The sequence below is a fragment of the Triturus cristatus genome, chromosome 7 (assembly GCF_964204655.1).
Source record: "Triturus cristatus chromosome 7, aTriCri1.1, whole genome shotgun sequence".
In the NCBI taxonomy this organism is placed as follows: domain Eukaryota; kingdom Metazoa; phylum Chordata; class Amphibia; order Caudata; family Salamandridae; genus Triturus; species Triturus cristatus.
The window spans coordinates 815,802,357-816,090,714 of NC_140590.1; the positions used below are offsets into that span (position 1 = coordinate 815,802,357).

Consider the following 288,358-nt stretch of genomic DNA (forward strand, 5'->3'; position numbering starts at 1 on the left):
TGGTATTGGTAGTGGTGGTGGCATTGATGGTGGTGGTATTGGTGGTGGTAGTGGTGGTGGTATTGGTGGTGGTGGTATTGGTGGTATTGTTGGTGGTGGCGGTGGTATTGGTGGTGGTGGTGGTATTGGTGGTGGTATTAGTGGTGTTATTGGTGGTGGTGGTATTGGTGGTGCTCTTGTTAGTGGTGCTATTGGTATTGGTGGTGGTATTGGTGGTGGTGGTATGAGTGGTAGTGGTATTGGTGGTGGTGGTATTTGTGGTGGTGGTATTGGTGGTGGTGGTGGCATCGGTGGTGGTGATAGTGGTAATGGTGGTGTTGGTATTGGTGTTGGTATTGGTGGTGGTTTTGTTGGTGGTGCTATTGGTATTGGTGGTATGAGTTGTGGTGGTATTGGTGGTGGTATTGGTGGTGGTGGTGGCATTGGTGGTGGTGATATTGGTGATGGCATTGGTGGTGTTGGTATTGGTGTTGGTATTGGTGGTCCCGTGTAACAACCAAAGTAACCATAGTAAGGGGCCTGTCGCTATGGGAGGCTACAAATGAAGAAAAGGCCGTACTAAGGAGGGACTAACAAGCCTATTAACGAATCCGAAGTCAGCATTTACGAAAGACAATGACACAAGCCAATGAGAAATATGGGAGTGGAGTGGGCAGGGCTTCTCTCCCATACTCTACTACAGCAGTCTCGCAGAGCGAGCAGCGTATGCACGCTGCCGCTAGGCTCAACCTAAAAATAACATGGCAGTAAAGTTTATTTATTACCATTTTATTTTGAAGCAACCTGTCCTGAACCAAGTGTCATGACAGGGTGGGGCCAGTGCTACTGAGTGGCAGCAGGGAGCTGTGCACTGATGTTTAAAATTTGCATGTCTCTTTGGCCAGCCTGCTTGAAACGGTCAGCCAGACATGCGCATTTTAAAACTTCTCTAACCTCGCTGTCTTAGACAGCTAGGCTAGAGAAAGTGCAGATCTCCAGTGCTCTTAGGAGTGATGCAAAAAGCTGCTCTATGCTATCAAAGTCCTTAGGAGAGCAGTGGCCTAGCCAGCCTGTCATTGGAAAAATAACTTTCAGAAGTATTACTGCAAGAGAGGCTTTGGCTTCGCCCGCATGTCGATCCCCTTGACTACAGCATTTGATTGGGTAGATGTTATGTGCTTCCACTGAGAGAGCTTGTATTGCACTATTTGCCTTGTAGAAAAACTCATGCTCAATACTGCAGGACTGAGTTACTTTGGGAAGCCAATAATCAAGATATAGCCCTTGTCTGTTTATTATGACACGTTACGATAAAGGTAGTAAACTGACATATATTTAAAAAAAACCTTGGTTAAAGTGGATAGTCATTTAAGTGTGGTTTCTTTTTACTCTGTATTAAAGCCTGCATAGAAGTATTTTGGAGCATGGCTTCTCACCGATTACCTTAGTAGGCAGTGCTTTTGGTGTTACATAGGTCCTCTGACAAACCTTTGGGATAGAAGATTTGTACTAAATTGATCTCTCTTTGGAGGATTAGTATTTAACTTAGATAACTATACTTCTGTATACATTTGTAATTTTATGACTGTATACCCTATTGTTCTCTTACACTCAGTACAATAGTTCTGAGTAGTTAATGATAAAGGCTATAAGCCTGTTTGGTGCACTAGGAGAAGATATGCCCCAGGGCTTTAAGTGGGCCGGGTCCTGCCGGTGCTGAGCACCAGCAGCTTTTAAAAGGGGGCATCGAAACAGGTCCCTATCGAGCTCTGTTTTCGTGCCCTTGCACAGACGGACCGGATTTTGTACGAACGGTAGCTTTGGAGTGAGCATGCGCACTAGTGTGAAAAAGATGTGTGCATGCTCACTTTTCACTAATGGAACAGTTGCGGGTGACATCAGACCAGGTGAGTGCCGAGGTGGGACGGGCATCCTTTTAAAGAGAGACATTTTCTCTCTGGATTTCCAGTCCTTTTCTGTAACACCAGAGCAGCAACAACATCCTTGTGTCAGCCACTGAGGAAATCAGATCATCGGAACCACCGGTGACCCAACGGAACCATCACGACCCTGCTCTGCCTACTGGAATCAGAGCTCATAGTAGGGGACCAGCAGCATTCAACCACCAGTGCGACCCTTTCAGAGCGAGTGACCGACCTCCGCACACTGCAGTGGAATCCAGCTACAAAGGAAGCGTTTCTCCTTCCCCTTCCAACAGGTTTTGCAGAGGAACTAACCTGTGTGATTCTGCCCCAGCCCTAATAGAACCAGGTCGTTTCAACACTGAGCAAAGATTTGTATGCTGTGCGATTTTTGTTTTAATTCTTGCTAACTTCATGGTGTGTCACAGTGTTTGTATATTCCTGTTAGAGACTTAGGTGTGACAAATACTCACCATGTTTGTACAACTTTGGATACATCCCACAATGCTCCTGCTGAGGTGAGGGAGATGTGTAAGTTGTCCTGCAAAACACTGTTGCGACCCTACGGTGCCGAATCCAGAGATGCATTTGAGTTGCACATGACACTCACCAATTGCCTGGTGTCGATCAATGAATGATGTAAGCATAATTTACAGCCTTTACTTACACTATGTCGAGGGTTGAAGACATTAATGAACAATGCCTCAGACATTCTCCTGCACCCGAGCACTATTCAAAGCCAGGACCGCCCATCTGGCAGAAAGGGACACTTTGGGGTATATTCACAAGAACGTGTGCTAAACATCACCAAAAAATGCTAACGCAACTTCACACATCGCAGCCCATCGCGGGAAAATAAGCCCGTGTTAACGTAGAATTCACATCACGGTGGTACCATGCGATAGTCCGCTGCAAACACTGCCAATGTCCGCGATACAACCACCCCGACGGAGATAAAAAACAAATCACAACACCAAAAAACATGCGATGAGCCCATTCGCGATGAGGAAAGCAGGGATAAGCACCGCCAGGACGGCGAAACACATGGCAGGCGGTAATAAGCACAACAAAAGCCTGAAAAAGATAGACAGACCAAACAGAAAACAACAGCCAACCACAATGGAGGCAACCCGAGCCATCAGGCACCCCACCAAACCCATTGGCAACAAAACATTGTACATGGCAGGCCAACTTGGACAAGATGAATGCAGCCTGAGAGCGGAGGAGGACAATGGCACAAAACCAGTTCTCCAGCAATGATGCGAAAGGCACAAACAAGCAGAAACACGGCAACAACAAGAAAGCAGCAATGCACACCGGAGGTGGGAGTCCCGCGCCACACCAGAAGCTAGATGACATGGAGGAAATGGTGTCCACCGGATCAGTCTGGAGATGGTGGCAGGACTCGGGGACCAGAAACTGCACCAAACAGACACAACAGCAACAGGGAGAGGAACCAGCAGGGACTGGGGGACGGGGGGAGATGGGCACAATGGCACACATGCACAACTAAGCACAGCACAACTGCAGACAAACCATGCTCAAGAGCAACAGCACCAACCAGGTGCACAAGTCACACAACCCGGCAATGTCACACCACTGAACAGGCACAGAAGTGAACACAACACCGCCTGAAAGGGAGAAGGGTGAGCCAAATCAGAGCTGAAGGGACATCTCACACACAATGCAGCACACACACATTGGAAGCAGAGCACCCCATCATCCAACACAATGTGGTACAAACACCAACTTGTGCACAACCAAACACAGGACACAAGTGCAGCCGCCTGTGGCCGGTAAACGGCCATACTCATCTGGCAAAGCACGAAACAGGGACATGATAATGCACAAGTACAAACACACAGTCCTGATGGGGTAGCAATGCACGGATGGCAGGGAGCCAGAGAGTCTGTGACACACATTGGCACACAAATCAAGACACAACACAGTTGGAGACAAGTGAAAGTGCGGAAACTTTATCAACAAGTGCGAGTCAGTACGGCCAAGATAAGTGCCACGATATGCGGACCAATGCAGCAGCATGTCTGAATGAGGAACGTAGGAAAGCGCCCATGTCCATCTCAGGGGAGTCCCTCACCAACACAAGTCAGTGCCAACCTGCATTGGATCTCCGTGGCTGGAACATAAGTCCTGGCCAATGTAGCCATGTCCACTGTCGTCTCGAGACTTGTGACCATATCCACAACATGCAACCATGTGTCGTGACAAGTGTAATGACTCACATCCAGTTGTGGCTGCAGGTACCTTGTCACTCGTCCATGAACGCGAGTGCAGCTGCGTAGGCCAACATCTCCAATGAGCGATCGTCGTCCACCACATCTGACATGTTGTCGACGTAATACATCAGCTGACCAGGACAGATGTGCTGACTCCAACCAGTGGACCCAATGTGCACCAAAGCCCAATTGGGTAGTGGCTCAATGTGCTCACTGCACAGGACGATTTGTGCAATCTCGCAGGTCCAGTTTGCAGCCTGCATGCCGAACATCCATGCATACCATAAGCGGTCATCCTGGTGACACTCCTGGTCATGGTCCAACAGGGAGCTCACACACACGTCGAAATCCAGGTCAGCTACCGTTATGTTGGAAAGGCAGACATCCATGGACCACTCGAATATGCACAAGCAACAATGCAACACAGGCTGCACGCATGTGACGTGTGCAAGGGGAAGCCCACCCGGTAACTGATCCGCAGCACTGCCAACGGCAGTGCCCCCAGTACATACAGCAGACGTGCACGGTACAGCTCCACGTGACTGGAGTAGACCATGTGTCTGGGATGGTCTGCCATTGCGTCAGTAGCTCTGCTTGAAGCGGCACTGGCTTGCCCTGAGACAATCCGGTGGATGAAATGGCACAGCTCGGTTCAATGAGCAGTGTCTGTGTGCAACGGGTGCAGGCTTTGGGTGGGGTGGGAGTACGTGTGATGGCCATATCACGCACGCCAACTACAACCAAGGACCACTGCGTGTAGGATGTTTACACGTTGGTCTCACGCCGGGCAGTGAGCAGTATGGGACTCGCAAGCAAATGCTATCGTACCTGTCAGGGGGTGCTGGGCACATGCAAGTTCCCACTCAGAGCTGCAGATGTGCTACCGCCTGATAGTACAGACAAAGGACCTTTCATCCCTACAGTGACTTCACCAGCTGCATGCATACAGGAGGCGTACAGAGGCCGGTCGTGTGTGTGGTGGGACGTCTGCGACCCTGGGAATCATGGATGATATGCCCAGCACGATGCACATGAGCGGCCTCACTGTGTGTCATGTTGCCACACAGCTGCTCCGCCCTGCCACGGGCACCCACACTTGTGGGCGCTGCACGGTTGCATCACGTGCCCTCCTACGGGACACCATTCTAATGCCTGTCCGCGCATGTCCAGCGCCATGCCAACAACACCGTGATGCTGGCCTTTGAAGGTGTGCGCCCACTTGGGTATAGGCCAATGGTCCAGACAAGGCGGACACAGGTGTCCAGCCCATGGCTGGCTGGGATAGCGCTGTGAATGAGGCCAGGCAACATACTCATGCATCTGCAAGACTGATACACATCACAGCTGGCATGCATGTGCCAAGACGCCGAGCGTCCTAGCGCTCCTACATGTCCCCGGACCTGCGGGTCCGCCCACTTGGTACATGCCACATTGCAACATCGTGTACTGTGGCCCTGATGGTGACAATACCCCAATACAGAATCACACTTACCGCACTTCCTGCACCGGGCCAGATCCGGACCACACCCTGCCCCCCCTGCCAAACCAGCACATGCAGCCTGTGCATGCAGGGGGGGCAGGTGCTGGGCTACATGTCCAGGGTCACTTCCAACGCTGAGGTGACATGGCAACGTCCGCCGAAGACAGCACACTGTGATGTTGCAGGGCCTGTGAACATCAAGCTGACACAATGAACACACGGACACACTTGCTCAGATGGTGTGAATAGCTACGGGTATGTGTGCACGGCCACATTTATTATCAGGCACACTTACCAAGTGACACCTGTGTTGGATGTGTGTGGGGTGTGTGCACACCAGCCGGCAAGGGCTGCTGCTGCAGTTAGAAATCGACAACAGTGTACATCGTAAAGGACACAACCATACAACCATAAAGGCCCCATGATTTGTGCTGCAGAGTTAGTGGCCCGGATGTACAACGTCCTGCACGGGCCTGACGCCACGGGCCGCTGAATTGTGGTGCACTGGGACAGGGTCACGAGTGCAGAGCAGGTTCACGGGATGACAAGGGGCCTTGTCGCGGAGTGTCTCTATGAACAGTGGAAGGTGTACCCCAGGGCAGGATGCAGAGGGCAGGCCCACGCTGATACAGTAACTATGGTGGAGATGAATGGAACAGACACATGTCGGACACTAAGTCCGGTCCAGCCAGAAGAAGATGCAGAAAACCACCAGGCCATGGGCTCTGACGCCACCAGGGTCCCAAACAGATGGTGCCCATGACTCATTGCACACAGAGTTACTGGCACCAGTGCAGTTAGGGGATGCCGCCTGCGATGAGGCGTGTCCAATGGTGTGGATTCCTCCACATCTTACCCAAGACACAGTTCCACATGTGTGAACTAATGGACCGCAGTGTAGGCCTGAGGCAGCGGTCAGCACGGGCCATTCACCGAGTGTCGCTGGCATAGGTTGGATGGCCCCACCAGCCTACGTAGTTCAGGTTCAGTGGCACCACGGGACGCGGTCTTGCGATGAACAGGGTTGATGGCACCAGGTCAGTTGTTGATAGTGTTCGGTCACATACGTGACTGTGACCCGGCTTTTGTCCGGACTCAGCCGTATCCTCCTCTTACTCCTCTCCGTGCGACCACTGGTGTGGACCATTCGTGATTCGCGACTAGGTGCTGGATGTGGGACCTACTGGTCCGCAGGGTAGTCCTGGTCCCTCATCCACGTGTCGCCAGCTGGCATTGAACAGGGTTAGTCGCACCACATGTCACCGCCTGGCTTTGAACAGGGTTAGTGGCACCACGTGTCGCCAGCTGGCGTTGAACAGGGTTAGTGGCACCACGTTTAACAAGATGCCCATTTGCCTCACTGATCGGGGGGGCTGGTGCTGTGGCCGCTGCCCAGGCTTTGGGGTCACTGCCATTCAGGACTCAGGACACAGTTTCACATATGGGACCTACTGAGCCGAAGAGGACGCCGGTGTAATATGTGAATGTGGAAGGAGTAATGTGGGCCAGTGTCAGGGGGGACAGTGATGGTCTTCGGAGGCTGCAGAGGTCACAGAACTGGTGCTTGGAGCTTGCACCGGCACGTGATGGACCCTCCTTGACACACTCCGGTGTTGGCAGGTGATCAGTGTGCTCAATCAAAATGCAGGAAGGAAGACACCTTTGTGCCGGTGGGCGCACTGTTAACTATACCACTGGGTATTAATCCTCAGGTAGAAAGAGTAATCTTGCCACAATCTTTCTTATGAAGAAGAACGTTGTTTTATTCTTGAAATGCATTTAACCATCATGCACATCACAACGTGTTCATTTTATAATCTCAGAGTCCATCATTTAGCAATAAACCCAATGCATTTCGGGTCATGGGAAGACCCTTCTTCAGGGGTTATCTCCTGCGTATCTAAAAGAAATGGGACAGGAGGCCATTCAGTGGCGTATATTATTGTAAACGTATAAAGTGAATCATGCCAAACGGCGTTGGGTGAGAAAAAAATGAAATGGTGCTCAGTGATCGTATCGAAAATAAAATTGAGCAGTGACCAATCATGTTGTGGTATACACAAGAAAAAATAATAATAAATAACTGCAAACTAGTGTAGTGTATGATAACGGTGACCGATAAAAAATACTCCAATGCTTTTGTCTAGATATAATTGACTGTGAATTCGTCAGTGCATGACAGCACCCTATATTAACACCGGCACTCTTTTTTTGAACACGTAATCATTGAATCCATTAATGTGGCTACTGTCACTACAATGAATAGTAGTTTGCAGTTACTTTATTCTCCCGTTTTTTGAACTGCCATAGTTTTCTCATCACGTAAACCGCAATAGTCCATGTTATTATTTTCGAGGTGAACATGGAGTATTTTTATCAGTCACCGTTATCATACACTACACTAGTTTGCAGTTTGCCCCCAGGGGCGGGCCTGGCAGGTTCGGGGTCCAGCAGGCCGGGGTACGGCAGGTGCACAGGATTGCAGGCAACTACGCTCACGAGGACAGCGTCGGCCTCGTGCCGTGGTGAGAGACGCTGCCCTGGCAGAGACGTTGGGCTTTCCGGAAGTGGACCACGCCCAGGGCTATGTGCTTTTTATTCACACCCCTATGCTGGCCTGGCGTACGCCGGGCCATCCCACTCCACTCACGCTTACGGGGGGGACATAACAGGCAACATTTGCGCAAACTCCTCCACTGGCCGGGGTGACATGGTTGCATCCACTGTCCACTACACTCCATACACCATAGGTGTATGTCGCCATGGATATGGGTGTGTTCTGCATAAGGCGGTCTGGTCTGTCCAGCACATCTCTGCCACCCTTGGTATTGTGTGCTTTCCCAGTCATGGTTCTCCTGCCTCCTTGGTTGCCACCTCTCCCCACGTTGGGCTAGTGTGTGGCTGAGGTGCCATCCTGTTGATGGTTCATGTGCAGGGCTTGCCCAGGTTACCATTGTGAGTTGTTCTGTTGTGTTTGGTGGGTGGGCATGTTGTTTTGCATGTTGGTTTTGATTTTTTGACGTGTGCATTGCCAGAGCTGTGAGTTGCATGGTTGTGGAGTTGAGGTGAGTGGAAGGTTCATTTGGAACTTGCCAAGGGGCTCTGCATTTCCCTTGGTGCCATCCTGGGGACGCTGGTTGCTGATAGACTGTCGGAGGATGGAGGAATTGTGCATAGTGGCTGGGTATTCGGAGGCGAGATTGGTGGAGATTCCACGGTGTTCGGTTGTGGCCTGCACATTGATGTGAGATGTGTGCTTTCTGTTGCGGTGATTGTGTGCTGTGTCGGCAGGGGGCACAGGTATGACATGTGTGCTGTGGATTGCCCCCGACACGGGCGTGCATCGAGCTATGGCGTATGCTCCTTGCTTGGTTTCCAGCGAATCCTGCGCATTGTGTTGGACGTATAGGGACTGGGGTGACAGGCTGATGGTGTTGTCCAGGTCAGGTGTGAGGTATTTGGATGTGGCTGGCTGTGTGACTCCTCCGACTGTGGCGGGTGTTGGTTGGGGGGTACCAGGGACCAACAGGTGCGGCACAGCCGGCAGCTTTGTGTGGGGTGGGATGTTGGTTATCCGCTGTGTTGGTGCCGTCGGCCTGTTGGGCGTTGTTGGTCAGGATGCATAGGATGGCTATCTTTTTGGGCCTGTAGTGGGCAATGACATTGTCAGGTGTTGGGTCTGTGAGGCTGGTGCGTTTCCTGGGGTCCGCTGTCTTTGTCTGCGCTGCCTCTGTGGTGGTCCGAGAGGTGGGTGTTCCGGGTGCGGTTTGGGGTCCTGGGGTGGCGGCGGTGGGTGTTGTGGCCCTCTTGGGTGTCTGGCCCGCATGCCCGGTGGCTCCATGGCATCTGTTGCTCTTCCGATGTGGCTGTGGGCTGATCTCCCTTTCGTGGTGCAGGCTGTGGTCCGACTTTGCACCAGGTCAGAGCAGGTGTTATTTTCCTGCTGCTAACGCGCCTTATCGCCTGTTTTGTGTTCTTATTGCAGTTCTTTCTGGTCGTTGTGAATGTTGTGAAGTGGTGTTGTCGTGGCTTTTGGCACGGGAACGCCTACTCTGCATCTCATTAGCAATAGTTGCGGGGGTCTTCTGTGGTAATGTTTTTTGCGGCTGGCTATCTCGGGTAAACTGGTGCTGGTGGCTGTTAACACCAGCTTGTGAATGGGGCGATAGCTCCTTGTGAACATCCCCTTTATGCTTTGAGTGTACAGCTCTTCCACCTGTGCGCACCACGTTCTACACTTTATTTAGGTGCAAATGAACGCCTATTTTTTTCCTGGCTGTGCGTAGGGAGCAGTTTGTCTATCATTTTCTCTTCAGCCTGAGCAAACAAAGTTTTTGCATTTCAGTGTTACCATAGTTCACTCAACCAAAACCCATCAACAATAGAATTTGTAACTGAACATGGACAACTACCTTTGTCAAGGGTGTTACCAATTGTTGTGCTTCATGGATGGTTAAAAAAATGAAAAAACTGAAAATGCGACATTAGGTACATTTTCTAGCAGTGGCAACCAGACATTACAAAATGTGATAAGTCTTCCATCAGAACAGCAAGCTTTAGGCCTCGGGTGAACAATGCAGCGATAATCCATTTGTCACAGGTTCAGGCACTATTAATATCACAAGAACATACCTTGAATCTTAGTTTTAGAGGCATGCAGTGCATGCCCCTTGGGGAGAAACCACCAGTCTGCTGAGAACATTAAATTTGTGGTTCCATCATGGAACTTGACGATAGTCACCACTCATCAATTTCCGTAGGCAGACTCAACGCAGAGAGAGTAAGGCAAACACTGGGCTTATGGTCCTGGCTGTGTTCCATCACCTAAAATCCCACTGGCAGCCTCATTTAGTCAACTTATCTGCTGCGCCGCATCAGCAAATCAAAGCATTAAAATATTACTGTGCAATAAAAACTACATTTTTTTAAGGAAGTCCCAAAAGTATACCAGGATTAAAAGATCAATTCAAAACCCCTACAAGAAACAGGTAATTGAAAGTCAAAAATGCCAGCCCACCTTGCATAAACGCTGCTGGACCATCGCCTTTTTTGGTCACCACTGTCAAGGTATCTTTATTCAGGGTCCTGCTCGCTGCACTTCAATAACCTGCGTACTCACGCACGTTATAAGAAAACATGTACCCCAGGCTTTGGGCTTTCTAATATTATCCTTTGCTGAGCGATACCTCATGGTTTTCTTAAGAACACAATGCTAGTTCCCATGATTTAGTCCACACCCTTACTTGGATTGGCCACACCCTTTTAGCAAGGTATCCACGCCCTTATAAGAGAACCCCACGCACAGTTTTTTCATCCCACTTAAAGCCCTTATATGCCCTATTAAATAGTGCTGAAGCCGGTAGGTAAGTATTTTGTGACATGGAATCTCAAAGATTACTGTAGCTGGCAGTGGTTTTGATGATGTTGACTCACTCACACCATAGGGATAGAAGATAGGCGCTAAGTTAATGCTTAGCTCGACCTCTTTGGAGGAAATTTATGTTGTTTTACCAACTATAATTTTGAAGATATTTGTAATTTTTTTTGTACATTGTTGTTGAAACTAAACAAACAAGCATAAGTACAAGGCATCATTTCCCACAGCAGCAATCAATCTCTGCATATATTGAGCATCTGCACCCACCACAAAATTAAGAAAAATAAGGTCCTGCTAAGAAGTCTCAAGCTCCTTTGAGTATAGAGTCTGAAAGTCACATGTCTCAGATCTTGAGGTGCTTGTAGATTTATTTTTCTGCTTTACAGCAGTAGTCCTTTCCTCACGGTTAGACGGATATCCAGGGGCTGGGGTATGAGGGACCACCAGAATCTAGCTATGTCTCTTTTACCTATTAGATATCCAGTTCCAGCAAGCAGTGTTTGGTATCTATTGCTAACGTAACCCTCCATTATCCCCAGTAGGGCCACCTTCAGGGCCAGTCCCTCCGTAGTCTGTATGAAGTGTGTGATTCGATTGTGAAGTTTGTTCCAGTAAGTGGTTAAGGCCGAGCAGACCTATATAATATGAAAGATGGTCCCATCCAGAACCCAGCAGCGCTAGCAGCCAAGCGATTCTGCCCTACCCATTTTCCATAACTGGTCCAGGCTGTAGTATGTACGGTGATAATAATTGAACTGTATGAGTCTGAGACTTGCCAGGATAGTCATTTGCCACGAGGACATTATGGCCTCTCACCAATCATAATCATCCATTTCCCCAACACCCTCTACCCACCTCTGCAAACTGTACATAGGAGGTCTGTGGCATTAAGGAGCAGGGATCTGTACGGATGATAAATGCCTTTCTGTCTCAGCGGGCCCATTGTCCGCTTGGCCTCTAAGAGGTTGCGTTTTGAGACTTCTCCCAAGGCGTCTCTATGGGCGTCCAGGGAATGTTGAACCTGTAATACTTAAAGAACTGATAGTTATGGAGCCCAAATTCCACCTTAAGGGGGTCAAAGGACATTACATGGTGGTGATCCCACAAGTCCCCCCTCAGAGTTGAGATTCCAATCAGGACCCAACCGAGAAAGCCCGTCAACTGAGACGTGTGTTTTAGCCAGCACCCGGTCCACAGTGGAGTCTGGGCAGTCAGTTTACCAAGCCATTTAATATAGGAGAGGGAGTTCCTCCAGCACATAAGTGGGTTCTTTGAAACCTGTGAGAGGGAGGTAGGAGGGTGGCTTCCATAGTGCAGGCCATGTACTCCCCAGTAAACAAGTAATCAAGGGGAGAGGATGTGGTCACACAGCTAGACTGACGAACTTGGAGCTGGAAAACCAAGGTTCGAGCCTCGGGATCAACTCCACATCCTGTTATTCTGGGCAAATCAATTAATCTCCCCGTGCCTACCAAAAAAATGAATTTGTCCTTGTGTAACGTAACTGGTGCTCATGTAAAGCACTCCAATACCTTCAGGTCGAGTTCGGCTATATAAATCTGCAACAAAATAAAATGGTACCTCGAGGCACTAGGCAGTATCATGGCGTTCAATGAAAAGCTAGTCCACCATTGGAATCATCTGAGCCACCCAATAGTGCACGTGGAGGACCGGTGAGCCAAGCCACTCTCATATACTGGTGTTGTGCACTTAGTGCATGCTACTCTGGGGGTTTTCCCTGCTCGGTAGAACCTCGTTACCATGGACTTAATCTCCAAGAAGAAGGTTGGGGAAGTGTATGGGGGTGAATTTGTAACACATATAAGAAGCAGGGGAGTATATCATCTTGTAAAGTGTCACCCAGCCTAGGAGGCTGAGCGGAAAATGGGTCCAGAGGTCCAAGACATTGTGTACCCTTTTCATAATGGGGGCTATATTCAGGTCCCAGGCGGTTTGTGGATCTTGGGCGAGGGTAATGCCCAGGTGTTGGAATGGACCCTGAGTGACCCTCAGTTTGGCATCCGGCAAAGGTGAGGGGACAGATTCAGGCTACTGAGTATAATGAGTTTTCCCCCAGCTAACTTGTAGTCCAGCTGCGTCCCTGTAATATTCAGTATTTGGAGCAGAAGGGGCAGCGTAGTCTGTGAAGATAGTAAGTATAATAACATATTGTCTGCGTACAGTGCTACCTTGTCTTCATGGTCATTTGCCCAGCAGATGCCCTGCAGCTGTGAACCTACCATGATTCATGCCACCAATGGCTCCATTATTAGGGCAAAAAGAAGGTGTAAAATGGGCAGCCCTGTCTTGTGCCTCTCTGAATATGGAATGAGGATGACAGCATCCCATTGACGCCCATGCACATGGGGAGTTATAAAGTGCCTTGATCGAAGTTAGGAATCTCTGCACAAAGTTCATTTGGTGCAAGATAAGGAAAACAAATTGCCAATGGACCGTATCAAACACTTTTTCGTAGTTGATTAGAAGCAGGGCTACCGGACCCTGCTGTATTTCAAGCAGTGAAAGAGTACCTAGAACCTGGCGCGTGCCTCTACCTAGAATAAACCCATTTTGATTTTCATGGACTTGTCTGGTAACTATCATTTTTGCCAGGAGCTTGCATTCCACATTTAACAGGGAGCTGCGTCTGAAAGACGAACTAAGGGGCATATTATCAAGAAACGGCGTTAAAATTATCGCCGCTTTAGCAGCAGAAAACTGCCGCTAAAGCGGCGATAATGGGCTTGATAATATGCTACAGAGAATTCCAATAGAAGCCCATGTTGACACCAGAACATGGGCTTCTATTGGAATTCTCAAGGGCATATTATCAAGCCCATTATCGCCGCTTAGCGGTAGTTTTCTGCCGCTAAAGCGGAGATAATTTTAACGCCGTTTCTTGATAATATGCCCCAAAGTTTGGCGGTTTGTCGGGCATGAGTATGGTAGTATTGGTAGCAATCTTGAGGTATGAGGGTAATATGCCTGTACCACCTATAGCCATAAAGAGATTTAGAAGATGTGGGGAAATGAGGGAAGAAAACCTCTTATAAAATTTGACGAGAAAGCCATTAGGTCCTGGTATTTTCCATGAGGAAGAGGCCACAGTACCTGCCTGGAGTTCATCATCAGGAGGCGTCTAGGACTGCCTGTTGGGCGGGAGTGATTGATCAAATGGTTAGGTCCTCTGCTATTGGATGGGACCTCTGTCATTGTGTTGGGGATTTGCGGCTGTAGAGGGAACAATATTAACTATCTCAGCAGAGGTACAGATCAACTGTCCCTCCAGTATTTGGATTGCCGGGATGACACGTGATCCTTCCTATCTTTGGGGCAGCCAATACCTCAGTTTTCCTTCTTTATTGCCTTGTTCATATAGTCGGTGGAGCTTTGAGTGTATGTTCTCTTGCCTGGGTGCCATTTGTGCCGTACATCTTCCAGACCTAGGGAGGGCACCCACCTGCTGAGAGTGAGGCTTCTTGGGTAAAAAGCGGTTGATATCTTGTCTAAAAAAAGATCTGTTCATGATCACATTAAAATCCCTTCCCAGCAGCGGAGTCCTGGGTTGGTCAACTTAGTGAACTTATCCATCTTACTTTGCCTGGGAGTTGTCTTATCTTTCACCATCTCAGCTTGCCCGTTCGGACTAGGCCCACCTGGCCCTCCTTGAGGAGGCAGCACTAGCAGCCCAGAATATCTTTGGCATATGACTCACAGCTGCAGTCTAATATTGTCCCATGTGTGGGTGCTGCAGCTCACCGCTCCTCCCCGGGCCCGAACTGTGGCGTCACCTATCGTCCTTGCCTCATAGGCACTGGAACACATAGGCTCCAATGGAGGCAGGCTTCCGGCTGTCCCAATTTCATCTGGAGTAAGACTTCGGACAGTGCCTGCAGTGTGTTGTTGATCAGGACTGGAGGGATGTATATGCTGCCAAAGACCAAAGTAATACCCTCAAAGGTGCCCTCTGGGGTTGCAAAGCACCCAGATGGGTCTAGCTGAGATTTTATAATGGTTATCAATCATATTCTATATATGAGAATCGCTACTCCTCTTCCCCTCTGGCGAGGCCCACGTTGAAGACCCTGGTAGACATGTATCTGCCTATGAAGGGCCAGTTTGAACCTTGTAGTTGTGATTCCTGAAGGAAAAGGATAGTGGTGCCAGTCTTTTCACATATCTGAGTACTGACTCTCCCTTAATCCATTCCAGGTCAGTTTTTTAAATTGTGCATGCATTTTAGTGTTTGATTAGAGACCTGTTTGCTCAGGTTGCCACCGGGGAGGTTACAACTGTGTCATGTGGCTTGTGAACATGAAACCGTGATAAAACTGGAAAACTGGAACTGAAACTTAATCCCCCCCCCACCACAACAGCCCCCCACACTACACTTTGCACCCAGAATTATTTGTCAACCCAACACATAAAGCATTCACTAAAGCAAGTCATGAAACTACAGGGCAGCGCCGATATAGTCTACGGTTATTGCTCGTGTCAGGCACATGGAGAGGCCCAGTGTCTTTGTCCAGGCTCTGCCAGGTGGGAAGGATTCACTTCTCCTGTCATTGTCTGTCGAATTTCATGCCCTAGAGGCATCTTCGACACCCAACCGTTGGCAAGATCCCTGTCTCTCAGGGTCCCCTTTCAGGAGCGCCAGTGCTGCCTCAAATCAGTCCCGGTGAAGCGCCATCTCTCCCATAGGGCCCGACACAAGCCGTGGAGTGGAGTTTCCAGCTCTCTGGGGCACTTTTTGACCCACTTCCAAGCCCTAGGTGGCTGGTCAAAGAATATATGGACTTACTCTCAAAGAACACCTTGAGTTTAGCTAGAAACAGAAGCATGTACTTTAGGTTCAAGGATCGGAGTTTTAGCTCAACCTGCTCAAAAGATTTCCGTCAAGCCTGGACTGATCTGGTGTAGCCCGGAGAGAGAAGGACCTTCGAGGAAGCATAGGAAGTTTCGTCCATGGCTCTCACAGTACACAGGATCAAGTCCCTGTCCCGGTAGTTAAGAAACCGGGCAATGATAGCTAGGGGATGGCCGCAGGCTGCTGGACGTGCGCCCGGTGGGCTCGTTCAGTGAGGTAGCAGGAAGATAGTTGGTCTTATGGGAGGAAACTGTGGAGCCAGGTCTCAAGGAATTTCTCTGGATTGGTTCCTTCCATACCCCCTGGAAAACTGACAAATCGTAGATTGTTGCAGAAGAATCAGCCCTCCACATCCTCTATCCGCACCGCCATCTAGTTCCCAGGCATCTGAAACCTGTGAACCATCTGTTGTAGCTTGGTTACAGAGTTCTCAAGAGCCGAGATGCTACTTTCTGCCTCTGCAACCCAACCCATTGTGTTCCACAAGTCCTTCCAGAGGCGATTTTAGCTTTGAGTGCAAGTCTGGATTCCTGAATGGTTAACAGGAGGGCTTTATTGGAGATGGTGGCTCCTGGCACTGACATCCCCGCTGAGGTGGCACCATTCATTTTGGGCTCAGCTGGGCCCCCGCTCTGCAAAAGCTGTTTGGTATACTTATCCAACTTACTGTGCCTGTGGGCTGTCTGATCTTTCACCATCTTAGCTTGCCCAATTGGACTAGGCCCATCTGGACCTCATTGAGGAGGCAGCACAGGCAGCCTAAAATGTCTTTAGCATATGACCTGCAGCTGCAGTCCAATCTTGCGCCTATTGCGGGTGTTGCAGCTCATCGCTCCACCCCAGGGCCCGGAGTATTGCATCATCTGTAGTCTTCGCCTCTTTGGAAGTCATGCCCTGACCCCATAGGCCATAGAATACGTATGCTGTAATGGAAGCAGGCCTCTGATTGTCCAGATTTTGTCTGGAAACTCAGGCCAGTGTCCAGCAAGTCCAGGTACACCTTCACAAGTGCTGAGGCGGCGGTTCAGAGCAGGATGTTGGGCAGGTTATCGGCACTAGCTAGCAGCATTTTCAAGATGCGATCGCCATCTTGCCACTCCTGCCACGCCCCCCAAATAGTTGTAATTTTATTACAGTATACCTGATGGATTCCTTTTGGGAAGGCTTATGCTCAGTGCAATAGGTCTGAATTGGTCATGGTGACAAGCCAACAACAAAGGCTATATAGCTGATTGGGTAATTGGGAAATGTTTCAGAATGCATCGGTCTGATCTTTTTAGCATGAGAGCTACGACAAAAGCTGTAAGTCTGATTTATTTATTATAAATTGCATATGTTAAAGCAACAGGCCTTTAGTGCGGGTTGTTATTGCACATACTATTGCACTATGTTAAAACCACCCAGAATATCTTTGTAGGCAAGGGTTGTAGTGCTGATTATCACCTTTTTCAAACTCGGGGGATACAAGATTTACCCTGTAATCATTTTGGCTAGAATCTCTTTGGAAGGCCTGGCAGGCCAGAATCTTGTATTCAAAAGAAATCATTAAAATTACATATACACATATTTATAAATAAATACATATACATAGAGCGGCTTTCGGTGAGTTCTATTCTGCCCTTGGTCTGTATGAACGTCATTTACACTCTGTTTCCATCCATGAGAGTATACAACATGAGGCAATGGGTCAGCCAAAGGCAGCCATTGATTCTTTTGACCTATGAGGGATGGCATTTGTCTCATCACATGTGCACATCCTCCTGAAAATGAGTCCACTTCAGTGCCAGGGCTGGTGGGCTAGTCATTTATCTTTCCATTTTCTTGTTTTGCAATACAATACAAAACAAATCAATTTATAGCATGTACAGTTAACTCCAAAGAGGCATCCCAGTGCTAGAGGCGTGGGTCATAGGAAAAATAATTAGACTGCAGAGTTAAAAATAAGATTTTTCAGATTTTTTTCGTAAAAATTGCTTCCGAGGAAGTATGCCAAAGGCTGATTGGGGGGGGGGGGTGTTCCAGAGCCCAGCAGTAAGGAAAGCGAACGATCTTCCTCCTCTTCTTCCTTTGAGCACCAGAGGAGTTTGAAGTAACCTTCGACTCATGGATCTCAACGATTGGGATTGGGAGGAAGCCTTAATTCTCTTTCTTAAATATGCAGGACCTCTAAGGTCCAAAGCTCTAAAGTCCAAGGTGAGCTCCTTAAATTGGACTCGCTTAATAATAGGCAGCAAATGAAGATGTCAAAGATGGGATGTTACTGATTGGGAAGTGGGAATTTTCCAAATCAATCTGGCAGTCACATCTTGTACAATCTGTATACGATGCGGTAAGTAAGCAGTTAAGCCCAGATAAAGACTATTGCGTAGTCCCTAAGGAGTGAACAATGGTTTTACCGTGTCAATGTGTACAAGATGTAGCATTCTCCTTAGAAATTAAGTGTAGCAAAGCAGCTGGCTGATACAGTTTTCACCAGTGGAGCAAAGGAACGATTGGAGTCGAAAATGATTCCAAGATTCCTGGCAGTTGATGTAGTGGAGGAAGGAGCCTCAAGTTCTGAAGGCCACCAATTGCATGAGCCAGGATGGCACCTATTGCCAAAAAAACAGGACTTTGTTTTTGCAGAGATAAATTTGAGGAAACTATTAGTCATCCAATCTCCAACAGACTTTAGGTCCATTTTAAAAGTTGAGGGCCCAAGAATCCTTTTCCTGAAAGGATGAAAGCAATTGGGTGTCGTCAGCATAGGAAATCGCCCTGAGACCCTATGTTTCAGTTAGGCTCACTAAAGGCTCCACGTAAATATCAAAAAGAGTTGGACTTAGAGCGGAGCCCTGTGGCACTCCACACTCCAGCAGGATTGCAGAGAAGGAAAAGGGAGATAACAGGACAGATTGCGTTCTGTCCTCAAAAAAAAGACTTAAACCACAAGAGGGCATGACATTGTATCCCCAGGTTCCTAAACCTGCCCAGAATAATCTAATGGGAGACCGTGGTAAAAACTAAAGATAAATCTACCAGCATCACCATGGCCACAGAGTTTTGGTCAAGATTTTCTTTTATAAATTCCGAGACTTCCAGCAGGACGGACTTTGTGCTGTATTCAGCCCCAAAGCCAAGTTGGGAGTTGTGTAAAAGACTAGTTAGACTCCAGAAAATGTCACAGTTGTCTGTTCACAAGTTTCTCCAGCATTTTGGCCCCCGGTCGGCAAATGAGATATTGGTCTCTAGCTATTTATGATCTTGGGCCCGGCATTTGTTTTTTTGAGTAGAGGAAGCAAAAGAGACTGTTTCCAACACTTAGGAACTTGGGTCAAGTCGATGGAGGAATTAATCAGTATATTCAGCCGTGGAGGATGCCATTTTAAGAATATCAGGTGGACATTGGTTCAAAGGAGAACCAGACTTGCATTTAGCCAGTTCTAATAGAGAGTCTTCCGGGGATATAGGCCTAACAGTTGCACAAACTGGCCCAGAGGAAATGTTGGCCTCCACACCTGGCATCCCCTTTCATTTCTTTCCTTTTCTACTTTATATTTTCATTTTTAGAGCATACTACAGTTCCCCAGACAGTGATCAGAGGCTGCTTGCTTGCTGCTCATTTCATGCAGTGCGCCCATCCCATACTGCCACCGCCTGTAAACCAGACGACCATCATGTGATGGTATTGTCCACAGTGTAATGCTGTTTTACCATTGCAAGATGGCCAACATATTGGTTCTAAACATGGCATCCAGGCTGGAACTTTAAAACAATAATACACTATGTACAATATCATAGCAAGACAGCCACCTTCCACTATGTTTGAATTTATTTGTAATTTCAAGCATATGCCCACATTGCTTGTGTAGGTTGTTGAGTTTGTATGTGTACAATTCATAGGCTTGTATAAGTGGGTGAATGTAAGAATGAATCAGTGGGTGTATAAATGGATGCAAGAGTGCAAAGAAAAATTAGAAAATGCATGTTTGAATGTCTTATTGAGTGCCTAAAACGTCAGTGACTGAAGATGAATTTTCATTTATAACCCAGACCTATTAGTATTGCCAATGATTGTTCTTCAGATGTTTACATGGAGATCAAAAATGCTTCAGTCCTTAGCACTCACCGGTAGCTCTGGCAGCCCCTACAGCCTAAAACAGAAAATCTGGATTCATTAATGGTGAAAAACTGCTTGATTCTAGAGGAACGCTGTCCTCACATGTGGAGGTAGAAGTTCTAACACATAGACAGCAAAACCGGACTGCCCATCTTACTAGAGGTGGGCGAGCCACTGAAGGTTTGAGCCTGGAGCTTACCTCTGGGTCAGTTTGAGGTCCTGTTAAAACCTCGAGCCCATAACTAGCCGAGCTTTAATGTGGCTTTTGTCTGCCTCCCTCCATGTAACCTGGACTTTTAATTGTGGGCAGAGTCACCAACTTTCTGGTTTCAGTCTTGCGTCGGCTCAACATCTTGTGATTTTGGGCAAATCACTCAATCTCCCCATCCCTATAAACAATGAATGGTCACCTTGTATAATTTAACTGGTGCTCAAGTAAAGCCCACCAATACCATCCAGGTCATGTTTGCATCAGGCGACCAACCCCCCATTAGGATGAAAGTGCTTCAGCCCCCTCCATCATGTTCCTTTGCCCGGTCCAGACATGCAGTTATGTGGGCGTATGTCCCACTGTCCCAAGGAAAGCTTAGGTGTGGTACAGTTAGAAAAGAGAGCATCGGAACAAACAGTGGGGCATATCAGCAAGCAGCAGCGATAATTATCGTCCAAAATCCTAACGCCGGATTCTATCGCCCGGTCAGCGCAATATTTACAACGCGCATCGCCGAGGCGATAGAAATCCCAGCAATAGTGGCGATAGGCATAAAATATCGCTGAAATACCAGCAATATGACGAACAGTCAGAGTAAACATTGTAAATAGGGAGAGGTGGATCTAGCATTATGAGCCACATCTCATGCAACATATTGCTAAGTCATGAATTCATCAGGCGTAAGGAACCGGCGATAGACCCGGTTAGCGCTAGTGTAAATGACGCTAGAAGTGTTAGCGGTTATCTAGTTAATAGTGAGTAGCCGTTTTAGCGATTCTTCCCGCTGAGTTTCAGTCAGGAATGCCTACCTCGCATCTCATTAGCGATGCGAGGTGCTAAAAAAATGGGCACAGAGGCATGGATTCATGCGTTAGCTTGTCCATCGCCGCTTTTCGTCCCAAAACGGAAGCTAATGCAGTGATAATTCTAACGCCGTGCCTTGTATATATGCCTCATTATCTTTTTTCTGACAGACACCTTCAGCTTATCTTGCTTCTGCAGTATCCTCAAAGAAGGCGATAGGGGTCACATATTAATCACAACATCCAGGACAAAAACCTCATAGTGGGGGTTCTAATTGTGCAAGGCAGTGTGCTTTACTGATCACCATTGTTTTAAAGAGGGACAATGCTTGTAATAATGCTGGTATGAGAGATCGTAATCTAATTTTAAAGGCATTCTCTGCCATCTTCCTGTGCTTTCAAGCATACAAAGCAGAAATTTCAAATTGTCTTGATTTGAAAATGCATTTATATAGTGCTTACAAACGATGGGATGGATAATATGTGCTATATAGATGCTAAAAATGGAAGAAAAAGCTTTTTTTTTTTTTAATGCAATGACAAGACTGTTCTGTCAATGGCATCTTTCTTATGGTACGGGGTGGGGGAAGCAAAGGCATCACGCCACTTTTCAGAAGCATCAGATTGCATTACACAAAATCAGACTTTGTTTTTTAAGGCAGAAGGATATTAAATGATGTTGAGCCAACGCTGGTATTAACCTTCTTCCCCGGGTTCAAAATTGGCAGCTCAGGCTGTTATGCCACATCTCATCAGTTAGTATTGGTGTCAGTTGCTGCTGGTGATCTTTGAAAGTGGTTGGGCGTAATACTGCCCAGGAGTTCACCCCCTTTTTTTAATTTTCTCTCATTCTCACTCCCTCTCACATTCAGGCCCAGATTAACAAACGTTTTGTGCTGGGTTTGTTTCACAAAAGTGATTCAAACATGTGCAAAATGTATTTTTTAATATACTTTCCAGAGCAAAACCAGTTTTGCCCTGGAAAGTTGCCTAAAAGTAAGGCAAAGAAGTTCATCAAAGCAATGCTTTGGGGAGAGGAGTTGGCCTGACGGCTAGGGCGTCCGTCCTTGAATCTGGGGAACTGGGTTTGAGTCTTGGCAATGACGCAAAACATCCTGTGATTCTGGGCAAATCACTTAATCTCCCTGTGCCTAACAAAAATGTCCTCATGTAATGCAACTGGTGCTATGTAAAGCGCTCTGATACCCGATTCGGGTCATGTTTGCGCTATATAAAACTCTGTAATAAAAATTTTAAAAAATGCTTTTAGTTACTCTGTGTCAAGGGAGTGTTCCATGGGTGGTACATGGGTTCCCATGCAACCACCTATGGTTTTTAATGTAATGCAAACCCCTATGTGCTAACAATAGAAGACAGAGTTTTGCACCAAAAATAAATCCAACGTGGTAAAGGAGAAATACTTTAATTTCTCCTAACTTTTCCCACTTTGCTTGTGTACTACACTGTACAGCACACATCCGCAGTAGTAAACGTTTTATAGTTAGACAAACCATGGTACTGTATGCTGGAAGGACACCTTTCCAGTAGAAAACCTATGCTAGACTCACGCAGATATTCTCGCACTATGGTGCAAAGGTGTCTGTGTGGAGCTTGGCAGCCTAATTGTGTGCCAGCGCTACGGAGAGAGCAGGATAGTACCATATCTTCATAGATATGGTGCTTACCGGCTCTCTCCCTCTCATGCAATGCAGCAACTTTGGATGCTGCACTGTGTTGTGTGAAAGTTTTTATAAATCTGAGCCTTAGTCTCTTCCCCCTCACTCACTCTAACTCACATTCTCTCACTTGCTCATTCTCAGTCATACTTATTCCCACTCATTGTTACTCATAAACAATTATCCTCATACTCACTGGTTCTCATTCTCCATTACTAATACACTAACGCACACTCACTAACTCTGGCCCCTGGTGCAACTACACCTGCTGCACCATTGATACAACCTCCAATTAATCACTTGCTCACCCGTTCCAACACACTCATTCTCATTCTCTCACTCCCTCGTACTCACTTTCACTTATTCATATCCACTCTCAAGCTCAGATTCTCACTTTCACTCTCATTGAATGAGTTCCTACACAGAGAGAAGTTGGTTCGTGTGCATACAGAGACAGGGGAGCTCTGCCCAAACAGACCTCCTCATCTTGTAGAGCTGAATCCACTCTTCTGCAGATAGAACTCAGTTCCAGCCCAGATGCAGCCATGCCCTGAATACACAGTGCTGAACCCATGAACAGCTAGAACAGAGACCGTGAACCCATAACTCATTGGGGGCCATATTATCAAGGAACGGCAATATCATTATCGCCGCTTTAGCGGCAGGAAACTGCTGCTAAAGCGGCGATAATGGGCTTGATAATATGTCCTTGTGAATTCCCATAGAACCCAGGTTCACACCAGAACCTGGGCTTCTATGGGAATTCACAAGGGCATTTTATCAAGCCTTTTATCGCCACTTTAGCGGCAGTTTCCTGCCGCTAAAGCGGCGATAATGTTATCGCCGTTCCTTGATAATATGGCCCTTATTTCTTTGAGCTGGAGCTGAGTTCCTGCATGCATAGCACTATGGCCATGGGCAGATAGAGCTGAACTCTTCCAAGTATGCAGCCGAGCTCCATTGCAGACAGAATGAGCCCCTGTGCAGACATAGATCGAGGTGAGACAGTTCACAGGCAGAGTTGAGATCAATCAGCATTCATTCCTATAATGTAAAACCTGAGGTTCTGTGGGGACTGAGAAACCGGGACCAGCTAATATTCTCTGGGAGAATCACACACTTCTCACCCAGGTTAACCTAATACATGCCCTGTTTCTGGTTGTGACTGAGGAGGAGAAGGTGGCTAGAAACAACAATTTTGGTGAAATATTTAGGAGACGATGAGGCAAATTCAGTAAATCCATAATTATGCTGTAAACTCTGCAGCCGCAGGTTCACATAAATCCACTGATCTCACCATAGCCTATTGTTCAATCAAGAATCTATTTGTGACAGGGAGTCAAAGCTTCAACATTTTAATTCCAGTCGATGCTCACTGTTAGCTGCACTTTGAATAAAACAGCTTGTAATATACAAAATACATAATGTATACTTTGTCATTGCCATTTCAGGCTTCTGATGACATTACAAACCACAGGAGCAAAGATATCACCAGAACCCCTCAATGATAATACTGGACCAGATTACAAAGTTACCAGTTATGTATCCTCTGTATGTACTTAGCTTTAAACAACTGTATAAATGCACATAGATAAAACTCAACCTTAAACAATTGACAACTCGTTTAGGTGTTACCCGTGTATAACAAATAAAAACCAAAATTATTTGCAATCAGTGGATGGCTGTGTTAAAACATCACCAGAATATGAGCGTTCAAAGGGAGTGGTGAAATCGAATGTATGAAGCTGTTTTTGAAACATCAACTAAGGAAGGAGGTGTGGTCTAGTTGCTAAGCTGTTGATCTCAGGACCTAGGTTTGTATCCAGGTTGGCATTGAGTGAAACATTTTCATTTGTGGGAGATCTCTTAATTAAAATGTGCCTGTTGGACTTGACCCTTTTTGCAGGGTCATCCCAGAACTTTTTGTCTTCTTCCGGTATTTTTTCTGACCTGTTGTTGGTGTTTTTATGACTCTGGGCACTTTATCACTGCTGTTTAGTGCTAAAGTTCATGTGCTCTCTATGGTAACCTTGGTAAGACTGGTCTAAACCTGTGTGGCATATTTAATTTACCTATCAGACCCTTGTACAGTGGTATCTCATATACCCAGGGCCAGTATATTAAATGCTACTGGTGGGCTTGCAGCGCTGCTTGAGCCACCCACCAAAGTAGCCTTTCAAACCTGTCTCAGGCCTCTGCCACTGCAGGGCCTGCGTGCGCAGTTTACTGCCGCTGTGATCTGGCACATAAAGTGGTTGACACTTCCGTGGCTCCCCTTTTACTACATATCAGTCACCCCTAAAGTAGGCCCTAGCTAGCCCTATGGGCAGGATGCGGTGTAGGTAAAAGGTAGGACATGCGCTTTAACTGTGTGGCATGTCCTGGGAGTGACAAACAGCCTATTTGGTTTCTCACTGCTGTGAGACTGCCCTCTCATAGTTATGCATTGGGGGTTCCCTGATATGTGCTTCAGTTGTAATTCCTGACATGAGAGGGGTGATGTGATCATGCTTGGTATGTTTGGAATAGTGGTGATAAATGCAGAGTATTGGTGTTCGCTGATTTATTATCCCTATTATAGAAATGCCACTTTTAGAAGCAGGCATTTCTGTGTGCTATGTGTCTTTGTGCCTGTCTGTTGTGTATTGACTGTCTGGCCTTGGAGTGACAGGGGCTGGAGAGGTGCAGTGACTCCAGAGAGTCTGGATGAGTCAGCGCTAGGCTGAATAGGCCTGGTTTGCATTTGGAGTGGGAAGAGGAGTAGCACCTGCACCTGAATAAGGCTGTGCCTGCCTTCCACAATGATGGCTCCGCTCCCCTGTGGTGTGTCTGGGACCAGGGCTTACAATTACAATGGGGAGTGTTGTGAACTGAAAAGATATTTTTAAGTGCCCCCAGAACTGGTTTGGACTGAGCTCAGAGCCCTAGGCCAGGGAAGGACAAAGAAACCTACTGGTATAAGTACTGGGGCTGTGACCCCATGTCTTTGGACCTTGTTGGGAACTGGAAGAAGAGGACTGCTGGGTCCCAGAAGGAACTGCTGTGGGACTAGGATCCCTCTGAAGTATGGATGTATTTCCCTGCTTTGAGGGACCAACGTGCTGGCCTGCCTACCTGCACCTGGTTGGTGTAACCCAGGACTCTACACACAGTGCGTGGTGAAGCGCTCCGGGCTCTGGTGGGATGCTCCATTTTGGAGGAGCCCTGGGACTTTTTGTTTATTGCTCCCAGTGATTTCCTGACAGGACGTGTGCAGTGCAGTACTTTTCCCCACAGGGGTTGAGCAACGGGAGGGGAGAACCACAGCAACGGAGGCGCGCTCCCTCGGGTGTACCAGGCTCCCCAGTTAGTTTGTGGCAGCTGGGGCACTACTACGTGGCTCCGGGCTTCCAAACCCTGCAGAGTGCAGTGTCCGCACACCAGAAGCGCGTGGAGGGCGTTTCTAATTTTATCTTCCTGAGCCCGAGGAGTGGGCTCAATCCTCCCCTATGGCGGGCGCTGACGGTGTGGAGGAGCAAAGATTGAAGGACCGACGGAGAAGCCGCCGGAAGTCAGGCAAAGTCTATGCCTGGTTGTGGGCAGGGCCCACTGCGGCAGCGGAGTCAGGCCGACGGATACTTCGCTCCATGGAGAAAGGCCAGCCCCGTTTCCTCAGTGAGGGAGGTTCAGCCTCACGGAGTGAGCTGCCAGAGGCATGGGGTGAGCAAAGGGCCTCACGGACCCCGTGAAACTGTCCCAAAGGAGACCGCAGAGGCCCGAGGAGACCAGAGAGGCCCAGGTGAGTAGGGCCTGCGAGGGACACAGTTTTCCTAGTATTGTCCCAGCTGTGCCACAGGGTCGCAGGCAGCTGCGTTCCTTCTACAACATCAGGGGCATTCTCCATTGAAAGAGACAGGGTGAGCTGCACCCCCGCCCCCTTGCTTGCGGTGCTGGGCTCCAGGGCAGAGTGAGGCCTCGACGGAAGCCCCTAAATTAAACGTGCCACTTTCCCTGTGGTATGCAGGCAGGAGCCCAGGAGCCTACGCAGGGAAAATCAGTGACAGTGGGCATAAGATCACTAAGGTGCTCACCGGGCTAGTGGTTATTCTAGTGCACGGTGGACTATGGTTATACCGGGCTGTGTTAGTCCCGGATGTAATTAGGCTGTGGATATGACATCACCGGCGAGGAATACAAAGAGGTGCACGCTGCAAGTGTTTACTGTAGTGCACTGCTAACCATGTGTTGCATAATGTGTTACGCTCAGGGGAATCCTACCAGTAGTTACTGGTCAGCCTGATGATGTTATGACAGTGACCCGATTGGCCAAGTGATTTATGTAATCCCTGTAAAGTCATGACAAGTGCCAGGTGGCACAGAGTATATTGTGTGATTAGGTTCTAATGTGTTTATGGATAATACAAAGGCTATTTTTATATAACCTTGTGTGGAGTTTCTTTTGTGGTGTACCTAGTGTGTCGCTGCTGTGTGAGTGTGTTGTGCAAATTCTTTACACACTGCCTCTGGGATAAGCCTGACTGCTCTGCCAAGCTACCAAGGGGGTGAGCAGGGGTTATCTTCAGTGTGTAACTCCCTTGCCCTGACTGGAGTGGTGGTTTCTGCCTGGCTTAGGCGCATGCCCTAGCCAATCAGAAATATCCTTTTTAACAGTGCCTAAAATTTAAATGTGGGAGATACTACTATAAGAGTGTATAACAAAACGATTTAAACTACTACTTGCTGAATACAATTGTTCATCATTTCCCATCACCTCCCATAATGTGCATCACTCTTTTGCTGTCAGGCTAGGCACATGCTTTAGAAATACCAATACATGCACGCTTTTACATTGTGAACAGGTATCCAGTTTATTATTCTCTGTGGATGCCCCTTCCTTTCAAGCTGTTAGAGAGCGACCCTCGTCTTGCGACAGCCAAATAGAAGCTCCCCACAGGTTTCTTTATCCCGGTTTATTCTTTGCACCTTAAGTCTACTTATCAATGTCTGTGCGAACACTTTCTGGGGAACATTGTGAGATTCCTCTACCACACATCTTGTTCCTTGGAAGCATTTTATAATTATGCAGTTTAAGCTCCTTTTAATCTGATAAAACACTTTTCCAGTAAGCCTTTAATGATTTCATTCTGGGTCTCAGACCAGGGGCGTAGCTGCCATTGGTGGAGCAGGTGCAGTGGCATCCAAGCCCAAAGCCCTGTGGGGCCCATTGATTCCTGATAATTGTTGTACTTACTACCAAACCAACGTTCATAGTTGCCGTTTTCCCTCCTTGCACCAGGGCCTATGGCTTTGCCAGACATGCACGGGATGGTACTAACCATCTTGCAGATATTCGATGCTCGCAGGTCTGGTGTACACTTCGTTTGAGTTCCAGCAGTGTTCGGTGTGTCAAGGCGATACAATTGCGAAGATAAAAGATCTGACTTTACTATGCCAAAGCAGGAAAGAACAGGCATTCACATATACCTTTTGCGTGCATTAGCACATTGAACCCAGACCTATTGGCATTCCGTACCTGTTCGGCCCCCAGTGTGTGAAATTGTAGCCCCACTTACCACTGTCTGGTACTAGCTACCTCCTCCCCTGCCCCCACCGAAATTCATATCTAGTTGCACCCCTGGTTTGTGCTATATATAAAAAAAATGCAAAAAAAATGCACAAACAGGTAAAAACAAAGCCTTAACATGAGGAAAGATAAATAGATACTCATTTACTGACTGATTCGTGAGAAGTAAAACCATAAAATCTGAATAAATAGCTGCTTAATTGCTTAAACTGTGTGATCTTAGGCAAATATTTTATTTCACCAATACCTTTTCCTTGATTATCGGGTCTGAAGGCACTTTCAAAGGTGAGTTCAGAATACAAGTTGTACAAAAACCTATTGTGTTTGATTTAGCAGACTATGTTTTGCTCTATCATACTCTGGGCCACATACAGGGTTTGCTTGCCTTCTAAATTCACTAATACTTCATGCTTAAAAACTTTCACTTTTAATAAAGTACTTCGCAGTGCTATAATGTGACGTATCAACGTCAACCCTTCGACGTGCTAAAAAAAACACTTTTTTGAATTTTGAAAAGACTTTGCCATATTTTATGTGATGTTTGTTGTATGATTTACAGAGGAAGCATTTTCAGGGCTCGGCTCTAGCTCGGCTCTCCCTGTTAATTTGTTGGCTCGCCGACCTCCACATCTCACCCCAGGAGCCTGAAAAATACTGGGCCTGCTTTTGAACCCCCTCAATAGGAAACTAGTTACCTGTAACAATAGTTTAGCAGCTGGACTCTTCTAGATTATGTTTTACTAGCTATTAGAACCAAAGCAATGACAGGCTGCTACCTAAAAGTGCCCGTTATGAAAACCTATAATGTAGCTAATTGGGTGAATGAGTCCGCTGCAAAGAACCGTGTACAACATGTCTGTTCCCCGAGGGGGAGGGGAGGGGTGGCAGACGGGTGGGGAGAAAGGGAGACGTGATCGTCCAGGGCCGAAAAAATGAGTACTCTTAAGTATACGATAATAACAGCTTTTATCAGTGCTTTCAAAGCTCGGCAAGTAAGTGGCATATATAAAGGGTTCAATTATGCACTGCATATATTTCCTCGTGGCGCCCCCATGTTAACCTATCGATGTTTACCTTGCTGTGATGCGTCATCTTGTGCAGATGGGCTGGCACCCCCTGGGCCCCCGCCGCCTGCATGCGTGATAGAACCTTAACAATAAAAACAGTAATTAGGAGCCGAAAATCAGACTCGCATACCAGAGGTCTTACACAAAGCGCTGACAGGCAGCGTGAAAAGCTTTATTTGGAGGTCGAACCAGTCGTGTGCGTTGAAATAATAATAAAACGTGGAGACGTGTCCGAGCGTCGGTCCCTGGCGCGACAGGGAGCTGGCGGCCCCCTTGTTGTGTTTCGGTCTGCAGAGCATCAAAAAGCGAACGTATCGAGCAATCAGTGCGGCGAGGGGCCGCCATGTCTGAAGCAGGACAGTTTGCTATAATAATCTAGTGCACGGTATGTAAACAGAAGGAGGCAGTGCTTATAATGTATACTGACGACCCACAGGCGGCGGTGTCTCTATATCGGCTTCCATTCTTCCAGCCTCATTTGCATGAAAGCGCCTAGACGGGTCATCTCAGTTCCAGGTGCTCACCCCGGGCTTTTTGGACCAACGATTCAACAACGAGCAGGAACTGTTCAGAGGAGTCGAATCTGCGACAAACACTTTTAATCAAGATGGCCATTTGTGGCCCCCTCGTGTTCCGGTTCACGAGCGCTTGCACAGGAAACGTTGGCAGAACAGTGGCCACTGATGGAGGCGAGGCCAGGTCGGAGTGACTCTAAGCCCTCCTCGTGTCGATGCTGTTACTACTCTGACCAGCTGGCGGCGCCAATACAAGGGGTAGAGTTATATCCGGTCCTTCTCCAATGAAGGTGCTTGAGGGCCGAACTGAAAGCCCAAGTTGGGCCATTTCATGCAGCTCTAGCTCACACGCGCACCAATAAATCTCAGTGCAAACAGTGCTGGCGTTACACTCGGTAGAAAAATCGTTCCCTCTATGGGCATCCCAGCCACACTTTGTAGCTAATTTATCTCTTCTGAAACACTCACACCACAGTCTGCACGCGCATTCCATCTCTCACTTTTTTCACACGGCCATCAATAATTCTAGTCACAAATATTTCACATGTCAAGTTCACTACTACATTCTTAGCATTTCACGTCTAGTGCCATTTTCTTCGAATTACTTCCCTCATGTAACCCAAATGTATCTCACACATTCACCATCAGGGTCTCACACATTTCACTGGATTCTCACTTACTTCCCATTCGCTGATAAAGTACACTACAGCATTACCTGATCACATACACTACCCTGGAGTCCGTCTCATTTCTCATGTCACTTGCTTCATCTGCTTCAGTGAAGTCTCACTCAGCCCCCTTCATGGACCCCACACACCGCACTGGAATCTCACGCACACCGCACTGGAATCTCACTCACTCTCGTTGCAGTTCTTCCTACATCCCACGAGAAGCACGTTAATTGCAGGTTAACCTCGTTTTTTGGTCTGCATGCTGCATCTCATTTACTTTGGTCCATGGTAGGTTGGCAGCGGTAGAAGTGAGCGGGGATGTTGGCACCGCTGGAACGTGTCCACCATACTGAGGAATCTAAATCTGCATTTGCATAGTAACTCCATATAACTAGACCGTGGATATACACCAATAGTCTCGCAAGAAAAGGTGTTCTATGTAGTTGTCTTTGGAGAATGTACTAAATTAGCATTTTATAGTTTTAATTTCGCATCTTCTCAAAATTCTCCATGTTCCCATCTTTTTGATACAACATCAGCTCATGCTGTATCAGGTTGCCCTCTTCTACCAACATCTCTGTATATTATTAATTCTCAGTTGCTTGCAATGAGCAAAAATCTCATCTAGCCAGGATTTTCTAAGCTCTTATTAAATAAGGAAAATCTGAACTCTCACATTCGAGCAGTGCTCTGAGCTCTCATATAATGAGAGTAAGTTCTCATCTGCTGTGGTGTTCCAAGTGCTCATCTCAGAATGTTGTGAGCTCTCATCCTCGCAGGAAGTTTGCATCTCCCATCGTTTAAGGTTGTTCAGGGCTTTCTTCTTTGGAGCTGTTCATGCACCCTCATATTTTTAGGAAGGTGTAAAATGTTGCACTACCAGAATTCCTCACGTTAAGGCATGCTAGGCTGTCATCTTTCCAGAAGTCTCTAACCCTTCGTCCTCCCCTGAAGATTACTCAAGCTCCAGTTTTCTCAGGATCGACAGATCTTCAATTTGGAATGTTTTTAGATCCCACCTTCTGATGACATTCCTCAGTCCAGACCTCTCAGAATATTTCAAAATCTCACCTTCTGATGATATTCTTATGTCTAAATGTCTCAAGGTATTTTTAAAGCTCAACTTTTGACAGCCTTCTCTGCTCCAATAGTCTGCTGGTGTGCTATACACCCGGGGATGTTTTGACTAGCTGTCTTTTGAGGATTTCCACCCCCTCTAATGTTGTGGTGGTGTTCTTAGTTCTTATCTCCTCAGGATGTTCCAAGCTGTCACTTTGTGACGATGGCTTAAGATGGTGCCCTCTACGGAAATCTTAAGATCCCAGTCTTCGGTTTCTTTAACCTGAAATCAGCTGGGGCTGCTCTAAGCTCTTGTTTTCATCTCCCATTGGGTGAGAATCAGGCTAGCCTCCTCTGCATGCCTGCCACCTATGATCTTGTTTTTTGCAGTTGAAATAACTAGAAAGCGACAGAACACAAAATACCGTTCTAAAACAATATAAAAGCCAGTCTGTCCCCGGTCTGCTGCTGGAGTGGAAGATTTGGGTTCTATCACTCTCTCTGTCTCAGGATCCTCCAGCCTGCATCCCACTAGCGACACACCGTACTACTATCCTGTAGTTTTCTGAGGACAGCGACCGTCGTCAGTAGAATCCAATCACAAGTCGCTGTGCAGCGTCGTGCACTGTGCAGTATTCATGCCCAGGGCTATCAAGCGGAGACCCTGAAGTCCCCCAGTCCAGCACACTCTAGCAATCCTTTCCCAGCCAGTTTGTCTTCCTGACTGGCAAGACAGCAATAGCTGGTGGCGTGCCAGTCTGCTTAGCCAGCCTTCAATAATAGTCTGTCTCATCTGGCGAAGGAGTGGTGGGTGCAAAGGCAGGCCAGCTGGTGCCAGGCTCCAAGGCACATCAGCAGAAAGGGGTGGGCACCACTGCCTCGCCCCATCCATTAACCCGCCACAGCTTGCCGAATTTGCCTCTGGCAAATTCACCTGCCTCTTTGGGATTATCAGTGTGATATGTCTGTTCCACTCTGCGGACGAAGCATGGCAACCACAGCTCACTTTCCCATGGGGAAATTGAGCAATGTAATGAAGGTGGGCTTTGTTGTTCTGACATCTGTGAGGGGCTGGCGAGGGTAAAGAAATATTTATACAATTCATTGAAGCAAGCATGCAACCTTGCACATTCCAGAATCCTCTCCTCTTGTTCCTGCAATTCCTCCCTGGGGCTGTTGACATAGGCCCTAACCCCACTCACTGCCACAGCCCTCGGGAAAACAAGAAGACGCATCCTCCCAAACCTGGTTTACAGACACGATCACTCGTCCTCTGCTTGCTTTCTATCCCAAACTTTCAACAGATGGTAGCACAGCTGCACAGAAAACAGCTAAGCAAACTCTTTGTCCAAACACATATTCAGGAGCCTGGCATTCACAGCCCCCAAGCGTGGCCCTTCCGCACAGACCACAGAAGGACACCCACTGCTACTGGCGCCCTTTGGAACTGAAGTGCCACATGTTTACTTGTTTCATCGCCATCTTGTCTTTTGGTCCACATTCCCTCTACAACAGCTGAATTGATCTAGAAGCATTTGCAACAGCACAGCAAAAGTGCACACTTGTCAGGCGATCAGAGGCTTTTGAAGTTCAAGATTTGGGTGAGTACAAGGCGTCCACATGTGTGTGGAGCCTCCGAGCCACAGTATTGATAGTTCTGGTGCGTAGGCCTTTGCAAGTGTCAGTCATTTTGCACCAGTCCCTCTCCCACCCACCATTTTGTTTTGTAAGGAGAGTATCTAGGAAATGGTATGTAGAGAATATTGGTATGTCTTCCTGCTTGCATTTGTGTTTGACGAAGGTTGTTTGTGGATTTGCATCAATACTGCGGTTATGCCTGAAAGTGGTGTGATTTAGACAACACGTAACATAACTTTGCTAGTGCCTTGTGGCTATGTGACTGAATAAAGTGGAATGTTATGTAAATATGATAAGATTTTGAATGGGGCTTTGTCTTATCAAATGAGATTTTGACTGAATGGGATGTGACTCTGTTGGAATGTGGTGACCTTATATCTAAATGGAATAAGGGATTGTGCCCAAATGTGGCGATTTAGGACTCAATAGACTTGTATCATGCCAGTATTTGCTGATCCACATATTGGCCAATCACAAGCTCTTAGGTTTTCCTCTGGCATGTAACATTGTTTAGGTGGTGCAGGAAGCCTCCACGGGCAGACTCCCTCTTTTTATCCGCAAACTGCCATTCCAGCCTCGGGGGCAAATGTTATAGCTACGCAGACCAGGTGATTTTCTGCCTGAGTCTTCCGAATCCACAGAAATGTCGGAGTCTGTGGGTGACCTCGTGGTGTAGAGTCTCAGGGGTGACCGCGTCATGCCGGAGATGGGTGACTGCAGAGGGCTCCTAATGACTGGAGATTGACTTCCTATGGACCGCGGGCTCCAGGGTGGTGTGGTGCCAGAGGTGTGACTTCGAGGCTGGGCTCGGGATACGAGAGGTGGCGTGGAAGACCGGTACCCATCCATCTCTGGTACCCGGGGCGAGGAGCTCTTCCTGCGGGCAGCATTGATGATGTTTCGGGCAATCAAAGCCTGCATCTGTCGATTGGCTTTCGGCTCTAGATCCTGCCTGACAGGGGAGAGGGATCTTTCACTCCAAGAAGGGGACATCGGAGCAGGAGGCGGCGGGCTTGTTATTCTCATTGACTCCACATTTCTCTCGCAGGAAGAAAGAGCTTGGTTCGGTAATGCACTCTCATCCACGGAGGCACTGTGCTGGAGCACTCTGGGGGTCCAGGTTGTGGAGGCGAGTGGTGATGCTCGTCTTTCCTGTAGAGACATCAGAAGACAGAGGTTAGTATTTGGACCATAGCCATCATGTAATACAGAGGACATAAACAGAACAGATGTAGGGTACAATTGTTGGAGGGAGCTTTATTTAAGGGTCAAGAGCAGAACTACGGTCAATTTAACAAAGAGGCCTACATATTGAACAGAAGGGCCTACACAGGGGTTTTATGCTGGCTGAGTGGTAAGGATGTTCCAGGGTATTTGTTATATAGTAACACAGGACCCTCTGGTCAATTTAACACGGCCTACAAATTAGGCTGGCAGGGCAAGGACAAGGGTCTCATACCTCAGGTGTGGACAGAACGGGCCTGGGGCACCCTATGATATAAAATCGACCCTGTCTCACAATAATACACTCAAGGCTTTTGGAGGGATTACTCAAACCTAGCCATGGTTTGCCTGAATCTCCAGAAAGACACTTGTCTATCCTGATTCCCATCACCAACCCAAGCAGGATCAGGGACAGGCTTGAGATAGAGACGGTGGGCTTATGAAACTATATATTTCTATTTCCTTCTCCAATGTCCCAGATGGAGCGGTTTGGTATTGCTATTCTCATGCAAGCGAGGGTCTGGGTGGCTGTTTTATAGATGTAGCGATATCAACTCTCTACGAGCCAAGCAACGTGACACCACTTTATGCTGGTATTAAACTCTTAAGCACTATGGATACGCTCATCCTTGCTCACAAGTGAGGTAGAAGGTCTGTGCCCTGTGCCCAAAGGTGACTGACTACATACACTGACCTTTTTAACCATTGGAGATACATGGAAAGTCCCGGCCTTCCTAGTTAGGAGGTGTGTTTGGACTTCGGATGAGAATGACACCTACTTTAAGTGGCTGGGGCCTATATGTCCCCTACTTGGGCCAGTGATGGAAAAGTGATGATGCTTATCACTGGTAATTTAAACAATAGACTTGGTGTGCCCATTGTTTGTTAACTGCCAGAAATCTTGCTAGATGTTGATGATCTACTTCATTACTTTTTGATATTCAGATTTTCATTCTTCACTTTTGTATATGATTAATGCTAGTTTGCATTTGAATTCATTTTATTAGATTTGTTAGGAAGTCCCTGGTGTTTTATCTAAGGATCTTTAAATACATTTAATAAATTAACTTAGAAGCTGATGTTAGTAGATCCTGTTAAAGAACAGATAGAGTTTCACCACAGTTTCATTTCACATTCAAAGCTGTCCACTCTTCCTGTTCACAGGTATTGGAGCAGGCGGTTATCGCCCAGTACTCAAGGTCAAGCTCTGTCTAAAAGTGAGTCAACTAGCGCAATGGGCACTCTGGTGGCACATTTTGTATTGAGATCTGGTGGAATTTCACCACTGAAGCAACGTTTGCTCCATCAGTTAGTAGACATAGTCTGCTTATAACCAAGTTTCTACTCAACATTGTCTTTTCCTGATTCCTGCCATTCACATCAACTATAACATCACTTACATCCAATGGTGTAAACTCAAGTTGATATTAATTTCCTACATCTGATAATATCCTTCTTGACATTGACCCCCAGCCCCACGCATCCTATGATCAGTTTTGCCAAGTAGGCTGCACTGCCCTGTCCTGTCACTTTCATTATATTCTCTTGAGGTTGCGATTGGGATTAAGAGTAATGGATTACAGTTAAACTCACATCAAGATTGGGGTGGTTGGGGTAAGATTGAGGTTAAAGGTTACGGTTAAAGTTAAAGTTAAGATGGGCTTGATCTGGGGTCACAGTTATGAACTTGTACCAGGCTAAAGGGTCAAGGGTAACAATTAGGTTTAGGAAAGGGTCTGGGATTTAGGTCTGTCTTTAGGCTATGGGAAATACTTTGGATTAAAGTTTTTGTTTAGGGTCATGAGCAGGGCTACTGTTCTCTATTCAGCTGGGTGGGAGTTGGGTTTTAGGTTCATTTTCAGGGCTGGGTTGAAGTTAGGGATGGAGATCAGGTTTAGGCCAGTGATGAGGCCAGGACTATGGCTAATAGTATGAATTACAATTTAGAGTTAAGTCCAGGCTTAAGTGTTGGAGACAGGAACTATGGTGACTGGTTATCAGTTACAATTAGAAATACGGGTTAGGAATGAGGATTGTGGTATTGTTTAGATCTAGGATTCACTGCTAGAAATACCTATAAGTATTGTAGATAAGGATTAATGTTTGGGTTAAGAGTTGGGGTGAAGCTCCCCTAAAAATTCATCTGACTCTGCCTAAGGGTAGGTAATCTTTCAGAGAAAGCAGCCTCTGGGTAATGCTCTATATTGTCCTCTCAGCCATTTCGTATATGTCGCTAAAAGTTCTAGAACTGGAGTCTACACAGTGATTTGTAAATTAGGAGGCCAGAGCAGTGCGATAAATTGTTCTGCAGCGAAAACAGTTAGACATATTTGTTTCAAACAATGGAGAGTACAGTTAATAGCAAACATGTAGTCATACACTTTGTCCCTCAGTGAAACTCTTTCATGCACGCAGTTATGTACAACAACTTATAAAACAAGGAACTATGCAACGTTCCTTAACCTTCATTTCTTTAATTCCTTTATATCAGGTTGGTTATGATGATGTAGGAACTTGCCTGTTATAGCAAAGTCTATCAACAAAGGGTATGCAGTTCGTTAAGGGTAGGGAATGGAGAATATGTGGTCGGTCAGCAACTAAGGAATCAGACGGGGATCCATTTCCTTAGGAACAGGAAAGTCCAGAATATTCTCTCTCATGCCTCACTTCCAAGGCATACTCTTTTGAGACACCAAGCACCTTGGCCACCTCTTCGCCACTCTATCATGGCGCATAGAGGGAGCCATACCACAGGCTCAGGTTCGTCCATGTGCAATCCACATGTTCCGAATCCCGGACGTCAGACTTCAAGTTGAGCCGGCGTCAGGGGATTTTCCATGGTATTCCTCCTCCATTCCTTACTTTTAGTGTCTTCCAGAGAGATCGGAGGCCCTTTAAAGTGCACTTGGTGACCCCATATTCCCTCCAAATGGCGCGCATACTTTTACCTCCGTGACTCGGTCTAGTCCTTCCATACACTACAATTGGAATCACCTGAGAGTTACCAACCATGGGGAGTTTTTAATTCAACCAGTTTCCTCGCGCCTCCACTCCCGAGGCAGCAGAGATTGGGTAGATTGTCTTGTGGAGTCTTCACTATGACACTAAGTACCACCAACCGGTTTGTTTACAGGTCTTCCCAACAGTACCCAAACTTCTACTATGGGATAATCACTGCTTCTCTTCACTTGTATTTTAGCAGGCTAAGTCAGCGTTAACTTTGCTCCCACTCGAGGAGGCAGAAGAGCTTCCCTAATTGGGTGAGTTATTTACCTTTTGTGATACATTGTGTGAAATCGAAATGCTTGCCATTACCCTTGAGTGTGTTATTTGTTTGTTGTGTATTTTGCTTGTCATTGTGCTATTTTCACTAACACTGATAGCAGCATGTTGAATAATATTACGTATGCTGCACTAAGATGAGAATATGTTTATGGTTACCTGTACTATGTGGGTGGCTTTTTTCATGCTTTTATTTCTAATAGTGGTAGGCGTTCCATATTAGAAACACTATATGAAGGTGTCTACCTTCACCATATTTAGGTTACTTTGTGATTGGATAATCCTTGATATGACCCCAGATTCCAACCACTGTGTAGATTAGAGATAATTGGTCCTGATGAATTGCCAACTGATCATCATTGACTTAACCTAAGGCATGAAACATGTTGACCCTTTGAGGTATCAGAGATCATTACCTCTGCTGTTAGCCACCACGTTTTTAATTAGAAAAGTAGACTCACTGATTAAAATTATTTTGAGGACAACTTAGTCTATTTTAACACACTTCTTTGCACACACACACACCTTACTACACCAGTCTACACCCACACTTCACATACGGCATTGGAACAAAAGATCTTCAATAAAGAGTCCCCACGTGATTGCTCACTGGGCATTGCAGCGCCAGGCCAGTGAAGTGCAAGTCCTATGATGAAGCATGACACCCATCTGGGTGTGAGGGCTCCTGTTCCTAAGGAAATGGACACCGTCCAATTCCTTAGTTGCTGACCAACCACACATTCTCCTTTCTTTACCCTTAAGGAACTGCATTCCCTTTGTTGATATACTTGACACCCTACAGAAGCAAGTATGCTGGAACTACAAGTGCTCCAGATCCCCCCTTCTTTGTGATAGGTGTTATAGCAAAGTGCCATCCAAACTCACCTGTAACATCTTGTTACAGGGCAGGCAAATATAACATTATTACATTGCGTCACTGACTGAAGTGGGAAGGTGGCAGATAAACGGGTACCTGTTTTTTCGGTGTATCACTAGTAGAGGGCTCATGGGTGTTTCCCTTAATGCATTGACATGTTGCTTTCTTGCTCATAGACCTTCCCTCCATTTTCACACTTAAGTTAAGGTGATAGGACTGAAAACACACATCGGTGGGTATAAATAGTGTGGCAGGTAAATTGGCACCAGTTCCCAGGAGTGCAAGTTGGCCACTACACTCCGATTATGACCGTCTTTTATCACGAGGTTGGTAAAACTGCAGTTTTCTTTGCTTGCATTAAATCCCATGCACCCTTGCAACCATAGCTGTTTTAAGGTGTGGGGAAAGTGGGCTCGGGCCCAGGGCCCCAGCTTTTCAGGGGGTCCCCTGGGAGAGTCTTGCCCTGGTGGCCTTGAATAATTCTCAAACAGAATGGTGTCAGTAGCGTTTTTCTTAGAAAAAATCGAATGTGGGTAGTGTGTGAGATTCTATTACAGACATTTTTCAGACAAATGCTGTGTTTATGTTTCATACAACGTCCATAATATAAGTTTCTTTTAGCCCAAAACAGTATCTCATAATTGAGAAATGGGAACGGGGTCACAGACATTATTTACAGTAATAAAAGTGAGCTGCTGCTGTGTTACAGTACTGAAAACACACATCACTATCACTGAATATTAGATGTAAACATATTTAGAATTTGGACCAATATGCCTGTGCACTGGCAGTGACCTGGCTAAAGAGGCCATGAAGGAGTTGAAACTGGATCATTAATTCAAAGCTGTTCCAAACAAGGGCCCCCAAAATACGTTTGGCCCTGGGCCCCCAAAATCTTTAAGACGTCCCTGCTTGCAACATCACTGAGCACCGTTTTCAGGAACCAAGTAAGCAGACGCGGTGGAGGCAGGGGTATGAGCACTATGGCCCTTGTACACGTTTGTGGCTAGATTCCGATCCTTGTACAAACAGAAGTTTTAACAGGGATCAGAATTTAGGAGTTGAGTGATAATGATTATAGCCTCTCTATTTTCCCCTGATAAATTCTGATTACAGATTTGTGGAATAGGTTGGCGAATTTACCACACGCAGGCACTCTATAGGAGTGGTCCATTAATTGTGGCCTCACCAAAAAAATGCTGTTTGCACAGGGGTTGCATTTCTTAGTTTGACAGAGCTTACTGCAACCGGTAGATATCAGATGTGACAAAATGCGACACTCAGAGTAAAATTTCAGCAGGTCACATCTTTAGAAATGTAACTGGTGAAAAAATACCAGGTAAAATCTGGGACATGTGGATTTTGGTCCAAAAATGCATAAAAATCAGCACAGTGTTCCCCATCTTGTTGTGAAAAAACTGTTATAGGAGTCATCTAATCAAATTACTTTCATATTTCACTATACTAATTCAAAACTAATCCTTTATGGGTTGCAGAGTAGAGTGCTACTCGCTGAAAAAGCGCTTTGATGCCTGATCAGGAGCAGTAAGTGCTATCATCAGGGGTAGTAAGCGCTATGTAAATGCAATTACAATACAATGCAATACAATCTATTTTCTCTAATAAATACCTATCCCAGAAGTATTGATAGGTATTGGTGGGGCGATCATTAATATTACCCCCAGTGGGACACTCCCAATGAGAGCCCTAGCAAATACTATTATCTCACGTTAAAGGATTTACCAGGCGTGGCAAATTCCTCCGATTCTGCATTTGCAACCTGGGAATGAGGCATAACATGCAGAATAGGTTTTACCACACTGTACTCAGTATGTTTTGCCTTGTTACTAGGCTTTGTCTCCCAATGAATTTCAACAAGTTTAACTTGCCGAAATTCGTCAGGGGAAAATAGTGGGGGGTATGGCAATTTCTCAGCACTCACTTTTCTGCTGCCTAGTGGTGTTGCCATAAATAATCAGCGTTATCTTTCTTGACAGAAGCACCAGTCCTATTTCCTTAATGGAGGCTTTCTACCTCCTAACTGTAGGGAGGACCAAGCCCTCCTGTTATGGACGGGTCCACACCTTCCCACCTTTCTTGTTCGGTGGCCAGTCCCTTTTCCTTTTGCAGTTATGGAAATATCTCGGCCTTCCTCTCATGTTTGCACAAATGCTGTATTTATGTGATGTGTCTGGACTACACAACTCTTCCTGCTAATTCCTCAAGGGTGCCTCATACCACTGTAAACCTGTTATGTCATGTGATACTATGCTCCAATTTGAGAGGTTATTTTATGCAATGAGGACAATTATTGCATGTGTGTTATGCTCCAATCCTGATTTTGTTATGATTATTGCGTAATCAATGAGTTTATCATCTGAGTTTTGGCTCGGGCTTAGATGTCATTCAAGTAATGGACCTCGAAATGAATGTCTTATTCTGCAGGCGTCGCTTAATTAGGCTGCAGAGTCTCTTGTGATTAAACTTAAGGGGTAAATGGGTCCAATTAAATTTTCAAAAGGCATAAAGGGCTAGGCTGCCGCCATTTCTCTTTTAGCAGTTCCAAGCTGGTAGGAAACATTAGATCATCCGGAGGAAACAGTGAGCGTGTCCTGGTCTGCCTCTGTCAGTCATCCAGCGTGTTTATCTGCGTCAATTCTCCTTCTGAACCCCTCCGGGTCACGCCCTGGGAAGCAACTTTCAACCTGTCAATCGCATCTCTTTGACGGGCGGGGTGAAATCATCCAAGCTCCAGGAAACTGTTTGGTCTCCTTGGTTACTGCAGAGGTGCCCCAGCAGCTGTGTCTGCCTTCTCAGCTGGGATGCAAGGCTGGGGCCTGGTGTTATGGCAGCGAGTCCCAGCAGCAGGCTGCTCCGAAATGCTGCTAGGGCTTCGGCATTGCTATGCACGGATTTTTGATTTCTCTCTTAGCGACTCCATATCTGTGCGCAGCTGAATTAGTGTTCCAACATTCTTTCGAGGTTACATGGTCGAGGCTTCAATCCTCGCTCAGGCAACAGATAGGAAATGGTCGGCTATGCAATATTATGAGCAGAGAGGCAGCAACTCAAGATCAGAACCAGCCCTGAGTAATTAGCCTCATGTGTAATGAGTTTATTAGTAGACCTCCTAACATCAATGTCCTGTTTCCTGTCTCATGATGTCACAACGGGTATAACCAGCACTAATCTCAAACCTCCTTCTGATAACTCATAAGCAAATTATCCAATGGTAAACTAACCTCATATTTGCATATGTAATTTCGGATGTCATGCACTGACCATCGATATCTCTAAGTCCCTTGAGTCGTGGCCCCGCAAACAAATTCCATGACCTTTGCAGTGTTTTCACAGGGATCAATGAATGTTTTTGTAGTTAAGGAAAAGTAGTACCTAAATAATCACTGCTGACTATAAACCTAATATTTTCGAATGAGAACTTAAATTATTATTCTCAACTAAAAACTACAGCAACAGTTCAAATAGTATCTAAAGTAAGTCCTATCACGCCAGGATATACGACTTTCAAAAACATACATTTATTAAAGGTAGAAAAATTGCTTCCATCAACTCAAAATGCTGTGCCAAAAGTTAATTCATAGATCAACTCCTTGAGTTTGTGACTATATTCAACAGCTCCAAGTTACAGGTGATTTTATGGTTGAGGCCCCACAGATATATTTTAAGAAACCATATATTGCCAATTAATTTGTACAAGTCTTTAACACAATGAGAAGTGTCCTCATTTAATTAGTATTTCTTGTATGGTGATTTTGCTTTGAGAGTGTTGACATTTTTCAGCCTTTCATGTAGGACCAAGGACCATCTGCTGTATGGGAACCAACTGCTTGTGTTTGAAAACATGAGTACTGCCGGTAAAGAATCCTGACTAAGTAGTGATGGTAAGTCCTCGAAGCATATCACCATATCATGCACTCACCGGTGTGCCCAGGACATCTGCTGAGAGTAAGGCTCAGCCAGATAAAGAGGGGACTGCTATATGGTTCATTCGGTGCTACTAATTAGGTGCTACTTTTGTTTACCACGAAAGGTATGCATTGATTCCTGTGACAGAACTGTTTGTATTGTTCCTTATGTTCCCTCCATCTCTCAGTGGTTACTTGGCGGTTCCCTAAGCCTTATGTTTTTCACAAACAAGTTCTAGCACGGGTACTCTAGAACAGCAGGGACCCATCAGTGAATTACTTTTTCACCAGGGATCTCAAGAAACAGAGGCACTTAAAAGATTTTTACTGTGACAAGCATGTTATGAGATGCAGTCCAGTGAAGACTTCAAGTCACCAGAGCGTACCAAAAAAAAAAGTTATTTATGACCAGCCAATATTGAGCTCCTGCCCTCTGAAATCATGGAGCACTAACCATTAACCGTGAGTCAAGTCAGGTTTCAGGGCACCGACAGACATTTAAAAAAAATATACCTACATCATCTTGCTCAAAAGGCCAGGCTAATCCACAAATTTTGCTATTCCTAGACTTAGCTTTACGTTCGAAAGTGAATACTAAATCAGAAGCCAAGCCAGCTGAGTTACCCTATGCCCCTCCCATGCTGTTGTGCTAGATTTGAATGGAAACTAGTGAGACTATATCCTTTCATGACCCTTGGATTTGGTAATAAAAAATATTGTGACCCAATATACTTCCAAATGGTCTATGAAGATAGCCCGGCAGACTTACGAGGTGACCTATTTTCTCCTGACTAGTAACAGTGGGAGATATTTGGGGTCATACGTCAGTAATAGACAATGCTAGACACTTCCGATTTTTAACTCTATGTTCTGTTTAACTGCTGTGTTTTTCTATTACTGTATTGAACAAATATTTGGTTATGTGAAATTCTCCAGACTGAGAATGTATATTTACTAAATGTGGCCAGTATTGTTATATTGTGTCTAAATCTGAAACCTTAGCCAACTCTTAGAAAGTGTGTTGCCCGCTAAACTACAGCTGCCACTGGAGAACAAGAGAAACCAAGGCAGCTTTGCCAACCTTTACAAGCAACACTTTCCTAGAGCGGTGAAGAGGGTCAGCAATGAAGCCCTGATGCTGCTCTCTACTTGCCGTCTGTCACAGTGACTAGCAAAAAGGCCAGTGTGGATGCCACTCTCGGTAATCTAGAATTAGTATGGTGCACAAATTCCATAGGTGTGGCATCGTAGCACTCACATTTCCTGCAGCAGCTCGTAATGGGCGCGATTTTTCGGTTCACATAATACATGGTTGCAATATGCCCTGTATGGGATGAGTTTGTTGGGGTGTCTAAGGTCCTAGCACATGGTCCTGTCGTGCTGCAGTAAGCGTGTTGCTGTCAGTATGAGTGGGCATGTCTTTGTGATAGGTGCATTTGAAGAAATATCAAGCCCCGGAGTAACCTGTTCTGGACCATGTGCCTTTGTGCAGGTGTGGGTGCCCTTTCACTTCTATAGTGGTGCAGTCTCACAGCCAGTACTTGAACCTACATTGGTGAAGAGCAATCGTGTCCTACCTCAGTAAGGACACCATGATCATGATCATGGACGTCAAAGAGGACTCAGACTCCTCTTGTCCACCACCCTGTGTTCTGGCTTGTCCTAACTTCATCAGGGAGAATCTTGGGCATCTGCCTGCCTCTTAGTCCAGTCCTGAGTTGCTCCTAGACAGTCCAGTAGCCCTGCCTGCCTGTTCGTACACAGCTCCCTGTCCTCGCCAAGTTCTCTCTGCCGCCCAGAGCTCTTCGATGCGTTGCTCCTGGTTGAGGAGTCGTTTGTCAAACTGAGGGCATCTACAGCAAGGATGCTGTTGGGCCTGCCATGCAATCTGTGGGTAGCTCCACGTGCTTCAAGAGGCCGGCAAGAGAACACCTTCTTTCTGTCTCCCCAATGGCTGTCTGCATCTCTGCTCTCAGCGTTAATCCCTTCGCGAGCAAACAAAAATGATTGTACGAGGAGGCGAGTGCTCAGAGCTCCGCTGCCATATACTTTGTTACCTGCCGTACCCATGGGCTCTCTAGCTCCACTAACAGATGTAGGAGCCATGAGCACTATATAAAACAGCTATTAATACCTTTCCAACTATTTGGCCTTTAAGAACCTAGAAAATATATAATTTTAAGACCCCAAAAAGAACTAACTATTGCTCTCTGTTCGACTGAGCCTGGTTTTCTTGCTTGTACACACTTTGCTGTTGTGTTTATGTCAATAAAGAGGTATTTATGGTTAAGTGAATATCTCTACATTGCTCATATATTAGCTTTAGCAGTTCGCCTGTTCCTCGCTTTAAGCTTACTTCCTCCTGGAGGCACGGATTTGTCATTAAACTCCTGTAGTTGAATCATAGAGTCCCGGGAGTGCGCTTTGGGCCACCAGTATCTGTGTATGGCTTGTTGCCACAGAGCTCGGGTATTCCCATCTCCGATGCTGCTTAGCCTCCCTGGCTACAGCCGACCGTTAAAGAGCTGACAGGACCATCCATTCTGGCGAGTGCATGGGCGCCGCCAGAGCGTGAACTGAATATTGCATCCTCAAAGGTGTGTCTGACAGGAATCTTCTTTGGGGAGTGGGTGCTGATCACGTGACTCTAGTCAAAGCTGTCTTCTATGGACAACATGGCCAATGCTGTTGAGGGCTTGCAGGTCAGTGGTTCAGTGCTGATGCTGAGTTCCAATGAAGGACATAATTGAAGTATCTATTTCAAACAAGTGGGCATAAAAGTTGAATACAATGGAAACTAATGATTTTCCGGCATGAACTGCCACATTTATTTTTAAGCTCGCTGTTCCCACACTCTCAATAAGATCTTTTCACTGGTGCCATATTTCTTTGCCCCAGATGCATTATGGGCAATTTGTGACTTCTCCCAAGATGCACTTCTGGTAGCTATCGGCGGGTTTTCACTCATGTGCCAGCAGGCTCAGGCAGTGAAGTCACTGCCATTCTATAAAGGGCCTAGGCCGTGCCATTCTCATTCTTGCCAACCCTGCCCACATACCCCCAGGATGTGTTTTTTTAAAGAAACAGAGCGGCAGGGAGTTAAACTGGATTTCCAGGCTTTAGTCTTGGATTCCGTGCCGGGGATGGGAACCATATGACTCATGCCGCGGACAATAATCTCCGCTGGAGTGTGATACCACCACACATCGTGTTCCACTCACGGGTGTGAACACGCCATTCAGCTGTCGCCTCGGCTGCCAACATTCCTGATCTCTGCCCCGCCCTCTGTCGCAGTGTATGCCAACGCTTGAAAAGAAGCATGCAGTGCATCGTGCTGAGGGATGTAAAAGGTCTACACCATGGAAGGTATAGAGCACCCTTCTATAGAGGAGGCTTGAGTCGAGAGTTGGTCAAAAGATCTGGGTAGTGTCCTGGGTAATATAAGCCCACTACTCAGTATGCAACTGGTGGTCCATGCTAGAAAGCCATAGCAGTGCGGTGGACGGCTAGTGAAAAGAAAAAGAATTGGCAATGGCAATAGACTGGCTTTTAAGGTCTGTTGGACGGTAATGTGAAGCACTACACGTAAAAAGCATGGGAATTGATATGTATTTGTGTGAAAGCTAAGAATTGTAGGATAATACTGGTGTAGATTAAAAGGTCAGGTGACAGTTGCACTCTCAAGCCAGACCTTAACATTCACATAGGTTAATGACAGCCCCCCATCCATCTGTGCTGCTGCCAGAGAAAAACACCATAGATTATCTAGTTATCTAAAACACTTTAACATTATTTTTCCCTGATTATGCACCTCACAGGCTGAGGCTTCAGACAGCAGAGCTATTTCTTAGATTATGCACCTCGCAGGCTAAACATCAGACAGGAGAACCATTCCCCAGATTATGCACCTCACGGACTGAGCTTCAGAGAACACAGCTCTTCCCCGGACTTCACTCTTCAAAGACCGAGGTGTCAGAAAGCAGAGCTATCCCCTAGATTACACACCTCACAGACCGAGGTGTCAGAGAACAGAGAAAGTCCCTAGATTGCACATCTCACAGACCGTGGTATCAGAGAACAGAGCTCGTCCCTAGATTACACACCTCACAGACCGAGGTGTCAGAGAACAGAGCTCGTCCCTAGATTTTACACCTCACAGACTGAGGTGTCAGAGAGCAGAGCTATCCCTTAGATTACACACCTCACAGACCGAGGTGTCAGAGAGCAGAGCTATCCCTTAGATTACACACCTCACAGACCGAGGTGTCAGAGAACAGAGCTAGTCCCTAGATTACACACCTCACCGAGGTGAGAGAAAGCAGAGCTATCTCCCAGCTCTCTTCTGCCCACATCTCCCAGCATCGATCCCACCGATGCCAAAAAAGCTGAACGCCCAACTACCTCCTGCAGGAAATTACACGTTTCTTAATAAAATACTCTTCCAAACTAACGAAAAATGCAGTGAGAAATCTCAAACATAAAATCCTAAACCTGAATAAAGAAACTCTTATCACTGACCCCTACGTCTGCCACAACAAGGGCACCCTACTGAATGACCTCATATTCAATACCAATCCGCGTGCTAAATGAAGGAAAGTCCTATCTTCCTCACTCAATACCACCATCACCCAAAAAAATTCCATACAGCCATAAACTTACCATTGCGCCCTCCACGCTGTACAATGCTGATGCCACCATCTCCATCTGTAACAACAGCACCGTCGTGCTCATTCAATCTTCAGGTCACAATCTGAAATGCTTTGTTGATCTCTTCTCCTACCTCAAGGACAAACTAGACATGGCCAGTCCCCTGCCTGCCCCCTCGCAACTCCCCTCTGACTCCTCCCCTTATGACAACCTTGCCTCTCCCACCCCTCTTAACCTTCTTCCCACCTCTCTCACCTGGCAGTCACCCACTTTTCCACAGACACCACTTCAGCCTAACATTATCCCTCCCCAGCGCCAATACGAGCACTCCTCACATCTACACCAATCCAACATTGTTACTTCCCAGTCTTCTATAGCCCCCCACACCTACACTCCCATCAACAGGATCAATTCATCCACCACCTCATCACAACCAACCATTACCAAGGTTCTGAGAATGATCCCCACCAACGCTGGCTCCCCCAACTGCCCTGACTCGGCTAGTTCCCCACAACACAATGCTCCCCCCAGCCAAGAACCGCTCAGGAACCGCTTCACTGACTCAACACTTCACACCATTAAAAGTCATCTGCAATTGATTTGGGATGACATACTCAAACTAGTTCATATCACCTCAAACCTTGAACACAAGTGGGTCTCACAAATGACTCACCTCCACATGAACAACACTCTAACAACCAAATGCCACTCTGCCTTTATCCCTGCTTACGCATGGGTCACACATCCTTGCTGGAGATCCACACCTAACCATAACCACACCTCCCGACCCAATAGGCTAGCCAGACAGCTTTCAAATAATGATACACTCTCCTTCCTAGACACCTATAACCACGCTTCAGCCGACCACACAATTCCCGCTTCATAAACTGAGACTATTATTACTCACCCTGTGAGGACATCCCACCCCAGCACTAGGTATATAACTAAAACGAACCTCAAACAAGTTCCCATCTCACATACGCCCATGACAACCTCAAATAAATCTCTGAAATGTTTGCCACTCAACTTTCTTTCAAGGTCAACTAGATGCGGCAACTAAATGACCAAAAAACTATTCGAAATTATTTAAAAAACAGTCAAACCGCAAAAATAATCCCACTTCCTCAGACAACAAAAAACACTACCTAACTGTGAAACCTTTCCCTCTGTTTTTGCTGAGAAAACCATACTAATCACCAACGACACCCAGAACACTATGAATTTCCTACCACGCGTACCTCCCTTACACCCCACCCCACTTGATCAGGAAGAATCCCCGAGTAACCCCACTCACACCTAAAAATAACGCCACCTGGTCTAGCTTTAAAACCTTCAATGAAAATGACATCTTAAATCTATTCACCGCTCTAAAATACTCACACCACTTCCCTCCAAATGACTCAATGACACCATTCACCTCCTACCTCCTTAATGGACTACGATCATCAGTGACTCACTCACCCAATGCTCCTTAGCCAACTGCTTCAAAATTGGCAAGGTTACTCCTATCCTAAAAAAACACAAATTCCGACCAGTCCGACCCCAAAAATTACCACCCTATATGCAACATTCCAACCTTGGCCAAACTCTTAAAAAAATGTGTGCAACTACAGCTTCGGAATCACATTGAGCAATTTCATCTCCTCGACCAATGCCAGTCTGGCTTCCGACCGGATCATAGCACCAAAACTACCTTGGTTCACATTATCAACAATGCCCTATGCTCACTCGATCAGAACAAATCTTGCCTCCTAATCCTACATGACCTGTCAGCAGTGTTTGACAGTGTCTTTCATGATAACCTTCTAGACCTTCTAAAACACAGAATGGGTCTCTCCAGCACCGTGCTAAAATGGTTTTCCTCTTTCCTACACAAAAGATCTCAGTTCATCCTAATCAACCACGCTCCGATTAGTTGCCAGTGTTACTGGACATACCTCAAGGCTCTACTCTCTCCCCGACATTGTTTAACCTACATATGGAGCCCTTAACTGAAATCCTCATACTCACTCACATCTCTTACCACATGTATGCGGACTACACTCAACTCTACATGATATCCCCTCGCCTGATGACATCAATAGCCTCAATAACACCTTTACAAAATTGCAACATTAGCTGGCTCATACCCACCTCAAACTCAATGCCCTCAAAACAAAATTCTTTCTGATCTCACCTCCCACCATCAACCCCAATATCAAACACTGGCTGCCACATTTTACTGCCTTGAATTGTACCCCACACATTATTGACGCTGCTAAATCCCTAGGGATAACCTTGGACAAAGCCCTTTCAATGCAAAAAACACATCAGTACCACCACCAGAGGAGCTACCCATCAGTTGCATATGTTTAGGAAGCTAAAACCTTTCCTCCCCTTGGCAGACCTCAAAACAGTGGTTCAAGCTCCCTTATTGTTGAAATTAGACTATGGTAGTTCTATCTTTGGGGGCCTCAGAAAAACCCCACTTGCACCGATGAAAGCTATGTGGAATGCAGCTGCTAGGGTAAGGACTGCAAAACTTTGGAATGCCATGCCGCTCCCTCTCCGCTTGACTGAACCAGAATCTGCCTTCAGGCGAGCTCTAAAGATCTGGCTCTTCAACCGTTCCTAATCCTGTGTGTGCCCTGTGTGATTCGACTGCCTTAGCGCTGGGACACCTCCGTGGGAGGGAGCTGTGTGCTCTGTAAATTTCTAAATAAATAGGGATATCACTGGATCAAAAAAAAGTGATCATATCACCCCTGACCTTCATTTACTGAAATGGCTACACTCTGAGGCTAGGATCCAGCTCACAATTGCATGTAAGACCCATAAAGCACTGCACCACAGCACCCCACTGTAGCTTACCCAGAAACGGACCCTATTGGGTAGAAACAGAACTTCTAGAAGCACAAGCTCCTTACTACTTAAGCTACACAAATTAAAGAAAAAGAAAACCTACAACTGATACTTCTACGGAATTGCCACCAAAATTTGTAACTCTCTCCCTCCCGAAATTAGATGCAGCCCATCGGCATCTATCTTCAGGAAAGAAGTAACACTTCTACTATCCAACAAATTCCTCTCAGACTGAGGGCATACCTCCCTTTCCTCACAAGCGTCTCTTCCCTCCCTGATTAATCGTTGCTTATCATCACGCCTCCGCCTATCCCCGCTCCCCCGCCGCTGAGACCCACATTGCTCTCCTTCCTGCATTTCTCTGCTACCTACACACTGTTCTGTCACCTGTCAGACTATGCTCAGGCCTGGACTTATGTTTGGACTATGTGTTCTTATCTCTCTTCCTTCCATTTGTGCATGTAAATACTGCTCTTCATGACCTATACCATGTTATGTACATTGTCTCCGTTTGTCTTATATTCTCCTTTGTTTTCTTTTTCCAGTAAAGCTCTCTGTCACCCAAAATGGTCTTGTTCACGCTATATAAAACCCTGAATAAATAAATCAATACAATGCCATCTATGTGTCCCTGAACGTTCAAGCTCAGGCAGATGGATAAATAAAGAAAACGATAACAGCTGTGTGGAGCTCAAGCACTTTTGTTGTGGAAGCACACAGCTTCGCCCAATCAAAACATGTATTCCTGGCTCCCAACATATGGGTGGAGCCAAACCCCTTCTCCACCGGTGCTCAAATAATTGTCTGACAACAGCTACACTATCAAACCAGATCATAATGACAGCTATGCTGTCAAGCTAGATAAAAGAAATGATCACAGTTTCACCAGTTGCAGCCAACTCTAGAGATTTTCTGGTAAGTTTCGAAGACAAGTAGGGTTATCGGCGAGCCTTTTACATGTCAGATCCTGAGCTCTGCCCATCATGTCCTCTCTACAGGATTCCAAACAGAGAAAAACTGCCAGAGAAAAACTCCATAAATTTAGTTCCAAAAGTGGTGTCTTTTGTGGAAGTGGTACATGAAAGGACAGGAACGTACTAGCAAGAAACTATCAGTGCAGCATAGAATGGAGAGTATTATGAATGTTAGAGGGTGGGAACAGCATACGAGAGGAAGGTTGTTCTCAAAGTCTACAGTAAACATCAATTGGGCAGGAGGGCTTATGTCCATGCTTAATTGCAGCATTGGTGTTCCATCATCTGTCTTCAGGTGGCAATACATGAGATTATATTAGATTTTTTCATCACCTAATAACATGTCTTCCACTGCTTAGCGTGTTATTACTGCACAGTCTGTGCAATAACACTACACATTTGGTTGACAGTGTTATTTAAAAGCCACATAATTAAAAAGTCTAAACAGTGGGAATAATGATAGAAAGTACTTGGTTAGATAGGAAGGGTCAAGCAACAAGAATTGAAAACAATTAGTTGCCATTTTTCCACATTGAGATTTTACGCCTTATAAATATTCGATTTTAGATTTCTTCCAGAAGCAGGAGCAGGGGTGACCAGGGGGCGAGTCAACCATAAGCTCACTGAAAGCTAAGACCTGGGGTAGTAGAAGGGCTAGGGAAATTGATGTATAGCTCTGAGAAAGTGCCCTCTTTCTGCATGGTTTCCCCCTACTTTTTGCTGAATTGCTGATATACTTTGACTGGGTGTGCCCTGGGCTCCTGCTAATCAGGTACCCAGGGCCTATGTTCTTTCCCTAAAACTACACTGAATCCTAAACCCAATTGGCATCTCTGGCCACAGGTCAGTCCCTGGTAAATGGTACCACAGGTACACAAGGCTCTTTGACCAGAGAAGGCCTCTAAGGGCTGCAGCACTTATTGTGCCACCCTTAGAATTCCTGTACCACTATACTCACACACTGCCTTTGCAGGCTGAGTGTTTTGGTGCAGAACAAAGTGAAGAGTCGACATGGCACACATCCATGTGTGCCATGCCTACAACCCACTGCCCTCGCATAGGTCAGTCACCCCTCTAGCTGGGTGCACTATACCAGTGGTGAGGGTACAGGTGCATGAGCCCTGTAGTCCTACAGTGTCTAAGTCCATTCTTAGACATTGTAAGTGCAGTGCTGCCATTAAGAGTACATGGTGCTGGGAGTTTGTCATTACGAACTCCACAGCACCATAATGGCTACACTAAAAACTGAGAAGTTTGATATCAAACTTCTCAGCACATTAAACCCACACTGATGCCAGTGTGGGATTTAATGAAAAATGCACACAAAGGGCATCTTAGCAATGCCCCCTAAGTGTCCAGGCTGAGTGGCTACTTTCAGCTGCCACCACCAGACATGTTTCTGGACTCCTGGGTCGAGAGCCTGCTGCTCTCTGGGGCCTGAAACAATGCATATCCACGGACGAGGTGCCAAGCCTCCTCCCTAGGATGGGCAGGGTTCACGAAGGGGAAGCTTCAAAGGCTTTCCGCCTTTGTGAGCTTCCCCAGTCCAATTGCTGCTTTCAGCAACTGTTCCCCACTGGTTCTGACCCCCACTTTGGGCTGGAGAACCGTCGGGAAAAATTAGAGAGAGGTGTGCCCACCTCTGCCAACTCTACCCCTCAGGTGGGGTAGGCAAGGTGAAGCACAACTCTCAGTCCACGCCATCTTGAAGATGGGGGGACAAAGCCAACCAAGGACAGGCACATGCCCCCCTCCCACTGGAGGGTGGCAAAATACGGGGTGTACCCACCCCAGGGAATGGACCCATTGGTTCCTGCCTTTTACTTACCTGTAACACCTCTAAATCTAGTATTTAGGGGCACTCCTGAACCTTGCTTCCTCAGATCCAGACAAGAAACAAGAAGAAGGACCGAAAAGCCGTGCAGCATCTAACAAGAGGAAGACGCCCACTGACTTGGCCCCAGCCCTCCCGGCCTGTCTCCCCCTCGAACACGCTCCTACAAAATCCCGGTGTATCCTGCAGCCAGCAACCTCAAAAACCCCGGAGGACCTGCCTGCCTTCACTTCCAAAGACTGCTTCTCCCGTAAACACCGGATTTGTTCAACTGCAACCTCTGGCAGCAGCCGTAAACTGCGAATCCAACCCACTCTGCACCTGCCGTCTACGGCCCGAGCTCGAGTGGGCAAACACCACGAGGAGTTCACCCCGGCGATCCTGCACCGTAATCCGGCGACCCCTGACCTGCCTCAAGCCTCCAGCCGACGCCTGCAGTCTAAATCCAGAAGGGCCCCCTAACCGCGGACTAGGAGCTGGTAAGAAGATCGACCCCAAAAGGCACCCCTGCACCTGACGCCCCACGGCCTTGTGTGCCCAAACCAATGGTGCCTAACCAACCCCTAACTTCCCAACTTACCTCTCGAAGTGGAGGTCGCACCCAGAAGTCCTTCGTCTCCCTGCCTGCAGTGCTTTTGCAAACCGGAGGTTCTGCATTGGAAACAACAGGGCATCCGACGTCGAAACAGCACCCTGCACCCAGCCGCCCTAGTGCCGCTGAGGGTGCACCTTTGGTGTTAATTTGTTTCCCCATTTGCCCTGAGCTAAAGTCCAGGAGCTTTGCTCCCACAACCTAGTGGCTTGCTTGCCAGCAGCCACCAACCGGAGGCCCCCTATCCCCCTTTGGATAACATTGGGCCTCAGCACTCTGCACCCGGCCGCTCTAGTGCCTCTGAGAGTGTAACAAGAGTGTATCTTTGACCCTGGGGGAACCCTTGTTTTAACCCCAGAAATTCAACTCCAAAGACCGATAACTCAAAACCGATAACACTAATTTCCTCCATAGGATAACATTGACTGTTTTTCTGTGAAAAGTTTCTAAGGGCCTCATGTAGGTAGCCAAATACCGGTCGGTAACGGCCGAAATTCGGTAAATATCCCGTTACCGACCGGTATTTAGCTATTTGAGATGTAGGAGGCATAATTTCAGGATTCGATACCGATTCGGTAAATACTGAATCCTGAAATCATATGTAGGGAGCACTCTAAAGAGTGAAAATTAGTATTAAGAATTCGTTATTTACCACCAAATACAGGTTGGTGATAAATAACGAATACCTTGCAAAAAGTAATATTTTGCAGATTTAAAAGTGCCATGTGGCAGACATACATGCCCTTAGGGCATGTATTTGTGCCACATGTGCACACATGCACGATTCAGGGGTGCAACAGGGTGTCAATGTGACACCCTGCCACCCTTGAATATGCTCCCCCCATTACCGAATTGGTATTTACCGAATCGGTAATGGTGAATGGCTTCCCATTGATTCCTATGGGCCTCCAGGCCCATAGGAATCAATGGGAAGGTATGCCTCATTACCGAATCGGTAAATACCGAATCATAATTACCGAATTTTTCCGATTCGGTAAAATTTACCGAATTATTACCTACATCCTATTTACCGATTTATAAATACCGAATCGGTAAAATTCGGTATTTATGAATCGGTAAATTGGATGTTACCTACATGAGGCCCTGTGGAGTTTAAGAAATTAAAGAAATTCTTTAAAATTGCATAATCTAACAAAAACGATTTTACTTACCCGTTTTCAGGAAATGTCCCAGAGCAGTATCTAGGTATACTACTCTGTGCACGCCTGGTAATCTCAAAAGTTACTTACCTGCTATTTTACTGAAAAGCCTATTCAAGTCTATGTACTGCATTTACTAAGTATTGAATTTCTCTGCATCCATGCTGCAAATCAAATCAAAGTGCATATTCAATTATCATTCAAGCTGTATTTCAATTGCATTACTACTGTAAAGTACGTATTGCTTACCTGTGCCAGGCTTGCTTGGTTCTAGAAAATAAAATAACTAAAAGAATATTTTTATACAAAAACAATTGGTCTGAAGTTCAGTCTTTGAGTTTGTGAATTCATTTGCTGACTGAGTGTGTACAACAAATGCTTAACACTGCCCTCTGATACTGCTTACTGCTCGACCACACTACCACAAATAGAGAGTGAGGTTCTATCTAACTTTACTTCTGCCTACCTTTGGGGGTTCCACTGGACTCTGTGCACACTATACCTCACTTTGGTATACTATATACAGAGCCAGCTTCCTACAATAGCTGACTCTGTTAAACACCTGACTGGATGAAAACTCACGTAAAGAGTTTGAAATTGTTGCTGTGGATTTTCTGATTTTCGTTTTGTCTAATGTTTGTTTGATCAATGTTTTATAAATAAAGTATGGCTGAGTTGTTTAATTCTCTAACCAACAAGCAAAGTGAGGTCTCAGGCTGAGTTATTCGGGGGAGTAGGGGGGCAGATGGGGTCGTAGGGTGGGGCACTCGGGATCATCTGACTTGGCGGGAGCGACTCCACATGTCCAATCACACAATAATCATCAGATCTAGGGGGAAACTGTGAGCAAATGGGACAGCTTGTAAGTTTCCTCCACATGATTTACTACAATTGGTATGCAAATCTTTTTAGCCACATATCAAAAATGGGTGCTAGTGCAGGGTGGCCATTTTCTCTGAGTCATTTTTCGGACTCTCAGAAAAGTGGACCAGTTAAATCTTTATTTACGCTGCAGTCACTGGAACACCACCAGCTATGTCTCTGTTTCATATAATAATTTAAGAGACTACCTGCAGGGAGGTAGAGCCAAAATTTGCAAAGACACATTTATTGAACAGGGACGTCAGTATCAATGTTGTAGCAGGTGCAGCGGCACCGGGATGCAGGGGTGTGAAGAGCACAATGCAGCCCAATTAGTATCTTTTTTTTAAATACCAAAAATGGGGAGGAGGACCCAGTTTCCTTCTTTCTAATTAGAGGCCTGGTCAGATTAGTTTGCAAGGTAGCCAGGGAGGCCCACTTTGGCTTTCCATGTGGCATGAGCAGGCTTCTCCCTGACTTGTCCATGACCCAGCCCCACCTGCTGCAGGCGTGGGACGGGTGGGTGCCAGAGAAAACGCTGACATGTCCAGCACGAGCAGAGACACAAACATAATAATTATTGTTTCATGGCTGGCTACAGCACAGACCGCTGAGCACGGAATCCACCCTGCGAGACACCGACTGAGTCATCACTTTGGCCGACGCGTAAATCCCCCAAGAGAAAGAAACTGTTGACGGGCTCAATGCGCTTCACCAAGGGGAAAATGGCGGCCTTTGGTGGGAACTGGTCGAAACGTGGTAGCTCTAAGAAACGGAGCTGGATACCGGGCAAAGAGGGTGGGAGCCAGGCAGACACATTACTTCTGATGACAAGTCTGTGGGACTCACATTGGTAGATCATGTGTTTATAATTGACAATGACACTGCGCTTCTCAGCAGCGGCTATACATAGAGATTTGATGTGGGTTAGCACACTGTTTCAGGTGGTGCAGAAAGCTAATGTTCTGTCCAGAGCAGCAGAGATGCACCAACTAGAGCAGAATTCAGACAGACACTCTAGCTAGGGTAGGAAGTGGCAACCCAAGCTACAGCAGAACAAGAAGAGTTCCTCAGTGGCATAACAGCGGTGCCAGGGGACCGCAGTGGCAGCAGGGAAAATAGCCCCCCACCACCAGTTTTGTAATAAAATGCAACCATAATAGGGCAGCAGTGTCCCCTCACTGCCCTGGGCCATGGTGCGACTGCACCTGCTACACTAATGGTAACAACACATCTGAGTCTCCAGCAATTGCAGACCAAAAATCTTTAGATGGTGCAGAACGTCAATGCTCCAGTTAGGGTAGGACAGGAAAGCAACCACTGGGTTTAAACATGACCATGCTTACTACAGAACATTGAGGTAGTGCAGCGTGCGGAATCCCCGTCTAGCACTGAAGGGGACCTCCAGCTAGAGTAGAACAAGGACGAGCTTCGTAGTCTAGAGCATCAACGGTCCAGCTAGAACTGGAAGTGGAAACAGCAGCTACTACAGAGTGCAGGAGCTCCAGAGAGTGCAGACTCTGAAAGTTCCAAATACTGCAGAACACTGAAGATGCAGCTAGTTCAGAACATGGGCCTTTTAGCCACTGCATAACACTGGAGTTCCACTGAGTACAGAATGTGAGGATCCAGTTACTGCATTACTCAGAAGCTACTGCAAAGCACTGGAGTCCGAGTCATTGAAAACACTGAAGCTTCAGCTAGAGAAGACAGCGGAACCTGCAGCTGGCGCACAGTGTGGAGACTCCATATAGGTCATAATGTAGATGTTCCATCTAGGCTGAAAGGTGTAATCTCCTGCGGGCGTGGCACATGAAGGTCGCGCACAGTGTGGAGACTCCATCTAGTTCATAATGTAGATGTTCCATCTAGGCTGAAAGGTGTAATCTCCTGCGGGCGTGGCACATGAAGGTCGCGCACAGTGTGGAGACTCCATCTAGTTCATAATGTAGATGTTCCATCTAGGCTGAAAGGTGTAATCTCCTGCGGGCGTGGCACATGAAGGTCGCGCACAGTGTGGAGACTCCATCTAGTTCATAATGTAGATGTTCCATCTAGGCTGAAAGGTGTAATCTCCTGCGGGCGTGGCACATGAAGGTCGCGCACAGTGTGGAGACTCCATCTAGTTCATAATGTAGATGTTCCATCTAGGCTGAAAGGTGTAATCTCCTGCGGGCGTGGCACATGAAGGTCGCGCACAGTGTGGAGACTCCATCTAGTTCATAATGTAGATGTTCCATCTAGGCTGAAAGGTGTAATCTCCTGCGGGCGTGGCACATGAAGGTCGCGCACAGTGTGGAGACTCCATCTAGTTCATAATGTAGATGTTCCATCTAGGCTGAAAGGTGTAATCTCCTGCGGGCGTGGCACATGAAGGTCGCGCACAGTGTGGAGACTCCATCTAGTTCATAATGTAGATGTTCCATCTAGGCTGAAAGGTGTAATCTCCTGCGGGCGTGGCACATGAAGGTCGCGCACAGTGTGGAGACTCCATCTAGTTCATAATGTAGATGTTCCATCTAGGTTGAAAGGTGGAATCTCCTGCGGGCGTGGCACATGAAGGTCGCGCGCAGTGTGGAGACTGACAACTCCAGCTACTGCAGAAAGTGAGGCACAACATGGAAGCACCAGCTCCTGCAGACTGCTCCAGCTCCAGCTCCAGCTAGTGCAGAGTGAGGGTGTTCAAGCTAGAACCTGAACGATGCCAATATTGCAGCACAGGTACGTTGCAGCCAGTGCAGGACACTGAAGGGCATATTTACTAGAGAATGGCAGAGCACAGCGTTATGCTAAAATTCCTAGCGCTGCGCTCCGACATTCTGAAAATGTAGGGATATGCTGTATTCATAAGAATACGCCGCCCCCATACATTTCCCCTAGTGATAAATGTAGCCACCATGCACTATAGTGCAAGGGTGCCTGCATTGCGGGGAGTGGTTGGTCCCTTCCTGCACATATACAATCAGTAATGGCGATTTGAAACTTCTATAAATGCTGCTTTATGCAGCACACATAGAAGTTGCAACTCGTCATTTTCTAATGATTGTTTATGTGCAGGAAGGGACACCTTCCTGCACATGAAAAATCACTAGTTGCCATTTGCTCTTTCTATGTATACTGCAGAATGCGGCACACATAGAAACAGCCAAAACGAGGAGAAAATCATTTTCCTCATTTCGCCAGGTTAAGACCAGGTTTTCCCTGGTCCTAATTTTGGAGCTGCCTCATATTTACAGCACCCTTGTAAATAGGGGGCAGAGTCAAAAAGCAATGGGTGTTTGCGGAGAAACGCCCCCGCAACACCCACTGCCCGCCCCTTTCACGCTAAATACTGCATGAAGGGGGCCTTATTCACAAGGCGGAGTTAAACCTCGTTAAGTGGCGGCGTTAAGCCACGTTAAGTGGTGGCGTTTAGCCACATTAAGTGGCTTAACGCCACATTGTAAATAAGGCAAAGGGTTTATTGCAACAGGAACGTGATAAAAGGTGAGGTTCCTGTGGCAACAAGCCCTTGTAAATATGCCCTTGAGGCTCTAGGTATTGCATAGCACAGAAGTGCTATTGAGTCCAAACCGTGATGATTCGGGCAGTGTTGCAAGTAGAGGTGACATCTAGTGCAAACTACTGATGTCCCATTCCATGCAGAAGACTACAGGTACAGCTAGATTCGAATCTAGAATCTCAAGAGAGCGCAGGAAGTGCAAACAATGCAACACATGGATGCTCTAACTAGAGTAGAAAGTAGTTACATTTTCTTCTACTAGTGCAGTACATGGAAGCTTTCCTCACCGGAGACCTTAAAAACCCAATCTAGGGCAAAAAGTGGAAGCTCCAGTGAATGCAGAACATGGAAGCATTGTCTACTGTAGAACATGGACGCTCCAGCTAGGACAGAGCCTGAAACCTCCAGCGTTTTCAAAGCAAGGAGATTTCAGTGAGTACAATATGTAGATGCTACTGCAAGTGCAGAATGTGACTACTCTGAAACAATAATGACACTTCAACTAGTGGAGAACTTGCAAACGCTAGGTAGTGCATCAACTTGAAGCCTTCAGCTACTGCTGGACATGGGAACTCTAGTTAGTGCAAATCTCACGAAACAGAACCAGGGTAGAAAGTTGAAGCTCTAGATAGTGCAGTACGAGCAGACTCCAATTAGTGCAGAAGTGGAAGCCGTAGGCTAGTGCAGGACATGAGAACTCCAGCTGGTGTTAAACGCAGAAGCTCCCCTGGTGCAAAACGCAGAATTTCCAGCTACTGTAGAAAGTGGGTACTCTTAATACCAAATGTCCAGCTGGAATAGAAAGCGGAAATTACAGCCAGTGCAGAACTTTGAAATTTCATTGAATTCTGAGCATGGATACCTCAGTTAGCACGGATTGCAGACGCTCCAGCTAGTGCAGAATGGGGATGCTCAGAAGCCTGGATGCACTTCACTCTTTGAGGGCATCTCTCCACCCCTACGTGACCTGAGCTGGGTACCAGTCAGGCTCTTCATCCAATATCATGTGGCCACTATCAGTGATGAATCCTTAACTGAAGTCGGGAGATTTTATGACAGCAGAAGGTCCAGCAGAGCTGTGAAATGTTGTTTTGTGTGTTTTTTAAGCACAAAATTCATCCCATCATCAAAAATTGATGCTGGGGGGGGGGGGGGGGGGGGGGGTTGCGGGATATCACACTAAAATATATTGCTAAATGATGGATTAGCATTTTGCATTAATTTCGTGTAATTTCTCATAATTATCCCAAAATGTTGCATTATTATCTGAAAGCAACTTATGAGAATTTCATACAGCCTTAGAAATAACATAATGGAGATTTAAAAAACCCTTTCTCATACACATCTACCGACCTGTGTTGTAGGTCAAGCAAATCACACTGAATGTTTTTAATACTACCTGCCTCTTTCGTCTACTTTCCTAGCATTTCACTTTTTTCTCAACATATGACCACATGAATGTGGTGTGAAAGGGAGGTAGACCCTGGGAAGTGAACATGCATAGGCAGAATCACTTGCCAGTTCTAATGCTTGTTATGTGGCTGTTTGATGATAGGTACTAAATTGACCAGTCTTTAGAATCGTACAAAATATTTACTTTGAAAAAAGAATATCTATTCCCTAGAGTTAGAGTTACTACTCTTGTTTTTTATTTCATTTTTTGCAGTCGCTTTCCCGTTTGGTATCACTGGAATTAGTGCAGGAGTCTTGTTTTTCCCCATTGTAACTTTTGTTTCAGCCTAATTGTATTTTTTTAATGGTTTGTTCATATGCACAAGCCACTTTTGGGCTCATAGTCTGAAATTCTCAGACCAAGCCCTGATTATTGGCTTCGCACAGTCTCAAACAAGCACTGGCAAAGCCAATAAGTCTTACCTCTGAAAGGCGATAGCAGACTTGCTGGGTCTGCTAATGCATGTTGCTGATACTGAACAGCATCCGAAAAAAGAAAAAAATAGAATTGTTGATCTCTGCATGATGATGTATGTGCATGGCTGCATCACCACACATAGGCATATCTGCTTTATGATGCTGAGGTGGCCTTTTTTTGTTAAACTGTTAATTTAAACAAAAGTGCATGAAAGCACATTGTACAGAACGGAGCTGCCCAGTAGCATATTACCACTGCCAGGCCCTCCAAAAATGAGAAAAATAGGACGGGGAGGCAATGGAGGAGTGGTAGGATGGAGGGCAACACAAAGCAGGAAGGGGCAGGAGAGCAACGGAAGAGCGAGGGATGGGGAGGCTGCCTGCAGGCAAGACCAAAAAAGACTTGAAATGCCTCCTGATTGAGAGAGACCGCCCTCACACTCCTCTGTTGGGCTCCACTGCTAATGCTTCACTTCATGCCTTTTGTGACACCATTTATATGTCTTCTGTCCTTACGTATGATGTGCCATCCATCTATACTTTGAAGAAATAAGAAATGATGTAACATGTCCACCGCTCAAATTAAGTCCATATTTCCATAAACTAATTGACCACTAATCCTGTTTGGGTCTGGAGTAGCGTGCTACTCCTCGAAAAGCGCTTTGATTCCTCATCAGGGGTACCAAGCACTACATAAATGTAAACCACTCCCTCTTCTATCTCTCCACTATCCTTTCCAAACCAAATAACAGACTAACATGTCCACCACTCAAATACATTTCATATTTTCCTATACTAACTCACCACTAATTTTTTGGGGGTTCCAGAGTAGCGTGCTACTCGCTGAAAAGTGCTTCCACACTTCGTCTGGGGTAGTAAGCGCTATATAAATGCAATTACAATTAAAATATACCCATCTTTTGACAGAATGTCTTAATTATTGATCTCTGTAAAGTAAGTTAAGTTTTGCTTACACATAAATATGTAGCTTCGGAACGTATATTTCTTGGACTTTTGTTGTGTGTCCATAATTTTAAAATGATGGTTCAAATTATCTTGTCTAATGGCTACTCACATGACTCTTTGGCGTATATTAAATATATCAGGCAGGAAGTCCGAAGGCCAATGTTTTGCACCACATCTAACTGTGGAAACCTCAATGAGCCAAACATTGTTCACTTTACTGTTCCAGAATATTTTCTGACATTCCAGCTTAAAATTCTCACTATTCCGAATTTTCGGATTCTCAATTTGTTTCACATATCGGTGCCAGCGATCTGTATCATTCATCGATTCTCAGGAATATTCAATTTCCTGATTGGTTGGTCATGTCACACAATGGACAAGCCAAAAGACGCGCAGCTCCAACTAGTTCCTAGGTACTTGGCTTCTAAATTTCAAACGTTTGAAATCAAAATATTGACAATATCTTTGTGGCAATTCCAATGCTCCAACACATCATGTTAGATGGCATATCGTAAAGCTAAAATGGGGGTGAGATTATTTTAAAAAGTCCCTCTCGGATTGCTTGGAATTCTCCTTGATCGGTGGTGGACAGGCCCATGGAGACATTTATAAATCGGCAAAACTGGCCTTTTTGAGGACTTCTTTAACTTGCAAAATATCCCTATTTGCCTAGTAGCCAGTCCACCTCCTTTCAAAAGCCTGTTTCGTCCGATTTGGTTGCGGAATGGGTTCCCACCGGTGTTCTCAACTTTGGAATTCTTAACCATCCCTGTTTTCATGGGTCGTGTCTCGTAGCATCAAAAAGACGAGGCTTTAACATATTTCACGTGATAACCAATGGATGCACCACCCCTGTCTTCAGCACCTCTCAGAATGTGTGCATCACTTCAAAGCCCCGGTTTCCGTGTGAGCGCGTGGGTGAGGGTAAGAAAACAGACCTGCGGATGGCAGAGCTACCTGCCTGGTACATTCCAGACATACCTTCCTCGTGCTGGCTGCAGATAAGTGGGGGTGGGGTGCCTTGTTACAAACAGAGTCTACGGACAGGGCTGCCCCACTGTGCAGGGCTTTGTGATTGTGCTGGGGACTGGCCTCTCCCAGCCACAGAGATAATCCGAGACAGACAAGAGACTGTTTGCACACACACAGTAGGAGGAGCAGAGATTGTCCAGCGACTGATGAGAGACAAGCAGACTGCAGAGACTCAGGAAACAGACCGCAGTGCACTGCACAGAGGCTTCACGTAGTCCAGAGGATATGTACAGACTGGGGAAAGAGTAGAGGCAATCCAGAGGCAGGCCAAAGACTGTGCAGAGAAAGCATGGAGATAAACCAAAGAGACTGTGAAGAGAAGGTCCGTTGTTAGTCAAGATGCCTCTGGGAAGACAGCATTGGATAATTTGTAAAAAAAAGAAGTAACGGGGCTCTCGTCAGGAGGCAGTTTGCACCAGCCCAATTCTCCTGCTAGCACTGCCTAAAAAAGAACCATTAAAGTGGGGAGAGGATGTGGCGTAATAGCCAGAGCATCCGACTTCGGCGCTGGGGAATCAGGTTTGAGTCTCAGCGTTGGCTCAACATCCTGTGATTCTGGGCAAATCACTTAATCTTCCATAAATAAATGTGTCCTTAACTGGTGCTCATGAAAAGCACTGGTGTTAATAATTAAGTGCTGGTGCTGAGCACCTGAAACCACCAGCTCAAATTAAGCACTGTCAGACAGACTTTAGAATCATAGGGGCAGTTTACAAGCCCCCTGCGACACATTTACGCCGCCGTTGAGTCACTTCTGTGATGCAGCGGCGGCGTAAATCTTGTGCCATGTTGCGCCGTATTTACAACGTGATGCATCTAGGGAGATGTGTCACATTGTAAACCCCTGCGCAACATGAAAGCTGCGCCAGGTTTCATGTGGGCGTTACGGCGCAGGGTGGGCGTCCCCTCGCAGGTACGCCTCGGTAAAAGTGACGCAGTGAAATCTACAAGATTTCACGGTGTCACTTTTATGGCCATGCTGCGTCAAAACCCTGAGCCTGCTTGAAACAGGCGCAAGGAGTGACGCAGCATGTTAGGCATAGGGCACCCCCGAGCCTTGCTGGAGCCGCGTCGCGCTTGCGACGCGACTCCAGCAATGTGCCGCATTTCCGCCGGGGGATGCGACACGCATCTGCCCATCCGTGCGCCACGGCGCGCCGCATTGTAAATGAGGCGCATCAGTGGTGGCGCACGGGTGGTTTTGCGGGTCGCAAGTGTTCTGACGCATCCCTGCTGAATTGCAGATAGCGCCAGACCTTGTAAATCTACCCCTAAGCCCCTTACACTGGAGGAAAAGGGGTCCTGGGTATGTGAAACAGGCATTAAGATGCTCCAGGAAAATAAAATGCAATACGTTCAGTTTAGTGGTATCTGACCCTCACCCTCCACCCCAGGCCCAGCATTCCCTACATGAGACTCAGCAGAGGATGGGGCAAGCTCATAACTGACTCGGAATATTTGTTCATAGAAAATATAGTTAGAACGAGCACATTTGGGTGGTGGAGACAGAACTGTATTGTATTGCATTCCAACATTTATATAGCGCTTACTACCCCTATGAGATTTGCTGAAGTATACAAACTGAGGATTACCTTAGGTGAGATATGGAAAGGAGCTAGGAAACAAGCATTGACAAAGCCAATAGAACTTGCCTTTTGGTATCCATTGGCTCTGCCAATGGTTTTAGGGATGCTCTGCAACATGGCCAAAACATAATTAAAAATAGCCTATGACAGCCATCTGCGTCATTTTGTAGGTGCATCAACACACATTTGCCTGCTTTCAAAATGACAGTGGTGCTTTTTTTCTTTCTTTTTATTTACCGTTCCCATTTGGATCAGTAAATGGAATAAAATCACACAAAATCATTAAAAAATTATAAGTAAGTAGGGGGAAGCAACAATGGGGCAGTAGCAACACGAGGGTGGAAGCAACACGGGGTGTGGGTGGGGGAAACAGTATGAGGGCGTGGGCGAGTGTCTGTTTTTCAGGCAATTTGGGATTGTGCATTTCGTTAGGGAGGAGTTCACTATACTTGTCCAGAGAGGGGAGAAAAGATGGCATAGGTCCATCATTACTTTAAAAGAAATAGGGGTCACAGAAAAGTGAGGTTGGTTTCATTGACAGTATTATCTTATATATTTCTTCATTTAGAGTTTCAAAATCACTCCTTGTGGTCTTGTTCTTGGTGGCAATGATGCGTGTAGGTTTCTTCTCACTATTAGTCATTTCCCACTGGGATTGGTGGGCGTTTGGACTCGGATCTTGAAACTGTTTGATGTCAATTGCTAATGAGTTTTCAATTCTCCTTAGTTTCTCCCCGAAGGAGGAAGAGGAAGCTTCACAGTTCTCTGGCGTTGTCGGACCTGGTGTATTGTTTGATAATCTCAAACAGTTTGCCTCGGAAGTTGGGGGGCAGATTTACTAACAAGTCAAGCAACGCAGCAAGACAACTTGCTGCATTGTGTTGAATGACAGGGAGAGGGCAGGAATGTGCTATAGCTAAAATCCTGCCCTCTTCCTGTACTGGCACACTTAATGCAGCCTAGTGCCAACGCAGGTGTCATGGTGCAAGGATGCCTGTGTTACAGTCAGGATTGTTTTGAGCAGAGAGGGACACCTTCCTACACAAAAACAATCCTCTGAGGTGTTTTCCACTTTCTACATGTGCTGCACAATGCCGCACAAGTAGAAAGAGGAAAAAACGCTACGCCTCCTTGTTAGACCTCACCTGGAAAGGCAAATCAGGTTTCTGGTGTCTTTGAACCAGTATCACAGTTTGACCCCCTGGTCTCTTAATATCTATATGTGAGCTGTGATGGGAAAGATAATGAAGTGGTGGTCTGACAAGTCACATGGGATTATAAAGTCGATGTTCAGTGTCTCTGCCTTGGATATAATTGGGTTGCGTATTGCTCTTTTGTTGCGTGTCGGTCCTGTAGATGCTTGCATAAGGTTTTGATCATTCAGGATGTTCGTTAGAGTGTTAACATGTATGTCACCCACTTCGTTTCAGTGAAGGTTGAAGTCCCTTAGAAAGATCACATTTGGATGTTGCTGAGAGTGCACTATTATAGTTTCAATTATTTGCTCAGTGAACACCTGGTTGTCTCCTGGATGGTGGGAGACGAGGTGACATTTAGCTAAGAATCTCCATGCTGTGCAGGTTTCCTCACCCATGCATTCACAGGAGGATGGGATATCTGTTTGGAAGGGCTTTACCTGCAAGGTTATACAGGTTTATGCATGCAATCCCTCCGACTAGTTTTCCATTGCGATAAAGCCTCATAATGGTGTAGTTAGGAGGGACTAGAAAATCTATTGAGGGTGAGGAAGAATGGTTTTGCCATGGTTTGGTCAGTATAACATGTTGAGCTCATGAGAAAGGATAGCATCCGCTATGTCTGCCATGTTTAGCCTCCAATCTGCAGTTGTGTAACATGCATTTCCATGCCTTCTCGGGCTCTCTCTTCACAGTCAAGTGGTCTGGGATGAGTGGAATTGCAATTAAGTTCTGGTGATATTTATGTCCGGCTTTCTGGAGTGAGGCTTACATCTGTTGTTAATTATTGCTTCTATTTTGTAGGTTATTAAAGTGGGGGTCTGAGATTCTGCCTCGTAGGATTGCAGTAGGTTTTTGAAATCCAGCATGGGATAGCTGACGCAGTATTCTGTTGGGACGCTGAGTGGTGTTAGGCACAGGGGTAGATAACCATTGCTTGGGGGGTGATCCAGGTTGGGTGTGGGAGCACCTTAGGGGGGCAGGAGAAGCACTCTCGCAAGTACCTTGTACTATCATGTGTGACTTTGTCATCATATATCATAGTTCCTGACTTATCTGGTCTATCTTGAGCTCTAAATTGCTAATTAAGGGGTACCAGTGAGAGGCTGGGTTGCGTTTGAAGTTAGGGATCCTACTATGTGATGGGCCATCGAGTTTGCGTGACAGGTTTTTTGTCTGGTTCACTGTCCTGGGCATGTGTAAATGTGATCTTCTAGTGCTTGAGCTGGATTTGTACTGAGGCGGGGTCAATAGCTTGATACTTGTGTCTGGGGCTATCTCTTTACGTGGTTGGTGTCCAGATATATTCTGCTCTCTTGGTGTGGAAGTATGCCTAGATGAGTCAGCGTCATATGGCTTCAGAGTCGAGAGAAGCCAGTTAGGTTGCCTTCGGCTGTCCTTAAGTGAGAAGCAGAGTCTGTCTGTGAAGGCTTGAAGTTCCACATGGCGTGTAGTATATACTGGCTTTTGGAGTTATTTTGGTTCATTATGATTTGGAGATGGGTGCCTGCGATCAATAGTGGGCTACCTCCCTTGTGTGGTATTTCAGTGAGGGGAGTCCCATTGGGTTTCAGTGGCCTCGTTGTCAATTGTTGAGGTCCCCGTCTGACACATATTCCCAATGAGAGATGGACTGTATGCAGGGCTGGGTAAAAAAGAGGATTTTTTTCGATAGGCGGGGGGAGGGTTGTGGATATTGTACATGTTGTCCGGATTCACCTGGAGCTGTTGTTGATCAGGTGGCATAAGTCGTGAGTTTGCAAGTTCATTGGAAGTTGTGAGTGCTTTTAGGGTGTGGAAGAGCCTGTGAAGGACTTCCAGTTCTGGTCAGACTTGCATGAGAATAATGCTGCTCTCATAAATTGATAGAACTGCTACCGCCCTAAAGAGAGGGGAGGGGGATACAGATCATTTGAGTTCATTTGGAATCTTTTTTGAAGAATTGACATCTAGAAGAGTGATCAGCGACTCTACAGTGGGCTGTTTGATGAGATACAACTCGATTAACACCTGCTGGGCTGTCTGCCGAGACACAATGTGGTTAACAACCACATACCAGTCACGTCCGAGGATATTTTCCTCCCTCAATAGTTCTTCCTCTCGCTCACTCAAAGCAAGCCACATTATCACGTGCAATATATATCTAATCCCATAACAAAAAATGTCATATCCTTTTACAAATCATACCCCATATTATTATTTTGCACTAGATGGAGCCTGGATATTGAGGTGGAGGACACTATGCCTGTTTTGGGATTTTATTCTTGCTATTGTTTATTGCACTATGCGATATGCCTAAACAAAATCATGCTTATGCCAATTAGGGAAACGTAGCTTTTCAAGTCTGCAAAAAAAGAACAGAAGAGCAGAGTGAAAAGAAAAATAGCACGTGAAAGAAGATGTTCTAGAAGAGAATATTGAGCACACAAGTTACCCATTAATAAAATACAAACAGACCTTTGGCAGAAAACTGGAGAAAGCAAAACAGAAGCAGATCCCGGAGGAATGTCAGAGATTAAAGAGGAACACAAAAAAGCATTTTTTTTAACAAAAGCATAAATAATAAAAAGTTAGAGGAAGACAGTTCTTGAGTTTTTTTCGAAGTCTTAGGTGAAAGAAGAAAGGAAAGTGCAGACGAGCTGTTGCTGGAGAATGTTCTTGCGGAGATCAGCTCAGCTTGTTCAAATTCCCACAACCAGGTTTAGCATGTGCTGTGCAGTAGTTTTGAGTCCCACCCCCAGCTCCCCCAAATATAGCATTGTTGGGCACCTAGACCTTTAATGGCTGTGTTACTTTTCAAAGCTTTAGTAGTCTGAAGAATCCCTTCCCTCTCTGATGCACCCTCTTTGATGCTCCTGAAGGCCGTGCCAACAGCGTTTGGCCCCAACAATGTGTGAGGCATGGGTGCAGAAGAGTATGGCTATCAAATTTGGCACCATACTCAACTTTCACTTCTATCAATTACTTTGACCACCATCAGCAAGATGACCTGGACCAGGTGCGATACAATCACCAGTACAAAAAATCCACATCGTATATCTAAGCATCATTACTTGTAGTAATAAGAAGGCTTCCACACCTGGGATTCGATTCCTGCTGCCTTGGCGGAAAACGAAGGTCGGGGACTTTGGACAGTGCTTCGGGCTCGGGGTGAGGACTCTCTGGTCTGCATGAAGGACACAGGAGATATAGGTGGTGCCTCAGTGGTCACAGATGGGCTTCCAAAACTCATCCTTGTGTTATGAGCTGTATTTCTGATGTCACTGCTAGGTGATGTTACAGGCTGAATAGACCTGAATCGGTCTGAAGATTGTATATGGGGAGGAGGTGGCAAAGGAGAGGCTGGGCAGGAAGTCTGCCGGGCGTAACGGTTTGTGTCCCAGAGCATGGGCTTAGGTGGAGGAGCTGCCCTCGGCAAAGAGCTCACTGGATCCTTGACAGGTGTGAGGATAAAGAGTGATGACTGGAGCTGATAGGGTTGACGCTTTGAGATCAGAAGTTCCTTCTGGGACTGTTCACTTTCTTCATTGTAATTGGTGATTTGTGGAACTGGAGAAGGTTTAGCAGAGTTTTGGGGACTTTTTGCTGGGTGGTTGAAAGGCCTTCTGGTGGGAGACATTTGGGTGTTGGTAGCATACTTCCATGAAGGTGGCAGTGACATGGTGGGTGATGGTGATCTTAGCATGTCAGGATGTGCTGGTGACTCAATTACATACTTTTCCATCCTTGACTGCCTTCTGGCAAACAATTCTGCTCCTTTTCCTCCAGCATATGGTAGAGGCGGTTGCTGTGATAAAGGAGGTTTGTGGAGGACATCAGGAGACTTCAGACAGGTGGCCCACTCTGGTGGAATATCTGTAGGGGTTGCATGACTTCCTCCCCTTGATCCACTGTCATTCAGAAAATTTGAAGCTTCAGCTCCTAGGGCAAAATGTTCTTCTTCAGGAAGCACCTCTCCCTGATCCTTCTGTTTGCGTTTTTCATCAGAATTCTGAACTAAAGACAGGAGGTCTGGGTTGGGGGATATCTTGGGTTTCTCAATGAAGGTGAACATGGACTTCTTGTTCCCTCTGCGGGCCATGGCATCTTCCAGGACACCTGATTTCGGCATGGGTGATCGCCGCATTTCCAAACCACTTAGCTCTTGGAGGACAACAGGAGACCTCTGTTCTACTGCAGTGGGATACAGAGCAGAATAGGATGGTGGAGATTTGATGTGAGATGGCAAAGGAGGGCTAGACAGGGTCTCAGCATAGGTGGGTGGTGGAGGGAGGTCAATGACTGGGCTACTTGCCTCTGCAACACTGATCTTGGATGGAGACCGGTTTCCAAATGGTCTTGCCGTCCTGTTGGCCACTGAAGCTGGTTTAGATAAGGTTAGACGAACTTCACAATATTGCTTGCTGGGTGTTTCACTCTGTTCTGTTGGCACAGCCAGGGCAGGCTGGACTTCACATGTGTCTGAGTCAATGGCTCCGTTCTCTGGTGTTGGGGCTAGACTTTCATTTGGATAATCACTGGTAGGAACTTGCTCCACTTCTGTCATGGGAGACTCAGTGGTGATGACTGCTGGCATTTCATGTGGCAGGCTCTGATTACCTTGCCCATCTTCCTCTTTTGTATCCTTCAGATTCCCAATGATTTCATCAGTGACTGGGTTTGTCTCACCTTCTTCCATTGTGGGCTCCAGTTGCAGTGGTTGAAAATGGTTGGAAGGAGATAGGGTCACCAACTCTGCTTTCGTATGTGAGTTGTGGTTCACAAAGACTTGCCTGCCATTTTGAGATGGGCAGTCATCCAAAAGTCCTTCTTGTTGACCCCCCTTGTTGGATCCTGGCACACCCACCCTGTCACTCCCTGAGGTGAACTTATTCACCCTCTGCCGGCGTTTGTTGAAGAGCAGAACTCCCCTTGAGTTGGCACCCGGTGGAGTAGTCAAGTGGGCTGCAATTTCCTGGCTCCGGGTTTTGGCCTCCTTCAGCTCTTTTTCAGAGAGACTTGCACTCCTGGAGAGATCTAAAAACACAACGAGAAAGGCAACATTAGCTTTTTGGGACATATCAATTTGCCAATAATTAACCACCATATGAAGCGATCCTGACAATTTCCCAGACTTCCCACAAATTCAATGAGGGCTGAAACTCTGATTTAAACCACAATGCTATAATCATAGACTAACCACCCAATAGTTTTTTAAGGTTAGCAAACGTTGCAACATAATAAACACCATTTTTTTTTTACATTCAAGAAAGAAAGTAAATTGTGCATGATGAACATGAGTTGAACAAACTATTGATTCAGTAGATGAAGGTAAAACACTATTCACTTTAAATAAAACACATTTCCACCCTGATCCACTAAAGGGTGTACTTCAAATGCTTTGCCTCCCTGCAAATTTTCATCCATTATATTTCCTAGATTCCAGAGGTGATCTGAACTGATTTACCCTTTGGAACAATTTGTCCTAGATAGTTGTTCTTTTCTTTCATGAGATGACCTGGCTCGCCCAAAATTCATCTTCATAAAAATGTTTGGAGTATTTTATGGAGTATGTTATGGAGTATGTATGTTTAGCGCCGGGACACCTCTGTTGGGGGTAGCCGCGCGCTCTACAAATGTCTAAATAAATAAATAATGTACTTAAAGGACACAAGGAGTAACAATAGATCTGCCTATAATAAGCTTGACATAGAACAAGTTTTATTTTCATTTCTGGAGTTCTGCTCTTCTGATAAAGAGGTTTGCATCTGCTCTCTCAGTCGCCCATCATTTTTACTCCACAGGCACTTTCTGAGCCCTTACTTCAATGATGTCAGAACTCCTTTACCCTCCACAGGCTCTTTCTGAGCCCTTCCTTCAATGACGTCAGAACTCCTTTACCCTCAGGCAGGGATGGTCCGGTTCCACACTTTTCCATGGCAGGGGGGAGCCAGCTGGCCTGTGGGCTGTGGTTGCCATTCTATCTCCGGATGACTCTAAATGGACCATGTTGTGTTGGCTGCCTTAGTTCGGGCTGCTTTCCCTCTGCCTGGCATTGGTTTCTCCCCGCTTGGTTTGTTGCTGTCAGTCCTGTATTTGGCTTTCATAGTCGTTAACTTTGCTTATTTATTGTATAATCAATATGAATCTCCTATGTATCCCATTATTTCTCTCTAGCCACTGATTTGCCTTAGCTACCTATTATTTTCCTGTTGCAGGCTATTAGATATCCGGCGCATAGAAACGCTTGCATTGGTGTGCAGTATTATCATTTATAAACATAATAATAATCATTATTATTATGAGTGTGTGTGTATATTAGTGTGTGTGTTTACGACGATATGTTAGATACTTCTTTTCAATGCGTGTATGTAGAAACACACAGTTCCTCATATATTAGTTCGGCCCCTGCTGCTATGCACCAACGTGTAGAAACTGTGCATTCGGTGGACCACTTCAAGACAAGGAAATCTCAGAAGATCCATATTTGGATGCCATTGGGTCTTATTTATTACTCACAAAATTGTGGACCAAATTGAGAACATCATCTACACTCTAGCATTGACATTTGCTCAACATTGCAAACGATGTAGTACACAAAAGACAAAAGATCCGTTAATATGGGCGAAAGACAATTGTATTCACGCTTTGCTCGAGTGCCTTATTTTTGGCCCTGGAGCACCACCTTCTTGGGTGGCTCTCTTGGGCAACTTCCTACTCCCAGATCCCTAAGGCCTGTCTGAAGACTGGAAGAGCCATCTGCACATCACTGACCTAGGCCCTATCCCCCCTAGAGGGAGATAGAAAGAGTGATAGAGAGCTAGAGAGAGAGACAGAAAGAGAGAGAATGTGACATCACACACAGGCCACGCCTAAGGAAAACTGTGCAAGCTATTAATCTACAATAACCATATATCACAGTGTTAAAAAACACAGCAAAAAGAGGCAACCAACTGCTATTGCCCCACTTTCTCACCTGAATAGTCCACCTCCTCATAAAGTCAAAGAAGTACACCACAATTTTACCTACAAAAATGGTCACAGGGTGATTGGAAAACGAATTGTTGCTGAGAGAAGTGCCCATGAGCTCCATATTTCTGTAGCCATGATGGTCAGATGCAAAGAGGGAGGTCGGCACACGGCACAGGCTTTATTTCCCTATACAACTCCCCAACACCAGCGAGTGGTTAAACATTTTATGTCACTCTCAGCAGTGACATGGATGTAATTGGTGTTTCCATGGATGCGAGAAAAGTAAGGGTGGGCGGAGTTGGGCGAGTGCCACTACGCGGAATTCCACGGAGTTGCCTAAAAACTCAGTGGAATTCCGCTCCGTCCTAACACATGCAGGCAGCAGACCTGGAGGGTTCCTGACCCCTGGACTGTCACCTGCTTGGCTTACCTGGTGCATTCTCCGCTGTGCCCAGGCTGTCCTCCGCCTACTCCTCCTGGCTGTCTCCTCTCCTCGTCAGTGCAAAACCCCTACGCTGTACGTCTTGGGAGGACTGTGCATGCACGCACGCGCGCGCATGCGCTGTCCTCCCAAGACGTACAGCATAGGGGTTTTGCACCGACGAGAAGAGGAGACAGCCAGGACTCAGGAGGGGGGCAGCCCGGGCACGGCGAAGAAGCATCAGGTAATCCGCGGTGGAGTCCTAGGAGTGGGTGGCAGGGGCAAACTCTGCCACGCTGCGGAATCTGAGTTTTTGCTGAACTCCACATTCCCAGCGGAGCGCAGAGTTAGCAAAACAACGCAAACTCTGCTGGTGAAGCGGAGTTCGCCACCCACCATTACAGAAAAGACAATAACAGCAGGCCCAGTTTCCTATACTCCTGGGCAGCATGGTAGCCAGATGCCAAGCACAACATACTCGTATTGCCCCCCGCCTTGGGAAGATCCTTTTACAGTATTGTGACCTGAGAATGTAGAACATCACTTGCTGGCCCCATTTCACATGTACTGGAACTCATACATTACACCTGTAGACACAGAATTAGTGATCACATTCTTGAAAAGTGACATAATTTCAACAGCTGTCAAGGTCTATTGCATCGAATGTGTTTACTCTGAATGTTTACCTGCATCTTTGTGCAGTGCTGTAAAGACATGTAGGGCCTGACTGGCGCATTACAAACCTACTACAATAAATAACATTGCTGATATCCCTTCTTGCCCCATTTAGCCCCTCGAGATGAGCTGGGCTGAGGAAGATAGCTCTATTGGCTAAGTTGCTGACCTTTGAACTTGGCTAACTTGAATACAGACTCAGTTTTGCTACTTGACCAAGCATTGTGTGATTCTAGTTAAATCACTTCATCTCATTGTTTCTAAATCTGTAGATATATTTTTAAATACATATTTGATACATAGAAGCCTGCAATCTCAGTATAAATCCCTGTCTTTATTCTAGTCAAGGTGCAACACCTCTAGTCATATGTAGTAAAATGATGTAGCTGCTCAACTTTAATATCTTGACTTGTGACGTCATAGCATCTGCTGCCATAGGCAGCAGCCAAGATGAATGTCAGGGCAGGGAGCATCATTTCAGCTGCAGTTCAAACAACAAAAATAAGAACTGACTTTTCATTCTCATGATCTGTTTTTCTGAAATGAACAGTGATCAGCAAAAAGGAAATATTGATGGGAACATTTTTATTTTTTTCACACAGTAGTTCATTATAAGAAAGAGTCTCTCTGCCTGCAACTGATTCTGAGTTACAGCCTTGTTTTAAATCTGACTTATATTAAACGGATTCTAATATGCTTTTGCAGCAAATTACTAGCAGCTTTTTGATTTATTTAATTTACGCTACAGAGTCTGCTTTTTTTGTTCGTGTCTGCAACTATACAAATGCCTTCATATGAAGTAACAAAACATGACGGATTTCAGTGATTTGTGAGATGGGTGGTGGTACGAATTTGTACTTTAAGGATTAAAATACCCTCTTTCATATCTTAAAAGGTAAATTTGCAAGTCACCCTGGAGTTCCATGACCATATTAAAAGCCAAATAGCTCCTCTTTTACTTGCAATATCCTCATAATGTGTGGGAATGGGTACTTTATCCCATACATCACATGTAATAAATGTCACTGTAGCTCACCACTTCTTACTAGTCACCTGCCTCAATCATCTATCATCTTCCTTGGGGTTCCCCATATGTAAGTTATGAGGTGCTCAGTGTTCGCCGTTAAAGGACTTAGTGATGGAACCGAGCGCCACTATATATCTGTTGTGCTTCCAGAGAGGTTTAAAGAAGTAACTCTATATCCGACTCGGTGTTGTTTTTCTCAGTCGGATGCAAGTACTGTAGTGTAAGTAAATTATCTCTGTGAACATTCCACTAACCTTCGGGCTGCTAACCATGAACTCTCCCACTAACTGACATAAGGGGGAAGCTCCCATACATTTGATGGGTTTTGTACCTCAAGGCCGTTGTATCTTCCCAAGCCTCCCGCCCAGGTGACATCACCTCCTCGTGTCCGATGATGAGGTAGAGTCGGGCAGGGAGCCAGCAAGTCAGACTGACTTCTGGGGGAGTTCCTAAGGAATTCCTCTTTGCCCCTCTCGGCTCCAGACGGAAAATAATTTGTGCGTTTGTCTTTCCTGCTTGCAGCAGGCCCTGGGCCCGCGCCAGGGAATCATTACTAATGCGCCTTTCATCCCCAGGCGTAGCTCAGGGGAGGGGGGAGGGGGGGGGGGGGGGGGGGGTGAAGAGCGCGAGAGAGAATGGCAAAGACAGAAGCCTCTGAACCCCCCTTTCTAAGGGGAACTGTGGGGAGTCTCTGAGAACTGTAGAGAGCTCTGTGAGGCACCCTGAGCCCTCCCGTGAGGAGCCCCAGAGCCCTATGGAGACTTGTGAGGACCCTCTGAGCTCTCTTTTCCTCCTAGGGACAACTATGAGGACCTCTGAGCTTCTAAGCCCTCTCATTTAGAGTGAACTGTGGGGTGCTACTGTGCCCTGCCCTAGAAAAGTGAGATCGTCAGAGCTCTCCCATCTGTGAGGAGAAACTGAGCCTAGCCTAGGAGAAGACTGACCATTCAGGCATTTCTTGGTGGGACCGTAAGCTAAGGGGCTGCTTTAGATCTGTATGAGCAAACCCAACAGGTCTCGCCTTTGCTACTTATTGGCTTTGGCAAAGCTTGTTGGAAATGCTGTACAGCATCAATAAAAGCAAAATGCTTTTGCTGATGTTCATCAGCATCAGCAAAAAAAAGAAAAAAATGTGTCATGAATGCGTCATGATATTTTCATATGCATGTGTCCCTATGCATGCACTTGATTTGTGCCGGATGCATGCTCCTTTCTACAAGTTTTTTTTAATTACCAATCAACGAAGGCAGATGTTTCTTGGCACAGTAAATAAAAAATACATTTTCAATTGCTCATTTTAGCAGGCAGAGTAGACCGGCAGCAAATTGGAGCTGCCAGGCCCTACAAGAAATGTTAAAAAAAAGAAAACAATTGTAAAGGACCTCAAGTTACAGAGGAGCGGGAGGGGAGAAGCAATGTCGAGTGGTCAGGTGGGTCTAATAACAATAAAATAACGCTGGTGAGGGAGGAATGCATGAAGGAGGGGAAAAGCTGCCATTGCGGGAGGGTGCAACATGGAGCATGAGGAGAGAAGCACACTAGAGCGAGAGCAGCACAAGAGGACGAGAGAAACAGGAAGAGCATGGCTGGGTATTTGGCGGTGGGTAAGGCATACGTGGAAAAGAGATGAAAAAAACACATGGGAGATCAGTGCTCAATGAAAAAGAAAGAATGTCGTTCCCTAAAAGTGAGCTGTGATACTGTATAAGTCAACCAATCAAAATGAAGGTAAATAGGCTGTGCCCCAGGAGAGTGACAAACTTAAGAACAGGAAAGCAATCCATCAAATAAGAAGCAAATGAGAGTGACAATAAAGCCATCCAATGGTGAGCCATGGGTGGACTCTGAGCCCGCTGTACGATTTTGGTACGGACCACAACAGCTTTTCACCTTCAGGCAGATAAAAGCTGCCTGGAATTCAAGACCTCAAAATGTGCTGCCATTTCCGGCCTTTTTCTTTCACCCTTTTTCTTGTTCTCAGCAAATTACGTCATGTGGGGTTAGCTAAGTACATGTGCTAAAGTATCTCAAGACGCTGTTGTACAAACCGCAATTGGCTAACCTTGTAACAGAAATGCTAATATCTTTGCTTATAAAAATTAAATTAAATACTTTGAAATAAAAAATTTTTTAAAAATGTGCTGTCGTGCAGCGATGAGACTCTTCCATACTTCTGTCTCGTCCATGGTGCACTGTGAGGCTGGTATGAATATTTTTTCTGGGGCTCGTTTTGGCTCCCAGTCTAGCCCTTGCCTGGTCAGAACTGTGGCGGGCCCCAGAGCCCGCAGGTTATGATCAAATGATAGGATCAAGCGCGCCCTTCAGCCTTGGGAGCAACCCGGTGAGCCTCTGTCCCGCCAACCAGGGAGAGCTGCGAGGAGCCGGCCAGTTTAGGAAGAACTCCGAGGAGCATCAACAGCTTCCAGCCTAGAAGAAAATGTGAGGAGCACAGGGCCTAGGAGAACTATGACCGCCCAGGCCCTCCAATCTAGGATGAACTGTGATGAACCTCCCGGGCCCCGCTTAGGGGAAACTGTGAGGAGCCTCTAAGCCCCAGTGAGAGATGTGAGCCTCTGAGGATCCCGCCTAGGGAGAAGTGTGAGGTGCTTCTCTGTCCTGGGGAAGACTGTTAGAAGCGCCAGAGCTTTCCCAGCTAGGGGATATGTGAGTAGCATCTGCCAATGTCCCTCCTGCCTAGGGTCAACATATGGTGCCTCGAAGTCCTCAAGTCTAGGGAAATAAATGTGAGGTGGTTCGGCACTGCCTAGTAGAGAGAGGACTGTGAGGAGGAGGCAGGCACCACTAACCTGCCAACACAAGAGCAATAAATAGGCAGGTGTGCTTAAGCCCTCTAAACCAGACAGAACTTTGAGCATCTTGTGTAGCAGAGCTAACCCTCAAGTTACAGGAGTGTTTCAGGATAAGGCAGCAGAACTATTTCTCATTATACAAATGTTAAAGGCGTTTTCAGCAGATCTACATGGTTGCGAGGAGTTTATAGGCTCAGGTATCAGGCCTGACACGGTCGGTCCTCACAGACAGTGCACCGCTGTCCCCCGGGCTACACATATAACTGCATGAACCCTATAGGTTCAAGCCTTAGAGTGAGCAAAGCTCTCCATAACGTTACAAACATCTCCCAACCTCTAGTTTATGCCTGACATGGGATTGGCTCTAGCCTTGCAGCCCTCCAGAAGTACAGGCCTGAAGGAGACAAGTGCAGCCTAGCCGTATCCCTCTGCAAAACACTGACCTGCAGGTAATGTCTCCTCTCTCCATCTGTCTGGGTTGGGCGTAGACTGTCGGACATTCCAGACATCAGCCAGTAAATGTGCACAGACCAAAGGACAGGTTGATGGTGTAAGGCCTTTCACGGGGAAGAAACGCGGACAGGTGGTGACTATCACCACATCCCGGGGCAGGGCTGCCGTACGTGCTGTGCAACATGTGCAGTGCCACCCAGACCCAGAGCCCCGAGCGGCCCACTGAAGCCAGATAATGACTGCTAAATTTCACGACCCCAACAGCAGCAAAAGGGCCCATATTCCTTGTTCGCACCATGGCTCATGACATTCTTACAACGCTACTGACCACATCCCATAGTGGACCCTGACTCCACTTACTTGTTATGGGGTTTACATGAGGTCATGGTGACCACTAACTAGAGATCCTGTTTGCTGCGCCAAAGGATATTGTTTCTGTGCCAATACTTAAGTGCGCTGAAGAAGCGAATAAGTTCGCAAAACTCATGTTGGTTGAGACTGTGTATAATAACATTTCCAACACGTTCCCCCCTAATTGGATGTTGGTGGGGCACTCATAAACTCATACACATAAACGGAACAGACAAAAAATACATTGCTACACATCGACTCACCTCTAAACACACATGCATAAAAACACAATACCCCACAACAACACACGGACACACACAGTGACATACACTGATGCTACACAAACATCCAAGTAAGACACGCAGTGCTATGCATAGAGAAACACGTGCATGCATACACGCACCAAATGCAGACTGGCACACAACACAGTAAGACTGAAAGGCACTCGGACAAACACTAGTACCCAAAGATGTACTGTGACATATGGTGTTACATACACACTAGCAATACACACAGTGCTATTTTCACAAACATGCACACACAAACATGCATCAGAGACAGAAATTCACACACAAACATGCTTAACTGCATGAAAAACAGCGTCATTTGTACGCACAATCGTAGTCACACAGAAGCAGGTACACACACGCAAACATACACACAACAAAATACTCTGACATACCGGCGATTCATATGCACTAGCAAGAAACGTAGTGCTATACACTGACAAACGTTCAAGACAAACATACGTCACATGCTTGCATGCGTGGCATTCAGCGACATGTAACCACGTATACAGACATGCACAATCACAACAATAACACAATCAGACCCACCCAAAGACACATATGCACATAATATAAAAGCCTGTTTATCGTTAACAAGTTCCATCTTGCTGTGCTTGGGGAAGGGCCGCTCAATTGTCTTCATTTACAGGACACGAATTCCAGTCCTTAAGAAAACAAAGTGTAATTAAGAACCAGCACCACGGAGCTCTTCCGGTATTTCTTCTCTCTTTGCTCTCTTGGCTCACTGGAGCTCCTTCTCGCCCTATGTTCTGCAATCAATCATCCTGTCATTCGTCTGCGTAATTTTTTCTGCAACTGTTTCCTTAGAAGAATCAATTATGTAATTTGTTATCTTTTTGTGCCTCCCTTCCTCCCTGTGGTCCCACTCATGTGCTTCTCCCCTTGCATTGCTTTCTCACCCATGTTGATGCTTCTCTCCAGTTTTCTTTTCTAGCTCAAATTCTCTCCCACTCTCTGTAGTTTGCTTCCCACCACCCATTCCCGCCTTGATGCTTCCCTCGTTGTTGCTCCTCCCCCACAATGTTGCTTCTGCACCCCCATGTTGCATCTCCCCCTCAAAAGAGAAAAAAAACACTTTTATATGTTCTTTTCTTTTACCAATCCAAATCAGATTAGTACCAAAAAAGAAATAAAAGCACCCTCGTCATTTTGCAAGCACCTACAAAATGATGAGGCCGGCGCGTAAGGGGCTTTTTGTCATTCCTCTGTCGTCATGCTGCTCAACATCAGGGATGCCATACAGCATAGCTAAAAACCAATGGGAAAGCCACGAGGTCCCATAGTTGCAACCTATTGGCTTTGCATATGCTTGGTTTTCTTTTTAAAGCTGAGCAGAGTGTAGGTGGTTCTTCACGACACACACACCAGCCAGTTAATCGTGTGTGCAGTTACCCTTTCTGGGGCGCTCCGAGCAGTGTGGGTGCACCCGTAGATTAACTCCTCATTATGTATCGTGCAAGTGGCCTCCTCTGGTAGGGTGCTGGGACTTGTGTCCCTTCTGTGACACATTCCTGCATGATGTATTGTGTGTGCAAGGTCCTTTCAGTGTGGCTGCCCCCTTTTCAGCCTGCACGTCTGCATGCTGACATGTGTTTGCAGGCACCTTTGCTAGTGATGGGAGCATGGTGTGGGTGTTTCGTCCCCATGCTGCACTGATCCTAGTTGCACTGTGTGGATGGGATGCTTTTCTGGTGTGCTGGATGCAGTGGGATGTATTGTGCTGACTTCCTCTCACTCTAAGATGCTGGGTCGAGTTATAGATGAGCCTCTCTCATGGTGTCCTGCATGCTGTGTTGCGTGTGCAGAGTGCAAAGTGTGGGTGTCTCCATCTCATGTTATGCTGCGGAATGTTGTGTTGTGGGTCCATAATGTGGGTGTCTCCTCATTCTAGGGTGCTGCATGTTGTGTTGTGGGTATGAATCCATAGTGTGGGTGTCTACTTCCCATGTTATGCTGCTGATGTTGTGTTGTGGGTGTGAGTCCACAGTGTGGGTGTCTCCTTCCCATTCTAGGGTGCTGCATGTTGTGTGGTGGGTGTGAGTCCATAGTTTGGATGTCTACTTCCCATGTTATGCAGCTGAATGTTGTGTTGTGAGTGTGATTGCATAGTGTGTGTATGCCTCATTCCTGTGGTAGGGTTTTGCACGTTGTGTTGTGTGTGCTGAGAGCAGTATGACAATCTCCTTCCCATGCTAGGCTGCTGCACGTTGTGGTGTGTGTGCTGAGTCCGCAATGTGGATATCTCCTGCTCATGCTATTCTGCAAGTTGTGTTGTGTGTGTGTGAGTGCACAGTGTGGGTGTCTCCTTCCTATCCACCGCCTGGATACCCTCACGGGTGGCAAGAAGCGCTCTACAAATCTGATTGATTGATTATGCTGTGCTGCTGAATGTTATGTTGTGTGTGCTGAGTGCACATTGTGGGTGTCTCCTTCCCATGCTATGGTGTTGTGTGTTGTGTGGATTGCCTCGATTGCTACAATACTGGGTCGTTAGTGTGTGTGCATGCTTTCCCTGGAAAACTGCTGCATGTAGTATTGTGATGGTAGCCTCATTCACACAGGTGCCGGATGCAATGTGTGATGATGTCACGTTGTGGATGCAACTTCCTTTTTTAGAGTGGAGAGTTCGGGAGCCCCTCATACACTAGAGTGCAGCTTGCAGTATGGCCTCCTTTGCTGGGGTGGTGGTCTCAGAGGAAGGGTGGTGGACTCAGAGGGAGGGTGGTGGTCTCGGGAGGGAGGGTGGTGGTCTCAGAGGGAGGGTGGTGGTATCAGAGGGAGGGTTGTGGTCTCAAAGGGAGGGTAGTGGAATCAGAGGGATGGTGGTGGTCTCAGAGGGAGGGTGGTGGTCTCAGAGGGATGGTGGTGGTCTCAGAGGGAGGGTGGTGGTCTCGGGAGGGAGGGTAGGGTGGTGGTCTCAGGAGGGTGGTGGTCTCGGGAGGGTTGTGGTCTCGGGAGGGTGGTGGTCTCAGAGGGAGGGTGGTGGTCTCAGAGGAACGGTGCCCACGCGAGACTGCTGCGTTAGCGCTATGCTTGCTTGCTGGAGTCTCACAAGGCTCTCAAACCAGGACCCAGACATATGAAGTCGGGAGGGAGGGTGGAGGTCTCAGAGGGAGGGCGGTGGTATCAGAGGGAGGGTGGTGGTCTCAGAGGGAGGGTGGTGGTCTCGGGAGGGAGGGTGGTGGTCTCAGAGGGAGGGTGGTGGTCTCGGGAGGGAGGGTGGTGGTCTCAGAGGGAGGGTGGTGAGAGGGAGGGTGGTGGTCTCAGAGGGAGGGTGGTGGTCTCGGGAGGGAGGATGGTGGTCTCAGAGGGAGGGTGGTGGTCTCGGGAGGGTGGTGGTCTCAGAGGGAGGGTGGTGGTCTCAGAGGGAGGGTGCCCATGCGAGACTGCTGCGTTAGCGCTATGCTTGCTTGCTTGGGTCTCACAAGGCTCTCAAACCAGGACCCAGACATATGAAGTCCCCAGAGTGAAATCGGCCTATACTGATACCAGTGGCTTAGCTAAAGGGGGCAGCACCTGCCCTCCCCCGCTCTTACCTGTACGGGGGCGGCAAAATTAGGGGCTGCCCCTGGTGGCAGCACGGCTAGCTATGCCACTGACTGATACAGTGAGAATCGCACGACCAGTCGCTGCCTTTGGCATCCGGCACAGCTGGGGAAGAGTCCTGCAAATGTAAGTCTTTTGACACATAGATGAATGTGAGCCAGTCCTATAGGCATTCTAGAGGCCCCAGCCTATACTGGAATTCTCACACTTTGTTTATAGGCCTGTTTGTCTCTTGAGGCCTTATCAAGAGTTTGGTGGACAGGGTATGCTGTCACACGGCAGTTCCCCCAAATCTAGAGCTGGGGACACCACATGTCTGCTGGAGGGGCCTCTGCTCTGGCTTTCCTGAGGCCCACGTCATGATTGGCATTGGGCATATGACAGTGAATGAGCGACAAAGTAAGTGTACCCTAACCTTCCTATAAATGCACGTGGGAATTGTTCCCCGTTGGACATTTTGGGGAAAAATCGCCTGAAGGATGCATTAACAGCACAATTTTAAAAGAAGATGCTCAAAAAGTTACAAATTCACCAGTCTTTCTTTCATTTTTTCCCTTCTTACAATCCTTCCTTCTTTCCATCTTCTTTATTTTCCATTTTCGTTCTTCATTTTCCTTTTTTTCTTTCCATCATTCATTCTGTTCTTCTTTTCCTATTTCTTTCCGTCTTAATAATAATGATAATAATGCAATTTACAGAGCGCATAGCGACTCCTTATGAAGTATACCAGTGCTTGGATACTGACTCGAATAGAGGATAAGTTGCCCAGCGCAAGGTAAGTATCTCAGCCAGATCCAAAAAGCCAGGTTTTTAGTTTTGTTCTTGAAAAGGATTTCGGATGTGGCATGCCAAATTTCCACAGGAAGAGAGTTCCAGATTTTGGATGCAAGGCCACAGGAGCCGCCTCCCATTGTGGTCTTTCTGAAACTTTTGAATAATGGCCAGTTTTGCATCAGCTGATCTTAGGTGGTACATAAGGTTTCACCATCGACCGAAGATAATAGGGTCCTTGAGGGGAAAGAGCCTGATAGCAATAGCAGAGCGCCTTGAAGGCGACTCTGCCTCACCAGCAGCCAGTGCAGATTTCTCAGAGCGGGACTGATAGCCGCCCGCCTGGGTAGCTTGAGCAGTGCCCGAGTGGCAGCGTTCTGGACCTCTTGAAGCCTGTTGAGGCGGGACTGGCATACACCTAGATAGAGAACACTGCAGTCGTCCAGGCTGGATCTAACCAGGGCTTGGACTAATATTTTTTAGTCAGATAGACGTAGGAGATGGGGAACATTCCTCAAGGATCTCAGCATCCTAACATTTTCCTACAAGGGCAGTAATCTGGGAATCAAAGGAGAGTTTTTCATCGAACCAGATGCCCACATTCTCTCCTCCATTCATTCTTCTTCCAATCTTTTTTCTTTCTGTCCTTTCTTTCATTCCATCTTTACCTTCTCCCTTCTCTTATTTTTGGAAAGTTTCTCTTCTTTCTTTCTTTCCTTGTCCCTCCTTCATTCTACCAGCCGATCTTCAGATATTGTTTAATTCTTTGCATTATTTCATTCTATTTCTCTCTTTTCTTCTTCCTTTCCAGACGTACATTTTTTTTCTCTCTTCTTTTCTTTTTGCCACCTTTGTTTCCATCCTTTGTTTTTTCTTTTCTCATTTCCTTTCTTTCATGCCTTTCTTCCTTCCCCCTTTCTATCCTTCTTTCCTTCATTCCATTCTTCTTTTCTTCCTTCCATTCTTATTTCCATCCTGCTTCCTTTACATATTCATCTTTCCTTCCTACAAAACTCTAATTCCATTTGCCTCTCACTTTTTCCTTTGCCTTTTTTATCCTTTCTTTTTGTCTCTGTCTACATGTTTGCTCTTCTGTTACACCTTAGCCTACACCCCCAAAGCTGTGTCATGGTGCCTTCTTTCTTGCAGTGTTTTTTATTAGCTTCTGCTTCTGTCCACTGACCTTCAGGTCACAAATCAAAATAAAGAAGAGTGATAAAGAACAATTCGGTTTATCAAGTGACATCAATGTGCTTCTTCAGCACTATACAAAGACCCAGTAACATAGCATAACATCCCTATAGAGGAGGCCTGCTGCCATGAAAGACTAAGAGCCAGACTTGTAACTGGCTTTGTCCCACCCCTACCGAGCATTCAACCCACTGGCTTTTCCCCATAGATTAGTCAACTTCTGTCATAATCAGGATGCCCATATCAGATAGTAGCTGAGAGTGGTAGTGAATTATAAGGACCTTGCTGTCAACCACGCAGACACGTCCCAAATCCCAGCATTAATGAAAGAGACGGAATACGTTACAGTAAAGAAAAGCAACAAGAGTTGCATCTATCAATAGCGCAGCAGGTACAGTGGCATATCCACTCCAGGGATTTGAGTTTCTCACTGCACCCCAATTTTCTATTGTCTAGGACTGTCGGGAGGGAAACGGGTGGACCCATTTCACTGCTTGCATTAAGGCACACGAGCCCTTGCTTCTGCAGGGTGGGCAGGCATGCATCGGTGTGTGTGAGGCTGGGGGTCAAGGAGTGCAGATGCAGTGTGAGTCAGCAGTGGCGTTGCTTCAGGGGACTGTTTGGGGTGTGACAACACCAAATACATATATTCTTGGCTTGGTAGTTGGGTTTGGTCGCTTTGAGTCCAGTTTGCTATCTCAGCGTCCGTTTTTCTTCTCATCATGAGCTAAAAATGAAAGACAAAACAGTGACCTTTCATGGAAACGAGAGAGAGAGAGAGAGAGAGAGAGAGAGAGAGAAAGAGTGAGAGAGAGAGAGAGAGAGAGAGAGAGAGAGAGAGAGAGAGAGAGAGAGAGAGAGAGAGAGACCCATCTGGTGGATGAATTTCCAAATGGAAAACCTGATAACTTGGCACTAATACTGGCTTCCCTGCTTGTCCAAATTGTGTGATCCTAGCCAGATATTTTATTTCACAGGGCCTATTTCTTCTTTATTATCACATTTGAGCGTATGTTTAAATACTTGAGTTCAGGATGTGTGCAAGACAAGCACCACTTATGTTTGATTCATTAGTACATAATGTTGTTCCATCTATAATAATAATCTAGGCCTCGTTTAAGGTTTCCAAGACTACTGACTAGCCTCTTAGTTCTCTAATGGCTTTGTTGTTTGGGGTGTGTGAGAAAGTGCCTCTTTTGCACGGTTAGCCCCCCCACTTTTTGCCTGGTTTCAAATATTGTGCACAGGGTCCCGGCCATCCAGGTCTCCTGTGCCAGTGCTCCTTCCCTAAAACAAACCCCCAATTGGTACTTCTGCCTTCTGTAAGTCCTAGGTAAATGGCACCTTGGGTACCTAGAGCTTGGGATCCCTCTCACTGGGACAGTGGCACTGCCCTTTCAGACTGCATGCCCCTGTGAGGGAGGAAACATAAAGTTGACATGGCACCCTGCCTAGGCGCCATGCCCGCTAGCAGTGCCTGACAGTATAGGTAAGTCACTCCTCTAGCAGGCCTCACAGCCCTAAGGCAGGGTGCACTATACTACAGGTGAGAGCAGATCTGCATGAGCAGATGTGTCCCAACAATATTGGGCACCGTTACCTAATATTGTAATCGCCAGTGAAGCCATAGAGAGTACATGGGCTGGGAACTAATGCCAGTGTGGGATGTATTGCTCCACATACCCAGAGGGCACCTCCGAGGTGCCCCCTGAATCCCTACCAACACTGGTTTGGTCTCCGACCGGCTGTAGGCAGCCAGCCACCACCAGACATGTTTCCGGACCCCTGGGTAGAGAGCCCCTGCTCTCAGGGACCAAAAACAATGCACATCCTGGGCAGAGGTGGCATGCCTCCTCACCCATGATGGGCCAGTGCTCAACAAGATAAGCTTCAAAGGCCTGCAGCCTTTGTCATGCGACCCCCAGCCTCTGCTGCTAGCAGCATATGACAACCCCTGGTTTATACCCCCACATTGGGTTGGAAAACCGGCTGTAACATTTGAAAAGGTAGGAGGTGTGCCCACCTCTGCCAAACCCACCCCTAAAGTGAGTGGAAGCACGGTGAAGCACAACTTGAAGTCCCAGCCATCTTGAGGATGGGGCACCCTTCCAATCAAGGCTAGGTCTGTGCCCCCTCCCATGGGAGGGTGGCATAATAGTGGGTGCAACCACTCCAGGTAACGTGACCCTTTGGCTCTACCTCCTACTTCCCTGCAAGGCCTTCTAAATTTAGTATTTAGGGAGCTGCCCAGACCTGATCCACAGATCTGCGATGACCTAAGAAGAAAAAAGACACCCTGCAGCAGAAGCTGGAAGACGACAACTGCCTTGGCCCTAGCACTCCCAGCCTGTCTTCAGCTTCGATGACCCTGCAACCTGTCTTGCAACAATGACCTCCAAAACCCGTGGGAGGACTGTTGCCTTCAATAAGGACTCCAATCTCCTGAGATAGCGGACCTGTCCAGAAGAAACCGACTCTAAAGACTCCGGGTCCAGGAGCATCCGCATTCCCAGCCCTCTCGGCACCCGACGCCCACGTCCCGAGTCTGAGTGGCTCACCTGTGCACTTAAGTCTCCTTGGCGATCCAGACCTCATGTTCAGCATTGGCTGACCTCTCCTGCCCTCCACTACGACGCTTACAGTGTGAATCCAGAGGCTCCCCCCAACAGCGACCGGCAAGAAGATTCCGACGTCGAAAGGCTCCCCTGCACCTGAAGCCCCTAGGCCATGGCAGCTGAACAAATGGTGCCCTTTCAACCCCCTACATCTCTACTTACCTCTGCTGTCATTGGTCTGCCTCTTGCAACCTCAGGGGCAACGCCTGCAGCCTCTTTACCGTCATGAAAATCCCCTTTGAAAAGCATTGGGCGTCTGATGTCGAATTGGCACCCTGTACCATGGTGGTGGTGGTGTATGTTTGGTGCTGCTTTGTGGCCCCCTGTGCTTAACCTAACCCCAAAGCCTGGCCCCTGCAACCGATTGACCTACCTGCAAGCAGTGTGGCTAAAGGCACCCCCTCTCTTCATAGGAAAGCATTGGGTCAAACTCTGATTTTGACTTCAGCGCCCAGCTGCCCCTGTGCCACTGGTGGTGCATTTTCGTTACTTGCCTGACTCCTGGCCCTTGTTGACTTTTGGCTCCGAAGACTGAAATTGTAAGTTCGATACTCACCTGTTTAACCGCGATATTGTTTTCCCCATAGGATAACATTGGACAGTGTGAAAACGTTTTTAAGTATTGATTTATTTAAATGAAAAGTATTTTTGATTAAAAAAGTACTTACCTTATTACAAAGACCAGGGTCTTAAAATAAAGTACAAACAAAGTATAATTTTAAATAATTGGTCTGGATCTCCTTCTTGAGTCGTGTGTCCATTACTGATCATGTTGTGCTAGTCTCCTAAAAAGCGCTTCAACGCCTTGTCAGGGGCAGTAAGCGCTATATAAATGCAATTACATTACAATATAATACAATGTGTCTGCAATAAATGTCTTACACTCCTGTGTGTGAGGCCTAAGGCTGCTCACCCACACAACCACTAATAGAGCACTTTGGGTTTTGCATTGAGCCCTGTACACTGTTGGAGAACCCCTAGACTCTGTATTATCACCTAGTAGCAATATCATATACAGAGTCAGCTTCCTACAGTGGGCAAGCCATGAAAGTTTCTAAAAACTATCACTTTTAATATGTCTGTCTATGCAGTGATATAATCTGATGTACTAAGGTGAAACACGTCTATGTGTTTAAGAAATACACTTTTTTAATTTTAAAGAGTTTATATCATATCTTTACATTATGTTTGTTGTATGATATACATGCCAAATGCTTTCATAGCTTGACTCATGGACAGATTCTTAGAGCCAAGTCAATCTCATGGCTCAGCTCACGCCTACGTCTATATATAATTTAGGCTTAGTAAGTCAATCAATCAATCAATCATAGCATTTATAGAGCGCACTACATACCCGTGAGGGTCTCAAGGCGTGGGGGGAGCTGCTACTGTTCGAAGAGCCAGTTCTTGAGAAGTCTCCTAAAGGTTAGAAGGTCTTCGGTCTGCCGCAGGCGGATGGGAAGGGCGTTCCATGCCTTGGGGGCGAGGTGGGAGAATGATCTGCCGCCAGCGGTCACACTTTGGATGCGGGGGATGGTGACGAGGGCGCGGTCTGCAGAGCGGAGCTGACGGGTGCAGGTGAAGAGGCTGAGTCGGCTGTTGAGGTATGCTGGTCCGGTGTTGTGGAGTGCCTTGTGTGCGTGGGTGAGGAGTTTGAAGGTTATCCTCTTGTTGATAGGGAGCCAGTGCAGGTCTCTCAGGTGGGGTGTGATGTGGATGCGGTGAGGGATGTCGAGGATTAGGCGTGTGCCGAGGCGTTCTGGATGCGTTGGAGCCGTTTCAGGAGTTTGGCCAGGGCTCCTGCATAGAGTGCGTTTCCGTAGTCCAGTCTACTGCTGACAAGGGCCTGGGTGACCGTCCTTCTTGTTTTGGTGGGGATCCACTTGAAGATCCTGTGAAGCATGCGAAGGGTGTTGAAGCAGGAGGAGGAGACGGCGTTGACCTGCTTCATCATGGAAAGGGTGGAGTCGAGGACGACCCCTTGGTTGCGTGCGTGGTCGATGGGTGTAGGAGGTACTCCTAGTGCAGTCGGCCACCAAGAGTCATCCCATGCCGAGGGGGTGGATCCGAGGATGAGGACCTCCGTCTTATCCGAATTCCGCTTCAGTTTCTCATCCAATCGGCGACGGCCTTCATTCCTTCGTGGAGGTTGGTTTTGGCGGTGTGGGGGTCTTGGTGAGAGAGAGGATCAGCTGGGTGTCGTCGGCATAGGAGATGATGTTGAGGTCGTGCCATGTAGATGTTGAACATCGTTGGGCTAAGGGATGAGCCTTGGGGTACGCCGCAGATGAGCCCGGTGGCTTCGGAGCGGAAGGGGGGGAGGCAGACGCTCTGTGTTCTGCCAGAGAAGAAGGAGGTGGTCCAGTCCAGGGCCTTCTCTTGGATTCCGGCTTCGTAGAGGCGTGTCCGTAGTGTGCGGTGGCAGACCGTGTCGAAGGCGGCTGACAGGTCCAGGAGGATGAGGGCCGCGGTTTCTCCGTTGTCAAGCAGGGTCCTGATGTCATCGGTGGCGGCAATGAGGGCAGTTTCGGTGCTGTGGTTGCTGCGGAACCCGGACTGGGTCGGGTCCAGGATGCTGTTCTCCTCGAGGAAGCTGGTCAGTTGTTTGTTGACGGCCTTTTCGATGACCATCGCTGGAAACGGGAGCAGGGAGATGGGTCGGAAGTTCTTGAGGTCCTTGGGGTTCGCCTTGGGTTTCTTGAGTAAGGCTTTGATCTCTGCGTGCTTCCAGCTCTCCGGGAAGGTCGCTGTCTCGAAGGAGATGTTGGTGGTTTTCCGGAGATGGGGTGCGATGGTGCTGCTGGCTTTGTTGAAGATGTAGTGTGGGCAGGGGTCTTCCGGGGATCCGGAGTGGACGGTGTTCATGATCTTGATGGTGTCGTCATCGTTGATGTTGGTGCAGGAGAGCAGGCGGTTGGTGCGGGTGGTGGTCGTGGGAGTGGGGGTCTCAGCGGTTGCCGTGGTGGTGACGGCACCGAAGCTGTCATGGATGTCTGCGATCTTGCGATGGAAGAAGGTGGCCAGCGAGTCGCACAGGTCTTGTGAAGGTGGGATGTCGTTGGTGTTGGAGCTGGGGTTGGAGAGTTCCTTCACGATGTTGAAGAGCTCTTTGCTGTTGTGTGCATTGTTGTCTAGGCGGTCTTTGAAGGTGGTCGTTTTGGCGGATCTGATGAGGTGGTGGTGTCTGAGGGTGGCGTTCTTGTGGGCTGTGTAGCTTTCCGGTGTTCGTAGATGGGGCTGTCAGCCACTTGATAACATGATTTGTAAAAGGATAGGATTGTAAAAGGCTAGGATTAAAAATACAGAGCCCTGCCCACAAGCACCGATTTGAGAACTCTACCATCAAAGTTTCTTGTAGGTAAGATGAAAAAGAGGGCTGCAGTTAAAATACATTAAAAAGTAACTGTTCCTATGGCAGGAACTCCAGGACATTGTGTTGCATGTGACCGTATTCATGAGTTCCCAGGGAGAACTACCTGGCCTGGGTGGGACAGGCAGGGTATAGTTTCAGCGGGGGAGTTTGTGGTGTGACACCCTTCATGTGTTCATGGTATTTGAGTCACATGAGTCGGGTCTGCTATGTCTGTGTTGGTCGTTCCCATTTCACTAAAAGATTTTAACTTGTTATTTCTTTGGAATCTTTATATATATATATATATTCACTGAAAAAACCATAGGTTTCACACATGTTATAGTTAGCTGGACATTTCACTCGTAAAAAACCATTGCAATTCCCCCGTTATAGTTCAGCTAAATATAACTCGCGCGACCGCAATCCACTGCTGATGACGTCACATATTACATCACTCATGACATGGTCAGTGACATCACTCATGACATCACTCATGACATCTCAAATGACATCACTGATGACATCACTGATGACATCATCCAGTGAATATGTGTCTTTCTGAAAAATAAATATTTTTTATATATGTATATCTAAAGGTTAATGGAAGAATAAATGGGTAAATAAGTGTCTCAATGGATGGTTTTTTTTGTAAAATTAATTGTATAACTGACTTATTAACATTATCTTAGTGAATACAGTGATGTAATATGTGACATCATCAGCAGTGGATTGCGGTCGCGCGAGTTATATTTAGCTGAACTAACTGTAACGGGGGAATTTCAATGGTTTTTTACGAAATGTCCAGCTAACTATAACATGTGTGAAACCTATGGTTTTTTCAGTGAATTTGCAAGGTTTTTAAAATGCTAATTCCTAACTATAACGTGTGTGAAACCTATGGTTTTTTTAGTGAATTTGTAAGGTTTTTTAAATGCTAATTTATGTATGTATTACTATATTTTTTATATATTTATTTTACAATAAACTACCTATGTATATAGTTATAGATTGACTGTATCCTGTAATATGGAATGGCTCGTTTAAAATGTTTTTTTTTTAAGGGTTTTTCACCGTGCGCGCACCCCGCGATTTTTTGGAAAAAAAAAAAAATGTTATTTTCACCCTTCGGGGTCCTTCAGGGACCCCCTGACAAAGGCTAGGGGGTCAGGAACTCTATAGCCTGCCCCCTTTTCACGTTCTCCACCTTTGTTTTTCACTGCCACACACAAAATGGCGTCCGACACTTCCTGATTTCGACCGATTTGAATGTTGACTGACATCACCGTGCACGCCTATAGATATTTATGTACTTTTAGCTGCAATTTTCTCAGAAACGACTGAACAGATTGACACCATATATGCAAAAGGCACATCCCTGACCTGAGGACTACCTCTTTGCCAAATTTCAAGTCATTCTGTTCAGCCGTTCGGGCTGTACCTTCGACTAAAGGTCCTATGGGAAAATGCGTGGGGAAAACACGTTTTGGGACCCCCCCTTTTTTCTCAGCCCTCGCTTGACGAATCACCCCGAGACTTTCAGGGTAGGAGCTGAGCGGAGCGCCCCATTAGTTTAGAAAATTTCGCGAGGATTCCTCAACCGGCGCCAAAGTTATTCAAAATAGAATTTTCAAATTTCCTATGGGAACTCGGTCCTAACTATAGCTATGTACTAGTGACCGCCAGTAAGGTAACACCTCTTAGTGAAATAAGAATGACCAACATAGACATAGCAGACCCGACTCATGGCCTGCAGATCCAAATACCAAACTAGGAACACATATGAAAGGTGTCACACCACAAACTCCACCGCTGAAACTACGCCCTGGCCGTCCCACCCAGGCATGGTAGATATATTTATATATATATATATATATATACACACATATTTAAGATTCCTATCTGAAAAAATAACAAGGTAAAACCTTTTAGTGAAAGATATATATATATATATCGCCCGAAACGCGTCCTGGCAGAACTAGCAATAAATTAAAATATTGCACGACAAACTTGGGTCCATGCTCGTTTTTACTGACCGATCAAGTGGAAGCGGAGAGCAAGTAGAGGAATATATATAGTCAAGGCTATGCTTCCGGCATCCGGTGCTCTCTGACGGTGCGCTGTGGAGACGGTGGAGCCCAGCCATTATTATATTCACAACAGTATTCCTTCCAGAACAAATCCACATGCACTCACTGGTAAATGCTAATTATGCTCTTGATTTTATTTTTGCAGCAATATTATCCGACGAGTTACAACCCAACGCGTTTCAGTCTGTCTTCAGACCTTTCTCACGGGTAACCAATGCTTGTGTCAAAGCCTGTATTTCAATTAGCCCATGATGTTACATCACATCCTGGTTTGACAGCACTTGGCATTCTGGTAGTTATAGTGCATAAATTACGTGATTGTTGTGTAAATAGCGAATGAAACTTTTAGTTACGTGACAGTGAATTAAAAACCTTTGAGTGCTCATTAATGCCTGGGATTTATTTTGCCCCTAATTGCTGAGGTGTGTGTGTGTGTGTGTGTGTATGTGTATGTGTATGTGTATATATATATATATATATTACCTACTGGCGGTCGCCAGTAGGTAGTTATAGTTAGGACCACGTTTCCATAGGAAATCCGCAACATTCTATTTTGAATAACGTTGGCGCCGGTCGACGAATCCTCGCGAATTTTTCAAAATAGGTGGGGCGCTACGCTCCGCTCCTACCCTGAAAGTTTCGGGGGGATTCGTCAAGCGGGGGCTGAGATAAAAGGGGGGTCCCAAAACGCGTTTTTCCCATGCATTTTTCCATAGGACCTTTAGACACAGCTACAGCCCGAACGGCTGAACAGAATTACTAGAAATTTGGCAGAGAGGTAGTCCTCAGGTCAAGGAAGTGCCTTTTGTAGGTTTGGTGTAAATCTGTTCAGTAGATTCTGAGAAAATAGCCGTTAAATCAATATATATATCTGAGCCAGCTTACGGTACGCTTACCGTACGCGTACGGTGGCGTGCGCGAGCCCGATTCTGATTGGCTCTTAGATCTTAGTAAACATTCGAATCGGCCGAAACCAGGAAGCGGCGGCCGCCATTTTCTCTCTCGCACTGAGAGTGTGGATTAAAATACAAAGCACAAAAACATGTAAAGGGGCTGTTTGGACAGCTCCAAAACACCTAGCCATGTTGACGGAGTCCCCAAAGATCCCCCAAGGCCAAAAACGGAATTTTTATTTTTTCGCTAATTTCGCCGATTACGCTTACCGTACGCGTACGGTAAAAAAATATATAAAAAAAAAAATTATCCACACTCTCCCCACCCCGTGTGCAAATGGTGCATGGCTTATAACTGGTGTGAAAAATTAAAATATTACATTTCAAAACGAAGTGCATCATATGTCCTCCATGTGCGCACGGTGCGCGACGCGCATCGTGCGTACATGGCCCATCTAGCGTAACGTGGGCACGCGGTGCGCGTAGCGCACCGCGTGCCCACCGTGCGTGCACGGCACTAACTGCGTAAAGTGGGCGCGCGGTGCGCTTCGCGTACATGGCCCATCTAGCGTAACGTGGGCACGCGGTGCGCGTAGCGCACCGCGTGCCCACCGTGCGTGCACGGCACTAACTGCGTAAAGTGGGCGCGCGGTGCGCGAAGCGCACCGCGTGCTCACTGTGCGCGCACGGTGCGCGAAGCGCACCGTGCGCGCACGGAACGAACTGCGTTAAGTGGGCGCGCACGCCACGAATGGCGTAAAGTAACTTAGCATTTAAAAAACCGTACAAATTCACTGAAAAAACCATAGGTTTCACACACGTTATAGTTAGGAATTAGCATTTAAAAAACCTTGCAAATTCACTGAAAAAACCATAGGTTTAACACATGTTATAGTTAGCGGAAATTTTACTGATAAAAAACCAATGAAATTCCCCCGTTATAGTTAGTGCAGGCAACTATAACTCACGCGACCGCAATCTTCTGCTGATGACATATGTGTCTTTATGAAAAAAAAATATTTGTAATATATGTATAGCTAAAAATTTATGGAAGAAGACATGGGCAAATAAGTGTCTAAATACAGTATTAGCATCAGCAGAGGATTGCGGTCGCGTGAGTTATAGTTGCCTGCACTAACTATAACGGGGGAATTTCATTGGTTTTTTATCAGTAACATTTCCGCTAACTATAACATGTGTGAAACCTATGGTTTTTTCAGTGAATATATATATATATATATATATATATATATATATATATATATATATATATAATAGTGACCGGTTTACCAAGGAAGTTGTAAATCTGCACCCATAGAATTTCTCCTTGAATGGGTGCACATTTACTTCTTTTTGGAATTCCCAAACATTGCAGTAGTACGTTTGGAAAGCTGCTCCAGTGTCTAGTTTCCAGACAAAGTACTGGCAATCAAATACCCAACAGGTGATTGAATGAATGCTCGCAGGTAGACTAACCAGTGGAACATGCTTGGAGTAGCATTCTAACTCATCATGTTTCGCTCACGGTGCCACTTTAGACAGAGGCCCACCTAATGCAAATTAGTACCCGGTTCCTCATGGAAACAGTCTATCTCGAACCTTGGTCATCTCACCTCTCCACTCTGCAGCTTTTTTAGTTGGAAAATGTGACATGTACAACCCCATCACCTGTATCTCACTGATTGTGCTATGCCCTAGTGTGTGGGACTGGGTGTCGAAGAGTGCAGAGGCACGGGTGTCTGAAGCTGGAAATCACAGAGTGGAGAAGAGACAACTGCTTAGGGTGCAGGGTAGAAATAGGAGTATTGTAACAGGTACCTCACACAGCTAAAAACTGACCCGGTCCAACACATTCTGCTCACCCCTCACTAAATTACGACTGGAATTCTGAATTTCAAATAACTTCATGAACACACAGTGCCCTGGGCACTGGGAGAGAGCCAGCATCAAGAAATTCCAACAGGATATATGCATATCTCGACTTCAAAATATCTCGTGCCCTTGTCCACTAACAAAGAAGAAATGAGAAGGAAGAAGGAGGTGAAAGCAAGAAAGAGTGTGAACTGTATGTAACACAGCAGATGCATAAAAGACCTGAGAGAAATAGCAGAAAACACTGTATAACAAGCATTTGCAATGCAATAGGTCTCGCAATAACGTGAGTTTAAGCTATTGGCATTGTCAATGACAATGCCTTTTATTTATGTTTTAAAAACAAAAAACAAAATAAAAGGCATTGTTATTTGCAATACCAATAGCTCAAACTTGCATAAATGCGAGACCTATTGCAGGGTAAGCTAGTTAAGACTCTTTTTGGAGCCCTTAATCCATTGTGTACCCATTCAGAGCAGGCTATGTGGTGGCTATTCAGTCATTCTGCATAGTATCAACCCAATAAGGCAGGGGTTGCTAACGTAGTACCAGGAAGACTTCCCTGTAACAGGTTTTGTAGATTTAGACACGACAAAGGTATATACATTTAATCTAAATAAAACTAATTTAAATATTCAGTGGGTAACCAGAAAGTTTTGCAGGTGTGGCTTTCTGTCATACACATGACACCCCTGAGATAGGGTATCCACGTACATTTTCCCTAACTACCAAACAGATAGCAATGAAGAACTAAGTAGCTTACACTGTACAGCACCATCCCTCGCCTCCCTCACTGCTGTAGTGGAGATGAATGCATCGCACACGGTGTCCCTCACTGCACTGCACCTTGCCTCCCTTTCTGCTGCAGTGAGGCTACTGCACTGCACACTGGTACCCGCACTGTACTGCACCCATCCCTTGCCTCCCTCACTGCTGCAGTGAATGCTCATCACTGTACAGGGGGCTTCTTCATATGGCAGCAGAGGGGGTGTCACTGCACTCGCGGACTACAAAACTGACAGAGCAGTGGGGCGCCCATGTGCGTTTTATTTGAAACTGCCTACGCCATCACAGTGCAGCAGTGACCAGCGGTGACTGAACCATACCTTGCCCCCACAACACTACACCAGAGACAAGGTGCCACTGAACATGTACCTGCATTGCTCACACTACAACAGCAGCAATTAAAGTGAAGTGAGGGGAGGGGAGGGGCGGGGTGGAAGAGTCACTGCTCACCTAACCGAGCAGCGCTCACCAAAAAGCAGTGATGTTGTGTCTATATTCCTATCAAGCCTCCCTCATGCTGCAGCAGGGGCCAGAAGTTACTGCATTCATACCTCGACTCTGATACTAGCAGTGGCAGGCTGCCCTCATACGTCGAGCTCTCGCACTGCAGCAGTGATCAGATGTTACTGCATTCACTGCTCGGCTCTGACTCTGCAGCACTGATTAGCTGCCCTCGCACACGCGGATTCCTTGAGTCATAGGGCAGCAGTGGGCAGTTGATACTGCATTCATATTTCGGCTCTGTAGCATAGATTGACCCACCCGGTATGTACTTCAGGCTCTTGGGCTGTACCAGTGACCGGTGGTACTGCACTCACTGCATCAGCTCCCCGTTACTGTAGCACCGAGGCTTTCCCCGTACGCTTTAAGTGATTTGCCCAGAATCACAGGATGTTAAGCCGACGCTTCGGTAGCACTGGTTGTTACGTCACATCTCCACTTTTTTTTACCTCAAACCAACATTTACGTTAAGTAAACCTCAATATAATGCTTAATTAAAATAAATACAGCAGAGAAAACACATCAACAACTTGGCAGTCGTGATAAACATTTGCGCTGCATGGAAAAGTGTTGAACAGAGGAGATTACTGGATCAATCCATTCACTCCTTCTCAACAATGCATACGTGTGGGTTAATAAGAATCGTTCTAAGCTCCCTTCATGTCCGGCTGAAGCAAGCACAAGGCACAACAAAACTAAAGTGATAATGTTTTGGAGAACGCACTGCAGAAGCGGAGGGGCTCTGGGCCAGGGCCGGTTCTAGAACGGTTCAGTGGCCCAGCGCCGATATTACCCGATGAATGTGCTGTATAGAAAATATACCTGCAGGTCTGCGGGCTGTGAGGGTCAGTGAGAAGTAGGGGGGAGCAGCGCACTGAGTACTTGGGTCACCAGTAGCGCCTGGCCTGTGACAGGGGGAAGGTATCATCGCAGCACACCCTGACTCCCGTTCAGCGCAGGCTTTCTTCTCAGGGCTTTATAGTTTAATTTGGCATCAGTATAGCGCTGTCCGCGGCCCACGACCTCAAAGCGCTTGTAAATGCCGCAATCCTGAGAGAGGGCCCTTGTTGTGCTGCAGAGCCGAGCGACCTCGGCCGCGCTCACTGAAGCCCGCAACGCTGTCCGCGCTCATTTCACAGAGGGGAAAGTCTTTCCTCTGCAGCCCGAGTCCCGCACCAGGACTCTGACCCCGCGTTTAGCTCGAGTTTAGCAAGGGTCTTCCTGAAACGACTCGGAAGTGTGCTTTTAAGGGACGCTGGCACCTATGTGCTCGTCCTCGGCTTCTGATTACGTGAACGGTTCAGCAGCCCATTGCCGATATTACCCGATGAGCGAATGCGCCAAAAATGTTTTTTATTCAGTAAGCATTTTAATTGCCAAGAAAGGGCTCTTCCTAAATTATTTATAAATGCTTCCACCGTCCCTCTAAAATCATCTTGTTAAGCATTCTTCTGTCGGAGCAGCTGCGACTTGCGGGAGGTGGTGGGGGATGCCCCGGGGAAATGAGGTGATTTATGGCAAACATAAAGCGCGGCCGCCCGGCACAATTCTATCATCCAATGCTGCCACTGTAGTTACAGAGGCTGATCCCACAAAGGAGCGTCACCAGTTACAGATGCAGGGGGTAATCTCCAAAATAAATAAACAACGGTGCACACTGCACGCAATTAAAACAAGTGCGAGCAGAGCGGATGAGAACTGTAGTTAGGCGCCGCTGCTTCGGGACAACACGGAAGTCAGCATAGGATCAAGAGCAAACCGAAAGCTAGATAACAACAGCAATGATACAGGTAAACCAATCACAAGAGGAAAAACAAATTACATGGAGTTTGAGCCAACATACAGATTACTTTAGGTCTCGCTGAGACAGCGCGTGCAGCGCATGCGCTGCCAAGGCGAGACCTAAAAACACAACAAAAATAAAAGAGAAAATAAAAGTTAGAGATATTTCTAGAAGAGATGGTGGAAAGAATGAAAAAGCAAAGAGAGAGAAAAAGAGGAGAAATGACAAAAGGATAGAGGAAGGATGGAACATGAGACAAAACAGGGACAGAAATAAGGAATTAAGAAAGCAAGGGAGAAAAGCCATCAAAAATTAAAGATGCAAAGAAGGGTGTACAAAGGGACTGAGCGAAGCAGTGAAAGAAATGGTGAAGAGAAGGAAGGGCAAGACCAGGAGGGAAAGATATGGGGAAGGAGAGAGGCATGTCCAAGTACAACCCATAGGTTGTTAACACACTGATTTACCTAGCTACAACGGAATACATTGTATTCTCATGCAAGATGACACCGAACTCAGACAAGCAACAGAACTTGTTTATCTTGCTTGAAATTGAGCCATATTATTTTCTGTGTAAAACCTGGAGAATTTACGCCTATTCACAAAGGAATTTTTGGCCGTAAATCTACGTCAGCAATGGGATGTACCTTCATTTACTCCTGCCAGGAATTCACAAAGGGATTCAAAATGGTAGTACATTAGCACCTGTATGCAGATGCACTTTTATGTGAGCAGATGTGCTGTTTTGGGGAAACTAAGGCTCTTGGTACCTGATCACTGCTCATGTGCCACAGCTTCTACTGCTCTTCATATTATGGATAAGTTCCTACTTGTATGTAGATACATGATTACACTCTTCCAGCACTGCATGTAGATTCATAAGTATATTTGTAAGATGATTTCTACAATTACCATATATATTATATGTAATAGAATCATCAATGTATCCATGTGTGTAGTGTTATTACTGGAAGTGGGTATCGCGCACGGCTGTGTGTGAGACCTGTTCATTGTTGCCCTATGTTGTTATTTCTTGAATGTGTCCCACGTATGGAGTGGACACTGATCAGGGTTCGAATGGCATTGTGCCAATTGCCGTCCAGTCACCGGGCCAGGAGGTCGCTTCATGTTGTGGATGGAACCACAGCAATAAACTTCGCTTCTAAAGTAAGCCAGACTCACCTTCATACTTATTTCAAAGTGATTGCGGAGACTGGAGGCAAAATTGTATATGACTGTTAAGCAGAGCTGAGCTAATTCTAACAATCACCACTGCTCATGATATCCAGGCTCATCCTCTTGCTGAACCCTTGAGAAAATGCCCCTTGGTTTAGACTTATCCTAGTCAATGTGTGTATCTCTTTCACCTGTGTGAGTCTCCTATTTCACATGGAGGCACCTGTCTTTGTCCACCTTACTAGTACATGGGAACTGTTGTCTACGTGTTTGCTTGAAATGTGCACTCTTTCTGGACCACTATAAATGATATTTAACTACAAGACTTTATTGTGTTTTTACAAGAAAAGCTACTCAATACGATAAAAAAATAATATACAATACAAAGCAATGTCTAAAAATCAAGTAATAGAAAAAAATAAAGGTATGCTCAAATTAAGAAATGTACACATTGAAATTAACGCAGAGAATGATGGTATGGTTATACATTCTTGACGATATACAATAAACAGCATAAGTGTTCTTCACACACAAAGGACCACCAAGTTATACAGTTGGTTTTGTTTCTACGTTTGGCTTGACGTGCATCTGTATAGTCCTGCAATGGCAGAAATGACCTGGCACACTCTCAAGAAAATCACAAGTAACTCAATAAGTCCACAGCATTGTATTTGTGCGAACAGGAACATGGGTTGATGTGCACACACAATGTCATCTGGGCAAAAACGAATAAACACCTTTTCTAAATATTGTCGTTTTCGACACATTGATGTGGTACTATTTTTATGCTGTTTTCTGGGTAAAAAATAGAACAAGGGATGTTGGTTTAAAGTTAATGCTGGCTATATATCCCAAAAAAAGATTTGCCCTGGCATAACTCGAGCAAACTGATAATAAAGATTGTTTTTGTGGCGAGTATGGAAAGAAATAAACTAACATTGTTTCACTTTACAGATGTGAACTATAGGTTGAAGTAAGTGACAACCCCAATTACCCCATTGCTGAATCTCAGGTGGGAAGCAACAAGCAAAGGTAATTTAATCTGTTCCTTACTAGTGAATTCCTAATGCATTTCCACAGTTATGAAAAGGAGAAACATCAGTATGACTCCATCTATCATTTTGCCGTCATTTTGTGCACCATTACCAGTATCCTAGGTGCATCTACACTTTCTAAAACTGTTATCAACTTGCAACTCCCTTTGAACCTTGAAATCCAAAGATATGTACTTAGTAAGTGGGTCACCAGAAGTCACTTCCACAAAAAAAAAGTCCTTCCAGACCCAGGTTCATATGGTCCACATTGTGCCATCTGGAGGGGAAATTCCCACTCTAGTCCCACGAGATCTTGTTGTCTTCGCAGTAGTAATGGCCCAGCACGGCCACTGTAATACTGTCAAGATAGGCCTGTCTCAATAACTTCACATCCTCCAGAGAACCCACAACCATGTAGCCTGTCTCATTTTTGGTATCAAATGCTCTGATCACACTTCTCCAGCAATGAGAGCCTTGCACTGCCTGCTGGAGCTGAAGAAATATCATTCACATACGCTTAACTGATCTCTTCCTGGTCCACAAAAAGCCTCCCATGTGGTTCCTAGCCTGCTAGATCTACCAGTTCCTGTTCTTCCTGCGATCCAGTTGCTTGAGGTCAACCTCAAAAAACCATAACACAATTCTCAAGACGTGGAACGTTCTCCCCATGTACCATATCTCACAACCTGACGTCCTGATGTGTACTTAAGAAGTCAAATTAATATCCTGCTCCCCTAGGGGTCTGAACTGAATCCTACCTTCCAATGTTCTGAAGGGACCAGCCAGCTGCAAGAGGGGCTGGTACCTGATCTGTCTCATCACATGTTACATTCTACACAATGATGCTGCTGAGACCTCACAAATCATTTAAAAGCAACCACCTCTCAAAAACCCACCTCTAGTGCTGGTCCCTGGAGAGGTGGCAGAAAGGAGGAGTGATGGAAGCCAATCCAGCAGGGTGAGACAATGGCTGCCAGAGTCAGATGCTAGAAAAGCCTACGTTTCATCCAAGAAGGGTTATTGTGAACATAAAATGTTGTTATCAGCTAATTATTGCATGCTTTTATAGCTATGTAAGGCTAATTGCCAAATGACTGGCTTAACCGGTGTTAGTATTACACAACTCAATCTCTCTTGTTTGATTGCCTTCAGACAGATTAAACTTTAATTAAGACCGATTTCACATCGTTTTTTTGCTCACCATGCTATTCCAGTTTGAACAAGGTCTAAACTTGGGTGGCATGGTGAGCAAAAGAATGATGGATTTGACCCAGATCTCTTGACTGGGGGTGACTGTTTTGATTTGTTCTGCATTCCGTCCATCAATTGTGTGTCTTTTGCTTTCACGCTCTAAGTGTGCTAGGTATGCCCAGACGTGGGTCCGTTGCTCACTGGATTCAAGCTAGCCTGGCTGATGACGGCTGATTAGCCAGAAACCGGTCCCAGGATGCTTGTTTCCGGTCCAGGGAAGACATGGCTTGGCAGTTCGGGCTGGACTGTTCCCATGAAGCACAGGGTCAGACTGATTTGCATATGGCCATGTCTGAACTGGTGGCAGAGTGAGCTAAAGAATGATGATGGATTAAACCCAGATCAGTTGACTGGGGGTGAGTGCTTGCAATGTTCAACACTCCGTCCATCATCCCCTTTGGTTTTGCTCTAAACTTTAGAGCTGGCACACGGGGATTAGAAACATTGACCTTCAGGCTGTACACGGACCTCTGCAGCAGCCCCATTACCCACCAGCTATCTTGTAATAGGCGGCAGACACACAGTGTGTGATGCCGCCACAATGATGAGGACGTCAATAGGAAGCAAGTAGGCAGATGTCATTTCATGGCCGAGAACCACATCCTGATTACGTACGTCTGGGGGCACCGCCCGGGCACACCCAGTCCGGGCGTTGGGTTCCCAGGCGATGCATGAAGTGCTACAGGGTACCGTCTCGCGAGGAAATGACTCAGTGCCTGGCACAGGCTGCGAGAGGAGGGCCAGACATTCATACGGAAAGGCCCCAAAGTCAGGAAGCCTGGGAGCGGTCGCCTCCTTCCATTAGAATAATTTAATTGTGAAAGTGTCTCTTAAGGATCAGGCTGGAAGATCCGATCGTCCTTATGTGGTGAAGCACGCAGTGCCCAGAAACCAGTCCTGAGGTTTGCTGCCGAGTGCCAGGGTGTTCGAGAAGGCTGCCAATCTACTCCTTGCCCTCCTTCTGGAAGCAACTCCTAGGTTAAAAAGGCAGCTTCTGTTTTTTAGGCCTTCGAAATCCCTGAAAAATCTCTGCCTAGAAGGATACAGGAGTGATGTAATTTACAGTACACATAACATGTATTTGAAGCACACCTTCACCCCCTGAGGGCATCTTGGAGGTGAATAACAGGTGTTTATTTTTACCCAACTCAATGGTATTCACTTTATCAACTTCAGAATGATGAAAGGCTGAGTGGCCCCACCAGAGTTCAAACCTGTGGCCATGAGGACATACAAAGGCTTCTGGAGTGTTTGCATCTGTCTGCTGAGCCACCACACTGTCATGGAACTCTCTACTGCAGTCACATTTATACAGCACATCATACCCATGACAGGGCACTAAAGCGCATTAGCGGACGGGTATCGCACTACATTATGGGTTGTGCTCAGTTGGAAGGCTGCTGAATACTGATGTCGCCCATGAGGGAAGTATTTTGATGTCTTGTGTCGTGACCAGAATGAAGAAGGGAGAAGGCCTCTTCTCGAGGATCCTTCCCTGGTAATGCTGCCACCTCCACTAGCATCAGCGGTAAATGATGCTCACTGCGCCTGTTGGCTTGGTGGGTGATGAGAAAGTGGGCGAGTCAGTGAAAGCTTGAGCCAGAAGCCTGGCTCAGCTCAAGGTCCTCTTGCAACCTCAAGCCCAAAACAAAGTGCGCTGTCTCAGGAGGAGATGTTGCCTAGTGGCTACAGTTGGCACCCATGAAGCCTAGTGGAGCAGGTTTGAATCCTGGCCTTAATTCAGTATCCTGTGTGAACCCCAGCATGTCTTGCTGGGCTGAAAAAGGGGGCATGTTAGTCTGTGTCTGTCTAGTTAAGTGCTTTTACGTTCTTAGGCAAGGTTTGCCCTACATAAACTGCCAATAAAAGGTGGATTCTGACTGCCTTCAGCGTTTTAATCTCATCCTCCAAGAATTAAATACAAAGCCTCGACCTTTCATGTCAGAAAGAGATAGCCATCTAGAGGGTGAATCACCAAGTCTGAAACTGGAAAATGAGGTTGAATCACAGCTTTCCTGTGTGACCAAATTCTGTGGAACGAGGCAAAAACTTTATTTCACCACTTTTATTTGTTCACGATCATAAATGGGTGAGTTCAGGATGTGCTCTGTACAAAAACCTCTTTTGTATTTGATTTAATAGACTATAATGTTGTTCCATCTATGATAAGAATCTGGCCACATAAAGGATACGCATGAAAATTGACTCACCTCATAAATTCACTAACAGCATTGTCATCAGGGCATGAATGCTTCTCATCGAATGTTTAAAATCCCGCACTTCTAATGAATACTACTCACTGCAGAGATATAATCTGCTGTACTGTGTCTCCTACTAAATCCATGCTTTTGAATTTTGAAGGCATCTTATTATTCTCTAACATGAATGCTAAATATTTTCATGGCTCGGCTCGTGCATGGGCTCTTAAAGCTACAGCCTACAATTGGCTTGTCTCTGGCTCGGCTCTCCTTGTTATTTTGTTGGCTCACCCACCTCTCAGTGATGTGATGGCAATCAGTCGTGGCCACTGGTGTTCGTGCATATTAGATAGATTGAGTTTGGTTCTCGATTTATCGTGCTATTTCCTCACTTGTGGTATTCCTTCAGAACTGGTCGGTCTCATCTGGCTTTTCTGGCGTTTCACGGTTGTAAAGCGCATTGAATTTGTTCCCCAATTTACCGGGGTATTCTTCGTTTTTCGTCTTTAACCTCTTCTGTGCCCATGACGAGATAGTCTCGTCATGGAGCACGGTTGCGCTGTGCCCATGACGAGACTATCTCGTCATGAACCCCACCCACTAATGCAAAGCCCGGCACAGGAGGGGGAAAGGGCGTGGCACTGAAGGGGTTAAAGCACTGAACTTCGCTCCACTGACTTAATTTCACACGCTATTGACTCTGTAAACATCACGGATGGTATCTTTTGTGGTCACGTTACATCTTTGCATTTTACATCATTGAAAGAGTTGTGGTGAATATATTTCCTGGATCATTGATTACTGGTATTTTGGCTAATTTTCATGATATTTGCCCCTGTTGAAGGGCGCTGTCCCAAAATGCATTGGGATCTATGTTATGGGATTCACTTAACAAAATGAATAGCTGATTCATGTCTTCACGTGTGATTTCGCAACACGAAGAATATGATTTAAGAATAATGGACTTTGTAAATCAATAAATTGCTGTTTGAGGATAAAAACAATATGACAAAATAGTAATCACTTGAGAAAATTCACTCAGGAGTGCCGGCATACCTTTCTGCTGGCCCGGGTCCTGCATCTTCATTGCTCAGTCTGCTCCTGCTCTCCTGCCTGCAGCAGGAACAGGAGGCAGGCAGCCTCCCTCCCTCTCCCCAAAGCCAATCACAATGCTCCAGTTGAGCCTTGTGATTGGCGGGACGCCGCCCAGCCAGGGGCTGTAGGGGATTGCATGTTCTCCATGTAGATTGCAATGCAGCCTGCATGGAGAAGTGCTGAGTGCGCATGACTGGTTTGGGCAGCCAAAAGGGCCGACCAAACGAGTCATGCCCTGCCTGGGCATCTCCGGCCACCTTCCCGCCTGCAATGAGGAAAGAAACATAAAATAGTAATAACCAAAAGTTATTACCATTTTATATTTTGGCTTTCTTACACTGCGAGAAAGCAGTGGGTCGACGCTCCTCCACCCATGTGGAGGTGCCACCCCGATGGCAAATAATTGAATCTATGCAATATCCGTGTTGAACTGTTGAAAATACCCATTTGCCCATCATGATTTCCCTCAATTGCTGAGAAAAATCCTGCAATCTTCCAGCAGCAGGTGTTAGATATTTGGGGGAATGTGAAGGAGCTGTGCCTTGGGGTCCCCTCCCTCTTGATGGTGAAGTGCCTTTTGAAGTGGCTCTTTGATGCTGCGCTGAGACTGTGCCACTGCTGCTCTTGAATTTGGACGGCTACTTAGCCCAGTGGAAACACAAAAGGTTGTTCTGGTGTCAGACACCGAATGCCTCCCATGCACTGTAACATGACTTTTGGTGTTGGAGAGCCACCACAGGCCGGATGAGCAGATGTTCAAAACCAAAAACTGATAGTTTCACAAAGAACTAGGACTACAATGTTGCTTCTGTGGAAGGGTGTTTTAATCGATGTGCTCACCAGCATAGAAAACACAGACAATGAGGTATTAAGAGGAATTAAATGCAACTTGTACACACAGTATCATTTGTGTTAAGTGAATTGCTTTCTGGCAGCGGCTGCCAAGGAATCATGCAAATGCACATAGGAAAACTGGCCTCTCTGTGCTCATATCCCTTCTCTAAAGACAGAGCCCAGTGAAAGCTGTAGGATAGTTAGTGAAAATTAGAACCGCCCCAGCAAATCTGGGATGTCCAGTGCCTAATTTCCAAAAGGGTTGCCAGTGTCGAAAGTTTTTCTTTAAAAGACCATAGAGGGTACTTCTGAATGTTGTGATTACTGAATACCAAATATGCTTCATCTTGATTCTACCTCATGCCTCTTCCAGCCACCACCAGGTGCTCTCTCAAAGGGGCATATTTACAGGAACTGACACATTGGCGTGTCAGATGTCTTGCGCCTGCCACAAATGCCCTAAAGACGCCATGAATGCGCTGTATTTACAATACAGTGCTCCATGGCGCAAGGATTCACATATGTGCCAGAAATTCTGACACAACTATTGGTGCTAAACTGACGCTTTGCTGGAGTTGGTCGTAAGACAGACACAACTCCAGCAATACGTCAGAACACAGAGGTGAGTCCCATGTTAAATGCCCTGTGTCAATTCTTATGATTGGTTTGAGAAGGCGTAGAGATTTTGACGCAGTCAAGTCATGGAGTGACGCAGTGGAAAGTTGTAAATTTACCTGCATCAGTTCTATGTGGCTTTTAACGTGGGAATGCCTACCCTTCATACATTATACCTGGCACAGGTATAATGTGACACAGGCCTCTACAAACGGACGCATCTGGCCAATGCATCAGTTTGTAAATATGGAGCAGTGTAGAGTCTCTTTCATCCCTGCTTTCTCCCTTTGTCGCTGTTTTCTATCATTCTCTTCCCCCTACTTTCCCCATTTTCTGCCTTCTCCCTCTTGTTAAACTGAAAGAGTGATGCTGAAAAACTAAGTCTTGGTCGCCAAAAATGAGTGCTGGTGGGCCCTTCCTGCAACCATTAGCTCAGTCCAAGGTCACCCAACTCATAGAGTTTATAATAAATGTTCGCCATTGAAGGGCACTCTGAGCACGAGCTGTTGCATCTCGGGCCTGATTCCGAACACGCAGCCGTGAATGACTTCATAATAAAATTGTGCGTGCTGCAAGTGGCACAACTGGACATGGGAAATTCTTTTAACGGAAAGTATAACAACACAGATCATGTTTAATGCCTGTTCCTACCTGACGGCAGGAGTTGACGTCCACCTAACGTCAAACGGTGGCCTAGAAACAACGGAGTGCAGGTACGGTGTAATTATGTTATTGTGTTTTTATACAAAGCGTAGGCCAGACCGGCCTGACCCGTCCTGTATGATGCCCTTGGCACCGCACTGCACTGGGCGACACTTGTCACTCGTGATACAAATATAACTCTGACGGCTGAATGACGTAGGAGTGAGAACAGTAGGGTTTCCAAAGCAAGGCAAATCCGTGGGGGGCGGGGCAGGAGAGAAGAGGACGGAGGGGCAGAATTTGGCTTGACTTCGAGTTGTCTGTTAGCTCAAAACAGGGACATCTTAAGGACTTGGGGCCCTGGGCCAACTGTATTTTGGGGACCCCTGTTCGGAACAGCTTTGAATTTATCATCCAATTTCAGCTCTTTATTGCCCTATTTGGCCAGGTCACGATAGTGCACAGACACACTCATCCAAATTCTAAATCAGTTTGCATCTAATATTCAGGGATAGTGGTGTGTGTTTTTAATATTATAACACAGCAACTCACTAACGTTACTGCAAATAATCTCTGAGGCACCCTCCCATTTCTCAAATGTGAGGTCCTGTTTTGATTTAAAAGAAAAAAAATTATGGATCTTGTATGAAACACAAAATTTCTCTACAAAATGTCTGTAATAGACATCACCCACGTAAAAACAAATCAAGATAAAAAGGCATTTAAAACAATCTATTTAAGAATCATTAAAGGTCATTAGGGCAAGACTCTCTGCAGAATAGACTTGGCACTATCAGGGGCCCCCAGAAAGGCTGGGGCACTGGGACAGAGCCCACTTTGCCCATGTCTTAAAACGTCTCTGGCTCAAAATCCTCTGTTTCTGAGGTAAATGCTAAAACAGGAACATACTCCAGCAGTGGGTAGCTTTTCCATCATTCGCCTATTATGGGTAACCAATTCCAGTGGTGGGTACCTTCTGAATTCACCTTTCCCTCTAGGAAATGGCTGATTTTCCACAACTGGCCAATTCAAATGAGGCAGCTCACGTCCAATGGGACCAGGATGCTAGTCTGTGGGTTTTAATGCCCACTTTCCCTCCCATCCCCCAACCACCCACAAACAAAGCAAACACTCCCTCCTGTCCACATTACACACCCAGGTTTCTAGCACACAAAGAGCTACTTCGTAGCGCGGGATTGGATATCTCAGCGCCCTCCCCCCTTTACACCCAGCCCCCTCCTAGTCAGGGATCACAGACACTCCTGAATGGGAAGGGGAAGGGGAGGGGTAGGGGCAGCTGCCAGATGAACCCTACCCAATCCTAAACTCCGGATAGACTGCCAGGTGGGATCCCCTCCCACACCCACACCCACTCCGAGTATACAGACATGAGGAGGGCAGCGTGACAGGAATGCTACCTGCTCACCCCTGCCCCTTCCCTGTGGAAAGCGGAATGCCTCCCTCCCGAGTCCCCACCCCTCTCCATACCAAACATCTCCGAGGGGCTGTGGTGGCTAGGAGACAAGGTGGAAAGAGGGAAGTGGGCATGGCGGCGCCCTCCTAATGTACGTCTGGACGCAGTGGCGTCACACGTTGTGCGAAGCAGCCCCGGGCCCTCGGCCTTCCAACTAAAAATCTCCAGCTGCCCCTGGATCCCCACTGGCAGGCACTGTGATTGTATTAATCAAGTACACGTGTGCTTACTTCGAATGCCCTAGCCACGTTCAGGACAGACACAGGTCATAATGTACGCCTCTATGGCATTGGCCAGGTTACTGCTCCGCGTTGCTGATGCAGTATGACGCTGTTTTAGCGGGTAAAGCAGGCCTGCCCGCCATGCCTTTCTTTGCTATTGCCTTATTTGCTCCTCCGTTAAAAAAATATACATATAATGTGTTTATTTTCTTTGTGTGGGGGCATGTTTGGATAGTTGTAACGATTACGTTTTACACCATAAGCGATGTATTTATTTATCCATTGCTGTTTTCTTAGATCCCTCGAGCAGTGTGAGTCAGGGATGCGAATAACTCATGTTCCGTTTATATATTTCAAGCAGCGGTTGTCCAAACAGACCGCCGTTTTCTGTTAATAAAGCTGTTTAAGATTATCAGCTGCTTTAGACACCTTCATCGCATAACCTGGCTTGGCTGGCCACCCTAAAGGCTTTGGGGATCTTTACAAGTCACGGCAGGGAGTGGCGCACCCGGCAAATACTGATTCCACCGGATGGAGTATTTCCCTGAGATGCTATTACCACACATTCTAATTTAACTTCCGCAAATGGGGGATAAAGCGGTGACACCATCTGTTGTGTGCAGACTCACAATGTACGATGTCTGCCCACACAACGTGTGCCAGGTTTTACTTAGCTAAAATTAAGCAGGCAACAATTTACAAGGTGGTATATGACTGCACCAGTGGCATTCCCAATTTGGGCAACCACTGTGAGCGAAGTGTTGTGTTTCTGGTTTGAAATCACCTTTCCTTCATGGTACTTTGTGTTTACTTTTCCTGTACCAAGTCCATTCTATCAGCCAAGCCCCGGTCTGTGAGAGAGACACCCGAACAAAGAACAGTGCGATAGCCACACACCTACTCCTAACAAACAGGGAGAAAAGGAGAATTACCTACAAGGGCACACCCCCCTGCACCATAACTTGTACGTGCCAAGGAATCAAGAAGTGGAAAAATGAAAGGAGAATAAACATGTGGTGTTTGCACTTGGGAGGGATTCCACCCACCCTGAGGTGGCAATCTTCATCCTAGGGCTCCTGCTCCCACAGGAAGCAAAGCTATCAAGTGGGCAACAGTCCTGAAGAACAGTGGAGCTCTTGAGCTGGAAAGACAAACATGTGACAGAGTTGTCAGGGGGGCCGATAACTGACCAATCCACGGATCCTGGCCCTTGTTATGTAATGCCACCACTCTTAGAATCAGAGGGCAGGGGACCAGCTTTTGTTCTCAAAACTCCAGCTTGCTGTCTGATTCAAGTGTTGCGTGTAGAGCCAAACACCTTTACAAATGGGATGGCCCGCATGCCCATAGGCACACTGTTCCTAGACTTGGCATGGAGAGTTGAGCTCAACAGCAGCCCCTTGGTTGGTTGGAAACTGTTCTGATCAGACACACACCTCCAGAGGACATTACGGGATGCCTGCCATCCCTGAGAAAAACAGAGAGAATGTACACTTTTTGGAAAACTGGATTCCATGGAAATAAGCAATAACTACAGTAAAACATATTTACTAGTGATTAGATCACCAAAAGTTCGATGGTAAGTTTCACTTTATGTGGTTAGGTGACCTGACCCCAACGGCCACTGTTAATGACCTGTGATCCAGGTACAAAACTTTGCCTTTTGACTTCAAGGAGCTCTGTGCTCCAGCAAAGAAGGACTTATTGACGCAAAGCTTTGCTATTGCTCCTGAAGGGGTAGGAGATATGCTCCAGGATGGAGTAAAAGACGTGGTGTTGCTATGACCGGAAGAAGAAGTAGAGAGACTGCCTGGTGTGCTGAGAAGCTTCCTTGCAGAAGCCAGGAATAACAGGTCCAGTTGCTCCATTTGTTTCCATGACAACCTGTGCCTGCAAAGTGTTGCCAGGATTGGAGACCTATTGTGTCCAACCCAAGATCATTAACACTCAGTACATAACTCTTCGTAACATCTCCACATCTCTCCAAGAGAGAACTGAAACCCGCTGCTAGGTAAGAATGAGGAAAAAGTCAAGAAGCATTCAGGTAGACCACTGCTGAAGACATGGACCACTAGAGGTTCTAGTCCTCTCCTGCTGTTTCCCAGCATCCAAGTCCCCGACCATAGAAACTGCATCGTCCCTGTGCTGCTGCGCCATCATCTCCTCTCTTGTGCTGCTACTGCACACATTGTGTTTGCTGTGTCATCCAATTGGTGAATTCACTGGCATCGCAACTCTCTGACTTGCATCGGCACACCTCACGGAACAATTCCACGCGGACTGCAAGAATTCAAGAACACCGGGACTCTCTGACTCTGAGCCGCCCATGCTGAACGGTGCAGCATTCTTCAGGTGCACATGAGTGCTGGAGACAGGTCGTCCTAGTCCAGAACCCATGAACCGGCACGTGGGAGCAGAACTGAGGGAAACTACTGACATCAACAATTTAACTTCCCACACTCACCGTACACCACAGACACCATACCATATATACCCAGCACCGCACCAGCCTGCTCCTTACCGAAACTTTGTTTATGAGAGCTTTGTAAGTACACATAAACAAATCCACGCCAGAATGGTTTTCTGAAGATTCCCTACATCCTACGCAGTTGAAATTGAGCCAGAAACATTGTGCTTACTTACAAAGCAAGTGAACTGAACTAGAAATAAAGATTTATAATTTTTGTATAAAAGATGCAACACTGATTGGACAATATGTTTCTTGTGAGTTGCCATTGTGTTAACTACCAAATGTTCTACTACACCCCTTCAAGAGGAAGTCTTCACTGTTCGACCTCACTAGCCAATGAAATTCAAATCTTAAAAAGCAACTACTTGGCAATTCATTGAAATCACAGTAGTATTCGGTTCCTGTAATTCCAGGGACAGCAGGCAAAACTTGTCACAAGGACTGCCCACTTGTCTTTGAGTGCATTAAGCCTAAAAAAGGCCCCAAAACCCCTTTCTTCAAACATGAAATGTCGTGTTCTGTACAATTCATCCCTTAAATTTTTAAATACAACTAGATCTCGCAATCAAAATCATAATTACAGAATTTCTGTTAAATAATTTGTAATCAGTTATATGGCTGTTATCCGTTCTATGAAGTACCTTCAACCCCGGAAAAGGAAGTGAGATCAGAGAAGGAAACAGAGAACTATCAAGAGAAACAGAGGAGGAGAAAAAGTGCAATCTGCAGATCCACAACTGGAGCAAAAGTCTAAAGTAAAAGGTTGCATTTTCTTTCATTTCTCCACCATACAGCCCTTTATTTGGCACTTCTAAACCCTCACAAACCTGTATACTTTCCAATCCTCTCACTGTACGTGATTAGATATGGACTTTGTAGGTGGGTTTCCACAGATATATATACTTGGAAAACATATCCCTCTAACCCCATCCTCTTTACTTCTTCAGTACCACTTTTCCTGTCTGACTATTGCTGCTGATTGTACCACAACTATATAACTGCTATTACTACAATGTTTGTCTGCTACACAGTGACAAAACATCGGCGGAAAGCATTGACAATGCAAATAGGTCAGTGAGACCAAATCTTTTTTCCTTTTAAAAAAAAATATTTTTATTTCAGATTTTATCAATAGCAAATGCATAAATACCTGAGGAGATTCCTCAATACAAAAAAAAAAAATAAGTAAAAAGGAATCGAGCGGCCATATCCGAATAAAGGCAATAAATAATAATTTGTCATATATTCATATACATTAAATCCAGCGATTTTTGACCACTCCTTATTGTTTTTAACATTTCAGGACAACTAGACACTTAAATAAAGTGCCAAAATAGTGCATCTTCCCCCAATTCCTATTATACGGGACCACCTTTTGAATAAAAAGGCGAACTCTATTGTCTTTGCCAATGCATTATTCTGCTCTTTCTCGCGCCTCCTTCTGTATCTTCTCCTCATATTCTCTTCCGGTGCTTCATTTGTAAAAAGTAAAGTAGCCTAACATTTTTCCTATGCTCCGGCCACCAGTGCTGCCAAGTGCCAGGGAGGCCGAATGCTAGGGCTGTCAAGTCTTGACTCTACCTCACGCTCTTTATTCCATCTCCCAACACTCCCTGTCTCTTTATCCCACTCATGCAGTTTCCTTCCCATCCCTGCTTTCTCCCTTTGACCCGTTTCCCCTAACTTTCTCAACGTTCCACCGTTTTTCTCTCCCTTTTCTGCCTTTCTCCCTTGCTCTAAATCAAAATCTGATAATAAAAAATAGTCCTGTTCCCCGAAATGGCGTGATGTCTCCCACCAGCTGCAGGCATTCCCACAAATGAAGTCCTGCTTTCTTCCTTTCCTTCTCTAGAGTGCTCTCTCCCTCACATCTGGCTTTCTCCTAGCCTTTTATCTTTCTGCCAGAAACTGATCTCCACCGCTATGACAACCCTGGTTCCTTCCGGGTTCCTCCATTAGGGTTTTACCATGTTAATCTGTAATACCGCTCGGGTTGCAGCTTGCCAATCTGTTTGATCTGGACTTTGTTCTGCTATGCGCATGGTCACTGGTTAACCATATCACAAAAATAAAATAAGAAATGAAGGAAAGAAATCTGGGACAACATTAGCTTTAGCACTAGCAGTACTTATAGTAGCACTGCTAGTAGTTTCAATAGCAGCACTTGCAATATAACTTGTAGCAATTCTGATGGTACTGCGTCTAGTAGTAGTAGAACCAGAACTGGTGCCACCAGTACCAGCTGTATGTACAGAGAAAAGAGACAAAATTATTTTGCTGGCAACAATACTAATGTTACTAGTACTTGCTTTCATTGCTATCACTCAAATTATTGGCAGCGCTGGTACCTGTAGAAGCCTTCATAGTAGTATCTGCAGTAGCATGTGTGCCTGTGGTAGTAGCAATACTAGTAGTAGCGTAAGAAATCAGAGCTCTAAATGTCATAGGGATAGTACTGGAAGTGGTAATGCTGGAAATAATACTCAAAGTAATACTGCTGCCACTCTTCCTGTCACGCAATCTCAGTAGTAGCGCCATCAGTAGTTGCAATAGCAGCACCTGCAGTAGTGGTACTACTTTTACTTGAAATAGTGCTAGAGATAGTCTAGCACTAGACTTTATAGCAGTGTTATAGTAGTTACGAAAGTAGTATCAGCAGTAGTATTACTGGCATTAATACTCATTGTGGCAGAACTTCGACTGCCATTACTCCAAGTAGTAATACCTGTAGCACTAGGCTGGCCCTTTGTGCTAGTAATTGTAGTGGCAACTTGAGCATCTTTAGTATTAGTGATAGCCCAAGCAGGACCAAAAGTAAAGGTACAAGACAAAGTAGTAATATTAGTTATAGGCGTAGGGAGACATGTTCTTCAAGTATACATATCTGGGGGTGGGGTCAAGATGGCTGTGTATATGTTACAAGGCTTTTGTATAGAGCAGATTTAGCCAAATCAAAATCTTCTAGGCACTTTGAGATTCTCGCGGTATAGTAAGGGGTGTGATTGGTTAGCTTTCCCAGGGGAGGCTTTCTGTTGGAAGAGAGGAGGGCATCTGACTTTATCACGGTCTGTAGAATACTTGTGAGGGTGTGTGGTAGATGATGTTGCCAGCTGTAATGTACATAGCAGTAAAGGAAGAAGAATTGTTGGGCATATGAAGCTTCTAAGAGCGGAGGGGTGGAGATAGGACTCCTGGGTGAGTAAACTCGCTGGGCGAAAGAAAATATTTAATCTTTCAATTTACACTTTCTCTGAGCAAAAACATCTGCAGACTGTCCTTCCTGCACTCCTCGTGTATCGCTTTCCGTTTTGTGGAATTGATGGTGTTTGGTATCTCACAAAATGAAGCAAGTGTATTTTAAAAAACACGCTTTAAAAAGCATTAAAATGTAATACACAGATTTGTTTGGGAAACTGGTGGAAGTTCATTCATTAACAGCAGACAAATAGTTATTTCCATTTTAAAAAACAAGCACTGGCAAAGACAGTAGATCTGGCATTGCTGACAGCATTTTGGCTTTGCCAGTGCTTTTTTTGTCATTTCTTCTGCAAAACGTTACTGTGAGGGGCAAGGTCCTTACTAACATATATAAAAAATACCTTAAAGAAAAACAGATTGTTTTGTGCTCAAAAAGCACACTTTGACATTATACTCATTGGCACTAAAATGAACTACTTTGTGTGTGGATGCGCTCCTTAGGGAAGAGCAGAATGTCTTCACTCACAGTGAAGTTAGCCACTTGCTGAAGTAGGATGACCAATGGCCCCATGCTGTACGCTGAAGGGCATGACAGAAAAGATGTGAATGACACTACAACAGACCAATCAATGGATGAAGACAGCTGGCTGACAGACCCTAGAAGTAAGTATAATAAAATATATATATATATATATATATATAACCATTAAAGTGCCTCCTCAAGGAATCCTCGCGTGGCCTCTACTTCTTCGAACCTGAAGGGGTGTGTTGTGATGTATGCACGTCAGCCAGAGACGCAAAAGGGGCCCCGTTCAGCAAGTTGGCTGGGGCTTTACTGGTTCCTGCTTTCGCAGTTTGTTTGTTTTGTCCAAGTGATTGGGAATGCTCCAGCCCGCCATCCAGCGCGAGTGAAGCAAAGGGCCACTGCCATTGGCAGCTCGTGACTGCACGGGAGGCAAAATGCACTGAAATAGGAGCCCACGGCCCGGCGGACTCTAGTACTGGGGGCTTGAACGTATGCGGGGACCCGAGGAGACACTGGGTCAACATATACCGGGACCTGCAATCATCAAGCCTTGCCCTGCACAGCACCAGCCGACTTGGGCACAATTCTGAAGGAATACCCCACGCAACGCTATCCCAGTTACGGTGAACTCTGGGAGATGTAGTTTGTTACCAGACTGCATCTAGTGGGCGGACATATGGTTAGGGGTGGTGAGCACTCCCACCAATGGGTAGAGTGCAGGACATTTGTAAGGCGATGTTAAGGCGAGATCCGGAAAGCAGCAGCACCTGAGGAAGGCGAATGTACGCCGAAATGCATTATGCCACACATGCTAATCATTAAAGTGTCTCCTCAAGGAATCCTCGCGTGGCCTCTACTTCTTCGGGCCTGAAAGGGTGAGTTGTGATTATATATATATATATATTCACTGAAAAAACCATAGGTTTCACACATGTTATAGTTAACGGAAATTTTACTGATAAAAAACCAATGAAATTCCCCCGTTATAGTTACTGCAGGCAACTATAACTCACGCGACCGCAATCCTCTGCTGATGCTAATACTGTATTTAGACACTTATTTGCCCATGTCTTCTTCCATACATTTTTAGCTATACATATATTACAAATATTTTTTTTTCATAAAGACACATATGTCATCAGCAGAAGATTGCGGTCGCGTGAGTTATAGTTGCCTGCAGTAACTATAATGGGGGAATTTCATTGGTTTTTTATCAGTAAAATTTCCGCTAACTATAACATGAGTGAAACCTATGGTTTTTTCAGTGAATTTGCAAGGTTTTTTAAATGCTAATTCCTAACTATAACGTGTGTGAAACCTATGGTTTTTTCAGTGAATTTGTACGTTTTTTTAAATGCTAAGTTACTTTACGCCATTCGTGGCGTGCGCGCCCACTTAACGCAGTTCGTTCTGTGCGCGCACGGTGCGCTTCGCGCACCGTGCGCGCACAGTGAGCACGCGGTGCGCTTCGCGCACCGCGCGCCCACTTTACGCAGTTAGTGCCATGCACGCACGGTGGGCACGCGGTGCGCTACGCGCACCGCGTGCCCACGTTACGCTAGATGGGCCATGTACGCACGATGCGCTTCGGACATATGATGCACTAGGTTTTGAAAGGTAATATTTTAATTTTTCGTATATTTTATAAGCCATGGACAAATGGTGCCCTTCGGGCACCATTTGCACACGGGGTGGAGAGAGTGTGGATAATTTTTTTTTTTATTTTTTTTGTAAAATTTTTTTTAGTTTTTTACAGCTGTGATAAACCATGCACAATTGGTAGCCTTCGGCCACCAATTGCACACGGGGTGCAGAGAGTGTGGATGATGTTTTTTTTTTTTAATTATTTTTTACCGTACGCGTACGGTAAGCGTAATCGGCGAAATTACCGAAAAAATAAAAATTCCGTTTTTGGCCTTGGAGGGTCTTTGGGGACTCCCTCAACATGCCTATGTGTGTGGGAGCTGTCTAAACAGCCCCTTTACATGTTTTTGGGCTTTAAATGTTAAAAATCGCTCTCAGTGCGAGAGAGAAAATGGCGGCCGCAGCTTCCTGGTTTCGGCCGATTCGAATGTTTACTAAGATCTAAGAGCCAATCAGAATCGCGCTTGCGCACGCCACCGTACGCGTACGGTAAGCGTACCGTAAGCGCACCGTAAGCTGGCTCAGATATATATATTGATTTAAAGGCTATTTTCTCAGAATCTACTGAACAGATTTACACCAAACCTACAAAAGGCACTTCCTTGACCTGAGGACTACCTCTCTGCCAAATTTCTAGTAATTCTGTTCAGCCGTTCGGGCTGTAGCCCTGTCTAAAGGTCCTATGGAAAAATGCATGGGAAAAACGCGTTTTGGGACCCCCCTTTTATCTCAGCCCCCGCTTGACGAATCCCCCCGAGACTTTCAGGGTAGGAGCGGAGCGTAGCGCCCCACCTATTTTTAAAAATTCGCGAGGATTCGTCAACCGGCGCAAAAGTTATTCAAAATAGAATGTTGCGGATTTCCTATGGAAACGTGGTCCTAACTATAACTACCTACTGGCGACCGCCAGTAGGTAATATATATATATATATATATATATATATATATATATATATATATGCAGGCACTGCTGTGAGTTAAATAAAAAGATCATATTACTCACTCGCAAGTTGGGACAGTCTTCGTCTATTCCTGCGTTCTCTGAGATTGCTGGATTGCAGGAGTGGTTGTGGCGAAATTCCTCGATATATATATATATATATATATATATATATATATATATATATATATATATATATATATATATATATTATCTACTGGCGGTCGCCAGTAGATAGTTATAGTTAGGACCGTGTTTCCATAGGAAATCTCAAAATTCTATTTTGAATAACTTTGGCGCCGGTTGACGAATCTTCGCGAAATTTTCAAAACTAATGGGGTGCTCCGCTCAGCTCCTACCCTGAAAGTCTCGGGGGGATTCGTCAAGCGGGGGCCAAGAAAAAAGGGGGGTCCCAAAACACGTTTTCCCCATGCATTTTCCCATAGGACCTTTAGTCGAAGGTACAGCCCGAACGGCTGAACAGAATTACTTGAAATTTGGCAGAGAGGTAGTCCTCAGGTCATGGATGTGCCTTTTGCATATATGTTTTCAGTGCGAGAGTGGAAAAGGAAGGTGGCGAACGTGAAAAGGGGGCAGGGTAAAGAGTTCCTGACCCCCTAGCCTTGGTCAGGGGGTCCCTGAAGGACCCCGAAGGCAGAAAAAAACATGTCATTTTTTTTTTTTTTAAATCGCGGAGGTGCACGCACGGTGCGCGCACGGTGAAAAAACATAAAACAAAATTTGAATACGTAGTTTATTGAAAAATAAATATATATAAAAAATTATAATACATACATAACTTAGCATTTTAAAAAACGTACAAATTCACTGAAAAAACCATAGGTTTCACACACGTTATAGTTAGGAATTAGCATTTAAAAAACCTTGCAAATTCACTTAAAAAACTATAGTTTCACACATGTTATAGTTAGGTGGATATTTCACTCGTAAAAAAACAATGAAATTCCCCCGTTATAGTTAGTTGAGATAACTATAACTCGCGCGACCGCCACTCTATCACAAGGATGATGTCATCAGTGATGTCATGAGTGATGCCACTGATCATGTCATGAGTGATGTAATATGTGACGTCATGAGCAGAGGATTGCGGGCGCGCGAGTTATAGTTATCTCAACTAATTATAACGGGGGAATTTCATTGGTTTTGTACGAGTGAAATATCCACCTAACTATAACATGTGTGAAACCTATGGTTTTTTAAGTGAATATATATATATATATATATATATAATTTTTTGTACAATGAAAAACTCTTGGCTAAAGCCATTCCTAAAAAGGAGATAGAAAATCACCATCTAGCTGGGCACCCGAAGCGCAGGCATTTTTTTAAAAAGGTATTTGAATGTCATATATAAAAAGCTTTGTATCAGTTTTGTCACTGAAGATTAGTGAACTATTTTTAGGCAGGTGTGAACAATGTGTACAAGCTTTGTGCAGTCACTCAAAGTTAAGAACCATTGCCTATGATGTATTCTGTGGTGGAAGGAAGCAAAATGAGTCTGAAAATGTAACAGACCAATAGATGGAGCCCACTGACCAAAAGACCCCATACATACGTGTGTATGTTATGTTTAAATCCTTAGGGAAAACTCTAGGTCTGGCGAGACAGCAGAAGCTGTCTCAAAGACAAAGGCCAGGCCTAAAAAATATTTTAAATCTTTCTGTCTCCCCTAACTTCAACTTATCTCTTCTATATCACCCCCTATCTCTCTACACCTATCACTACCTCACCTCTCTCTACCCTACCCAGCCATGTGTTGCATCACGATGCAACCATCTAGGACATGCTCAACTCACACAGGTCACCAACCTAGACCACAAACCAGTCTCCACTCACGGTCTTGGGTTACAAAATCAGAGAGTCCCAGTTCAGACAACAGGGCAAAAGGGGAGGATTAATGAATATTAAAATCCCTATTTTCAGTGAATTACTTACTAGAATTTAACAAATGGATCGTTGCTTGAGCAACTAAATATACCAATCTTCTCCACAGAGCACACATTTTAAAACATTATATGCAAGGATGTGAGGGCGAGAAACATAGTGGGGCCGAGGCAAGCAGGAACGGGGCTGGGGAAGAGATCTGTGCCCGGAATCCTGGCCTGCTCATCCTGCATCCTTTCACCAGAACCTGATGAAAAAGAGATCTTTTGGTAGTTTGCATGTCAAGGGTGAAGCCCTACAATGGAGATGTCCTCTGCCCTCACACTACTAATGCGCGCTGTTTTGCTGAATGCCTGATGATGCAGGTTCGCAGTAAGCAGGAAGGATATCCCTGCACACACCAGATTGTATATCCAGTACCCTAGACAGAAAGCTATTCGAGAGAGGGAGAACACAAGGATGAGGAGGAACATCAGGACGTGAAAGAGAATGTCCAGAAGAATGACCAGGACCAAAAGGAGGACTTGAATAACTAAGAGGATGAGGACTAAGATGCCCAAGACCAGAAACCCCAGGAGGTCCAAGACCAAAGGGCCGCAAAAAGGTAACACAAGACGAGGCAGACCAGGAGGAGGATGAGCAAGACTAAGTTGACGCTGAGAAAGACCAGGCGGGGAAGCACCAGAACCACCAGGACGTGGGCCACCTGAAGAACTATGACAGAATCACCAGGCGTATGGGGAGAGCATGGGTATGCAGGGTGAGGAGGAGACCATGATCACAATGACCACCAGGGGGAGCATGACCAAGAAACCATGACCTGGTAGATCAATATGACACTGAGCAGGAGTATCGCGACCAGTACGACCAGAAGAAGCATGAGCCGGAAGAGCAGGAGGATCCAATGGAGAACCAGACAGAGGAGAGCCACAGCAAGATTGAGGCCAGGCACACCAGGAGAGTGGGGACCAGGGACAGAACGACCATGAGCCGGGCGCCCTGAAGGGATTCCGGGCCACATGCATTAGGGCTCTCCCTACGCCTTTTATAAACGATTCTTAGTTATGCTTCCGAGGCCACACACCCTTGAAAACCCTCAGCCTTTGTGTTGTCCACTCAAAGCACTACCTAATGGAATTGTGAATATCCTTGAGGCAATGCTTTGATGCTCCCTGTTGCGGTGATAAAGGCAGCTGTGAGGAGAAATGTATTGTGAATATGAAGATCCACCAATCAAATCTACAGTTTCAGGCTCTTCTTTTAGCATCATGCATCCTTACATGCACTTCCTAAAATGGAAGGAAGAGGGTGATTTGATGCTGAATTCCTCGTAAAATATTGTTGTTACAAGACAAAAGTGCAAGTTCATGGCTTGTTAAAGCTTTCTTTTGGTACTGTTTGTTGAAAACCAGGCCAGGCAGCTTAAACGTTTAGTTATTTTGTGTCCGTTTCTGAAACCTTAATGTATAATTCAATAAATTTGCAATTACGAGGGCCTGAATTAGGTAAAAATGGGTAATAGAGTAGAATATTTTTTTTTTTACAAAGTTTATATAGCGCAAACTTGACCTGAATCGGGTATCAGAGCGCTTTACATAGCACCAGTTGCATTACATGAGGACACATTCATTTCTGTTAGGCACGGGGAGATTAAGTGATTTGCCCAGAATCACAGGATGTTCAGCGTCATTGCCGAGACTCGAACAAATGTACCCCAGATTCAAGGTCAGGCGCCCTAGCCGTTAGGCCAACTCCTCACCCCACATAATAGGACCCAACATAGTCCTTGTCAAAATATCCTTAACATGGCAGTGTGTTGGACCACAAAGATGTTGCAGTCTGCCTACCACCTCGGGCACTCCTGGTCACAATACCCCACACGGTTTAAGTTCTTCTGGGGTCACCCAAGACTCTCCTTTGGACTACACCACATGTGGTAGGGACTGGGACAGGAAGTCCTTGGAGCCCGGAGTGGTGTTTGCCTAGGGAGTGAGAAATACCTTCGGGGGAGAGGTGATCCTCCGTGGAAGCCTTAATGGCCCCAGCCGCTCACGCTTCTTTTGTGAGTGCCATAGCCTGTTATTTTGGTCATAAATTTTACGGTCTGTGCTGAGAAATCTGCTAACGGCACAGACTGCGCCTTCTTAACACTGGTCCAGATGTGGGGCCAGCGTCCCCGGCTCTGTGAGAGTTAGGAGAGCTATTGGGGGCTGGAGGTGGGCAGGGCACCGCCCTGCAGCCTCTGTTATCAATAGTCTCGAGGTGTGAATGGGCAAAGGGCTATTCTCCTCTCTGCCGTTGTGGATGTCTCGGGTGGGGGATTACCCAGCATTCTTCCCAGCTAAGGGAAGGTACTACCCAAAAGTCCCCGCTCCCAGCATTCCATGCTCCTAGGCCTAATCGCAGGCTATGGCGGGGTAGCTGGCAAACCACACACGGCCCCTTTACTAGTTGGCGAAGAACAAGCACATGGGTTTTATGCAGGGCCACTGGAATTATGCAGTTGTGCGTCTCAGTGATTTTCGCATAGTTGTAGATTTGCTGCATTTGTCATATACTCCATTATTTGCCGCATAATCTGCAGATTTCAACAAAAGAGATTTTTATTTCTAGCTCAAACGGTTAAAAAGTTACTAAAAATGACGCGAATGCGTTCCCGCGCAGTGGAAGCCCTTTGCAAAGTTGGACTGGTCACCTTTCTGTTGCTTATTGATATATGCGGGTGTTAAAATGAGGTGTACTAATGAGGTTAACCAAAACCCAGACAGCGTTACCTAGTTTAAAAATGACGAAATAATGAAGTATTACTATCACATAATGTGTTGCTTACGCCGAAAAATGAGCCTTTTCTTGTTCACTCTCCGGCTGGGTCAGCGCTCCCAGCCGGGGAGTGAGCTCTCACAGTCAGTGCATCGACACTCATAGGGGGAGAGTCAGCGCTCACGGGGGTGGGGGGGAGGGGGAAGTCACAGCCGGGGAGTGAGCTCTCACAGTCAGTGCATCGACACTCATAGGGGGAGAGTCAGCGCTCACGGGGGTGGGGGGGAGGGGGAAGTCACAGCCGGGGAGTGAGCTCTCACAGTCAGTGCATCGACACTCATAGGGGGAGAGTCAGCGCTCACGGGGGTGGGGGGGAGGGGGAAGTCACAGCCGGGGAGTGAGCTCTCACAGTCAGTGCATCGACACTCATAGGGGGAGAGTCAGCGCTCACGGGGGTGGGGGGGAGGGGGAAGTCACAGCCGGGGAGTGAGCTCTCACAGTCAGTGCATCGACACTCATAGGGGGAGAGTCAGCGCTCACGGGGGTGGGGGGGAGGGGGAAGTCACAGCCGGGGAGTGAGCTCTCACAGTCAGTGCATCGACACTCATAGGGGGAGAGTCAGCGCTCACGGGGGTGGGGGGGAGGGGGACGTCACAGCCGGGGAGTGAGCTCTCACAGTCAGAGCTCAGAACTGACAGTGAGAAATGTAGTGCTCGCGGTAGGAAAGTCCAACCTCAGGGACTGAAAGTCAACATTCACTTCCAGTTGGTCAGCATTTGCAGCAGCAGAGTCAATACTCAGCAGAAAAGTCAGCACTCACAGTGGGAGACTTAGCACTCTACGGTGGAGAGTCATCAGTCACTGCTGGAAAATCAACACTCACAGCCGGAGAGTCTGCACTCACAGTCAAGGCAGGGTGACTCTCCCGACTAAGAGTGAGAATTTGGCAAGCGCATCAACAGTCACGGGAGGACAGGAAGCCCTCACAGACATAGCCAGCACTTACACTCACGGTAGGTAAGTCAGCACTCACAGCTGGAGAGTCACAACTCAGTAGAGAACTGAGCACTCACAGTGGGAGAGTCAGCACTTAGCCGGAGCGTTGGCACTCCCAGAAGCGTAGCTAGCAGTCATAATATGAGATTCAGCTTTCCCAGCAGAGTGTCACCATGAGAGTAAGCACTCACAACACGGGGAAGCACTCACAACAGCATAGTCATCATCAGCAGTAGCAGCACTCACAACTAGCGCGTCTGCCCTCGACAGGAGTGTGACACTATCACGACAGTGTGAGCAGTGACACTCACAATAGGTGAGTGAACACTCACAAAGCCATTTGTCATTTCGGTGCAAGGCGCTGTTCGCTCGTTGCTTGTGACTCAAACTCCCTCAAGCACTGCTCTGCCCAAGAGCACAAGGCACGCCGATGTCCAGGTCGCTATGATTGCGCACGGGATGGCGGGCCGGACAGACGGGAGGAGGGGTGTCAGGACTGTTTACGCCAGAATCCATTTCGCAATCGTCGGCGATTAAAATAGACCTCTGTTGAATCTTTTCTCAAAATAAATATTGCTTTTCCTCCTCCGCACTCGGGAATCTGTTTTGTGACTGCAGACAATAATTACAGTGCTGCAGTCCAGGTGTGCCAAAAACGCAGCAGTTGGTGGGAAGTGATGTCACCTGTTTGTGGTCCGGCCCTGTGTAAATGGCAGTAACCGATGATGTCATGGGTGGTGCCCCGAGGGGCTGCTGTGGGTGACCGCGCGCCTGCCAGAGGGTGACGCGGAGAGCGGGACTGCTATGGTTACAGAGGGCCTGTCGTAGCTATTGTTTATGAGAGGGACCTCGCCTCCACGGGCTGGTGTTGGCGACAATCGAGCTGCTACAGTTACAGAGGAACGGATGGCTGCTATGAAGGCGCAGGGCCATGACACCCACGGCGGATCTGACGGGCAGCAGGCCCTGTCACAGGAGCAGCTGTGGGTGGTATTGAGTGTATCTTGCTTCTGTAGTTTGGGTGGGCCAGTCAGGGTCTGCTGTGCTTACAGTGGGCCCGCCACAGGGGCTCCTCTGGTCAGAATGGATGTACCAGATGCTCCAATGGTGATGCGGCTACAAGGGTTGCTATGGTGACACTGGGGCTGACCGCAGTGATGCTAATGGTGGGGTTCCCAGAGGCTGATATGGTGAACGTGGGGCTGCCGGAGGCGCTGAATCGGCGCTACCATGTTGTCAGTGGGTCTAAACAAGACCTATTATTCTGAACAGGAGCATGAAATGGGCCAGCCAATGACTGCCATCTGTGGCAGTAAACCTGCCAGGGTCGCTGTGGATAAAGCGGGCCAACCATGGTTCGTACTGTGTTTACACTGAGCTTGTTTTTGGCTGTTGGGGGGGGGGGGGGCATTCGTGGATCTAGCTGGGCTACTATACTGCCAGCTGCCTGCCAGGGGCACCAATGATGAATGCCATCTTGCCAGATGCTACTGCCGAGAGAGTTCCTGCTCCTACAAGACGTGGAACATTAACTAGTTGCATCTTTTTAATGTACCCGATGCATACTCCTTCATGGCTGCTCTTCTTTCCAGCTAGACAGGAAAGAGTGCCCGCCCTGCAGAGTCACACCTAGGCACAAATGGAGGCGAAGGAGACCTTTTGTTTATGACAGGAAACTGCACCCCTGGGAAAGAGACACGAGTTTATGGCTTGATTTTGAAGAGATGGGCGCTAGGACGTTCTGCGAGGTGTGCTCCATTTTAGTCCTAGACGCAGGGCACCGTTTAGTAGAAAGATAACAACTTATCTCGGGGATTGATGTGCAGCAGGGGAAGCTGAGGCAGAGGGATCGAACCACCCCAACTGGGATCGGCCATCAGGGGCAATAACAAAGCACGAATGCGGAACAGCAACACTCGTACTGCGAGGTTCTACAAATGCAGGCGCTGCAGCGGGCTTCCTGCAAAATGAAGTGAGACTGCGGCAGATAAAGAAAAGGAGGATTACTTTTACGAAAGGTCTAGGAGATTTGTGGGTACGCTGGTGACAATGAAAGACAAATAGTGCTCCCAGTTGCACTGCAAGTTAGTAAATGGGCGGACAGGCTCGGAGAGTTGTCTTATTTTTTTGTCATAACCTTGCAAATAAGACGTGCTGTTAAGAGACTTATTTATGAGAAGCGGGGTGTCAAGTGGGGTTCAGTACCAGTCATACATATATAGGAATAACCAAAAACTCCTTCTACACGCCTAAAGGATGGTCGAAAACTAACTACTCACAATCATTGTTTAAATTAGATGAATTCCATGACACTTTGATTTTTGGAAGAAATGAGCATATCTAAAACAATGTGAATATAAATTGTACAATTGAATAAACAAGTATCCGTGGAAAAAACAAGTCTGTTTGGTCGGGCGGGGTGAAGGGGGTGTAAATGAAGTTTACAAACGTGCATTGAGAGTGGTGAGCAATAGAAATTAAAACTTGGGCTCTAAATATGTGCTGGGCTTTCTCACCCAAGACATAGGAAAACACATCTACTCATCGGGTATTCATGTTCGCAACAGGTAATAGTTGACAATGTTTCGGCATCTAACACTATTTTGTTCCTGGGCCTTCTTCGGAATAGTTGACTGTATTAGTATGCATGAAGTACATGAGATTTTTTGTTTTGGGAAATATGCACATGAGAGCATCTTATAACGGGGCCACATTTAGAAAGTGAATGTGGGGGGTGGGTGTGATGTAATGTAGACTAAGCCTCTGTGTTTATGTGGGGGAATGATTCAAGTTCTGGGAGAATTGCCTAGCCTTTCATTAAGGAACTACGATGTGCTACTACAAAGGGCTGAGTGGAAAAGGACTGATATACTAACACTCAATAATCACCTTAGAATGAGGAGGAGAATGTACAGAGACGTGTCTAGACTGAGGCAATGTGTGTGTTACAACTCTTCTCACGCACTCCCTTTCCATGCCCCTTTCAACCCACCCATACCACTCCCTTTATATATTCATATTTTTGTATGTATCTATTTTCCTACTTATTTACTCCATTTGCATCTGAAAGGATTTAAAAAGCACAACGAGAGGCAGCCTTTGAGCAATAGATCTTACATTGTGCCAGGTTAGTGCACAAAGGTGCAACTGATAAATGGATTCATGAACCAGGGGCTGCAGAGTAGGTGTGAGAGTGTTACAACAACAATAATCTCCATGTTCTGGAATACAGTGTGTTTGGTTTGGGTTTTCTGTTACCATTGATAACAGCTGGCATGGAAAGCCTTCCATTATGAGGAGGTGCAGCTTTTGGGCTTCTGGAAGGCATTCATGGTGGCTTCTGACCTGGAGGTGACTGGGAATGTATTCTAGTTGAAGGGAACAACAAGGCTGAAGGATTGGACTCCTTGGGAAGTGATGCAGTGGTTGCTTTTGGATGAACGCATCCAGGAGTGTGTATATGGGATACGACTGGTCCAAGTAGAGATAGGGAAGTCATAACCTGACTCAGCAATGTCGCAAGTGCAAGGTAAGTAGTTTTCTTTATTTTTTAATCTTTCCTCCTCCTCGTCTGCCGACTCCCCCCCTAGCTCGCTGCCTCACCGCTCTTACCTGCACAGGCCGCTCCTGCTCGGCTCCCCATCTCATGCCCCTGTACCCTTTCTTCCCTCTCTCATTCCCCTTATACCTTCTGTTCCCCATCCTATGACCCTTGCATTCTCTCTTTCCCACCTCATGTCTCTTGTACCCTCTCCTCTGCATGCCTCTTGAGTCCTCTCAGCCCCTTCTCATGCCCCTTGTGACATGTCCATATGTGTTTCTCTCTCCATTCGGTTGTTACTGTCATGTGTTACTAGCATGTAGCAGTAGAACCCTCATCCCCTCTGGAAGTCCGCTACCCATTTACCTCTTTAAAAAATATGGGGCAGATCTACTCACAATTCACACAACGTAGTGCAGTAAGACAAGCTGCTGCGCACCGTTGCATGAATGGGAGAGAGCTGAAGAGCGCCATATCTCATAGGATTTGGTGCTGTTCTGCTCTAGCTCTGCACTGGCCCACTTGAGACTGCCTAGCGCCAATGTAGGCACCCTTGCACTGCGGTGCAAGGGTGCCTGTGTTACAGGTAGGATTGTTTATGTGCAGGAAGGGATACCTTAGTGTACAAACACAATCCTTAGAGGTGTATTCCTCTTTCTATGTGTGCTGCAAAAATAACGAGGAGAAATGAAGAGATTTTTCCTCACTACGCCTCCTTTGGGAAGGCATAGCATTTTTACGCATTCCCAGGTTTACTAGGTTCACTAGCTTTAGTAAATCTGGGACATGCCAAAATCCGTAGGTGGATGCAAGCTCCACCCATGAACACCTTTCCAGCACTAGCTAACCCTGCATTACCTTGTATATATTAAACCATGCACCGTGGCTTTGCAAGGCTTAGTAAATACCAAAAATGAATTTGCATTGGGCTGCTCCACAAAAGTGATCCAACTCTGATGCAAAATCATAGAAAATCTTTCCCATATATTTCTTAGTAAGCTACATTGCCACACTTATGTGGCCTGCAGTCACCCTTCTGAGCTCTTTCAGAGGGAATATTTGACTGTAGTTTGGGCAAGGCTGGCAAGGGCTGCCGTACCTATGATTAGTGCAGCATCGTCGCTGCACTAATCATCAGGGTCGGATTTGGAAGGCGGGCCTTCAGCCAGTGCCCAAGGTTTGTTTTTTCTCCAACATTGCTGGCAAGGGCTGCCGCAGGCCATAGCTATGATTAGTGCAGCATCCTCGCTGCACTAATCATCAGGGTCAGATTGGGAAGGCAGGCCTTCAGCCAGTGCCCAAGGTTTTTTTCCCCAACAATGTGCCTGCTCTGCTGCTCCTCCAAACTTAAAAGGCTGCAGTAGCCCCTCCCAAACCTAGCACATAAGGTCAGCTGGCCCATTGTCACATATAGAATGACAATGGGCCAGCCCCAAGAGACACAGCATGTGGTACGTGCTCCTTCTCGCATCCTGGCCTTAAGGTGTGACAGAGAGCTCTCACCACGGGAGGTGCTGCTTCTGAGTGGCAGAGTTTACACTCCACGTGAAATGGTGGGGGCCATAAATAGAGTTCTGCTTTTGTCCCCTCAGTGGATGGCCACACTCCTATTTCCTGGCTATGCTGTTCTACCAATATCCATGAAAAGCCCAGAATTGAACCGGAAAGCAAACTTTTGCTCTACCTGTGTCTTGCAGATTTGCCCCTTAATGGAGAAGCTTTGTCACCAGATGCACTCGGAGACGTGTTTGTTGGATGTTAGTGCCCCAGCAATGCAGCCTTTAAATTACCATAGCCAAATGAGGTCTCCACAGTAAATAGTACTATTTGTCAGAGAGATCAAATCTTTGCTCATGTAAATCTTTCTTGAAAAAGGCAAAAAAAAGCCCTATCAAATAAAACCAGTAAAAGTGAAAGTTTCTACCGTCTGTCATTAATCATTAACACAGCTATAACTATGCAGATGACACACACATATTCCTTAAACTGGGAAACCCCAAAGAAATTGGAAACTCAAAAATCTTCAGTTGCCTCAGAGCCCTTGATCAGTGAATGACATGGAGCCATTTCAAATAGTATGCGTCCAAAACTGAAATACTCACATGTGGTGATTTGAAAAATCCTAACCCACACTGCGCCTGGTCTATTCATCTGGGAACACCTCCTAAAGTGTCTAAGGAAGTAAGAAACCTTGGAATTATCATGGACTCCAAGTTAACAATGAATTTCCAAGTGGACAAATTAGTAAGATTAAGCTCCATTACCATTAAAATTCTATGGCACATCCTTCCCCATCTGGAATTTCCACACAAGGTCCAGGCTACTATCTCTCTTGTACTGTCTAAACTTGATGGCACCAATGGCCTCTACCATGGATAATCTTTATCAACTATGAAAAGACTACAGTGGATTCAGAACTCTGCTGCCAGACTACTCCTATGTGTGAAGCCACAAGTCCACATCTTCCCTGCCTTGAAGGTCTTACATTGTTTACTGGTTGCCAGAAGATCCACCTTCAAGCTGCTTTATATCACCCACAAAGCAATATATAGAAGAGGACCGCTTTTCATCAGGAATAAAATCACCAAACACATTCTACATAGGAGCCTCCCCTCAAGACTGGCACCTCACCTCAGAACCTCACCATACAAGAAAAAAACATAGGTGGTACATCTTTCTCTCTTCAAGCAGCCAAACTATCAAATTCATTACCCCCAAACATAGGATCCATAGATAACTATCTTATCTTCAGAAGTCTACTCAAGAGTTGGCTCTTTTTGGGGCGTGGCCATGCTGGTGACCAAGATGGCCACATGGCGCTGAAGCCTGGACGAGCTGGTTCTCTCCTGGATCGGGTTGAGCCCTATAACCACTGTTGAGTGCGTTACGATATAGGGGAAACCCCCCTACCATCTGCTGCCCTTGAGGGCTGACTTTAACCGATATTAGAGGCTGCGCTGCTGAGAAGGGCAGGCTTGCACCTGCAACTGCCGCGCACCTCAAAGACCCCGTGGTGACAGAGTCCATGGGCGAGCCTGAGATACAGGGCGGACAGACAGCCCAATGCGGCCCGTATCTATGTTGCAGCCTGCCTCCTCCCTGGAGACATCGGACAGCTGTATGGAGGCATGGCGGCTTGTGCACTGTGGAGCTCCCGCACACCTTCATTCATTGAGCACCCAGGGCCTGTGGATCAGGCCTGCTATGTGGTCCGCAGCGTACCTGGGTCTGGTTGTGGCCTCCCTGCCTGAAGAATCTACATGGGTGTCGGCCACCCTGGGCTACCATTAGAGTCCCTGCAGGCACCGTGGTAGAGGTACAATCCTTTTCCCTAACTGTCTAGACTGTACCACTGGCCTGGATGCTTGATTGCCTAGTTGGTTGATTTTTGTCCTGCTATTTGCTGCAGCTGCCGAGATGCTGAGGGTGCTCACCCCAAGCCTGCCTGCCCGATACATGGCCCCGGTTAGCCGCTTTGCTATCCCTGTTCCCCCTGGCATAGCTCTTGTCTCTCCCCCAAGAGCTACCTGAATTTGCTGCGGTCTCAGTGCTTGGGCCTGAGGCTGGGAGCTGCCCCTGACAGAGACTGTGTCGGAGGGGCCCACTGTCTCTTTTCTGCCTGCTGTGTTCCGGTGTCCACCCCACGGCCTGAGTGTGCGCTGCTATGGGCGTGGAGGGGCCAGTCCTTGCTTGGTCCTCCTCCCATCCACCATTGGCTCGGATATTCACAGCTGCTGCTGGGACCCCCCCTCCCTATGCCCATTGCTGTTGCTGATACTGCCTGGGCTGACCACCATCTCCCTTACAGGTGGCAACAAGTGTACTACGGTCATACCCAATCATACCATGGTCCGAGGTGACCCAAAACAGAGAAAATTGCCCTTTGAACAGTTGAAACTTACTTGGGGAGCTGAGACCGCAACCGACATGGAGGGGGGTGTGGCTTGGGCCATGCGCCTGATGAACCTGCGGGCTTGGAAGTCACTATGGCTGAACTCAAAACTGGATATTGATGCACGCTTTGACACCATCGCCACTCAACTGGACCATATGGAGGAGCACATTTCAGGCCTTGAAGACACTACTGCTACTGTGGGGAAGTGACTGGAATGTTTGAAAACAGTGGCCATTAAGAATAAGGATTTGGGGCAAGGGTGCAGCGCAATAATATTCGCATCCTAGGTATACCTGAAACAATGGACACTGGCCGCCTTGATCTTTCTGTTGAGCGTTTACTCTCGGACCACCTGGGCAGACTGAACTTTACTCCCACAGTTGTAGTTGAGCGTGCGCACAGATCAATGGGCTCTTGCCTGATGCCTGAAGCCTCACCGCGGACAATTATCGCACGTCTCCTCACTTTTAGGGAACGTGATGTGGCGCCCAGGAGGGTGCATAAGGTGGACCCACTACAGGATCAAGGATCTAGTGCCTCCCTTTTTCTGGACTTTACCGTTGCAGTTCAGAATGCCAGATGCAAGTTTACCGAGGCTAAGGCTACATTACCCAAACTGGGACTCAGGTATGGAGTGCTGTATCCAGCACGCCGCCTCCGAGTGGATGTTGATGGGAAGACCCATTTTTTCGATATCCCAGCGGACACAATGACATTTTGCAAGCAACTCACTGTGAAGCGCAATTCTCTGGGCAGTGATCGGGATCCGCTGTACTCTCAAGTAGCAGCCAGCATGGAACTCTTCCTGACAGAGTAGGCCATTCACCCGCTTTACGTACTGACTGCATGGCGACTGGCCGCCTGCTGCCTATTTGTTCACCCATGGCTCGATGCCTCTTCTGACCAACTACTGCCTTTCTGAAATGAATGTCTTTATGGGCCCATTTCTCTTCCCACTGAAGCTGAGCTTTTTGTGATATACCTGACATCAGAGCCACCCACCATGGTTTTGCTACCTCCCAGAGGTTTATACTGCTGATACGTGTGTGGGGTAATGTCTTGTTTTGAATTGCTAACATGGGGATTCAATTGGAACCCTGTTGCCAGGTGTGGCTGGGGGAAGGGACTTATTGTTGTTTGTTTGTTGCCGTTATTTTGTTTTTTGTGATCCACCATTATGCTCACATGCCATGTCCGATCTTTCATGTCAATGTGTATGCCCCTTATATTGACGACCCAGATATTTTTTGCTCACTAGGAGCCCTGATCAACCACGCTGACGCAGTTCATATTGTACTGGGGGGGATCTCAATATACTGCTAGGTCGAACGATAGACACTACGGCACGGAATTCAGTGGGAAAACCCCGCTCCTTGCAAATTCTCTGTGACACATGAGAGTGGTGTTCTGCCACCTAATCTACAGGAGGCAGTGATCACCTGAAACCGGGCAAAGATCTGCACCATTGTAGCTCCTACCAGCCACTGTCTTTATTAAACTTTGATAATAAAATCACAGCTAAGTTACTGTCGACCCGCCTCGCACTGCTAATGGATCAAATTATCTCCCTGGCCCAGTCGGGCTTTGTTCTGCATCTCTCGATGTCTCTAAATCTCCACACTGTCTTCGCTGTGCTTAACAGGATATATCCTATGGTACCCGCTGTGATTGCTCCCTTGGATGTGGAGAAAGGCTTTGATTCTTTGGAATGGCCATTCATGCATGCTGTACCTAATAAAATGGGGTTCCCTCATAATTTGTCATCCCTGGTGGCACTCCTGCACTCACTACCAACAACTCGGATTGGTGTGAACGGTACGCTTTCAGCTTCCTTTCCAATCATGAAGGTGACGCAGCAGGGTTGCCCTCTTTCGACCCTACTTTTCATAGTAGTGATAGACCCACTATTGCGCCATCTACAGGCTCCTTGAATTCACAACACTGCGAGCGTTTCTCCTAGAGAGCCTTCATCAGGAAGCCATGTATTTAAGAAGTAAGTCCTGTAAAGATAGGTACGATAGGAAAATATGGGTCAAGGTCACATGGCTTCTGATGAAGGCTCTCTAGCCGAAACACGCGTAGTGGACCACAGAGCCATGATAACAAAAAAATGTATGAACCATATAGTCATTACAATCTCAATACTGTCCACTGCAGACAGACATCAATCTTGCATACAAGAAATCTCCTGTTATTTGTTATAAGCCTTCCAAGTTTTGAATACTGTAGAAAATAGAAAAGCATGTTATCACTATGCATGTATAGTGAGATAATCTACTGTGGTGTCCCATTGTGTAATATAGAAGAATGAAAGAGGATGCACGATAGCATGATTGAGATCTATGTGATTATTGGTATGGGTGGTATGTTTTAGAAGAAGTACAGAATATATATTGTGTATGGATTGATATGTATATATTTATTAATTGTTTTCTAACACAATAAATGTACGACATTTGATTATATCTTGGGTCTTTTCAGTCATATGTTAGGACACCCCTAATATAGTAGTGATTCATGCCAGTGGTAACGCATTGTATAGTTGCCTAAGAATTTTTTTGTACAATTGATTCATTTGTCCCTGACTTAGGAACTCCATTCCTCCCCAGGAGAACCCCCATTTATTTTCAGTAAAATATATTAAAATATTCTACCAAAAAAAGTAAAGTGCTATCCTAGGTATCCCTTCTCATTCACACAAACCTAATGAGTAAGTGCAGGTAAGGGGAGACAAAAACACCAAGAAATATTAATTTTACCCAGTAGTCCCCTCCCCTCTCCTCTCCAGACACTTTTTCAACAATTATAAACTTTGTACACAACTTTGTGGCTCATCATTTGTTGCCTTCATTAGGATGTACATACATGAGAACCTAACGGACAGGAGGGGAGTCCGATATATGAGCGTAGCAGGGGCTAGAGTTCCATGGACGTTAAGATAAGCGCCAGGTGACCAGTGAGTGAGAGTCCGTGGAATAATGGAGTTTTCAGTGCTGACCAAAGTTACTTGCCATAAAAGCTATACAAGGCTTTTTTTTACCATAAAGTTCTCCTAAAATAATCCCCCTTATACTAAAAAAAACACAATACTTCACTAAAGTTTTTAATTTGCATATGTGGACCTCTTTTTTCCTGGGTGCCCGGACCTAATTTTGGTCCCAATGCGACCCTGCTAATCACAGCTACATTTGGTGCCTCAGCAAACAGGTGAAGACATGGGGTGCAGGGGTACCTTGGCGCTGATGTCCCTCTTGCAGTGCTATTGAGCCGGCTTATGCAGGGCACTCCCAGATGACACCATCACCAACTTGAGAAAGGTACGAGTCTCCTCCAGTGTATAGCCACGCTGTAGGGTCTCAGAGCTCTAAGGTTACTATGTTCAGGGCCTAATAACTCATTTGAGGTTTTTTCTTACTGGCCCCGTCTAGCCTGTCTGTGGAACCTGATGGGAGAGCAGGGAAGGAAGCCTTCTCGTGGGCATTACCAGAACTGGCATCGCTCCCTTTCACCCTTGGGCAAACATGGCATTTGGATGCCGCTTGCACCATTTTTGCAATATACATACATGGAAACAAAGGAGCTTTGTCTCAAACACATGCCATCTTACACATTTGAAAATTGGAACAAATTGAAATTTCTTTGTGGCGGTGTTTAGATGGTTTTAAGAGTAAGGAAGGGCTGCGTCAGTGTTAACATGTTTTTGCTGTTGCACTTCCTGTATCTGGTATCTGCATAGTTACCTTGGCGGAAAAGCCCACTCAATGGCCGATTCACAGGAAGTCATTCAATTTCTGGAATGTAGGGAAGTTTCACGCAAATGACGCATTCTCACGGCAACATGTGGAGTCCTAGTGTGAAATTCACCATAACGACGTACATTCATAAATAAATATATAAAGAAGGTGGCGTGAAGACTGGCACAGAACAGAACACACCGTCCCTAAAAACAAAAATGAAATAAAAGTACAGGATTGAACTGCCAGTCAGCTGCCGTTACATCACTGCCCTGGCATTCCCTCCGCCCTGGTGTCAATCTGTGCCACAGAGGATTAGGTCTTAGAACAACAGGGGGCGTTCCCGCACGAACATGAGCCCGGTCCATTTCAAGAAACCTTTAAGTCAGAAGTTTGGCACCCGGGCGGGAATGTGAGGAATGGAAGCCGGCACCTGGCAGGTGTGTCTGGCCGTGGCAGACTGACACCCTCGTCCTTGCCCTGCATGACTGCTCTGTCGTCTCGCCAGCTCCGGTGTTCTCGCCACCTGGGTTTGTCAGAGGCTTAGCAAGGGTGTCTGAGCCCTGATGCAAGCTGGGTAAATGCCCCCTGCAATCTCCTCTGTGATATCCCCCTCCCCACTCGCGTGGTATCCCCCGTGGTCCGCCTGGAGACCATCCCACTGCTCGCTTTCTTCCCTGTCCCAACCGAGAGTCCCTCTTGCAATGCGCACAGAGGCCGATAGGGCCCCAAGTCTGCGCCACACTCTTTTTGGGTTCTGCCTTTATGTTCCCCCTTTCACCCCACTCTTCGCTCCCACCTTCGGGCCTTTTCCACATTACCAGCCCCTTTCGGTTGTGTGCCACATTGAGTAAAATTAGACCCCCCTACAATCGCCTGGCGTGGAGATGTGCGCGGCTGTGACCAGTGCGCAGCTGGAGTGGGCTGGAGGTGAACTCAAAAGCCACTCGCTGTGTTCGCTGGTTCAGGGGTGTGTAGGAAATTAGCCATTTCACAATCTCATAGTTTTGTAAACAAAGACTGCGCAGAAAGTAGAACAAAATGTAGGCACACATAAGAATCCTGATTGACAGCACCAGTGAGTGAGATATGCACAAACTATTATTTAACTCATCATCTGAACATAAACACTGTGTTTTGGTTTATTAGCTTTTAAACACGAGTTCTTTATCAGCCATAAAATGTACATATTATGAAGGAAAAGCACATTATTCGTGGTAGAGGGGGCGATGGTGGGGGCGTTCGCTGGATTACAGTTCACCTTTCTTTCCCTTGAGGAGCGGTGCTCTCCAGCCTGACACTACAGCACACGAGATGGTGAGGCCTGGCTGGAGCAGCACTGGTGCCAGGCCTCGCCCTCCCGTGGGTTATTTCCTGCCTGGCATGACTAGCCCTATATTTTGATTTTAAACACGTGGCGTTTATATAACCCTTATGAGGGTAACCTCACATTTCTTTCTCAAGTGAAACAGCACAGTGTGTATTTGTAAAAAAGCATACACTTTGCTCCTATTGGCCACTGTTCGATGACGCAGTCTGTAGCGAGGTATACAAGAGCTCGTCGTCATCAGTTCTCTATTGTCTGCATGTCGGTTCTCTGGACTAAAATCACATAAGGTTGCCAGTTTTTACTCTGTGTTATTAGTTTGTTCTTGCGTCTCGTTTGCCTCTTGGGGGGCTCCCTGTATATCCAGATTCTCCTGCCAGGAGTTGCGGAGATCCGATAGTATTGCATCCCATGCTGCTGCCATCGGTATTTTACGTATCCCAATAACATCTTCATGGCGGATGCACCTATGGGACTTAATATGACACAACTTTATATCTCTTTATTCTTTTCCGTGTATATGTATACCTTTCTATGCATTCATGCATCTATATATTTATTACTATACACCTACTGTAGAAAAAAGAAACTCAACTCTCCAACGCACTACTGTATATCTCATCCTATACCTCTCTCAATATACCCTCTTCTCCACTCTCTGACTCATCCCAAACCCCACTGTACTACTACTATGTCCCTGGTAACCCTTTCTAGACTCTTCCCTCCTCTAGCCCTCCTTTAGCCTATTCAATCCAACTAACAGGCTCACATGTCCAGCACTCGATTTAACAACTTATATGTCCATACACTACTTCGCCACTAAGCAATGTTGGGTTCCGGAGTAGCATGCTACTCGCTGAAAAGTGCTTCAACGCCTCATCAGGGATAGTAAGCGCCATATAAATACAATTAAATTGTGTCCAGAATATAATATCGCGGGACAGAGCAACTATGTTGTAGTCAACCGTCTTAAACTACGCATTTGTATCCTGGCTAAGGGTTAAGGACCCTCTGACACAGCCAAACCGTGACATCAGTGGGTTTGATCTCAATCAAGCCAAAGTATTCCCCCTCTATCAACACTTCTTCCCACTCAGCTGTCTTTAACACATTAAGTCTGGGTACAACACGTTCTGTCCAGCGCTCCAGCATACTACTCTATGTAGTAGGATAGTTCAGAATGAAGACTTCAATGTCATCAAAAGATGGTTTGAGCTGGCTCCAGGTGCATCCCGTACCAAGGCAGTGAAGGACTAGGACATTCCTGAGACAGTGTTCATATCAGAGAACACGGCTACTCAAGACCTGGCTGTTCGATCAGTAGCGCCCACCCCCCTCTCTGCGCCTTAAGACCCTCACGGGTATGTAGTGCGCTCTACAAATGTTTGATTGATTGATTGAAAGAATATGTCATTGGTCACGAAACGAACCACAAGACTAACGATTACTGTTGTTTTTCCTGCAGTGATGCTCTCAGAAGTGCTGACAATACCGGCTACTGATGTTCATAGCAGACAGCACTGTGGGAACTCAGGGAATCCACTGGCTTCTCCGTTCAGGATGGGACTGTGATAAGCTCCGAGTGAAGAGGTAGAACCTTTCGTCAAAGCGTAACATCTTCAATCCGCATTTTTAAAGAGTGACCCCTATGAGCGTGGACTAGAGGCTGTCGGGAGTACACTTTATCCAAGCTGCATCTTCTACTGCAGTTCACCAAACCTTCTTGTTCTTGGCGCAATCAGCACCCTGAGAGCGGTGTGACTCTACAGAGGTTAAATTCCACGCGTGGGCTGATTGGCCACATCTCTGAGCACACCCGTAAAGACTGCTCATCAAGACCTACAAAAGGTCCCGCTGCTGGGTGAGGGACAGGATTTCAGGACTATTGTGGTGGCAACTCTGGTAGGGAGGAGAAAATCAAGAAGGGGGTTATTTCACTCATCCGTCCACCCACCCATTGCTGGACATCATCAAAACAATGGCAGATGAGTACTCCATCACAAACGCATTGGAATGGAGCATCATGTCCTCCCAATTCTAAAGAATCCCACAAGTCTTTAATTTTATGAAAAGATTTCATACATTGGACTTAAAACGCCTGATGAAACCAAGGCGATACTTTATGCTAGCCACAATGGTCACTTCACATGAGCATTGGTTACTACGTATATTTCACTCCACTCTGTCTGCATCTGATATTTCTGAACTAGTGGAAACAAGAGCACTCCCTGTCCCACGCCATAGGATGCGGCCCTGGAATCTGATTACATCAACTGTGCTGCCTTTTTCACTCCAGCGAGCCACGACCAGGTGCATGAATCATGCTAACCACAGCCTGAAGCTCAGGCCTCTGGGATCCACAGAGGATTGTGGCTCAGATGTTCGCCATTCCAAACCTAATCCAATGAAACTGAGCAGACCCCAGACATGCTCATTGTACAGACGTTCATATGAGTGGAACAAGGTGCTGATAAATGAGAAACTGCCACAATCCCTCCTCTTGATCCATAAAAACTGGATAATGATCAATAATTATTTTTACTACTGAAAACACAAGCCTTCCATAAAAAGAAAACTGGTTTCAGAGCTTTTTCAGGGATCGCACCGAAGATCTGGAACTCCCTACCTCCAGTGGTTCGTGGTATCTCTTCCTTCACCTCCTTCAAAAAAGAAGTAAAAATTCATCTAATGAACAAATCTACAGCCTAAGACTCTAATTCGATGTTGACTACGAGTCTCCTATGTCATCCATATACTACTGTCTGCTTCTTTTGTTTTAAATGTCAAATTACCGAATTATGTATACTACCTCAACCACCTAAAGTGCAAGACTGTGTATTGTGAAGTGCTCTGATTCCCTCGTGGATCATTCTTTGTTGACTCGTAGTCACATATGCTATCCATATATTATTATCTACCTCTTTTGTACTGAATGACGAATACCGAATGTATGTATACTACCCCAACTATCTAATGTTTAATAACTATATATTGTAAATCTCTCTGATACCTTCGTGGGTCATGTTCGCGCTATATAAAACTTTATCAATAAATAAATGACGATGATGATGATGAAAGCGACTTGTAACACGCACAGCTACTCCGGTGAACCTAGATAAGCAAGTGAGCTTCCTCCCGCTCTGATCTGTTGAATTCTGGGAGTCACTGCTAACAATTTGTTGGCAGACCTAAGGTTTCTTGATGGGGCGTAAATGCTGAACCCTAGCTCAGTGGACTGTTTAATAACTCTTCAGGGCTGATGGTCTGGAGAAGGAAGCTTGTGCAAGTCAGACTAGCACTCTGCATGAGATGGTTCGGGTACTAGAACAAACTCTTCGGGTTAGACTGTCCTGTTAACTGCAGCACACGTGGCATCAGCCAGACGTCATGCTATGGAACATCACTGGGGCTGAAGTCCGAGAGCATGTTAGTGTAATCCACAATGACCAGTATACACTCCTTAGCACGAGTAACGAGTAGCTGGAGGGGGTTGATCTAACCCAAAAGTCTTCAAACGTTTTTGCTCTGAGCCCCCCTTAAGGAAAACAGCCAACTCCAAAACTTTAGGGCAAGACTTGGGGGGTGGTAGTGGAAAGGCGGAGCACAGGGTGCAGGGAGCACAATATACTTTCAGTGTTACTTTTCTGTAGCTCAAATTCTGCACTAAATGTGAGCAGTATTAAAGAGCAAATACATCACACAAGAACAGAAATTGACCACAAAACTGTATCCCACATGATTAGGGTGTTGTAAGCCTTTCACACTCCTGGGCCCCAATGCAACTGTACCTGCTGCAGTAATTATATCTGCAGCCCTGAGTAGTAGACTACCTCTCTGCCTCTGCCTTTCCCTTCATACCTGACCATCACTCCAGTCCTGAAACAGAGTTTCAGAAAAAATGTGCCCCCACTTTTTAGTTTGTAGATTTATATAGCGGGGCTTATCACCTGTGAGGGTATCTAGGCGCTGTTCATGGGCACAGAGAGATTAAGAGAATTGCCCAGAATCAAAGGATGTTGCACCAACGCCGAGACTCAAACCTGGATGACCAGAGTTGGCAGCTGTATCCATTGCGCCACATTCTCTTCACTTTGCAGCAATGGTTACCTCTGTTCTAATGCTGGCAAGGCCATGTGCCTGTTTTAGAGAGTAAGTCAGTCATGATTCTGATGCACTGGGCCCCTCAACCGCCTGGTATCCTGTGCCACTTTACTTGCTGCACTAATGATAGCAGTGGCCTTGAGAGACAGGCCCCAGCATTGCGCCATACCCCTTCTGTCATCTCTCTGAGGCCCAAGCTAAGCTGTCTCCTCTGCTTCAACATTTGCCTCCCTTGGGATATTGGTATGAGGCCAACAACACTGGCAGGGCAAGGGTGTACTGAGGCATAATGCAAACAAGGAAGGATAGTAAAGCAGCAATAATTGGGGTTTATTTGCCCACTCACACCACTAGGCCTCAGTGCCACCGCACCTGCAGCACCAATTATACCTATAGCCCTACAAAACAGGCTTCGTTCTCTGCCCACTACACAGAGCTATTACTTCTAGGCCTAAGGCTCAGAGTGGGTTGTTTTGCCTTTTGTGTAATAAAAAAAAAGGAACAAAGCCCCACATCTCGCCTCCCCTTCCCTGGTGCTGGGGTCCTTTTTCTTGTGCTACAAGTTTGACATGGGACTTAATACTAACAAGGAAAATGGGCTTCCACTCCACTTTTTTGCTAATAAGACAGTCATAGTTGAGGTGCATTAACCCCTCACACACTTGGAACCAATGCCACTACACCTGCTACATTAATGGTAGTGCTGCCCCTTTCATAAAGCAACATCCACCATATGTTGCCACCTTCCTCAGGTCATCACTCTAAGAAAGAGCTGTGCCTGTCCATTTGAGGATGGGAAAATTAGCTCCCAGGTGGCACCCCTCCAATGGGCCTTGTCTTTGAGGTCATCCATGGATCTCGCTCTTTTCCTCTTACTCCTGGGCCATCACTATGAATCCCCGGGGATCTGGATGATCCGGGCTCTGCTGCTGAGTGAGACCCTGCTGGCCGCCCTTCAACTTTCCTGAAAAGACATCTGCATGTGGAAGTGGGCGGGATCTGTGGGGACCGATGTGTCTATGTTCCTTTAATTTCACAAAACCAGTTTCCATACTTTTTGTTAAATATAAAAGAAAAAAAGTCCCTGAATGGTTAATGTGGATCTTGCGGTGCCTCTGGGTGAAAGGGGAGAGGGTGGGACTGTCATAGGCGAGACAGAGACCAAGGTGCCTGCTGCCCGAGAGCAATGTAAATGCGTGCGATTGGTTAATCACTAACTGAAAGGGCTGCTTAAGACCCAGTCTAAGCCTTCATTGATGTAGTCACTTCAAGTCTCATGGTGACAAGTGACAATTGGGTGTGGAGTTCTGGGAGTGTCCTTTTAATGGATCCTTATATTGCACTAGGTACAGTCTGATTACCTATTACTAAATATATGCCTTGAAAGCACTTGTTGTATCTTATACACTAAACCAAGAGCCAGTGGAATTATATGACTGTGGCTTTTCTCGCATAATTATGGATCTGCCACATAATCCATTATCATCTGGCGCATAAAATGCAGATTAAAAAAAATAGTTTCTATCTCAAACCGATCAAAAGTTACAAAGATGTGGTGACATGTATTACCACGTACTGGAAGGCCGTAGCACAGGTTCATCGGTCACTTTTCATTTGCTTATTTCTGGATTTGGTTGTTAAACTGATACAAATGAGGTAAATGTTTTGCCCAAATAGTATTACCATGTGTAAAAAGTACAAAATAATGAAGTAATAGTATCAGAAATATGCGCTTCCTGCTGCATAATTCCAGTGGCTCTGACTAAACCATTCTGCAGTAGCCTATCTTATACTGTATGTAATATAGTTTTAAAATAATAATTTACATATTCACATTCACAGTGCTTTCTGTTACAGACTTGGACCTCGTAGCACTATATATACACTAGCCCCTTTTCCCCACTGGGCCCACCAGGATTTAATTCTGTAACTCTTAGGTCTCACACAGAGACAGCTGAAGTAATTGCATTAACCAATGCAGGTTTCATTAAGTATTAACTTGGAGTTATGTTTCATTTAAGGTGTGTGTTATGTTATCTGCAGTCACCTGAATGCTAAAAAACCAGAACAAAATAGTTCCAGAATATTTTGTCCTTGTTAAATCATGTCTTTGACCCTCTTATGCACTTCAGCTGCTGCCTCTAAATGAAGACAGCCTGGAAATGCGGTAAATAAACAAATATGCACTTTCAGGCCATTTTCATTTACATGTTCTTACTGAGGCATTTGCGCCCCCCTGGGAACACTGGCACTGCCCCCCCCCCCCAACCGGGGATGCGCACCCCACAATTTGTAGACGTCAGATCCAACCCATCCTACCTTATAAAACAGGAGAACCATCAACATGATCCTTTGTCTCTCTTCCTGACTTGTCCAATAGCTTGAATTGCGTCACTTCCTGGCAGTAGCCTTGCACATATGCTCTAAGACTGGGCCACTAAAATGGTTGCAAGAGCCTATGGGTTTTTAGGATCCCGGTATCCTCTTTTTGGTCACTGGCAAGGAGTCATTTCTGCTACGCTGAGCTACAGCTAGTGTTCAACCGGATCCCTCTTCTGAATGTCCAATAGGATGCCAACAGAAGTTCTCTCCTTCCCTGTGGTACAATGAGAGGACAGAAGATTCAGCATTCTGATGCTGCGCTTTCACCAGGAGCATCTCCAAAGTTCTTCATGCCTTCCAGAAGGCTGTCTGGTCTGCAGTGTCCAGAGTGAGTGTGTTCCAAACACTGACAACCCTTCTCCTGATCTCAGTCGGCAGCTTCGCTCACCATTCACCCTAAAAGAGGCTGTTCTATCATGGCTAGACCAGATGTTCTGCTAACCCTCGGCAGGCCGGCTCTGGTTTCCAGGTGGGTTTCTTGTAATGCGTCAGAAATCCAGTGCAGAGACAGAAAATTGGGACTCAGTATCATGAGTAGATTCGCCAGTGAATGGTGCCCCCCATGTACCACAGGGTAGCAAGGGCAGGCCTCTCCAGCTGCTCCAGCACAGATGGAGACAGTGGGTACCTATTCATGGTCTGTCTGGCTGCACACAAAACAAGTGATGGGTTGGAATTCCCCTGGTGTTACTGACAGCAGGAGCTTCCTACCTGATGCGCCTGAGTTTTCCTTTTGTGTGGATTCTTTAGTGGAACACAAGGCTGTGTACTGGGGAAAGAGTGAGAGATTCCCTTCTCTTCCACCCTTGACAGACCATTCCTTCTCCACCTGTAAGCAGCTCCTTTTCCAAAATACTCTGCTGAGAGTCACCCGGCACGTGACTATGCACTGCTCACAGGTGACCAGCTGTTCCGACCCTGTGGATCCTGTAAACAGAAGGCCTCCTTCATTAACATATGTTAAATGTATTTCTTAGCGGACGCTACAGGTTCGTATGTGCGCTGTGTCAGAGCCAACTATGAACACATAAAATGCAGAAGGCTTGTCACTAGGAGTAAAATTGTCGCACGGGAGAGAAGAACTTTACAGGCGCCAGGCGTGTCGACTCATTGACCAGTTCTACTCAGCAGTATAAAAATTGTCTGCCACACCAGCCCGGTCCACTGCCCTCCCCCCTAGGTCTCATACTTCAGTAGCTGAAGAGATGGTGTCCCTGGACCGTTCTGGAAGTTTACCCCTGTACGGCTCGTGCCAGAGAAAGGACAGTAGGCCCATCCATGGTCAGAAGGGCCCAGCCCTTGTGCACTTCCAAAGGTCTTGACTAAGTTATTAATATCGTGAGCTCCATGAAAGGTTACCCAGCAGCATTAATATATATCCTCTCCTACACCCGCCTGGTCACTCCCTCATCCCTAGTTCCCATTATTCCGGCAGCGGAAGGGATAGTCTCTGCAGTCGGTCCCTGCCTATGCTGTGTCTGAGCCTGCTCTCAATCTAAAGCGTCTCCTCACCAGATGTTGGTAGTGATGGTGCAGCCTCTGAGAATGCATCTGCTTCTGTTCCTTGACCAGTCAAGGCAAGGCCCAGCCTCTCCTTTTCAGGGTTCTGGCGCCTTTTATGGGTGGAGGTGGTCATGACTGTGGCTGCAGGTTCCCTGGCTGGGCTAGTGGGAGTGCTGTGACAGGAAGGGCAATGTAATTGCAACAATATCTCAGCAGGAATTATTGAATTATTTGTAGTCGTATGTACAAGACATTACAAAACACACAGAGAGAAAAAAGAGGCTGCAAAATATTTTGATTAATGCACCCGTGGGCGTCATATATTAAGGGAAGATTAACGAAAGAGTCAACAGATTATAACAGCACTTTTCGGTCCAAGTACCAAAACAACCCTAAGGGAAAAAGTGTACAATGTGCTCGTGACATAAGTGTGACGGCGCAAGTGACAACGTGAAGAAAACCATAGCAAGGGGCGCAACACAGTATATACAAAATATGTACAAATTCAAGGTTCCAAGCAACAATTTCAATTGTTCATTTGAAAGTTCTCAAGGAGTTATTTTCGGGAACCAAAAGATCAAAGAGCGCCAAAAGGATTTGGTGCTGATGGGCACAGGTCGACGACGTTTCGATCCTTAATGATTTCGGATCATCCTCAGGACCAGGGTCGTAAATTTCGGGGAGTGCTGTGTAAAATAAAGGTCAGTATCAGAGCGGAGGTGAACCGGACATTGGGAAAAGAAGGAAACAAGTGAATCTAGACTAGAGCCTACCTGTGGCCCGGGGTATGGGGACTCTGTCACGGAGGGTTCCGGGTATAATGATAAGACGGTCACGGTGTGTCCAGGAGAGACATCAGAGAACTCGAGATTAGTTCAAGCGTCTCTGGGAAAAAGAGGGTAAAATAAGCCCGGGAAAGAGAGAAGGTGAATGCGCAGGGGAGGATGAACAGCGGTAACGTATGGTTCACTTACCGCGGGCAGGAGCGGAGCAGCGGAACCGGAGGGGCGCAGAAAGGCGTTTCAGTGTTTTTCTGCGAATGGGGAATAGAGAGATCAAGGATAAGGATCGAATCAGAAATAAGCAGAATGAGGAAAGGGAAGGGAGGGAGGGGGTGGGGGGGGGGAAAGAGAGAGAGACGGGTGTGAACTTACAGAAAGCAGGTCAGGGGAGTCGTGGTCCAAAATTTTACGAAGGTACATCAAGCCGCCACGGACGTGTGCGGAGCTCTACCGAAGCCTGGGAAGAGAAGCCGAGTTCTCTTCTACATAAGAGAAATTCAGCGTCGTGGCAACGGGCACCGATTGGACCATTACGAGGGGGGAGGAACGGTAGCTACGGACGCCGGGACAGTAACCAATGCGGGAGCAGAAGGAGTGGACCGGAGGAGGTGATAGGGTCCTGAGCAGGTGACCAGGGCTGGTAACCAAGGACGCCTGGGGATCGTGAGTGTAAGGGAAAGTGAAGAGTTTACGGGGCTGCTGAAAGGAAAGAAGTCAGACTGTAAGCGCATTAGGCTGACGTGTGAAAACCGGTCAAGTTGGAACATTAAAGGATAGAACCTCAGGGGGTGGCGAAGGAATAGATGTAAATTAATTGTGGTGAAACGATCATAGTGATTTTCAAGTTCATTCTCCACAATGTAAGTACAAAACTGAATTAAGAGTGATAATTACTTTTCACGGCGAAAGCCAGACCAGAAAGGATAGTGGTCTTCTGTTGGAGGTGCCTGGTCAATGTTGCGTATAAGCGGAGGCCCATGAAAGACAACAACAACATATGTAAAGTAATCATACATTTTCTGGAAAGTCTGTTTTACATTAAAATTAAGAACATTAATGTGTCAGGTCAGCGAATGTTAAGCATGACCAATTCAGAATGGGGGCAGGGAAAAGGGGTGAATGAGGTGTAGAACCACTGGAAGATCATGGTGGAAGATGAATCGTGCTATTCCACTCATCGATAGTGTTCAACCCTTGATTCACCGAATTACAACGAGTGATCCATTTACATTTGCATTTGTTCAGGAGTTGTTGTAAATTACCACCTCTGGGCGGAAGCCGCGGTTGGTCAATAACCTGCCACTTCATGTCAAGTACATCATGATTTTTCTCCAGGTAGTGTGATACCAAGGGAGCTGTAATGACCTTACAGTTTATCCTGCTCTTATGCTGGATAATCCTTTGTTTAACCATTTGGGTTGTCTGTCCGACAGGAAGGGCACCATACTGGCACCACCCCCTGCTAGAACATTCCCACATACATCATTGTAAAAGAATGGACAAGCCAGTTGGCCAAACTGATAAAGAGTGGCCTATCGCAGACCAGAAACAAAGGGATGATACAGGCCATTTTAGCCAAATGTAAAGGAAGCCCTAGGCCGCCGTGTTGTGAGCGGAGCTGTGAGGCAGTATGCTTGATAGCACATGGTGGGTCTTGAGAACCCTTCTCATTTGTGACGAAAGCCACTGTTGCTTCTTCACTTCCTGGCCCACTCTTTCTTGTTTTCTGGGTACACGCTTTTTTGTTGGGCTTCTGAAGTCCTCACTGGTATTCTGAGCTTCGTCTTCTGTGACAAGTGAATGAATGCCACCAGTAATAGACTGTACATGCAGCCCCACTTAGAAAAGCATTTTGTCCAGTATCACTGGGCAGGAAGCCAGAACGCCCCGTCCCTGGTGACTCCGAGCAGCAGCTGACAGTTATGAGATATGATGCTAACTCAGCTGACATAAGACTCGCCTCCACCTGTAAAGAAGCCAAAAACTAGGGCTCCACTTTTCTCAAACCATCACGTACAATAACGCAGTCTGCTTAAAAAACTAAAATAGTGCTTTTTTAACAAGACTCTCATAATATTTCCTGAAAAGGAGAGAACGCCTTTAGCTCTTAAAACAACCACCAGGGGATAAACAGGTTTACAGGTTGACACTGGTTACGTTATGGTGCAAGGTTTCACATCCCTACACTAAAGCCGTGTCTCTGAATGTGGGCCCTTAGCATTCACCGTGGACCACCCTTCCATCTGCAGTACGGAACCTAGGCCTGCACAGTGTGGCTTTACATCAATTGAATTTAAATGACCCTTTTGTGCGAGCGCCTGTCACCTCCCAGGCAAAGCATCACACGTTCTATTTGAAAGGGCTGCTGTCTTCGTTCATGATCTGCTGAACGGTGAGACCAATCTGTCCAGAGGTATACAAGGAGGCATCACATCTGCCATTCATTCCTCTGGGATGCCAGGGGTTCCCACTGCAGCAACTACTACCAGATATGTTCTAAAGTGTTCTAGAGCACAATTGGACACCTGAAATTGCAAATTGTATTTGTATAGCGCTTTATACCTCTGAGGTTGCACTTTGAGGTCTATTGACTTTGGTTTTAATATTAATAAACTTCAAAACAGCATTCCCCGTAAAGTGAAACTTGAAGAAGAAACTAACTTAGGTACCAAATGAGTTCATCGCAGACTCCTCCCTTCGCACAGTATCCCTCACAGGGCCCTGCAGGGAGGACGGCCATAAAGAACCGCCTGACAACGGGAGCGAGCACGGGTCTGCGCGTGGGCATCCGTGGGCTGGGGAGGACAACGCGCGGGGGTTTGGGGAGCCTCTCGTGCAGGCATGGGGTCGCATATATACATATATATGCACCTGGGGTAATTGAAGTAATCGGGTGGCACATGCAATCAGTATGAGGAGGAGGACCTGGGCCATGCGTCTGGGCGTGAGTGGTACATGTGGCAGTGGGGAATGGGCAATGGGAAGATGGAGACGAGTGGAACAGCAATGTCGTTGCATATATGGTCGATGGGAGGACATAGGGGTGTCTCAGTGTGAAGGGTGCACCGTGGCTCTAGGGTGTACATATTGGCACTTGGGGTATGCGACTGGAGGGGCAGCCTACCCTCTGACACGGAGCCTATCCAGTCGCTTGACAAACTTTCCAAAAGGCGCTAGCACTCCACACCCAGCGCCATAAGACTGTCCAAAAGGAGACAGCGCTAAAAAAGTCCGGCTAATCCCTTAATGGTTCACATTATGAGACACTCCAAGAGTCCGCCCAACCCCACCCTGGTGAACAACTGGGGAGCCAGCTGTTAAATGTGTGGGTGTGCCGCTGACAATACTGGGTGCTAGTGAATAAGGTCGTATTCTCAGCTCCCTTCATTACACAGTTGGCGCTACCAATACAACATGACGTGTGCAGGAGGCTCATTAAACGCGCGTTGAACATCCGGATGCTAACTTTCGGGGCAAGGGAGCCATGTGGCCCGACCTGCCCTCCCCTCCCTTTTCCCCGTCGCCACAGCTTCCCAAAGTTGCCCAACTATCCCCAAAGTGCCCCTTACCGTCAGCACTGTCCCCATGCTGGCAGGCCAGGTTCCCTCCTCCGCTCCGTCCGGGCTGCATCCAGCCTCTGGGGCGAGGCAGCGCCGGGCTGCTCTCCTGCTCCCTCCCAAACTGCTGCCCGGGCGAGGGGGAGACGGGGGATCGGGTATCCCGGGTCCCAGCAGCTGGTGGTGTCCGTCAAACTCCGCCTGATGTGCCCGGGTCGGGCTGGCTGCTTCGCCTGACTCAGCCTGGTTCACTGTCCCTGACTCAGCTGACTGGCTCCCTGTGCCACTGTCCCTGACTTCCTGTTACTGACTCCCTACCCTGGCTCTCTGCCCCTAGCCAGCCTGTCCCCCTGTACTTGGCATGGTCTACTTTCCACTGGCCCCTTCTCGCAGGCTCCCTGTCCCTGGGCTCCTGTCCCAGGCTCAGCCTCGCCCCTTGTCACTGGCACCATGTACCTATCCACTGTCTCTCTGCCTCACTCTCAGGGTTCCCCTGTCCTGGGGCAAAACTGGCTCCCTGCCCCAGGGTTTCTGTTTAAAATAGTCTCGCGGGCTCAGTCTGCCCGCTGCTCCCTGCCCCTGGCTGCCCGTCCCGGCTCAGTCCTGCTGGGATCGCACACTGAGCCAGCAGCCAGCAGTGCACATTGCTGTGAGCATTCCGCGCGCCTCTCACGGGTCCTAGTGCCGCCCGCTGGGAGAGCTGCGTCTCACCCGCGGGTGACGCTCTCCAGACTCCAGCCCTAGTGAGAGCAGGAGTGTCCCGGGAAGCACGAGCTAGTGCTTCCCGCAATGTAAGGCACAAGCGATTCTACGGGAGCCTGAGCAGGAGAAAAGGGTTACTGTGCTGTTCTAACTTAGCGTGCAAGTAATGTAGGGATCTGGAGACCCGTAGTTTACTACGCACCGTAAGAAATACTAAGCGCGCCTCACAAGTGCTCGATTCCCCATACGCTACCATATCAGGGTGGCCGGAGTTTGAGAAGCAACTACCGCGACAGGCCATACATAACAGCAGGCTTAAAGCCGTACTACTTTATATACAGCCGACCTCGTCCAGCACCGCCTGAAAAAACATACACATTACTTCTGTCATGTCTGACTTTAGAGGCCTTTGACCCAAAAACCAGAACTTGTATTTAAAATTAACAAAATCTTCTGGACGCCTGGACAATCCTTTGAAAATTGGGACTGTCCGTGGTAATACGGGGGTCTGGTCACCCTATCCCATGCGCAACACAACAGAACGATGGGAATGCCACAACCGCACGAAAAGAGGCCCCTGGGCTAAGAAAGTGCTAAGATGCCTTGCTAAGGGTAGAAGGTGCTGCCCAAATGCCTATTGTCACAGCGGTTACTGGAACCTAACTTTCAAATGGTGGTGTTGGTAAATTATGGGGTTAAAAATCATTGCCTTGGAGAAGTTGTGAGAATGCCATGTCCGGCTGTCCTTGTTGGAGGAGGTTTGACTTCACATTCAGGTTTGGCTGGAGTAGGTCTGAGGATTACACAACCGTTCCATTCTCCAGACACCCCAACATCCCATCCTCTCTGCATGGGCCATAGTTAGGAGCACTTATTCCTAGAATTTGGCAGACGCCAGGAGGTGTTTCTGAGGTGCGGGTGCCTACCTGAAGTGAAGACCAAGGCTTGCAAGGAAAGCCTTCAGACCCTATCCAAGGGTTGTGTGTCAGCGGTTGCAGTTGTTGTCTTGTAGAGACAGTGGGCTACATTTGATATCTTCAAGATGTCATTTGTTGTGTAATTATAACAGTGGAAGTAATCAAAGTTACTTCAAGTTGGACAAGAGATGGGTGCAGAGCATTAATCGACCACTGAATACAGAGAAGTAGCCAGTGATTGTGAGAGATTTCCTCAATATCATTCATAATGTCATCAGTGCTCTTGACTTAATGAGGTGGCCATCTTGGAAGCATATAAAATCACCTTCCAGGATTTCCAGCAGCTATTGGCTTTACCCAATGCTTGCAAAGTTGCACCACCAGCGTTGGCAAAGACAGTAGCTGTGGCCAGTCATCTTGAAATAAGGGAACTGAGCATGCAGTGAGCCTCAGAAAGAAAAAGACAGAGATACTGAGAGAGCGCACATGAACTCCCATCAAGTGATAAATCACAAATGCCACACAAAAAATAGAATGAATGGAAAACTAGTCCCCTGATATCTGCAATAGAAAAAGAGACATTCAACCACTCATAAATCAGAGTGAAAACCAAACGCTCCAGGGGCTAGACAAACACTACAAACGTAGGAAAAGTTCATAAATCTGGCCTTGGCAAGCCTGTGATTTCTTAAATTTGTGTTCTTTTGCATACAGTTGCAACAGGTATTTAAAGTTTAAAAAGCAATCAAATTAAACTGTGTCTGCCTAAATATTAAAATGTGTCTGCCTAAATGTGGTACGCATAATGCAAAAACAATTTTTAAAAACCCAATACAAAAAAAAAGAGAAAACATAAAATGAAACGTGAGATGACAGAAGAGACCGGTCCACCGGCCTCGCACTAAAATGGACTGCTATTGGGTGGATGTGCACACGTGAAGAGGATCTATGCCTCACAGTGAAGGAAACCAATGGCTGAAGTGGGCTGACCTGTTGCCCCGTGCCGTATACTGTAATAGGCAGAAGCATAATATTAATGACAGCAGAACAGACAAAAGGATGAAGAGGACTGACCCAAAAAACCTGTGTATTTATTTAAACATGTATGTATTTTCACTATTTTTTTCTCAGAAAACATGAGGCTGTCAAAAAAGGGCTAAAGCTGTGTCCAGGCTAAACCTAAAAATAAGGATGAACACCACCAAATCAGGAGCAGGACATTGAAACAGACAAGAAAGCCATCCAATCATGAGAGATATGTAAACTCAAAGCCCACCTTAAGTATCTGTTGAAGTATTTGTTAAAATGCTCTCTGCAACAGACATCTAGAGCTGCCTGTAGCGAGAAGGCAAAAAGTGCTGAATGTGGGGCCACACGATGGAAGTTCTCTTTTAAAAAGGTTTCAGTGGTCACCTTTTTGCTGCTAATTGCTGTAGTCAGGTGATTTTTTTGTTTTTTTAACCAGTACTAATTAATTTACTGAGACTGTAATGATGTGTGTTAAAAAGACACAGTAGTGAACTAATGTTACAACTGAATGTGCTGTGTTGCACTGCATCAACCCAGCTGCATCATTTCTTTTCAAGAGCCGCATAATCCCGCAACCCCCGATCCTAAGGAAAGGCCTAGTTTTAACACCTCACTACAGACTTTTACGCAGGCTAGGGTAATGGATGATGGGTACTTCTATAGCACACGGCTACTCAGAAAGAGTGTCCTGGCGCTGTTTCGGTGACTTAAAGCGGAAAGGAGGCGTGGACCACTGATCTCTTGTTATCCTACTAATAATTGTGAGTACTGGCTATGCTGGTTAGGGCTTGGAAAGCCTCTTAGCCACACCTGTATAAGCCATCTCTGTTTCTGTAGGCTTTCTGTAAGGTTGAAATCCCCACCCGACCCACATGCACTTGAGTAGGGAGAGACACAACAGGAAGATAGAGATACTGAGAGTTACTGCAAACTAGACAAAGAAGCTGAAACTCTTAGGGCCCGATTACGACCCTGGCGCAGGTGCTCTGGCTTTCCGCCGGCCCGGCTGTGCCAAAGCCTCCTGAGGACCGCCCGCCCTATAATTACTTTTTTAGTCATTGGTGGGCATTTCCTTTGCCGTTCCCACGGCAGTGCCTATAAAATAAAAATAACATAGGCACCACAATGGGAATGTCAAAGGAAGTTTCAGCAAAGCATGGACTGAAAAGTCCATGCTGTGCTGGAACTTATACTTCTGTGCATGCATACAGGGGGGTGCATGTTGTGCCCCCCTGTGTGCATCCAGAAGGCATGAGGCACACGGTTGTCCTGCAGGGCCCCCTTTCTTACCTTACCACCACTGTTTTCATGGAGAAAACACCTCCATGAAATCAGTGGTGTGATGAAAGTCTTTATATGCTTAGCAGGACCACAGCAGTCCCGTCAAGTATATAGATACCGCTGGACTACCGTGCCACTGCCAGGGAACAGCGGTTCCTTTGCAGAGTCAGCGGTCCCAGCACGGCAAGACTGCCACGCCACTGCCGCGCCATCGCCGTGCCACTGCCGCCCTACCAAGACTCTGGCGGTCCTCGGATTGCCAGACTCGTAATCCGGCCCTTAGTCTGGGATTACAGAGGTCACCAAACCACCAGCCTGACTTTAACTTTAGAACTAATATAAAACTGTCAGCAGTGCAATCAAACCCATACACCCCCCACACACACTCTTATAAGCATTCCAATAACACATAAGAAAGAACAGACATACCCCATATAAACAAGGTGTACCAAGAACCCAAGCAGGTGGATTAACAGACACTGTCAACATGGGTTAGGTGGAAGATCAAATTATCCTCACTCTACTGTGATATGTCTGCAAGTGCTAGAAGTGGGCGAGAAAAGAAATTAAAAAGGAGAGCCAAGACAGAGCCAGGCCACGGGTGGTCTCTGGCTGTAAAAGCTCATGCGCAAGCTGAGCCCTGAAAATATTTGGCATGTAAATCATGCAGGAAACAACATATTAGAATATAAGGTGTCTTCAAAATTCAAAAAGCATTTTTCTTCAGAGTGTATCTCTGCATCGAGAAGTATTTATTGAAATTGAAAGGTTTTTAACAGAAACTGACAAATCTGCCTGCCCACGCCATACTGAAAATGCTAGCAGTGAAATAAGAAGCAAGTGAGTTGTCATATGTACCCTATATGTGGCCTAAATTCTTATTATACAGAGAGTAAAATTATAATGTATTAAATCAATCACAAAAGAGGTTTTTGTACAGCACACAAACCAAACACACTTATTTGAAGGAGCCCTGATATGTGATAATGATGAAAAAGCAGGCTCGGAGGCAAAATATTTGCTCAGGATTACACTGTTTGGTCAACCACAGAAGAGGAGGTTGATAGCAGATTTTCCAGTTCCACACTGTGCAGTTCAGCCACTTGATGGTTATCTCTTTCTGACATCAAAGGTTAATGCTTTGTCCTTAATTCTTGGAAGAGGAGATTAGCACGTGGATGACAGTCACAATCCACATTTTATTTTCAGCGGTTTTACATAGCGCGAACATGTGAAAGCTTCACAACAAACAAAGGCCACCTTGCATGCTGGTTTTTTTTCCGTTCAAAATATTTTATTGAATTTTTGTTCAAATACAACTAAAAGATAGACAGCACATAAAATATTATGATTAAGCAATAATACCTAAATAACATTGTATATCGTAAGCAAAATCATATAAAAAATTCTTAGGTAATGAGAAAATACATAATCAAAAAATACCAAAATGCTGTTTTTTAAACGTCGCAGGTAGATTTGTCAGATTTACAGAATGCGGAGCTGAGGCCAGGATTTAAACCTTGTTCCCCATGTTACATGGTTGGAAGCTGTAGCCACTAGGCCACATAACCTTCGCTCTTTTTGGGCTCAAGATTCCAAAAGGACCCTGAGATGAGCCGGAGCCGAGCATCTGCCTCAAGCCTGGCTTGAGCTTTCAGTGGCTTGCCCATGTCTAGCAAGTACAACCGTTAGGTAACATAACTAAAAATAACATCTGATCTCTAATTGAGTCATATCCTTCCATCAGTTGAGCTCTTGCCTTTTACAGTTCAGATCCTTCTGCCACGGTTTTCTATGGTAGGCCTAGCCCCCACTGGTGTGAGTCTTTCCTTGCTTGACTTGAATCTCATTTGGCTGAGTTTGAGGTCTATACTTCCTTGAAGGAGCTTAATTCTCTCCTGGATTGAGTCCTATCTTCCTTCTTTTTTTCTTTAAGTTTTATATAGCACAAACTCGACCTGAAAGTATCAGAGCACTTTACATTAGTACCAGTTGTGAAACAGATGGACACATTCATTTTGTTAGGTACAGGGAGATTAAGTGGTTTGCCCAGAATCACAGGATGTTGAGCGCCCCTGCTGAGACTCGAACCCAGTTCCCCAGCTTCGAGGTCGACTGCTCTAGCCGTTAGTCCACATCCTTGGTGGTGAGTTCTAGTATCTATAGTTTGAATCCTGTAAATTAAGTCCTGTCATGGTTTGAGTTCTATACACCCATTAATTGAGGCCTATAATCCAAGGGGTCGAGTCGAAACCTTCATGGGTTGGCGTCCTACAGTCCCATGGCCTTTATCCTAGTCAAAGAATATAACCAACACCCTCTTTCATGTACTAGTAACGATAACCCTGGTGATGTACACCTGACGATAAATGACCAGAAACCTTTACAATAGGTGGCAAAGCAGCGAACCTAGGCCAGGCTTTCAAGATCACTGTGTATAAAAAAAAACAGCATGTGTAAAGAGCTCTCATGAATATTCCTCATGTGCCTCATGTCTGAGCCCAACCGCTCCAGTAAAGTAGGGTTGTGAATTGGGAGCAGCAGCTACTGGTATCCGTGTACAAAATAATTTATGGAAGGAATAGAGAGTGAACAGGGTCAACTACCCCGTTCAGCTCTTCAAAGTCGTTAAGAGAGAGATGTTGTGTATTAATGACATATTACAATTAAAGTTCCATGGAAGCATTCCCATTCTGATGAGCGCTATATGATGTAGAGTTGGGCAGGCAACGGAAGCTCAAGCCAGGCTCGAGACAGATGCCCGGCTCAGCTTCAGGTCTTATGGACCCTTCGATACCAGAGCGAGCAGAGCTCTGCTAGCCGAAGCAAAAGGTATTCTAATATTGTGGCTTAGTTGAACGATGGGATACATGACATCAATCCCGGCTGAACACATTTTGTGACCCTAGGCAGGTTCAGGTTTCATATGTCTTTATTTCGACTTAATATCATAAAAGACGGTACACACAAGGACAATAATATATACATACATTACAATGCATTAAAACATTAAAACCCGCCTATATTCAGCATTTAAAAAAAACATTAAACAAAATATTATAGACTTGATATATGAAGAACCCTTATATTACGACCAGGCTACCTGGAAATGTCTGGCTCTAATGACCCAAGCCCACCCAAGGAACTTTGCAACACCTACTACCACAGTCTCCGAGGTATTGGTTTGCAGAGTCCACAAGGCCTCTGAGCTCCTTCTCAATTTCAGCATTTGACAGATGGGCCTAATCCATCTATGCCTAGGGGCATGATAGGCAGGGCATGCAAAAAAGAAGTGCCCCACACTCTCCTTGTGGTCACTACACCAAGGACAAAATTCATTTGAACCAGACAAATTCCTAGAAAAATACCTTACAGGTAGGGACCCAACTCTAAACTGATGGTATATTTTTTTATCCAGACTCTTAGTAATAGTGTCCCAACAGTTTTCCAAAGAGGAATCGGTTTTAAATACCAAAAATCTACCTGTTAGGGTAGCAGCACCTGACCGTGCAACAGAAAGGAATCTGGCAGAAGCCCAATAAAGTGCTTTAAAATCTTGTTTAGGGGGGAATACATTAGAACCCGGGGAAACCCAGAGTTGACTAAGACCCATATCTTCCAAAATTAGTTTCACCTCACGTAGCCATGGTATATTCGCAGAGCCCAGAGATGATCTAACTTCCGCCAATTCGCTGGCAAAAAGACTGAGATCCGGCGACGTCCAGAGCCGTCTCCACAGTGCGACTAACCGATATCGAGCCATCTCATTAATGGGCTTACAGCCCATATCTAATAAGAGGGGTTTAATCGGTGTGGATTGGGGGAGTCCTACCAGTTTGCGCATAAATTTGTTCTGGACTTTTACCAAGGGGGTTAAATCCATATACCCCCACAAGTCAGCCCCATACAAAATGGCAGAGCTAATTTTGGCCTCATAGATCTTAAGTACAGGTGTAACCCGTTTAGTTAAGGACATTTTTTGCTCCTGGATTAGACAGCCCGAGAGGCGGGCAAATCTTAATTGAAGGGCTTCAACCTGGGGTTTCCAACGTAGGCGATAGTCTAAGATTACTCCAAGGTAGGTCATAAGTTCCACTTGTTCAAGACTTACGCCATTCATACTAATGTGGCTTTTAATAGGGCGATTTTTCGTTAAGACCATACATTTGGTCTTGCTCACATTAATTTGCAGATTAACTTGACAAAACTCCTCAAACCTATTTATTGCTATTTGCAGCCCCCTTCGTGTCTTTGAGAGGAGTAAAGTATCATCTGCAAAGATGAGCATAGGGAATCTTGTACCACCCAATATAGGAGCATCAGTCGGGGTGTTATCAAAAAACTTCACCATCTGATCAATAAACAATAAAAAAAGGGTGGGTGCCAGAACGCACCCCTGGCGAACACCTCGCGTTACGGGGAAACTATCTGTCACCTGTCCTTGGGCTCCCCACCTCACCCTGGCAAAGATGCCCTCATGCAATCTAATAATAAGTTCAAGGAGATCCAACGGCATCCCTAAGTTACCCAAGACTGCCCACAGTTTTGCCCTAGGCACAAGATCAAAAGCGGACTTAAGGTCCACAAAGGCGGCATAAATGGATCCTCCGCCCAACAGCACCACCTTCCAGTAAATCAGAGTAAATCTGAAGACCTGGTCGATGGTGCTGGTACCTGATCTAAAGCCAGCCTGTAATGGGGAGAGAATGTTCTCCATCTCCATCCACCCTTGAACTCTAGCAAGGACCATTATAGCAAAAAATTTCTGCACAGAGTCGATGAGGCTAATAGGGCGATAATTCCCCGGGACCGAACGGTCCCCCTTTTTAAAAATGGGAATAATTTCCGCCCCTTTCCAAGACTCTGGGATCTTAGCCCCCCTTGCTATGGCATTTGCAATCTGAGTTATGTAGGGAATCCAGAGTTGGAGATCTGATTTAAAAAGGTCTGCCGGGATGCAATCCATCCCGGGAGCTTTCCCTGCTTGAACCAGACATAGGGCTAACTCTGTATCAGTATTCGTAAACACTAATGATTTGCCAGGAGAAGTGGGCAGAGATATCCTGTTCCCTGGGTCATTATGAAATTCAAGGTCAGGGTCCTTAAACTGGGATGAAAAAAAATCCACCCATGCTTCCACAGGGACATAATTTATTGGGGTTTGTGAATCAGGATTCCTACCCCATTTCACTACTTCCCAGAACTTAACCTGATTTGAGGATAGACAAGCCTCGTAGAGGTTGCTCCAATGGTTCTCATCCCACTCCCTCTTTGCCTCCCACTGGGCTTTTTTGTACATTTGGCGAGCTAATTTAATATCAGAAGTCACCCTGGATTTAATAGCTTTTATTAGCCCATTATGTGCTTCCCTACATTTTTTATTGTACCAATTTTTGCGGCGACCTGTAGCATTCGCTTTTCCTTGCTTTATAGGAAGAGTTAAAAGGGCCTTAAGCTTAATAAAGCACTGTTCATGAAGGTTACAGATTTGATTTGGTGCCTCCAAATTTGGGGAAAAATTCAATATGGCACTCAGGGTAGATGCAACTTCCAACGATATGCCATCTAACAGGGCTGGGTCCGTCACTACCCTACACCATTTAAGCCTCCTATCATTAATCAGAATAGCATCTGCTGTAATACACTGGGCTGGAGGGGACCTTCCGGGCCCACCTGGGAGCTTTAACCTTAAAAACAATGGATTATGGTCACTCTCCGGACGAACCACAACTTCCATGTTCTCCAGGAGGGACCAATACTCCATTTTAACCAGAATATAATCGATTCGACTTTTGCAGACCCCGTTATCAAAAGTCGGAAAACCGGCCTTATCCGAGGGGGTGCGACCATTTGCTGCTCTCAAGCCCCACTCCAGGCACAATTCTGACCAGTGTAATGCTGCCTCTGTACCCTTTTTAATATTATTCAGAGATAACGACGGGATATTCCACACTACATCCTCATCAAATCGCAGACTCACATCCTCACATAATAAGGGTTCAAAGGTGCAGTTTAAATCCCCAGCTATAAGAATTATTGTGTCTCTCCCAAGCAATTCAAGGAACGAGTCCAACTCCTCTATGATTTTCGGTGAGCGCCCACCTGATCGTCCTCGGGCGTAAACATTAATAACAATAATGGCCTGATGGTTCTCCTTACATAACCTAATCCCCAAAATATCCAGGTTATTCACTAAAACTTCTGTCGGGCTATAACCAATAGATTGCCTGACCCAGATTACCAGGCCCCCTGACGCTCTACCTCTTGTACCCTGTATGGCTGGTTTATAGAAATTTAAGAAACCTGCCCTAAATATTGGATCAGGGGCCCAGCTCTCTTGGAAAACCAAAATATCAAAGGTATCGATCAATTCTGCCCAGTCCTCTGAACCGATCCGCCCCTTCAGCCCAGCTATATTCCATGAGGCAATCTTAAGTACCGTATCCTGACTGGCAGGAACTACTAAATTCAGGACACTCGGCTCTATTCCTATCTCCCCACCATCGGAGGAATAGGAGGCACCCCTCATATTGCCATCCATATCACTTGCAATAGCCATCCCCGACCCCTTCTCAGGAGGACCACCCTCCTGACAAGTTGGACAAACCATACTGTGGGCACCAACTACCACCTTAGCATGGTTACTGGGGTGGCCCCCTCCACCAGATACGGGGGGAAGTCAATCGATGCCCTCTAAACCAGATAACGGTTCGAAGCGATTACACAATTGGGGGAAAAAAGGAGAATGTAGAACCCCTTCTGATGATAGTCTCCCGACAGCTCTTCGAGATATTAGAGGGCTATAGTAGGGCACACCATGTCTTTTGGGATAAAAATAACTAAGTCCCAGTGACTGCACGTCTCCCAATCTCCCATACCTAGCTTCCCTGTGTATAAAATCCACCACTCATGGGTCTTTAAAATTTATGATAACGCAATCCCCCTCCAGATCCTTCGGACAATGACCTACCCAGTTTACTCTTCTCACGCTCAAGATCTTCGTAGAAGAGAAGGGTGGAAGGGGTCTATGTTTATTTAACCAATAAACAACTTTATTTTTGAGATCCCCATGAGACTCCGGTAAACTCCCCAAAACTGGAGCTACACCTGTTAAAATGATCGTGTAGGGGGTAGCTTCTAGGGGTAAGTCAGTACTGAGGGGGCCCGGTTTGGTGACGTTCTGCGGGTGGGTGGAAGAATTTTTTATGACACTCCCCGATGCACCAATACTTGGTTTAGTCTGTGTAGTTGGATTATGACTGCCCCTCACAGAATCCTGAGGCAAAGTAACATCGGTAGGCTCAGAGGTACTGGGCTGGGGCAGAGGTGTAGGTTTAAAACATGCCTTCATTTGAATCGTATCCTGGGCAGTAGAAACCGATTTGGGCATAATATCATTATTTGGGCTCACACCCCTGGAGACCGTGGAACCTATATTATTAGAGGCAGACCGGATATTAGTTGGTATAGCAGAGGCTAAATGGGGCCGCTTAACAATAGCAACAGGACCCTGTGATTCAAAGATACTAGATGGAATAGAAATTGGCGATGCAGCTTGAGCATTTACTAACTTATTTAACAATCCAGAGTTAGTATTAACAACATTCTCAAGAGCATCTAATTTAGAATTCATAAGTCTAGTTCTTTCTAGTAGGGGAAGCATAAGAGTTTTTAATAATACCTCCATTTTACCCAAAAGGTCATCAACATTATTATTGCTTCCAAGGCGGGAATCTAAGATCCTAGGTAAATCATGGGAGGGCGGCAGTGTAGCATTAATAGCCGATACAAACTGAGAGCCAGGTGGCTGTGGTGTACTATTTGTTTTAAGAATTTTTGAGACTCCACCCCTCTTGCGGCCCTTACTTCTCTTCCTCTTGTGGGGCAAATTCCTCGAAGATTACCCGTTGAAGGATGAGTCCAATAACGGTGGGCTCGCTAATAACACACTTCCCCCACCCCTACCAACAACAGAATCTCTAGCATTTGAATCACTATCGAAGGAATTGGAAGGCAAATCCTCAGCCTCAGAGTGGACATCCACCAAAACTGTAACCAAAGGAGCATTAGATCTCGTAAGAGGTATTTGGGGGCTAGCCACTGAGGCAATAGGGCCTAGGGAAGAACGTTTCCCTGTAATAAGATCGATAGAAAGTCGTTTCTCAGCAAAGGCAATCTCCTTCTCTAGGATTCCTGTTGCTTTTATTAAAAATGCATCCAAAGGACCAGTAACTACCCCACTCGAAGTCTGCAGTTGGACATTTCGCTCCTTCCCTGAACGTAAAGACATAATTCTAACCGGCTAGTATAGCATAAACAACAAAGAAAGATAAATAAGCAAGCAAACCAAGGGGGGTGTCCCAACCCAACCTCGGCCGACCACGGACGGCCACAGACGGTCCCGCCCTTGTCCCGGGCTTCTCCCGGGACGCTCCCGCACGCTTCCGCTCAGCGGGGAAGATGTAGAGCAGAAATATTGGTTCTGTTGGGAATATGCTTAGTTTAAACAACACTACATGTGTTCAAAGACTGTTGCAAAAGTACTTAATCACAATTGTACACACACACATAGAAACCATTAATTTGGGAAACACAAAATGATTTTCCTTTTTACTGTATTTGAATACACATAAATATTACTACAATACAGGACTGACCAAAAAACAATATATTAAACCACAGAATGCTCAGTGACTAATAGTGCATAATGACATAACAATCAAAACAAAACCAAATTGACATCAAAACTACATATATATGCATTGAACAAAAATACACTTTAAACACAGATGATCCAAAATCAATAGCATATAACACCACAACATATATCCTTCAATGTTCAAATGGTGGAATTGCATGGATCAATCAGACAGGTAACGTCGACGTTTCGACCATAAGATGACGTGTAGATTTATACGCATCGAGGACGGGTCTTCATCAGGACAATAAAATATATGTCAGCCTGAGGACTAGGAAAAGGTGAATTATCCTTGGGTCGCATACGGTGAAATCAGTCAAATTCTCACTCAGTCAGATCAATATATTCTTGAGATGTGTTTAATCCCTGCACGGAGGACGGTGCCGTCAAAGCGATCACCGAAATTTAGAGCGCATTGAATGTGCTTCCAATTTCACATAAGCCGGACAAACAATGACCTCAGCGGGGAAGATGGCCTGATGAAATAGGGGTAGGTAATGGCTGGGGGGCGGGGCTATCACGGAGAGCGGCCCAGGTGTTTCGTAACAGGGTAGAAGGGACTCCTGGGAGATGGAGTCCCTGGTTACAACGCTCGCAGCCCTGCAGCAGCAACAGCACACCCCACAGCAGACTCCAATGGCCCAACCCCTACTCCGTCCAAAGTCCACAGAATCAATCAGGGAACAAGATGTGGGGCTTTCAAGAACAGCGCTCAGGCAGCAGCGGAAAACTGGACCACAGAGACCCAGCAAGTAAGCAGCAGCAGAGTCCCAGTAAGGTTCTGGAGGCAGTGAATTTTATCACCGTAAGTTGGGGGCGGGGCCTATCAGGGAGAGCGGCCCAGGAGTATCGTAACAGGGTAGGAGGGACTCCTGGGAGATGGAGTCCCTGATTACAACGCTCGCAGCCCTGCAGCAGCAACCGCACCTCCGTCCAAAGTCCACAAAATCAATCAGGGAACAAGATGTGGGGCTTTCAAGAACAGCGCTCAGGCAGCAGCGGAAAACTGGACCACAGAGACCCAGCAAGTAAGCAGCAGCAGAGTCCCCTAGGCAATATTTTATTTCACCAAGCACCTTTTTCTTCATTATCACATTGAGAGTGCCTACAAACACGTGAGCTCAGGGTGTGGACTTACAAAAATCTATGATTTAATAGAATATGAAGTTGCTCCATCTATAATAAGAATCTAGGCCACACATTAGGTACACATGCATCTGCATCTTAAAGAATTACACTTTTTTATTTTGAAGACAATACCATATTTTTGCCTGATGCTTGTTGAATGAATTACATGGCAAATATTTTCTTGGCTCGGCTCATGAATCACCTTTTAGAGCTCGGCTCTTCCTGTTAATTTGTTGGCTTGCCTACCTCTAATATGACGTCATTATTTTTTTTCTAATCAGGTCCGGCTTTAGCACTGGTGGCGCCCAGTGCAACAATCACTTTTGGCGCCCCCACGTCCCATGACCACCTCCTCAGGTTCTCTCACTACCACCTGCAAAAGTGCCCCTCATCTCTCCTATCATAAGAAATTGCTAAACACAGTGCCACCCTGAGGTCACAGCACCCCCCTCCACAGGTCAGCGCCCAGTGCGGCTGAACCAGTCGCACTGCCCAAGGTCCTTGCCCCAGCAATTTTGAAGCATCAATAAAAATGTCATGGTAACTGCGTAGCTTTGTCAGGTAGAGAACGTTTTGACTACTCAGCATAGCTGCACAGAACATGTCCCATTCAGACCACAAACTACATACACTATAAATAGGTCAGTAGGTTATCGCTTTGTCAGAGAGATCCTTTTGTTACCTGCAGTTTAAAAGGTAAAATCTGAATATAAGAACAGTGAGCTCTTAACTGTCCTCAAAGAAAGAGCTGCATGCAAACTGCAAGGAATATATTACAGCTACATGTTTTTTTGCCTAGTCTTTCCTTATCCTAATATTGCGAAAAGGGTTCATTTGGGTAGAAATCAATTATTATTATTATTTTTTTATTTTTTATTTTTTTGAAAGCTTTATTGAAGTTAACAGCTTTAAAAACTAATGGTGTAACACTTGAAATTCTCAATTTGTGCTTTTCCAGACCAAGGAATCTTAATCTATACTGCCTACCAGAATGGATGATATGTGACTCCTACACCTTGTAAGCCTCTGTCTTATGTAACATTTCCTATACACTGATTTACACATGCAAGATTGTCTCCGTGCAATGTATGTGTGATGTAAAGTGCTCTGACACCGTGCACTGGTATGAGAGGCGCTATAAAATTAAATGAATTAAGAGACAGTGGTTATGGAGACTAGGGGGGCATTGTCAAATGGTGTTAGTGAGGGAATCCGAGGCAAGGTGGTCATTGGGGGGGGGCGCCAACAAACATTGTCGCACAGGGCGCCACCAGTACTAAAGCCGGCCCTGGGCGGAATAACGGGAGGCTGCCTCCTCCCACCCTCTTCTTTGCAGCTGATCCCTGCAGGGGCGGCCCCTTCCTCCCTGAAGTGGAAAATAATGCCCCCGCCGGGCTTTCATATGCAGCGGTTCCCTTCCCCCCTTTCCCATCAATGCAGACTAGACTTCCACAGAGCGACAGTCTGTGAAAAAGCGCCCATCTTCTCCATTCACTCTCGTGGGGGCTGGATGGACCCTTTTCTAGGAGGAGCAAACAAAGAAAATACATCACAAATGGTCACTTCCTAATCTCAGTGGGGCGATGGGGTCCCCCGCCATGAAAAACCTCTCACTTTATGTTTCATCTTTTCCTCCAAACTTTCTTCAAAATCAACAAGTCTCGGTTGAAAGAAAAAAAAACGAAACGGGAACCAAAATCACTCGCTTTTATAAGGTACAGGTCAAATGCACCCATAATTGTTTAAGGAACCGCGCTGTTCTATTCCCCCCAGTTTGAAAATGAAGAATCCAATTCCAGTTTTTTTTTTCTCAGGAAAGGGTTTAAGGCTGCGAGTAATGTGCGAGTCACAGCCTCTTGCCCCTTCCTGGTCCCTGAACATGAACTTAAATACCTCGCAGATAGGCTAGCCCGAGGTTTAGCGTACTAGCAGCTGATTGGGTGACGATTGAGACGTATTGAAAAGGTGTGCGCGCGTGAGCGCGTGCGTGTCTGCTCCCTGGGGTGCTGCTGGCAAGGCTGGCGTTTACACCAGGCACAGAAAGGAAATATATTTAATTTACACCGACTCTACTGCTGGCCGTTTCCCAATAGTAGATTGGGGTGTAGCAATAATACGGATGTTTACGGCTGTAAACCTATTTTATTTTAACCACATACTATGAAATCAATGTAAAAGGAACAGCCTCTCACTGTGCAGGTACAGACCCAGGCATACACCGCACCACTTATAAGGGAGCCATGGGGTGGAAGAAAGGGAACTCTCCCTGCATTTGACCACCATCTTCACGCCCAGCCTGCAGAGGGGGCACCGCACCTTTCCATGCCCTACCAGCCTGGGCAGATATCCGAGTTACTTAGAAGAGGTGGCGCAGGTGGGTCATTCATTGAAACGACATATGCTTTCATTTTTGACTTTCATCCATCACAGCAGGCCTGTCTGGCTCCTAGCCTCTCGGGTCATGGCACCATATGTAGGGCCTGAGGCTGCTGGCACAGGGGACCACGAGGCTCCTCCCCCACCCAGCACCTCCGTCTGGAACTTTCGGTACTAATAAACCTATGTGGCTATTTGTTCCATCTTCTTGCACTCGCTGAATCCTTTCATCTTTATTCTTTTTTCCCTTCCATTCTCCGTTCTTCTACCTGGGTATGTCTGTCTCACTTACTTCAACTCTCTCATTTAATATTTATTTAACTCCACTGTGCTATCTCCCTCGCACACCTCCCTTCAAACCTTTTCCTTTCTCGCTTTTATATTTGTATTTAATCTCTTTCTCGCAGTGTTCCTCTTTCACTATTTTGTTTTCTTTTTATCTCTGTGCGTGGCTTTCCTTTTACAGTGTTTTTTGAGGTTTTCAGTAATGTGTGGTTGAAGGTCACTTATCAATAATAAGAAAGGCTAATTAAGGACCAGCAAACCTTAGGACGTTAGGATATGCGCCTGGTTAAATGGGTTTTTGAGACTTGGTCCCCACCATAAGTGCCCAAGGGTTGGGCCTAGTCCTTTCACATTGTTTACTGGGTGGAGGTGCATGAACCTCCTGTATTGCAAGATGCCTGCTTTCAGAAGACAATTGTGAAAGCGTGACCAGCATGTCTGAAGGGGACTGAGGTAGGGTATCAGAGATATATAAGGCTGCAATTCAGAGCCATTTCTCATTCCTCTAACAGTTACTTGTTGGAAAAAGCGCCGGTTTTAAATGCAACAAGTTTTCCTTTTTTAAAAAAAATTGATTTTGAGTCATTCTTACGGTCAATTCCTCAATACGTCGATAATATATGTGTGATCTTCATTAGTAAAATGCTCTTTTCAACATTTGTATTTGGGATAATGTCTAGTTTTTGTTTATAATGCTCAAATAGTCAAAAGGCCTCTTCAGGGCACCAATAAAAACAAAACATGATCAAAACATGATCATAAACCTCTCTCGGTCCCCTGCACACGGTTTATATATGAAAATATGTAAGGTATTTATAGTAAATGTACATGCATGGATAATGTACATTGAGACAATTTTACCTCCCCAGTACAATAAAGAAGGTTGCAGTAAGGTTGTGACAGCCTCTCCTAATGACGCACATTGTCTATGCACATTTCTTCCCCATCTATATTTTTTAGGGTTTGAAGTCAACTTTTGGGATTTCAAGATTGAGGTCCAGAACTAGTTGGTTGGTGTGCAAAGTGAATAAATAAGATGATTGTTTATTGTTCTTGAGTTAGTGGAAGTTCTTTCATCCCTGAGTCTCTTCCTTGGACCATCATGCATGTGAGTGAGGGCATTCTGCGGGTCATGGATGTCATCTCACCTCCTCATGGGACTGCTCATATGAACTGGCTGCACCAATAATTTGGTGAACCCGGCCCCTATGGTTAATGTCTCATGCCAAAAATGGGTGAAGTATTCATACTCTAAGAGGGAGCTCATGTCCAAAAGAAAGAATTCCCCTCATTGTATTAGCAGGGGGAACTGAAAGCTCCACCGGGATTGGAATGTGTCAATTGCAATCAATAGCACTCAATTATGATTATTGTCCTAAAAAAAAAAATGGAAATCTGCATGTCCCATTATTTACTATGCATTTTGCATTACTATAAATTTACCATGGTACGAATGAAGGGCTTTGGTGCCTATCACACTACTTGTAATTGTGATATTATTAACAGTAGCACGAGTTACCCTACATTTATCATTCAATTATAGTGACTGTAATTGGAGCCTCTCTTGGCATGTTGTCTGAAGTTGGTCCGACATACACATACAAATCAATAAAATGCTATCACCAAGGGCATAGCTTGGTCAGTAAGACTGGGGTGTGAGATTCCGTTTTTCCAATAATCATGCAGGTATATAATGTTAAAATACATTATACAACAAGCAGGGCGCATGAGAGAGGTTTAAGGTACAGCGGAAAGGGGGAGGAATGCAGATTAGTAGGGGTACTGAGGAAAAGCACAATATTTTGTAAACTAACCAACATTTTGTAAGATTTTCAAAACAGAGTGTGTGTGTGTTTTTGTCTGTGTTCATGTTCAAATATCTGGTAAAATCCGACAGACACATTACCATGGCTGGCTTAAAGGACAGTACACTACTATTTAGCAGGAACTACATTTAGTAGAGGGTGCAATGGGGGGGGGGGGGGGTGTTTAACACCTCACCAACCACCCCACCCGAAGTCACGCCCCTGGCTATTACTGTGCTTATAGATGAGCGTCCTTTCACAGATCTATATCTATATTTATATCTATATCTATATTCACTTAAAAAACCATAGGATTCACACATGTTATAGTTAGCTGGACATTTCCCTCGTAAAAAACCAATGAAATTCCCCCGTTATAGTTAGTGCAGGCAACTATAACTCACGCGACCGCAATCCTCTGCTGATGACGTCAGATATTACATCACTGTATTTAGACACCTATTTACCCATGTCTTCTTCCATTAATCTTTAGCTATGCATATATTACAAATATTTATTTTTCAGAAAGACACATATGTAATCAGTGATGTAATATCTGACGTCATCAGCAGAGGATTGCTGTGGGTGCTCGGTGCGCTTCGCGCACCGAGCACCCACGATGCGTTGTGCATGCCGTGCGCGCACAATGTGCGCACCCCGCGCTTTTTCGAAAAATAAAAGATTGTTTTTTCATCCTTGGGGGTCCTTCAGTGACCCCCTGACAAAGGCTAGGGGGTCAGGAACTGTCCACCCTGCCCCCTTTTCACATTCTCCACCTTTGTTTTTAACTGCCTCAGACTGCGAGAGACAAAATGGCGGCCGACACTTCCTGATTTTGACCGACTGGAATGTTTACTGTCATGTAACCACCAATCAGAATTACGCTCGCGCACGGCAGCGTGCGCGTATGGTATGCTTACCGTACGCGCACGGTCCGCGCTTATAGATATATATGTACTTTTAACTGAAATATTCTCAGGAACTACTGAACAGATTGACCCCAGATATTCAAAAGGCACATCCCTGACCTGAGGACTACCTCTCTGCCAAATTTCAAGTAATTCTTTTCAGCCGTTCGGGCTGTACCTTGGACTAAAGGTCCCTATGGAAAAATGCATGGGGAAAACGCGTTTTGGGACCCCCTTTTTTCTCAGCCCCCGCTTGACTAATCACCCCGAGACTTTCAGGGTAGGAGCGGAGCGGAGCGCCCCACCTATTTTGAAAAATTCGCGAGGATTCGTCAACCGGCGCCGAAGTTATTCAAAATAGAATTTTCAGATTTCCTATGGAAACAAGGTCCTAACTATAACTATCTACTGGCGACCGCCAGTAGATAATATATATATATATATATATTTTGTTCGTTTTGTTTTGTTTTTTGTTTTTTTCTTTTTAAGTACACTTTTATTGTACACACACATGCTGTGGTTATCTTTAGGGAAAGCAGGAAGTCTTCAGCCCAAACGGGTCAAAATCTGAATCCCACTGCCTATTAAAATGAATTGGTTAATGTTGACTCAAGGGCAGGCGTCTCAAAGCTTGGAGAAACTTGGGCCAAGAGAAGGCGATGATTTCCCCTTTCCCCGTCACAGCGGGTTGATACAGAGTAACAGTAAATGTAGAACAGTGTCCCAGAGAGTCACTTTAAAGTGAGCGCAGTCACTTTAAATACAGCAGAATCACGTGGCAGAAAGTGGCACCGGCCTACTTTAAAAGTAGCACAGGGTGACACAGAGTTTCTTTAAATGTGGCAGTGGGTGAAACAAAGTTTCTTTGAATGTAACATTAGGAGAAACAAAGTTCATTGAGGATGTTAGGCTTTTCTGCACATCCTGTGGCTTTTAGGGAACTCTATGGAGTGTTCCTACGCGTTCTCTCTACAATCCAGGATTCCATACAATAGGAATGTGGCCCTTAGACAGGGCCCTACACGTTCGTAATTGCAAATATGGAACGGACAGTGGCAGCTGTGGTGAAGCAGCCAAGCCCCTAACTCATGAGGGCTGATCGAATGTTTAGCTCACCAGTGTAATACAGCTCACCATTACCAATAACGTGCAATGTCCAACTACAATTCGTATGTCTAAGGAGATCATGCAAAGATAAGTAGACCAGTTGAAATGATGGTATTATGAAAAGCTGAGTTCTCTCGCCTACTTGGTTTATGAGGTATTAACCCACCAAATTTATAGCAAAAATGCAGCTAATGTTAAGCTATGGACAGGCTAACGTTGGAACTCGGCTCATGGCCTTCACAGCAATTAGTGTCACGTCTCAATTCGGATGGCGTCTATAAAAAAATAATGTTCAATGTACCAATAAATGAAACAAAAACACATTGAAATGTGGCACAAGCTGCAACAAAAATCCTTTGCACAAGTACCAAATGGGGAAATTAATGTTTCTATGAATTTTGGAGGGTGGTTGAGATTCTCAGTTGTCGTAGACCACCTGGACCTCAGTAGCTTGTAGTTTGGAGTAGGGGCAACAGAAATAGTCAGTATCTCGACCCCTCAAGTCATTGTTGTCGGTCTTGAGAAGATGTATGTCCCGTCTGGTTTATTAATGTATGTATTCACATAGCTTTGTAAAGGTAGGACTAGGCCTCAAAACCTGGTGTGGTAGCACACTGTCATTACAGAGAGCACATTTTCCATTGAAATGCCCCCAAAATTTGCACTGACATGCAGTCTTTTTGATAAAACCATGTAGTGCACAAACGATTAATCTGTGGTAATCGGCTTTCAGCAAATAACACCATCAAGTAAAACTTCTTGATTTGCTTTGATCCTATTATAATCTAGATTTTCATCACACTTCAGAGTTACAAAACAATGTGCTTTATTTGGCTTTCCAAACTGCTGGTTAAAGTTTACAGGTATTTACATTTTGTTGTGGGTTAAAAAAAAGCTAACATCCTACAGCCTTTCCCTTCTCGCTCCCTGTACCCCAGCAAGATTGTCAGATAGTACACTTTACACAATCATCAAACTTTAGAGACAGAGAAAAAAGGTAATCACCAATCTCCATATTAAAAGAATAAGCATCAATTTATCAAAAGACGTAGCCTGAAATATTGTCTCTGTCTTTGAATGCACAGCAAATGTGCCAAGATAAAAGCAACATGATTTTTTGGGGGTCTACGGCATCCCCAACATCCCTACTTCCAGCACCTATGATAGGCAAGGGAGAAGCAGTATAATAAAAACAGCAATTGTTTCCAACTTGGCTTCTACATGCAAGGTACTGAAGAGAGCAATATTTTGTGACAGGAAAAGTTAGAATTCTGAATGTAGGAAATATATATTTGAGCAAGAAGCAATACTCTACATTGTGCATTAAATAACATCTCATGTATCAGTAGTAAATAAATAGGGTCAGAGTACTATTGCAGAAAACCAGTTCAAGAGTCTGGATTATAATCAAGCAGGGATAGAGGTAAGGAGTAAATAAAGGATTATTTCTTTCTTCTAATTATGGGTGGATCATTTAAAGATGTCCACAAGAGCACTCCCCGTTACTTTTTACTTTCAGCCTTATTGGGGTGTTTGAACAAAATTTCGAGTCCAAAATATCATGTGAACAAAATATCATGTCAGAAATATCGAAGACAAGAATATCATGAAGGTATGTTTCTACGGGTATGCAAAGTTTTACTAAACTTAACTCCACGTATATGTACCTTGACAATATCTTTATCTTCGAGGTATGTAGAAGTGGAGTTAAGAATAGTAAATCTATAATTACCTATTTGCACTTACGTTTTCAATATTTTGATCCTCATTATTTTGACACAAAATTCTATCCACAAAATATTTTTGTCCTCGAAATGCTGTCAGTGATCTCCTGCTTGGTCAGGAGGAGGCTAGAGTGCTAGAAGTTTAAAAAAAAGGGAATTCACTATTACATATACTGACCGATGCAACAATGACTACCATTTGCTGCCCTCAGTGACCTGCACATGAGGCATCAAATGGAGCCGACTTGCATCTGTGGATGTTCTTGCACTTATTTACAAGCTCTAGTTTGATAGGTTGTTGGCTCTAGGCATGGAGCTAAGGACCACTGTTGCAGCCCAGCAGTGTACCTACTCTATGTTTGTCATTTGCACTTTGTCATTGTTGGGGTTATTTCTGGCCAGTCCTCCAATGTGGCACAGCTGGTCCCAGTTCATTGGCCAGTCGAACATGCACAACAGACTGACAGGCTCGCCTTAGGAAGTCCTCCTTTTGAATGGTGTACTTAAAGTCTGCTGATATGTCCTACAGAAAAACAGGCACCCCAAGTCAGGAGAAGAACTTTATGCCGGCTTCATACCAGCAGCACACAGCTAAACACCCAGCTAGTACTTTTCAAGTACAAATGGACTTTTCATGGACTCCAATCCCAAAGTACTGGCCGCAAAGTCCCTTTACCTACTTAGGCCTTTCTTCACAAGTAATTCCTTGTGTTTATGTATGCCCTACACACCTCCTTGTAAATCGCTCGGAAACGATTGCCTTGTACACACTATATAAAACTACTCAATAAGTGCACTTAACGATAATTATCGCCGGTTGTTGCTGATATGCCCTAAGTCACATTGTGGCTCTGGCCAGCAGTGTATGAAACTTTTGTTTATAAATGAAATGCATTCATTTCTATTTTTTTTTATATCATTCTGTAAAGCGCTGACATTCGACATGTTCCACCTTTGTACTCATTATTGATGCAGTTTTTAGGCCTGACTTAACAGTGCAGCTGTAGCCATCCCTCAAGCAATCAACAAAAAAAAGTTTTGAAAAGTACTACTGAGAGATGGCTAGGGCTTCAGCCATGTTAGTTACCTTGAGTGCCGCATCTAATTTGGTAGGGTCTATGTACTTGCTCAAAAAAAAGAGCACTTGTTGCAATGCTATTGGATCCCAAAGAGGTATTGCCTACCTATCATGGCCACCATATTCAAAAGTAATGACACAGCGGTATAAATGGAGAAAACTCTCCACCATGTTGTAATGAGTTTCCCGTCACCCAAGATAGCACTGCACTAAAACATAATGATGTAGTGCAGCAGCGGCAACGTGTGCAAATGAGGTAGCGGAGTTTAAGTGAGTATGCGAAATATGCTTAATTTGCTTTTGCATAGTTACAGAAAAATTATGCTAAATTATGTGTTATTACATGAAAAGCAAATCCATCGTTTAGCACTATATGACAGCACAAAATGCATCCTCATCTCGATTTTTGATACACGTACTCATTTTGTGTAAAAGAATAGTTAAAAAAAAATACAGCTGGTGGAGCAGCAGCCATTGTGTTTTGTCCGTTTACACTATTCCCGAGCCCTAGCAGTAAAAGTTTACACTAGTTGCCAATAATTATCCAGCCTGGCATATGTTTCATGCTGGAGACGTCAGGGCATAATTTGCAATAAAAAAGTGTCAGGGTCCTCATCAGGAGGCCACTGCAGCTTTTACCACCGATTGCCCCTGTCATTACTACCAATGACAGTATTAACACAACTACTACTTTTCAGCCTTCTAAAAGTTGGACAGTTCTGACTATTCCAGCTCCAAAAAGGAATGGCTTAGGCTGCAGCTAAATACTCATTCTATATGTACATTGCATAATGAACAACTGTTGCTGTGCTCATCTCTAACAAATAATGCCAACCTGTGACAGACTTTCATAAGTGCTGGTGTTGACAATTAAGTGCCAGTGCCAGGCACCGGAATTCAATGGCTCAAATTAAGCAAAGGGTGATGTAATATAAAATCCCCGAATTACATGAGCTATGACAACCTAATTTATGTTCCAATGGACCTGCTGCTATGTTATGGCCGTTAATTGTGGTTTGCGTTTCTATGAAAGTGCCCCACCTCCCTGCTGTCATAAGAATTGCAGCAGCCTGTTATATTCTAGTAGGTTGGTTGGATGTATTGGAAAAACCAGCTGTGAGGCAGACAGGCTCTACCTCTTACTGCAGCACATAGAGCAGAGGAGCAAATGTACGAAGCTGTTTAGCAGTTGCAAAGCCTGCAATTTGCTCAACCACAAGGTTTGCAACTTCTAAATGGCCTTTTTTAAATGTACTAAACCCATTTTGTGATTTGTTTACAGGTTACTAAATTGCAAAATGGGTTTAGAAAGGCATAACAAATTGCAATATGGAAGGGGCGTATTTAGGTCTTCCCTTTTTGATAGAAATTGGGTATGTTAGGTATCAGTGTTTCGCGACGGAAATCTGTTTGCAAAACATTGAAATGTTTCTAACTCCCAAGTTGGGATGGTAGCACACAAAGGCAAAGTGATCCCTTTGAGACATGTGAATTCTAAAGAAAAGATTCTTCAGAAGTAGGCAGTTATGCAGGGTACCACTGCCAACTCTCAAAGAAACTTTGAAAAAAATAGACTTTTCTTTATGAATGCTGCTATGTTTCCTTTAAGAAAAATGAGCTGCATTGTAAAAAGCAAATACAAGGAGATGCTGGACGGAGCACTGAAACTTTCCAGTCACAGATCTGGGTTGAATCCATCATCGTTCTTTAGCTCACTTCGCCACCCCAGTTCGGACCCAGCTATATGCAAATCAGTCTTGACCCTGTGCCTCATGGGAACAGTCCAGCCTGAACTGCCAAGCCAGGTTTTTCCTGGACAGGAAACAAGCATCCTGGGATCGGTTTCGGGGTAACACCCCTCATCAGCCAGACTAGCTTGAATCCACCAGGCAGCATCTACACCTTCTGAGTGCCCCATCCATGGCCCTGTGCACCCTCCACTGGGATGTTGCTCTGCATAGCTGTGCAGGTGCATGCCCACACAGCTGGGGCCGACTCGCCACCGGCCTTGACAATGACGTGCGCAATAATTCCCAGTGTCCGCAATCTGAGAGAGCTAGCCACCGCAGTGCCAGGATACTATAGCACACAGGAGTGACGAGGGAGACAAGGCCTTAGTGCCTGATTGTTCACCAGCCCACCATGGTGGGGGTACTTGCGATTGAGCCCTTCCCCACCGAAGGGGCGCTGTCTATGCAAGCACCAAAATGGAGGGACTGGGTTGAGCACCTAGAGCTATACTTTGAGGCGGTTTACTGACAAAATATTGAAGTTTAAAATATAGAAGTAAAAAATATCGATGTAAAAATATGGAATGCAAAAATATTGACTCCCTATACTTAAACAGGTAAATACAAAAATATCGGGGGGAAATATTGAAGTAAAAAACATAGTTGTACAAAATATAAAAATATATATATATATATATATATATATATATATATATATATATATATATATATATATATTATCTACTGGCGGTCGCCAGTAGATAGTTATAGTTAGGACCGTGTTTCCATAGGAAATCCGCAACATTCTATTTGGAATAACTTTGGCGCCGGTTGACGAATCCTCGCGAATTTTTCAAAACTAATGGGGCGCTACGCTCCGCTCCTACCCTGAAAGTCTCGGGGGGATTCGTCAAGCGGGGGCTGAGAAAAAAGGGGGGTCCCAAAACGCGTTTTCCCCATGCATTTTCCCATAGGACCTTTAGTCCGAGCTACAGCTCGAACGGCTGAACAGAATTACTTGAAATTGGGCAGAGAGGTAGTCCTCAGGTCAGGGATGTGCCTTTTGCAGGTCTGGTGTAAATCTGTTCAGTAGGTCCTGAGAAAATAGCATTTAAATCAATATATATATCTGTAAGCGCGCTCCGTGCGCTTACGGTAAGCTTACCGTACGCGTACGGTGCCGTGCGCGAGCTCAATTCTGATTGGTGGTTACATGACTGTAAACATTCGAATCGGTCGAAATCAGAAAGTATCGGCCGCCATTTTCTTTCTCTCGCACTGAAAAACAAAGGTTGATAACATGAAAAGGGGGCAACGAAGAAAGTTGCAGACCCCCTAGCGTTCGTCACGGGGTTCACAAAGGACCAAAAAGTATGAAAAATACATTTAATAATTTAAAAAAAAAATCGCGGAGTGCGTGTACGGTAAGCTTACCGTACGCGTACGGTAAAAAAAAAAAAAAAAAAAAAAAAGAATTAACAATCACATTTAATATATAAATCTAAGGACCCCCAAGGGAGAAAAAAACTATTGATATTTTGTAAAAAATGGCGAGGCGTGCACGGTACGAAATGCGCAACGTGGGCGCTCTTTGCGCGAAGCGCACCGAGTGCCCACAGCGCGCGCACGGTGCTCGAAGCGCACCGTGCGCGCAAAAATTACAAATAAATACATAACTTAGCATTTAAAAAAACGTACAAATTCACTGAAAAAAACATAGGTTCCATACACGTTATAGTTAGGAATTAGCATTTAAAAAACCTTGCAAATTCACTTAAAAAACCATAGGTTTCACACAAGTTATAGTTAGCTGTACATTTCACTCGTAAAAAAACAATGAAATTCCACGTTATAGTTAGATCAGGTAACTATAACTTGCGCGCCCGCAATGCACAATGTGTCATTTCAGATGTCATCATTGATGTCATGAGTGATGTCACTGACCATGTCATAAGTGATGTAATATGTGACGTCATCAGCAGTTTATTGTGGGCGCGCAAGTTATAGTTACCTGATCTAACTATAACGTGGAATTTCATTGGTTTTTTACGAGTGAAATGTACAGCTAACTATAACTTGTGTGAAACCTATGGTTTTTTAAGTGATATATATATATATATATATATATATATATATATATATATATATATATATATATATATATATAATAAAATAATAAATATTAAATATGTTAAATAATAAAATTAATATACAAAATAAAGTAGATTTAATATAAATTAAACAAATATTATAAATAAACTTAATTACAAAAAGTTAAACACACATATATAATAATTCATATATATATATATATCCTTTAAAACAATTAATAAACAATTAATTTTAATTTATTTTATCATTTTGCAATTATATAAAGAATTACATATCTATATATATATATATATATATATATATAAACAAGATGTGAGGCCCAATACTGGAAGTATCGCATTTATTTGAGGCACAGCAGCACACAAAAGCTTCCATCACCTTACGCGTTTCAGCGTTCAATGCCGCCTTGATCACAGGTGGAAACAATGTCTTTGCATAATGCGAACGTGCGTTGCTTAAAAAGTCAAAGTCACATGACTAGTCCTTGAAAATACATTTCCCATAATGCAGGTCAAATTCATGTAATGTTCAGGTAAATCCTAGGTAAATCAATAAATGTGATACTTCCAGTATTGGGCCTCACATCTTGTTTGTGTTCAATTGGTGGGCTGCTCCGTGCCCATTGTCCGTGAGGCCGCCCTGCAGGGTCGGGGGCTCCTTTGCTCGGAGGAGATGTGCTGGATATATATATATATATATCCAGCACATCTCCTCCGAGCAAAGGAGCCCCCGACCCTGCAGGGCGGCCTCACGGACAATGGGCACGGAGCAGCCCACCAATTGAACACAAACAAGATGTGAGGCCCAATACTGGAAGTATCGCATTTATTTGAGGCACAGCAGCACACAAAAGCTTCCATCACCTTACGCGTTTCAGCGTTCAATGCCGCCTTGATCACAGGTGGAAACAATGTCTTTGCATAATGCGAACGTGCGTTGCTTAAAAAGTCAAAGTCACATGACTAGTCCTTGAAAATACATTTCCCATAATGCAGGTCAAATTCATGTAATGTTCAGGTAAATCCTCGAGGATTTACCTGAACATTACATGAATTTGACCTGCATTATGGGAAATGTATTTTCAAGGACTAGTCATGTGACTTTGACTTTTTAAGCAACGCACGTTCGCATTATGCAAAGACATTGTTTCCACCTGTGATCAAGGCGGCATTGAACGCTGAAACGCGTAAGGTGATGGAAGCTTTTGTGTGCTGCTGTGCCTCAAATAAATGCGATACTTCCAGTATTGGGCCTCACATCTTGTTTGTGTTCAATTGGTGGGCTGCTCCGTGCCCATTGTCCGTGAGGCCGCCCTGCAGGGTCGGGGGCTCCTTTGCTCGGAGGAGATGTGCTGGATATATATATATATATATATATATATATATATATATATATATATATATATATTGCAGTGACAATCCTTCCCATTGAGTGAAAGAAATCCAGCCTCACCAACAGGCTCGTATAAAATCAGATTAGAAATTTATTTTGGCAAACAAAAAAGATGCGTTTCGAACTGCTTCGGTACTTTCTTATGTATATAGATGTAGGTATAGATATAGATGCGGTCTGTACTAAACAGACCTCATCTATATACATAGGAAAGTACTTAGCAGGGTACCTTATGGGGGCACTCGAGTGCCCTTTGGAAATACATAGCTTCCAGCAAATTCAAATGAGTGCTTTCTTGTCTTACAATTGCTTGAATCAATTGAACTTTCAAAGATATTAAGCCCTCATGAAGTTCCAAGTGTTTTGGAACGAAACGCGTTGGCTGGGCTACTTGTTGTAAAGAAAAGACATTTGAAAAATAAAGGATCTATGAAAAGATATTTGATTGGACTTCTTTACCCGGTGCACCTCCAAATGTCTCTGTAGACCTCTACCCATCTAGGAAGTTTCAAAAACCAGATCTCACATGGCGCCATCTGGAAAGACACCACCCTTTATGTTGCTAAATGGGGGCAGGGCATGCTCCTGAGGAGAACAGCGGAAGCCATAGACATGGTCAAATTCACATTTGGAATACACACCGAAGAACTCGCCCACATGCTGGCTGGGTTCTCAAGCCTGTTTGACGAGATAGGGTGCATAAAGAAAAACGTAGTGAAGTTACGCATCATTAAGTCCATACAGCCAGTGGCCCTGTGCCATCATAGTCTAGATTTCCACCAACAGTCTAAGGTGGAAGCCGAACTGGACACATTTGAGAAGGATGCGATTATTGAGAGAGTCATTGGCCCTACCCAGGTCATGACCAAGACACCGAAACAGAATGGCGAAGTCCGCATCTGTGTAAGCATAAGGATATCAAATGTCACTGTTCGCAGTGAACGTCACCTCACCCCCACCATTGACAACCTCATTGGAGAAGTGAGCGGTGCAAGTTGGTTCTCCACGGTTGACCTTCAGTCAGGGTATCATCAACTAACCCTGCACCCCGAGTCAAAGTATATCACAAACTTTTTGGCACATGTGGGGCTCTGACACTACCGCAGTCTCGACTTTGGCATCTCCAGTGTGGCGGAGGTTTTTCAGAATGCCATTCGAGAGATGCTGGTCGGGTTACCCCGCATTGTCAGTGTTAGTTATGATATCCTTGTGTATGCCACCACTGTCTAAGAACACTACAAATGTCTTCGAGGTGTGCTGCGAAGGATCAGAGATGCAGGGCTGACCCTGCACTGAGACAAATGCAAAAGGATCAGTTTCTTTGGATACACATTCTCTGCTGATGGCATCACACCAGATCCCGACAAGGTGGATGATATAACAGAAGCCCAAGCACCATCCAGCATCTCGTAATTGAGAAGTTTTCTGGGCATACTCAATTACTGTGGTTGTTTTATACTAGATTTGACTAACCTGAGGCAGCCCTTAGGAGAGCGCATTAAAACTACAACTATGTGAACCTGGGGTGCTGATCAGGTCAAGGCTTTTCAGGCAACAAAAGATGCGCTATCAGCGGACACTACGCTGGCTTACTTTCACATTTATTTTTAAGCCTACAACCCTTTCAGTGGATGCAAGTCAGACGGCACTAGGAGCAGTCCTCATGCAACAACAACCCTGGAGGGAGTGGGCCCCAGTTGCATACGTCATCAGATCCCAGACCCCGACTGAGCAAAGGTACTCCCAAATTGAAAAGGAGGCGGTAGCCTTTTATTTTGCATGACAGCATTTTCACCTCTACATCTAGGGGCATCCTTTTGTTGTAACAATGGATCACAAGCAGCTAATGCACTAATCAGAGGGACATCCTCTAAGCCTCTGGCATGTATATAGAAATCAATGCTCCAGCTTCAAGACTACGATTGCCACGTGGAGTGCTGGCCTGTGTCGAATAACCCAGTAGACTGCCTCTCCCAACACCCGAGAGACGCAACACCGGCAGAGGCAATAGAAGCCGAGGACACCGAAGAATACATTGGATACTTGGTGGAAAGGTCCCGGCCTGTTTCCCTATCCGTTAACAAGATCGTCACAGAAACAGAGAAGGATGACTGCCTCCAGCTAGCCCTAACTACGATACGGACCAGAAAATGGGCGGCACTCAAAGAACACAGGGCGCATGGGACACTGGATGCACAGTGGGTACTAGAGTCGCTCTACAAATACGCCAAGAGTTAACACCTGATGCTGAAGGGTGTCTACTGCAAGGTCTGCGCACAGTCATCCCCGGCAGCCTCACCTAACGAGTAGTGCAGCTTGCGCACATAGGACATCAAGGGGTAGTAAAGATGAAGAATCGTCTTAGGAATAAAGTGCGGTTCCCACTACTGGACAAAATGGTGGAAACCATGGTGCAGTTGTGCCAGTGGTGCCAGGTATCAGGGACCCCAGATCCACCAACCCCTGTAATCACAGAGGATGAGCCACTGCAACCGTGAACATGCGCCAGCCTTGATTTTGTCTCCCTCCCAGATGTACGCTACACTAAGGTCCTAATAGATGACTACACCAAATATCCGGAAGTAGATTGTACTTTCCCAAACGAAACTGAAAAAATTATGGTGACTCATGGGCTGCTGAAAGAACTATGCACGGATAATAGCCCGCTGTTTCACAGTCATGAGTTTGGGGCATACTTGCAAGCCTGGAACATCATACACAAGAAAGTCACCCCCCCCCGGTGGCCGCAGGCCAGTGGTGAACTGGAGCCATTCATGAGAACGCTTAACAAAGTCATTAGAATTGCTTTTGCTTCTTACCAAACTCTAGAATGGCCAAACTCGCATTCCAGCACTGGATGGGCCCCTGTGCGTGCTCCTATGGATTGGGTGGTCAATTATACCATTCCTTACCACGCAAAGTGGCCCTGCTACACATTGAGGATGAGTGGGTACTACAGTGGAGGAGAAGCACTAACCAACGGGCAAGCGTGCGCTGCAGAGACCAGGTAGCTGGCATCCAGGTAGGTGACCAGGTGTTTGTCAAGAATAGGTATCCCGGCAGTAAGTTCCAACCACCATTTGAGCAACAGCTGTGGGTGGTAGTCAGTTGACAGGGTACCTTGGTCATGGCCCTCGCGGAATGGGGAAGAGATTGCAAAAAACATCTTGTTTTTTAAGTTTGTGAGGCGGAGTGAATGAGGAGGACAGTTAGGCAATGGGGTGGGTAACTGTGAGGAGACATAAATTTCAACACCACCACCACCGACCTCAAGGCCCAGTCACTTGGAGGGGATCACCTCTGTCGCCAATTGTCCCCTGTCTGGAGTCACTGAGAAATGTCACTCAGGAGAGCCGGAGCAATTGCACCAGATATCATTTAAGAAACAATCCTGTACCATCAATTTGGCTAAAAGACTATGCACTCTAGAGTACGCGCAATGACACCATCCCAACACTTGAGTGATTATAGGTGGGCTGTTTGTTGTCAGCCTGTTAGTTATGTTGCTCTAACTTTGTTATGGTTGATATGAAATGGAATGTTCCTCAGGTGTGATGACACGTCTTTGGAGTGAGGGGTTGGTTACTTGGATGGTGCCTGCGATCACCCTACCTTCCAGGTACATTTGGGCTGGCCCGACAGTGAAGTGAGCGAGCATATAAAAAGGTAGGCGTGGTCTGGGAGGCCAGTTCCACACTGCGCATAGAAACCACAAGGTGTGTTGTCCTCTTTATTCCACAGTGCCAGCGGCCTGAGTATTTTAAATAAGTCCTACCACCAGGACTCTACAGCAGAGGTGACTCGCCCTCGGACAGTGCAGCATGTCAGCCAATTGAACTACTGGGCTTGCCAATCACACCCCTTAAGCCCAATCAGAGACTATGATAAAGAAAGAGGGTATGTGTTAAAATGAAGAATGATGTGCATGCAAGTCTTGTAGAAAAGGTTATATATTTATTCTTGATGTTATTTCACAGGTTACAGGAAGATGATATGTTCCATAAATGTGCCCCACCAGGAGCAGCCTCCTCGCTGCTCAGCCCTTTCACACCAACTGGTTCTCCTTTCAACACAAACACACTCAACATTCTAAATGACCTCACCATAGGCTGAGCAGCAAGGCAGAGAACATCAGTAGGGAGGATGCATTGAGTAACAAGTACATTACAACAGTATGCCTCTAGCTTTATCTTGGCTTCTGATTGGGCAGAAGCTCTTGGACCACAGCAGGAGAAAGCAAAGACCATCAGTCATGACCACTTCTGCTTATGCCTTCTGGCGGACGGTAGGCTGGAGTCATCAGGCGTGAAGGCCTCAAATCTTGGGTCTAGTAGTGTGGAGCCTTAAGTGCTGGAGAGGAAGTTCTTCTTCTTCCATATCCCAAGGTGAAATTCATTGGAAGTTGTTGTGTGAGTGTGTGGGTGTAATGTGTGTGTGAAATGTTTGTAATATGTGTGCACGTTAGTCTTGAGTGCTTACTTGTGGAAGTGGTGCTTGTGTGGAAGATGTCAACCGAATGCATGTATACCTAGTTGCAAGATAAATTTTAATGAGCAAAAAGTATATACGCTTTTGTATGAATAAAGTATTTGTCACTCTGGGGGCACTGGCAAGTTCGCACTGCCCCCTGGGTGACGGAGAAGAAACATTTTTCAGACGAAAACTCGCATTTTATTGCTCCTAAACTGCAACAATCAACGGTCTGCTCTGAAAGGCATGAGAGGCAGGACTGTGACATTATTTAGAAGGAACAGGGTACCGGCATGACAAGGTTAGCGTTGCTTGAAAGAGAAAAAAAAGGTTTATCAGAATAATGTAAAAGCAAGCAGTTAGATGGATGGCGTCTGAAAACTCTTTAAGTGAAGATGAGAAGCAAATCCAGTTTAGCATTAAGTACAGAGACAGGAGCAGTCACCATGAAAAACGGAACTTCTTGGTTAAGGTATGCCATGTATGTCAAAGAAGGTTCGAATGACACAAACCAAAGGCCGCTTGGCTTGTATGCCACACTGCCAGGTTGCATTGGGAATTATAGGTATGGTATGTTATGCAGTGCTATGTTCATTTATACTTAGTCATCTTATGCTTTGATAACAATTGCCTTGTCATGTGTTATCCTGAATGTGTGGACATATGTACACCACACTATGCTATGGTTCTTCATTGTGGTGTTCTGTTGTGTTGATATTGTATGTTCTTTTGTTATGATAGCTCATAGCTAGTTATATTATGTTGCATCATGGTGCGTGTGCATCATAGATTATGTGTGTCCCATGTTATATTGTGCTGCTATTGTGAAGTTGTGAGATGCTGCATTGCATTATATTCGGTTCTACTTGATTTTATTGCGCTGTGTGATTCAACGTTTGGATGTCTCAAGCCATCTTCACCTTGCTAAGGCCTCCAATCAAAACGGAAATACACATCAGTGTATCAGAGCTTATTGAAATCTATTCTGCTGTGATATGATCTTTTGTCGTGCTGCTCTAGTGTGCTACTGTTTATTTTGCTTTTCTTGTGATTGTTCAGAGATAGTCATTCTACACTATATCATGTGGGAGTGGAGGGGTACGGGGTGTGTATTGTATAGTATATATTATAAATTACTTTTGTGGTCTGTTGTGCTGCTGTGATGTGGAGTCATGTTGTGCTGCATTCACTTATGTTAGGTTCTACTTGCGTATAGAAGGCTTTGCTGTCCAACACTTGGATGTCCCTCAGGCCTCCCTCATCTTAATAAGGCCTCCATTCTATACTGAACCCCATTACACTTGCTCAGTGCTGCTGGGACTCTGCTCTTCTATGCTATGATGGTATGGTGTGCTGCCCAACAAGTCATCTGGTCAGGTCACAAAAGATGAGGCTAACATGAGCTCCCATGGATTAGAAGTCCTTCTTATAAGCAGTTTTCACATTGTTTGAGGAAATCTAGCCCAGTGTCTGCAACGAAGCCAGTATTGACATTTTCACATCCTCCCCTACAAAGGCTCCATGGATATTTCTCCATCCTGGGCTATAGAAACACTACATAGAGTAATCATGACAATCATATAGTGTGACCTCTTAAAATTCATAATGGATGTGCAATACATGTTGTGCTATAGTTGTTTATTAAAAACAAAATTATTCGGAAACATATGTAGGAAAACATTGTGTTTATCCTTTGATTCCTCCATGAACTCCATCTCATGACACTTTTCTGACATTCCAACTCCCTTTTCTGACCTTATTATACCTCAAACTCTTTTAATCATATGCCCACCACTTGTTCTCTTAGATTACACACACCCCCAAGCCCTGTCCTGCCCTGCTCATAATCCAGGCCAATTTAGTTCAATTTTGTTATCTCTTCTCAGCCTCCCTGTACACTTTTTAGCCAATTTAGATGAAAATTGTGCTCTAAATTGCAGAATTCGGGCCCCGTTATCTTGGGAAGGCAGATATACCACTCATCTTCAAACCCTCTAAAGAAGGCCAGGCTTGATCACTTCAATAACTTTCTCAGAACTGAGGAAGGTATTTGTGCCCCACCACTTTCAAAGTTAATACCAGCCGCCACTGCACAGCCCTCACCAGCCTTGGTTTAAATATTACCTCTGCACGCTGCCTCGACACTCGGATGAGAAATTCAATTTCAGTGGCAGAGCATGGTGCCTCTAATAAGGTAGACTCCCTCGTCACAGTAGGAGTAATGTAAATGCCGGCCAAATTGTGACCAGTTGGGAGAGGATGTGGCCTAACGGCTAGAGCGTTGACCTAGAAGCTGGGGAACCGGGTTCGAGTTTCGGCAGGGACGCTCAACATCCTGTGATTCTGGGCAAATCACTTAATCTCCCATGCCTAACAAAATGAACGTGTTCATCTGTAATACAACTGGTGGTAATGTAAAGCGCTCTGATTACTTCGGTCAATTTGGCGCTATATAAAACTACCCCCCTACATCAGTTTGGTTCGTTTGCATGAGGGGCACTTGGGTGTCTTCTACTTTTCCTCCAGAAGCGCCAATTTCCTGCTGTGTCTCTTAGATAATGTAATATCACCCCCTAAGGAAAACTGTTCACCCTTTTTCCAGACCTGCCCTTCGTGTCGTATGTGCCAAATGGGCAGAGAATGAAAGTGCCAGTCTCAAGAATGCTTTCATCGGAGCAGCATCGGGGCACCAGCTGTCTAAAAGGCGGCGCTGTCTGAAGACATCTCAGGCTAGTAATCCTGTTAGAGGTTACTTCCCTTCCACCCAATCCAGCTGCTTCGGGCCTCGGCTCCGCGTGGAAACCAAACCGCTGTCAACGGTCCAAACCGTTTCTTCCACCTGACAGATGAGCGTCTGTGGAGGCGTATGTGCGCACGTGAGCGCTGGGAAAGATGTGACTGAGTGCAGGAGAAGTGCAAGGGTGAGGACTGTGACTGTGAGCGGAGGCTGTTAGAGATGCAGTGGTGTCACAAAGGCCCCTGCAGCCCGTGCAGAGCGGGGCCCCGAGCTCTAGGGAGCCCCTTCAGCTCAGTACCCTGGCCCGAGAGCTCCTGAGTGAGTCTGGAGATGCCTGAGTGAGTCTAGAGGGGGAGGGGGCCTCCATGTACTTTGCGGGGGGGGGGGGGGGGGCTCAAGTTTTGTTACGCCACTGGGGAGATGTGGCTGTAAATGCAGTGTGAGAGGTATGACTGTGAGTGCAGATTGAGATGTGTGGCGGTGTGAATAGGGTGAGAGCTGAAGTTGTGACTGCAGGGTGAGAGGTGAGCCGGTCTGAGCGTAGGGTGAGTGATGTACCTGTCCCAGCCGTAGCCACTGCAGGTAAGAACGGTGGGGACAGGTGAGCGGGGATTTCGAGAGATGACCACAAGGAAAAATCAACTATTTCCCCTCGTGGTCGTCTCTCAAAATCCCCCCTCACCTGGCCCACCGCTCTTACATGTTGCGGCCGCAGCTGACCTGTCCGAGCGTCAAGTGAGGTTTAAGCCCATGTGAGTGCAGACTGACAGCTGAGCCGTGTGAATACAGTGTGAAGGGGTGGCAGGGGCTCTGTGAATGCACTTCAGACCATGTGAATGCAGGATGTGCCTCTGTGAGTGTGCAGTAACAGGTGAGCTGATCCTCATGCAGGGTGAGTGGTGTCCGTGTGAATGAAGAGTGAGAGGCATACCTATGCTATGGCATGGTGAAAGGTGAGTGTGTGACAGTGCATAGTGAAATCTGAGCTCATGTATGAGGAACCAAGGAGGGTGCAGAAGGGGACATATGAGCTCTTGTAAATGCATGATGAGAGCTAAACGTTGGTGACTGCAGGGGGAGAATATGCACATGTGGGTGAACAGGAAGAGGTGTGCCCCTGTGAGTGAGTAGCAGTCTACCCATGTGAGTGCAGGGTGGGAGGGGTGTCTGTGAGCAGAGAATGAGTGATGTCAGTGTGTGAGTGCAGGGTGAGTGGTGTGCCTCTGTAAGTACTGGGTGAGCAGTGTGCCCATGTGAGTGCAAGGTGGGAGGTGTGCTTGTTTAAGTAGGGGTGAGCCACGTGAGTTCAGGGGGAGTGTGTGACTGAGTGAATAGAGGGTGAGAGGCACATCTGTCTGATTGCAGGAGAAGAGGAGGCTTTGGGTGAATGGAGAGTGAGAGACATGCTTGTGTGTATGGGAGTAGCCAAAACATTAGAATACCCTACCAATATGAAACAAAGCTCTGATGGCACCAAGCAAGTGAAGCAAATGAGCCCGAAATTCCCTACAAGTGCTCCCCTATCTCTGCCATCTAAGCATCAATTCATTCATCTTTTCACCCTTCCATTCACCTTCTGATATCAATAATTTCACCTTTAGATTCTGTTACCCATTCATTATTTCTTCCATCTTTCAAACGTTCACCATTCCATCCATTGGCCATTCCATCCATCCATTAATGTATTCATCCATCCTCTAAGATTTTCATTTATTCTGCCATCCTTTCATCCTTCCTCAGATTTCCATTTGCTCTGCTATTCATCCAGCCTCTGAAATGTCCCTTTACTTTGTCATCCTTTCATACATCCACCCACTCATTCGCCCATCCTCTCACCCACTAACATAACATATTTATTTGTAACGCACATTCACCCAGAAGGGTATCTTGGCGCTGAGTAACAGATGTTCATTGTTACCAAACTCAACGGTAATTATTTTATCGACCTCAGAAGGATGAAAGGCTGAGTGTACCTGCCAGGATTTGAAACTGTGACCATGAGGTCGAACACAAGCCCCTACAGTGGGCACATTAGTCCATTGAACCACCAGACCCACTCATTCACCTATCCTGTCACCAGTGGCATAATAACCCCCTCACACCCTGTGGTGGGGGTGGGACCCCGAGCTCCAGAAGGCCCCCTTCAGCGCAGTGCACGGGTGGTAGGCCCCTGGCCTGAGGGCTCCTGAATGGGTTTGTAGCCTGAGGGGCCCACTTCATATACTTTGCAAGAGGGCCCCCTCAAGTTTTGTTACACCACTGCCTATCACCCACCAATCCTCTCACTCACACATCCACCCATCCTTTTATCCACTCATCCATCCTTTCACCCACCATCCTCTCACACACTCATCATCCATCTTTCACCCACCCATCAATCCATCCATCCTTTTACCCACCCATGTTTTCACCCACCCATCCATCTTTTTACCCACCTATCTTTTCACCCACTCATTCATCTGTCTTTCGTCAATCCTTTCTCCCACTCAAACATCCATCCTTTCATCCACCTATCCTTTTACTCACTCATCCATCCTTTCTCCCATTCCGCCATTTATCCTTTCATCCACCCATCGTTTCACCCACTCATGCATCCACTCGTCCAACCTTCTTTTCCTTTTCTATCAACCCATTATTTTCTTCTTCTTTTTATCCTGAATTAATGACCTTTTATCTGCTAAATTGCAGATATAAGACGCTCATAGTAGCGTTCTCCAACTTCAAGGGACTTCCAGCTGAGTAAGCTCTCATTTCAGACTAAATTTAAATAAGAAGTGAATTTTGCAATGGAAGGTGAACGTTGTACCCATTCAGAGTTTGTCAGGGCCCAGGGTGTGCTATTCCTTTGGATCACGGGGAGGCACACGAATCTAGGGGTGGTGGGGGCAATGGCCCACTTCAGTTCAACTCTGACCACTGTACGGAGCACATCATCTGCCTTTATTCCAAGGGGGGGGGGGGGGGGTTCCACGACCTCCGAGTGCTTTGCAGCCTCAATCTTTGGTACAAAGGATGATCAGAGGGGGGAGGGGGGTAGGGGGAGGTAGGGTCAAGTCCTTCTCAGGGGAGCTCTAGGGTGCCTCCCGAGCCAGATGTTCTGCCCTTGTAAACAACAGACACCCTGGGATTCCTAGCAGGATAATTCCATTAGCTGCGTGATGACAGGCCTGCTGCGGAGCAGCTACTATCGAACTGAGCTTCAAAGGGCAGGTCACCCGAGACAAGCGCCATCAGAATGCTAATCACCGCTTGACTGAGCCTTGCTATGGCACCTCATGGAAAGAGTAAATCCGGAGACCATGCATACATCCACGAGCTGCAGGAGAAGCAAAATCAGGGGCCTGGGCATGTTTGGATTAAGACAATTCACTGTTAACATCTTGAGGGTGATCATGTGTGTCCAGTTTTAAGAAAAGTAATCAAGAATTGGAAAGGCATGTAGGTGTCACATTTTCGACCTATTGGTTTTGCCAATATTTTGTCAATGCTGTCCAGTATTGGTTAAAAAAAATTACAAAGTAAGTGGTGGTGTAGACTTGACACATGTGCGCGTATACGTCATGGCAATATGGCAGCCCAGCGTGATGACGTATGCTTGAGAGCCTGCCTCGCCACGCATACACCCACTTATGGCTAGATAGGGGCTGGTGTTTTAATTATGTTTTTGTTTATCATTACAAGGCGGTGGACGCAGCTTAAAACGTCAAATATAAAATGTAAAGAGGCAAAGGGGCGCAAAAGAACTTTTGAAAATCATACTGCACAGCAGCAAAATGACAGCATTCAGGACCACCCAAAAAAATGTAAAACATTCGTTCTTCATTTAACAAGAATTTTCAATATCTTGCAGCCTCGGGAGCAGAGAGAATCAGTAGGCCTAAATACAGGATACACGAGAAGCCATATCCTATCAGAAACCATACACTCAACTCGGGAATGACACAAAAACTGCAACATTCCCCCAGAGGTGATAAAATGTGACTGCGCCGCAGCACTGATCTGGGACCACAGGCGCTACGGAAACCGATGAACCTGATCCCTGGTGCTGGAAGCAGCCATGGTTCCAGGCTTTCTTCACATCGCTCGTGGGATGATATTCACTGGACGATTTTGGAAGGACTCGACTCAGCTGTACTCGCTAAGCTTGAGCCAGGCCAGATGCGTCCACTGTCGATGACCAGCAAGTGTAGCTTTAATAGTTGGGTGGCTGAGTCTTGCGCGAGTCATAACATTACATGGATGTCATGTGCATGGGTTAAAAACTTCACCAAAAAAATGATTTAAGGCAGAGATGAGAAGGAGAAAAAGAGTTTAAAGAGAAGGTGCATGAGGGGAGAACCCTTAAGGCTTGAAGGTGGGTGAGGATCAAAAAAGGGAGGGTGGGGGGGGGGCGGCACTGAGTGCAGGACACACTCCTCTAGGCCATCAGACTGAAGAGCATCAAAGTGTTGGCTGGTCAATGGTGTCCAATGCTACCCAATCATCTAGCAGCATCAAGGCATTGACACGCCCCCATTCGCTGTCCATCCTGAGCTCATTAAAGGTATTCTAACATGGAGTTAACCCCTCACAGATTTAGCCACATAGTGGAGCTGGTGTACAGGGCAATCGTTTTGGTGGTCTGCTGTCTAAAGATGGGGTTTCCAGAAAGGGACGACTGCTCATTGCTGGATCTCAAGAGGAAGGTTTTGGTGTGAACATCTGGGGCAGATGATTTTGGATACTTGAGTAAAGGGTTTGGGCATCTGGGGGTCACTAGGAGGAGGAGAGGATCTGGTCTCCTTTACCAATGCTATAGTGGTTGAAAAATCAGAGAATGGCCTGTGGTAGTAATGCCAGTGAAGTGAATATTAAAATGCATAATGGAGTGATTCTTTAAACTAATAGTAGTTAAAAGAGTGAGGGCCTGGAATTTGTCCTGTTGCATCTTTTCTACCTTAGACTACAGAATGTTGGCTAATTGTTCAGCACTGGCAAAGGAAGGAGTCCCAGCAGAATCCCTAGCAGTCGGGCTAGCTGGTTTCTTCAGTGCCCAAAAAGTTTGCAATGGGTAGAAGATGTGCTTGACGGGAAATGTCATTTTTGCTTTATTTCTTTAGCTGACTGTAAAGAGAACTGGATGTTATATGTGAATTCAATTACCAAGAACTGGTTAACAGCGGCCTGGTATGATCATATTTTATGAGTAAGGTTTTAAAATGTGTTCCTGATGTCTTGGACTAAGCTAGTAGCACTATGGAATCCCTGCAGAGTGGCGCATGGTTCTGCTGTCAGGGATTAGCGACAGTCATTGCTTGTAACATGGCTTCTAACAGCTCCGGCTGACCGTCTTCCTGACTCAAACAAGTGACAGTGGTTCACAGCGAACTCATTCAGTCTGATAGCATTTACAAAACAGCAAAATTATCGTCATTGGTATTATTCACAACAAAAAAACATTATGCAGGTTTCAGTAACAAAGAAATGGTTTATTCACAGCATAGACCACATGCCTAAGCTGGAATTGCAAAGGCGTAAGTTCAAAGTGACCGCCATGTGAGAAAATGGTTATAATGCTTTAGAGCAAGCCATCAGTGTGGATCATCAATCTCCTAAAATTGTTAAATCACCGTAAAAAGATTTACATACACCCAATGTATGGATCCCCTTGTGGTTTAGGAATACCTACTGTATCAATGTCTTCGATATAAGTGCATTTCGTTTTGGCAACTAAGGAAGTACCAGGGTGCTATGAGAGCTTTGTGAATATTGCTTCACCAGTGGCATGTGAGTTCTTACATGTTGATGTTGCTGTTGGTTTGCTGGATACCGTTGGTGGCTGTTTATAACTTAAATTGAACATGGATATCGTCTGTGTGGACAGCCTAAGTCGTATATAGACAGGACCTAGGGGGATCCATACATTAAGTACATGTAAATCTTAGGAGAGAGATGATCCATACTGATGATTGATTAAAAACAATACATCTCTTTTAGATATTATCTGGGAGATATTCCTCCCAAGCAATTGTGGGCATCCCAAGGATTATTTAGCTAGGACGTAAGGGCTTCCATACATTGGGCATATGTAAATCTGTTTAGGGTTATTTAACAATTTTAGGAGATTGATGATCCACACTGATGGTTGCTCTAAAACATTATATCCCTTTTAGGTATCATCCGGGAGACACTACTCCCCAGTACTTTGTTGGACATGATGAATATACCCAATTAACGGACCCTATCCATGAGCATGTGTTTCATCGGATTATAACAATTACCTGACTCAATCTATGAATTTTGTGAATTGAACCTGTAGGATCTCTACACTGGGAGTATAAAGAATGTGAATATATTTGAGGTATGTTTCTATTTTCTCCCCTATATGGGGAAGAAGAGATGCTTTACAGGTTCTTTAATTATTAATGATATTTCTAAACGAGTAGTCCAACATCATTCTATATGGTCACATTGGGTATACCAACCATCCATGGGATATGGCTAAATTGCGTCACTTTAGGTTGCATAGAAAGCGTCCAATAACTGTATTTTCCTTGTCTGTGTTGCCTAATGTTATCTTTAGGAGGAAAAAGGTGAGTGAGTCCCCTGTATATAGACATTTTTAGTGGGGCCATAAATATATATGTGCTTCCGTCGGTTATCCTCTCCTGTACCCATGGCTACAATACGTAATGTTTTATGTTGTGTTATTTATCAATTTATTGTCAGTTTCTGTTGCCTCATTACATAATAATGTATGTCATGTTTTAGTGTACTTCTGTTCATCGTGGTGTGACCTGCTTGGGTGTTATTATTTTTATATAACATTGTACTGTCTGTGATTTTCTTTTGTCTGTATATGATTTTTTATCCATGTTTTTCTATATATTATTTACAGCCCTGACGAAGTTCATAAACATATTTGGACGAAATGGGTTGGCTGGATGTTCTCATGCATGGGACAAAATGCTTTAATGAATCAAAGAAAGAATAAAAATATTTTGAAATAAAACCGAGAAATTGTGGACTTCCATATTTCGGATGCACCATTCCACTTACAAATTGAATAGAGTGAGAAGCCTTTATGGGAGGGCTGGTAACTTTTTGGGCCTCATTTTGAGTTGCCTGGTATTTGTGTCCGATCCCCGACTCTAAGTTCAGTAAAATTTGATCTCAAACCTTATGGTTTTTCCCTTGGGAATGTCTTCCTGTATTGCCTGAAGGAATTTGTCTGAGTAAACAGGTTGAAAACAGTATAAATACGCGGTTTAAAACATGTGGAATGCATCCTCATGTTATTCTCCATTCTGACTTTAACCTACCCCTCCCCTCCTGATCCCTCAAGCCCACTGTTAAGTCACTACCATACACTAATCGGTTTTATTCAGGCAGTTTTTGCGCCAGCAACAATTGTGGGACTTCAACTGACACTGTTTGTGTTATGTTATCTGTCTTCCTGGCAGCAGTCTGATTTTGATTGGTGCCCAGGATAAAGGCCTCACAGTAGATTGTAGAACATACCTGAACTACCCATGTTGCTTGCTGCCATGTCAGACTGAATGACAATTATGTCTGCCAGAGGAGTCAAAATTATTGTGTTTGATCAAAGGAATTGATGAATGAACCTAACATTTGCAGTGTGGTACTTAACTGGCTGAAAAGATATTCTCGTGTGGCATGTTAATTAATCCTGAGGTAGTTAACCCAAAATGGTCATCTAGAATGCATGCCGGGCTTCCTACACAAACTTAATGGTGCTTTGCTGAGGTCTTGGAGCCTCTGCAACTGGATCGCTTGGGGCTGTCGCTGTGGTATGGCCGGCAGGCTTCAGTCCTCGTAAATCAAGCACATGATTCAGCAACAGGTCTAGAACCGCTGGATGGAGATTCACAGCTGATCTTGAATTTAGCAACACGAAGCAGAGCTTAGAAGGGATTGCAGAGGAAATCACATGAGTTTTAAGAAAGTAAGCATGGTCACAGGTAGAATATTATTGCTAAGGATCTGTTCTACATGGACCCTGTGATGCCGCTTCTTTATTATGCCAGTGTATGTTGGTGAAGAAAAAGGGTGTAAAATCACAATCCAGACTGTGGATGTTAAGCCGGTGGGATTGCCGAGCATGTGCGTCATTGTAACATAAAGTCCCTCACACAGCAAACATTAAGGAATGACATCATTTACAATCGCCTCATAAGATAGAGGCATACTTATGATGACTCTGCTACTTCAAGAGAGTGGGTAAGTAAAAGTGTCCCTCAAAGGCATCTCATCACTACAATTTTTCACCAAGACTTACTTGCTTTTCTCGGGTGGTCTCTATCGGAAATGACGACGTGCTGAACCCTGGCCACTTTCCACTCCTGGGTGGGGTCATCTATGGTGGCAATACGTGAATTGTCAGCCATCACGGGGCTTTGGTGTGCTGGCCCTGTTGCTTGCGAAGGGGGCCCAGACTGTCTTGGCTTTGAACTCTCCCCCGTGGGCTGCCAGCCCTGGGCCCTACTATTCAATGTGGTGGAAATCCTGTTAGTTTTCACTTGGGTGCGGCTACCATTCTCCTGTAATGTTGACTCCATGCCTCTTTCTGCTTCTTCTTGCTTGTTTTGTCTGACAATGCCTGTAGTCAGGGGACGCCAAGTTAGTGGACGGCTAGTGAAATTTGCCCCTACTGTATTCTGTGGGGAACCATACCTTTGTAGACATTTGGGTCCTAGTTTGGGAACGCTATAGTTCCTCTCACTCATGTCATCTGATCCACCATGTGTCGTTGGCGACTCAAGAGCCTGCAACATCCTGTTTCGAGTGTACAAGTTCCGCTGTTTGCAGTAATTGATGATGGCAAACTCAGTTATATAGGTCCTTGGTTCACTTCCTTTATTGTATTATCAACACTCTTTACCCCAGTAACATCTAGAATCAAAGTGCTTTTTATCCCTCTTCCTATTAAGTCTCCCCACTTTGATACCAGGAGGCCCAGTGGCAGGGATGGACAGATGTTCTCCTAGTATATCTCCATCCCGAAGGGGCAGGTAGATTCCTAGTGTGGTGACGTTTAGATGTATTGAGCTTTTTCTAGTAAAATAGCTAATCTGATGGATAGATGTGTCACTGATAGTCTTGCATTTTTGATAGACAAATGTGTTCTTTTTAGTAGGACTGCATTTTCAGTGGAGAGACATCCATGAAGTAGCGGTTCACAATCATGAAACAGATGTATTACTAGCAGAGTTGTGTATTCAATGAAGTGACAACTTCGAAGTCAAGAAGTATGTGCCTGGTGGTGTTCGTCGTAGGCCAGTTACTGTTCTTGCCCATTTTGGTCCATCTTTCCGCAGAACTTGAGAATTGATCTTCCATTAAATATATGGCATCTTTTAGGAGATTCATTCAGTTAAAGACATTCAAAGATTGATTTCTTGGAAGACAACTTTTCTGGACTATCTTTTCTTTCTCCAACCCTAAAAAAAAAGAAGAAACAATACTTAAAATATGCCTTTAGAATGTAGGCAAGTTTAAAAATTCTTGATTGGTGTACATTTTAATATTTACATATCTGCCTAATTATATGATAAACCAGATAGTAAGGGTCAGGAGTGGGTAGAAACTGTAAATTTCAGATAGCTCGGATGGCAACACAGAATTCTCAATGAATAGTCAACGTTTGGTTTTGCAACTAACATTCTAAATGTCTAGTGTTCCCTTCTCTCTTGTTTCGTTTTTGTACAGCAAAATAAAGTCAGAGGAATTCAAATTCATTTTGGTGATTTGGGGTTCCAAGAGGTCAATTGGAATTGCGGATGCCGCAGTCTTCCATTGCGAGTAAACTAGCAACCAGAATTCTGATTGCCCAAGTGGAATACTTGTTAATAACTGGGAATTCCAAATGCGAACTGGTGGTCTGATACAGTCCACATCAGTCAGGTAAAGATTTTGATACCTGGAATTTGCTCCCTCTTGGAGATAATTTTAGCTGATGTACTGCAATTTAAAACTTTTTATTTTAGATCTTTAGAGATCTGTGTGGAATCTATCAAGTCTGGGGAACCCCGATGCTTCAAGTATATGAACTTCATACTTCTTAGGTCTATTGGCCAATGGCTCTTAAGTACAGGATCTCTGATTTGCCAGGCATTACAAACTCTGATTTATTAGACCTGATGAATACGGCTCCCCTGTATTCCAAAATCCCTAATACCACCAGTCTGAGGACCCCTGATCTCTTGTGTCTGAGGGCCCTCATTTACCGTTCATTTGTCAGGTCTTCTGACTCAGAGACTCTCAGATCTGAGAGACAATGACAACCCATGATCTCTCAGGACTAAGAACCCCTGAATTCCAGATCTAGGGGACCTTGATTTCTCACCTGGTCAGTAATCTCTCTGTTCTGAAAAACATTAATTTCCAGGTCTAAGTGCTCCATATATCCTGTTCTGTATTCAGGGTTTGAGGGCACCCGATCCTTCAGGGCTGCAAGCAATCTCCCACTTCTGTGGAATTTCTGAAGCGTCTGGCCTCGGGACCTTTCAGTGCTTAGATCTGATGACCCTTGAACCCTCTGGTTTAAAGACCCTTGACCCACCAGGGTTTGGAATGCTGTTCTCTTTGGTTTGAAAGCCCTGACATAGACCCTCTTTTTGGAATAGTAAGGAGAAAACGTGCCCCTTCCTGCACAAAAACAATCCTGTTGGTGCTTGGCTTCTGAAACGCCACCAGCGCCGAGAAAAGGACAGGAATGTGCCATATTGGATAAATACGGCGCATTCTTGCACTTTCGCGGTGACACAGGAAAGTGCAGCAAGGTGACTTGCTGCGCTGCCCTGCGCCACAATTCTCCTAAATATGCCCCATAGTCTTTCAGGTCTCATGAGCTTTCAGAATAAAAGGCCCCTGATCGCTCTGGGATGTGGTCCATGGTCTTTGTCATGGATACAAGTAGTTCAGGAGTGAGTATTACCTTTTTCTAGATTCCTGGTTTGTGGCAGGGATACAAAGGGTTTTTACGGGCTCCAGAACCCAATGTAAAAGCCATTATTCGTGTTGCAGGGAGAGCAGCCACTGACATGCGGTAGATTAAACACGTAACATCAACATGTACAGCGGCGGCTCCTCCGCTATGGCGGAGGAGCGACGCCCCTCTGCTTTTAAGCAGTGCCAAGTAGAAAAGTAAAATGATAATAACTCAGAGTTATTATCATTTATGCTTTGTGTCCTGCTGCTTTGCGGTGGGGCTGCTCTGCTCTCGGAACAGGGGAGGACTGGTTTTCCCACTCCTACGTGCGCATTGACTGTTTGGTCAGCCCTCTCGGGCCGCCCAAACCAGTCATGCGCACTTTCCCTATTCTCCATGCAGGCTGCATTTCAGCCTCCATGGAGTACATGCCAACCCCTCCAGCCCCTGGCTGAGTGCTGTGTCTCCCCACTCAGACCAATCACAACACTGAATTGCAGCATTGTAATTGGCTTAGGGGAGGGAGCATGGCTGCCTGCTTCCTGTTCCTGGAGTCGGAGGCAGGAGAGCAGGAGCAGAGACGCAGGACCCGGCCTCAAAGTAAGTTTATTTATTTTGTATCCCCCTCCCCCACACCCCGCATGACTCCTCCAGCCGCGACACCTCACCCCCACCCGCGAGCCATACCGGCCACCACTGAACATGTATGGAACTCTAGTGGTCCCATTCCATGCACACTATCCATTTAGATCAGACTGTGTTACCTTCAATGTGGTGAAACTGAGCGTCCTCACTATCTGAAAAACAAACCGACGCTCTAAGACACGTCCTTTGCACCAGCAGCCTCCATGTGGAAAATAAACACAATGCAAGAAACCCTCAATTCTAACCCAATCCTTATGGGGGGTTTTGCCCCCAAGTTCTGGAAAGGCATCCAGTTGAGTAACTTTGTCTTTTTTATAACCATCGTTATGACCAGCAGCTCGATTGGCATGCCACCAGTACTGTTTCCGATGTCATGCATGTAACCACGCGCTCACACTGTTCTCGAAGAGCTTTTCATCCTCCTTGGACTATGTCAGCACTAGATAGAAATCCAAATAAATACGAATAACATTTGATCTCCTCTTTCCCTTGCTTTGTTGTCCTAGATCTTTGTTTAATACATGCCTGTTCCAGAGAGTGTCGATTGGACATGATGTGTCCGTCTAACGAGTACGACACACCACCATAGACTCCAGGTGCAGTGTGCGCCTAACGAGATGCCTCCATAGACTCTAGACCCGTGGTTCTCATAGTACGGCCCGTGGTCCGCCAGCAGCCCGGCAGGCATTCCTTGGCGGCCCGCGGACCTTTCAGGTAATGTACCCAAGGCCCCCCAGAGAGAGAGAGAGTGGAGAGAGAGGGGTAGAGAGAGAGAGAGAGAGAGAGAGAGAGAGAGGAAAGAGAGAGAGTGGAGAGCGAGAGAGTGGAGACAAGGGAGAGAGTGGAGAGTGGAGGGAGAGTGGAGAGAGAGAGTGGAGAGAAGCAAAAGTGGAGAGAGATAGGAGAGTAGGGAGAGAGAGAGAGAGAGAGAGAGAGAGCGAGTGGAGAGAGAGTGGAGAGAGAGACTGAGATACAGACTGACTGACAGAGAGAGACTTAGAGAGAGTCTCACTGAGAGAGAGAGAGACTGACAGAGAGAGAGAGACTGACAGAGAGAGGGAGAGACTGACAGAGAGAGACTGGCTGACACAGAGAAACTGACAGAGAGAGACTGACTCAGAGAGAGAGAGAGAAAGAGAGAGAGAGAGACTGACTGACTGTGAGGGGGCTGACTGAGAGAGAGAATGACTGATAAGAGAGACTGACTGAGAGAGACTGACTGAGAAAGAGACTGGCAGAGAGAGAGAGACTGACACACAGAGAGAGAGACTGACTGACAGAGTGAGACTGACAGAGAGAGAGAGACTGACTGACTGAAAGTGAGACGGACTGACTAAGAGAGACTGACTGACTGAGAGAGACTGACTGACTGACTGACCAGAGAGCGACTGATAGAGAGAGACCGACTGACTAACTGAGACTGACTGTCTAAGACTGACTGACTGACCAAGACTGACTGACTGACTGACTGTCTGACTGACTGACTGACTGAGACTGACTGAGACTGACTGACTGACTGATACTGACTGACAGAGAGAGAGAGAGAGAGAGAGACTGACTGACTGACTGAGAGAGACTGACTGACAGACTGACAGAGAGACTGACTGACTGACAGAGAGAGACTGACGGCCTGAGACTGACTGACTGACTGTCTGAGATTGTCTGACTGTCTGAGACTGACTGACTGACTGACTGAGAGACTGACTAACTGACTGAGACTGACTGACAGAGGGAGAGAGACTGACAGAGAGAGAGATACTGACAGAGAGAGAGAGACTGGCTGACAGAGAGAGAGAGAGACAGATTGATGGAATTGAGGTCAAAGTGTGTACGAAGCTATGCTATGCCTCTTAAGATTGCTATTGTCTACTAATAAAAATGTATTATCAAAATGTGCTCTTTGTAGTTACATCTGCTTTTGAAATACAGCATTGAAATGAGTTTGATTTTTTCTACTTTAGCCCTGCCCCCCCCCCCCCCCCCCACTGACCCCACCCCTACCGGTGCGGCCCTCGGGCACAAACCACACTGTAATTTTGGCCCCCGAGAGAAAGTTTGTGAGTATCCATGCTCTAGACACAGTGTGCGCCTAACGAGACACCACCATAGACTCAAGGCGCAGTGTGCGCATAACAACACACCACCATAGACTCTAGGCGCACTGTGCGCCTAACAACACACCACCATAGACTCGAGGCCCAGTACTGTGGGCGCCTAACTACACGTCACCATAGACTCGACGCGCAGTATGCACCTAACGACACACCACCATAGATTCGAGGCGCAGTGTGCGCCTATCGACACACCACCATAGACTCGAGGCACAGTGTGCACCTACAGACACAGAACCATAGACTCCAGGCGCAATGTCCGCCTAACGACAAACCACCATAGACTCGAGGCGCAGTACTGTGTGCGCCTAACTACATGCCACCATAGACTCGAGGCACAGTGTGCGCCTAACGACACACCACCATAGGCTCCAGTCGCAGTGTTCGCCTAACAACACGCCACCATAGACTCGAGGCGCAGTGTGTGCGTAACAACACACCACCATAGTCTCCAGGCGCAGTGGGCGCCTAACGCGACGCCTCCGGAGATTCCAGGCGCAGTGTGCACCTAATGACATGCCACCTTAGAATCTAGGCGCTCTCGATGCGTTGAGGGTGGTCACTACTGCTCTCTATGCGTTTTTTAACTGCGGGCCCCACTCCCGCCTTCCTCCAACCTTCCATGCCAGGCAGGCCCCACCTCCATCCGCTGTAAAATACCTGGTCCGCCAGCCATAAAGTGCCCTAGTGCCAATCAATATACCAGAGTATCAACCAGGGATACAGCGCACACTAAACCAAACCGTACCTCGAATCTTTTACAATAGCTGTTATTACAACCAAGTTCAGTGGGACGTATTGCGATAACTCAGAATGCAGGCCGGGCTGGTCCTGCTGGTAACGCACTCTGCAGCAGGCACTCAACACCCGGAGCTACAAGTTCCACACCCAATACGCTCCTGTGGACTGAGAGGTGAAGTCAGGGAACAGCCTGTAATTCACATTATGAGAATAGATTTGCGGGAAGGAATGGAATTCAATGGTAAACATTCCTGGCAGGCACATGTATCTATTTACAGACCTGTGAATGTACATTTAAAGTTAAGTTCCTAAAGACATGCTAATGCCTGTACACATTTATGAATATGTACGTGCAGAGACTCGCACGTGTAAACGTTTAGTAATATGTGTACGCACCGCCGGTTAGAGATCTGTACATATGCACATCCCCTTGGGCCTGGGGTGGGCGCAGTGACCGTGCTCGTACCAATCCCGCGAATCAAGGTGACACACCGGCCCTCTCGTTGCTCTTTAGACTCCACTACGCCCTCTTTCGCAATGTGTGAGTTTCCAATTCTATTTTACTTAGCTACAATTTTCACAAAAGGAAAGTTTGCTGTTTTCCACCCACACAAATATTTTTGGCAGGGTCATACAGTTTTATTTCTGTCAAATCAGCCAAGAAATTTCAGGCCAAGGGAAAAAGCAGTCCCCAGACTCTGCCGTGGAGCACTGTCCCAAGGAGCCAGGCCTCTCAGCTGCCCGAGGAGCAGGGCCTCTCAGCTGCAGGAGGAAGAACCGGACCTCTCAGCTGCAGGAGGAGGAGCAGGGCCTCTCAGCTGCAGGAGGAGGGACAAGGCCTCTCAGCTGCAGGAGGAGGAACAGAGCCTCTCAGCTGCAGGAGGAGGAACAAGGCCTCTCAGCTGCAGGAGGAAGAACCGGACCTCTCAGCTGCAGGAGGAGGAACAAGGCCTCTCAGCTGCCGGAGGAGCAGGGCCTCTCAGCTGCCGGAAGAGCAGGGCCCCTCGACTCTATGACGAAAGGCATGGCCTCTTCTGCTGCAAGTGGGGGTGCAGGGCTCATCGGCTCCCTGAGAAAAAGCAGGGACACTCATCTTCCAATGAGGGAGCAGGATCTTTGTTTTTTCGCCCGACCAGCTGGTCCAATTACCTTCCCGTGGAGAAGGACCCACAGGGACACTAAGGAAGTGAAAAGTGCATCACCTCTCCAAAAATGATAAGAGCGTCTGACCTCCCAAAGCAGCTGCGCCCCCAAGAATAGACTGCTCCAAGTGTGGTACAGGCCCAGAGTTAGGGGTACGTGTCGACGTTCCGACCCAACTTATTGCGTAGAGAGCAACTTTAACCCCTTGCACGCTGCGCTAATTCTCCTGCTGTGTGGGAGAATTAACGAGTGGGCGGGATTCGGATGGCCCCCGGCCGTCCTCCGCACACGTCCACCGTGATGTTGGACGTCCGCAGCACCGAAGGGGTTAAACCTCCGCTTGCGGTCTTCTTCAAAACAGGGGAAAGGTGCATATCATTTGGCAAACCTGATCACAGCTCCCAGGGATGGGTAGTCCACATGACAATGAGGTTTGAAAAACTTTTCAAGACATCGAATATACTTAAATGCTTGTGGGTGTATCCAAAACCCAAATAAAATCCAAATTAACCCCTTCAGTGCCCGCCCCTTTCCCCGCCCTGTGCCGGCCGTTGCATTAGTGGGCGGGGTTTATGCCGAGCTGGACTCGTCATGGGCACAGCGCAACCGCGGCCCATGACGAGTCCAGCTCGTCATGGGCACTGAAGAGGTTAAACACATCCGTGTTGTGGATGTCCGATACAACTATTGTGAAAGCAATAAGGAAACCATCGGTAGGGGACGCAATCACCTTATTCAATCTTGGAAATGCGGTTTCATCACGTTGAACACGAACGCTCCTCGTGATAGAAGACCTGTCCCGAAGAAACCCGCAAGCGGAGGTTTAAAGTTGCCCTCTACGCAATAAGCCGGGTCGAAACATCGGCATGTACCCCCAACCCTGGGTCTGTACCACACTTTACTACCCTGTCCAACCAACAGATGATGTTTCTCTCCGCTTACTAGAAGATGTATATAAAAAATGATGACAAAAAGATGTATTGTGGGCAGGCCATAATACACTGGTGTATGTTGTATTAATAACCAGTGATGATTGTAAAACTGTTGAAATGACTTCAGTTTAATTACCTTCACCTTGAAGTCTCTCCTTTTCCCATCTACTGCACACACAATCACTATTCCTTTGCACCCCTTTTTCTGAGCAACCTTTCGTTTGGTTTATATTCGGTAATGCATTTACCTCTTTTGTTTATTTAAGAATAAATAAAATACAAAGTTTTCTACTGATAAACAGCGGGTGTCTTTTCTCTTTCCCTGGTGCATATTTTAAAATGTTATTTTGTTATGTATTAATTACCCTGTGCTGATTCTTTCAAGTAAAAAATTGTACTTGAATTTTAAAATTCTTTGACTTGGTGCTCTTTAATACATACATGCATAGGCAGAGAAACAACATTTATTAACTTACCTTGCTTCCTGCATAGCAGAGCAGGAATCTGGTGCTGGACATGGGAATCAGCAAGCCATGACTCCCAACGAGAAGGGAGCCAGAGCTCCAAGGGCCTGTTTGAAATGGAAAATTCCTACCTCAATCCCTCTCCAAGGGGCAGATTTACAAGCCACTTTTGCGTCATTTTTCCAATGTTAAAAATGATGCAAAAGTGGCGCAAGGGGCTTGTAAATCTGCCCCCAAGTTTCTTGATAGGTCTAGAAGCACAGCCCTATTAGAAGATGGGACAGAGCAGGGAATCCTGCCTCTGCTGCTGTGTGTGGCGTCTTTATAGCCTCAGGAATGCACTGACATGCCACAATTTAGCAGATATACTGTGCTGCCTGAGGCATGCGCAGTATGTTTTCTAAATAAAATGGCTTGTGCCTGTGTGAGGGGATCATGGTTAAAGGATGCCCCTCAAACATGCACATTCAAGACATCTGCCCAAAGAGTGTTGTGTTATAACAGCACTTTGTAGATGGGTCGTGGCTCACCATACCAAAATATTGTGACCAAAATATCGTTGTCAAAAATATTGTCATCCTATACTTATAATGGTAAGTAAAAATAATATAGAGAAAAACATTGCTGTCATTTATATTGTTGTATTAAATATAATTTTTTTAATATATATACATTTAAATATTAAATATTTAAAATATTAAATAGCAATGTATACTTGCTACCCGATGCATGTCATTTTGTCTGATAATCAATAAAAACATTTAAACCATAAAATATTAAATAGTATCATTCATTTAATACAAATTAACCCCTTCCCCGCTCATGACGGAACCGCTCCGTCATGAGCCACGGTTGCCGTGTGCTCATGACGGAGCAGTTCCGTCATGCCACGACCGTTGGCAGCCGCTCCGCCTACGAGGCGCTGTTTCCCCGCCTGTGCGGGGGGACAACGCAACTGGGCGGAGTCATGACGGAACCGCTCCGTCATGAGCACAGCTCAACCGTGGCTCATGACGGAGCGGCTCCGTCATGAGCACAGCGCCACCGCGCTGCCCCCCCGCACCGCCCCCCCGCACCCCTCAGCGCTGCGGCGGAATTCCCGCCGCAGCGAAGGGGTTAAATAGATGTAATATATAGTTCAACAACTATAACAAATAAATGTATTCAAAAAAAGTTAAACACACATATGTTAATATATAAATATTTACATATATCTAGATTAAAAAAACTATTATTAAACTAATCATTTTAATTTATATCATAATTTCATAATTTTTTAAATAATATAATATGACAACAAATACATATATCTATACATATATATATACCAATCACATAAAATATTTTTTAAACCATTTCATCTAAAATAAAAAAGTAAATAACATAAATTTCGTACAATTAAAAAAAAAGTATGTTACACATTTAAATCATTCATTAATTTAAATAAGCAAAAATATAACTCTATACATTGTAACAATGTAAAATAAATGATTAAATTTAACATTGAATGCGTATACTATTACCTCAACAATTTATACAAAAGTTGGCAAAGTGTTGTACTAAGGATGTATAAAATTTACTACTCCCACTTCAGGGGTAAAATTTACTATTCCCACTCCAGTCAGTGCTACAGTAGCGAAAGTTTTAGATTGTGGAGGAATAAAATTTACTATTCCAACACCAATTACTTCAACTGTAGGGAAAGTGTTGGACTACGGAGGGGTAACATTTACTATTTCCACTCCAGTCAATGGAACAGTATGGAAAGTTTTGGATTGCGGAGTGGAAACTATTACTGTTTCTACTCGAGTCAGTGCAACAGCAGGGAATTGTGTTGTATTGTGGCAGGGTAAAATTTACTGTTCCATCTCCAATGAGTGCAACAGTAGGGAAAGTGTTGGTTCGCGGAGGGGTAATATATACAATTCCCACTCCAGTCTGAGCAACAGTAAGGAAAGTGTTAGATTGCAGAGGGGTAACATTTACTATTCCCACTCTAGTCAGTGCAACAGTAGGGAAAGTGTTGGACTGTGAAGGGGTAAAATTTACTATTCCCATTCCAGTCTGAGCAACAGAAAGGAATGTGTTGGGTTGAAGAGGGGTAACATTTACTATTCCTATGCCAATAAGTGCAACAGTAGAGAAAGTGTTGGATTGTGGAGGGGTAACATTTACTATTCCCACTCCAGTCAATTCAACAGTAGGGAAAGTGTTGGAATGTGGAGGGGTAACATTTACTATTCTCACTCTAGTACGTACAACAGTAATGAAAGTGTTGGATTGTGGAGGGGTAAAATTTACTATTTCCACTCCAATGAGTGCAACTGTAAGGAAAGAGTTGGAATACAGAGGGTAAAATTCACTATTCCCACTCCAATCAGTGCAACATTAGAAACAAACAAATTCTCTTCAACACAATAAAATAATGTAAAAAATATAGTAAACAAATAAAAATATAAATATACAATAAAAAATACAAATATATTTCATATATAAAAAGTTTAATGCAAACTACAATGTTGAATATATATATATAACTAAAAATATTATTCTAATTAAAATACAACATATTTTTCATTTAAAGACATTTTTTTTAAATTATTAACAAAAAACATTTATAAACTATTTTTATTTTAGTAAATTTCCACTCTATACCCCTAGAAAACTCACAACCTGCACCTAATACTTAACTTTGAAAAACACATTATTTATAATATGAATGTAAATATTTATCAATAAACTATCATTAATTAAACATTCATCATTACCTAATTATAATTAATTTACTTCCCACCCTATACCCCTACAAAACACACAACCCACATGTAAAATTCGAGTACAAAAAATGAATTGCTCAATGAACATAATTAATTATCAATTAAATAATTAATTAAAAGCTAAATATGTATTACTTATAATTAATTCACTTCCCACCCTGTAACCCTATCAACCCCACAACCCACACCTAAAATAAAATGAAATAATAATAATTACACAATTAACATAATTTATTATCAATGAAATAATTAATATTAATTAACAACTAATTATAAGTTAATTAGAATTAATTTACTTCCCACCCTGCAGCCCTACAAACACACATCCCGCACCTAAAATTAAAAAAAATATTTTTGCAATTAACATAATTATCAATTAAATACATAATATTAATTAACAGCTAATTAATGATCTATCATAATTAAAAACGATATTATAAACAACTACATTTTTGTAAACTATATTAATGATTTCGATATTTTCAAAATTGATATTACTTACCTTAAAATCACTATTCTTGACAACGATATTCTTGCAGAAGATATTTCCATATCACAAAATTTTGAACCCAATATTTTGGTAGGATGATATTTAAATTTCAATATTTTGTCTAAATACCTACCTCCTCGCCCTGTTATCAGGAGCATAGAGGCAAGGCCAAGTGGGCTGACCTGCACACTAGCAGTGTTCAAGAAAACGCGAAAGTCGTGTTTTGATGAACACTGCTAAATTAAATAATATACAGTGCTGGTACTCAGAAAGGCAGGATCAGAATGTGCGGCCACACAGGAGGCAGAAGGCTGCATCTTGGAGGCCATGACAAGGAACTGCTACTGGATCTATGATCTTAGATTTAAAGTATTTCTTCTATTTCCATTAAGTGGTGTAGAAAAAGGTCCCTCCCCACCATCCCACCTCCTGTATTTTACACACTTCATGATTAGATGTACAACCACAAGAGGGAGGGATGTGAACTGGGATGAGAAGGGCTTAGAATCGGGGTAATGAAGATTACCAGTAAGTAACCTCATCTTGACCTCCTCGTCCCAGTCCTTATGATTTGAGGATTGTGCAAGCTTCAGTAACTTGCACCGACACTTCAATGATGCAGTGAATATTCTTTACTTAATCAACAATTACACCATTGCTGACTTCAAGATAGTGGAAGCAAAATTACCGTCATCATATTTGAGTAGTACTAACCTATATTATTTGACAAATGTCTTATGGGACGACCATGGTAGGCAGCTCAACATATTTCCTGCACTAAGGCACCCTCTAGCTCCTCCCAAGCTGACACAGCCCTAGCAGATCTTCCTTGAATTGAAGGTGTAGGGGATTCACCTAGGGGCATATGTATCAAACCCTTTTCCCGTTCGCAAACGGGCCGATCCTCAGAATCGGCCCGTTTGCGAAAGGGAAAAGGCCTTTTGGGATGTATCATCCCAAAAGGACATCGCAAATTAGAGAATCGCAAAATTTGCGATTCTCTATTTTGCAATTTCATTTAAGGAATCGCAAATTGCGATTCCTTAAATGCAATGTATGAAGCCTAGAAAAATTGCTATTTGGCCGTAAGAAATCGCAAATTACCACCAACTTCAAGTTGGTGTTAATTTGCGATTTCATTGAAAAATTCACTTTTTGGCATTTTTCAAAGTGCCATGTGATGCACAGACATGCCCTTAGGGCATGTATGTGCGCCACATGTGCATACATACATATTTCAGGGGTGCAACAGGGTGTCCTTTTGACACCCTAGCACCCTTGAAATTACATTCTCATTTTGCGATTCTCAAATTGCGAATCGCAAAATGAGAATGTCTTCCCATTCATTCTTATGGGCCTCCTAGCCCATAGGAATGAATGGGAAGGTTTTCCTTAATTGCGATTAGCAATTTGCTAATCGCAATTAAGGAATGCCAAGGAATCGCAAAAAATTTGCGAATATTTTATTACATCCCGTTTTGCAATTCTGAAATAGCGATTCATTAAAAAGCGCTATTTGAGAATTGCAAAAACGGAACTTGATACATATGCCCCTTAGTGTGTTACATGACTACGATACTGCTTAATGAACCCACCCGTGAGGTTTTCTTCTTGCCTTTGCTCACTTTACCATGAGAAATGATCAAGGAACCCTTAGCTAACTGTAGGTAGATAGACAAGGCTTGCATGGCATCAAGAGAAGAGGGAATTTCAGAATTAACCTCAGAATGAATAGCTGGTAAAACAATTCCTTGAGATAAATGAAAAAAAGAATTCACATTTGGAATAAACTTAGAATCAACTTAAGAATCACTTTATCACATACAAAACCTATGGTTAGGAAATTACTAATGCTCCCAATTTGCTTAACCTTGATGCTGAAGTGAAGCCCAAGGTCGGACTGGGACAAAAAATAGGCCCCGGCACCAAAATAAAAGTGGCCCCCATTAAGTGACCAGATAGCTAAAAAAGTGAAACCCACATTTGGCACATAATGGCTGTTTTGAACTTGTAAACACTCACTATGGGTATTTTTCAAAGAACGGGAGACTGCACACATTTGTGTTTCTTGTGGGCAATGACTGTGGTAATAGAAGGAAATCAACAAATACACTAATATGTCAGATCAGTCCATCGTGCACTGCCTGATTGCCCTATGGGCCAGTCCAAACCGGGTTGGTGGCAATTTGGAACGCTGCTTTTTCAGATAGCCACACCAGATTATAATCTTCTAACAGTTCCAAGGGTTTTTGCTGTAGCCTCTATAAGACTATGGAGAGATCCCAAGTTGGGGCCTGACCCACAATTGCTTGTCTCTTTAAGGTGAAGCTCTTCAAGATCCTAATCAGCAAAGGGGAAATATCCACCCGGTCCTGTGTTAATCTTAGAGCTTAAATTGCTGACCATTGCCTTTTTTAAGCAGCACCTCCATCGGTACGCTCCTACGCGCCATTTGCGCCCAGCTGAGTCCTATAATTTGGTGATGCCTAGGTTCAGGAAACGTTCCTGGGGTGGGAGAAGCTTTCTGGTCGGTACAGATGGACTTTGGAACTCTCTCCCCCAGAGGTTGAAAAACGAAACTCACCTGCTGGCCCTTAGGAAAGCGCTAAAAACATGGCTGTTCAATCTCTGACTCTGAAATTAAAACCTTACGGCACTTCTTTACTAGATGAGCTAGCGCCTTGACACCTTCCTGTAATTGTATTGCGCTTTACAAATCTCTTTTTCATTTCATTTCAGAGTCGAGGGCGGTTGGCCTTTAACAAACCCCTCTCTGAAAGTAACTTATGGGGTGAGCCTTTTTAAAGTTATCAAGATTGAAAAGATTTCCAGTGTTTCCTGTAGAAAACTAACATTGAAGGTCTTCTTGAAACCCTATTGCCCTTTGCTACTTGCTCTGAAAAGCCCAACTGTTGCAAGCCTCCCTTCTCAAGCTCCAAGCCGTCCGCCTGAGATGTTGAAGCTATATTATCAGGGACGGACTGGCCGTAGCGGGCACCGGGCGTTTCCCCGGTGGGCCGGTTTTGGGACCCTGGGCGGCCGGTTTTGTTACAGGGCCGCGGTAACAAAATCGGCCGAAACTGTCCCTGTCAAATAGCTCGGCCGCACCTCCAACCCCCCGGGGACCTGCCGAGTACTTTGCCAGGGCCGATTTCGGTTCCCAGTCCGGCCCCGTGTATTATCAGCCGTATACAAAATAGAACAGTGGAAGTCTTCATATGTAAGTGGAGATAATTCCCCTCGGACAACCACATTAGGAGTGAAAACCAAGGGCGCCAAGGCCAGAATGGTGTTACTGGAAATACCAATGTCCTCTTCTCCTGATCTTCTGAAGCACCCTCCAGAGGAGGAGAATCATGGGAAAAAGCATATAGAATCACTTTGGGCTGGGGGACTGACAGGGCATCTTCTGCCCGGCCCTGGGGACACCATGTCTCCGTGCAGTATACCGAAAGCATCAGTGTACAGTGGGAGAATGTGAATAGAACTCTACAGAGTGTCCCAATGTCCGCATAGATGTGACTGAACTCACGGACAGACAGCTGATAATTCACAGAGGTTGGAGATTGCCGCTCATACTCTCGGCCTGGAAGTTGAATCGACCTGGATGAACACTGCTTTTTAGGCTGGGAGGTGTTTCTCAGCCCAAGTAAAAATCTGTGCTGTGACTCAATTTAGTGCCTTGCATTTTGTGCCACCTTGTCGATGCAGGTAGCATCTGGTGACCTGGTTGTCTGTTCGATCAACTACATTGGAACTTTCCAACTGGAGAGCGAAAGCCTGCTGAGCCACCCAAACAACTGCCAACTCTCTCCAGTTGGAGAAGTTTACACTCTCCTCCCCAATCAGTGACCTTCCTCTTCTGATCGCCTAATGTTGCTCCCCAGTCCCACAAGCTGGCATCCGAGTTCAACAATTTTGAGGGGGGAAATAGAGTGGAATCCCTTACGATAGATTGCATTCCCGTAGCCATCAAGCTAATGCCTCACATAAATAAGGGGTCACTTAAGCTGGGTATTTGGACTCTTGAGAACTCGAGGACAATTGCTGAAGGTGATGGTTTATGAGAGGTTTTAGATGGAAGTGTGCCCAAGGGGTTACCGCTGTAGCTTTCAACATGAGCCCCTGAACCATCAACCAACCCCTGTCAGTCAACCAGCAGTGACTGAACAAGTAGAACAGATTATTCTGAATCTAGGGGAAGAAATACATGACCCAGGTTGGTGTCGAACAAGGATCCTATAAAAGTATCCTGCTGTACAGATTGTTGATGGGATTTTCAAGGTTGGTGATGATACCCAGCCTTTGCAGGACTTTCGTAACCTTCTTTACACTTTCCTGGGCATTTAGGAAATAAGAAGCAGACAACAACCAGTCATCAAGATGTGGGAAGACTGTAACTCCATCCAGTTGAAGGTATGCTACAACAGGTGCCAATACCTTTGTAAACACTCTGGGTGAGGTTGTCAGGCCACAAGTAAGTGTTTGAAACTGTAGCTGCTTGTCTCCCACCGCAAACTGTACAAACTTCTGACTCTCTACATTGGTAGACATTTCAAATTGGCATCCTGTAAGTATAACATTGCTAGGAAATCGCTTTCTTCCACTAAAGGAATTAAAGTCCTTGGTGACACCATTCAAAATGTCTCCACTAAGACCTATTTGTTCAGGGCCTTGAGGTCTAGGATCTGGTGATACCCACCATCTGCTTTCGGAACCAGAAAGAGAGTAATTTCCTTTCCGCTTTTTTCCACTGGTTCTGGAATCACTGCACCCTCGTCCAATGAGGTCCAAAGTCCCACAAGCAGTGATTGTATTTTAAATGTGGTTTTTGGAAATGCAGCCTGAATACATCGATTTGTTGGAGGAGTGTGAGAAAACGGAATTTGTAATCCTTGGACAATGCCGAGGATCCAAGCATCCCAGACAAAGTCCCCCCGTTGATGGAAAAACATTCTCAATCTTGCTCTAACTCTGGAATAGTAACATTTGCGACTGGCCTAATCTTGGGAGATATTTGGTCGGGTCTTTTTGGCCAATGCAGCCTCCTGCTCATGGGCTCGACCACAAAAGGGACGCTTGTATTGAGATCTCTGTGTTTGTTGTTTTGCTCTCAAACAGTGTGAAGGGCTTTGGGATATTTCGCCTCAGCATCCTTTTGGACCATTTCATCCAGCTTTGAAGCAAAACCTGTCAGATCCCAGAATGGAAGCTTGTGTCTTCTTGTACTTGGTTCTTAGCGCAGCATCCAGACTGCGCCAGACCTGCGCAGCATGAGCTGCGCACATGTTTACTCTAATGGAAACATTGAATGCTGCACACGACCATGTGAGGGTAGCCTCCGATTTTTGGTCGGCAATGCCTGGTAGTGTTGAGTCCTGTGAGATGAGAGATGATATTGAGTTCATCAATACCAAAATCGAATTAAAAAAAACCCCTCTTACTGGTAATGTTGGTGACATCGTTGTAACATTACAAGAATACTTCAGGGGCTAGTGTTCCTCTGAATGGAGTGATTTGGAAATTTAGCAACACGTTATGTGTTTTTGTATGGATGTGTTGTGACAGCACTGCAGAAAATGCTGTAAATGCTGTCTGCGTATATAAAGAGAAGGTTTGACGTCAGTAACTGCCCTGGGCCAGACCAGGGGTGTAACAGTGTCGCGCAACCTCCACGTGCGTGGGGGGGAGGGGGACGGGTTTCTGGTCATGGGAGACCCCCACAGAGTCAGCACTTGAAAGTCCTGCATCATGACCATCTTTTTATTATTGAAACTAAAAAAACTTCTGAGGCTGCAGAAGACGTATGGGAGGCCCAAGGGTTCCTGGTTATGGGGGTTGAGACCCTCAACACTCCCTGTTGAAGTTTGTCACTGTCACCTAAAAGTCGCTGCGCCCCGCCTCCCCAAGGGCCATTGTCCCAGTTTCTTACAGAAACAATGTTGTTGACTTGAGCGCCTGGCTTTCTCCTTGGCTTAGTTCAGGGTAGGCCATGTCTCATTGCCATGGGCTGTGGTACTGCACGTGTGAGCCACTACACTGCATGTGCTCCCCTCCCTGTCTGCTTCCCTGTAACCCTTAAACCACGGCAGGCATTGTGTGCGGCAGCTGCTTACTTTCAAGGTGTGCACTTTGTGCTGTCCTGTGCTTGGGTTTCCAGCAGTGCTTAATTTGAGCCAGTGGTTTCCGGTGCTCAGCACCTGCAGTTAATTGTCAACACCACTTGTGACAGTCTGCCACAAGGTGGCGCTGTCTGGCCAATTTAGATATGGCCACAACAGTTAATTAATTCAATATACGTAAAAAAATTACTATTACCTGCCTCCAAAGCCATTGTTACAGCTTTGGGGGTCTGAAATAGTCCAAAATTTAACACTTGTAAGAGTGCGATGGTTAGTAGTTGTGTTGTTCCTAGCACCTTGATGCACTCACGGGTGAGTAGCCGCGCTATACAAGCTCCTGATTGATTGACAGCAATGGCATGGGCAATGTGTGGTGCGAGCTGCAGTGGCCTCCTAACGAGAGCCCTGACACTTGTTTTTTGTATTTTACAAATTAAGCACTGGCTTCCCAGCAGGGGCCAGGCTGGGCTGGCCCTGGTGAGCAGAGTTGGGCCCTCCACTGCTCTGCATGCGGATGCTGCACACAGTGCACCAAAAAGCAGACTTTCATGACATCGCACTACAGCACCGTTTTCAATAAGAAACAGAAAGTAAGTTAATATAGTGCAAATACAATCAATTCTGAGTCGTTTGCCCGTTCCTCTACTGTTCCTGTCTTGTTCTCCTCTCTCAGGACGCTGTCTCGTTATTCTCTTTCTCTAAACTTCACCCATCTTTTACCGTATTCATCCACTCAGTCTCATCCTTTCCAAACCTGCTTTCTTTTCAAGCGGGAAGAGCCAGGCATTTGTTCTGAACCCTGGCATCCTGCCTCCTGCCAATCCCTCCTACACCATTAAGCCTTACAATATTTGCTGTTTTTTTCCTGACACTGCTAAACGTAGCCTCAAAATGTTGCCACAATGCCCTCAAATGTCAGTTCAGCCTTCCTTTTTATTCTCCACAGCCCGCCTGTCTGCAATGGCCAGGGCAGCTGGAGACTACGCTGCGGCCGTTTACCACTAATCCTTTTCCCCCCGCAGGCAATTACAACACAGTCGTTACAACAACTGCGCTGTAACAACGCATACCATTACTGAACAACGACTTGTGGAGGGGTTAGAAGATGATGGATTTAAAATCCAACATCTTCCCTACTGGTGCACATACTGGAGTTGGAATAGTAAATTATACTATTCCAACATCCAGGGCCCCTCTCCCCCCCAGAACAAGACTTGCGAGGTAATGGTATGCGTTGTTACAAAGCGGTCATTGTAACAACCGCGTTGTACTTGCATGCGGGAAAAAGAATGTGTAGTAAAGTGGTATATTCGCCACCTCGTCCACGAGACAGTCTTCATCTTGAGAAGAGTCTATGGTGGGGCCAGGATCAGACTGCGCCAACTGAGAGGTCTCTTGCGTCCCAGCAGAAGCAGAGATGGGGAGGAAGCGCCTAACCACTGCAGGTTGTCCAGGTTTAAATACAGCGTGCAGTGGCATCAAAGAGGCCCTGAGCGAACACAGGCACCGAGCTGTAACGTGGGCATCGTGAGACCTATCTCTGCAAGTCTGTTATCTGAAAAGCCCAACTGTGCCAATCTGTGGCCACCAGGAACTGACATGGTTGGACTGTGGCAGCGAATGATAATAGGGCAAGACGTACTAATAGAGAAATACAACAAGATAAAACGTGGCAGGGCCCATTTTGCGCTGAGTCGATACAAAGTAATATGATCAAAATTTCTGAATTTCTCCAAGGATAAATCGGCAACAGCCACCAGGCGTCTCAAAGTTTGGAGAAGAATTCCCCAAATACTAGTACAAACAATATTTTATCCGGAGCAAATGTCCTATCCAAAAGTAAGTCCACCAATTCGTAGTTGTAGTACCGTCTTTGCTTTATTCCAATGTTAGAATTACAGGTCAGTGTTGTTACAGTCAATCTGACCAAAGATTGTAGCCAACACGTGTTTCGTCTTGTGGACAGTATCCCACCGACTTCATCAGGGCTAATAGGTCATGGTTAGCATGAGTTTCCAATATTGGGTATGACCAATGAATTCTCATCACACCTATATTCCAGCAGTAAATCCATAATATCAATATTCTCAACCAAGTCACTGCTGGAGTATCTTCGACCGTTTGGGAGAGTGCTCCTCGCTAAACCACGGCGTATTGCCAATGACAACAGGGCAAGACGTACTAATAGAGGTTCGCGAGCCAACAAATTAACAGGGAGAGGCAAGTCAAAGATGAGGTTCTGGCTTGACTCTTAGAGACCGTGAGTGAGCCGAGCAAAGAGAATATTTGGCATGTAACGCGTACATGAAACGTCGTGCAAAAATATGACTGCTCAAGATTCAAAAAAGTATTTCTTTCACCTGCTGAAGCATATACTCTATTAAAAGTGATAGTTTTTAAACATAAACCTAAAGACATCTTCCCCACCCCAACGACAATGACAGGTTAACTAACAGGCAAGTCAGTTGTCATGTGTAAACTATATGTGGCCTCTATTATACATGGAACAACAATATACTCTATTAAATCTATCGAGGGAGATTTTTGTTTTTGTATAGTGCACATCCTGACCTCATGTATTTGAAGGTGATCTCATATATAGTAATGAATTTAAAGGAAGTTCTATAAAATAAAATGTTTGTCTAGATCAAACAATTATGACAACTTGTGAAGTCGAGATTGATCCAAGGTTATCTGGTTTCACATTGTTCAATTCAGACACTAGCTGGGTGCTGCTTTCCCTCTTACATCATAGGTTAATGCTTAGTCTTTCAATCTTGGTACATGAGGTTAGAGCATGGGTGGCACGCGGAAGCCACATTAAGGCTCTGCTCATTTTGGCCTTGAGGGACCAAGAGGACATCCTTCTGAAACAGAGCCATGCACCTGGCTGGAGCCTGACTCGAGTTGTCAGTGGCTCACTCACCTGTATGTGCTAACATGCGTCTGACAAGACTGTGCCACCATGTCATTGACTGACCACATTGTGACAGACTCTAACTAAAGTGATGAATTTGTGCTGACCTGTAACTAACCAGTCTCTTAGAAACATGAATACCATGTACTAGTCTCTTACTAATGGATGGAATGTTCCAGATTGCAACGAACGCGAGAAGTCGTTGTCCCTGTGTAACTAACTGACCCAGTCTACACCAACCTGTGAATAAATAGATGAGATTGTGCCAGCCTTTGACCAACAGGACCAGGCTGTGCCAGCTGGTGACTAACCAGACCTTTTTGTGCAAGTCTGTGACTAACAGAACTAGACTGTACAAGCCTGTGAGTAACCGTGAATTCCTCTGCTAGGCTCATACAAACAGGACCATGCTTGTCAAGCTTGTGCCCAATGATCTAAACATGCCAGTGTGTGACTTACTTGTCCATGTTGCCAATAGACCAATGATTTCAAATAGACTCCAAAGTATACTACATGCCCAGAGATGATTTATTTTACCTATAAATATTTAATCAACTTCATATCTAGCATGACACACAGCACCACCCAACACTCTAAATGTATCAACACAAGAATGTTCAGTCTTTCGTGAACTATGCCAACTTTGGATTGGCATTGACAACACCCGGTCATCCAACAGTATTACAAGGACATACTCTTGGGAAAAGGTGCGTTATACATAAGCCAGTCATATACCATGACCACGCCATGCTACCCTAGATTAATAGGATCGCGCTGTGTCAGTTTCTGCGTAACATGCCTGGGAACCTCCATATCGCAGCATGCTCAGGAAGCAGAGGAGCCGGCTGATGCTCTGCCCCTCATGTGATCAGGACACAGTAAAGGGTTGGGATCTCTGTTCGGCTCTAGGACTGCCTTCTTGCTTGTCATTGGTACGAGATATCTAGTCACAGGTGCCCATGGACACAGGGTGGCGGGTATATCTTGCTAGCGCTAAGAATGTGTTAAATTAAGATGAACGGTTAATCCTCTTGCTTGCAAGCCTGAATAGGGACTTATCCTGTGCCTCTCCTCTCTAGTTCTCAGTTAAAGTGTGTTACAACACCTCCTGCTGACCCTCTTCAAAGTCATTCCTCTGATGTATTATTGTGTAGGCAGCCAGTATTCTTTTAAGGGCCACTCTGCAACAGCGCTGGCTCTGAGGAGGGGTTGGTCTCCAAACAGATGAAGAACACAGAGCTCTAGAGAGGGCCCTGGCAGGCTCTGTAGTGTAAGGTTTAAGCTACCATCTCTCTAGTCCTATCTAAACTAGTCTACGCGAATGGTCTGTATCACGGCTCAACTTTGTCAACTATGAGAACACTTCAAAGAATTCAGAATGCCGCCGCTAGACGTCTCCTACATGCAAAGCCACAAGCACACATCTGCCCTGCTTTGAGGCCACTACACTGGTAACTGGCTGCCAGAAGATCCTCATTCAAGATGCTTTATATCACGCACAAAGCAATTCATGACAAAGGACCACTCTTCATCAGGAAGAAAATCAACAAGTACATACAACAAAGGAACATATGCTCAAGAATGGCGCCCGCCTCGTAATTCCTGCCGATCAGAATAAACCTGTGTGGAACATCTTTCTGTTCGAGCAGACAAACTATGGATTTCCCTACCCACAAACATGAAATCCACAGGCAGCCATCTTGTCTTCAGACAATAAGGCAGGAGCTGGCTCTTCTCCACATGGTGACTATACTCATAACTCAAAAATGTACCTCAACAGTATACAAACTATACTTCTCACAGGACGCAAAGGAGCTGTTATACAACCACTCATGAAAGTACTTTGAACATTGCCTTGTCTTATAAGCAAGATGCATTTATATAAGGGAAGATTATATATTACTCCATAAGATGCATGTGTATAGCAGACTATCTCAAAATTGCTGATTCTATGTACATTCAGGTGCATATATAGAGGGTTACACCTACTACTAACCACACAAATTGCCATGTGTATATTCTTGTATATATAAGTTAATTACAATAATTTAAAACCATAAAAAAATTACTGCATGAAAAGTGGGGGCAGCAAACCATGTAAATATTGCTGCTTCAATGTACATATGGACATTATATTGAAGGGTTTCACCAAGCATCATATACACATTCTTTTTATTTTGCTAAAAACAAAAACTGTCATCTTTTCCATTTTCCTCCCCTAGACTCATCCCAAACCTTTCTGACATCTATGAACACCCAAGCATCCTTCTCAAACTTCACCCCTCCTTTTTAGCCATTTCACCCAACTAACAAGCAGCACACGGCCACTACTTACAGAAACAATCTTCCTACTGCCCCTTTTCAAATCCACTCCTATCATTCTATTCCTATTCCAAAATTGACTAAATACACAAGAAATCAAATGCAACACAACTAATGCACAAGAAAAGAAAAAAATTTTTACTAACTTACTAACTAATAATCTTGGATTCTGGAGATGCATACTACTCCCTGAAAAAGTGCTTCAAATCTTTGTCAGTGGTCATGAGTGCCATATAAATACATTTACAATTTATAGATTACATGGCTCCTTGTAGAGGGCCACCGTTCTCACCTAGAGGGCAAGAGTTAACAGGATTCGGAGGGCAGGGCTCTGTGCTTGAAGACAAGGCTCTGTGCTGTAAGGGCAGCGGTATGTGCAGTATGGCAGAGCACTGTGCAGGAGGCTAGAGCTCTCCAGAGATGCTCCTCTCAGTTCACCAGGTGGTATGGTGAACGCCCTTCACAGCTCGCAAAAGCTGGAATTTTCAAAACATTTCAAGTATAGAATTCACTATTTGCAAGCAGAATTTGTTAGTGTTTGATTGTTTTGATTCCGAACAGTAAATTCACTATTGACAAGCCATAATTATTTTTTAAAGAAATTCTTTTCACATTTTCTAAAAATAAGTGTATTAGAGCACAGTAAACATGAATTATGTATTTCACACCAAGCTCCTTCTGTGCCTCTCATGCATAGCCATCAAGTGGACCCATGCCATTTGTGATACTTGAGCTAGTCGTGGGCTTTGCAGCGAACATACCTTGGTTGCAAAATTGAAACCACTGTAACAGTTGATTTTGAATTAAAAGCCAGAAATGGCAGAAGAGGTCACCTATGGCGTGGTGCCAACTGACATCTACGTCCCCCAGGTCTTTGTGCCTGGTGCCACGGTCACTGAGGTCTGTGAACTCTCAGGCAGTGGCCTGAGACCCTAACTCACGATGCACCAAGTGGGCCTGGCTCTAGCCCTTACTCATAGGGTCTACCACATCACCCTGGCACAGGGGTTCAGGTCAGAGCGTTGCCGCTCCATGTTGTCACTGTGCGTCGGTGCCCCGACTGCAGTGAGAGGTCCAGCCTACAGATCTCAAGCTCAGATTGCAACGGGACTGGCTCCTCGCATCCTTCTGAGCTCGCTAATTGTGTCGGAGAAGAGCAGCGTCCGTCATAACTCCGAAGTTTCAAGGTCTTTAGAAAGGAAGGTTAATCCTGCTATTCATACAACTTTCACTGGGACAGCAGCAGAGGTTTTGCAAAGCAAGGAGAGTGTTGTAAACATCTGCACATTTTAATTGCGTTTATTGCTTTTTATTATTATAATTAATGCTTCCAGGGGCTCTCTGATTGGAAGTCCTCTCGGTGACACCTGTCTGCCAGTGCCCAGTGGGGAACCTGTCCTGCAGGTTTGTGGACCTCCGTCAGTTTATCATCAGTAACTACAGCACGAGAAGACCGAGGGTGGGCGTGCTACCCCCATGCACTGGCAGAGGCCAGGTAGACAGCGTTCCTTGAGCGCACTGCAAAGGGGCTGTAGGGGAGGCTGTGACTCAGGAGCTGGGGCAGTCAAGTCAAGCACCAATCAGAGACGTCCCAAGCCCCTGCAGCTCCTGCTTTGCAAGGGGGGGGCACTCTTTTGGAGGCCGCATCCAACCTAAAAACCAGATATATCTGTGAGTTATTGAGCTTTAGGGGCCAATCACGAGAATCTGGAGGGGAGCCTCGCCATCTTGCGTTAGGCCACGGTGCCAGCCAGATGCGGTGGGCTGCAGCAAGACACCCCAATCTAACCTTCAAAGGGGCTTCCCAAGCTCACTTTTGTCTCTCCCCGGGTAAAGGAGTGCATTTTGGGAGACCTGAAATGTTACGCTTCGGTGGGGCTATTCCAGGGTTACCACTTACTGCATGACTCTTGGGGGCGGGGGGAGAGGGGAGTGCCATGTTTCCCCTCTTGGGCTTCCATTTATTAATCTGAAGAATTTTGGAAACAGAAGTTTTGATTAGTTTCAGTAGCACAAATTTGGCTATTAACTGAACCTTATTGCCTACTACTAAGTTCCCGATTCCGATCTCGCTAGGAAAGTCCTCCATACAACATGGATCCGGAGGGCTTTACAAGTGAAACGTGCTCCGGGAGTCCAAACGAGCAAATAAAATGCAGGCGTATGCTTACGGACTCGGTTCGCTCGGACTCCTATTGAACCCTATGGGAGCCTGTGTACAGACGCGTTCACAGGCTCACATAGCAAAAGGGGGTAGGTGGGGAACAGTGTACACCCTGTGGCGGGCACCCCATGTTGCTCGCCACACTGTGCATGCCTGGATCAGGAGACCCATGGGCACACCCCCCGGACAGATTTGGAGGGCCCCGGGTGAAGGGGGGCCTGCTACGTCCCCCCGAAGTACAATTCTGACAGCTCTATTGTCTCACTGAGACCGAAGCGAGGCGGCTGTCTGAATCGTGCATTGTACTCGCTTGGTCGGAATTCGGCTCCATTGCACGGCACGATTCGGCTACAAACAAGTTGTACGGACGGGTTCGGGTTTTGGAAATGATTGGGTCGACACGTACGCAATCTTTGCATCATACTTGGTCGTTCGGACCTGTGTACGCTTCAGTCAGAAACAAGGGCTACGGATCGGATCCAAGAAAGCCAAATCATGTTAACACTTGTAAATGCCCTCTGCAAAGGGCGTTAGCAACTGTTAACTGCCTGAGTCACATTTATGGACCAGATGTGAAGGTGCTCAGTGAAACGAATGAGTAGCCCAAAATGCAATACGCCACTTTTGAGGAGGTGTTCAGCGAATCATCATGTACCCTGCAAACTAGGAAGTTTCATCCCAGAATCTCCTTGTCCAACCACAGAGCGAATGTCCTGTCCTCCAGCGCATTTCTTGGTCAAGGCAAAAGTGTGTAAGGGAAACCTCAACACAACCGTGGAAATCCTGTCAGCGAAAAGCAGACGAGCACCTCACGGGAGCTTCTCACTGCTAGCTCGTGACAGCTTCCATATATCTCCTTCCCGCTCCCACCTACACAACTCTTACAATGGCCCACCAGGGACAGCGACTCTTCCCTCAAGTTACAGAAGCTCGCTATGCGAAACAACTTTGCATTAAAAGGCCATTTCCCACCATCTGATTTACAGCTCTCAGGAAATCCGGATTGTGCTTAAGTGAAAGTCAGCTAAATCCCAGGGCCTCCTTACGCAGAAAACTTTGAATCAAAGAGGGGCGACTAATAAAGAACGTTCTGGAAGCAAGTCTCCTAGTCTAGACAGAAAATCTACTAGACAAGAGGCTGCTGGGAGATTACACAAGATAATGTAAGTTGTTGGCCTATAGGTGAGGCCGCTTTGACTTCACTCAAGGTGGTTAAGGGTTTTCTGGGAATCGGCTGTGTCCATCATAGACTGAATATTCTAAATTAATCCTGGCCTGCTCTGTGATAAGTATATGAAGCAGTATACTTTAGGGAATAAACCATATAGCTCTGAAGGCGGAGATGATACCATTAACTAATTTTATGCTACGAGAAACACCCAAAAAAAGAGTTTTAACAAGCCCGCGTACCTGGGGTGCAGGGGCGTGCCTCAAGTCTCTGTCTGTCTGTCTTGTTATAGATCAAGAGTAACCACATCACACTGTGTCACCACAGACGCACCAATGATAAGGCTATTTATCAAAATGATGCATTCTGGGAGTTGCAGTCTTTGTTCATTTCAAATTAGCCAATCGAACTAAAGCTCCAGAGTATCGTCAAGTGTTGTACAAAATAACAATGCAAAACATTAGATAGCAGATGTTGGATGTCATTGGTGGGACAAGAAAATGGCAGTAGATTACATACACAATGCACGTTATTTACAGTTTCAGAAAAAACCTAAGGTAGAGTTATTTGGCAAGAATCAAGCAATGGTTGGTCGAGTGCATGCATTGGCTTCAGAACGAAATTTTCCAAGTTCTAATGTCAGCAAACTAGTCACCTTTTCCTACTGGGTTGTGAAAGGAAGGACAATAACTGGAGGTATATATTCTGCCTGACCTGCAGCTATTAGGTCAGACTTTTTCGCCACGTCTTTTGGCCAGTTGCGGAGTTCTGCCTCTGTGATTGTTTCAGCTCCCCGTCCAGAGCCCTGGATATTGCTGTTTCCAGTGGTTAACCATGACTCTCGCACAAGGTAATACAGTCATTAATATGCTACAAAAGATGACTATCTAGCCAGATGTCCTTCTTTGTTAAGAAATATTTCTTTAGCACACCAATGGAAAACAAGCATTGACAATGCCAATAGGGCTTGTTGTACTTTGAGTACGGATGAAAATATATAGTTTTAAAGTTTTCTGCAGTGAAAATAAAGACAAAAACAATTGCTTCCCACAGATGATGCATTTATGAGATAAATAATTTGATGTGTGATAATTCATTGTACTTTGAATAGTAACATAGCCCGTCGTGCAGTGCAACGCAAGTTCTCCGTAAAAGGTGGACTGATACACCAGGAGGCCTATGGGGTGAGAGGGTAATACTCCTAGTAGTCAGAGCTAAAGTCCACTGGTAGCCATAACTCTTTAGACAACTGAACTATTAAGTCAGACCTAAGCAGAGCAGTTTAAGGAAGACACAGTTAAGAAAAACTTGAATACGCAGCAATTACGGTTGCTCGGGTATTACCATAAATATAATCCGATGTTATTTTATGGTGTGAAAAACACTGCAATGTTAGTTTATCGGGCTGGTTCTTGGAGGACTTCACAAAGGGCCGACGCCTCCTGTTTTAATGCTGTGTTTATGTGTTGGCGCTCAGTCTCTCTGAGGATACACAGCAGCAAAAGGTGCTAAGCCCAGCCTAATTCAACACTCTTCGTTTACCTAGCAGACCAGGCACCTCAGCAGGCCTGTTCTTAATGCGGAGTTTAGCAGAAAAGGGCCCCCACCCGGGAACGTCTGAGTGAGGCAAAGGGGGATTTTTAACGAAAGGCCTGTTGTAATGGATTTTTAATGACCCACTGGGGCTGTTGAGCTCTCTGCAGCACATCTGCGGGGCTCTTATGTCGAACATGCCAGCTGCGGCAGTAAGTGCTACTGTGGAGTCTTCAAAGGCTGATATCGGAGGGGCCATCAGTCACAGTCGAAAAAGGATCTCCCTGGTGGATCCTACAGGCTCAGGGAACCTTCATGATAGAATGCTTTGCTTGTGCACACCAGGCTAACCCCAGTAGCCAACAAGATCCAAGAATACTGGACTAACCACTAACCTTGGGTTCCAGAGCAACGTGATGCCCAGCATAAAGTGCTTCAACGCCTCGTCAGGTGTATGTATATATATATATATATATATATTTATATATTTACATATATATATCTATATTATATATATATATAAATATATATATATCAAAGGAAAAACGAATTCTCAGCACTTCTGCATCAACGATGGGTGAACAGAGAACCACGAACCACTGGAAATCTTGGCACTTTGATCTTTATTGCTCCTCAGAACGACGCGTTTCGGACAACACTAGTCCTTGATCACGTATATATATATACACACTATTACAATATTACAATTCTGCCTAGAATCTTGGTGGGTATCTGGGGATAGAGGAACCTGGATTTGAAAGAAGGAACTCGAACATCTATAGTTTGGATTCCGGCGGGACTTCAAGTGTTGGACCTTTTAAAACCTCACTGTACAGAGACGGCAGGGAGCATCAGGTCTATCTGGACACCCACACCTCACATGCTTCCATGGGAACCCTGGTCAAAGATTCAACATCCAGACATGGAGGGGCACAGAGTGAGTGGTCCCCGAGTGCGGCCTTTGTTGGTGAAGTGGAACATGACCATCAGACAGGATAATGACTCCATGGGTGACCTACCTGCAGATCAGTCGTACACCACTGGTGTGACTGATGGGCCTCTGGAGAGAGTGTGCAGATGTGTGCAGATGGTCCTTCACTGGGTGCTGGAGGTGTTTCAGTTCACATTTGGATAAAAATTTGCCTCAGCTTAGTCCCAGCTACAGAGGATGGCTACCTGTAGTGGTCACTTGTAGTCCAACTTCTTTAAGAGCACCAGCACAAAAGTTCCACACAGTGAGTTGAGGCCACACACTGAATGTTCAACTGGCCTCCAGAGTGCACAATATACTCTGTTTCGAGGGAGCTGCACAGGGGAATGTATGATGTTACTACGCATACATTCACCACGCATGCCTTTACCAGCGTGCCATTACATGGCAAGTCGTAACAGCGACTGCTGTAGTGGGCTTGCCACACCAGGGAATGTGTTGGATTTATAAATTCAACACCTTCCCTGCTGTTGCACGCTTGGTAACAACGCGGTCGTTGTAATGACCGCATTGTAAAGTTACCGCATTGTGTTTACAGCGTTGTAAACGCTGTTTCCTGGACAAGGACCAGCTCCAGCCAAGAACTATGATAAAAGGGCATGTACTCACCATCACAAAGTACATGTTGGCTACCGAAAAGTGTCAGTTCTCTTCCATTAAAAGTATTGTACCCCTCCTAAGAGTGGTGGTGCCCTCCTTTAGAAATTAAAGAAGTGCATGGACATGGTGCCTCACTGGACCGTCTCATTTAAAGCACTGATGCTCGGTTTAAAAAATGCTGCATCTGCTTCTCTCATTGGCTGCCGCACTAGCAATCAATCTTGGTTGAGGTCGAAACAGTCTCCAGAACGAGACGGTTATTAAAGAGCAACCTCTGCCTGAGACAGCAGGTGCAAAAACCATGACAACCCTTCAACCCCATCCCAACACTGAACACCCACAATAGTGATAGAGCGCCTTGAAATGGGGCAACGCTGTTTCGGGCACATTTGCCTGCTAGCGGGGTGCCAAGCATGCAGGAGCCTATTTTGGCCATTTTCTCTGATAGCGGGGGTCCCACGCATTCAGGGGCTCACGTTTAAAAAAATACACACCAATACATCAAACACACAACACACTTACAAAAGACACACACGTATATCAAATAGACACATATATATCAAATACACACATATCAAACGCACACATAGCATGACAGGAGAAAATCTGTAAGTGAAATGTATTTTCATCACTGTTAAGAATGAGAGGTGGTCTATTGGAAATGAACAAAGATTGTACATTGAAGTTTGCACTACCAGGACACTGGGTTCTCATCCAGTGGCCCCATTGTACGACAGTGTGTGATCTTCGTCAGATCAGCATTAGCCAGTGTACTGTCTCATCTATGAGAAAAGGAACTTCTGCGTGTACCTTGATTCGGCAACAAAATGATAATTAGCGGATACGTTAAATGCCTTTTAACTCATAATTCCAACCCATGCGTAAACAGGGGTTTACGCACAGGTTGGAATTAACTGACCCATTCGTAGTGAGGTGGTAAATAAGCCTAGGTGGCCTTACCTACACAGTCAGACCTGAGAACAAAAAGCAGCCCAGGAAAGAATGCTCAAACCAGCCACGCCCTCTCCCTTCGGGGCATATTAACAAGGGCCATATCGCCGCTTTTCTGGCTTTAAAAGCCAGAAAAGCGGCGAAAATGTAATCGCCCTATCAACAATGCGGTGCTAACATGCATTAGCGCATTTTAGCAGCCGTTCTCCACACGCCTAGCCTCGCATATCTGATGAGATGCAAAGAAGGCGTTCCCTAAGAAAACAACAGGGAAAGAGTCGGTAACCGCACATCGCGGTATTTACAAGCCGTGCCCTGCCTCCCATAGCATTATTAAAAGCCGCGGTAACCGCGGTTATCGCCGGTATCTAACGTCTGATAAATTTCAGACTTGTCTATCTGTTCAATGGGAGGTGGATTGAATGGCTGAGTCCACATCTCCCTATTAACAACATTTCCTTTAGCGCCGTCCTGTTGTCGTTGGTTTTCGCACGGTAATGTGGAATATCACCGTCAATCGCCGGATTTCACATCGCCTGTTAGCCAAGCGTTGTAAATACGCCGCTAACACAGCGATGTGAACCGGTGATAGACTGCGATAATGACAAATGCGATAAACGCATTCAGTGATTATCATCGCCTTTGGTTGTTGATATGCCCCGAAGTCTCCTCGCGAATCTCTCTTTTCATCCATCCGTTCCCTGCCCTGTCTCCTCTCATTCGTGTCCCTCTCTGATGCTTCCCCATACCTTCCCTGCCTCCCTCTCCTTCAGTCTCTCTCTCTTGAAACCTCCCTGTGCCTGCTGAAAGGAACCTCGGGGAACTGAGAAAAGTGTCAGGGGCAACAGGGGCAGCCATGGGTTTTCCAAACGACCTCCACGGGCTCCAGCCCACTGGGGAAATGCCCGTGGAATAAAGGGCCTGCCCGGCCCTGCGTACCAGAAATAAATGTGGGAATGACTGGACATGTAGTCGTTAGAGGAGGTAAACGGTCAGAAAGCAGGAGTTAGGTCCTTTTCATTTAAATCGCGTATTCAATGCGCCCCCTGGTGGCTTGCGTAGCTCAGGACAAAGTCTAGGGAATGAATAGGGAGGAAAGAGAACTGGTAAAAAGTAATTTTTCAGGCTGATAGCCAAGTGCCCAATTTCTGTCACAGGACCAGGTAGAAACGATCCGTTAGGCTTACAGGCAAAGGATAACGCCGGAGACAGTTCAGGCGCTTTGCGTTGCGGGCGCTATCTGTGGTAGTGATCGATAATGTTTCTCCACCCTTAAAAATCATGTTTGGCCTGCATGTCTGCTTGCCACGCTACGGGTGCTAGGACCAGCCCCAGGGCTGTGCCCTTCTATTTCTGCCCTGGCCTGCCCCCACTCCCCTCCCCTTCGGAGGGGGCCTCGGCGGGCCCTGTGTATCACATTTCCTCTGGGAGGATGTGGGAGCGTCGGATATTACAGGCTCCGCTGTGTACAGTGCCTGGGCTCTCAGTAACTCGAGGAGTCGGGAGAGGCGGACTGCACAGACATGTCTGGCATCCGGAGAACTCAGTGTTTTTAAAACTGACTGAACACGCCGCTTTATCTGGAGATAATGTGCACTCAACCTCTGCTCTCCTGTGTCATTTTTTTCTATGATTGGCCCGTCCCTCGCTGTCCTGCTTCTCTCTTCTCCCTTCCCTTTCATGCACTCACTTCTCCTCTCCGCTTACCTCTCCATCTCCCGCCTTGTTTACCTTCTTGCCTCCATTTGCCACTTCTCCCATACCTGTCGACTTATCTTCTATATCTGTTTAGTTCATTGTATTTGAGTTGCTTAATGTAGCGCCCGAAGACCGTTGCTAAGCACTACGGCGCTGCACAATAAGATCTTCAGATCAAGCAGACTTGTCCACCAAGTGGCAGAATGGCCATTTCGAACCAATTATCGTGGCTGCAGGAGCACTTGGACGAGGAGGGCAAAGTGCTGGAGAGAAGTGTTGAAATGCGAGGGAAGGGGAAGGGGAATGATATAGTGGACTAAGTCCAAAGAGAGAACCGCCATTTTTCTAATCTTAGAGAGTCCTACCCCTCCTCGTCATACATGCTCAGACACATCGCCTCCCCAACATTCTGTACAAGCTAGAGAGATTTTCATTGAAGACATAAACACACACGCACACACAACTGCACACTTTGTTTACATTTTCTCCCAGTGATCCTCACACACACCACATGTCTTAAGGGCAGTCCATCACTCACACTGCACACCCACAGAGCTCTCCACCCCTACACACTGCACATGTCCAAAGAGCTCGGCACGCGTCAAGAGAGCTCTCCACCCTCACACACTACACTTGTTCAGTTTTCCGTCCTCCACACACTGCACATGCTCAGAGCTCTCCATCCCACACAGTGCACTTCTTCACAGAGATATCCACCCCCACCCACAGGTAATGTCAATAGAGATACCCAAATATCAAAAGAACTCACCCCCTCACTGCACAACATGGCAATAGATCTCTCCTTCCCCTCCACACTGCGCATGTTCACAGAACCGACATACGACACACATTCACAGAGCTCACAATCCCATACACTGCACATGTTTGCAGAGCTCTGTACCCCCCACACAATGCACATGTTCACAGATATCACCATCTCTCACAGAGTACACAGGTCTACAAAGCTCTCGATTCTATGCACTCTCTATGCACTAAACATATCAACAGACCTGTCCACCACTCACACTCCGCAAATGTCCACTGAGCTTTCCATTCCTCACAAACTGCACATCATCACAAAGCTCTCCATCATCATACACTGCACATCATCACAAAGCTCTCCATCCATCACACACTGCACATCATCAAAAAGCTCTCCATAATCACACACTGCACATCATCACATAGCTCTCCATCATCATACACTGCACATCATCACAAAGCTCTCCATCCATCACACACTGCACATCATCACAAAGCTCTCCATCCATCACACACTGCACATCATCACAAAGCTGTCCATAATCACACACTGCACACCATCACAAAGCTCTCCATCCATCACACACTGCACATCATCACAAAGCTCTCCATCCATCACACACTACACATCATCACAAAGCTCTCCATAATCACACACTGTACATCATCACAAAGCTCTCCATCCATCACACACTGCACATCATCACAAAGCTCTCCATAATCACACACTGCACATCATCACAAAGCTCTCCATCTATCACACACTGCACATCATCACAAAGCTGTCCATAATCACACACTACACATCATCACAAAGCTCTCCATCCATCACACACTGCACATCATCACAAAGCTCTCCATCCATCACACACTGCACATCATCACATAGCTCTCCATCATCATACACTGCACATCATCACAAAGCTCTCCATCCATCACACACTGCACATCATCACAAAGCTCTCCATCATCATACACTGCACATCATCACAAAGCTCTCCATCCATCATACACTGCACATTATCACAAAGCTCTCCATCCATCACACACTGCACATCATCACATAGCTCTCCATCATCATACACTGCACATCATCACAAAGCTCTCCATCCATCACACACTGCACATCATCACAAAGCTCTCCATCCATCACACACTGCACATCATCACAAAGCTCTCCAACATCATACACTGCACGTGATCAGGAAGCTCTTTATCTCCCACACACTGCAGATGTTCAAAGAGCTCTCCATACTCCACATAACACACATGTTCACGGAGCACTGCTTTCCCTAGACACTGCACATGTCCACAGAGCTCTCGATCTCACACACACTGCACATATCCACAGACAGAGCTCTCGATCTCACACACACTGCACATGTCCACAGAGCTCTCGATCTCACACACACTGCACATGTCCACAGAGCTCTCCACATCTCATAGACCTTCAGCGCCCACACTCTGCATGTGCTGTTTGATCTGGAACCCCAGGCCCTGCATATATCCAAACAGAGCTAAATATCTCCCACTCAACATCCTATACAATAGGCTTCTCCAACGAGTAGCTCGTGAGCTACTGGTAGCTCTATAACTACCAGAAAGTAACTCTCCTGTGCGCAGCCCTGTGAACAAAATTAGACGCTTCTGCTTGGTTGAAATAACATATGTATACCAAACCTGAAAAACATATTCAAGATGAAAATCAGAAATCATAAGTTGATGTTTGGGGAAAAATGGTTCTCTTTCCAATATATGTTTCATGCTGATATTTGAGTGATAAAAATCAAACGACTGGGTGCTAGGGGCTTTCAGATAAGGCTGTTATGTGTTACAAATGCACATGCTCTCTGCATCCCCACATCCTGCACGTTTCCAAAGTCATTTCCAAAGACCACACAGTGTGTATGTTCCCAGAGATGTAAAATGTACACCTACCGTGCACAGGCTCACATATCTTGAACCCCCGGACACTAGACATGTGCTCAGGGTTGCAGAACCCACGCACTGCACGTGGCATCACACTTCTCCACGAGCCATAGTTACACAGCACATGTGCTCATAGACCTTCGCCCCAGCACCCTGCACATGTTTGAAGAAATTCACCATACATTGCCCACATACTGCATATGTATTCTGATCTCCATCACTTATTCACACTACACATGGATCACATATCTCCATACACTGCACACTGCACACAGGTCACATGCCTGTCCTCCTCTGCTGCTGGCCACAGCATGTAGCAAACATTGGCTCAGTTTGGGATCCAGTTTTGAGGCTTCTATTAAACCTGGCTTTATGGGGAAGTAGAGAATACCATCGAGGCTTGGCAGGCAGCCTCCGCTGCCTGAAACTGAGGAAAAATCGATTCAGCTGGAAACCTTCTGCCAACTCAAATACAACTTGATAAAAAAAAACAGAAAAAAATCGCTGGCAACACCAACCCTCACTCACCCTAACCTAATTCTGATTTTAAATAGAAGCATCTAACTAGTACCATTAGAATTCTTCGAAACAACAAAAGGAAATATCTCGGCCATATTCAGGTATATGATGTAGCTGACCTCCACAGGATCAAATTTCGAAATCTGGAAGTCCTTTCCGTATCTTTACACCACTTACAAAATTCAAGTTCTAAATTGAGTTAAAATGCCTGAATCTTCATGCCACAATACCCAACACTCATTCTGCTAATAAAAAGTCGTGTTTCTCAAGCTCCTAGTCACATACAAGATATGGGATCGTAAATCATATTAGAACCTCTGAAACGTTCCCCATCCAGGACCAGCACACACCTGACCCTGAAAAATAAACATAACGACTGGGAAAGGCAAAATAAAATAACCATCTTCTTTCCTATCTGTATGGACTTCTTCTGCGCCTCTTCTGAGACATGAAGCGCTATATGAATGCAACTCAAATACAACACACACAAAACCGCACAATTTACTCTGAGTAAAACCGAAGAAAATGAACAACGTCTTTCCTGATTTCCAAATCACTCACAAAAGCACAAGTTATAATTAGGGCTCGAGTTTCCAAATCTTCCCCCTGGCTTGCCTCGTGGCCACCAGCCCACCCTCGGCGCGACCCTGGGACTCGCGCCCTCACCTGCATCAGGACCAAAGGGGCAGAGATGCCCCAGGCCGCTCCTCGTCCTCCAGGCCCCTAGGGTCCTCGTCTTTCAACCACATTTGCTTAACCCCTGCAGATTGCCGCAGACGGTCCCTCTCTCCTCCTCCTCGGCCTCTCCGCGTCCCAGCCCCGGGCGGAGGGAGGAAGTCTGGAAGGAGGAGAGGCAGGCCGGGAGGGAGGGGACTCCAGCCGGGTGGGAGTGTGGATATGAAACTTTTAATATAACAGACTCTCTTTTGTTTCCCCGCCAGCATATGGTCTGCTTCTCCCATGCTGAAGGCATTAAGAGGGATATTTTTAGGCCTTCATGCTGCAGTATAAACACAGGACCCATATTCCGCCGAAATCAAATAAATGTAGAATCGGAGAAGTGCGCAGAAAAGAGAAGAGCAAGGAGCAGGGCAGCCATTTACAGGGAAGAACACAATGAGCGCTTTTGTCTTAAAAGGGGTTAGGGTTTTTGGAGCGGGGCGTTTTTTGCTTGTGAAGGGGTTACAGAATTTCCTGCACCTACCTGAGAGAATTCAAACGACCCTGAGAAGGAGTCTTGGGGGGAAAGGGGATGAGGACGTCTTTTATTCATCCCATGACTGGCTCCATTCACCTTTCCCCGTGCACATTCACCCCGTGACCCGGAGGGGGCCCAGGCGCCTTTTAAACGTGGATGTGGAAACACGGACACCTCGGAGGGCGTCTATTCTCGGGCAAAGCGAGAAGATGCGAGACCTGACGGTCCATCAAACTGTGATGGGAGTGTGGCGCACACAGCCCTCTCTTTGAGACCTCGTGAGACCAGAGGCTCGCGCAGGCTATCACCCCCTCAATCTAGGGTGGAGTGCACGTCTTTCTTCGCAACACAAGGACATACACGGTGACACCGTAGAGCCTGGAAGCCCCTAGCAGGAGCCAGGGTTCATTAATTATGTTAATCATCGACTTTCACTCACACACTTTGCAGGAACAGTTCCAGCTCTTGCGCCATCAATTGTTACAAATGGTCCGTTCGGTTTGCAGGATGCCGATGCCTGTCTGTGCTATCCGTCTCTGAGAGTCGTTGAAAAAAGTCCTTGCAGAGTGACTAGCACAGGGAGACTGACAGAGCAAGCTCCCTCGATATTCACGGAACAGTCTCCATTGGCTAGTTAATAGAGTCTACCTTCACACATGTTTAATACCAGAACAGCAGCAAAACAAGCTTCTCTCACATTCATGAAAAGAGGTCCAGCGCACACATCAGCAGAGGAAGCTTCAGTCACATTCATGTGACTGATCCAACACAGGTAGCAACAGAGCAAACTACAGTCACATTCATGCGTCCGGTCCAACACAGGCAGCAGCAGAGCAACCTTCTGTCACATTCATGAAAAGAGGTCCATCACACACATCAGCAGCGGAATATTCGGTCACATTCATGTGACTGATCCCACACAGGCAACAGCAGAGTAAGCTTCAGTCACATTCTTGTGACAGGTCCATCACAGGCAGAAGCAGTGCAAGCTTCAGTCACATTTGTGTGGCAGGCCCAACACAGGCAGCAGCAGAGCAAGCTTCAGTCACATTCATGTGACCGGTCCAAAACAGGCAGCAGCAGGGTAAGCTTCAATCACATTTATGTGACAGGTCCATCACAGGCAGAAGCAGTGCAAGCTTCAGTCACATTTGTGTGGCAGGCCAAACACAGGCAGAAGGAGTGCAAGCTTCTCTCATATTCATGCGGAGTGGTCCCTCACAAACAGCATCAGAGCAAGCTTCAGTCACAGGCACCAGAAAAGAAATCTTTTCTCACATCTTTGCAAAGAGGTCCCTCGCAAACAGCAGAAGAGCAAGCTTCGGTCACATTCATGCGACAGGTCCAACACAGGCAGCAGCAGAGTAAGCTTCAGTCCCATTCATGTGACAGGCCCAACACAGGCAGCACAGTGCAAGCTTCTGTCACATTCATGCTGAGAGATCCCTCACAAACAGCAGCAGAGCAAGCTTCAGTCACATTCATGTGACAGGCCTAACACAGGCAGCAACAGTGCAAGCTTCTCTCACAATCATGCAAAGAGGTCCCACACAAACAGTAGCAGAGCAAGCTTTAGTCACATTCATGTGAGAGGTCCAATACAGGCAGCAACAGTGCAAGTTACTCTCACAGTCATGCAAAGAGGTCCCACACAAACAGTAGCAGAGCAAGCTTCAGTCACATTCATGTCAGAGGTCCAATACAGGCAGCAACAGTGCAAGTTACTCTCACAGTCATGCAAAGAGGTCCTACACAAAAAGCAACAGAGCAAGCTTCAGTCACATTCATGTGAGAGGTCCAATACAGGCAGCAGCCGTGCAAGCTTCTCTCACATTCATGCAAAGAGGTCCCTCACAAACAGCAACAGTGCAAGCTTCAGTCACATTTGTGTGGCAGGCCCAACACAGGCAGCAGCAGAGCAAGCTTCAATCACATTCATGTGACCGGTCCAAAACAGGCAGCAGCAGGGTAAGCTTCAATCACATTTATGTGACAGGTCCATCACAGGCAGAAGCAGTGCAAGCTTCAGTCACATTTGTGTGGCAGGCCAAACACAGGCAGAAGCCGTGCAAGCTTCTCTCATATTCATGCGGAGAGGTCCCTTACAAACAGCAGCAGAGCAAGCTTCAGTCACATTCATGTGACAGGTCCGTCACAGGCACCAGAAAAGAAAGCTTTTCTCACATTTTTGCAAAGAGGTCCCTCACAAACAGCAGCAGAGCAAGCTTCGGTCACATTCATGCGACAGGTCCCTCACAAATAGCAGCAGAGCAAGCTTCAGTCACATTCATGTGACAGGTCCCTCACAAATAGCATCAGAGCAAGCTTGAGTCACATTCATGTGACAGGTCCCTCACAAATAGCAGCAGAGCAAGCTTCAATCACATTCATGTGACAGGTCCATCACAGGCAGCACAGTGCAAGCTTCTCTCACATTCATGCTGAGAGGTCCCTTACAAACAGCAGCAGAGCAAGCTTCAGTCATATTCATGTGAGAGGTCCAATACAGGCAGCAACAGTGCAAGCTTCTCTCACAGTCATGCAAAGAGGTCCTACACAAAAAGCAACAGAGCAAGCTTCAGTCACAATCATGTGAGAGTTCCAATACAGGCAGCAGCCGTACAAGCTTCTCTCACATTCATGCAAAGAGGTCCCTCACAAGCAGCAACAGAGCAAGCTTCAGTCACATTCATGTGACAGGTCCATCACAGGCAGCAGCAGTGCAAGTTTCGGTCACATTCATGTGACAGGTCCATCACAGGCAGCACCATTGCAAGCTTTGGTCACATTCATGCTTCCGGTCCAACACTTGCAGCAGCAGGGCAAGCTTCAATCACATTCATGTGACAGGTCCATCACAGGCAGAAGCAGTGCAAGCTTCAGTCACATTCATGTGACAGGTCCATCACAGGCAGCACAGTGCAAGCTTCTCTCACATTCATGCTGAGAGGTCCCTTACAAACAGCAGCAGAGCAAGCTTCAGTCATATTCATGTGAGAGGTCCAATACAGGCAGCAACAGTGCAAGCTTCTCTCACAGTCATGCAAAGAGGTCCTACACAAAAAGCAACAGGGCAAGCTTCAGTCACAATCATGTGAGAGTTCCAATACAGGCAGCAGCCGTACAAGCTTCTCTCACATTCATGCAAAGAGGTCCCTCACAAGCAGCAACAGAGCAAGCTTCAGTCACATTCATGTGACAGGTCCATCACAGGCAGCAGCAGTGCAAGTTTCGGTCACATTCATGTGACAGGTCCATCACAGGCAGCACCATTGCAAGCTTTGGTCACATTCATGCTTCCGGTCCAACACTTGCAGCAGCAGGGCAAGCTTCAATCACATTCATGTGACAGGTCCATCACAGGCAGAAGCAGTGCAAGCTTCAGTCACATTTGTGTGACAGGCCCAACACAGGCAGCAGCAGTGGACGCTTCAGGAACATTCATGTGACAGGTCCATCACTGGCAGCAGCAGTGCAAATTTCGGTCACATTCGGGGCGCTAGGTGGCGCACGAGCAAGATGGCGGCACGCCTGTGAGGCTCTTCCTGCTTGGTAGCAAGATTCACCATTTATCCTGCTATTTTCACGCATCGAACTTGCTGAAAGTGCCCGCCTTGAGAGCCCATATCGGCCGTCCTTCTCCGGTTCCAAGATCTGCCTCATTTGCCGCTGTGAAAGGCTGCTGAGAGGCGGGGTGTGCTGGGCGCAGACTGTGCAACCTGCCTGACTGAAGTCACCCCCGGCCAGAACAGGTAGGCAAGCACAGGGGATCCCACGTGGCGTGTGGGCCCCGTCCAATTCGCACTGCTTTGGGTCCCACATACTGGAGTCTCCTGGCCATAACTGTGGAGCCTCCTCGACACTGCTTCTCCAACCTCCTCCCCCTGTCGGCACCGCACTTGTGGCGGACGGCAGAATCTACGACCTGCACGCGCCATCACACTGCTGTCTCCATCGCGGTCCTGCTGCCTTCTCCACCCCTAGGCTACAGGCTAGGCCAGCACTCCTATCCTCTCACGAGTTCTCCCTTTGGCCCTTACCTTCTGCTGGGCACTCGTGAGAACCACTGCTGCCTGTGGGAACAACAAGGAGAGCTGGGATTACGATCTCCTGTGCCTCGTCATATAAGGTGACTCTGCCCGGCTGGACATCAAAGCGGCACACTGTAAGCGCCCTGACACTGACTCTCCTACTACTGCAGCCCTCCTGTGCCACACAGCTGCCTGGCCATATGTTACCTGCCACTTGGATTTCAAAAAAGCACATTCCCCGCTGCTGTTGACACTGGCCTGCCGCTTCGACTCCCTGGGGTCATGGCTGCGGGGTACTAGCAACGTTCGCTGTGATACAAGTGCTGTGAGAAGTTTGCACTTGGAGTTTCATCAAAGCTGCCGCTAGAATTTGCCACCAGTTGGTCCAGGGCCGTTGGAAGTGCCCCCAATATCCGTCGACAGGCGCACCAGTACCTTATCTCCGGCGCCTCGCAACCTCCTTATCATGGGGAAGACGGATGGGCGACAATCCAAACTTCCTTTCGATACCAAAAAGGCCACCACATGCTCCAGCTCCGAGGATCCAGAAAAACCTGTGGATGAGCAGGCACAGACGTCGCCGGCTTTCCAGGCGGACAAAGTAAAAAGCCTCCTACTTGCCATGCAACATAGTCTCGCAGACATCTCCAGCAAAATGGATTCCATGAATACTCGCATGGATGTTATTGTCCTGAAAGTTGACAAACATGACGAACAGCTCAAAGAGGCGGAACAAGGGATCTCAGATAATGAAGATGCCACGACCCAAGTACAGCAACAAGTACTGCAAAAAACTCCTCAAAGTAATTGCAGCTAAAAATGAGGATTTGGAGTCACGCAGCAGGCGCAACAACATCAGCGTCATCGGGATCCCGGAGAGAACAAACACTGGGCGCATGGAGTGCTTCATCGAAAGTCTGCTGCGTAACACCTTCGGTGCTGAGGCCTTTTACAACCAACTGATCATGGAGCGTGCACACCGCTCTTTAGGCCCCAGGCCTCCCCCTGGCAGCAACCCACGCCCAATTGTTGCACGCCTCCTTAACTATCGCGACTGCGATGTTGCTCTGAAACTGGCCAGGGACAAAAAGACTCTAAATTACAATGGTAATGAATTCACAATCTACCCAGACTTTACGGCCGCTGTCTAGGAGGTGAGACGTAAGTTCCTACCGGCCAAGCAAAAACTCCGGAAGGGGCAAATTGAATACGCTCTACTGTACCCGGCTCGCCTGCGAGTTACATACCATGGCAAGCAGCACTTCTTCACCAATAAGCAGCAAGTTGACGATTTCCTCAGGACCCTCAGGAAGGGTTCCCCGTGGCGAGAATCACAGGAGTGCCTCTCGAGATCGCCATTGCTCGGAATGGACTGAACTCTGTGGCCCGTACCCTTAATTTAGGCACGATCCATTTGGGCTACTTCTCACATGGGCCGTCATCTGTCAAGAGGGAGCCGAGTTGATGGGACTTGTGTTTATCGAGTGGCAGGACCCCCCTGCATTGCAAATGACTGGCTTGGTTGGACCACTACTCAGAGACAGATAAGTGTCTAGAGACAAACATGTACAGGTGACTTGGGTGGCGGGCACATTCCCTTTCATCCTTTATGCTAATAATCTGGACTATGTCAAGCAACTTCCCCCCTTCCCCTCTTTTCCCCCTCCGTTGGGGAATTGGCTTTATGGCTATAGGAGAAGGGAGGCCTTCGTTGCCCATTAGCGTTCCCCCCACGGGTGTTCCCCTAGCCGTTTTGGCATATTTGTTTTACTTTGTAATGACAGAGTTTGGTTGGGTTTTGGGTGGACCTCAACATACCGACACAATTGGGGTGCTGTTGTGGGAGGGGGTGGGTTGGGACTCAATTGTTCATGCTTTCAGCCTTATGCTTGTACAGCAGGTAGATATGAGATCACATATTGCGAGATACACTCATACACTTTCCTCCAGATCGCATCGTAACACTTTCATAATATTCAACTATTCTTCCACACACTGAGGCACTACAGATAAACCTCCTCACATGGAGTGTTAGGGGACTAAGGGATCGAATGTTGATGACCCAGATTATTTCACAGTTCTCTGGGGACGTATACCTCAAGTGAGCTCCACTCACATCATCTGGGTTGGTGATTTCAATACAGCATTTAATTCCGCCCTAGACAGATCCAACCCTCTACCTTCCCACTACCCAAAGACACAAAGTGCGCTGGCGGACATATTCTCTGCTCATGGGCATACGTATGCATGGCGGCACATACACCCAGACGGGAGAGATGGCACCCATTACACAGCGGCGCACTCATCCTGGGCTCGGTTAGATTACTGGGTAGTCTCTTGAGGGTTTGTCTCGTGGATTAACAATGTTGAGCACCTAGCTAGGACGTACTCCGATCATGCCCCAGTTCACAAGGTGGTTGCACCGCCTAACTTGATTGCTACCCCTAGATGTTGGAGACTAATGCCCGAGGCATTGTTGGATGCCACCTTTAAGGCTGAGCTGGGAACAGAAATCACCGAATTTTTCTAAAGAAACATAAACTCTGTCACACATGTGGGTACGGTTTGGGAGGCCATTAAAGTTACGATAAGTGGGTCATGTATTGCCAAAAGCCTCGGGGTCTTGAGGGACCTCTGTTGCACTTTAGGTACGCTTGAGGGAGAACAAACATATGGGGAGAGGAGTTGGCCTAACGGCCAGGGAGGTCGACCTCGAATCTGGGGAACTGGGTTTGAGTCTCGACAACGACGCTGAACATCCTGTGATTCTGGCCAAATCACTTAATCTCCCCATGCCAAGCAAAAATGAATGTGAGTCCTTATGTAATGCAACTGGTGCTATGTAAAGTGCTCTGATACCTGATTGGGGTTAAGTTCGCGATATATAAAACTCTGCAAAAAAAAAACTGAAACAATTGGAAAGGGATCTGTGGAAAGATAACTCTGGGTCTCAGCAAGCAGCGTTTAGAGAAAAGTTATCGGACTACAAAAGCACTGCTGACCGGAAGGTTCGATTTCGGGGAAAATACTTCCTAGCACGCAAGTACAGGGAGGGCGAATGTCCAGGTAGAACCTTAGCGCAGGAAGTTCGATTGCTCAGGTTCTCTAACTACATCCTTGAAATTCAGGATAACAATGGCGAGCGCCATAGAGATGGCCTTGATATCCTGCAAGTTTTCACTGACTTTTATACTGATTTATATAGTACCTGTAGAAGCGCGCACCCTGACTTTTCAATATACTTAAGAGACATCACTCTGGGATGGCTGGGAGAAGCGCAGAGGGAGTTCCTTGCCGCACCTCTCGAAAATGAAGAGATACGCGCTGCAATTATGTAGATGAAACCAGGGAAGGCCCCGGGCTCCGACGGCCTCCCTATTGATTTTTACAAAACGTATCTCGATCAGTTACTTCCCATTCTTAAACAGGTCTATGAGGAAGCACAGGAGTTAGAGACTCTTCCTTATTCGTTGAGGAAAGCCCTTATTTCTTCACTCCTGAAACCTGGCAAGCCTGCAAACGTTTTTGACTCCTACCGCCCTCTTTCCCTGATTAATACTGATGCGAAAATTCTCACAAAAACCTTAGCTAATAGACTCGGCTTGCCAATGGAGAAATTAGTTCTTCCGGACCAGGCTGGGTTTATACCTGGCCGGGCAACATCGCACAACTTGCGAACTCTCTTCTCGATTTTACAATTGGTAGATCCTTAGTTGGCCGTGGTGGCAGTCTTTTTAGATGCCACAAATGCCTTCGACTCCGTCGAATGGGATTATCTATTTATCATCCTTCAGAACAAGGGGTTGCCTAAGGGGTTCCTGGCATGGGTACGCCTCTTATACACCGGTCCAGTAGCAAGAATTTTAATCAATGGGCATTCCTCTCCTCCCCTTCCCATCACCCAGGGCACCCGACAGGGATGCCCACTCTCTCCCCTACTTTTCGTGCTGGCGGTTGAACCACTTGTGGCCAAAATCAGACAATATTATCAGGATAAGGCACTCCGTTGCTTTCTCCACCCAATACTCATTTCCCTCTACGCAGATGACATCACTCTATATATCAGGGACTCACATCTCAATCTTAATCCATTGCTCCGAGAGTTTGTTCGCTTTGGAGGGCTCTCTGGAATCCATATCAGCTGGGCGAAATCTCAGATCTTTCCCCTCACTCCATCGGTGATGGTATTCGCCCCTGACTTCCCAATAGAGTGGTGCACAGATGAGTTGAAATAACTAGGGTATATATCAGGACAGACTGGGAGGAGCTGATGCGACTCAATTATGGTCGGACATTGGAGAGCATCAAAAGCAATGTTACGCGGTGGGTTGCACTCCCTCTTTCCCTTGCGGGGCTCACTTCCTTCATAAAAATGGTCGTCCTCCCCAAGTTACTCAATCTTTTCTTAAATATTCCATATGACCCCGTCAGACACTTCTTCTCGGCACTCCGTTCGGAGATGATCCGGCTGACCTGGAGAGGCAAACAGCCCCAGCTGCAATGGGAAACACTCACTAGACCCTATTCCCAGGGAGGGTTTGATATCCCTAACTTTGAGCTATACTATCTCTGCGCGCAGGCTCATTACGCCCATTATTGGTTTCATCCCCCCAGGTATGTGCCACAGGTGGCAACAGAGCACTGGCTATCCGATCCCATTCCGCTCGAGGGTGCTTTTATGACCACGATCATGCCACGAGAAACCGACCCGTCGCCGATCGTCTGTACGGTGAAGGCATGGCAGGGTATTGCCAAAGGTTTGCGGACCCCCATGCTGCATTCACCGTCAGTCCCCCTGGTCTATCACCATAAGATGCCTGTCCTACAGGAGGGCCTCTTCAAAAAAACTAAAGCTAAATACTGTCTTGTTTGCTGGGGGATCTCTACCTCAATGGTAAATTTCACACATTACAACAACTGTTTTCCAAGCAGCCGCCCTCCCCCATGGACATTTTTATGTATGTTCCTGTGCGACAGGGCATTAAAGAGCACACGCCTGCCTACCCTCCGGAACCTCCAGAAGTTGCCCCACTACGTAGGATACTGTGCACTGACGCTGCGCCGCATTTAGTTTCCACACTACATCATAGCCTATATGCCGACCTAGACCCAAACCATTGCATTGCTAGAGACAAATGGAGTGCCAAGGTGTGACACAATATCACTGATAAGCAATGGAGATACTGCAGCAGTCAGATAGAACAAAGCTCATCCAGCTGCCAACTACGCATCATTTATTATTTATTTATTTATTTATTACATTTGTAAGGCGCAACTGCTACCCAAAAAGTGTTTCCCGGCGTCTGGACAATACTGGAAGAAAACAGGAAAACAGAAAGAGTTATTGATTCTGAGAAAGTTATTGGTTAAATAACCAGGTTTTTAGTAAGTGACTAAACTGGGTATACAAGGTGTCCTTGCGTATAGCAAGAGGAATGGAGTTCCAAAGAGTGGGGCCTAGAACCGAAAAAGATCTACCACCCATCTGGCAAGTTTAAACCTCGGGACTAAAAAAATTTCAAGTGAAGCAGAGCGGAGAAGACGGGTAGGAACATAGGGGCAGACGAGGGTGTGCAAATAATCAGATGCTAAACCCCATTTGATTTTAAACATGTAACTCAGTGCTTTAAATTCGATCCGCTTTTCAATTCTGAGCCAATGTAGATCTCAGAGATGTCCAGAGATATGAGAATATCTGGGAACCCTACAGAGGAGTCTTGCAGTGGAATTTTGTACGAGTTGCAATCTGCAGGACACAGCCTTGTTAGCACCCAGAAAAAGAACATTCCCGTAGTCCAGGCGTGATGTAATAAGGGCATGGACCACGGTTTTCTGGGTGACATTGGGCAGCATCCAAAGGATTTTGCACAACCATTTTAAAATGGTAAAGCAAGTAGCAGCAACCTTAACTGCTTGATGGTGCATCGACAAAGAGTCGTCAATATAAAAACCCAGATTGCGGACATGATCAACTGGCCGCGGAAGAGCACCCATCTCGTCTGGTCAATGAGAGGTGCCCCAGAGGTCTTTCTCTTTACCTAGGATAAGGACCTCGGTTTTATTGGCGTTGAGTTTCAAATAATTTTGGCTCATCCAAATTGCGATTTGTCGTAGGCCCAACTGGAGGCCAGAGGAGGAGCATGGGTCAGAGTTGGAAAATGAGAAGATGATTTGAGAATCATCAGCATATGTAAAGAGAGTCAGCCCAGCGTTGTCAGCAATGTCTGCTAGCGGCCTGACATATAGATTGAAAAGCAAAGGACTCAAAATGGAGCCCTGAGGAACTCCATAAGGCGATGAAAAAACATTTGAACTATCAGAAGCAGAGAAGACCTGAAAGGTGCGGTCGGCTCAAAAATAGACCAACCAATCCAGGGCTGAGCCGCAAATGCCAAAGGATCACAATGTATTTATTAGTATAGGGTGGGAGATAGCGTCAAACGCCGTGCTCAGATCCAGTAATATGAGCGCAACTGTATCTCCTGCATCCAGGTGAAATTGTAATCTTTCCGTGACCCCTAACAGAGTGGTCTCGGTCGAGAAACCTGCTCTAAAACCGGATTGTGAAGAATGAAGTATTTTGTTTGTTTCAACAAACTTGGAAAGGTATAAATGAATATGTCTTTCCAAAATCTTAGAAAAAATAGGCAGAAGGGAAATAGGTCGAAAGTTGGCAAAAACTTTAGGGTCCGCAGTAGGCTTCTTCAACAACGGAACAACCATTGCATGCTTCCAGGCAGACGGAACTTTGGACTCTTGCAGTGAAAAAGTAAGGGCTTTCAAGATAACCTGCAGATGAGGGGGATCAACATGTTTTATAATGGAAATGGGTAAGGGATCGTTTGGAGAGCCAGATTTTATTGTATCAAGAATAGGACCAAGGGAGGCCAAATCCAAAAGGGGCCAAGACGCTAACAAAAGGAGATCATTAAGATGTTCCGTAGAAATGCTAGCAGAATTTAAAGACGACACCATGCAGGTCGTGGTGGTCGATTGTTGTTGAGAAGAACAAAACAAAGAGGAATTAATAATTTCAGAATGGATTTTATCTATTTTACATGAAATAAAGAGAGCAAGATCCTCACACTGGTTCTTATTTAATGGCAGTGGCTTAGCTATGGTTTCAGAACCAGCAAGATTTTTTACTAAACTGAACAGTGTCTTGGGACAGTTAGTGGCAGTAGTGATAGTATTAAGAATATACGCGGCTCTCGCGGATTTACATAGGTCGTGATAGATTTTTTGGGATTTTTTATAGACTACTTTCAAGTCAGGAGCATCATTTCTTCGCCACTTCCTTTCCAGTGCTTTGCATTTGGATTTTTCAACTTTAAGGGTATCGTTGTGCTATGGAGCTGGGGGACGATGGTAAATCAGTTTTTTCTTAGTCAAAGGAAGGCATTCATCAGCAGCGTCGAAAAGCCAATTGTGAATGTTTTTAGAGAATACATTGACCTGAGGATCGACAATGGGGATATTTTTATTGAGCAGATTGTTCAAGGCAGTTATATAAAAAAAAGTCCAGTCCCTTTTAGAGAACATGGACAAAGGAAATACAGATGTAAAACTTGCAGGGACAGAAATTATAAACTTTAATAAAAAATGATCCGACCAGATAATAGGTGTTGCTGGTTCGCATTTGATGGAGGAAAGACTGGAAAAGAAAGGATCTAAAAGATGTCCAGCATTATGTGTGGGGCCAGAATTACAAAGATTAATATTCATGGCTGCAAGATCTGCAATATAATTAGTGCATGTAAGATTGGAACAGTCCTCCAAATGTAAATTCAAATCACCAATTAAAGAAAAATTATTGGAACTCAAGAGTAGAGGAGATAACAAACCAGGCAAGGTGGCTGACCACGAAGTAGAAGGGCCTGGAGGGCGATAAACCAATAAGCCCGAGAAGGTAAATTTAGGAGTAAGTGTGATTTTAAAAAGCGCAGCTTCGCTATTAGGGAGGTTTACAGGGTCCAGTTTGCATTGAAAATGTTGTTTAAAAATAATAGCAATCCCCCCGCCTTTCCCAGTGGCTCTATCCATTCGAACGATGGCATAATTGGATGGAAGGGCAATTGCAATATCAGACCCAGAACTTTCATGAAGCCAGGTCTCGGTGAGAAAGAAAGCCTCCGGTAACTCATCCAGAAGGAGATCAAAAATATATCTTTTGTGCTGAGGAAGTGAGCGACAATTTAAACTGAAAAACCAAAACTTAGAAGGGGGGGGAGTCATTTGACGTCGTGATGGATCTACGTTCATTATCCAAGGACCAATAAGACTGGGGCAGAACGAAAGGGCAGTTAGCGCCCGAGCAGGTATAATTAGCTACATTGTCAACGGCCAATTGAGTACAATCAGCACTACTGATCGGGCGTAAGGTAAGAAGTTGTGTTGTAGAGTATACTAACCTTGAAAGAGACAACGGGGCAGGGGTCATGGCCCCAGGCCCCGGTCGGCCGTGGACAGGCGCAGACGGGCCTGCCTTTGGCACGCCTTCGGTGCGCCGCCGACGCGTCCGCTGTGCGAAGCGTGATGCATGGAAGTTAAACCCTCCGCTAGGTCAGGTGACCGAGCGCACGCAATTCCCCGCCTCCCCACCTCTAGCCCAAACAAACTGTACCGCGATCTCCCTCCACAACAAATGGGAAAGCCCGTCGTCCATTATAAATTTTTACACCGAGTTTACTACACCCCGGCCAAGATGGGTAGATACAAATTGCGCGATAGTGACAATTGCGATCAGTGTAGAATGGCGGGGGTAGATTTCCTACATTTTGCCTGGGATTGTAGCGTTATAAATGCCTACTGGCGTCAAGTGCTTGCGGCACTGGAACAGATGACTTCATTGCAGCTCCTCTGCTGGCCTTGATGGGCTACACAGAGAATCTGTCTGTAGCGCACTGGAAATTTGTGTCCTTTAGCCTCCTCTTGGCTAAAAGAAGAATAGCCTGTAGATGGGGTCGGGGCAGGGCACCCAAATTTAAGGAATGGATCAGTGACACGTTATTTTGGCAGGTACAAACATTCACATACGCAGATGTCCTACCTCCCACTTCACGCCCTCAAGACATTTGGGACCCTTTTAAGACACATTAATCTTGTTGACGCCGCTGGCACTGCCCAAGTCCCTGGGGCTGGAAAGTGTTAACGGACTCCCAGTCCACACATATGTGTTGCCTACCTGCTATAAGCAGGAATTGTAGTCTCCGCTTGCACAGCTATGTCCCCTGGTGATAGTAGTGACCTCCCACATATGAACATGGCCGCAATGAATCTTACTCTGAATGTTGATATGCACGATGCTCTGGAATTATCTACAGATGTGATCTTCTTTCTCTTCTTTTGTTTTTTTTCTCTGCAAATCATGTTTCTACCTGCTCATAATCCATGCTGTACTGGGTATATGTTTTCATAAAACTTAAATAAGGATTGAAAAAAAAATATCGGTCACATTCACGTGACAGGTCCATCACAGGCGGCAGCAGTGCAAGCTTCAGTCACATTCACATGGCAGGTCCATTACAGGCAGTAGCAGTGTAGGCTTGATTCAAACAGAAATTTTAAGTAAAGCTAGCAGCAGAGTACGTGGTCCTGTACAGGCAGCAGCAGTGAAAGCTTCTGTGACGTACATGTGACAGGTCCGGCACAGGCAGCAGCAGTGCAAGCTTCATTCACATTCACGTGGCAGGTCCATTACAGGCAGTAGCAGTGTAGGCTTGATTCAAACAGAAATTTTCAGTAAAGCTAGCAGCAGAGTACGTGTTCCTGACATAGACACAAAGGTATACCACACTGTATGCTTCCTTTACACTGGGAGTAGGCAAGGCAGGGTCAGGAAGAGTTTCCACTTCTCCCACAAAACAGTTAAAGCACAGTGTCAGGGCGAGCCTACCTCAGAGAGCAAATAAAGCTCGGGCTGGACTGTTCCCATGAGGCACAGGGTCAAGACTGATTTGCATATAGCTGTTTCTGAACTAGGATGGCGAAGTGAGCTAAAGAATGATGATGGATTCAACCCAGATCTGTGACAGGGGGTGAGTGTCTGAAAAGTTTCAGCGCTCCGTCCATTATCTCCTTGTATTTGCTTTATTCACCCTAAGTTGGCGGGGTATGCCCAGACATGGGTCCCTCGCTCACTTTGCCACTCGATTCAAGCTGGCTTGGTTGATGAGGGCTGTTAGTCGAAAACCGGTCCCAGAAGGCTTGTTTCTGGTCCAGGGAAGACATGGCTTGGCAGTTCGGGCTGGACTGTTCCCATGAGGCATAGGGTCAAGACTGATTTGCATACAGCTGTGTCTGAACTGGGGTGGTGAAGTGAACTAAAGAATAATGATGGATTCAACCCAGATCTGTGACTGGGGGTGAGTGACTTAAAAGTTTCAGCGCTCGATGTGGGTCCCTTGCTCACTTTTCCACTGGGTTCAAGCTAGTCTGGCTGATGAGTGCTTTTAGCCCAAAACCGGTCCCAGGATGCTTGTTTCCGGTCCAGGGAAGACATGACTTGGCAGTTCGGGCTGGACTGTTCCCATGAGGCACAGGGTCAAGACTGATTTGCATATAGCCAGGTCTAAACTGGGGTGGTGAAGTGAGCTAAAGAACGATGATGGATTCAAATCTCCTTGTGTTTGCAATATAAAGCATCATCCCAAATAGTTTCCACATTGGTCTACTGTGTAAAAGTCTCTACATTGGCCCAGCTTTAAAGCTTCATGCGTTGTCAATTTCTTCCACTTACCAGCATGGAAAGCACATCTGCAATGCAGTTGCTGAAATTTCTTTTTTTCTGGACTTGTTCTTGCTTATTGCTTCTGACACTTTCTGACTTTGGATGGATAGTACTTTACAAACCTCAAAGGCAGATAAGGAACGCACAATAAAGCAGCCAGTTTAGATTGTCAATCAGGGAATATTGATGTCCTTAATTACGAACGCTCTCCATCTACATGTGGTAAATATCTGAGTTCCATTCTTTCTTGTACACCATTCCAATGCCAGTTTTCACACTTACCCAATATGTAAAATATGCATTGCTATGCCAGTACTAACTTCATATGTAAGCACAATTGCAACACCATTTCCACTTTGCCCCAGTAAAGTGGCATCGCATGCCAATTTCCATATCACACCAGTATGTGGAAATGACGCTCATGTCACATTAAACAATGCACCTTTATGCAAAGCATACATGACAATGCCAACTTCCTCATTGCTTCAGTGTGTAAAATACACATTGCCATGTCAGTTGTCACATTTCCCAAGTGAAGTATTATTGGAATGCCAGTTTTTATGTTACGTTATACCCCCATATGACTGACCTTGCAGCATCGGTTCTCTGAGGGCCTATGGCAACTCAAAGAGAGACTATTGGCTGGTGCTAGCAGAGAATGGGTATTTTGAAAGAGCTGTAGGGTCAGCTCACTTGTCAGAAAGAACTCCTGCCTATGACAGATAAAAGTCTAATACACTGCTTTCTTTTTCTGCATTCTGTAAAAGACACTTCTGTAGAGAGAAAACAGAGGCGAGGTGGGGAGGGTATGGGGATTAGGGGAGAGGAGGGGAGGGGAGGCGAGGAGATGCGAGGAGAGGAGGGGAGGGGAGGTGAGGTGAGATGAGGTGAGGTCCCTGAGTTTCAAACATCTCACATTTATTGACCTTGGGCTGAATAGGGGACCCTTGAAGAGTTGGGCCCCCTAGAAAAGTTGCATCCACCCCCCTGCACCGTAAAAGCTGCAGGAGCCTGTGTTACACCCCTGCCGCTGCCCTTGCTCTGTATTATGACAGCGAGCCAGTGTTTATTTTGTTAATTAATCATTATTGCCGCCTTCTGCTTAACACATCTGCTGGGAGATTGCTTTCCTCAGCTATTACTCTTTAAGTGAAATGTCTCCACTAATGTTTCTCGTGACACACCCTCTCCACCCACCTGTCTCCTTGGAGAAATCTAGGTGTCTCTTCTGTAGGAAATGCAACCTGTTAATCGTAAATGGCTGCCATACAGCCTCCTCCCTACCACCACTGCTTTCCTCAAGAGTAAACACAGAACCATTCATAGCGCAGACACAGGAATACATGAGATGTCAGGCTTTTTAGGTCGAGCTTTGGCAGCGCATGATGTATTCGAGTATGGACTTGAAGCTCCACCCACTCTCCACCCATATTTTTCATTGGCTTGTGTCATTGTCCTTTGTAATGGCTGGCTTCTGATTCATTAATATGCTTGTTAGTCCCTCCTTAGTACAGCCCTGCCTTTATTTGTAACCTCTCATTAGGACTGGCCCTTTTACTTCAGTTGTTACACAGAATATCTTATTTAGTCTATTAGCACTATTTTCTTTAATGAGTTTCTCCTACTACAGGCAGGACATGCTTTCCTGCAACATTCAGCGCACCATGCGCTTTCACTTTCCAAGCAGCCCAGGACAATAGCAGCCACTTCTTTGAAATGCAGTTATTGTCATTTACAATGCCAATAGCTTAAGCTCTTGCAAGTGCACAACCTATTGCATTGCAAATGCTTGTTAAATAACTGCAGCTGTGGAGGGCAGGGCCCGGTGCCACTGTACGGATGCAGCACCAATAGTTATGAGACTGCATTTGAGCCTTTCCCAGGATGCTGTCTGGCCTGGAAGGTCTTTGTATAGCACGGGCATTGGGCAAATTCAATAAAAAGATCCCTTTCACACAGAGTTCAGGTACATCACATGCAATTGTGTCAGCCTTCCTTATATGCCAACAGAAGCAAGCAATAGATTTTCCTCACACACACAAGGCTCAGCAGTTCCAGATTCAATGCGATTGGCTGATCACACAGCATTAGCAGTTTAAACAATTTCCGGTTTCTCTATGCAACACAAATTTTATAAAAGTGATTTTGAGCATTGTGTGAGGAAAACGGTCACACCTGTCCCAAAGGTATTCTTCTGACAATACATCTAATTTTCACTTTTTGGTTCAGTTCAGGCATATTGGTAACAATGCTACCAAATGTATTGATAATTACTAGTATTCTTTTTATTTTAAATTTCATAGTTTTATATAGCCCGAACTTGACCCAAAGGTATCAGAGCACTTTACATGAGCACCAGTTTCGTTATAGACGGGCACATTCATTTTTGTTAGGCACGGGGAGATTATGTGATTTGCCCAGAATCACAGGATGTTGCGCGTTGTTGACGAGACTCGAACCCAGTTCCCCAGATTGGAGGTTGACCGCCCTAGCCGTTAGGCTACATCCTCTCCCCAAATTAGCTAACTTTTTCAATTGTGCTTGGCTCCAAGGGTTAGCAGCACTGCAAACAATAAGTGACCTAAGGAGGGCAGCAGTGGCCTTGCTGGGATTCAAGCGTATGACCTGCAAGATACACTCAGACGCCAACAATTAATTAACTCAGTTAGGGTCATTTGTAAAAAACATTGTGGGAGGTGGCAAACAGCCTGATTCGCAGAGTGGCAGGGTTTGCAACCACAAAAACAAGCATTTTGTAGTATACAAACGTAAAATTGGGATTCTGTAACTTGTTACTGAATCGCAAGTTGGCGTTGCAAATTGGTATTTGGAAGGAGTGTGTTCAGGATATTAATATTTTACAGGTACCTCAAAGGAGGTGGTAACCCATTTGGAAATAGGAACGGGTCCCCAAGGGACCCCTTCCCCTTTGAGAATGTAAACAAAAGGAAAAGGGTAAAGGTGGCCTATTCTACAGTGGCTAGCAAGCGTATAATGAGCACTAGTGAAAGGAAGGAAATGAGCTCCTGACCGCTGTGTGAATTGTGAAATACAGCAATAATCAGGGTTCAGTGGTCCCCTGAGGCCTCTGAGCTCCAGTGTCACTGCATCTGCTGCAGCAATAGAAGGTACACCCCTGGGTCGCTACTCAACTAAAATGACCTCCGGGCGTTGAGGGAACCTTGTGTCGTGTGGTTTCTGTTCTCATTGCAAGACTCTGTGGATAATGCTGATGACTCTCAGTTGTGGCAACCTTGCCCGGTTGAATACCAGTGCATTGTGGTGATAGGAGGAGACACTTCCTAAGCATTAGAAGATTGGGTTCTATGGCTCATGACGAGGGGAACCACTGCATCCCTGTTAGCCTTCCTGAGGAGTGAAAGAAGTGCACTTCACCAGGATTCCAAGAACCCACAGGAAAGTGACAATGACTTCAGGCCTGGTCAGGTGCCATCTGAGGGTCTTTAAAGTGTCCAGGTTGCAGTGGCACTGTTTCGTAGTGGATATTTGCTCTGGTGTATACATGGGAAGTGGAGATCAAGTATGGTCTAGCTGTGGTCCACTATCTGTGGTTGAAAAAATTGAAAACCTGGAGTGAAATTGATGAACATTTTGCGTCGCCCTTGCCCACACAAAGCGACAAAGAGCAATGTAAATCCTTGATTCCGAATTAACAAGCCACGAAAGGCCACCATGTGTGGTTTGGCAAATCTGGTGTATCGCAAAGCAGCGCAAGTCTTTGCCTTGTGTTACACTGCATGGTGGGGGTGTTACCTGAGTGGAGGAGAGTTGGTGTTCCCATGCATCCACTTATGTATTCTGACACATTCTCAGAGGTACCAACACTGCTAGAACTGGGAATGCATCAGAATTGTACGCCCTCCCACCAGAGGCACAATCTTTATTTCTTCTTGTTGTTTTCTCTGCAGCACACTTAGAAAGATTAGATGTCTTGGGATTGAAAATTCTGATGGTGTTGTTTATATCACTGTGTAAAAAATCTTCTTCTTTGACTCTAGTTTGGAAGTTCTGACGGCCAGCGGCAACAGGTCACCTAGTTGTGGCCCTCAACAACGGTGACAGCATCACTGGGCCACTGGATTCTGCAGTCCAGCTGAGATCCGAGGCATAGCTCTGCTGGCCAGGGAAGGGTAGAACTTGCCTACTGGGCAATCAGGCAGTGCCCGATGGGGTGGTCTAACAGGTCAGAATGTGGGCCATTTATTTGACTGTTTTGGGTCTGTTTTGTGGTCTGCTGGGCAGGTTTTTACTATTGATTTTCGTGATATTAAAACAAACATTCCCTATAACAAGATCAAATTCATGCAGTCTTCCATACCTTGCAAAACACTTACACAGCAAGTCTTTACAAGTTCTAAACTGCTCCAATTTGCAAACATAGGCTATTTTATTAGCTATCTGATTTGCTAATGAGGGAACACTTTGTTTTTGGTGCCCAGGCCTATATCCCGTCCAAGCCAGACCTAAACCACCTCCAAGACCAGCCAATCATGGAGACGCTTGTGTCTTAAACTGTTGACATGTGACTCATTTGGTTAAATGAATCAAGACTAGGCCTGGGCGGAACTCTCAGGGTTTCACTCCACTGAAAATCGTAGTTACAAAAAACTCTGCAAGATTCTGCTGAATTCCGCGAACTGACAGAAATAGGCATCTCAAGCTGCTCGAACTGTGATTTAGCACCAGGTGTTCATTCCACGCTGAAAAATTAGCATGAACGACGCCATGCTGCATGCTAGAGGGTTCAACTTCATGAGCTGATTTCACCATGAATGGTCGCGACCTCCCACGATTGTCCGTGTTGGAGAAATCTCACCGGGTGCCCTCCTAGCGACTGAAAATCATGCTAGGGGACGCAAAATCTCACTTGCGCCTGCCAAGTTACCGTGAGCGAGCCGTGCACAAGAACAAACACAGCAGTTGGTGGAATTTGGCCAGAACACTGCATTACACGCCTAAGGTGAAGTGGCCAAAACTCCCCTAACTCCGCCGGTGGAGCGGAATATATCGCCCACCCCTAATCAAGACTAGCGCTTTTAAGTAAATAGCAATGAGCTCAAGTTAGGGGAAAGGGTGTGGCCTTATGGCCAGAGCTGCCGACTTTGGAGCTGGGGAACCAGGTTCGAGCCTCAGTTTCGGCTCAGCTTCCTGTGATTCTGGGCAAATCACTTAATCTCCCCGTGCCAACCAAAAAGTGAATGTGTTCTTGTGTAATGTAACTGGTACTCGTGTAAAGCGCTCCAATACCTTCGGGTCGAGTTTCCGCTATATAAATCTGCAACAAAAAAAAGTTCAATAAAGATTTGAATTGAGTGCCGAGAAACACGGAACTACACAAAAATGCTCTAATGTAATGAAGCTATCTTATTTACAGAAAATGTCTTCCTAAAGCGCTCTGACACCCACTGTGTTTTATCTGATAATAAGTTAAAGATGATAGACCTCTGTTTTATTCCATCTTGTTCATGCAGTCATCGATTATCTTTCACACAATTCAAACCACAATTCAAAACACCCACTTGTGTATGCATGTCTTTATGCATATAATGAATGATTAACTATGCCCAGCATTTGTGTTGTCTGTGTTTCTGCTGGTTTTCTAGTCTGAATCCTTGACATATATGAACATAGGTAACTGTGGCAAAATAGAAATTGCTTTTAAGTGTGTTACTACAGGGGTGGTCCTCCGCTGGTCTGACTTTTGGTCTTGAATCACTTGAGAATGGGGGGCATATCAGCAACAACCGGCGATAATTATCGCTAAGCGCACTTAGCGCTAGGATAATTATCGGCAGCAAGCGTGGATTTTTATCGCTGAGATAGCGTGCTATTAGCAACGCTTATCTCAAAAGCGATAAAAATCCTAGCGCTAACTGCCAAACGTGAGATTATCGCTGGAAACCCAGCGATAATCCCACAAAGTTTGGCGATAGCTTGCTGATAGGGCCTCACATACTTAGCCATGATATCCACCTTACATAGGATATCATGGCTAAGTCAGTCTCAAAGCAGGCGTAAGGAAAGTAGCGATAACAGGGGTTATCGCTACTTTTCTTGTCACTATGCTGCTTTGCGTGAGGTTTGATAATAGGAGAAATGTTGCTTAGCGACATTTCTCCCGTTATCCTGGGGAGGAACGTCCACTTTGCATCTCATTAGAGAGGCAAAGTTGGGCGTTAGGAATTCAGGCGCTAAGGCAAGGTTTCACACGATAGCGTGACCTTGCTAATATAGCGATACAATTATCGCCGCTTTTCGGCTGAAAACGGCTGCAAAAGCGGGGATAATTTTATATCACCGCCTTGTAGATATGCCCCAGGGTGAGCAGATGCACTAGTCGTGCATGCTCACTGCTTTTCTCACGTGAATTATGTGCTATATTTTGCCAGGAGTGTAACACGTGTTGTGCACTATTGAAATTAAATGTTTTAGTACATCATGAAAAATGCTTGGGGACATAAAAAAGACTGACTAAACGGCAAAAGAAGGAGAATGCGTTGCAAAAACCTGATCCGAAATTCATGTATTGTTATGCTTTTCGATTCACAGGTGAGAATAACTAACAGGACTGGTACAGGTAAGACCTATTCTTCCCTGCATGAATGCATGAGGATAGAGGATGGAGTTTAAGGGTACCTGTGGTGCCCTGACGAAGGCCCCAGACCCTCTTTTTGGGCCCATAGTAAACTATATATATTAAGGATTATCGAGGCATCAGCTCATACTATCATCCTACACATAATAAAGGTATTGCCTTGGGTACACGCAGATGTAGTTTTAGTGTAACATCTGGACCCCTGATATAACCAGAGTTACTTATTCTGATCGCCCTCTTCTAGAGGTCGAGACTTCCATGGTGGTATCATCCTGTCATGGTGGGGTAGACCAGCCAATGATGGAGCATGCCGCGACGATGCAGATCGTTGTCTTTTGGTTCCCATAGGACAGGATCTCCTATTTCAGGGCTCATAAAGAGGAAACAAGCTTCCGTAATATGAGTGTTTAGGTTTGGCTTTGGAGATAGTACGGTAGGAAATAACCTCTAGCTCTCTTTTTTGTGTGATAAACTGTCTCTACTGGTCCCTCTCAGTAGGTCTCTTGGCGGTGAGTGGTTATTTTCAGGCTATGCTGGTCTGCATGTGCACGAGCACCCACAGTTATGTTTTATATATGCTTGTGTACATGCAACATTCTGCACTGAACTGTCATTTCTGAAGCCCGCATTCGTTCGCACTGTTTACTTTGCCACATTATGAGCTGTTCTCTGATTTTACAGATTACCATGCTCGGTGCTGTTTCCTGGCCTTGCTTCTCCCCCACAGGACAAGACAACTATCAAAATACCTCCCTTGAAATAACAATACCCTCACATAACATTTCTTCATGTACCCCTACAACTTGCTTTCACAAGCAGTACACTTTACGCTGATCCCTAACACCCTAGCCCTCACCAGACACACATGCCACCTAAAGCTAGCTAGCTTAAGCATCTACACCATCATCCACCACGAAACGTTAATATACCGAAAACCAATCTCTGCTAACTGCACAGGAACAAACAAATCATATGCAACCCATTAATGGAAACCCAAGAGCTGTACCACAAGGATCGCAGCTAAAGGAAAAGCTTGTGTGACACACACATCGAAGAAGGCAGGTGGGCATGACGTAACAAAACATATCTAGTTATTCTACACCTACCTGTTATGCCCCTCAGGGTGTTTAGTGCCTTACAAGTGTACAAAGCACGGAATGGACAATACAAGGCTGCACGCAATCAGACGTCACCATGATAAAATGAGCACAATCCAACAAGCTTCATGGGGGAAATGCACAATCTGATGTACTCTGTTAAGAGACACACGAACAAAGAGGGAGCACACGCGGCCATGCAAAACAGAATGTGTTATCAAAGCAGACCTTTAACATACACGTACCACGGCAGAGTGTACAAATGGACACACAACACTGCAGAGATTTCACAGACATAAAGAGTGGCAGGCCCTGCACTATCAGACTTACCACTGAACGCTGTGCATAATCCCACAGGTGCACAGATGCATACCACAGCAGACCATGCATAACTAGATAGGCCCAGGGTACACCAAGTACAATCCCACAAGTCCAAAGGCAGCCGGTGTACAACTGTAGAAGTGTCACAGAAGATCACGCCCAACGTGACATCTCCTACAGCAGGCCTGACATCATGATCCCGTGATACACCGTGCACATTCAAAAACCGAGGGGTGTATTGACAAGAAAATGTCGGAGCACGGAGCTGTGCCTAATTTCGCAGCACCGCGCTCAGACATTTTCAAAACGCAGGGAAGCGCCGTATTCACAAGAATAAGGCACACCCCTGTGTTTCCCCTAGTCCTGGCGCAAAAAAAGCTGCCTAGTACCAGCGTAGGCACCCTGCCACCATGCTGCAAGGGTGCTCGTGCTGCAGGGGCGATTTTTTATGTGCAGGAAGGAACACCTCCCTGTACATAACTTAACCCGTTCGCTGCGTTCGTCGGCCAACGGCCGTCGTGAGCACTACCTCCGTAGTGCTGCGCACGTCCGTTGGCCGACGCGGCCCTGCCCCGCGCACGGATACGCCCGCACCGCGGCGGATTTTACGCCGTGGTTAACGGGTTAAACAATCACAGCTTCTGTGTGTACTGCATAATGCAGCGCACACGGAAAGAGCAAAAAACGCGGAGAAATTAATAATTTCTTTTCATTGTGCCATTCTAACGCCTGGTATTCCATGGTGTTTGTTTTTGGCGCTGCCTCAGCCTTGTAAATCTGAGGCAGCATCAAAAAGCAATGGGTGTTGTAGTAAGCCGCCCACAGCAACACCAATTGCACGCCCCTTTGCCGCAGAGGACGGCAGCGGAAAGGGGCATATTTACAAGATCGCGTTAAGCCACGCAAAGTGGCTTAGCGCCACCTTGTAAATATGGAAAATGGCGCTGCACCACGGAAGCATAAAAAAGTGACGCTCTGATGGCGCTAAGGGCTTGTAAATATGCCCCCGAGTGTAGAAAATTGTGGAAACTAAACAAGTGCAATAATTCACACAGCAGGTTGCGCACAATCAGACATATGACAAGCCAGATAAACAAACACTTATCCCAGTAAGGCACGCACATGCACACACCGTGTTAGACGATGTAAACCAGTCCTTAATTTGAGCCAGTGGTTTTCGGTGTTCATTACTGGCACTTAATCATCAACACCGGCGCTTTTCATGAGCATAAGTAAAGAACACATTCATTTATGGTAGGCACAGGGAGATTAAGTGATTTGCCCAGAATCACAGGATGTTGAGCCGAAGCCGAGATTCCAACCTGGTTCCCCAGCTACAAAGTTGGCAGCTCGGGCCATTATGCCACACCCTCTACCCACTTTCATTGTAGTTGGCTCTGTTTTAGGCAGTGCAAACAGGAAGAAATAGCTGGTGCAAGCTGCCTCCTGACAAGAGCACCAACACTTATTTTTTTACAAATTAACCACTGTGTACAATTGGGCCCACATCACACAGATCTCACACAATCAATGCACAAAAAAACATAACAGCACAAGAAAACATAACAGAAGGCCGTGCGTGTTCAGCCAGTGCCACGTAGAACAGACAAGTGCTGCTGTGAAGACGGTGCACACTGAAGCACAGGTCTACAGTTTAATGCAGTTTAGCAGTGTGTGTGTGCTGTTTAGCAGTACGTGCAAGGAAGGGGGGCTGTAGGACAAGTGTGCAAATTTAAAACAGCTCCTTCTTTCTTAGCAGTGTGTCCAGGGGAGACACGGAACACACTGCACTGCAGGACTGCAGATTTAATGCAGTTTTCCTAGTGTGTTCCAGGAGGAAGATGATGCACTCTGTAGGGCAGGTCTGAAGATTCAATGCAGGTTTTTTAGGTCGAGCCTAGAGCCAGCATGCATGCGCTGCTCTGCGAGACTTCTTGTAATGGAGTAGGTGAATAGAAGCCCCGCCAACTCTCCGCCCATATTTGCCATTGGCTTGTGTCGTCTGTCCTAAATGCTGGCTTCTGATTCGTCAATAGTCTTGTTAGTCCCTCCTTAGTACCGCCTCCTCTTCATTTGTCACCTCCCTTGGCCACTGGCCCCTTTTCTTTGGTTGTTACATGTTACGTGTTATTTAGACTGTGAGCACTATTTTCTTTAATGAGGTTCTCCTACTGCAGGAACAACCTGCTTTGGTGTCTTCCTTACTACCCCCCATCCCTCCAGTTGTCGTGCATCCTCCCACCACCCGCCCTCCCGTTGTCCATGCCTTCTCCCCCTGCCGGCCCTCCCGTTGTCCGGCCTTCTCCTCCCCGCCCGCCCTCCTATGGTCCGTGCCTTCTCCCCCTGTCCGCCCTCCCGTTATCCGTGCCTCCTCCCCCCTTGCCGCCCTCCCTCGATTTGTCGTGCTGCCTACCATTTGCAATGCATTAGGTCTTACATAAATGCGAGACCTGTAGTATTCCAAATGCTTGTTTTCTAAGCAGTGTGAGTGGGGCACACTGCAGGACAGGTCTGCAGATTTATTGCAGGTTTTTTTCTAAGCTGTGCGGGGGGGGGGGGGGGGGGCACCACACTGCAGGAAAGGTCTGCAGATTTAATGCAGTTTTCCTACCAGCGTGTGCAGGGGGGCGGATGCTTAATGGGGCGCCCAACGCATATGTTTTTGCAGAATTAACCAAGTAACCCCGGGGCAGCACTCGACCCATTATGGCGTAGAGGAGACTTGAGCTGCGACTGAAGGACTCGGAGAAAATGAAATAATAATGAGGGGATAAAGTGCAACTGTTCTGGAGCCCTCCTGTGAATGGACGCGCTGTCCGAGTGCTGCCCGGGCACCAAAGACCCCCCTCATAAATCAGAAATCCTGGAGGAGGGAGGGCACCCTTCTGCCCATATAAATTGCCCTTCTACCCAGAGTTTGCTCAGGCCCCTTTCACGTTTTTAATGGAAACGGCAAATAAAAAAATAATTTATGGGTCTCTGTAGATCTCGTAAATCAGGGACTATTATCGGAGGAGGTCCGGGTATGAGGTCTGGGGGAGGATGATAGTGATGGCCTATTTTCTGCAAGTTCAATATGCAGGGGTGGGGTTGGGGGGCGTCCTGCAAAAAAAAGGGGGGGGGGGAATAGGCGTGGGTCCTGATTCAGAGTCGGGGCCGCCGCGCGCCTATGAACGGATCTCTGTTGTTAACTCGGCCGAAAGCCCTGGCTCCGGCCCAAACCCTGCAGGGCGGCCACATGGTTCGGGACACCAGGCCACGCAGCCATGACCTCTTACGTCAGCGAGCAATGCATTCTGGGGTGGACAGATGGACTGGCACCAGAGCTGACAAGCGGTTGCCTCTCGAAGGCAGGGGCTGAGGGCATATTGTCTTCTTAACACGCAGCTCTCCCCGGAGCACATTATACCACCGCCACCAAGCGGCAGCCATAACAGTGATTAGTTTTTGGTATTTGTAGATCTACCATGAGAAATTTGTTTATTTGCTTTTATCATAGAGGTGGGCGAGCGAACAAATTAAAAGGGGAAGCAAACCCAGAGTCGAGAATTTCCTAAAATTAATTTCTGTCCCCTTCCCTCAACAGCCTCACCTGTCAAAAATAACACGAAACCCTAGGGTATTTTTCAGACCACTTAATAGACACCGGGAGTTCAGAGCTTCCAAAGACGAGCTGGAAACCACCAAGATGAGCTGGAGACCCACTTCACAGTGATTTTCAGTTCATCTTCCCTGCTACTGTGTAATTTTTGTTCCTCTCTGGGCAACTGTGTGAAGGGAGTCAATATAGTGTTACCCGGCACAGTAGGCAAACATGATGGTTTGGAATGCTCCCCAGAGGCAGTGCCAGTGTGTTTGCAGGCATTTGTCCCATCAACGTTTGGCTGTCTGATTGCCAGTAGTATGTCTGGAAACAGGGACTGGCGCAGATTTCCATGCCTACTACTGCTAATGTGTGTGAATTCTAAAAAGTAGTACATTTGCATCCATTCAGGGGGTGCTTCTGTGTGTGCAGATTTGCTACTTTTTTCGTAAACTGGTCACTATATGCTTTAAGTCCTGAAACAAAAAATGAACAAGATAAAACCTCTAACTGACATCAGGACGACGAGAAAAAACAACACAGTCAGAGCAGACCCACCTCAGGGGCTGCAGACCCAACAACCTAGCCAAGAAAGGATTTTTCTGGGGGGTAACACACCTCAAACGGAAGCTACGCCATTCTTTAGCCAGGTCAGGCATATCTGAGGTAAAATGACATTCCTGTATACTACGGGTCCAGGCAGGTATCCAGGGGCGAGAATGTCAAGATCAGTGGGACAAGTCATGAACGTTTTCTGGTTAGAGATAGACTCAGATCAAGAGATTTTCACGGGTTAAAACCTTCCACAGTTCTTTTTACAGGCATGAAAAAAGCTCAATATTTAATGGTCAGTTTTCCTGTGCTTGAGTGTTTAGTGTCAAGGATCTGTGTGGGTTTGTTTTCACTTCATGTTTTTTTATTTCATTTTGTATATTTAATTGCAAACAAACAAGTGTATTTGTATATGTGCATGATGAAAACACAATATTCACCATTCCACACTGCATATGGCCTTAGCGAGTTGTCATGCATCAAAGCGCTACCATTCAGCGTAGATTCAACCAGATCAACATGCCAGTGATCACTTAACCAGCAGCCACCAAAACTGCATAAAAGTTTGTCTCCTTTAGTCAGCACCAAAAATGATAATGAAAAAGAAACAGACATGTTGCATGCCTGGAAAATACATATATGTATCTATGATCTGTATCTATGATGTATTTGTATAGAGCAAAGGTAGACAAAAGACAGCTGAACATTATACTAGTAGGGCTGTGCTTTAGATAAACATGACCATAGGGGACAATGGCATGTGGGACTCCAGGATTCCAGTCCTTGGTTTTCAACGAAATCCCTCCTTGAAGTTGTAATCTTGGTTCACTTCAGTTGAAAAAAAATGAAATAGAGTACCTGATTAAATTATGCATAGACGTTAAAGCCAAAACATAATGTCACAACAGTCAGCAACCATGTGCTCATGCATGCTTGTGAGTCAGTGGCGGTGGCTAAAGAATAGTACTGGGGGGCAAGTGGGCAGGGGAGGGAGGATTCGATTTTTTAAAAATTTGACTTACCTGCCACTGCCTCTTCTCCGTTCTTCTTCTGTCGATGAAGCAGGAAGCACATGGGCTCCCAGACTCCCCTAGCCAATCACAACGCTGCTATCACCAGCATGACAGCAGTGTTGTGATAGGTCTGAGCGCCCTGGTTTGGCGCTCAGACAAGGAGTGGGAGCCTGAGCATGTTCTCCACCCAGGCTGTGCACTACAGCAGGGTGGAGAATTGCTAAATGCGCATGACTATTTGGCCGGCCTAAGACGGCCGGCCAAACCGTCATGCACACTTAGAAACTGCCCACCACTCCTCCCCCTGTTGACTGTGATGACAGCCCAGCTCCACCCGCACCTCACCTAAATGTAGCCGGACTGAGCCTTAGAGGAGGAGCAGCTGCTGCTGTGAGTACAGTGATGGTAGCAGACTGACAAGGTGATCTTTGCCATACAACTTTGAGCTCAACACAGACTTTACTGTGGGCATTATGTTGTTCCTCTTCCAATGTCGGGCTCCACAGGTCTCCACATCTAATGGCTCCATGTGGCGCTCTGTTTATCCAGCATCCCTCTGCCAACCATCTATACACCTTTGTGGGACTTTTTCATATCTGTCTCTATCTTACATGGTAGCTGTATTAAGAGCAAAGATCACCATGTGGCATGAAATGATATAGACTATGGATACACCTGATGTGCCACTTATGTCTGAGGCATGTTTCTGTACCGTACATCCCCATAATCCTCACCAGAGCTGATTACACCCAATGAGACCTGTTTGTACAGACTTTGTGTGACTTCTTTGTAACTATCTTGCAGAGTAACTGCATTAAAAGCAGAGTTCTTCTTTTTTAGTATGAAACAAACCTTATGCAAAGGATTCCACTGATAGACCACCTACGCTGGATCTTCATACCTGTATCCTTAGAACCATTGTTGCTCAGTTTACCGGAAGGCACTGTGGCACAGGCGAGGGTCTAATTTCACCACAGGAGTGCTGTTTGAACTCTAATAGGAAATTTCCAATGTATCTATCATCCAAGGTAAATTAATTCCGATAAAGCTCATTTGTCACTTAACCCTGTGGGTTACGCATATCCTTGATGTAGCCTTTATGCCTGCCTGACCCCTGCTTCCTGCATCCTGAGATGATCTCTTCTATACTGTTCAGTAGTCTGAAGGCTGTGGTCAAACTATCCCAGCCTTTCAGCACCTGGCACACTTATGCACATCGGTTCTGCCTCATCTTTGTCTTATATTCGTACTCAGAAGTGCGTCATACCATGCTTCAAGAAAGAGGACTGTAGGAAGGTGGAATCTGACTGCATGGTTACCCTCACTTTTTGCCTGGTGTTTTGCTGGTTTTTGACTTATATTGACTGGGATCCTGCTAATCAGGACCCTTAGTCTATCTGCTTTCTCCCTAAAATGGTTGTTCAAGTACTTTAGGTACACTTCAGATAGGATTCTGGGGTACCCTCATAAGTCCTTAGTATATTGTATACTATATGCCCAGGGCATAGGTACCCCAGAGGCCTCTCAGGGGCTGCAGCATGTATTATGCCACCCCTGGGAGACCATTCAGAATGACACAACAGGTCTGCTACAGCAGCCTGCGTAAGGTGGTGTACGCACCCCTTACTTAGATATAGGTTCACTATATCTATCCATATCACTGCACATATAAACCTCTCAGTCACCTCTATGGCAGGCCTTATCAATCCTGAAGGCAGGGTGCTGGGTTTTATGTGAGAGGGTGCAACTGCATCAGCAGAGCCCCTCTGCAGCGTTCAGAACCTCTATTCCGGGGTTGTTTGTGATGCAGCCTACCATATACTCTTAAGTGCATTATAACCTCGCGGTAAATGCTAACTTTAAAACTGCTGCATCGAAACATGTCGTGTTTGGTGTCAAACACCTTGGAATCATGGTGTGGGAGGTATGATTCCACCCTACTAGAGGGAGAAATATGACAGCACCGGTACACCCGGTACCAGGTTTACAAACCCTGGCATCACAAAATGGATGCTGCCAGCCACAGACACGAGTCTGCCCTCCTGCTGCTGGACGAAACTCCGGCAGGGGACGGCTGGACAATAGGTTTCCTGTCACAGGGAGGTGAGACCACCTCCCAGACAGGCTTTAGTGTTTTGGGGGTGGGTGGGTGGGTGCACTCTGAGAGTGCAGTGATGTCTGCACAGGGGGCACATTTGGTGTCCCTGTGCATAGTCCAGCTCAAACCGGTTGCAGGGGCTATCATCCCCTGCTCTGGGGTGAAACTGGACAAAGGACATGGGTGTAGCCACCCCTCTGTCCTGACCCTCCCATAGGTGGGTTCCCAGAGTTTGTCCCACCCCTTCCTTGGGTATAAAGTAGGAACCTTTGGCTACATGACTTTAGATATTACCTGGACTAAACTCTGCTACAGAAACCAAGTATCCTTTGACGATCTACGCTTTGCTGGACAACTGAAGAATCTCCCTTGGAGTAAAGGAGTTACTCCCCTGCAAGGCAGGCACCTCAACGCATCTGACCAGTTTGCATCTACGCAGCTCCTGACGGACTCCAAAGATTTTGCAACACAGGAGGTAGGTTCCCAAGATTCCCTGAGGCTGATCAGTGCTCTCAGCAAAGCTGAGACCCAAAGCCCTTGTGGGAACCATGCAACCCGAACCCCTGGACACCGTGCACATTTGCAGCAGCATATGCGTTTTGGCAATCCCTGAGGCTGTGCTTTGAACTACGTGTAGTCCCAATCCCGAGCAGTGATTCCACTGAAGATCACTGGCCTACACTCCACAAGTGTTCCGTGGGCTGCTGTTTTGTGTTTCCTCTTGAGGTCCCTTCGCGATCCCTGGTCCGTCAACCTGTGGGTCTCTGAGAAGGGAACCTTAACTTTCAAAGGGCTTACCTGGTTACTCCAGATGTGCCCTGACTCTCCATCGCTTGGGGAGTCCACAGGACCATGCTGGTCCACACTGAAGCATCTTTACTCTAACCACATGGGTTGCAGTTGCCAAGGCTTGTTGGTCTCCAATCCGGACACCGACCCCCCAGCACTCGACATCCTTTGTGGGACAGCTCGCCTGCGGACTTTGGTCATCGTCGACATCTCCTGGTCTCCGTGATTGCAGAGTCAATCTTCACCTCTTCGCACCTGAGGCACCCGACATCGGTGGGCATTTGTCTACCGAGCCCCTGGTCACTGGCTAGTGACCCAGACTCTGTTCCCTCTGCTTTCAGATTCTTCACATCTCCGATCCAGGCTTGGATCACACCGGACACTTTTCCTCTTCACGGCAGCAGCACTTTGCAGCATCTCGCCATAGAAAACGACGGAGATTCCAGACACCATTTGACACCTATGCACCGGGCTTCCCTGGATGAGTACTTCGGTGCTCATATGGGTGCTGGCCTTAGAACCTTCTAAGTTTGAAAAGGTTTGTTCAAAGTCCTCTTCTAAGTGTCCTAAATCTTTAAAATTACAACCGCGACTTTCCCATAGGATTGTACAGAGCTCGTGGCTGTGTTCTCACACTGCACGCGTCCCCCGTGGGTCACCTGTGTCACTACCTTGGGTGGTTCCTTGGGGTCCCAGCAATTCTACATGCTCTAGGCACTGTGTCTAGTCAAGTCGGGGTTGTTACACCACTTTCTTAATATATGGTTTTGTCTCCCCCTGGGGCCCACTGTGTATTGTGTTATTTACTGTCGTTCTAGTGCTTTAATATTGTGTATCTTGTTCTCTTATCTCATAAAGAGGTTAGTAGAGAGTGTTTAGTAATAAATACATATATTTTATATATATACCTTGTGTGGTTCTCCTTTCATTTGGTCATACAAGAGGTTATAATCTGGTAAACCAAGCTGCTTTACATTCCTTCGAGACTTAGCCTGATGGCTGCTCTCCATAGCTACCACTAGGATAGCTTTCAATAAAGGTTGTCTTTAACCTAATCATCAATAAGGGTTGTTTGGACTGGTACAAGGTGCCCACTTTCATTAGTGGACAGCAAATTCCAGGCCAATCTTCTCACAAGCACTACAAAAAATAAAGGACATGCTATGAACAATACATGCCACATGTGTTGACGAACTGAAGAGTGACCTTTGCACTCTTGGAAAGGAAATCACTACAAAATATAGAGTGCAAATTCAATTCAGGACTTATATTTTAATGATTGGGTAAAGGAAAAAGGGGTGTGAGGAAAGGTGAAAGGGGAAGGAGAAGTGTAGCTCACTTGTTAGAGGAGGCATACCCTGAAGCAGAGGTCAGACCCAGGACCAGGGTTCAATTCCTGGTGCGGCAGGCTCCGGAGCCCAATTGTCCATGGACTCAATAATTCTCGCTTCGGTGCCCACTCTAAGCACGAGTTCACACTATGCAGCTCTGGGCAACAAGCTTGCTTAATCTCCACAACGGCCCCCCGCGGCGGGATGCCTGGCTTTCACCTTGGGGATGCCCAGTACGGGTTATCTCACAGGGAAAAACCAGGACGGGTTCCCAATGCAAGCGCCAAGATGCCCAAGGGTAAGTTGAGCGCTATATAAGAACACATAATAATAATAATAATAATACCAGGCAGTAAGATGTGGGGAAATAGCACTTTTATAAATACTTTATGAGGATAGGTTTACAAGCAGTTGGCACAGAAATACACCCAAAACCAGCAACACATATAAGGAAAAGCAATCGATGTTACAGGCTCTCCTGCCACAAATTTCCGAACTGTGCTACAGCAGAATGTAAATAAATACTTGAATTTATACGTAAAAGGCAAAATCAGATATGAACTCATAATGGTAGATCATCTGTTCAAACAGGCACAAAGGCACATAATTAGGTTAGCCGCCTTACAGATCATTAAATACAGACCATATAGTTTCACACTTTCCTAATAAAGAGTGTCTGACTTATTTTTCAAATGTAAACAGTAGTACCAAATCCACTAGGCCATACTATATAATCCGACTTTTCCTATGAGTTCCAGATTTTTTAGATCTTCTTTGCTACTACATGACCTTATGCAACAATTGCACCATGCCTCAGATTAGTTTCAGAGCATAAGTATCGGATTTAAAAATGCTGAAGAAGAAGGGAGGAGCCTAGCGCGCAACCAAGATGGCCGCGTAGGTGCGAGGCTCCCGAGGACCTCCGCGACCTCCTATCACTATCCTGAACATATCCTGTCCCAGATGAGGGGACTGTGTTGGTGAGCCCGAGCTGAGGTGGCGCCCGTTTTCCGCTTCCAAATCGGACCTCGGACACCGACTTTACCACCGATCGAGGTTTGCGGCCTTCTCCTAGCCGAACCCCGGATTTGCGTTGTGGGGCGATCCAGTGACGAAGTGAATAACAGCGGCGGGCAGGGTTTGGTGGCTCGTGGAACCCGCACTTTCACTTTCGCTTTCGTACCCTCCTGGCTGTCTATGCGAGGTTGGGTCACGGGGCTTTGTGTGTTGGTGTGGCCTCTCTGGGGGACCCCGCCTGCCCGCCAGCTGTGATCCGCCCTGCAGATCTGGGGTGGCACCCCCCCGGAGCCCGTGGACCGGCTTGCCTGCCCTTCACGACGTGGCTGGTGCGATCGGGAGACTGGGACCATGGCCACGAAACAAGATGGCGATCGGGCAAAGGTAAAATCGACCCGGCGTGGCGCAGCCCAACAGTCCAACAGCATGGATCGCTATACCCTCCAGAAGGGATCTCCTGAGGTGCCCCGCAAGTCCCCTGAGGGCCCTACTGATGCCCACGATCTGCCCACGGATCTGACTCTGCGGGATGTCATGGGCGCCATCGCCGAGATGAAGGCCTCTGTGGGCCAGCGTTTTGACACACTGGCGCAGAAGATCGACTCGGTCCTCGTAGATGTTGGCCTGATAAGGGCCGATCTCTCCAAGACCAACGACCGAGTTGATTCTTTGGCCCACACCGCATCGGGCCTTACGACAGATGTGGCGGCCCTGCAAACGGAGGTGCGCCGACTTGCTCGGGCGAGTGCGCTAATGGATCGTCGCCTGGAGGACTCCGAGAGTCGGGCCCGGCGTAACAACATCCGTATCATCGGGGTGCCTGAGGGACGTGAGGAAGCGGCGGCGGACCTTTTCGTGGAAGACCTGATCGTCAACCATCTCCAGCCACGGGGGCTGAGTAAATTCTTTGCTGTGGAGAGAGCCCACAGGGTTCCCGGGGGAAGGCCTAAGGTCGGAGCCGCTCCGAGACCTCTCATCGCCCGGATTTTTAATTTTCGGGACAGAGACGCTATCCTGCAATCCTCCAGACTACAGGGACCGATTAGACTTGATAATATGGATATTAATTTTTATCCTGATTTCACCCCTGCGGTCCAGAAACAGAGACTGAGCTTCCTTGGTGTCAAGCGCCGTCTTCGGGACCTAAACATCAAGTACGCCATGCTCTTCCCAGCTAAGCTGCGAGTGGAGGTGGAAGGTCGCACACACTTTTTTGATCGTCCCGAAGCGGCCGGGGACTGGCTGGATACTCTGTCTGGAGATCGGGATCGGGGTGGCGGGGGGGAGCGGCTGGGGGAGAGGGCTCGCCGGATCAAGACTGAGGGACTAATATTAGGCCTCGCTCGGGACAAAAATGGTGCCACTTTTTGACTATACGTCGGATTGCTTCATTTCCCCTCCTATGGAGGTTGTGTGGGGTCTCTTGGGGGTTCTCCCTCCTCCTCTGGGGGTCTAGTTAGTTTAACTATCTATGGGGCGACAGGCACACTGCACATTGGGGGGGCTGTCTGGGCTCATGCAGGGGTGCAGGGAGGGGGGAGTTTTGTTGGGGTGGGTGGGTAGGGATGGGGCGTTGTTTGTTATTCTCACAAGGCAACCCTTTTTTTGTGTAGGCTCTACTGTGCTCTCGGGGGGACGAATGATGGTCTTTGTGTATGATGGGGGGTAGGGAATTGACTTTGTTGTCTTGGAACGTTAATGGACTGGGGGACAGGATCAAAGGAGGTGTGGTCCTACAGTATCTGAAGCGACTCTCGCCTGATGTGGTCTTCCTGCAGGAGACACACCTTATTGGCAATTCCTTCTGCACCATGAATCGGCGTGGCTACCGCCTTGTGGCCCACTCGGGCTTCACGTCAGGCTCGAGGGGTGTGGGTATCATGGTAAAGAACTCGCTCCCGTTAGAAATTGATGAGGTGCTCCATGATGACAGGGGACGTTACACTGTCTTGGTGGGGAGAATGGAGGGCAAAGTGGTTGTCTTTGTGTCAGTGTACGTCCCACCGGGGTTGCAGTCGACCACCTTTGCAGATCTGGGGCGCCTCCTCCTTGGCCTTCCGGGGGGGCTTCTGGTGGTGGGGGGGGGATTTCAACGCGGTGGTTTCTGGAACTGTGGATCGTCACCCCCCTAGGGACCTCCCCCGGGCACAGGCGTGGCTATCCGGCCTCTTGGATACACTGGGATTGGTGGACTGCTGGCGCTTAAAACATCCCACACAGTTGCAATACACTTTCCACTCGGGGGCCCATGGTAGTCTCTCACGGCTTGATTATGTCCTTGTCCCGGCGGCCCATGTCGGGAGGGTGGGGGAGGTGCGCCATTTGGCACGGGGTATCTCGGACCACTCCCCGCTATTGTTGCATGTTGATGTCTTTCCGAGGGCTGAGAGCAGGGTGGTCCCAATCAACTCCTGGTACCTGCGCGACCCCACCATTCGCGCTGACTTGATTAAATCCCTCCAGCGCTATTTTGAGGAGAACGTGGGGTCAGTGCCCTCAGCTATCTCCCTGTGGGAGGCCTTCAAAACAGTACTTAGAGGGGAGGCCCTATCCCTTATTTCCCACGCCCGGAGGCGTGAGCGGGAAGAGGTGACCCGGGTGGAGGCTGAAATAGCGGAGCTGGAGGGTAATCTAGAAGATGGGGTGACGGACGCTGCACTACATGTCCTCCAGCTCAAGCAGGCGGCGTATAGGGCCCTCGTTACGGAGGCGGCCAGGGGCCTTAGTAGAGAGCAACAGGGGCGGCTGTATGATGTGGGTGATAAGGCTGGTAAACTGATAGCGTGGTTGGATAAAAAGGAAAGAGCGAATCGTGTGGTCCCGCTGATTGAGAAAACAAATGGTGTGTGTGTAACTGAACCAGAAGACATTGTCTCGTGCTTCGTGGAGTATTTCCGCGAGGTGTATTCCCCGGTCTCTTCTTGCTCGGAAGAGGATTCCCGTGCCCTGCTCAGAGATATCGCACTGCCTTCCCTGTCCGGGGAGGACAGGGTGTTGCTGGACGCCGCTCCCACCTCCGACGAAATTGCCCTCGCCATACGCTCGGTCGCTTCTGGCAAGGCCATGGGCCCGAATGGTATCCCTATCGAGCTGTACAAGCTGCGACCGGATACATTGGCGCCTCACCTCCGCGCAATGTTCCTTGCGGCCCACTCAGTGGGCTCCCTCCCGCTTGACCAGCGTCTGGCTACAATCGTGGTGATCCACAAGGAAGGGAGACCTCGAGATCGGGTTACTTCTTATCGGCCTATCTCACTACTGAATGCGGAGCCTAAAATTCTCGCTAAGGTACTCGCCACTCGGCTGGTCAGTGTGGTGGGAGATCTGGTTCATCAGGACCAGTCTGGCTTCATTCCCCACCGCAATACAGCCCTTAATCTGCGGCGTTTGCATGGGGTGCTTGCGCGCGTCCCGTTCATACGGGAACCGGCCATTCTGGCGTCCTTAGACGCCACCATGGCGTTTGATACGCTTGAGTGGCCATACATCTGGGCGATGCTTGCTAAGTTCGGGTTTGGCCCAGGATTCATCAGTTGGGTCAAATTGCTGTATGCGGGCCCATTGGCACAGGTGGTCGTGAACGGAAGAGTATCGGCCCCGTTCGAGCTGGGCCGGGGCACGCGGCAGGGCTGTCCCCTGTCGCCGCTTCTTTTTGCGCTTGCCTTGGAGCCCCTGGCGGAGTGGCTGCGGTGGGAGCCTTCCATCCGAGGTCTCCGTTGGACCCCCGAGTATGAGGATCGTGTATCCCTATACGCTGATGACATCCTTCTGTACCTAGCCTCCCCACGCAAATCACTTATAGTCCTAGTTGATGTTTTACACTCGTTTGGTCGTAACTCCGGTCTCGTCATCAATTGGGCTAAATCGTGTGTGTATGTTCTCTCTGGGGAGGCTCCTATTCTCCCGCGGGGCTGTCCGATCCAGATCGCCCCGCAGGGATTTCGGTACCTGGGTGTCTTCATTACTCTGGACCCGGAGGCCCGGTATGAACGGAATCTGCTTCCCCCCCTCCAGCGTCTGCGGGTAGATGTCGCACGCTGGCGGCGCCTGCCGCTTTCGCCGCTCGGCCGGGCAGCATTGTTCAAGATGATGTCTCTGCCGCGTTTTCTGTACGCTTTGCAGAACACTATGGACTTGGTCCCGGCGCGCTACTTCCGTGAGGTGGAGAGTCTGCAACGCCGCCTGTTCTGGGACGGGAGGCCGCGCATTGCTCTGGCTAAGCTGACGCTCCCATGGTTTGACGGGGGGATTGCCCTCCCGGATATTAAACGGTACTATTGGGCCTCCCAGCTCGCTGCCATTAACCATGGCCTCTACGGGCCCGCCTTAAACCCGGCTTTTGAAATGGACAAGATGCTCCTGCCAGGTGGCGACTACAATCGAGCGCTCTACTCTAGCGCGCCCGACGCTCGTCTGACGGGCCCCACGCGTGTCATGGTGCAAGTCTGGCACGCGGCCAATGCAGCTATGGGGTGGAAGGACCGTTTGACCCGGGCATCACCACTATACGCGTCTGAGCGGTTAGGTTCCCTGTGGACCTCTAAGGGCTTTGAGAAGTGGGACATGATAGGTATCAGTAAAGTGGGGGATCTTTGGACGAGGGGAGGATTTAAAACGTTCGATATGCTGCAGACGGAATTTCAGTTGCAGGGCAGTGAATACTTCCGGTATTTGCAGTTCCGTCATGCGCTGGGTTCCGTCTTCACGGATGTTGCCTCCATCCCGGAATATTCCCCCCTGGAATATAGAGTGCTGGATGGGCATGTCCCGGACAGCACGATCTCACTTATATATAAAAAGCTGATAAACGACCGCTCGGGCCTGTTGACTGCCCTTCGTGCGGCTTGGGTTGCCGACGGGCTGGAGCTGGACGACGAGGACTGGACCTCCGCGGTGGCCTCCCCGAAGGAGGTGGCCATACCGGCTCGCCTTCGCTTCGTCCAGCTCAAGATACTCCACCGGGTCTACATGACGGGGCCAAAGCTTCTGCGTATGGGCTATGCCGGAGATGGGTTATGTATGTAAGCGTGGGTGTGGTGCTTTGGGGACCTTTATGCATATTTTGTGGGAGTGCCCGGAGGTAGAGGGGTTCTAGCGTGGTGTACATGAGGTGCTGCGTCTGGTTACGCATGTGGCGCTGTCGCCTGAAGCGAGAAGATGCCTGTTGAATGTGTGGGAACCGACTGATTACTCAGCGCCACAGACATGGTGGGTGACTCTGGGATATATGGTAGCCAAGCGTGATATTGCTCAACTGTGGGGATCCCAGAGGTCCCCGACGGTCTCGGCCTGGAAAGAACACATGGACTGGTGCATGTTTCGCGAAAAAGTGGTGTATGTGGCGAGGGGTAAGCCTGGGACATGGGTGAAAGTATGGGGCCCCTGGAACGCCTACCGCGGAGGTATCTGTGCGCCGCCACTGCTGCCTGATCCCTCGCCAGCCCCATCCCCTTAGCCGACTCATTCCCCCGCTGCCGGGCATTGGGTTCCCCCAGTCCTCGCTTTGCTCTCTTCCCCCTCTTCACACTTCTGTGTATAGTTGGGATCCCCCCTCTTGGGGAGCACGTGCTGCTATTTTTGATTGTGGGTTGCCTTGTGGGTGTGGTTTTAATTTTTGTTGTTTTAATTTAAAATGAAACCGCATAATGGGGCCTGGATGATGTGGTTTTTCGACATTGTTATCTATTGAGAAATGCTCCTCCTGTAATACCACGTGTTCCATGTATATATGTCGTGTGTTCCTACTATTGCTAGCGGCCGGCCGGAAGGTTGTGGGCCCATACTTGTATACTTTTAAGACCTGTAATAAACGGTTTCAAAAAAAATAAAAAAAATAAAAAATAAAAAAAATGCTGAAGAAGATTAGGGATGCATGCTTCTTCACATTACCAGAATAACTCAGTCAAATACGCCTCTGAAAATGCCACAACCCTAGTAGAATTTCACAACATGTTGAAAAGCGAGGTTACGACTCAGATGTACTACAATCCCAATATGCATCAGGGTCACTTAATACTATCATAGTCCTGTATACTCGCATCCAATATGTACAACTCTGCTTAATATATCTAAGGTTGAGGTCAATACCACTGCCAAAAAATGAGCTACAAATATCGTCCTACCTCTCATCATTAATGCCTGCATTGTGATCTTCCATCCATTTTCTCCTTATTTGCGACAGATGGAATGGTCTTGAAAATGGTTTTATAAATTACTGTGGCAGCTATGAAGTAATCATTAATCACATTATAAAATTTGGAGCTTCGACAATACCCCCTAATACCATCTTGTATAAAGAAGTTCAACATCACATCCAATTTCAAATCCCTGGATTTTTCAGAATTTTTTATATTACATTTCAATTTAAGGTATTCAAATGACAGTAAAAGGATCCCCAGATCACACATGTTTTATTTGTGACAACAGATCTCTAGTCTCTGGAACCTCCTCGCTCCCCTCTCCGACAACAATCTTCATAGCAGCAGTTTTAGCAACAGGAACCAGAGTTCTAAAGCTGTTTTGGGGCTGGTTCTCTGCATGAAGAAAAGTCCCATGACCATCTCCTTCAGTCCTTTGGGTCTGGTCTTGATTATAAAGGAGGGCAGACAAACTGACTGACACTAGTTCAATCGTTCCACTGCTGGTGCACAGTGCTTTCTCTTGAATACCTGGCTCATAATACAACCAGAGAATGATGATTCTCAGATTAACATGACAAGAGAATCAGGATTTCATTAAAGACGCGGAGGCTAACATTATGCATAACCTTTTATGGCCACTCCTGAAAAGCACCTCCTTTAAAGAATTTAACAAAGAACAATCCAGAACAGGAACATCAATTAACAATAGATGTCTCCTGCATAGAACTCTCCCCCTCTTATAAATGCAAAACTGTAAAGACACTTCTCCATCCTCTTCAACTTGTATAATCCATCTGTTTCCTACTCCTTTATGACTGAGATTCTGCAATCAGAAAACACTGTATTAAAACAAATGCTCTTATTAAAAAACACACCGTATTGTAATGCTGCGTTCATTTCCTTCTTTTAATAACAATACCTATTTAACACAATCTATCAATGATATTCATATTTTTTTATATATACACATATATATATATATATATATATATATATATATTATCTACTGGCGGTCGCCAGTAGATAGTTATAGTTAGGACCGTGTTTCCATAGGAAATCTGAAAATTCTATTTTGAATAACTTTGGCGCCGGTTGACGAATCCTCGCGAAATTTTAAAAACTATTGGGGCGCTCCGCTCAGCTCCTACTCTGAAAGTCTCGGGGTGATTCGTCAAGCGGGGGCCGAGAAAAAGGGGGGTCCCAAAACGCGTTAGTCCTCAGGTCAGGGAAGTGCCTTTTGCAGGTCTGGTGTCAATCTGTTCAGTAGTTCCTGAGAAAATAGCATTTAAAAGCATATAAATATCTATAAGCGCGCACCGTGCGCGCACCGTGCGAGCACCCTAACGTGCGCGAGCGTAATTCTGATTGGTGGTTACATGTTCGTCAACGTTCAAATCGGTCGAAATCAGGAAGTGTCGGCCGCCATTTTGTTTGTTTTCAGTGCGAGAGTGAAAAAGGAAGGTGGTGAACGTGAAAAGGGGGCAGGGTAGAGAGTTCCTGACCCCCTAGCCTTTGTCAGGGGGTCCCTGAAGGACCTCGAAGGCAGAAAAAGCCATTTTACTTTTGTTTTAAAAAAAATCGCGGGGGTGCGCGCACGGTGAAAACCCCCCCCAAAAAAAAACATTTTTAATACGTCATTTATTGTAAAATAAATATATAAAAATAATAATACATACATACATAACTTAGCATTTAAAAAAAACGTACAAATTCACTGAAAAAACCATAGGTTTCACACATGTTATAGTTAGGTGGATATTTCACTCGTAAAAAACCAATGAAATTCCCCCGTTATAGTTAGTTCAGATAACTATAACTCGCGCGACCGCCACTCTATCACAAGGATGATGTCATCCGTGATGTCATGAGTGATGCCACTGACCATGTCATGAGTGATGTAATATGTGACGTCATGAGCAGGATTGCGGGCGCACGAGTTATAGTTATCTGAACTAACTATAACGGGGGAATTTCATTGGTTTTTTACGAGGGAAATATCCACCTAACTATAACATGTGTGAAACCTATGGTTTTTTTCAGTGAATATATATATATATATATATATATATATATATATATATATATATATATATATATATATATATATATTACCTACTGGCGGTTGCCAGTAGGTAGTTATAGTTAGGACCACGTTTCCATAGGAAAACCTCAACATTCTATTTTGAATAACTTTGGCGCCGGTCGACGAATCATCGCGAATTTCTCAAAATAGGTGGGGCGCTACGCTCCGCTCCTACCCTGAAAGTCTCGGGGGGATTCGTCAAGCGGGGGCTGAGATAAAAGGGGGGTCCCAAAACGCGTTTTTCCCATGCATTTTTCCATAGGACCTTTAGAACGAGCTACAGCCCGAACGGCTGAACAGAATTACTAGAAATTTGGCAGAGAGGTAGTCCCTAGGTCAAGGAAGTGCCTTTTGTAGGTTTGGTGTAAATCTGTTCAGTAGATTCTGAGAAAATAGCCTTTAAATCAATATATATATCTGAGCCCGCTTACGGTACGCTTACCGTACGCTTACGGTAAGCGTACGGTGGCGTGCGCGAGCGCGATTCTGATTGGCTCTTAGATCTTAGTAAACATTCGAATCGGCAGAAACCAGGAAGCGGCGTCCGCCATTTTGTCTACCGCACTGAGTGTTATGTATCAAACATGATGGCCAAAAACATGTTATGGGGATGTTTTGACAACTCCCTCTCACATAGTCATGTTGAGGGAGTCCCCAAACATCCCCCAAGAGCAAAAACGGCATTATTTTTTTTTCGGCAATTTCGCGGGGTACGCTTACCGTACGCTTACCGTTAGCGTACGGTAAAAAAATAAAAATAAAAAAAACACTATCCACACTTTCTCCACCCCTTGTGCATGGCTTATCAGAGCACAGAAATTTCCCAAAAAATTTCAACAGATTACCTATCACAAGGAAGCGCATAATATGTCCTCCATGTGCGCACGGTGCGCGAAGCGCATCGTGCGTACATGGCCCATCTAGCGTAACGTGGGCACGGCACTAACTGCGTAAAGTGGGTGCGCGGTGCGCGAAGCGCACCGCGTGCTCACTGTGCGCGCACGGTGCGCGAAGCGCACCGTGCGCGCACGGAACGAACTGCGTTAAGTGGGCGCGCACGCCACGAATGGCGTAAAGTCACTTAGCATTTAAAAAACCGTACAAATTCACTGAAAAAACCATAGGTTTCACACACGTTATAGTTAGGAATTAGCATTTAAAAAACCTTGCAAATTCACTGAAAAAACCATAGGTTTCACACATGTTATAGTTAGCGGAAATTTTACTGATAAAAAACCAATGAAATTGCCCCGTTATAGTTAGTGCTGGCAACTATAACTCACGCGACCGCAATCTTCTGCTGATGACATATGTGTCTTTATGAAAAAAAAATATTTGTAATATATGTATAGCTAAAAATGTATGGAAGAAGACATGGGCAAATAAGTGTCTAAATACAGTATTAGCATCAGCAGAGGATTGCGGTCGCGTGAGTTATAGTTGCCAGCACTAACTATAACGGGGCAATTTCATTGGTTTTTTATCAGTAAAATTTCCGCTAACTATAACATGTGTGAAACCTATGGTTTTTTCAGTGAATTTGCAAGGTTTTTTAAATGCTAATTCCTAACTATAACGTGTGTGAAACCTATGGTTTTTTCAGTGAATATATATATATATATATATGTATATATATATATATATATATATATATATTATCTACTGGCGGTCGCCAGTAGATAGTTATAGTTAGGACCGTGTTTCCATAGGAAATCCGCAACATTCTATTTGGAATAACTTTGGCGCCGATTGATGAATCCTCGCGAAATTTTCAAAATAGGTGGGGCGCACCGCTCCGCTCCTTTCCTGAAAGTCTCGGGGGGATTCGTCAAGCGGGGGCTGAGAAAAAGGGGGGGTTCCAAAACGCGTTTTCCCCATGCATTTTTCCATAGGACCTTTAGTCCAAGCTACAGCCCGAACGGCTGAACAGAATTACTTGAAATTTGGCAGAGAGGTAGTCCTCAGTTCAGGGATCTGCCTTTTGCAGGTCTGGTGTAAATCTGTTCATTAGTTCCTGAGAAAATTGCAGTTAAAAGCAGATATATATCTATAAGCGTGCACCGAGGGCGTACGGTAAGCATACCGTACGCGCACAGTGACGTGCGCGAGCGCAATTCTGATTGGTTGTTAGATGTCAGTAAACATTCGAATCGGTCGAAATCAGGAAGTGTCGGCCGCCATTTTGGCTCTCGCAGTCTGAGGCAATGAAAAACAAGGGGGAAAACGTGAGAAGGGGGCAGGATGGACAGGTCCTGCCCCCTAGCCTTTGTCAGGGTGTCACTGAAGGACCCCCAAGCGTAAAAAAAAAAATATTTTTATTTGCAAAAACGCGCGGGGTGCGCGCACCGTACGTGCACGGCTCTAACAACGCATCGCGGGCGCTTGGTGAGCGAAGCGCACGAAGTGCCCACTGCGCACGCACGGTGCGCAAAGCGCACCGTGCGCATACGGTATGCGCACGGTGAAAAAACTTTTAAAAAAAATAAAAAAATACATAACTTAGCATTTAAAAAACCGTACAAATTCACTGAAAAAAACGTAGGTTTCACACACGTTATAGTTAGGAATTAGCATTTAAAAAACCTTGCAAATTCACTTAAAAAACCAGAGGTTTCACACATGTTATAGTTAGCTGGACATTTCACTCGTGAAAAACCATTGCAATTCCCCCGTTATAGTTAGTGCAGGCAACTATAACTCACGCGACCGCAATCCTCTGCTGATGACGTCAGATATTACATCACTGATGACATATGTGTCTTTCTGAAAAAAAAATATTTGTAATATATGTATAGCTAAAAATTAATGGAAGAAGACATGGGTAAATAAGTGTCTAAATACAGTGATGTAATATCTGACGTCATCAGCAGAGGATTGCGGTCGCGTGAGCTATAGTTGCCTGCACTAACTATAACGGGGGAATTTCAATGGTTTTTCACGAGTGAAATGTCCAGCTAACTATAACATGTGTGAAACCTATGGTTTTTTAAGTGAATTTGCAAGGTTTTTTAAATGCTAATTCCTAACTATAACGTGTGTAAAACCTATGGTTTTTTCAGTGAATATATATATATATATATTACCTACTGGCGGTCGCCAGTAGGTAGTTATAGTTAGGACCCCTTTTCCATAGGAAATCCGCAACATTCTATTTTGAATAACTTTGGCGCCGGTTGACGAATCCTCGCGAATTTCTCAAAATAGGTGGGGCGCTACGCTCCGCTCCTACCCTGAAAGTCTCGGGGGGATCCGTCAAGCGGGGGCTGAGATAAAAGGGGGGTCCCAAAACGCGTTTTTCCCATGCATTTTTCCATAGGACCTTTAGAACGAGCTACAGCCCGAACGGCTGAACAGAATTACTCGAAATTTGGCAGAGAGGTAGTCCCTAGGTCAAGGAAGTGCCTTTTGTAGGTTTGGTGTAAATCTGTTCAGTAGATTCTGAGAAAATAGCCTTTAAATCAATATATATATCTGAGCCCGCTTACGGTACGCTTACCGTACGCTTACCGTAAGCGTACGGTGGCGTGCGCGAGCGCGATTCTGATTGGCTCTTAGATCTTAGTAAACATTCGAATCGGCCGAAACCAGGAAGCAGCGGCCGCCATTTTGTGTATTTCACTCTGAAAAAAAAGAGTGAAAACAAGAAAAGGGGGCAATGAGGAGAGTTACAGACCCCCTAACATTTGTAAGGGGGTCAAAGAAGGACAGAAAAGTACAAAAAAAACATTTATTGATTTTTAAAAAAATCACGGGGTACGCGTACGGTAAGCTTACGGTAAGCGTACGGTAAAAAAAATAAAAATAAATAAATGAAAAGCAGATTTAAGAGTTTAGATATTAGGGAGCTCTAAAAAGAGCTGTTGTGTTTATGAAGTCATTTTTTTAGTGGTACCTACAAGTAAGTACCGATGCAGAGTCTAAGGTTCAAAAGGAAGACTCTGTTCCCTTCGAAGTGCACACCATCTCCTCTATAAATGTCTTGCATGTCATAACGCAAGTTGTTGTGGTAAATGGCACCCATACCATAGTCACGGAGGAAAGCAGAAACAGATTTGTTGACGTGCTTTCTTGCTTTGTCAATCTGTGGACAGAAATGATTGGACCAGTTCCATTTTTGCCTTTGGCATATGTTGGAAAACACAAAGGCAGTTTTAGGGAAAAGAGAAAACAGTTGTGCAAAGGTGTCCTTCATAAGCATTTCCAGACCTACCCCAGTCAAAGTGCCTAGGTCATTGCCACCACAGTGCACTATTATGAGGTCAGGGTGTTGGATTTGCATGAAGGATTTCACCAATGGCATCAATTGGTGCCACTTTAACCCTCTCTGACCAATCCATTTAATGTCTACATTTGGCAAAGCAAGGTCTCTCACCATATCTGTTTTCTCTGCAAACTTTTCACTCCAGAAGACATAGCTGTGCCCTACAATCCACACTGTGAACATCTTCAAAGGAGATCTGGATGCACTCAGGAGGTGTCTTTCAGTAGAATGGCAATATGAAAAGAAAGACAGTTTGGAAATGGAGGCATACATATTTTTTTCAAAACAAAAAGAACTGATTGGCTGTTTCATACCATTCTAGAATAAAAACTAGGCTGTATGTGTAAATTAATAGAAGCATGTTTTGTATTGGTACAAAAAAATGTGTAACCAAAGAACAGTACTATGGATTTGCTGTTAGGTTTGAAAAGTCAAGCACTCTTGCTCTGTGGAATTGAAACATTGTTTGGCGAACTTCTGACCTAACTCAACACAGCAGTGTTCCATGAGCTGTTGCTATGGTAGCAGGCAGAAGTCAAGTTGGGGGAAGGGTACTAGGCAGAAGTCAAGTTGGGGGAAGGGTACTTTTGGAAAAGGGTTGGTTTTCAACCAATAGAAATGTGTGATTACATTTGAAAAAAAGGGGGAAGCACTGAGATTTGAAACTTACATGTATATGTGTGGAAAAATAGAGGGAAAGTTTGCCATTATCTGGTTCTGCTGAGAGGAGAGAGGTGAACACAACAGAGATCCTGGCTCTGATAATCTGCTGTTTGAGTGTCACATTTCTTTCACAACTAACTAATTTTAAAGGTGAGTTTACAGTTTGAGAGGGGATGTATGTGGTAACTTAAGAAATGAATAATAGAAATGGAAATTGTTTTTGTTGTAGTTGCGTTTATCATTTTCTGTTTTGGGAGAAATTTAAATGTGAGGAACATGTAAAATAATATGGAGTATGTTTTCACAATAAATTAAGGTGTACTGGAAAAAAAAAGAATAGTTTAAGGGTTTGAGGTTGGACTCAGTAATGCAAATACATTCAGCATCACTAAGGCTGGTTGCCCTTGCTGGAGTGTAGGCAGTCACCGAGAATACACATGGTGGTGGTCTGAAAAAACAGTTTGGACATGTGCATTTAAATAAATCAAAAAAAGTGGTTTCATAATGTGTCAGTCTGTAAAAGTGATTTTCACTTGCCCCGAAAAAAAAAGAGTAGTAAGTGTGCTTTCAAATTGGCAAAGAAATTACGTTTTGGGACTAATGTGAAAACATGACTCTGTGTGCAGAGAGGAATTATAGGCAGAGATTTATTGCGTATTGCTCTGGTGATTTCACAGTTGCATTAGATGGAAAGGGGGAGCGAATTTTTGGGGGAAGAAGCAGACTCTTAGCACACACCCATGTGCTTGCCATGTATAATCATGCACAGTATTTACAAGCGAGTGGGGTTTTCAGGTTTCAGTCTGTAAAATATTTTTTGGAAAAAAATGTAAATATGTGTACTGTATTATAAAATGTTTTAAAAATATTAATACTTTTTTCTTTTTTTCCAGATAGATATAGAAAAATTTCGAAAACTAGAACCATTTTTAAAACTATTTTTTTTAAAAACAAATGAATAAATATTTTTTTGAGTGAGTATGGTAAGTCAATAATAATAATTGTAGTCTCTCAAGGACCTTGTAATGTGATAATGTGATAATTGATTTTTAGTGATTTTTAAAAAAAAAAAAAAAAAAAGTACGCGTACGGTAAAAAAAAAAAAAAAAAAGTTTTTAAAAACATATGTAAAAAAAAGATGAAAGATAAGGTTGGCTCTTAAAAGAACCGTTGTGTTCATGCAGGGACAGAGGAAAGGAAGCATGGGAAAATTATTCAAAGCGACAAATGTGCTGATCTATTTTGTTGTTCACTAGGGAAACACTGGTCTCCCTATAGCAAATTAGATCTTGACAAAATGTGCATCGAATATCAACCTTCCGAAATCGAGGGTTGATTTCCAGAGGGCCAGCAAAAGGAGATTCTCCCCCCACAGATGAAGGGCTCACCTGACCTGCAGAAGAAGGAGTCAGCCCTGCAGATGATGGTCCAGGCTGAGCTGCTGTGGATGTACTGGCTTGTCTTTCTGAAGAGTTACCTCCAAAAAGATGACCATGTGTCCTTCTGTGTACATCCTGGAGGTGTCTCTTCATGGTGTGATTCCCAAAGGAATACTTCCTGTTAGGATTACCTCTAGAAAGTACACGCTGACACAGCTTACAAGTCACTAAGGGTGCATTTACCTTTTGCTGGCCTTCAGGAAAAGTAAAATAATCCCATACATAAGAGGGCTTTTGTTTCCTCGATCTCTGCCTCAAGACAGTGCTGCTAGTGCTAGCCTCACTCTCAGAAGAGCTCTGCTGTTCTGCCATCGTATCCCAAAGACAAACCAGCTCCTTCTCCCAAGGGATCACAAGCAGAAATGAGGGGAATGGGTGTGGTGTAGGAGAGTTCTAGAACTGAAAGTAGTTTCAACCAATCAAAAGTTGTGTTTCATGATCACATGACCTACCGTACGCTTACGGTACGCTTACGGTACGCTTACGGCAAAAGTGCGCATGCGCGTAAAAAAGACACGCGCTTGCGCGCATGCGCATAACAGTCACTACCCGACACTTCCGCGTAACGTGCGCGTGTAGCGTACACGCGTACGCGTCCCACGCGGAGGACGCGCGGCTACGCAAATTGCGTAACTATACGCAAACAGCGTAGATAAATTACGAACGTTGCGTAAACCGTACGCTTACCGTAAGCTTACGGTACGCGTACTAAAAAAAAATAAAAAAAAAAGGAAAAAATGTATTGCTAATAAATTTTACATGTTTATTTTATAAAATATATTAAAAAAAACATATTATAGAATTTTAAAAATTTAACCATAGTCTTTAAAAAAGGATAGAAAATTAAAATAAAAATATGTTTAAAAAAATAGAAGAAAAAAAACAAAATTAGCATTTAAAAAACCTTGCAAATTTACTGAAAAAACCATGGGTTTCACACACGTTATAGTTAGGACTTAGCATTTAAAAAACCTTGCAAATTCACTGAAAAAACCATGGGTTTCACACACGTTATAGTTAGGAATTAGCATTTAAAAAACCTTAGAAATTCAGTGAAAAAACCATAGGTTTCACACACGTTATAGTTAGGAATTAGCATTTAAAAAACCTTAGAAATTCAGTGAAAAAACCATAGGTTTCACACATGTTATAGTTAGCTGGACATTTTACTCGTAAAAAACCAATGAAATTCCCCCGTTATAGTTAGTTCAGCTAACTATAACTCGCGCGCCCGCAATGCACTGCTGATGACGTCACATATTACATCACTCATGACATGGTCAGTGACATCACTCATGACATCACTGATGACATCTCAAATGACATCACTGATGACCTCACTGATGACATCATCCTTGTGATAGAGTGGCAGACCTCCTCTTCCCCTAATAAAACCTTTGATACACACATTCAAAAATAGAGACTAAAATTTACAAAAGAATGGACATACCAATAACAGTTACAACAACCTCTTCAGTAATTCTAAGATCCACATACACATCCACTCATTCACCAACAGTCCAATACAGTCACTCATACATGTACTCACTTATCATATGTACTCATACACCTATACATCCTGTTACACAATGCCACTCATCCATAGAGCTACTCACACACATAGTCACTCATGCTAATAAAGAATCAAACATAAATTTACTTGCATATACAGTTATATATGCACCACCACACTTACTTCTACGGAAACTTACACATACTTAGTCTTTTAAACAATCACTTATAGAAATACATACTTATTCATACAGGAACTCTTTCAATCTCTCACTCTCACATATACTCACATATATAAACCAATAGTCACATATACTAGTTTTAAACATATGTAGTTACTCATAAAGACACTATTGAGACAGTCATTCACTCACTAACACACCCATACACACACACATCCACCCATGCAGTCCTGCACACATGCTCTGTTCAACACATACAAACAGTGAGTCACTCATTCATGCACCTATGCACTACGTAATACCCCCCACCAAACCATGCAGACACTCATACTGATACTCAAAAAACCAACTAATAACCTATATAGACACCCATGTAGCTACTCACCAACCCATGCAGCCACTTATACACAAAGTGAAAAAATGATACAGATATTTATATATTTAAACATTACTCACTAAGCCATGTATTCACTATGATACACTTAATCAGTCAGTTACACAATCAATTTTTCAAAAAGAAATCATCCATTTAGACAGTAATATACCCATTTATTCTTCCATCGACCTTGAGATATACATATATAAAACATATTTAATTTTCAGAAAAACACACATTCACTGGATGATGTCATCAGTGATGTCATTTGAGATGTCATCAGTGATGTCATGAGTGATGTCACTGACCATGTCATGAGTGATGTAATATGTGACGTCATCAGCAGTGCATTGCGGGCGCGCGAGTTATAGTTAGCTGAACTAACTATAACGGGGGAATTTCATTGGTTTTTTACGAGTAAAATGTCCAGCTAACTATAACATGTGTGAAACCTATGGTTTTTTCACTGAATTTCTAAGGTTTTTTAAATGCTAATTCCTAACTATAACGTGTGTGAAACCTATGGTTTTTTCACTGAATATATATATATATATATATATATATATATATATATATATATATATATATATATATATATATATATATATATATATATATTATATATATATTTATAAATAAGGGTGAGGACGGAGGGATAATGTGAGCGTCCGCGTCTTTAAAGGAATCCTGATTCTCTTGTCATGTTAATCTGAGAATCGTCATTTCATACAAGACCGAAAGCTACCATTATGCATGTTGAAAACCATTAAACACCACTTCAGACATATGCTCAATCAGTCTAAAATAATGTTTTGCAAAAGGGCCCACATTTAACCAATCTGCTACTTTTAAAATGTACTCCAGACTTACACCATACCAACAAGACTTACTCGCCATTCCTCCTCTAACTGAATGAGCTTTAAATGTTTCCATATTTACTCCTGCTTGTTCCATTGCACATTTCACCCACCTTGAAATTGTCGCTCTACTTTCTGATTTATATGGTTTAACAAAAGAAATCAATAACTGATCCTCACCATCTCTTCTGTTCTCAAATACATTACATTCATATTCTCTCAAACAATCAGCCACATATAACTTTTTGCATTCCTCATACATCAGATAAATTATTGAAGTTGACATTGTCTGAGTTCTTTTCCTTATCTGAAAAAACATACCATCAGGACTGAAATTCCTATTGTTTACCTCCATTCATTTCACATCTGATACTATCCTACATGATATCAGACACAAAAGTATTGCTAGCTTAACAGAAAGATTTTTTATTATTCAAGTATTTATTCACTGGCCAATCAAAAAACAACTTTAAAACCAAATTTATATCCCACAACACATCATACCGAGCTTGAGGTGGTCTCTTCAGTCTCATATTCTTAAGGATCCTGCAAACTAACACATTTCTACCTGAGGATTTATCTTCTACAAAATATGTCCTGCTGAAATTGCTGATCTATAACAATTTATAGTTCTATAACTTAATCACTTCTCAAATTGCTCCAGTAAAAAATTAACAATTTCCACTACAGGTGCCTCCATGGGATCCATATTCCTTTCCAAGCACGAACTAACCCAAAAGTTCCAAACTTCTTTATATTTTTTCCTAGTTCCATGTGCCCAAGATTCCACGAGTAGCTCCATAGTCCCTTGCAAAAGTCCCTTGAATGCTCTGGCTCTCCTAACACCTTTTAAACAACAAGGTTCAACATACCATTCTGTTCCAAAGGATGATCTTCTCCTTCCATGTTTATTAGCAAGCCTTTTTCCTCTTGAATCAAAAAAGGAATTTCGCATGCCAATTCCAACACCACTAGAAACCATGCCTGAGACACCCAAAAAGGTGTTATCAATATCAACTGACATCCTTTCCTCCTTACCTTCAGAAGTATCCTCTGAATCCTTGCAAATGGAGGGAAAGCATAACCTTTCATCTCTGAACAATTTTGCTGAAATGCATCTATCGCTGCAGCCCCTGGATCTGGTAACCAATTGCAATACCTCACCATCTGACAAGTCAATATGGTTGGAAAAGGACCTAAAATCTGATCTATCTTCCTGAAATACTCTCTCCCCAGCATTCAATCGCTGTAATCCTTCACATGTCTCGAATTCCAATCTGCCACAACATTCGGTACTCCTGGAAGATACTCCGCTCTTAACAAAATCTTGTGATCCAAACAGAACATCCACAACTCCTTTGCAACATCTGAAAGACTCTTTGATCTGCAACCGCCTAACCGGTTTAAATAAGCTACTGCTGATATGTTGTCTATCTTCAACAAAACCATCATTCCCTGTAATTTGTCCCTGAAACTCCTCAAGGCAAACAACCCCGCTGTTAGTTCCAGGCAATTTATATGAAGATCCTTCTCCAGTAATGACCAAGCACCACCTGTCTCCACAGCCCCCAATCGTGCTCCACATCCTAATAGACTGGCATCCGTCTCCAGAACATAATCTGGCACACATCTAAAAATTGCTCTTCCGTTCCATGCTTCCAGATTGTGCAACCACCAATCCAATTCCTCTTTTGCTTCCTGACTCAACCTCACTCTGTCTCCATACCATGCATCTGCCTTCTGTCTCTGTAAGCCAGGATAATGCAAAGGTCCTGGAAATACAGCCTGGATCGAGGATGAAAACAACCCTAGAATCCTTGCTAAATCTCTCAAAGTCATAAACTCCTTCCGCAAAGCTCTTTAAACCTCATTCTTTATCATCATCACTTTCTTTTCTGGTAACCTAAAAACTTCTCTAATCGTGTCTATTTTGAATCCTAAAAACTCCAGATTTTGAGACGGTACAAGAATAGACTTCTCTTGGTTTATTAAGAATCCTAGACTTTTCAACATATACATAGTCGTATTGAGTTGTGAAACCAATTCTACTGCATCTTGAGACATCAGTCAAATGTCGTCCAAATACACAATCATATGGAATCCCCATCTCTCAAATAAGCTACCACTACACGCATCAACTTTGTGAACTACCATGGTGCCGAAGGCAGATTAAAAGGGAGACACATAAACTGAAATAACAGGTTGTTCCCATCTGAACTGTAGAAATATTTGACTCTCTTCCTTCATCGGTATTGTGAAGTAAGCATATTTCAAATGTAACTTCACTAATAGTCCTTTGACTGTAACATATCCCTTAGAAGATGGATCCCTTCCATCTTGAAATGCCTGTGAACTAACGACCACTTTTAACTTCTCAAGTTTATTACCGGTCTCCATCCTTTGTCTTTTTTCTCCACTAAAAACAAAGTGCTTATAAAATCTTTCATGTGATTATCTACCAAACAAATGGCCCCCTTTTGCAACATTGCCTTTATTTCTATATCTGCAATTCTTTCCTGTTCCTTGGATAAAATTGATTCCTTTGGTTCCTTTCGCTGAAATGGTCTTTCTATAAAATGTATTTTGAATCCCTGTATCACTTTTATGACCCATGGGTCTTTTGTTATCTTTTCCCATTCCTTTTGAAATAGTTTCAAACGTCCTCTGACTTTTTTTTAGGGGAGAACCAAAAGTTATCTGCATACTCACCCCGTGATCCTGATGCCGACTGACTTCCTCCTCGACCTCCTCTTCCTCTGGTAAATCTACCTCTTTGTTGGGAAAAAGTTGAGGACCCTCAGAAGCCTCTTCCTGTTCCTCTGTATACATAGTTATATAGGGACCTCTGTAACCCCCGGCCAGCTTTCGGTCCCAATCTGCTGGCCCTTCTAAAAACTCCTCCGAATATCTTACTCATATTTGTTTGCGCTTTCCCTAAAGCAGTAAACGTGGGCACATGCTTGCCCAGCCTCTTCACCAATCCTTCACCAAACAGTAAACCTTTTGCCTTCTTACTGGGTTCCTTGTTTGCCATGTCTCCTAATTTAGGATTGATTTTCATTAAAACAGATTTGCTCCATTCTGCTAATAATCCTGAATTGGCATTACCCAAAAAACCATTGCCCTTTGGCTCTAATCTCTCAAAAGCTGAACATCAACCTGTTCTCCATTAAAATAAGCTTGTTCGGCCATGTCCATTATCTTTTCTAATGGACCCAATATGTCCAACAATCAGTCTTGGTATTGCTTCAAAGACCTTTCTAGACCTTTGGTTGGGGCTCTTCCCATTTTAAATAAGTATGATATCAAATCTGGATCAAGATTTGGTGTGAACACACACCTTGTTTTCAATTTACGGTCTTAAGCATTCAGCTCTTAATAAGTTTCTTGCCTCCCGTTTCAGAAGTTTTCCTATGCATTGTTTTATACATTTACCAACGTGATCCTGAGGCCACCAATCTGCACCTCTTGGGTGCCTTAACTCATATGGGCTAAACACTTCTAGCCCTAATGGATCCTTAATCATAGTCTTTGATGTTGAAGCATTATCAATCTTTAGATCATCATTCAAATCATCGTCTTGATCTACATCAAATATATACTCATCATGCATTCTGCCTCCACTCTGCCCGACTTTATCCTCAATTTCCATTGCATATTCATCTTCGGAAACATCTTATGTGCCGCTAAGGACATCTTTGCTCTGTGTGCCACCACGGACACCAACTCTTGTTGAGGAGTTAAATCCATCCTTGCTTCTTTTATTTAAATCTTTTGTTCTCCTTGCTTTCTTAGCTGGTCTACTTTCTTTTCTGCCTTCCTCCTCCTCACAAAAAGACCAAAAATCATTCTCAGACTTAAACTCCTTCCTATTTCTATCCATTACAATTTCTACTACTTCCCTTATAGTACTTTTCATTTCACTCTGTATCAACTTCCTCAAGCTTTCCTCACTTACTCTCCCTTCAACCACCTGCTGACTTACACCATCCTCCTCAGAAGTCATCTTCCTGTAAATGTAATTATATTTAATTTTTTGCCTGTAATCCTTTTCAGAATTGCTGTTAATCTCGCACTTCCCACCAAAAATACACCTCCTACCTCAGTTGATCGATCGTAAATGTTTTCCCTCAGAAACTATCTACTCCTGTTTTGTGTCACCTATTACTATTCTCTGCAATGTATTAAAGCCGAATTCAATATGGCTGTCATGATCTCAAGAGATCAGGGTCACCCAATCAATACTCTTCTTCCTCCTAATTCGATAGCGTGACCTTGCGTATTCAAACCGTCGTGCTATCTGCATTTCTCATCTCACTCGAGCTCACAAGCGAGCCTCATTCTCTACATGTGCCTCCTGCCCGCTCTCCCCCACAGGAGGCTTGTGCAGGCTACCGCGTATCTTCTGAAAAAAGTGGTTTGCATGCATGCGACTCCTCCGGCTTGCCCCAGGCTCTCATGCCAATTCAAATACTGGGTAAGCATGCCCGCGAGCTAACGCACCTCTCTGTCCTTCCTCAAATCAAGTCTATTTTAACCACTTAACTCAATAATGCGCTGAACATTCAAAACTCAAGATTCTATAACTGTATAATTTAAGTTTCCTTATACTAACGTCAAATAAATCTCAATTTTTTTTAAATACCGCATATATTTACACATCTCTAACATACAAAAATTCACACACATTGCCACTGAAAATTAGAAGCTTCAAATAAACTATACAAATGTTGCTTCTCTTCTACCAACAGACACACTCATAAATGTAATTTAAGATTGTACTTATCTTCCGGGGCGGACTGACCGTAGCGGGCACTGGGCGTTTCCCCGGTGGGCCGCCAGGGTGGGGGGCCGGTTTTGGACCCCTGGGGGCCATTTTTGTATCTGGGTGCCAGTTTTGCAGCATAGCTGCATTATCGACCCCCCTGTAACAAAAGTGGAGCTTCCAACCAGCCGAGCTGTTTGCCAGGGCCGGTTTCATTTCCCAGTCCGGCCTTGCTTATCTGAACAGGAGCAGCATTTAAAAGAGGAGGAGAGTTCTATGCAGGAGACATTTTTTGTTTATTGATGTTCCAGTTCTGGATTTTTCTTTGTTAAAATTCTTTAAAGGGGCTGCTGTTCAGGAGTGGCAATAATACGTTATGCATAATGGTAGCCTCCGGTCTTGTAATGAAATTGATATTTTTCTAATAGGGTCCTCCAGTCACCCATGGACTGCAGTCGGTCTCTTGTGACAACAAGAGGCGAGGATGGGCAATGGGTTCATCTCTTTTGTTTGGGTAACAACATTAGCCAAGCCATTGAACACGATCTTTGTAAAAGTGTTTCTTCTTTACAGGCCACTCTCTGTCATGTACAAAGTAGTCTGATTCAGTGAGTCCAGCACAAATTATCCTTCCCCGTTCCATTGTAGACTTCCTGCAGACCCGAACCAGGTACAGAAACACTTGGCTACAATGGTGTAAGCAGAGGAAGGAGAGCAGTGGATAGTGAAGGGACTTGCAGTGGGCAAGGGAAACCGCTATTTTAGGGTGTATACTGTATAATACAGAAACCCACCATCTTCTTGGGGTACTCATATACTGAGGCACCACCAAAGTGGCATATCCATCCCCTCATCCAGTGCACATACACCATACTAGAATTGTTTTCAAACACACGTTCACAAACACACACACATCTGACTGTGGGAAGCGAGGGTTCTTGTTGTTACAGACTACATAGATTTACCAGAGAGTTCCAATAAGCACCCATACCTAGTAAGGGTACAGGCAAAAAGTCCTTTATTTAAATATGGCCACCCCCCAACCTAGAAACTCAGGACATGTGGAAACTCACCAGCTAAGACTAAATGTCATAAATGAGCAGCAGGGTAGCTCAGGCCTACTGTGCCAGGAACTCTGATTTTAAGTGAGGCTGGGCAGAAGAATGATACACAATATCATGTTGCCCATCATCTCTAACTCCTTATTGGGTTGAATTCTGCCCAAAGACAGATAAAAGCCTTTTACTACATCCAAAACTATGGGTTATCATCATGAAACATCTTTTCTAGTCCCCATTTCTGTTGCGAAAGACATGAGCTTCCTCCATGCAGCACAATATCTGAGCTCTACGTAATTTTCTAATCCTCCAATCAGATGAGGTTTCTCTTTAGAGACAATAATAGGTGTTCATTCAGTCAGTAACTCTTCTGTCCCCTTCATCGGAAGGAGTAGCCTCCCTTGACAGATATCATTTAATAAAGAGTCAAGCAGATGACATTTTATCTGCTTTACTTTGCAGCATTAAGAAAGTTGCCTTCTAAGGAAATTACGCCTTTTAACTTTTAGCCATTTAATTTCAGAAAAAGTTCAAACCACCGCTATTGCTTCTGTATTTTCAGCATTAAAGTGTTGTTTTTCAGAAGATGTGTGTTTATTACATCAACCATTTCATTTATCCTTTTTATTTATTTTTGATATATTGTCTTTGACCCCCTCACATACAGTGTATTTTTTTCAAAAACTGATGTTAGGATATAAACATTAAAAGATATATGGGGTGACTTAGCATTTTAATTAATAGATACATAAATATTAAATCAAGTGGGACAAAAGGTAACAGTAGGGGCTACACATATATCGCATCTGCGGATGCCATGGCATTGTAAGACTAAGGTGACAGTGAATGAGATTTAGACAGAGAAATTACGGGAAATAATAGCTGTTCCAAGTGAAAGGATGGTGTTTAATTTAAGTTTACCGCATTGGATTACGGTTAGATATGAAGGTTTGTTTAGGAAGGACTTTGTCAATAGCCTTTTGAATTAATTAACTGACACTTTGGAATGTTCATCAGAAAATCCAACCTGGTGATCACCTCCATTCTGGTTCTCCTGATCTTGAATGTCTCTTAACTGGAAGGGGCATGAAGCACCCCGTTGTTGAGGTATGGCAAGACAGGAGTCTCCAGTTAGTGAAGATGCACAATAACGTGAGTCATCAACTTTGTGAAAACTCTGGGAGCCGACTTGATCCCAAATAGGAGGACCATGAATTGCCAATGTTGATCCTCCACCCCACTGCATACCTCAGGAAAGTTCTGATCTCCTTTGCTATGAAAATGTGTAGATATGCATCCATAAGTTCTAGCGTAATCATAAAACTTTGAGATGGAATCAAAGGAGAGATTCTTTTCAAAGTCTCCATTTTTAATTTGATGTCCAAAATAAATATATTGGGGCTCTTTAGATCTATCACCACTCGATAACTGCTAGTTGCTTACCAGAAAAACTATTGAGTAGATGCCTACACCTCTCTTCATTATTGAGCTAGGGCAGATTGTTCTTTTCTTCAACTGGGAAGCCATCCCTTACCTCAAAGCTTAATTCATGTCGGGGTTCCTGGGAACCAGGGTCTGAATGGTATCTGATGGAACTGGGGGAGACTGCAACTCGATCTGGTAACCCAATCAGACAATGTTGAGATTCCATTTGTCTAAAGTGATCCTCTCCCATTCAGAGAAAAATATTCTCCTTATCTGACCTCTGACTTGTAAGGTTGGGAAACACCCGCATAGTCAGTAATTCTGAGGCTGGGATCCCGAATCCTTCTTCTGTTTCTGAAATGAACTAAAGGAGGATGAAGGAGGAGGGTTAAGATGTTTTCCCTTTAAATTTCAATGTCTGGTCGTATGACTGTCATCGTGAAGGATGCGTTAAAGACTTACGTTTTAAAGATCTAGAAGACTTTGTAGTGTATTTCCTGAAGGAAGGAGAATGTTTCTCTTTGAACAATTTCTGGTGTTTATCCTCCAAATCCACTCTGAATAGCTAGAATCCCACAAAAGGCATTCTAAGAAAGGTGGATCTTTGAGTCAGTGTTCTTCAGATATAAATTTAATCTAGCTGCAATCAAGGTGCTGCTGGCTGAAGCAGAACTCTAACCACATCAAACGAGATATCTGATAAAAACTCTATTTGTTGTTCCATAGACTCTTGTAATTGAAAACAGTTGGTTTCAATTTGGATAAACTGGAACAAAGCCTTAAAGCAAGGCAGAAATTAAGGATTGAGCAATGTAAGCATCCTAGATGCCCTCTCTCAAGGCAATATGAGACCCAGTGAAGGCTTTCTTCAGGGAAGTATCCACTTTGTTATCTGAGCAATCCTTCAATATGTTTTCTTCAGCCATTGATTTTCTGCCAACTAGCCTGGGCACTACCAAATCAACATAAATGCTATCTGGGGGAGCTGAACCAGTTTCCTTCTGTAGATAAATCTTTGCCATGAATCTGGGTAGGGGATTCCTTTCTGGGTCCTTCCACTCCTGCTTTATCACCTCTAACACATGGTGATGTATAAGTAAGCCTGAGTTTGAAGGTCTCTGAAACTGACGAAGCATAGAGTTCTATGGAGAGAAAGATCTTTCCGCCGGAGCGAAGCCCATGTTTTACCTGATATGGGATAGGACCCCTTGTAACAACACCTTGGAGATGTATTTGCCCTTGTGTCCAGGGGAGTACAGGAATCATCGCTAGCCATAGAGATATCTGTGGCAGAAAGAGTTTCTCCAGCTACCTTCTTGCCATTGACCTTTTTAGGAGTGTCCTTGAATGCCGTCAAGGTCTCTAGGGTAATCATGTGGATCGTCTCTTCCTCATCTACCTCTCCCCCTGTATTATGCCTGTTACGAGAATGAAGGGGAATCTCCAAAGGAATACGATGAAGATGGGGATCATAAAGGAGAAAGATGCATTCTCTTAGAAGAGTGCCCACCTCAACTCTAGCACAGAGTAAACACCAATGTAGCATAAAAAGTCAGCAATTGTCCCAAAAAGGTTACCAACAAAGAGAAATCTTGCCCTTTGGTGAGGTCTGCCTAAAACATACCAGGAAAGAGCACTTTGACTCTGCTGCCAAAATGAAAGCTTGCCTATGAACTGAGCCGACAGAGCTCAAGCACATGAGAGAGCCTCTCCTCAGTGCCTCCGGGGTGCCACTAGCAAACCCTTCACTTGGGAGAGATCTAGAATCTCCCAAATGACTTCTGCCTCCTTTCTCCTAGAGTCGCCATACCACCAGAAGGAGAGGCAGGAATAAGGACTAGAACCCAAACGTAATCCAGTAATTCCAGCAGGAATACCCGAAGAAGGATCCTTCCCTCAGGGAGGGAGAGCTGAGACATGCAAGCCCGCAGGTGCCCTGTCCTTCCCCTATAAACCTCTGTGCTCTGCCTTCTCATCCTAGAAGACAGCAAAACAAAACAGGAGAATTCTTGATAAGGCTACAATTATATAGTATCCAGGATTGTGAGCAGGGCTTACCAAGTGGTGGAGTCACCTTAAGGTGTAATGATTGGGACAAGGGATATAGAGA

At 45.8% G+C, this 288,358-nt stretch overlaps 1 protein-coding gene across 2 annotated transcripts; it reads right to left on the reverse strand.

The window, feature by feature from the left end:
• Positions 1-29,419: 29,419 nt before the first annotated feature.
• Positions 29,420-227,927, reverse strand: SYNPO (synaptopodin). Of its 2 annotated transcripts, XM_085617706.1 has the most exons (4): positions 227,779-227,927; positions 191,482-192,643; positions 68,613-70,549; positions 29,420-34,316 (listed from the first exon to the last, which is right to left on the reverse strand). In XM_085617706.1, exons 2-4 carry the CDS (start codon positions 191,975-191,977, stop codon positions 33,675-33,677), a joined length of 3,075 nt encoding a protein of 1,024 aa, XP_085473832.1. In that variant the 5' UTR covers positions 191,978-192,643; positions 227,779-227,927; the 3' UTR covers positions 29,420-33,674. The 2 variants fall into 2 exon arrangements, with proteins under 2 accessions (XP_085473832.1, XP_085473833.1); XM_085617707.1 differs by lacking the exons at positions 191,482-192,643; positions 227,779-227,927 and adding an exon at positions 147,737-148,345.
• Positions 227,928-288,358: the final 60,431 nt, after the last annotated feature.

Coding starts and splice junctions, on each gene's coding strand:
- SYNPO (XM_085617706.1), bottom strand. CDS start 191,977: ATGTTGCAGGCTCTTGAGTCGCCAACGACACATGGTGGATCAGATGAC. Junction 70,550..191,481: donor AGACCACCCGAGAAAAGCAA/GTAAGTCTTGGT, acceptor TTGTGTTTTTAG/ATCTCTCCAGGAGTGCAAGT. Junction 34,317..68,612: donor CAGCAGGAATCGAATCCCAG/GTGTGGAAGCCT, acceptor ATGTCTCTACAG/GAAAGACGAGCATCACCACT.